Source organism: Melozone crissalis, unplaced genomic scaffold, assembly GCF_028551555.1.
Source record: "Melozone crissalis strain CALT ecotype California unplaced genomic scaffold, PUWL_Pcris_2 ptg000020l_1, whole genome shotgun sequence".
Lineage (NCBI taxonomy): Eukaryota > Metazoa > Chordata > Aves > Passeriformes > Passerellidae > Melozone > Melozone crissalis.
This window is the reverse complement of record NW_026535798.1, coordinates 446,726-734,449: the sequence shown is the minus strand read 5'-3', so window position 1 is coordinate 734,449 and position 287,724 is coordinate 446,726. Positions and strand designations below refer to the sequence as shown.

The 287,724-nt window shown below is 47.0% G+C and overlaps 4 protein-coding genes across 4 annotated transcripts in view; 2 read left to right on the top strand and 2 right to left on the bottom strand.

Annotated features, from left to right (window-relative positions):
- The window catches only part of LOC128937658 (CUB and sushi domain-containing protein 2-like), a 146,502-nt gene extending 74,713 nt beyond the window's left edge, over positions 1 to 71,789 (bottom strand). The window contains exons 1-17 of the mRNA XM_054277453.1: positions 71,734 to 71,789; positions 71,479 to 71,591; positions 63,539 to 63,616; positions 56,529 to 56,616; positions 55,191 to 55,315; positions 51,887 to 52,008; positions 46,194 to 46,297; positions 35,011 to 35,123; positions 28,415 to 28,597; positions 17,698 to 18,024; positions 16,759 to 16,953; positions 12,769 to 12,907; positions 12,198 to 12,385; positions 11,053 to 11,241; positions 10,213 to 10,329; positions 6,284 to 6,499; positions 3,358 to 3,546 (exon numbers count right to left, since the gene is read on the bottom strand). Coding sequence (XP_054133428.1) covers positions 3,358 to 3,546; positions 6,284 to 6,499; positions 10,213 to 10,329; positions 11,053 to 11,241; positions 12,198 to 12,385; positions 12,769 to 12,907; positions 16,759 to 16,953; positions 17,698 to 18,024; positions 28,415 to 28,597; positions 35,011 to 35,123; positions 46,194 to 46,297; positions 51,887 to 52,008; positions 55,191 to 55,315; positions 56,529 to 56,616; positions 63,539 to 63,616; positions 71,479 to 71,591; positions 71,734 to 71,789 — 2,542 coding nt within the window. The remainder of the gene's footprint in view (positions 1 to 3,357; positions 3,547 to 6,283; positions 6,500 to 10,212; positions 10,330 to 11,052; positions 11,242 to 12,197; positions 12,386 to 12,768; positions 12,908 to 16,758; positions 16,954 to 17,697; positions 18,025 to 28,414; positions 28,598 to 35,010; positions 35,124 to 46,193; positions 46,298 to 51,886; positions 52,009 to 55,190; positions 55,316 to 56,528; positions 56,617 to 63,538; positions 63,617 to 71,478; positions 71,592 to 71,733) is intronic.
- A 375-nt stretch (positions 71,790 to 72,164) lies between these two features.
- LOC128937657 (mastermind-like protein 3) lies at positions 72,165 to 101,699 on the top strand. The gene is made up of 9 exons (XM_054277451.1): positions 72,165 to 72,182; positions 80,867 to 82,339; positions 97,936 to 97,980; positions 98,113 to 98,145; positions 99,115 to 99,261; positions 99,668 to 99,722; positions 100,413 to 100,601; positions 100,726 to 100,803; positions 101,494 to 101,699. Exons 1-9 carry the CDS (start codon positions 72,165 to 72,167, stop codon positions 101,697 to 101,699), a joined length of 2,244 nt encoding a protein of 747 aa, XP_054133426.1.
- Positions 101,700 to 112,037: 10,338 nt separating this feature from the next.
- LOC128937656 (CUB and sushi domain-containing protein 2-like) lies at positions 112,038 to 254,591 on the bottom strand. The gene is made up of 67 exons (XM_054277450.1): positions 254,536 to 254,591; positions 254,281 to 254,393; positions 246,340 to 246,417; positions 239,330 to 239,417; positions 237,992 to 238,116; positions 234,706 to 234,827; positions 230,034 to 230,137; positions 223,044 to 223,156; positions 216,150 to 216,332; positions 205,436 to 205,762; positions 204,495 to 204,689; positions 200,505 to 200,643; positions 199,934 to 200,121; positions 198,789 to 198,977; positions 197,949 to 198,065; positions 194,020 to 194,235; positions 190,991 to 191,179; positions 186,923 to 187,092; positions 184,151 to 184,307; positions 183,386 to 183,577; positions 181,162 to 181,288; positions 176,502 to 176,704; positions 174,993 to 175,184; positions 171,648 to 171,786; positions 170,599 to 170,786; positions 168,497 to 168,691; positions 167,631 to 167,747; positions 166,224 to 166,337; positions 165,990 to 166,085; positions 163,134 to 163,337; positions 161,861 to 161,985; positions 158,228 to 158,324; positions 156,374 to 156,478; positions 153,230 to 153,348; positions 152,036 to 152,105; positions 150,046 to 150,162; positions 148,741 to 148,950; positions 147,742 to 147,930; positions 146,197 to 146,374; positions 145,462 to 145,607; positions 144,418 to 144,498; positions 144,217 to 144,330; positions 143,404 to 143,592; positions 142,524 to 142,670; positions 141,709 to 141,897; positions 140,187 to 140,372; positions 138,219 to 138,413; positions 136,223 to 136,396; positions 135,079 to 135,252; positions 133,882 to 134,055; positions 132,835 to 133,023; positions 130,456 to 130,629; positions 129,346 to 129,528; positions 128,184 to 128,360; positions 127,717 to 127,896; positions 125,884 to 126,057; positions 124,739 to 124,912; positions 123,638 to 123,711; positions 122,367 to 122,478; positions 121,773 to 121,952; positions 120,121 to 120,186; positions 118,826 to 118,987; positions 117,036 to 117,148; positions 116,342 to 116,429; positions 115,424 to 115,562; positions 114,303 to 114,444; positions 112,038 to 112,507 (listed from the first exon to the last, which is right to left on the bottom strand). Exons 1-67 carry the CDS (start codon positions 254,589 to 254,591, stop codon positions 112,478 to 112,480), a joined length of 9,972 nt encoding a protein of 3,323 aa, XP_054133425.1. The 3' UTR covers positions 112,038 to 112,477.
- A 375-nt stretch (positions 254,592 to 254,966) lies between these two features.
- On the top strand, positions 254,967 to 284,245 carry LOC128937655 (mastermind-like protein 3). Its single transcript, XM_054277449.1, has 9 exons — positions 254,967 to 254,984; positions 263,669 to 265,141; positions 280,381 to 280,425; positions 280,558 to 280,590; positions 281,633 to 281,779; positions 282,186 to 282,240; positions 282,959 to 283,147; positions 283,272 to 283,349; positions 284,040 to 284,245. Exons 1-9 carry the CDS (start codon positions 254,967 to 254,969, stop codon positions 284,243 to 284,245), a joined length of 2,244 nt encoding a protein of 747 aa, XP_054133424.1.
- The last annotated feature ends 3,479 nt before the right edge of the window (positions 284,246 to 287,724 follow it).

Below are 287,724 nucleotides of genomic sequence, written 5' to 3'. Positions count from 1 at the left end.
CACTACAACCTGTTGTTATTTACCACAACCATATCTCTACAACCTGCTGGTGTTCACTACAACCTGTTAGTATTCACTACAACCTGTTGGTATTCAGTACAACCTCTTGTTACTCACCAGAACCTGTTGGTATTCACTACAACCTCTTGTAACTCACTACAACCTGCTGATATTCACTACAACCTCTTGTTACTCACTACAACCTGCTGGTATTCACTACAACATGCTGGTATTCCCTACAACCTGTTGTTATTCACTACAACCTCCTGTTACTCACTACAACCTGTTTTTATTCGCTACAATCTGTTAGTATTCACTATAACCTCTTGTTACCCACTACAACCTGTTGGTATTCACTACAACCTGTTGGCATTTACTACAACCTCTTGTTACTCACTACAACCTGCTGGCATTTACTACAACCTCTTGTTACTCGCTATGACCTGTTGTTATTCACTACAACCTGTTGTTGGTCACTACAACCTGCACACTGTCGCCTTTCCCATCAAATTTTCCTAGCCAGGCTTCTCTCCTCTTTCAGAATCTGTGTAAATGTAAATCTGGGGGGAATTTGGGGAGGAATCTGTGTAAATTTAAATCTCTGTGAATCTCTGTGAAATGTGAGTGGATCTGTGAGAAATCTGTGGGAAGTTGGGGGATCTGTGTGAATCTGTGGAGAATCTGTAGGAATTTGGGTGAATCTGTATAAACGTAAATCTGTGTGAAGCTCTGTGAAATCTGTGTGGATCTTTGGGAATTTGGGGGGAATTTGGGGGAATCTGTGGGGGATCTGTGGGGAATCTGTGTAAATGTAAATGTGTGTGAATCTCTGTGAAATCTGTGTGGATCTGTGGGAAATCTGGAGGAATCTGGGTGAATCTGTAGGGGATCTGTGTAAATGTGTGTGAAGCTCTGTGAAATTTATGTGGATCCGTGAGAAGTCTGTGGGAATCCGGGCGAGATCTGTGAGTAATCTGTGCAAATATAAATCTGTGTGAATCTCTGTGACATCTGCATGGATCTGCAGAAAATCTGTGGGAAATGGATATAAATCCGTACGAATCTGTATGAATTTGTGTAGATCTGCTCAGAACAACCCCACGCTGAGGATTTTCTGTTCCTCCTGCCGAGCTCCCACACGAGCCAGCCGTGACTCACTGTTTTCCCAGCCTGTTTACCCTGCAGGATTTTCTGCTGTCAAACACTGGCTGCCTGCTCCTCTGGGGCTCTGCACGCAGGCCTGGGGACAGTCATCCCCTAGAGCAGTTTTTGGGATCAATCTCATGTCCCTGAGTCCTCATAGCTCCTGGAGCTGAGGGAACCATCCCAGGGGAGGGACGCATCTCAGAGCAGCTCCTGGATGATGAGGGAACCATCCCAGGTGAGGGAACCATCCCAGGTGAGCTCCTGGAGCTGAAGAAACCATCGCAGGGCAGCTCCTGGATGATGAGGGAACCATCCCAGGTGAGGGAACCATCTCAAGTGAGAGAACCATCTCAGAGCAGCTCCTGGAGCTGAAGGAACCATCCCAGGTGAGGGAACCATCCCAGGGAAGCTCCTGGAGCTGGAGGAACCATCCCATGTGAGGGAACCATCCCAGAACAGCTCCTGGAGATGAGGGAACCATCCCAGAACAGCTCCTGGCTCTGCTGCTCCTCCAGGGAAGGGTTAAGCAGCAGAGGCACCCACAGGAGGCTCTCTGGAGGAGACTCTTTGTCCTCTGCTCTTGCCAGGGATGAAAAGCTGGATTTTGGCACAGATTCCCCAGGGACAATGCTGGGGACATCTCAGGGAGCTGTCCTGGCCACAGGGCTTGGACAAAGGAACAAAAACCACTCCGAGCCCTCCCCAGACCATCTCCAAGATAGGAGCTGAATGCAGAGTGTCTGGAAAAGCAATTAAACCTCCTGTGATCTTAATGAGTCAGTCTGCCTTTTCCATCCCTATCCAGGCAGATCTGAGCAGCACTGGGGACATTGTGACAGAGCTGTCACCCTGCCACGGAGCTCTGGGCCATCAGCCCTGAGTTTGCCCTGCTCTGATCAAGCCAAGCTGTTAATTCTGAGCCAGGAGCAGCAGCCAGGGTTGTCCACTCAGTGCTGCTGTCTGAGGCTCCAGTTCAAAGCTCTGGAAATGATTTTTTATTTTGATTTTCATTCCCCTGATGAGCTTTATCTGCAGCCTGATTGTTACTCCTGCCTGTCCCAGCAGAATGAGGCCCCAGAGCTGGAAATTCAGCACAGCTGGCTCTGCTGGGGAGATTTGCTGCTGAAATTCTCCCTCAAGGGTCACCTAACCCTAACCCACAGCTTAGGACAATCTCCTGAGCAGGTCTGGCCACCAGGTGAGAGCCCTGCCCTGACTGATCTCGAGGAATCCCACAGGCTCAGGGTGAGCAGAGCTGGGAATGATTTTCTATTGAAATTCTACACCAAAAAATAAGTGTGACATCCTTTTTCCCACGGCCTGGAGCATCATCCCCCAACCCTGCTCTGGATGGTCCCACTCTGGGGGATGTCACCCATACATCCCAGGGGATGTCACCTCTCCATCCCAAAGGATGTCACCCATCCATCCCAGGGAATGTCACACACCCCAGGGGTGCTCCCATCCATCCTGGGGGGTGTCACCCATCCCAGAGGTGCTGCCATCCACCCTGGGGGATGTCACTTATCCAGGGGATGTCACCCATCCATCTTGGAATATGTCACCAATCCCAGGGGTGCTCCCATCTACTCTGGGGGATGCCACTCCTCCATCCCAGGGAATGTCACCCATCCCAGCTCCCATCCATCCCAGGGATGCTCCCAACCATCCTAGGGGTGCTCCCAGCCATCCCAGGGGATGTCACCTCTCCATTCCAGGGGATGTCACCCATCCCAGGGCTGCTCCCATCCATCCCAGAGATGTCACTCATCTCAGGAATGTCACCCATCCATCCCAGGGGATGTCACCCATCCTAGAGGTGCTCTCATCCATTTTGGAGGATGCCACCCATCCCAGGGGTGTTCCCATCCATCCCAGGGGATATTACCCCCCCATCCCAGGAATGTCACCCATCCCAGGAATGTCTCCCATCCATCCCAGGGCATGTCACCAACCCATCCCAAGAACGCAACCCATCCACCCTGGAGGATGTCACCCATCCTAGAGGTACTCCCAACCATCCTGGGGAATGTCACCCATCCATCCCCAGGAGGTATCACCCACCCCAGGGACATCACCCACCCCAGGGCTGCTCCCATCCATCCTGGGGGTTGTCACCCACCCCAGGGCCGCTCCCGTCCATCCCTGCCCACCTCAGGAGTGCAGCACAGCGGGGCCAGCCAAGCAAAATGAAAGCACATGACCACCTACCAACACACCTTGGCAGAGGCGCACTCCACACTCGCCGTCGCCCGCCCAGGCAGGTGATGCGCGCCGCGCCCTCCAGCCGGTACCCGGGGAAGCACGAGAAGCTCAGCACGTCCCCCACCCCGAACTGCAGCCCCTTCCTGATGCTGTAGGCCGGCACCTCGGGCTCGTCACACGGCTCCAGGTCGTATTCTGGAGGGGGAAAACGGGGGTTGTGGGATGGGAGATGGGTTCTGTCCTCCACGGAGAGGAGATGAGGGTCCAAGGGAGCTCTGAGCCTTAATCCAGCTGCAGTGAACCCATGAGGATGGAATCCCGTTTGGGCCATGAAAACCCACCTGGATTTCACCCCAATCCACAGCTCAAGGATTCTGTTCTTCCTGTAAATGACATGAGGATCCAAGGGAGGCTCTGAGCCTTGATCCAGCTGCATTTTGCAGGGAGGATGGAAAAATGAGGATGGAATCCTGTTTGGGCCATGAAAATCCATCCAGATGCCACCCCAACCTAAAACTCAGGGGTTCTGTACTCCCTGGAGAGGACACAAGAATCCAAGGGAGCTCTGAGTTTTGATCCAGCTGCATTTTCCAGGGAGGATGGAAAAATGAGGATGGAATCCTGTTTGGGTCATGTAAACCCAGGTGGATTTCACCCCAGCCTAAAACTCAGGGGTCTGCCTTCCCTGGAGAGAACACAAGGATCCAAGGGAGCTTTGATCCAGCTGCAGTGAATCCATGAAGATTCCAAACCATGAAAACCCACCTGGATTTCACTCCAACCTACAACTTGGGTTCTGTCCTCCCTGGAGCGGACATGAGGATCTAAAGGAGCTCTGAGCCTTGATCCAGCTGCAGTGAATCCATGAGGATTCTAAACTATGAATATCCACCTGGATTTCACCTCAACCTAAAACTCAGGGGTTCAGACCTCCCTGGAGAGGACATGAGCATCTAAAGGAGCTCTGAGCCTTGATCCAGCTGCAGCGAATCCATGAGGATTCCAAACCATGAAAATCCACCTGGATTTCACCCCCAGCCTACAGCTCAGGGATTCTGTCCTCCCTCTAAATGCCACAAGGATCCAAGGGATCTCTGAGCTTTGATCCAGTTTCAGTGAACCCATGAGGATTTCTATTTCTCCCTCCACCTACAACTCCCTCCCAGCCCCTGCATCCCAACCACCTCCGAAGGCAACAGGTCCCAGTCCCTGTCACAGTGACAGGGATGGGGATTTGTCACTGTCCCTGTGCTGCAGCCCAGAGAGGATGGATTGATCCGGGTGGGATTTCTGCTGCCTCTCCTTTTCTAATCCTGGAAATGGATGATCCTGCTCAGGGAAGGCAGGAGGACGCTGAAGCTGCTGCTCCAAGAAAGGTCACGTAGGATTCTGGCCAACAGCCAAACTCAAATCTCTGACCCCAAAGCAGCCTGAAGGAAAACTCTTTTGAAGGTGTTTTTGGCAACATCTCCAAGTCCAAAGCCTGTATGTTAACATATATATATGTAAAGGGAGCTAAAAATAGAACTGACTCCTGGTTTTGCTTTTCAAGATAGGAAAGAAACCTTGAAATACACTGAAAATGAGAGTTATAATTAGAGGCGAGCTTTTGAAAGGCAAAAAGCCATTTTCCCCTCATCAAAATGGGAGTTAATTGGAAATTTTCTGACTGGTTTCCACATGCAAATCCCTGACTTCAGAGGCCAGGAACAAAGGCACTGGGAACCAGGTTTCAGCTGCATCTATGGCAACAGCTCTGCCCGTCAGGGAGGGTGCCAGACCAAGCTCCACAGGAAAAATGGGAATTTCTCTCTTTCCCTGGGTGCTGGAGTGGCAGCTCAGGACTGGGAAGGACACGGGGACAGAGGGAAGAACAGCAATAAAGCTCCTGCCCTTCACTGGTTGTGGTAGGGAATTGCTTCTGGGGCACTCAGGCAGCAAAGATTGACATTCCCTGGAATGGCAGCACTTGGGAGTCACTTGGAGGACTCCAGCCCAGAGGACACAGTCAAACACCTCGTGCCCTTCAAGCAGAGGCTGCCCCAGTGCCATGAGCTGCCCTGCAGTGCCACACGTCCCTCCTTTGGTCCCTCTCCAAGTCCTCACGCTCCTCCTGACAGACAGCTGCTGAAAAATCAGGATTTCCTTTGAAAAATTTGGATTTCCTTTGAAAAATCTGCATTTTGGATCAGCACACCCACTCAAAGGCACAAAGGCACCATCACCGTGAGGGTTGAGCAAGCACAGCTCAGCAAGGGATTGCTGGAACTTCTCTGGGCAGGAATTGTTTCCCTCAGCCTCCTCCTGAGTCCTGGAGTCAGGAAAATCTGGATCAGAGCCCTGCTGGGTGCAGCAGGAGGGGGCTCCCATCTGGTACTACAGCAAGGAAAAAATAGGGGAAAGAGGGGAAAGGGACAGAAAGGGAGAAAAGAAGGGAAGGGGGAAAGGAAAGGAAAGGAAAGGAAAGGAAAGGAAAGGAAAGGAAAGGAAAGGAAAGGAAAGGAAAGGAAAGGAAAGGAAAGGAAAGGAAAGGAAAGGGAAAAGGAAAGGAAAGGAAGCAAAAAGGGAAGGGGAAGGGAGAAAAGGAAAGGGAGAAAAGGAAAGGGAGGACAAAAAAAAGGGAGAAAAGGAAAGAGAGGAAAAGAAAAGGGAGAAAAGGAAAGGGAGAAAAGGAAAGGGAGGACAAAAAAAAGGGAGAAAAGGAAAGAGAGGAAAAGAAAAGGGAGAAAAGGAAAGGGAGAAAAGGAAAGGGAGGACAAAAAAAAGGGAGAAAAGGAAAGAGAGGAAAAGAAAAGGGAGAAAAGGAAAGGGAGGAAAATAGGAGAAGGCAGGAGGGAGGGAAAGAAAATAAGGAAAAGAAGGAAGGGACAGAAAGAAGGGAGGCACAGAAGGAAGGGAGGCACAGAAGGAAGGCTCGGGCTACTGCTGTCACCTGAGAAGGTGATGTTGAAGCCCTCGTAGGACATGGAGAAGTCAGAGATGAGGTGGATCTGGGCCGAGAAGTTGCCGAAGAGCCCCGCGCTGAGCGGCGCCGGCAGCCGCGAGCCCGTCAGCTGCTGCAGGGGCTGGGCAAAGCTGGAGTTCTCCGTGATCAGCAGGTAATCGTGCCCGTTCTCCAGGTGGAACGTGTGGAAGGTGAAGAACACGCCTGCAGAGAGAGGGGAAACCACAGGTGGAGTCATCCCAGTGCCCAACCCCAGCTCCCCACCGAGGGCAGGGGGAAAAATCACACTGGAATTGTGGATTTGGGTCTGGTGGAAGTGAAATCAATAAAAACCCTAAATCTGGGGTGTGGGAGCAGGGCCAGGCTCTGGAAATGTTGGATTCCTGTGCCCTTGTCAGGGTGACACAAACTTGCTCCAGGGACAGAGCAGCAGCTGAGGGAGCAGCCCAGGGGAGCCTTTATTCTAAAAATGACTTTTAAACGGAGAGCAGCGAGGTTGGAGTTGGGAGGGCTCAAAAATGAGAGTGCTACAGAAGGAATTCCTGCCTGGAAAACCAGGACTGAATCCCAGCTTGAAGGTCAGGGAGGCTTTCCCAGAAGTGTGTCAGAGGTGCAGCTGCAAGGACCTTCCCATGATGGGCTGAATCAGAGAATCATGGAACAATTTGGGTGGGAAATGACCTTAAAAATGGTTTTATTCCATTCTCCTGTGTGTGGGCGTGGCTAAATCCAAATAAGGAAATGTGGGAGGGGCAAAACCCAAATAAGGGAATGTGGGTGGGTCTAAACCGAAATAAGGAAATTTGGGCGGGGTAAACCCAAATAAGGAAACGTGGGTGGGGCTAAAACCCAAATAGGGAATGTGGGCAGGGCTAAAACACAAATAAGGGAATGTGGGCAGGGCTAAACCCAAATAAGGGAAGGTGGGCAGGGCTAAACCCAAATAAGGGAAAGTGGGCAGGGCTAAAACCCAAATAAAGGAATGTGGGCAGGGCCAAAACCCAAATAAGGAAATGTGGGAGGGTCTAAACCCAAAAAGGGCATGTGGGCAGGGCTAAAACCCAAAAAGGGAATGTGGGCAGGGCCAAACCCAAATAAGGGAGTGTGGGTGGGGCTAAACCCAAATATGGAAATGTGGGCAGGGCTAAACCCAAATAAGGACATGTGGGCAGGGCTAAACCCAAATAAGGGAATGTGGGCAGGGCTAAACCCAAATAAGGAAATGTGGGCGGGAGTAAAACCAAATAAGGGAGTGTGGGTGGGGCTAAACCCAAATATGGAACTGTGGGCAGGGCTAAACCCAAATAAGGACATGTGGGCAGGGTTAAACCCAAATATGGAAATGTGGGTGGGGCTAAAACCCAAATAGGGAATGTGGGCAGGGCCAAACCCAAATAAGGAAATGTGGGCAGGGCTAAACCCAAATAAGGAAATGTGGTCAGGAGTAAAACCAAATAAGGGGATGTGGGAGGGGCTAAAACCAAATAAGGACATGTGGGCATGGCTAAAATCCATATAAGGGAATGTGGGCGGGGCTAAACCCAAATAAGGACATGTGGGAGGGGCTAAACCCAAATAAGGAAATGAGGGCAGGACTAAAACCCAAATAAGGGGATGTGGGATGGGCTAACCCCAAATAAGGGAATATGGGAGGGGCTAAAATCCAAATAATGGAAGGTGGGTGGGGCTAAAGCCCAAATAAGGAAATGTGGGAGGGCTGTCCCATGGGAGGGGACACCTTCCCCTATACCCTACTTTTATTCACCTTTTCTTGCCCAAAATAAACCCCACAGCAGCTCCAGCCACGGAAATGCCAGCCAAACACAGCAAAACTATTTTGCCTCTTCCTCCCAAATTCAATTTGAACGATTTGAAACATTTGGGGAGAAGGCTGTGACCTTGCTGCATTTGTAAATGAGCCAGAGAGGAGTAATGGATTACTTAAAGTCCCCTTCACACCTCCCGACACACAATGGGAAGCACTTCAGGCTCCTGCAGGAGCCTCCAGCGAGGTGATTTTTCATGCTGGAATTCAAACACCATTAGAAACACTCATTCTCTGGAAAATAATTCCAGCTTGGAAATAAAATAATACAAAAAAGAAAAAAATCAACAAAAACCAGCAGTGAGAGCAGGAGCCAGGCAGGATCTGAGCTCAGGAACTCTGTCACAGCATTGTCACACCGACTTAACAAGGCAGGGAGATGCCAAGCAATAAAAAGCCTTTTTGCATTTAGATGGATTTTTCCATGCTGATCTCCCAGCTCAGGGCAGGCTCCCGAGCCTCTGCTCGTGTGGGATTGGGATTGATCCTGCTCAGAATCCTCCAGGAAACCCCAGGATGGAATTTGGGAGAGATCCCTGCTTGGTTTGACCAGGTTATTTCATTTAACCCAACAATTCCCAAATAATTAGAATTATAAAATAATAATTAAACCAATAACCCAAATAATTCCCAAGAATTCCCTGGCTCTGCATGCCACCATTCCCAAAACACAGCATCCCAAAGAAACAGCAGGAAACCTGCAAAAAAAGCCCAGAGGAAGATTCTCCTCCTTGCTGCCCATTCTCTATTAATTTCTGGAGATCAGGGAAAGCTCTGGAGATCCAATATCCAACCCCACAGCATCCAATTCCAGCTGAATATTCCATTTATTTATCCCTGGCCCTCTCCAAGTTTTTCCTGGAGCTTTGCTGCTCACATGCAGCTCTTCCCTTCCAAGAAGTGAAGGTCAGAGAGGCTGGAAACCAACAAGGAACCTTTCCCATGGGATTAGGAATGAAGGAATTGTGGGATCATCCCACAATTTATCCCTCACTGCCCTTTATTGTCCCAAAAGGATTTTTATATCCAAAGCTTAGGACTGACCTTGATAATTCATTCTTTATATCCATTCTGTGGAGAACATTTTTTAGTCCGCAAAACTCCACAAAAGCAGGAAACTTCCAAGAGTTTCCAAATTGTTTGCTATTTCTACCAGAAGCACAAAACAGAAATAGATCTGACCCGAAAACTGGGATGTGGGGAATGCAAAATGACTTTATTCTCCTCTGACAGCAAATTTAAACCCTCAGTTTTAGCAAACCCAGCTTAAGGAACACAAATAACATCACCCCTCTAGAATCAGCACAAGAACAATTCAGTTATCCTGGAGAACATGCCCAAATTCCAAGTTTTTTAAAGTAAAAACTCCAAGCAGAGGGCACAAGGCTCCTCCAGCACTGAAGGGTCGAGGAACTGTAGCAAAAAGGGCTAATTATAAACTCATTTTTAAGGATTTGTGACCAATTAAACCTTTGCTCTGGTCTGCAATTTACTGTGGCACAAAACATCTCTGCAAACACGAGGTTGGGCTTTTTTTTTTTCTCTCCCCATTCTCTGCAGAAGAAACAGCAAAACAAATAAAAGGAGAAAAGAAATCACTTTGAAGCAATGAGATTAAAAATAATGGTCTCTCTTTAGGCATTTAAATACCTTTAAAATTAAACTGCTTTTAAACTCCACTTGCACAGCCTGGGAGTCCATAAAGTGTCACAAGAAAATAATTGTTGGAGCAGTTGGGGCAATTCCAGGACTCGTGTGGTGGCCATGTGGGAGATATTACCAAAAAAACTGTGAGAGGAGGAGCTGAGCACCTCCAGAAATCCCTCAGGAGGGGAAGATCCCTCTCTGGGACAGGGAATGGTGTCAGGATCTCTGCATCCACATCCTGACTTTTAGGATCAGGCCACAAAGGTCTGGAACAGGAGATAACACAAAGCTCTGCTTGATAAGAATTTTCCCTTTAAAAGGTTAAAGAGGTGACGTCAAAACCCTCTGGATTTTGTCCAGGGACAATGGAATCATCATTTCTGAGAGGAACTCGTGGATCTCACAGGGAAAAGTTTCTCTCCCACTGCCTCAGTCCTCTCCTCACCTTTGCCATGGGATGTTTCTATGGTCCATGTGCAGTTCAAGTTGTTGGGATAAAAATCAGGGAAGCCTGGGGAGAGGATGGTGCCACTGGAGCCACGGATGTAGCCCCCACAGAGAGCTAAAAACACAAAAAAACAGGAGAGAAAGAGTTCAATAATCCAGACTCTTTCACAAGCTAGGAGGAAAAAGTAAAAGCAAAACCCAACCCAGGAAAATCCAACAAACGAGAATGATCGACCCAAATCCAATCAACCCAAATGACAAAATCCAACAAAATCCATGGACAGACCCATCAAAATCCAACAAAATCCATGGATTAAACACCACTGGGAGCTCTCCAGCTGCTGCTTTGGCAATGGGTCTGCAGGTGGAAACACCATCCCTGTGGGACCCAACAAAAAGAGGAAAATCCAAAAGAGACTGATGAACCCAAATCCAATCAACCCAAATTGGGTTTTGTGGGTCAAAATCCAACAAAATACATGGACAGAGCCACCAAACCCCATGGATTAAGCACCAGTGGGAGCTGTCCAGCTGCTGCTTTGGCAGTTGGTCTGCAGGGGAAGGGTTTCCAGGGTTTCCAGCAGCTGGAACCACCATCCCTGTGGGATCCAACCAAAAGAGGAAAATCCAACAAAATCCATGGACAGACCCACCAAAATCCAACAAAACCCATGGATTTAATGCCACAGGGAGCTCTCCAGCTGCTGCTTTGGCAGTGGTCTGCATGGGAAGGTTTCCAGCAGCTGGAACCACTGTGGGCTCCACCTCTGGATGTTCCCACCCTGTGAGCTCAGCTCTGCCTCCCAACCCCAAGAACATCCTGAAGCAGTTTCCTCACCCTCACAGCTGGGCAGGGGCCGGCTCCACTGGAAGTTGGGCTCACACTCAGGGGCCTCAGTGTCACTCAGGGTGTAGCCAGGGTCACAGCTGAATGTCACCAGGGCTCCCACGTAGAAATCGTTGCCGTGGCGCTGCCCGTTCACTGGGATGCCAGGGTCCAGGCAGTGGTCAGACTGCAGCTTCACAGCTGGGCACAGAAAACAGGGCACAGCACTCAGGTGGGCACTGAGGGGCTCAGGGGAAGCTCAGCCCACCCAGGGGACTGAGCCAAATGTTGGTGGTTGTCCCCAAGGTCAGAGGGTGGAAGGGAGAGAGGGAATTCCTCAAGGGAGGGGAGAGAGGGAAATCCCTGAAATGAGAGGATGGAGAGAGGGAAATCCTCAAAGTGAGAGGAGGAAAGGGAGAGAGGAAAATCACTGAAATGAGGGGATGGAGAGGGGGAAATCTTCAAAGTGAGAGAAGGAAAGGGAGAGAGGGAAATCCTCAAAGTAAGAGGATGGAGAGAGGGAAATCCCTGAAATGAGGGGATGGAGAGAGGAAAATCCTCAAAGTGAGATGAGGAAATGGAGAGAGGAAAATCTCTGAACTGAGGGGATGGAGAGAGGGAAATCCTTGAAATGAGGTGATGGAGAGAGGGAATTGCCTCAAAGGAGGGGAGGAAATGGAAAGAGAAAAATTCCAAAAGTGAGAGGATAAAGAGAGGGAAATCCTTCAAGTGAGAGGAGGAAATGGGGAAGAGGGAAATCCCAAAAGTGAGAGGATGGAGAGAGAGAATTGCCCTAAGGGAGGGAAGGAAATGGAGAGAGGAAAACCACCAAAGTGAGAAAATAAAGAGAAGGAAATCCTCAAAGTGAGAGGAAGAAATGGAGAGAGGGAAATCCTCAAAGTAAGGGGATGGAGAGAGGGAAATCCCTGAAATGAGGGGATGGAGAGAGGGAATTTCCCCAAGGGAGGAGAGGCCAAACCAGTCAGGGATGCCAGGAAAAGCAGAAACTGCTCCTCCACTGGCAACACCTGTGAGCTGCCTGGCACAGGGGAAACAAAAGCCAGGGTGCCCTGAGGAGGCCGTGGTGCTGCTGAAGATTGGGAATTGCAGGGAATTGCTGGGAATTGCAGGGAATCCCATGAACAAGGGGTCCTTACTTTCATATCTGATCTGGAAGCCGATGTCAGAGTGGCTCTTGTCCGTGGTGAACAGGAGGTAGAGGTGGTTGCTGGTGCTGATCAGGAACTGGGGCACCTGGGTGCCATCATAGACCCCAATCAGGGGAGAGGAGTAGGAGCGGCCATCCCTCACCTCCAGGGTGTCGTAATTCACCTCTGTCTTGAACCTGGGAGGGACAGGAGGAAAATGAAACCCCAGCACTGCTCCCTTCTGCTCATTCCCTCCTGGAACCACCATGGGGACAGGGCTGGGTCCTTTCTTCTGCCTGAGTGTCTCACTGGGGGCACCTCACACAAAAATGCAGGGAATTCGGGGTCAGAGCAGGGAATTTGGGGGCAGAACCAGGGAATCTGGGAGCAGAGCCAGGGAATTTGGAGAATTTGGGGCAGAACCAGGGAATCTGGGGGCAGAGCAGGGAATTTGAGGGCAGAACCAGAGAATGTGGGGGCAGAGCAGGGAATTTGAGGGCAGAACCAGAGAATTTGGGGGCAGAGCAGGGAATTTGGGTTAAGAACCAGGGAATTTGGGGCTGCCCAAGGTGGTGAGCACCTGTCAAAGGTGATCTTGATGGGGTAGCCAGGCTGGGCCTCGATGACCCAGGCACAGCTCAGCGAGTCCTTGTAGAAGCCAGGCCAGCCTGGGGACAGGATGGTGCCACTGGGTGACGTCAGGTGGCCCCCACAGGGTGCTGGGGACACAAAAAGGACACAAATCCACACAATTATCCAGGCTGGAAAAGACCTTCAGGCTCATCCACCTCTAAACCAAATCCCTGAGTGCCACCTCTTTAAAATTGGGGTGAAAAATGTCACAGAGCTGTAGCCCCATGAGATGTCCCCACTTTTGAAACCCCGTCCCTGCATTTCTGTCCCCACCACGAGTTAAAAATCACCAGAGCCAGATGGAAAACCAACATTTACTGCTCAGAAATTGCAGTTTCAGCTCCAAGTGCAGACAGGGCCCCCCTGGGAGCCAGCAGGGCTGACCTTGGGCCCTGCTCAGGGTGTAAAATAATGATTGGATATAAAAGCAGAGGGAACTTCAAGGTCACTTGGCATTTCAGGTGGCAGAAAAATCCCTCCCAGCCCTGCTATTTGAGTCATGGCTTTGCTGCCACCAGGGATGTCACCAGAGCAGGGCATTAAATCCACCCCGTGGTCCCCAGTGCCACCAGCAGGAGCTGCAGGAACTTCTTGGCATTTTCTGGGAAAAAGACACAAGGTCTGAGAGACCAGAGGGACAAAAATCACATAAACTGTCAGGTTTGTCCTCTAAGGAGTCACCCAGGGCCAGCCCCAATGTCACCGTGCCCCTGTGCCAGCCCCAATGTCACCGTGTCCTTGTGCCACCCCAAAATGTGCCAGCCCCAATGTCACCGTGCCACCCCAAAATGTGCCAGCCCAAAATGTGCCAATCCCAATGTCACCGTGCCCCTGTGCCACCCCAAAATGTGCCAATCCCAATGTCCCTGAGCCACCCCAAAATGTGCCAGCCCCAATGTCACCATGTCACTGTGCCACCCCAAAATGTGCCAGCTCCAGTGTCACTGTGCCACCCCAAAATGTGCCAATCCCAATGTCCCTGAGCCACCCCAAAATGTGCCAGCCCCAATGTCACCATGTCACTGTGCCACCCCAAAATGTGCCAGCTCCAGTGTCACTGTGCCACCCCAAAATGTGCCAATCCCAATGTCCCTGTGCCACCCCAAAATGTGCCAATCCCAATGTCACCGTGTCCCTGTGCCACCCCAAAATGTGCCAGCCCCAATGTCACCATGCCCCTGTGCCACCCCAAAATATGACAATCTCAATGTCACAGTGCCACCCCAAAATGTGCCAACCCCAATGTCACCATGTCACTGTGCCATCCCAAAATGTGCCAATCCCAATGCCACTGTGTCCTTGTGCCATGCCAAAATGTGCCAGCCCCAATGTCACCATGCCCCTCTGCCACCCCAAAATGTTCCAGTCCCAATGCCAATGTGCATGACCCCATGCCCTTGTACCACCTCAAAATGTGCCAATCCCATCCCCAAATCTCCCCTGCTGCTCTCAAGGGTGACAGATCAAAGTCACTTGATCTCAGCTGGCTCCAAAGCAATTATTTTTCCTTTCTGCCCCAAAGCTGTGCTTGGTCTCCTGTCAGAATTTCCACCCTTTTCTCTGTCTCCTTCATTCCCATTAATTTATTTTTCAGGATTTTAGATCTCTGAGCTTTTCTCCTTGCTTAAAAAGGGTAATTAAAAGGTCCAGACTGAAGGGTGAGTCAAAGAACTCACCAGAGTGATCAGGAGGAGAAGGCAGAAGGTTATCACATATAAAAGTTGATTAGAAGTGTATTATTTAATGAATGTTTCCCTTCCACACTTAAAAAAATGTAAATTTCAAGGCTTGTGCTTTGAAAGGAACAGGAGGCCTGAATTAAACCTACATTTTGACAGGAGCAAAATTATTTAAGAATACAAAAATGTCCAGCTTTTTATTCTATAAAAGCTGTTGAAAACAATTGATTCCTTCCTTCAATCCCAAAGACAATGGCCAGGACTGTGCAATTCCTGCTGCTCAGGCAAGGCAGGGCCAATTACTCCAATTATTTCTCAATATTCCAGAGCTGCTTCTCAAGAGTTCAGCACTTGTTATTCAAATTGCTGCAAATACCAGAGCAGAGCATCACTTCCCTGAGAACACAGGGCACAGGAAGATTTTCAGTCCTAATGAGCTCCTTCTTCACTTCTTTTTTCCAGAGCAGAGGCTTGAAAGTCTTAAAAAAGCTTTGAAATCTGAATTAAAGCCTTTAATTCAGCCCAGCTCCCCCCTTGGCAGGGTTGGCTGTTGTGGCCAGGAGATGGAAATGCAGAATTTTTGTCTCTCAGCTGCCAGAGCCCATTGAGAGAACTTCCGTCATGACACAAATATCAGATATTTTACATGGATCAAACACCAGGATGGGAAAACATCACCCTGGATCTTCCATTCCTTTTTGTTTCATTCCCTCCCTGACAGGAGCAGCAGGGAAGCTTTGAGGCATCACCAAACCAGAACCTTTTATTATTATTATTATTGTTATTAGAAAAATACCTGCTGTAACAAGAACTGATCATCAAATCATCAAAAAACCACAATAAAAAATATTCCCCAGCATTCATTCCACACCAAAAAAATTGGAAAATAAACAGAGCTCAGGAATATTTGAACTGAAACTTCCTCCCCAGCAAACTCCTCCTTCCAGAGGGGTGGAAAATTCTGGAAGGTGTTGGCTGGACACTGTGGAATGTGAGAGTGAGACCCGACAGGCAGAACCTTGATTCTGGACCCCAAAAGGCTGCAAAATTCCCCCCAGAAATATCTTTCCCTGAAGGAATGTTCACCTGGAGAGGAGAAGAGGAGGAGAGGAGGAGGAGGAAATGGGGAAAACCCCCTAAATTCCATAAGAATTAAAAATTAAAAGGGAGGGTTGTACATTAGAGGGGAATCTTTGGGATCAGGTGTTCTGGGAAGTCTGAATTTCTCAAGTACCTCAGAAATGGGGAAAAACCCTAAATTCCCTAAGAATTAAAATTAAAAGGGAGGGTTGTACATTAGAGGGGAATCTTTGGGAAGTCTGAACCTCTCAAGTACCTCAGAAATGGGGAAAGAGAGAAGGGAAATGCAGCTGGGAAACTGGGATAAAAAGGAGGCTGCATCCTTTAAAAATTGGAGAGATCCCAAGGGAATGCCCCATGGCCTCTGCCTTGATTGGAATAAAGTTTCAGGACTCCTCTGTCTCCTTTTTGGCCATAAACCTCTATAGTTGTGGATGGATTTTCCTAACAACACCCATGGGAAGAGCTGAGATGGGTTCTTCAGCACCCCAAACCACCCCATGGGCAGCAGGCAGAAGCTAGGGCTGACCATCACAGCGCAGAAAAATTAATGGGAAAAACCGTTAAATTCCATAAGAATTAAGAATTCAAAGGGAGGTTTGTACATTAGAGGGAAATCTTTGGGATCAGGTGTTCTGGGAAGTCTGAACCTCTCAAGTACCTCAGAAATGGGGAAAAACTCCTAAATCCCCTAAGAATTAAATATCAAAAGCAAGAGTCGTATATTAGAGGGGAATCTTTGGTATCAGGCGTACCTCAAGTACCTCAGAAATGGGGAAAAACCCCTAAATTCTGGAAGAATTAGAAATTAGAAGGGAGGGTTGTACATTAGAGGGAAATCTCTGGGATCAGGTGTTCTGGGAAGTCTGAACTTCTCAAGTACCTCAGAAATGGGGAAAGAGAGAAGGGAAATGCAGCTGGGAAATTGGGATAAAAAGGAGGCTGCGTCCTCCAAAACTTTGAGTGGAATGCCCCATGGCCTCTGCCTTGATTGGAATAAAGTTCCAGGACTCCTGTGTCTCCTTTTTGGCCACAAACCTCTGGTGTTTGTGGATGAATTTTCCTAACAACACCCACGGGAAGAGCTGAGATGGGATCTTTACCACCCCAAACCACCCCAAACCACCCCAAACCACCCCAAACTACCCCATGGGCAGCAGGCAGGCGCTGGGGCTTACCTTCGCAGCGCAGCACGGCGTTGTCCCACACCACGCTGCCCTCCTGCAGCACGCAGGTGACGCTCTCGGCACCGTGGGTGCGGATGAAGCCCTCGTCACACAGGAAGGACACGGAGCTGCCCAGCTGCAGGCTGTCCCCAAAGCGCTTCCCGTTCACCGGCACGCCGGGGTCTGGGCACTCGTTGTGCCGGAACGCTGCCAGCAGCAGGAGAGAAACAGAAAACAGGAGAATCAGCAACTTTTTGTACTGTCCCCCCGACCCTGTCCCCAAACTGAGGGTGTTGCACCCTCAAATTGAGAAAAATTGAATTTTTCCCCTTCCCAGTGCCAGGAGGAGGAGGAGATGCCCAGATAATAATAATAAATATAGAATATTTAATAAAAAATTAATATAAGATATAATCTAAATAATAAAAATATAAGATATATAATATATAATAATCAAGCAATAACTAATATATATTAATTAATATGAAAGATAAGATTATATATTATATAATATAGGATCATAAAGTAATTATTAATATATAAGACATAATCATAAAGTAATTATACAATATATAATCATAAAATAATATAACCATAAGTAATGAAAGTACAATTAATATATAATATATAATCATAAAGTTAGCCTTCTGACAAGATGGCTAACTTTATGATTCTATATAATATATATATTATACAATATCTTTCTATATATATAATATATATAATATAGAAATTTCATATATGTATATATGATATGTATATGTATATATTATATATACATATACATATATACATATACATATTTACATATACACACACATATATACACACACACATATATATATATACACACACATATATACATATATATGTATACACATATATACATATATATATATATATATAATATGCACCATCCCTCCCCACCACACAAACCCAACACACACTCACTGGTGAAGGTGATGTTGAACCCTCTCTTCTCCATGGAGTGGTCAGTCTGGAACTCCAGCCTGGCCACGTGGCCACTGCTGGTCAGCGAGGAGGGGATGTGGCTCCCTGAGAAGGTGCCCAGCACGGGGGACTCGGCCGTGGCACCGTCCTTGACAGCCAGGAAATCAAACTGGGGCTCCACGTCGAAGTCGTTGAAGGCCAGGTGGATGCGGCTCTCGGGGTTGGCGATGATCAGCCACACGCAGTGCAGGCTGCTCCCGTACTCCTCGGAGTAGTTGGGCGACAGCACGGTCCCCGACGGGCTGGTGAAGTTGAAAAAGCAGGAAACTGCAAAGGGAAAGTGGCATCAGTCCCCACAGCTGGCCCTGCCCTCAGCCTCCTCACTGGGATATTCACAGTTCCTGCTCTGAGGCTGCCTCAGGAGGGAAAATGTGATTTCAGGCTGCCAGAGCCCACTGACAGAAATTCTGTCATCACAGAAATATCAGCATTTCATGTGCATCAAAAACCAGGAGGGGAAAACACCACCCTGGATCTTCCATTAGTTCCCTTCCATTTGTTCTTTATTTCCCTCCCTCACAGGAGCAGCAGGGAAGCATTTGGTCACCACTGAATCAGAATATTTTGGTTATCAGTAAATCAGAATCTTTTGGTCATCACTGAATCCAAATCTTTTGGTCACCACTAAATCAGAACCTTTTGGTCATCAGTAAATCAGAATCTTTTGGTCACTACTAAATTCAAATATTTTGGTCACCACTGAATCAGAATCTCTTGGTCATCACTAAATCCAAATATTTTGGTCACAACTAAATTAAAATATTTGATCTTTGGGTCACCACTAAATCGGAATATTTTATTCAGGATTTTAGGTGGATTTGCCATTTTCCAGTCCCTTCCAGTTCTATTTAACAGCAGGAAGAAAATGCCTCTTAGGTGGGATTTGGCATTTTCCTGGTGAATTCTCTCAGGAAAACTCCCAAAAATCCAGTGGGTGACTTGAGCTGGTGCAAAATAAAACCAGCATGGAACCAGCCAGATTTTGCCTCAACATTATTTTTTTTTTTTTGCTGTGGCCACATCCCAGCACAATCCCACAGAACTTGGGAGCAAGGAACCAGCTCAGCCACTCTGGGCACTGCTCCAGCCTCCGCTGCTGCTGCCCCTGGCTCAGCTCTGTCACCCACAGGTGACACATCCATCCCCAGGGTGCTGCAGGCTCCTCGGGGGTTTGCTCACAATAAAATCTGCCCTTTCCATCTGCTGAGCTCGTTTTTCCCCCCTCTGCATTCATCAAACTCCTTCCGTGCACACCAGGGAGTATTTGTGGGACAAATGGAGTGCTTGGAGAAGGAGCTGGGAGTTAATTTGCTCTGTCTGCGCCCTTGGGAAGTTGTTCACACCTGGCTGAGCACTGGGAGAGGTGGAACAGCCCAAGAACGTTCCCAAATGCTGAGGTTTGGGACAAACCAGAGGAATCTGCAGCTCTGGTGGAGGGGAAGCTCTTCCCACCACAAATAAACCCCTGATTTCTGCTGGTTCCCAAAAAGCCACGGAAATAATTAAAACCATGTTTAAAATGAAGCTGAGGGGCACAACATGCATGAAAAACCCTTCAAGCTCTCCAGGGGTTCAATCCATCCCAAGCTGCAGCTGCCAAGGCCCATTAATTCGGGAAGGCAAGGCTGCCTTTGGAGTGCAACCTGCCCAAACTTTGGGATATTTTATGTACGGATGCTTTGCTCATCCCTTTTCCCCACCGCCACCCGTGGTAAAACCCATTATTGGGAACATCCATCTCCCTAATTCCTGGCACAGAGGATGAGCTTGGCTTGGGGTTGGCGTTTAGACAATTATTTGGATCAGTGCTCTGCCTCCCTCTGTTATTTTCCCTCTGTCTCCCCTCACCACTTAATGGGCTGGGATCAAACAATTCGGACGTTCCTGTGACGTTATCAAGGTCACGGAGCTGCACAATCCATTCCCTGCTCTCAAAGCCACAAAGAGAGCAGATTAAAGGGAAAACAAACTGCAAAACATCCTCAGGATTTTTTTTCTGGGCTCTCTCTCTACCAGATGCTGAAATATCAGGGGATGCTGTCAAATAATTCTGTCAGCATAAGCACGGTGTAATCTGCCTGAGGAAAATTGAAAATAAATTCATTTGCACCCAGGGAAATGTCTCAGCAGCAGGGATGAGGTGTCTCCTCTAAATTTTTAAATCCAAAGGGGTGAATTAGCATTCAGCCAGGACCTCCAGCAGCCCAGCAAGAGAGAGGTGCAGTCGCTAGTTCAGAAAATAAAACAACAAAGGACTTGCTGACAAAGGGGAGAGGAGCAGAGCGAGGGAAGAATATAAAATTAACCTTTGCCAGATAAAACAAAGTGACAGATTAAAGAGGAGCTGATAAAAAAAAAAAAACCACAAAACCCTCCAAGAGTCTCCACTGCAGGGAAGTAAACGAGGATTTTGATTTTCCATAAGATCAGTGAGGAGAAATGCGAGTTGGAGCTGGAGGGCCAAGCTGTGGCCAGGAAAAAGCTCCCCTTGATGGAGAGGGGAGCTGGAATCACATCCCAGAGGGGAACATCCAGCCCAGGGAGCCACAGGGTTCATGAACAACACCACGGAGGCTGTGAGATGATGATTTTCTTCATCTGGTGAGGCAGAGGAGGTTTTCCCTCACTTGGAAGGAGGTTTCCCTCACTATGGAAGGAAGTTTTACCTCACTGTGGAAAGAGGTTTTCCCTCTCTGTGGAAGGTTTTCCTTCACTGCAGAAGGAGGGTTTTCTTCTATGTGGAAGATTTTTCTTCACTGTGGAAGGAAGTTTTTCCTCTCTCTGGAAGGAGATTTTTGGTCTCTGTGGAAGATTTTTCTTCACTGTAGAAGGATGTTTTCCTTGCCATAAAAGGAGATTTTTTTTCTCCCTAGAAGGAGATTTTTCCTTATCATGGAAGGAGGTTCTCCTTCTCTGTGCAAGGTTTTCCCTCACTGCGGAAGGAGATTTTTCCTCTCTGTGAAAGGAGATTTTTCTTCTCTCTGGAAGGAGATTTTTCCTCACTATGGAAGGTGATTTTTCCTTATGTGGAAGGAGGTTTTCCTTCTCTGTGGAAGGAGATTTTTCCTTACTATGGAAGAAGGTTTTTCTTCTCTGTGGAAGAGTTTTCTTCACTGTGGAATGAAATTTTTCCTCTCTCTGGAAGGAGATTTTTCCTTACCATGGAAGGAGATTTTCCCTCTTTGTAGAAGATTTTTCTTCACTTGGAAGAAGGTTTTCCATTGCTGTGGAAGAAGGTTTTTCCTTGCTGTGGAAGATTTTTCTTCTCTGTGCAAGGCTTTTCTTCACTATGGAAGGAGTTTTTCCCTCACTTGGAAGGGGGTTTTTCTTCTCTGTGGAAGGAAATTTTTCCTCTCTCTGGAAGGAGATTTTTCCTTACCATGGAAGGAGGTTTTCCATCTCTGTGGAAGATTTTTCTTCACTGTGGATGGAGGTTTTCCATTGCCATGGAATAAGGTTTTTCCTTGCTGTGGAAGGAGATTTTTTTCTCTCTCTGGAAGGAGATTTTTCATTACCATGGAAGAAGGTTTTCCTTCTCTGTGGAAGATTTTTCATCACTATGGAAGGAGGTTTTCCCTCACTTGGAAGGAAATTTTTCCTTACTATGGAAGGAGGTTTTTCTTCTATGTGGAAGATTTTTCTTCACTTGAAAGGAGTTTTTCCCTCACTTGGAAGGAGGTTTCAGCTCTGCCCCTCCAGCCTCCCTGCAGCTGCACACTGGGACAAACCAGGAGCTGTTTAACAGCGTGTCACAGGCAGGGCCAGGCTGTCAGGAGGAAGAGGATGGAGACAGCCCAGCTGCACCTGGAGCATCCCAAAGAGCCCTGAGCAGCAGGAGCCATCCCCAACATGACAGAGGCCAGCCCTGCTGCCTGCAGCTGCCCATCAGCAGCCCTGGCTGCAATTAATATTCATTACCCTTGTTAAATGCCAGCAGAGGCCATTTCATTATGTGCACAGCACAGGGGCCTGTTTACAAAGCTGCCTGTGTCAATAATTTTTTTTTTATTTGTCGATAATTGCTACATTTGCCAATAATCCTTATTGCTGACCAATTACTGCAAAGGCAATGAGAAAAATCCCTTTATTAAATACAGAATAAATCACAGCAGACACAGAGCAGCGAGACCACGGCATGAATGAACCAGCACAGGGATTTGTTCACGTTATCACAAGCAGCACCAGGATTCTGCTTGGTTTAGAGCAGTGAAACAAGGAAGGAGCAGCTCCTTGGTTCTTTTTTTGGGAGACAGATATGGATGTGAACATGGAGCAGGCAGGAGAAATTCCTGCAATTCTCTCTTTTCTCTTCTCTCTTCTCTTTTCTCTCTTCTGTTTTCTTTTCTCTTTTCTCTCTTCTCGCTTCTCTTTTTCTCTCTTCTCTTTCTCTTCTCTCTCTTCTCTTTTCTCTCTTTCTCTTTTCTCCCTTTGCTTTCCTTTCTCTTTTCTCTCTTCTCTTTCTCTTTTCTCTCTTTCTCTTTCCTCTCTTTTCCCTTTTACTCTCCCTTCCCAGATCCCACCTCTCTCCTCCTGTTCCTGCCTCCATCCCTGCTCATCCTTCAGGAGAACCCAGGGCTGATCCCAAAGTGAGGTCACACCACAGGAGCAGGGTCAGGAGCTGAAAACCAAGCAAGGAATCCTTGGAACAACTGCAGTTTCCATGGAAACAATCCAAAATTCTTGACTTTCCTCTCAGTTTTTAGATCCTGCTCCCACAGACCTCTTGGGAGAGAGCTGGGAGACAGGAGTGGATTTTCTGCTTTGCATTTCAATTTTTTTTCCAAAAATTCCTCCTTGGTGATGGGCTGGGAAAGCAGGACAGTGCTGGAAGCTCAGGGCACTGCTCCAGCTGGGCAGCGAAGTTCTTCACATTTTGTATTTTCCTCTTTCTGTATCTGTTATTCCAAGGGCAAAAAAAAGATAAAAATCTGCATCTCATGGTGCCTTTTCCTCCTAAAAACCTTGTGGCACCTCAGGGCAGGTGGGAGGTGAGGGAAGGAGTTTGGAGCAAAATTAACCGGGAGGGTTTTGTCATTTCAGAGCAACAAAACTCAGCTCAGTCTGGGGGTGGGACTGCAGGTATGAGGAGAAGAATGAAAACCAGGCAGGTTTTGGGAAGCAAATCTTGAGGAAAATATCACAGAATTTAAAATAGATGTGCAGAGAAGAGCAGGTTTCACTGCCACCCACTCCAGCAGGAGCAGGGCCTGGCTTTGGGAAGGAGCTGAAGTTTTAAAAAACTTAACTGGGAACTGCTGATCCCCACTGGGACAGGGCTGGATCCTGCAGCCATCTGCTCCTGAAAAGCTTCTGCACCTTCCTCTCCTGAATTCCCATCATTTCCAACAGAGCTCTTCCTCTCCCAGCAGCTCCCTTGGGAATTTTGGCAGTGGCCACAAGAAAGTGGAAGTTTGTGGGCATTTTTTTGGCCCAAAAAAGCCTCGTGGTGCTGCTGTTCACCTCTCCCTGCCAATGCTGCATGGGACTGTCCCTCAGGGGCTGGGGGGACACTTTTGGGCAGCCACCACTTTCCTGTGGCAGATTTTTTTGGCAGGAATAACTGGGATGTTAACGAACACATTTATCCCAAATCCATTAAATATACCTAGCAATGAATACATTTATCCACATCTGTTCCCAATCTATCCAAACATTCCCAGGAATGAAGATGTGTTAAAAAACAAACCCAGGAACACACTCATTTATCCCAAATCCACTCACACATACCCAGGAATTAACACATTTGTCCCCAGTCCATTCAAAACCAACCAGGAATGAACACGTTTCTCCCCAAACCCAAACCCTCCCAGAAATGAACAGATTTATCCCCAAATGGAATCAAACACTGCCAGGAATGAATAGATTTGTTCCAAATCCATTCAAACACTCCCAGAAATGAACATGTTTATCCTCAATCCATTCAAACACTCCCAGGAATGACCACATGAATCCAAAACCCAATCCAACATTCCCAGGAATGAACAGATTTATCCCAAATCCATTCAGACATTCCCAGGAACGACCACATTAATCCAAATTAAATCAAACACTCCCAGGAATGACCACATGAATCCCAAACTCAAACATTTCCAGAAATGAATGTGTTGGCTCCCAATCCATCCAAACATTCCCAGATTTATCCCTAAACTTTCCTAGGAATGACCATATGAATCCCAAATCCATTCAAATATTCCCAGGAATGAACAGATTTATCCCAAACCCAATTAAACATTCCCAGGAATGACCACATGAATCCCAAACCAAATCCAACATTCCCAAACCAAATCCAACATTCCCAGGAACAACCACGTTAATCCCAAATCCATTCAAACACTACCAGGAATGACCACATGAATCCCAAACCCAAACATGTCCAGAAATGAATGTGTTTGCTCCAAATCCATTCAAACTTTCTCAGATTTATCCCCAAATCCAAACATTCCTAGGAATGATCACATGAATCCCAAACCTACTCAAATATTTCCAGAAATGAACATGTTTCATTCAAACATTCCCAGGAACGATCACATGAATCCCAAACCCAAACATTTCCAGAAATGAATGTGCTTGCTCCAAATCCATCCAAACTTTCCTAGATTTACCCCCAAACCTTCCCAGTAATGACCACAACGATCCCAAAACTGCTGAGCGACGCCAACCAACCCAACCCTGCTGGGGTCAGTGCAGACCCTTCCCATTCCCAAGAATTTTGGGGCCCAAATCCACTCCTTTTACTCCCCTCCCTTTTACTCCCCCACCATTAAATTCCCTGTCAAACACGAGGCGGGTCCAGAAAAACCTGAATTTTCCAAGTGTGATCCCAACAAACTGAAGCTGCAGCAGAAATTCTGGAAGGACTCTCCCAGAACTGGCAGAGGGCACCTGAACCAAGGCAGGAACTCTGCCCAAGGAGGTGACAATGACATTTATTGTCACTCCAAGTGCCACAATTATCCCTCGTGGAAAATGACAGCACTGCCTGGCACGGGTCAAGCACACAGAGGGAAATGCAGGGTGAAAATTTGGGAAAAGCAGGAGGAGAAGGGAAGGGAAGAACAAAGATCCCTCAAAGATCCTCTCACTGCAGAACCCCCCCAGGAGCACCAGGGCCCTGCTCTTTCTGTCAAATAAACCTGATTCAGTGAATTTTGGGGACAAATAAAACCAGGAAATGAGGGGTTTTATTCTCTACTCCACACGAGGATGTTTGAACAGCAATTCCCACCCTGGATCTCTCCCTCACCACATCTCCATCCTCAGTGTCAGCAGCTCCAGAGCTGGAATTATGGAGCTGATTCTCTGTTTATAAACTGAATAATCTCCCCAGCCACAGGATATTCTATCCCCAAATCAGAGCACAAGGGTTTTCGTTCAGGGATGTTCATCCAATGTCCCCCCAAGCCTGTTTTGCTGAGAAAAAGGAACAAATTCTGTCCAAAAATCAAGTTCTGGGTGTGGAACTGCCCAGGCCTGTGACAGACACCACATCCCCCAACCCTGGAAATGCCATTTTTAAAGCCAAAAACAAATTATGGAGTTGGTTCAAACAGTGCAGGATGGTGCAAGACAGAGAGAAGAATTTCAGCCATCACCCAAAGCCAGACACTCAAACTGTACAGAAAGACACCCAAACTACAGATACAAACATCCAGACATCTAAATTGTACAGAAATAAACACTCACACGCTCAAACTGAACAGGAATAGACACCTAGACATCTGAATTGTACAGAAATAAACTCCCAGACACCCAAATTTAACAGGAACAGACACTCAAACACCCAAATTTAACAGGGGAAAAAACATCCAGACACTCACATTGAACAGGAACAGACACCCAACCATCCAAATCTCACAGAAACAGACACCCAAATACCTAAATTGTACAAAAATAAACACTCAGACACCCACCCACACTGAACAGGAACAGACACCCAGATGGAACAGGAACAAACAGCCAGATACACACAATTGCACAGAAACAGCCATGCAGACACTAAAATTGTACAGAAACAGATCCCAGACACTCAAATTGTACAGAAATAAACACCTAGACTTGCAAATTGTATAGAAATAAACACCCAGGCACTCAAATTGTACAAAAATAAACACCCAGGCACTCAAACTGTACAGAAATAAACACCCAGACACCCACAAAGTACAGGAACAGATACCCTGACACTCAAATTGGACAGAAACAAACATTCAGACACCTAAATTGTAAAGAAACGGACACCCAGAAACTGATATTTTAGAGTCAAACACCCATACTTAAGAGGAACACACCCACAGATACCCCAAAACCAACCAGACTCCCCAAATTCCACAGGAACAACCCCCCAACACCCAAATTACAAAGAGACTACCCCCAAACCCCAAATTTCAAAGAAACAAACCCCCCAAATCCAAATTTCACAGAAGCAAAAGGGTTCCCTCATTTCTCCCCCTCACATCTGATGTTCTCCCAACATTTCCCACCTGGAATTCAAACACATTTTGTCCATTTTGTGACCCCTCCTGCTCCACAATAAATCAGGAGTGAAGGTCAGGAGGGGTCTGTGAGACATTTTTCACATTTTTCCCATTGCCTGCACATTGTTTTTTTGATCCATTAATATCCCAAGAGCCACAGAGAACAGATCACACTGGAATTATTGGAACTGAAAGATTCCTGCCATGCTTTGCATGGATGGGGCTTGATTTGATCAACATCAATAATCCTTTTTAACCAAAAATCTCCTTTTTACTCTGTTACCACCCAGTCCTGCTGCCCTGAGCACAAACCACAGGTTTATCCTCATTTCAAACTCTCAGCACCAGCCTCAACCACACCAACTTGTCCAAATTCACCTGAAATTCCAAGAAATTAAAAGGAAAAACCAGCACAGGACCAGTCTAACACTTCCCACCTCCCAGGAAAAACTCCAATATTTTTTTCCTCAGCAGCACCTCCAGCTGATTTGCTTACAAATAAAAAAAACCAAACAGGAAGGGAGGGATGGCAGCTGGAAAAGGGAGGACTCAGAGGAATTGCTTCCTTTCCCCAGGTATTTCTCTGAGCTTAAATAAATATTTGAAAATAAAGGCACTGAATCCAAACTGGTTCTCCCCCTTCTCCATGACCCCCAATTTTCTCCCAACTCTCCAGACCCTCTGCAAAACCTGTTTTTTTCCCCCCCAGCTCCATCTTTTTCATGGATTAGCTCCTGTCACACCACATTTTCACTGGAATTCCACCCAGTTTGGCACCTGAACTTCTAAAAAGAACATTTTTGCTTTCTCCCTCTGCATTCTCCCCTCCCTCAACTGCATTTTCCTGTTTTTTTTCAGGTTCAGCCTCACTCCCCTGCTCCAACAAGGCCCAGATTTTAACAGAGCCAACAAAAGTAGAAAAGGAGATTTAAAAAAAGCAGAAAAGGAGATAAAAAGAAGAGTGAGGTTATCACCAGCTGGGGGAAACAGAGGGAAAACTCTGGGGAAAATTCCTGCAGGAAGGTCCTGTCAGGGCAATAAAGCAAATTGCTCAATATATCTACAGAGGACACTGAGAGCATTGAAACCCCACAGGGACTGGGCAGAACTCCCATTTCCACCCCAAAATGTGATCCTGAGTCACCACAGAGAGCAGAATATCCCAAACCTGCTGAGAATGGGGCAACAAATGTAAAACTGAGGCCCAGCAGGAGGGAGCCTGGAGAGGGTCGGATCATGAGGGAAAAAATGAGGGGGTAAAAAGAGAATTCAGGTTTAAGTTGTGAATTTGGCCGTGTCCTGTCTGTGCTGGCCACCAAGGACTTGATTGTCCCTCAGGGCAGGGCAGAGAGAGCACTGAAGAGCCCAAATCTCTCTCTACAAAGAGAATTCAAGTTTAAATCTGGAATTTGCTGGGTCCTTTCTGTGTCAAGGCCACCAAGGACTGATTTTCCCTCAGAGCAGGGCAGCACAGCCCAAATCTCTCTTTGCAAACAGAATCCATGTTTAAATTGTCAATTTGGCCGGGTCTTGTCTGTGCTGGCCACCAAGGATTTGATTTTCCCTCTGGGAAGGGAAGGGAGAGCCCAGCACAGCCCAAATCTCTCTTTGCAAAGAGAATCCAGGTTTAAATCTGGAATTTGCTGGGTCCTGTCCACCAAGGGCTGATTTTTCCCTCAGGACAAGGCAGAGAGAGCCCACCACAGCCCAAATCCATCTCTACAAAGAGACCCCAGGTTTAAATTGTGAATTTGGCCATGTCCTGTCTGTGCTGGCCACCAAGGACTTCATTTTCTCTCAGGGCAGGGAGAACCCAGCACAGCCCAAATCAATCTCTACAAACAGAATCCAGGTTTAAATTGTGAATTTGCTGGGTCCTCTCCACCTGGGGCTGATTTTTCCCTCAGGACAAGGCAGGGAGAACCAAACACAGCCCAAATCCATCTCTACAAAGAGACTCCACGTTTAAATGTGGAACTTGGCCATGCCCTGTCTGTGCTACCACCAAGGGCTGATTTTTTTCCCTCAGGACAAGGCAGGGGGAGCCCAGCACAGCCCAAATCTCCCCTGCCCTGCCCAGTGAAGACCCCAAACCTGTCCCCAAGCTGGCTGAAGGTGCCACGGGGCAGGCGCCACCACCTCGGTGTCCCCTCAGAGGGCACCCAGGGCACTGCTGACCCACTTACAAACACACACAGGTTTCTGAGCAGACCACTGGCTGCTCTTTTGGCAGGTGATGCTTTTGTGGCCCTTGAGCTCAAAGGCGGGCTGGCACTGGAAGTGCAGGGTGTCGCCGTGGCAGAAGCGGGAGCCCTCGCGGCGGCCGAAGGCGGGGACGCCGGGGTCCCCACAGCTGCCCTGGTCAATCTCTGCAACGAAAAACAACACGGGGTTGGGTGAGGGAAGGGGCTGGGAGAGAGAAAACAGAGAATTTGGGTGTGGGGAAGGGGTTGGAAGACAGAAAACAGGAATTTGGGTGTGGGGAAGAGGGTGGAAGAGAAAGAACACAGGGTCAGGGTGTTGGAAGAGGGAACAGAGAATCTGGGTGCGGGAAAGGGGCTGGAAGAGAGAAAACAGGATTTGAGTGTGGGAAGGGGTTGGAAGAAAGAATTTGGGTGTGAGGAAAGGGCTGGAAGAGAGAGAACACAAAATTTGGGTGTGGAGAAGAGGCTGGAAGAGAGAACATAGGATTGGGGTGTGGGAAGGGGCTGGAAGAGAGAAAACACAGGGTTTGGGTGTGGGGAAGGAGTTGGAAGAGAGAAAACAGAATCTGGGTGTGGGAAGGGGCTGGAAGAGAGAATTTGGGTGTGGGGAAGGGGCTGAGGCCCAGCTGGTGAAGCCCCCACAGGTTGTGGCATCCCAACCCCGATTCTCTCCTAAACCCCATTCCCATTCACACAGAGTTAATCCCTCTCTGATTTGGACTCCAAATAAACCCCAGGCACAATTTCCTGTTACCTCCTGCTCCCCTCAATCCCATTTCCAAAAGGCTCCCTGCCCTGGATCATTATTAGCTCCAAAAACTTCATTCCTTCATTCCTCCTTAGTGTTCCCACATTATTTATCTGCTCCACTCTCCTTTCCACTCCCAATCCTTTGTATTTATCCCCAAAAACTTCATTCTTTCTGAGTATTTCCACATTATTTATCTGCTGCTCAATCCTCTCCCAGTCCTCTTGGTTTTTAGCTCCAAAAACTTCATTCCTTCATTCCTCTTTAGTGTCCCCACATTATTTACCTGCTCCACTCTCCTTTCCACTCCCAATCCTTTGGATATATCCCCAAAAATTTCATTCCTCCTGAGTGTTCCCACATTGTTTATCTGCCCCACACTCCTTTGCCAATCCTCTGGTTTTTAGCCCCAAAAACTTCATTCTTTCATTCTTCCTTAGTGTTCCCACATTATTTATCTGCTCCACACTCCTCTGGTTTTTATCCCCATCATCTCTGATCAGTCTCGCTGTCTTTTTCCTCCCCGTTTCCAATTTCTTGCACCAAATTGGAAATTTCTTTTCTGACACTTCCTTTACAGAGGCAAACCACGGGAGCTGAGATTTGCATGACTCCCTCTAATATCCCAATTTGGCTGGAATAACAACAAGCACCCTCATTATTATTCTGGCTCCAGGCAACTCCACATCCAGGTGTATTTTGAGCAGAAGTCACGGAGCTTCTGCTGCATCTCGAGCTGAAAACTCACTGCTAGCTAATGAAGCATCCCCAAAATAATTTAACATAAATTAATATTAAAAGTTTTCATGAAACAGGCTGAGGTTTTTTTGCCTCTCAGTGAAAGCACATTGCCAGGATTTACAGATCTTCCTGCACACTTTCCAAATCCGACTGTTTAGGAGCTGCACTTGCACATTAGGGATGGAAAATGAAAATTTTGGGTGTTAAAGCTGCACTGAACTGTTCATTCCTCCCCTCAAAAAACGCACAAGGCCAACAGTGCTTAGCATGAAATGAAAATTCAGCTGGAAAACTCAAGGAATAGCAACGAGCTGGGATGGGAGGGAGTGGATGTGGAACATTTATCAGCGTGTCTGATGGGGACCTGGGGGCTGGGGATGCTCCCTGCTGCCACTCAGAACACCCTTGGCTGTCATCCCTTCCCTTCCACACCCTGGAACCTGGAAATGCAGTGAGCAAGTGCCAGGGATGGCAGCCCTAAAACTCCACAAGTGGAAATAAAAATTCCCATTTTGGCAGCCCCAAAATTCCACACATGGACACAAAAAATTCCCATCCTGGCAGCCCTGAAACTCCTCCACAAACGGACACAAAAAGTTCCTGCCTGACCCCATCCTGGCAGTCCCAAAATTCCACACATGAACACAAAAAATTCCCATCCTGGCAGCCCCGAAATGCCTGCACAAATGGATATTAAAAATTGCCATCTTGGCAGCCCCAAAACTTCTACACATCGACATAAAAAATTCCCATTGTGGCAGCCCTGAAATGCCCGCACAAATGGATATTAAAAATTCCCATCTTGGCAGCCCCAAAACTTCTACACACGGACACAAAAAATTCCCATTATGGCAGCACCAAAGCTCCAAAAATGGACATAAAAAGTTCCCATGATGGCAGCCCCGAATGGACGTAAAACTTCCCATCCTGGCAGCCCCAAAACTTCTATACATGGACACAAAAAATTCCTAATTTTGGCAGTCCCAAAACTCCACACACCAACACAAAAATTTATGCCTGACCCCATCCTGGCAGCCCCAAAATTCCACACATGGACACAAAAAATTCCCATCGTGGCAGCCTCAAAACTCCACAAATGGACACAAAAAATTCCTGCCTGAGCCATGGCAGCCCCATCCTCCTGAAGGCCACGGAAGCTTCCCAGAAGGGTCAGAGATGCCAAAACCCCAGAGCCAACCCCAAATGTTTCCCTCAGCTTGGGCTGGTGGCCCTGCAGGGATGGGAATCACAGGAATTCTGCACCAAGCAGCTCCAGCTTGGGGAAAAGCAGAATTTCCAGAGCTGGAATTCCAAAGGGAACTGGGAATGTGCAGCATCAGTAAAATCAGGATGTGCTGAGGGCATCAGGAGCTCAGAAAAAATGCAGCCAAGTGAGGTAAAATCAGCATTTTGACCCTTGGATGAGAGAGAATCAAGACATCACTGCAGGGTCTCCTCCCTCCTCACCCTTTCCTGTCACTCTGCACGACCCCAACTCAAATAAGTGGGTTAAAAATGGGAGGAAAATGAGGAATTAGAGCTCCCAATTCCCACCCTCTCCTTGTCAGCAGCAGGCAAACACAGCTCGAAGGTTTCATCACCTCACAGAGGTCAGGAAATTGAATTTATTCGGCAATTCCATTTTTTGACCTGAGAAAAATCCCCTGGTTCCTGCATTTCTTTGTGTGAGGGAGTAAAATCCATAAAATATTGAGCAGGGCAGAAGTTCCATTTAAAAAAAAAAAAGGAGTGATTCAAAAATATCAAAACATGTTACTTCAATAAGATTGAAACATTCCTCCTGATGAATGTTTAAAGTAAAATCACTTCCACATTAGAATAATAAAAGTCAAAACTAAACAAGAACATCCAAACCAAGTGTTTTGACATTATTGAAAGGAAACAAGTTGACATGAATCTTTCACAGCTTTCTCCATCAAATATTATTCATACAAGGGGAAATTTTTTGTCAAAACTGCATTTTCTGAGGGAAAAATGTAGCAGCAGGAATTTTGCAGAGCTCTTTGTGATGTTTGGCTGAGGGTGGTGGGTGGGAAATTGGGTGAGGAATGAGAAAAAAAACTCCCTCACACCTCCCCAAATCCAGGATGCTCCTCCCTGGGAATTCCTGTTCTTGCCTGCATCATTTCTGAAGGAAAATGAGGATTTTTCTGGGGAAAATGAGGATTTTTCTGAGGGGAAAATAAGGATTTTTCTGAGGGGAAAATGAGGATTTTTTTCTGAAGGAAAATGAGGATTTTTCTGAGGGGAAATGAGGATTTTTTTTCTGAGGGAAAATGAAGATTGTTCTGAGGGAAAATGAAGATTTTTTCTGAGGGAAAATGAGGGGTTTTCTGAGGGAAAATGAGGATTTTTGGAGCTGCCAGCAAGTCAAACTCAGTTTTCTGGAAGGGGTAGCCACAGGGTGAAGGATTTTTGAGACTGTGGAAACCCCACAAATCTCATCCCCAGCCAGGAAACACCCAGGAAAATATTTTACCTCACACACAGGTTTTGTACTTAAATGAACTTGCTTAATTAATTAATGCTTATGGTGTCAGGTAGGAATTTAGGGAGGAGGGTGTTTCTGTTGCATTTTAGTTTCTGCCTCCAAGAATGAATGAAAATGATCCCATTTTTATCTCATTCCAGCCCAAAGGATTTTACCTCACACTCAGGATTTTGTACTTAAATGACCTTGGCTTAATTAATTAATTAAAGCTAATGGTGTCAGGTAAGAATATGGAGGAATCAAGACCAGGGTGTTTTTGTTGCATTTTAGTTTCTGCCTCCAAGAATGAATGAAAATTATCCCATTTTTATCTCATTCCAGCCTAAAGGATTTTACCTTACACACAGGATTTTGTACTTAAATGACCTTGGTTTAATTAATTAAAGCTTATGCTGTCAGGTAGGAATTTAGAGGAGGGTGTTTCTGTTGCCTTTTAGTTTTTGCCTCCAAGAATGAATGAAATTGGGTGATTTGTTGGGAAAACTCCTTGCCCTGGAGCTGGTGCCTTCAACATCCATCAGGATATTCCTGCAGAATTCCCAGCCCATTCAACCTTTATTTCTTCTACTGATGAACCTGAGTTTATGCCAAGCAACAGCATAAATGTAAATGAATTTTATAAATTGCTGTGGTAAGAACAGAAACATCACAAAAAACTCCACCAAAAACCAGAACAAAGCCAAATTGTAATTCACTGTCTCATTGTTTTAATAGAAAGCCAGAAGTTCAAATTAAAACCAGATTTATGGGCGCTCCCACACTAATTTAATTTGGATTTCTGCTGGAATTGGGAAGGAGCTGAGTCAGGTCTGAGCCCCCTGCTGCAGGCAGGGGATGATTAAAAGCTGTTTATTGTCAGGGGAGTGCTGAGCAAGGCTTTGGCTGTGGAGAGCTGGAATTCAGCCCCACGGTGCTAAAGAGGCTTAGGAGCTCTGCAGGGCTGGAGGTGGAGATTTCCTCCCCTGCCCTTTCTGCTTTTCATCAAACTTTTTCATCTTACCACAGGAATTGATACAATTGATTTACCTTTATGCTCTTGCTTGGAATAAACTCCAGTTCTTCAGCAGAAGGAATAAGGATTTTATTTTTCTTTTTTTCAAACTTTGCTGGGATGAGCTGCTGCTTCCTGCAGCTCTTTTGCCAATTATCCAGGTGGGAATCCAGCCCTGGATTTATCTTATTTTAGGTTCTGCATCTCCTGCCTCACTGTTTTGTTGGTGTTGGGGTCTCTGAGGAGGCCAAGGGGTTTCCATCCCTGTTGCTCTGCTCTCCCATTAAATTAAATTTAATTTAAATTAAATGAAATTTAATGGCTTGAGTTTGTCACAAAGCAGGAGCCACAGAAGGGCTTTGAGCTCTTTTTGCCAAGGTTCCTGGTGTTTAAGCCTGGCCTAAAGCTCAGGACAGGGTTTAATGCGATGCTGGTCCTAGCAAAGCCAGGCCCAGTGCTGCACCTGCTCTGCTGTTTTTGGGTGGCAGGGAGGGGCAGGAAGGGATTTTTCCTTTTAATTCACCCCCTCCTTGCTGAGTTTCCTCTTTAGATCCTTTTTTATCTCCTTCAGGGAATCCCAGACTGGTTTGGGTTGGAAGAGGCCTTAAAGCCCATCCTGTTCCACCCCAACATGGGGTCAGAACACGCCAACACCCATGACAGCAGCAAACACAAGCTTAGGCCAGACTTGAGCACTCACATTTTGCTGCATTCTGGGAAGATTTTTTTAAAAAATCCCAATATTAACTTTTATTAACCTTGATTTCACCTGAAACAGCCCAGTTTAAAGCAGCTGATACCAGAGACCTGCTGGAACCAGAGATTCCCCATTCCATCCCTTCCCACAGGCACAACCTGTTGCTGAAATTCCCATCTTTTTTCCCAATAAAACACCTGAAATGGCAATGGGACAGCCCTCACTCAGGTTGGATGGGAAAGGAAACTCTTAAGGAAAAAAATAAAAAGAAACAAACCTGCAGAGCTTTGATTTATTTAGAGGAGCTCCCTTTTCTCCCCAATATCTGCACTGATTTTTGATTTATTTAGAGGAGCTCCCTTTTCTCCCCAATATCTGCACTGATTTTTGATTTATTTAGAGGAGCTCCCTTTTCTCCCCAGTCCCTGCACTGATTTTTGATTTATTTAGAGGAGCTCCCTTTTCTCCCCAGTCCCTGCACTGATTTTTGATTTATTTAGAGGAGCTCCCTTTTCTCCCCAATATCTGCACTGATTTTTGATTTATTTAGAGGAGCTCCCTTTTCTCCCCAGTCCCTGCACTGATTTTTGATTTATTTAGAGGAGCTCCCTTTTCTCCCCAGTCCCTGCACTGATTTTTGATTTATTTAGAGGAGCTCCCTTTTCTCCCCAGTCCCTGCACTGATTTTTGATTTATTTAGAGGAGCTCCCTTTTCTCCCCAGTCCCTGCACTGATTTTTGATTTATTTAGAGGAGCTCCCTTTTCTCCCCAGTCCCTGCACTGATTTTTGATTTATTTAGAGGAGCTCCCTTTTCTCCCCAGTCCCTGCACTCAGCTGGTCCCTGATATTTTGGGAAAAGGGGAATTGGGAGGGAGGAGCCTGGGTTACCTTCGTAGGTGGCTTTGAAGCCCAGCAGGTTGCTGACACTGTCGGTCTGGAACAGGAGCCACATCTGGTGCTGGGTGCTGACAATGAGGTCAGGGACTGTGGTGCCTGTCAGGCTGCAAAAATAAGTAAGAAAAATAAATTAAAATTATATCATATACAAAAATTAGTTAAAATAATAATTATTTAAAATATTATATGTTTATATTAATTATATATTGGTAAATTATACTGTTATTAAATTATATATTATAGTAATAAAATATTGTTAGCATTATAAAATTAATAGTAACAATATGATAATATAAAGACATAATAATATAATATATTAAACTATAATATTATTAAATTATATATTAATTGAAATAAAGTATAGCATAACATAATATTACATAATACAACATAATATAACATAATATAAAATATAATTATAATAATTAATTAATTAATAATTAATATAAATAACAACATATTACATAATTGATAATATGATAATATAATAAAGATATAATAAAAATACATAATATAATGTAAAATATTATATAATTATAAATAATATATAAATATTGTATGATTATAAAAATATAATAGAATACATAATAATAGAATAAAAACAGCCTCAAAGTGGCCTCAGATTCATCACCCTCAAATAAAGGACTCTGCAGGAGAAGGAAATGCCAAACTAATTAAGAATCACCCCAAAAACCTGGGAGATTTTGGAGCCTGGTGAAAATCCTTCCATGTTCAGTCTTGCCCCACCACCCTCAGTGCAATAATTACAATTCCCTGCTGTTGTTGGATCAGATCACCCAGCAGCCAAAGGAATCGTTTCCCTGCTCGCTGAGGCAAACATCAGCAAACAAATCAAATTCCCAGGAGCCAAAGTGAGCCCTGAGTGACTGAATCCCCTGAACTGCCCTCGCAGCAGTTTGCAGGGGCACAGAAAATGACTTTCCATCCGTTCCCTGCTCCATTGCTGCACTGAGAGAAGTTTCTAGGAAAGGAAAAAAAGCACCCAGAGTGTCGGAATCCAGAACACTCCTCTGGCTGCCCTGGGTCGTTCCAGACACTGGCAGGGGGCACAGAGACCTTGGCACGGAGTCACAAACACCTGAGCCTTTGATTTTAGCCCATGGAAACAATTACCAACTTTGTGAAGATTTAAAAGCCACAAGAGTTTGAGTAGAATGATAGTGAATTTATCACAGGGTGAATATGTAGAATTTTAAAGTTTTTAGAATGGGGGTTCAAGAGGCAAGATGGAGGAATCTGGGTGTGATCTGTCCTTCTCCTTCTTCTTCTTGGCCTCAATCTTCTACTGTGATATCGGCACTTTTAGATTGGTTTAAGGTAGAAGCTCACTGTCTAACATAGGTGATAGGTATTGGAAAGTAATTGTAAATAAAGTACACATAGTTCTTAGTATAAAAAGCTAACACCAATCCAAGGGCAGGGACTGCGCCACAACCTGACCTGCCAGACAGATAAGGAAAAATAAACAGCCTTGAGAAGGAGAACCAAGGAATCCTGACTTCTTCTTGGGTCTCAGGGTGGGGAAAAAGAGACTTTCCAACACCTTGGGGTCATCTCAACAGCAGAGACCTCATCACCAGCAGGAGCCCCAAATGGGCTGAAAACCCTGTGAGCCTTTGAGAATCCAAACGTGCTGAACACCCCTGAGAATCCAAACGTGCTGAACACCCCATGGCCCCTGAGAAGTGCCACTAATCCCAGCAGGATCAGGGCTCTGCCTTCCCCTCAGCATCCTCCCAGGAGGGCTGAGATTGAGGGAAATATCATTGGTATCTCCCCCTATTAACGAGGCTCATTCAGCCTCTGGGATTAATCACCTCAGCACAGCTACAGAGCTTTATCCCCCACACCCACAGGAGCATCTTTGGCACAGGCAGATGGAGCTCAGCTCCTGCCTCCCTTCCCAGGAGCAGCGTTTGCGTGGGTGGGATGATTATTCCAGGAGCAGGGCTCTTGTGTTGCCTGTGTTTAATGTTGTGATTATCCTGTTTCTGCTCAGGTATTATCTGCGAGAAATTCAGAAATTAACAGCAAGTGGAGAGGGGTGAGAGGGTTTTTTTTTTTTTTTATCTTTTCTGCAGGGTTTAAATAAATCCCAATCGATGTGTTCAGCTCTGGGTTGGGTCTGGCCCCAGCTACAATAGCAGCACTTGAAAGGCTCCTGGATAAAAGTAAACTCAGCAGAAGGGGACAGGGAATTGCTGGAGCAGAGGGATGTGAGGCTGATAAAGGGACAGGAGCCAGGCTGGGAATGTTCAGCCTGGAGAAGGAAAGGTTGAGCGGAGCCCTCACAGCTCCTGTCAGCACCAGGAACTGCAGTGCAGGACAAGGGGGAATGAACTCAAACTGGGAAAAGGGGAGAATTGGGTGGGATTTTGGGAAAAAATTGCTCCTGACAGAGGAGGGATGTGAAGCTGATAAAGGGACAGAAGCCAGGCTGGGGGAGTTGGGAATGTTCAGCCTGGAGAAGGAAAGGTTGAGTGGAGCCCTCACAGCAGCTTCAGGAACTGCAGTGCAGGACAAGGGGGAATGAACTCAAACTGGGAAAAGGGGAGAATTGGGTGAGATTTGGGGGAGAAATTGCTCCTGCCAGAGGAGGGATGTGATCCAGGTTGGGAGAGTTGGGAATGCTCAGCCTGGAGAAGGAAAGATCAGTGGAGCCCTCACAGCAGCTTCAGGAACTGCAGTGCCAGGACAAGGGGGAAGGGATTCAAAGTGGAAAAGGGGAGAATTGGGTGGGATTTGGGGGAGAAATTGCTCCTGCCAGAGGAGGGATGTGAGGCTCACAAAGGGACAGGATCCAGGCTGGGAATGTTCAGCCTGGAGAAGGGAAAGTTGAGTGGAGCCTCCTCAGCATCCTGGGAGCTGCAGGAGAACTGGAGAGGGACTCAGCACCAGGAACTGCAGGGCCAGGACAAATTCTAACTGGAAAAGGGGAGAATTGGGTAGGATTTGGGGAAGAAATTGCTCCTGCCAGAGGAGGGATGCGATCCAAGCTGGGAGAATTGGGAATGTTTAGCCTGGATTAGGGAATGTTGAGTGGAGCCCTCACAGCTCCTGCCAGGAGAGCTGGAGAGGGACTCAGTACCAGAACTGCAGTGCCAGGACAAGGGGGAATGGATTCAAAGTGGAAAATTGGAGAATTGGGTGGGATTTTGGTGTTACAGCGCCTGAGTGGGTCGCTGCTGGTGAGAGAGACGATGAATTTTGTTTCTTGATCAGAAGGCTGGATTTATTGATATATGATATAAAATACATTATGACTATACTAAATAGAATAAAGAGAGAAGTTTGCAGATGCTGCTAAGCTAAGAATAGAAAGAAAGAATCCAAAACAAAGTTGTGCCCAGGGACTCGGTCCCCTGGCTTGCTCTTGTGATTGGCCCTCAATTATAAACATACAAACATGAGCCAATCAAGGTGTCCCTGTTACATTCCACAGCAGCTGATAACAATTGTTTACATTCTTCTTCTGGGGCCCTCAGCTTCCCAGAAAATGCAGAAATCTGAAAGAAAGGATTTCTGTGAAAAAATGTCTGCGACATCTCACCTTTCTAAATTGTATAAAATAAAAGAAAAATGCTGATGTGGAATGAACAGGAAATTTCTTCACCTGTAAAATATACAATACTAACAAATCACTAAAAACAATCCTACAATCTAAGAAAATGCAAAAAACAATGCAAAGAGAATTCAAGTCCATGCAGCTGAATTTCAGGAACAGTCCATCAGCTGAAGTTGTTTCTTTTGGACATCTGAGAGTCCTTTTCGGTCCTGAAAACAAACTTGCTGCAAAAGGAATCCTATCAATAGTTATCAAAAAACCATTGACAGTCATAACACAATTTTAAACAGTTTGTGGAATGTCCTTTCTGGCCCTTCAATGCTTCAGAGCTGCTGCCCGCTATTTTCAATCTTTTTTATTTAATTTAAATTTTTTTTTTTTTTTTTTTTTTTTTTTTTTTTTTTTTTTTTGATTGAAGAGCAAAAGAGCAGAAGCCGAGCAGAGCAGTGCCAGAGAAGGAAAGGCCCTGGGGGCCCTGGCCCATGCTGGACCAGGAACCCCAAAACTGGCCCACAAAGGGGGACCAGGACCTGTCGGATAGACCACAACCCCCAGAAACATCAGGAGGCCAAATGCTGGCCCTGGCCCAGAAACTTTCTCAGCCCAATGGCCCAGGCCAAACCCATGACAGAGGCTCTGCATTCCCGCAGGCCTGAACCCTGCTGCCAGCACAATGGCAGCACGGGTAGTGAGATGCTTCCTTTCCCCAAAACCACTGAGGCATGCCAGCAGTGAGGAAATAGAAGCCTTCCCCAGCAATCCCATCTGGGGTCTGGAGATGTTTGTTTCCCACAGCAAACCAGCTATGGTCTCCTCCAGCTGTGCCATCTTCCCCTGCACTGCATCGGGTTTGTCTCTCATCTGCCCCGTGGCATCACCATCCCCATCCCCTTCGGGCTGGGGATCAGAGGCAGGGCTCTCGGGATGCACCTGCCCCCCCATGCCACTAGGACGCAGGAGAGGCGGCAGCCTCCATGGGACAGCAACCGAAACACCACCCCCCAAACCACCGAGCTTGAAAGCCGGCAGCCGGGCTGCCGCAAGAGTCAGCTGGCGGGCAGCCCCCGCTCCACCGAAGGAGAGACCCCCGGCCGGGGCAGCTGCTGGGGCAGCCGGTCCGGGACGGTCCGGGCTCGAACCAGCCGCCGGTGCCATGGCAGTCTCTGACGCCGACACGGAGGACAGAGCCTCCGACAACACCAGAGCCGCTGGAGCGGCCAGTCCGAGCGGCGAGGGGGGGGCCGGAACTGGGGAGGGAACCGCGCTGAGAGTGGGATCAGCCGCGGGCTGCTCGGAGGGTCCCGCAGGTTCAGCGCCGTTTTCAGCCCCATCCTGAACAGGAACTGTCTCGCCTTGAGGCGGCGGGGATGCGCGGGAACACGCTGTTGCTGCGTCCCTTGGCTCTGAAAGCGGCGGCAGGCACGGCACAGGCAGCAGCGGAACCGGGAGAAGCGGCGGAGCATCGCTGTTGCTTAGCAACAGCTCAAGCACAGGAAGTGCTGTCTCTTCTGCCTTCTCCGACGCTGAGCCGGAAGCTGGAGACGCATCCTCGTCGTTGCCTAGCAACAGCTCAGGGGGCGGGGAGGCCGGTGAAACCGCGGGCGGGACAGCCTGGAGAGGCGGAGACGGGATCTCCTGGAGTGACGGCTCTGGCAGGACCGGAGAAACATCAGAGACCGGTGCCGCCCCCATGTCTGAAGGCGGAGTCTGAGAGGCCGGCGCTGGGTGAGCGGCCACTCCCATCCCCCCGGAGAGAGAGAAGGGGGGGAAGGAGAAAACTCCATCTGAGCATGCTCCGGAGCAAGAGTGAAAAAAACTTCTTCGCGCTGCGAAGTTTCACCCCCCCCCGCCGCGAAGCAGGGGGGGCCAGGAAGCCCAAAATCATCCTCCACCGGGGACGGTGGAAAGGGACCCTGCCCATAACAGTTAGAAATCCATTGAAAGGTGCGTTTCAGCACTGGAAAAAGCTTTATAAATGCTGGGTAGATAGAAGGCAGGACATGTCCCTGGCTCCAGACGAACTGGAAAATGGAGTCCATGCACTCCCAGACAAAAGCATCTAAAGCGTACAGGACATCAGTAAAGAACCCAAAAAGCTTTGCCCATCTAAAGAATTTATAGAGATCTGTTTCTGACAAAAAGCAACCATCTTCTCTAGACCAATGGTTCCAGAGGGCTATAAGTTTCTCCTCTGAAGGGGAGAATTGAATCTCTTCTGGCAAGGCATGTGTCTGCCATACAAACAGCCACAAGCTACGAAGGGCTGGTTCATCAGGAATAGAAAAGCCCACAGTACCTTTTGAAAGAGTCCAGCTTGCTCTGGCCAGCTCCACAGGTCTGCTGCTCTTTTCCATCATCTTTCCTGAAGGTTTTCCAGAAGAAGGTTCTCTTTGTGGTCACTTCAAAGCAACCATCAAATGCTACACATACAGGATTTTTACCCAGTGCAGCAATTTTGCTCCTCTGGTCTTATCAAATTAATTTTTGCTCTGACGCGAGGGGTCACCAGATGTTACAGCGCCTGAGTGGGTCGCTGCTGGTGAGAGAGACGATGAATTTTGTTTCTTGATCAGAAGGCTGGATTTATTGATATATGATATAAAATACATTATGACTATACTAAATAGAATAAAGAGAGAAGTTTGCAGATGCTGCTAAGCTAAGAATAGAAAGAAAGAATCCAAAACAAAGTTGTGCCCAGGGACTCGGTCCCCTGGCTTGCTCTTGTGATTGGCCCTCAATTATAAACATACAAACATGAGCCAATCAAGGTGTCCCTGTTACATTCCACAGCAGCTGATAACAATTGTTTACATTCTTCTTCTGGGGCCCTCAGCTTCCCAGAAAATGCAGAAATCTGAAAGAAAGGATTTCTGTGAAAAAATGTCTGCGACAATTTTGGGGAGGAATTCCTGGCTGTGAGGGTGGGCAGGCCCTGGCATAGGGTGCCCAGAGAAGCTGTGGCTGCCCCTGGATCCCTGGCAGGGCCCAAGGCCAGGCTGGACAGGCTTGGAGCAGCCTGGGACAGTGGAAGGTGTCCCTGTCATGGCTGGATGAGCTTTAAGGTCCTTCTACCCCAAACCATCCCAGGATTCTGTGTCACCCCTCAGTGCAGGTGACATCAACTCCGCTCCCTGCCAGGTTCCAGCTCCTCTCCAGGACAGGGATCTCAGGGAAATGGGGCCTCCCTGGGCATCACAGACCTGTCCTGCCCATCCAGGCCCTGTCCCTGTCCCTCACAGGCCCCAGGGACAGGGACACCATGCCCAGGCTCTGAACCTAGAGTGGTTTTTGTTTTGTTTTTCCTGCAATCACAATCCCAGCCAAGCTCTGCCCCCCCCTCTGCTCTGATTTCCCTGACCTGCAGCAGGATTTTATTGATCTCAGGGTGCTGTTAAATGAAGAAGTGATCTTGTTTTAGTGCCTGTTTTGCATCCCAGAGATGTTCAGGAGTGTTATTGTTGATTCTCAGTTTATTTATTGAAGCAGCAGCCAGGCAGGAATGAGGAACACTCCAAGAGGAAAAAAAACACCAGGAAAAGGAGCTTCAAAGCTTTCTGCATCTTTTGCCACCCCACTTTGAACAAGCTGGGGTGGGGGATTGATTTGAGTCCTTGTTAATTCAGAAAATTAAATTCCTACAGCCTAAAAATCTGTTCTGCTCCCATTTTCATTTGGGAATGAGCCTGGAAAAAATCCTTCCCAGCTCAGTTTGGGGTGGAATTTGCTGCTCTGCATCTCCCCTCAAGTGCATTCCTTGATTGGGAAGGCAGCAGGGCTGAGCTCCTCAACAACCAAGGAAAAAAATTGGAATTATTGCCTTTGACAGGAGTTGCTGCATTTTGATTCTTCCAAAGAAACCTCACTTTGTATCCAGGTATTATTCCTGAATAATCCAGCTAAGAGTGGGCAGAAAACTCTGGGAAAAGTGATCCATGGATTTTCAAGCACATTAATTAGCACTGTGGTCCTCACAACGCTCTCCCATTTCATTACTTTTCAATTCATCCTCCCAGATTATTAAAAATAAAAATATATCCCAGGAAGGATTAGCAGCAGGAATTTACTGAAAACTTCCTGGGAAAAGATTCCAGGCACTGCACTTTGCTCAGTCTCACATATTCCAAATTTGCATCAGCACCACCTGGCCAGGTGCATTCCTGCAGGACAGAATTGGGGAATTGGTAGTCACATATAAAGCACAGAGGGGACAATTTTCTGTCCCCAAAGTAACAGAAAACCACTTAAAAAAACTCTAAAACCCTAAAAGTAAACCTTAAAGCCCTAAAACTGGATCCCTGCATCCCAAGCCCACAACCTCACCTGGCCAGGTGCATTCCCACAGGAGAAAATTGGGGAATTGGTATTCACACGTGAAGCACAGAAAAGAAAATTTTCTGTCCCCAAAGTGACAAAAAACCACTTAAAAAAGCCCTAAAACCACTGGATCCCTGTGTGCCAAGCCCTCAGCTGCACCTGGCCAGGTACATTCCCTCAGGAGAAAATTGGGGTATTGGAACTCACACATTTAGCACAGATGGGACAATTTTCTGCCCCCAAAGTGACAAAAAAACACTTAAAAAAAGCCCTAAACCCACTGGATCCTGGCATATCAAGCCCTCCAGCCTCACCTGGGCAGGTGCATTCTGCTACTCACGCATACAGCACAGAGGGAACAATTTAAGGAAATCCAATTTTCTGTCCCCAAAGTGACAACCAGCCCCAAACCCACCAGATCCCTGCATGCCAAGCCATGCAGGTACAGGTGCATTCCTGCAGGGGGGAATTGGAACTCACACATAAAGCTCAGAGGGGACAATTTTCTGTCCCCAAAGTGACAGAAAACCACTAAAAAAAAAAGCCCCAAAACTACTGGATCCCTGCAGCCCCACCTGGCCAGGTGCATTTTGGTACTCACACATAAAGCACAGATGGGACAATTTAAGGAAATCCAATTTTCTGTCCCAAAAGTGACAACCAGCCCCAAAACCCACTGGATCCCTGCATCCTAAACCCTCAGCCCCACCTGGCCAGGTGCATTCCTGCAGGAGAAAACTGGGGAATTGGAATTCACACATAAAGCTCAGAGGGGACAATTTTCTGTCCCCAAAGTGACAGAAAACCACCAAAAAAAATATCCCTAGACCCACTGGATTCTGGCATCCCAAGCCCTCAGCCCCACCTGGCCAGGTGCAATCCTGCAGGATGGTACTCACACATAAAGCACAGATAGGACAATTTAAGGAAATCCAACTTTCTGTCCCAAAAGTGACAACCAGCCCCAAACCCACTGGATCCCTGCATCCTAAACCCTCAGCCCCACCTGGCCAGGTGCATTCCTGCAGGAGAGAATTGGTACTGACACCTAGTGCACAGAGGGGACAATTCTCTGTCCCCAAAGTGACAGAAAACCACTGAAAAAAAGCCCTAAACCCACTGGATCCTGGCATATCAAGCCCTCCAGCCTCACCTGGGCAGGTGCATTCTGCCACTCACACATAAAGCACAGAGGGAACAATTTAAGGAAATCCAATTTTCTGTCCCCAAAGTGACAACCAGCCCCAAACCCACCAGATCCCTGCATGCCAAGCCATGCAGGTACAGGTGCATTCCTGCAGGGGGGAATTGGAACTCACACATAAAGCTCAGAGGGGACAATTTTCTGTCCCCAAAGTGACAGAAAACCACTAAAAAAAAAGCCCCAAAACCACTGGATCCCTGCAGCCCCAGGCCAGGTGCATTTTGGGACTCACACATAAAGCACAGATGGGACAATTTAAGGAAATCCAAATTTCTGTCCCCAAAGTGACAACCAGCCCCAAAACCCACTGGATCCCTGCATCCTAAACCCTCAGCCCCACCTGGCCAGGTGCATTCTGGTACTCTCACATAAAGCACAGATGGGACAATTTAAGGAAATCCAATTTTCTGTCCCAAAAGTGACAACCAGCCCCAAACCCACTGGATCCCTGCATCCTAAACCCTCAGCCCCACCTGGCCAGGTGCATTCCTGCAGGAGAAAACTGGGGAATTGGAATTCACACATAAAGCTCAGAGGGGACAATTTTCTGTCCCCAAAGTGACAGAAAACCACCAAAAAAAATATCCCTAGACCCACTGGATTCTGGCATCCCAAGCCCTCAGCCCCACCTGGCCAGGTGCAATCCTGCAGGATGGTACTCACACATAAAGCACAGATAGGACAATTTAAGGAAATCCAATTTTCTGTCCCAAAAGTGACAACCAGCCCCAAACCCACTGGATCCCTGCATCCTAAACCCTCAGCCCCACCTGGCCAGGTGCATTCCTGCAGGAGAGAATTGGTACTGACACCTAGTGCACAGAGGGGACAATTCTCTGTCCCCAAAGTGACAGAAAACCACTGAAAAAAAGCCCTAAACCCACTGGATCCTGGCATATCAAGCCCTGCAGCCTCACCTGGGCAGGTGCATTCTGCCACTCACACATAAAGCACAGAGGGAACAATTTAAGGAAATCCAATTTTCTGTCCCCAAAGTGACAACCAGCCCCAAACCCACCAGATCCCTGCATGCCAAGCCATGCAGGTACAGGTGCATTCCTGCAGGGGGGAATTGGAACTCACACATAAAGCTCAGAGGGGACAATTTTCTGTCCCCAAAGTGACAGAAAACCACTAAAAAAAAAGCCCCAAAACCACTGGATCCCTGCAGCCCCAGGCCAGGTGCATTTTGGGACTCACACATAAAGCACAGATGGGACAATTTAAGGAAATCCAAATTTCTGTCCCCAAAGTGACAACCAGCCCCAAAACCCACTGGATCCCTGCATCCTAAACCCTCAGCCCCACCTGGCCAGGTGCATTCTGGTACTCTCACATAAAGCACAGATGGGACAATTTAAGGAAATCCAATTTTCTGTCCCAAAAGTGACAACCAGCCCCAAACCCACTGGATCCCTGCATCCTAAACCCTCAGCCCCACCTGGCCAGGTGCATTCCTGCAGGAGAAAACTGGGGAATTGGAATTCACACATAAAGCTCAGAGGGGACAATTTTCTGTCCCCAAAGTGACAGAAAACCACCAAAAAAAATATCCCTAGACCCACTGGATTCTGGCATCCCAAGCCCTCAGCCCCACCTGGCCAGGTGCAATCCTGCAGGATGGTACTCACACATAAAGCACAGATAGGACAATTTAAGGAAATCCAATTTTCTGTCCCAAAAGTGACAACCAGCCCCAAACCCACTGGATCCCTGCATCCTAAACCCTCAGCCCCACCTGGCCAGGTGCATTCCTGCAGGAGAGAATTGGTACTGACACCTAGTGCACAGAGGGGACAATTCTCTGTCCCCAAAGTGACAGAAAACCACTGAAAAAAAGCCCTAAACCCACTGGATCCTGGCATATCAAGCCCTCCAGCCTCACCTGGGCAGGTGCATTCTGCCACTCACACACAAAGCACAGAGGGAACAATTTAAGGAAATCCAATTTTCTGTCCCCAAAGTGACAACCAGCCCCAAAACCCACTGGATCCCTGCATCCTAAACCCTCAGCCCCACCTGGCCAGGTGCAATCCCACAAGAGGGAATTGAGGAATTGGTACTCACACATAGAGCACGGATTTCTGGTCTCCGACCTGGCCTCCATCCCCCACTGTCAGGGTGTCGTAGCCTCTCTCCAGCTCGAACTCCTCGAAGGTGAGTTTGATCACCTGCCAAAGACACAATTAACACAATTAATTCATCAATTAACACCAAGCCCTGCTCGTGGATCCCGCAGCAGCTCCCAAGAGCATCGAAATCTCCAAAACATCCCAAAAAGTTGGGTGGTTTTTCTTGGTTTTTTGTTAGGTTTTTTTGGGTTTTTTGGGGTTTTTTTGGTTTTTTTTTTCTCTGAAATCTGGAAATGTAATTAATTTAATTTAATTATTTAATGATTTATATTTATTGATGATTTATATTTATTGATGATTTTTGTTAAAGAGCCAGGGAGCCACCAACACCCCAAACCTGGATCTGCTGAAGTAACAGAACAGCAGCTCATGCAGTTCTAACCTGAAGCTTTACAAGCTTGTATTTATTTACCTATTTTCCTTTTTCTTTTTTTGAACATTGTATTTATTTATCCATTTTCCTGGTTTTTTTGTTATTGTGTTTTTTTGCGTATTTTTGGGTTTTTTTAATATTGTGTTTATTTACCCATTTTATTTATTTACCCATTTTCCTGGTTTGTTTTTTTAAATATTGTGTTTATTTACCCACTTTATTTATTTACCCATTTTCCTGGGTTTTTTTTTTAATATTGTATTTATTTATCCATTTTCCTGGTTTGTTTTTTTTAATATTGTATTTATTTACCCATTTCCTGGTTTGTTTTTGTGTTGAATATTGTATTTATTTCCCCATTTCCTGTTTTTTTATTTTTTAAATATTGTATTTATTTACCTATTTTCCTGGGTTTTTTTGCTCTGAAAGTTGGAAATGCAATAATTTAATTAAATTATTTACTGATTTGTTAAAGAGCCAGAGAGCCACAGAACCCCCAAACCTGGAACCGCTAAAGTGACAGCAAAGCCAGGAAAATGGGAAAATGAGATGAAACTCCTGATTCCGAAGTGATTGGAAGTTCAGTCACATTTTGAGGAGAAAAATCCACAATAATTCACTCCAGCGGCTCTAACCTGAAGCTTTCCAAGCTCATTCCTCATTTCCCTGCCCTCAGGGTCCAGAATTTCCCCCTCCTTTTGGGATAAATCATCCCCTTCTCCCTCCATCAGCTTGGACGTGGCTTTTTTTGGGAATAACCCCAGGAGAAACCTCAACCAGCAACATCCATTGTGTCAAAAAAAAGGCCAGAAATAGCTTTTATGCAAATTCCCCAATTATCATATGCATTTCTCAGCTCCCCAGAGATTTCTTTTCCCCACTGTGGTTGGAATTAATTCCCAAAGCACCAGGGCCCAGCTAAAAAAACCCCAGAATATTCCCAAAAGAGGTTTTGATGTCCCCAATCTGCAGTGGAAAAAAATCCCAATTTGTCAGTGAGGAGGCCTCAGCCCTGTGGATGCAAAATTCCCAATTTTGAGGGGAAAATTGTAAATTTGGAGGGGATTTTGGGGCTCAGTGGGTCTCAGGCTCTTTTTTTAACAAATATAGAGCAGAAGACTTGCAAATAATTCCTAAATTCAGCTCCCTGCTTCTTCCAAAGCTCCATGGAGCAGGAGCTGATCAAAAAACCACTGAGACCATGAAAAGATTACAAAAAAAAAAATTACAAAATATTCTTTCCAAGTATTTTATGGGAATTATTGGAAGTAATTCATCCCAAATCCTTCCCTCAGCCAGGAAATGCTGGGATCATCCATGAGGGACAAGCAGGGAGAGCTGTGACCTTCCCAAAGGATTTGGTGCTTTCCTCCCAACCCTCCCTGCTCCAGGAGAGCTTTTCCCAACCTGGAAATTAAAGTTTCTACCATGAAACACCTAAAACCAAAAGAATCCCTTCAAAAAGTGACATTAATTGAATTAATTAAAGCTATTTATCATTTCAAAGGCAATGGGATCTCCTCTTCCAGCTGACAAATTTCCATATTTCTGGGGATGATGGAGCAGAACCTGCGGTTCCTTGGTGGGAAATCCTAAAATTAATGGATTTGACCAATTCCAATCTCCTTTAGGATTTAGGAAAGCAGGGAGAGCTGTGGCCTTCCCACAGGGGTTGCTGATTTTTTCTTCCCTGCTTCAGGAGAGGTTTTCCCTCCCTGTAAACGACACTGAAACACCTAAACCCAAGAAAAATCCCTCAAAACCTGACATTAATTGAATTAATTAAAGCTGTTTATCATTTCAAAGGCAAAGGCAATGGGATCTCCTCTCACAGCTCAAAAATTTCCAAATTTCAGTGCAGGATGGAGCAGAACCTGCAGTTCCTTGTGCTGTGGAATCTCTGATCCAAGCTGGGAAATCTTAAAATTAATGCATTTGACCAATTCCAATCTCCTTTAAGATTTAGGAAAGCAGGGAGAGCTGTGGACTTCCCAAAGGATTTGGTGCTTTTCTTCCTTGCTTTAGGTTTTCCCTCCCTGTAAACGACACTGAAACACCCAAACACCTCAAAAAATCCTTCAAAAATTGACATTAATTGAATTAATTAAAGCTATTTATCATTTCAAAGGCAAAGGGATCTCCTCTCACAGCTGACAAATTTCCGTATTTCTGTGGATGACAGAGCAGAACCTGCAGTTCCTTGTTGGGAAATCTGAAAATGGATGGATTTGACCAATTCCAATCTCATTTATGTACAGGTATGACAGCCCTGGCCTGGGAATGATCAATCCCTGTCCATTTTCCCCTGGCAATGGGAATTGTTTGGTGCCCTCACAGCTTTTTCCAGTCTCACCCCATTACAAGGAGAGCCAGGGCTCATATTTAAATTTAAACCAGTGCAAAAATGTCAATAAATTCACAATGCTGCATAAATAGCATGAGATAGACCCAAACCTCACTCCTCTGCCCTTGGGGGCTGAAATCCTGCTGGATAAAGGGGAAAAAATTGGGAAAAATCAGCATTCCTGGCACAGCCTCCCTGCCCCGATGAGCTGGGCACCTCCCCACACCAGATATCAAAGGGGCTTCGATTGCAAATAATTACACTCACTTTTAATTACAACCCTGAACTAAACGAGCCTTCAGCAGGGAGGGAAGGGCAGGGATTTCAGGACAGCTGGGAAAACACAGGGAAGAGTGTGTGGGGACAGAAACTGAGCCTGGGGGGCTGAAAAAACCCCGAATGTGAGAGCGAGGAGGGGCTGGAAAAGGTTTCCCTCTGGATCCCAAAGTGGAAAGGGCTTGGAGCAACCTGGGATAGTGGAGGGGTCTGGATGTGTTTAAAGTGTCTGGATGTGTTTGAAAGTGTCTGGATGAGTTTGGATGTGTCTGGAAGTATCTGCATGAGTTTGGAAGCGTCTGGATGAGTTTGGAAATGTCTGGGTGAGTCTGAACATGTCTGGAAGTATCTGGATGAGTTTGGAAGTGTCTGGATGTGTTTGGATGAGTCTGGATGTGTCAGGAATTGTCTGCATTTGTTTGGATGTATCTCGATGTGCATGGGTATGTTTGGAGGTGTCTGGATTTGTCTGGATGTTCCTGGATGTCCTTGGATGTGTCTGGAAGTATTTGGAAGCATCTGGATGTGTCTGGATCTGTTTGGAAGTGTCTGGATGTCTCTGGATGTTTTGGAAGTGTTTGGATGGGCCTGGAGGTGTCTGGAATTGTTTGGACGTGTCTGGAATTGTCTGGAAGCACAGCTACCTTTCAGGGGTTGTGGAGGGTGATGAGGTGACCCCTGAGTGTCCCTTTGTCCAGGCTGAGCTCCCTCAGTGGTTCCTCAAAGGGTTTGTGTTCCCCAGCTCAAGAATCCCAACATCCCTCCCAAACTGAGGGCCCAGAAGCACAAGCACCTCTCAGGAAGGTGATGAGGGCACCCCTAAGCCTCCTTTTGTCCAGGACAAACACCCCCAACTCCCTCCGGGGTTCCTCACAGGGTTTGTGCTCCCAGCCCCTCTGATCAGCTCAAGAGTCCCAAAATCCTCCCAAACTGAGAGTCCAGAAGCACAGGCACCTTTCAGGAGCTGCAGAGAGTGATGAGGGCACCCCTGAGCCTCCTTTTGTCCCTCAGTGGTTCCTCACAGGGTTTGTGTTCCCAGCCTCTCTGGATGAGCTCCCAATGTCCTTTGCAAGCTGAGGGCCCAGAAGCAAGGGAACCTTTCAGGGCTGTGGAGGGTGATGAGGTGACCCCTCTGAGGGTTTCTGAACCCCTCTGGATGAGCTCAAGAGTCCCAACATCCTTCCCAAACTGAGGGCCCAGAAGCACAGCCACCTTTCAGGAGCTTTGGAGGGTGATGAGGTCACCCCTGAGTCTCCTTCTGTCCAGGCCAGCTCCCTCAGTGGCTCCTCACTCAGGGGTTGTGGAGGGTGATGAGGTGACCCCCGAGTGTCCATCTGTCCAGGCCAAGCCCCCCAGTTCCCTCAGTGGCTCCTCACTCAGGGGTTGTGGAGGGTGATGAGGTGACCTCCAAGTGTCCATCTGTCCAGGCCAAGCCCCCCAGTTCCCTCAGTGGTTCCTCACTCAGGGGTTGTTCAGGGTGACGAGGTGACCGCCGAGTGTCCATCTGTCCAGGCCAAGCCCCCCAGTTCCCTCAGTGGTTCCTCACTCAGGGGTTGTTCAGGGTGACGAGGTGACCCTCGAGTGTCCATCTGTCCAGGCCAAGCCCCCCAGTTCCCTCAGTGGCTCCTCACTCAGGGGTTGTGGAGGGTGATGAGGTGACCCCCAAGTGTCCATCTGTCCAGGCCAAGCCCCCCAGCTCCCTCAGTGGTTCCTCACTCAGGGGTTGTTCAGGGTGACGAGGTGACCGCCGAGTGTCCATCTGTCCAGGCCAAGCCCCCCAGCACCCTCAGTGCTTCCTCACTCAGGGGTTGTGCAGGGTGACGAGGTGACCCCCGAGTGTCCATCTGTCCAGGCCAAGCCCCCCAGCTCCCTCAGTGGTTCCTCACTCAGGGGTTGTGCAGGGTGACGAGGTGACCCCCAAGTGTCCATCTGTCCAGGCCAAGCCCCCCAGCTCCCTCAGTGGCTCCTCACTCAGGGGTTGTTCAGGGTGACGAGGTGACCCCCGAGTGTCCATCTGTCCAGGCCAAGCCCCCCAGTTCCCTCAGTGGCTCCTCACTCAGGGGTTGTGGAGGGTGATGAGGTGACCTCCAAGTGTCCATCTGTCCAGGCCAAGCCCCCCAGTTCCCTCAGTGGCTCCTCACTCAGGGGTTGTGGAGGGTGATGAGGTGACCCCCAAGTGTCCATCTGTCCAGGCCAAGCCCCCCAGCTCCCTCAGTGGTTCCTCACTCAGGGGTTGTTCAGGGTGACGAGGTGACCGCCGAGTGTCCATCTGTCCAGGCCAAGCCCCCCAGTTCCCTCAGTGGTTCCTCACTCAGGGGTTGTTCAGGGTGACGAGGTGACCCTCGAGTGTCCATCTGTCCAGGCCAAGCCCCCCAGTTCCCTCAGTGGCTCCTCACTCAGGGGTTGTGGAGGGTGATGAGGTGACCCCCAAGTGTCCATCTGTCCAGGCCAAGCCCCCCAGCTCCCTCAGTGGTTCCTCACTCAGGGGTTGTTCAGGGTGACGAGGTGACCGCCGAGTGTCCATCTGTCCAGGCCAAGCCCCCCAGCTCCCTCAGTGCTTCCTCACTCAGGGGTTGTGCAGGGTGACGGGGTGCCCCCTGAGTGTCCGTCTGTCCAGCCAAGCCCCCCAGCTCACCTTGGCGGGGTTGAGGGCGGTGATGACCCACACGCAGTAGGCGTTGTTGTCGTACTGCACGGGGTAGTTGGGGGACGTGATGACGCCGCTGGGCCCGCGCAGGTACGTGTCACACATCCTGGCTGGGGACACAAACGGGGACACTCAGCGCTGCTGGGGGGGCAGGAGGAGGGATGAGCTTGGGATGGAGGTGGGAGGAGGTGGAAAAGGGAAGAGGGGGGAAAAAATGGAGAAGTTGGTGTTTTCACGGCCTACACTGCTCCTTTTTTACACCCGGGTGGTGAAAATGAGGGGTTTCTCTGTGAGGAGTGGGGCCATCAACCCTTGATCCCAAAAACCCCTGATCCCATCAAACCTTGACCCCATCAATCACTGATCTCATCAAACCCCGATCCCATCAATCACTGACCCCACCAAGCCCCAATCCTAATAGTCCCTGATCCCATCAAACCCTGATCCTATAAAACCTCTGATCCCATCAATGCCTGATGCCAACAATCTCTAATCCCATCAACCTCTGATCCCAACAAACCCTGATTTCACCCAAACCTGATCCCAACAATCCGTGATCCCAACAACCTCTGATCCCATAAAATCCTGATCCCATCAATCCCTGATCTCACCCAAACCTGATCCCATCAATGCCTGATGCCATCAAACCCTGATCCCATCAAACCCAGATCCCAACAACCCTGTCTCACCCAAATCTAATCCCAACAACCTCCGATCCCATCAACCTCTGATCCCATCAAACCTAATTCCCCAACAATCCATGATCCCAACAACCCCAAACCCATAAAACCCTGATGCCAGCAACTCCTGAACCAACCCAAACCTGATCCAAATAATTCCTGATCTGAACAAACCCTGATCCCAAAAACCCCTGATCCCAGCAAACCCTGATCTCACCCAAACCTGATCCCAACAACTCCTGATCATACCCAAATATGATCCCAATAAACCCCAATCCCATCAACCCATGATCCCAACAAACCCTGATCCCACCAAACCCCAATTCCATCAATCCTTGTTCCCACTTCCCCTCAGACCAACACCCAACTCTCTATGCTCACATTGATTTATTTCCTTTTTTCCCCTCACAAAAACCCTTCCCCATCCAGGCCAGGAATGACACAACTCCTTCCTGATGTTCCCAAAAAACCCCATTCCCTTTCTTCCTGCACATCAAACCCCCAAAACACTGCACAGCCAGGATTTATTAGGTCATTATTAAGTATTTATCAGCTGGTTTCCTTCTGTGGGCTCAGAACTAAGGTGGCAACTCAGCTCTGCATCTTCAAAACACCTCAGGTAAAGGAAAAACTGGAAAAAGTGCTTAAGCAGGGAAAATTTTGCCTGTGGAATGCCTTTGATGTAATATTTAGCTGAAATATTCCACAAAAAAAAGGTGGGGAAAAACATCCTGGTTCTGGAAATAGCCTCTGCTGTGATAGAGCCTCAAAATTAATTTATTGTTGAAGTTTATTTATTTATTTAAATGTATTATTTAATTTTGGAGATGTATTTGCATTTTTGGAGTCTGCAAAGGTTTTTTTTCTTTGTAAAATACAGAAAATCATCTCCTGGCCAAGCTGTGGGAAGAGAACTTTCCCCCAAAGTTTTCTCACTGGAGATTAAAAAATTATTGAAGCCCAAGGGGTTAAAATCTGTGACTGACTGGAGAATTTGAGAGAAACACAATTTTAAAAAATGGCACAAACTGGGAGAAAAATTGGCAGAAAGCTGAAATAAAATTGAAACTTTTTAAATAGAAAAAAAACCCCCAAAATATGAAAGTCAGCAGCTAAAAAAATTAAGTTGATTCACAGAAACAGAATAATGCTGGCAAATCCTTTCTTATCTCTTGTGGGAGGACACCATAAATTTCCTTTACAGTGTCACATATTTATGCCAAATATCCTCTTACACTGATTCAATTTATTCCAGGCTTGTTTCAAGAATTACATGGGATTCCAAAGCCTTGAAAAAATCTGCAGATGAAATTAAAGAAAAAAAGAACCGGGGGAAAAAAAACCCTATTTATGATTTTAAGAGCTTTAAAGGGATTCAATTAAAAATATTACAAGTTGTTCTTTATTAGCATTACAAATATCACAATGTGACATTTCGGAGAGGGAATGAAAACAAAATGGCCAAGGGCAAAATGGGAAAAATGAGAAAAAAATTCCATTCCCCGATGGCTCATGGCACAGGATGAGGCTCCCGGGGAAGCACAGCCCCAAAATTCCCCATTTCCAGTTAAAAATCTCCCTCCAGCTCTGCTTTTCCAGGTTTTATTCCTGTCTTTCCTCTTACAGGAGAAGGAGGAGAGGGGAGAAAACACCTGGGATGAGGAGAGGGGTGATCCTGCTCAGGTTTGACATTCCTGAATTAAAAGAATGTTCTGGAGAGAGAGAAAGGAAGGGATTTAGGGATATTCATGGAGGAGTCTGTGAGGGGAAAAGGAGGTGCAGAAACAGGGGCTGAAAAAACCTTTAAAGTGAGGGTGAGAAGGCCCTAAGGAAGATTTCCCAGAGAAATTTGGATGCCCCATCCTTGGAAGTGTCCAAGGCCAGCCTGGGATGGGGAAGGTCTCCCTACCCATGGAACAACATTTTCCTTAAGGTTCCTCCCAACCCAAACCCCTCTGGGACTCTGACCTGGCCAAGGAATGACCTGAGGGCAGGATGGGTGAGAAATGGACAGGAAGGAGCTGGGAATTCCCAAAAATCCCCATATCCAGCCAAACTGAGCCCCTCAGATTCCCTCTAAATTCCTGGGAATGTCCAAGGCCAGCATGGAGGGACAGTGGAAGGAGCAGGATTGTCCAACCCAAACCATTCTGGGATTATTCGACCTGAGGGGAGGATGGGTATGGAAAAGGGACAGGAAGGAGCTGGGAATTCCTACAAATCCCAAAATCCAGCCAAGATGAGCTCCCTCAGACTCCCCCTGAATCCCTGGGAGTGTCCAAGACAAGTGGAATGAGCAGGATGGTCCTCAATATCCCTCCAACCCAAACCATTCTGAGATTCGACCCGAGGGCAGGATGGATGATGGAAAAGGGACAGGAAGGAACTAGAATACCTAAAAATCCCAAAATTCAGCCAGACTCCCCCTGGATCCCTGGGAGTGTCCAAGGCCAGCTTGGAGGAACAGTGGAAGGAGCAGGATGGTCCTCAATGTCCCTCCAACCCAAACCATTCTGAGATTCGACCCAAGGGCAGGATGGGTGATGGAAAAGGGACAGGAAGGAGCTGGGAATTCCCAAAAATCCCCAAATCCAGCCAGGCAGAGCCCTCACCTCTGCAGACAGGCCGGTGGTCGCTCCAGGCCACAATGATGTCGCTGACTCTCTTGCAGGTGATGCTCTTGGAGCCCTGCAGGTCGTAGCCCTCGTTGCAGGAGAACTGGATGCTGGAGCCCAGCCTGGAGAGGGGACACAGGGGACATCAGCCTGCTCCTGCACCCCAGGATTTGGGGCCAGGGCCATCCCCTGGCCCTGCAGCCAGCAGGAAGGGAGGAGGGACCAGCTCTGCCTCCCTTCTGCTGTGTCTGCCCCAGATGCTGATGCCCAAATCCCAAATTTTAGTGACATTTCAGTGGGAATTTCATCCTGGGAGAGGACGTGCTCAGCGGACATTCTCATAAAGTGAAATAAAATTCTTTATCAACTGCTGAGAGTTCTGCTCTTTGTTCTGTGGTTTGGATTCTGAGCTTTGTTCACTGGGGTAACACAATCAGCAGCTGGGAATTCATCCCGTGGAATTTAGGGACTTTATGGGATTCCCTTTCTTCTGCCCTCTCTCCTTTGCTGGGTTTGAGGAGAATTTGACAGACTGGGATTTGATTGAGAGGCACTTTCCATGAGCAAAACAGCTCCTGGAATCCCAAATTTTAGTGACATTTCAGTGGGAATTTCACCCACAGCTCTGAGAGAGGACACATTCAGAATTCTCATAAAATGAAATAAAAATCTTTATCAACTGCTGAGAGTTCTGCTCTTTGTTCGGTGGTTTGGATTCTGAACTTTGTTCACTGGAGTAACACCATCAGCAGCTGGGAATTCATCCCATGGAATTTAGGGACTGTTGGGATTCCCTTTCCTCTGCTTGGACTTGAGGAGGATTTGACAGTCTGGGATTTGATTGAGAGACACTTTTCATGAGCAAAACAGCCCTGGGCAGCAGAATCAGATGAAATATTGATTCCCCATGGCCACCAACAGCTGGGGCATCCCTGCAAAGCAAAACTGGGAACTGGAAAGGAACAACAGCTCTGGTTTAAACTTCCTAAGCCCCAATTAGCTGGCACCACACAGGCTCAGTGACAAGGAACCTCAGCCACCTCAAATTCTCTAAGGGCAGGGCCATGCTGGGGTTTGAGCTAATTTGAAAAGTGATTTCTTTCTTTTGGCCGTTTCAGTTTTTCCAGGGGAGGGATGACAGCACAAAACCTGGATTGGGAAAGGATAAAAACACTCCAAGAGATCTTTGTGGAACAGCACACACAGGAAGGGTTTTACACACGTGTTCCCCAAAACTGGGCAGGATTTTGGGAGGGGGACAAAGCAAACAGAGCCCCCCCACACCAGGAGCACACCCAGGAGCTCATGCACAGAACACACAGAAAATATTCTTACCTAAAATCGTTGCCTATCCTTTTACCTCTCTCGGGAATCCCAGGGTCTGGACACAAATTATGTCCCTGGGACACACCAACCTGAGTTACTACAAAGCAAAAAAACAGCACATACAGACACAGAATAGCAAAAGGAACAATTCTTTCAGCAGCTGGCTTGGTGGATGTGGCGAGAAAAATGGCAACTGGAAGCTCAGAAACCTCAATGTTTTATTCCACAAAAACAACAGCTTTGGAAACAAATATCCTGCTCAGTTTACACACCTGAGTGTTTTCTAGGAAATGCCAGCTAGGGACACAGTTTCCCCTCCATTCCACTACAGAAATACCTCTGGATAAGTTGATTTTTGGGTATTTTTTTCCATTCTGCTAAATGACACCAATCACAGAGCCTGTTTGTTATGATTAAAGCCCCACCTGCCACCCTCCAAGGTGACCTCAGAGCCCTCAAAAACCCAGCCCAGTGTGCCAGGGAAAGAAAACAACTCCATGGAAAGGCAGGGAGTGATCCCAGGAGGGAAAAACCAAGCACAGAACGAGAGGGAGAAAGGAGAGGGGGATGCAAGTCGAGGGTTTGAAAGCCAAGTCATTTAGTTGGAACATGGAGAAAAATTTATGGAGCAACCTGGATGCCAACAAACATGAAATCCATGGGGTGGTGGCCAGCACTGCAGAAAGCTCCCAGCTCCACCCTCCCCATTTCCAGCCCTCTCACGGCACAAAGGAGGGTTCAGGGTAGGGGAACCTGGGGGTCCCTCAGCCCTGGCACAATCCTGATTTCCAGGCTGAATTCCAGCACAGCAATAAAGGACAAAAGGGGGATTTTGCCACAGGAGCTCGATGGGATTTGGTTTTCTTCTCATCCAAACCTACAGCATGTTTCTCAGCCAAAAAAACTCCATTCCCTGATGGCTCATCGCACAGGATGACGCTCCTGGGGAAGCACAGCCCCAAAATTCCACATTCCACATGCTGAACCACTGAAAGAACCCCAATTTCCGTTCCACCTCTGCCCAGCACTGGATTACAGGGAAGAAAATCCCAATTTTATTCCAAGCATGGTGCCCCAAAGGAGGAGGGTGACACTGAGGTGACACCAGCCCCTTTCTCATGGCTCAGCAGCTGGAGCCCTGCAGGGGGAATGGGAGAATCCATGGGGAGAATCCACCCACACTGGACACACACAAAGCCAGGACCATCCAATATTTGGAATTAACCCCTGGTGCATCATCCCCAGCTACAGCTGTTCCTACAAGGAGGATGCTTCCCAATTTTGCTGATCCCAAAAATATTCCAGCTTCTCCTCAGCACTAACACTCTTCTGATGCCCTTTATGTTCTTTATAGGAATTTCCTTTTTAAGGCCCATTTTTCCTCCCTTCCCACCGTGCTGGAGCAGAGATGGGGCTGGGATTGTCCCCACAGGATGCTTTGGTGCTCACCTGTCTGTGTGGGAGGGCACAGAGCCATGGATTCATGGAAAACAACATGTGAGGTATTATTTTCCCATTTTCCATGTCCATAACCTGCCACAAACATATTTTATGAAAAATCCTTTCGTTAGGATCTTTTCTCCTGAGAAGCTGGGAAGCTTCAGCTTCTCCATGTTTTGCTGCTTTGGAATGTGATTTGGAGAACTGTTTACTCAGCATGTGAAATTGGTTTTATTTGATGACCAGTGACAGCCACCTGTGTCAAGGCTGTGAGCAGTCACAAGATTTTATTTCCTTTCCTTGAAATTTCCTTCCCTTCCTTCTGATGAAATATTTTCTTCTATTCTTTAGTATAGTTTTAATACATCATTTTCTTTTAATAAATATATATCATAAAATAATAAATCAGCCTCCTGAAACATGGAGTCAAGATTCTCATCTCTTCCCTCATCTTGGGATCCCTGTGAACACCACCACAATAACCCTTGGTAAGCTCAGTCAGCAGCAACCAAGCAGAATTTGACATCCCTACATTTTCTATAACTCCAAACTTTGCTTTGCCACTTTTCACCAGCCCAGAGGATTCCAAATCAGGAATCAGGAATGAATTCAGTGAAGGAAGGGAGAGCGCATGGATTCTACTCCCAGCTTCTGACAGGAAAAGTTTGGCTGAACGGAGTCCCCAGGTGCCACCACCATCCTTGGGTTCCTTCCCTGCACCCAGAGGTGATGCCTGTGCACAAGCAGCTCCAAAAAAAGGAAAATTCACCTCAGGATGAGGGACCCAATGAGAGTTTTATGTCCCAAAGCCGTGTAGGAGTGAAAGACAGTGCTCAAATTCTTGATTTTCCTCTGTAAAAACCTCCCTGACCACACACACACCTGTAACAACCACACACACAAAGCCAAGACCACCCAATATTTGGAATTAACCACCTGGGAACTCTTCCTCAAAGGAAAAATCCAATTCCCACAGCAAATTCCTCCTCCCATGGTCAAATCCCCCTCAGATCACCCCTTTTGTACCCCCAGAGTGGGCACTGCTGCCACTCCCAGTGATTATTTCCCATATCAGATAAAAATGGAGCCTGGAATTCAAAATTTTGGGAAGAAACAATCCCAGACCCCAGGAAAACAAAGAGAAACAATCCCAGATCCCCAGAAAAACCAAGGCCCCAGAGGAGAGTTTGTCACCCCCAATGCTGAGGCCCAAACCCAGCTCATGTCTCATTAGTGGAGATTCACTAACACCTAAAAACACGAACAGATAAAGCAGAGAACAGGGAAGATAAAGCTGAGGGAAGATATCTCCATATCCTGGGAGTTGGGGAATTTCTCTTTTAAAGAAAGTGAAAGAAAAGGAGGAGATGAATGAGATGCTAATTTACAGAAATTTTTGTTCTCTAGCTTTTGTTTTGAGCACACACACACACAAATAGAGGAGCCCGAAGGTTACAAAATGGATTTGTCATGCTGAGAATTTGCTGTGTTCACCTTCCCAAAGTTTCACCTGGGCTGGGCCATTCCCAAATAAACCCCTCAAGATTACTAGAAAAAAATTGTGATGAACTGCTCAATGTCTGCATTAGAAACTCAGGAATTCTCTCCCCCAACCATGGGATTGGTTTTCCATCCCCTCATCCTCCTGATTTTTTTCAATTTCTCCCTCCTCATGAATTCAGTGACAGCCAGTTCTGATTGTTCAGTTTGCCACTGTTAAAATCCTCTTTAATTTTATTTCTCATAATAAAAAAAACTTCACTGACAGATTCCCAAGGGACAATTTCTCACTGAATTTCAGAACTACAAAATAAAAGCAGCACCTAAAAAATAAACAATTTGACAAAGCCCCAGCATTTCTCAGCATGAGGAATTCAGTGAAAGGAGATGATGGGAAAGACTCCAGCAGGAATTAGATGGTTTAAAGGGTTAATCTGAGTGGTCACACCAGGGTAATTCCATGCAAACTTCTGGGAAAGATCCCAAAAACCAGACCTGAGAGCTTGGAGCTGATTTAGGGGTGCAGGGCTCACCCCAACGAGGTCCTGCTGCATTTCCAACCCCCAAAGTTCCTTCAGCACCCAAAAAACCAAGGATGAAGTGATTCCAGAACCTCAGTGACACCAACCCAGACACTGAATGCCCCCAAATTTAACAACACCAAGAGTGAAAAGGTCACAGCCAGGTCCTGACACTGGGAAAATCCAATCCCAGCTGGGAATGTTCCACCAGGACAGCTCCAAACCCCAATTTCCCAGCTGGGAGTGTTCTACCATGAGAGCTCCAAACCCCAGCTTATTTCCCAGCTGGGAATGTTCCAGAACAGCTCAGAAGATGAAGCTTCACAAGCACTCCCAAAAGTGCAGAATTCCCAGAGCATCTCCAGGCTGTCCCACCCAAGATCCAGGTGGTTCCTGTGTCCCACAGACACCTCCCCAAAATCCAGAAATTCCTACACACTTGAGACCTAAAAACTGCTCAACCCACCCCAAAAATGACTTTGCAAAGGAGATTTTGACCGAGCTGGACACACACAGAATTTCCAGTCCTTCATCCACAAGGCCCCAGGTGGCTCCTTGTCCCACAGACACCTCCCCAAAATCCAGAAATTCCCACAGACTTGGCTAAGACCTAAAAAATGCTCAATCCACCCCAAAAAATAACTTTGCAAAGGAGATTTTGACCCAGCTGCACACACACAGAAGTTGCAGTCCTTCACCCAAGTCCTTCCAGTCCTTCACCCACAAGGCCTCAGAATGCTCCTTGTCCCACAGACACCTCCCCAAAATCCAGAAATTCCTATACACTTGAGACCTAGAAACTGCTCAACCCACCCCAAAAATGACTTTGCAAAGAGGATTTTGACCAAGCTAAACATGCACAGAACTTCCAGTCCTTCACCCAGGGCCTCTCCAGGTGGGCCTCACCCAAACACCACACAACCCACTTGGATGCTGTTTTTTAAACCCAAACCACCACAATTCCCCCACTGTGGGAACTGGAATATCCACACTTACACTCTGCTTTCAGTGCCAGAAACAACCTCCAAAACATGGCTTAAAATCTCAAACTATTTCTTCTACCTAATTTATTTGTCTCTCAGTATTATCTCCCCTCCAGAAGTGATTAAAGCAAGATTTCCAAATAATTTCACTGATGGTGAGCAGTACAAGGCACTTAATTATGATTTAAAACAAACACAATCCACTATAACTGAGCCCAAGAAGCACTTCCCCACAGAATATTGAATTTTTATGGATTTTTTCCCTGCAATAACACAAGCAGCTGTTACATCACTACATTTTCACACAAAACACACCAGGTTTAATCTGACCAGGCAATCCCAAACCCAAAAACCTGCAGGATTTAAGAGTGGATCCTTCCAGGGAGGATTTTAGGCCAAGTTTTAGCAAACAGCACTTGAAAATAAAATATTGCTGGTAGGAATAATCAAAAATAAAACAGGGACTTGAAGGCTGGATTTGATCTTTTCCAGCCTTTAGGATTTTGTGGCAGAGCTTTAAGTGATACCAAGAGACACAAAAATTCCTGAATTTCTGGTATTTGAGCCAGAGCAACTGGAAATTGCTCTGGAATAGGAAATTTCTTTGGAATTATCTGTGATGCAAACTCAGCTCGCGGAGTTTTGGGAGCACAGAGGGGCTCAGCCAACCCTGCAAATCCAGCAGGGAGCAGAACAGATGAGGACTGCAAAAAATAAAAATAAAAATAAAATAAAAACCTGATTTTCCTGGTGCCATCTCCTAGGGAATCAGCACTTCTGCAGCTGGGAATTCCCTGTGGGAGCAGAAGGCTCCAAAATAAGGACAAAATAAGAAAAATCCAGAGCTGATGGAGAGCAGGGCATGGAGAAGGAGCTGGAGGGTGACAAGGACCATGGAATGGGGCCGCCATCCCCATCTCCATTATTCCAGCTCAACAACTTCCAGCCTGAGCTGCCCTCAAGATCTGAGCTCCCATCTGGCAGCTCTGAGCCCCTTGGGATGGGATAAACCAGGCAAAGGGAATGAATTCCTATTTTTCCTCCTCAGAAGTGCAGGATCTGCAGGAAAGGGAATGCAGCTGCTGTGTCCTCTTCAACTCAGTGCATTAAAAATGAGTAAAACTGCTCCAAAGGCCATTCCCAGGAAGGAGAAATGGGAATTTTGTGTATTGTTAACACCACAATGCTTCATTAAATCAATGATTTCACTCCTTTGCCCCAAATTCCCCAAAATCCAGGGCAAAAATCCCCCCACTCCAAATTCCCCTGTGTCTCCACACCCAGCCAGGGGAATTTTCCAACTCAGTAAAGGGCACTGGGACGTTTATTCCAATAAATTCTTCCTGGCAAGGAATGTATCACCCAGCCAGGACTCCATTTTAAAGGATAATTCCCTTTAAAATTGAATTATTTTCCCCTGAACACACCCCAAGTGTTTTCTGCTCTGGAGATTTTGGGTTGTTTTTTACCTTTTTGGGCTTTGCTCCCAAAAAAACAGAGCCTAAAAATTCTCCTGGGAGCTGGGAGGGAAACTCTCCTTCCAGAGCCACGATTCTGATCCAGTCCATGCATTTTTCTGAATTTTGTATGCAAGATCCACCAGTTCTGCTCCAGTCCATGCAATTTTCTGAATTTTTTATGTAAAATCCACCAATTCTGATCCAGTCCCTGCATTTTTCTGAATTTTGTATGCAAAATCCACCAATTCTGCTCTAGTCCATGCATTTTTCTGAATTTTGTATGACAAATCCACCCAGCTGAGCTGTGCAAATGCTCCTCTCTGATGAGGGTAATGGGCTGTGCAACAAAATGAGTAATTCCAGCTTCTCCCCTAAAATCCATTTGGAAAAATGCTCCATCCTGCTCCCATTTGAATCCACATAAAATATTAACTCCCAGGCAGATCCCTCCTGTTTCATTTTAGAAAGAGCCCAAGATTCAGGGACAAAAACCACAGGTTTTGCTCCTGATTTGGGAAGAACCTGATGGGAAACTGAAATATTTCCCACCTGCCTGAGGGAGGCACAGCAGTGACCCCAATGTTCTGCTCCTGACACACCAAGCACTACACTTGAAAAATCAGCACTACAACCTGAAAAATCAGCACTGCAACCTGAAAAATCAGCACTGCAAACCCAGAATTATGATTTTTCTGCAGGGAAAATGAAATAAAACTCAAATAGAAAAAGGAAGACGATGTGACTGCCTCTGTAAATTTTCTAATATTTTGTTTTTAATGTTGCTCCTTATCCCTGCTCCTTATTTACAGCAATAGCACCGATCCCAACCCCAAATTTCTTAGTTTTTCCCACTAAAAAGAGCCTAAAACCACAACCCTGGAGCACAGAATCCACCAAACGCAGAAAATCCAAGCCTTGCGCCCTTCCAGGAGTTAGCAAATGCTTGTGACCAGAGCACTGGGAGGAGGGAAGTGATGCAGAAATGCAGAGGGAAGAGGGAAAAGCACCCAAACTTTTCAGAGTGGCGAAGTTTTAGAGATTACTGGAAAGTCCAATGAAATGTTCCAGGAGATTGTTATCAAAAAAGACAGTGAGGAAGAGCCAGAAAAACTTACACACTGATGTCTTCTGGTTGTTGTCCTTGCTGGGCATGAGTTTCACCCCTCTGGACTTGAGCTCCATCTGCTTCTTGACTGTAGGGGTGGGAAACAAAGGAAAAAAAAGAGGGAAAGGTTGAGCTGAGCTTCAGGGATTGTCAAGTTTTTATTTTAAAAATAAAAATGTGAATCACCCACATCCTGCATCCTTCCCTTTGGGATCAGCTTGTCCTGACTGCTCAAAACCAGCAGGGGTTTGTTTTTCCATGTTAGGGGTTTGGAGAGGGATTTGTTTTCCATGTTAGGGCTTTGGAGAGGTTTAATTTCAAAATAAAAATGGGGTCCAACCCCTCTGTAACCCACTAAAAATGGGAGACAAGCAAAAGGGAAGCTCTGAGGAGCTTCAGGATGCTGAGAGGAAAATGCTGAGCTGGTTTCCCCCAATTTTTCTGGAATTTATCCCATGAACCCATTACACAGCAGAGCCATTCCAGGGGAGCACTCAGAACCTAAAAACTGCAGAGCTGGTGTGAACAAACAGCAGGAAAATAAAATTAAACACCATTATTGGCTAAGGGAAATATTATCTTGGAGCCCCACACCTGGGGGACTCCTCCCCAAGTGCGACCATTCCCTCCCTGATCCAAAATTCCACCAGAAGAGGGGAAAGACCAGGAAAGGGAACAAGAATTCATCCATCTCCAAGGGCCCCATCCTTTTTCTCACACCAGGGAGCAGCAATTTGTTTTCCTGCTCTGGATTTGGCGGCTGCTTCCTCCACCCCCAGGGTTTGACAGAAACCCCACCTGGCAGAACCATCTGGGAGCAGCACAAACACCTGGATTTGGGATTATTGCAGCTTCCAGAGGCAGGAGTTGGGATAAAACAGCCTCTGCTGTGAGGAGCTGGGATAAAAGAGCAGGAATTGGGATAACCCAACAGGAATTGGGGTAATTCCAACAGGAATTGGGGTAATTCCAATAGGAATTGGGATAACCCAATAGGAATTGGGGTAATTCCAACAGGAATTGGGGGTAACGCAATAGGAATTGGGGTAATTCCCACAGGAATTGGGAAAACCCAGCCTTCATTGCAGGATTTGGGATAACCCAATAGGAATTGGGATAATTCCATCAGGAATTGGGATAACTCAACACTCACTGCAGGAATAGGGATAACCCAACAGGAACTGGGGTAATTCCAAGAGGAATTGGGATAATTCCAACAGGAACTGGGATAACCCAGCCCTTCCTGCAGGAACTGGGATAACCTAACAAGAACTGGGATAATTCCAACAGGAACTGGGATAACCCAACAGGAATGGGAATAACCCAGCCCTCACTGCAGGAATTGGGATTAAAAAGTCTCCACTGCGGGATTTGGGATAACCCAACAGGAACTGGGATAATTCCAACAGGAATTGGGATAACCCAGCCCTCACTGCAGGAATTGGGATAACCCATCAGGAACTGGGATATTCCAACAGAAACTGGGATAATTCCAACAGGAATTGGGATAACTCAGCCCTCACTGCAGGAATTGGGATAAAACAGCCTCCACTGCAGGAATTGGGATAACCCAACAGGAATTGGGGTAACCCAGCCCTCACTGTGAGAAACTGGGATAAAAGAGCCCCCACTGCAGGATTTGGGATAAAAGAGCCTTCACTGTGAGGATTTGGGAAAACCCAACAGGAATTGGGATTACTCAGCGTCCAAATCATTTTCTGGGAGCCCTTTCCTGACGAGCCAGCCCTTATCCTTGGAGAAACCCACTTCAAACCCTTCTTCCTCGTGTTCTTCATCTTGTCAGGCTTTCATCCCTAAATTAGCACATTCCTAAGACAAAGCTGTCAAGAAGAATTACCCATGTAACTAAAGAGGGGTTTTTTAATCGTGCTGAGGTTTTTTTTGGGCTTAAAAAGAACCTGTTTGGAACAGCTGCTGCAGGAGGCTCAGACAGGAGGAGGCTCCTTGAAGCTCACCTGAGGTGCTGCTTTGGGTGCAGCTTTTCACTCATCATTTCCTCACAGCTTTTGGCTTTCTCTTTAAATAAAGCAGCAAGAACTTCAAAAAAATTTTTAGCTGGAAAATATTCATGAGGAACAGCTGCTGCTGCTGCTCCTGTCTTCCTCAGCAGCTTCAATCTGTTCAGGGCAGCTGTCTTTTTTTATTAATTTAAGAAGGGAAAACTAATTAACAGCAGGCTGCTGTCAAAGCAAATCGAACTCTTTGTTTCTTTTTGCTCCAAATCCACCTGCAAGTGCAGCAGGAGGAAGAAAAAGCAGCAGGGTTTGGGATGCCCCAAAGGTCCCACGTGGATGGGAATCACAGGAGATTTCCAGCCTGATCTCAAGGTTTTTAATAAATGTGATATCAATGGATCAAAAAAAAAAAAAAAAAAAAGGATTGGGGCTGCTAAAACTCCCATTTTTGGGGTAAAAATCTATTTCTGCTTCAGATAAAATAGTGACAGACATTCCTGTAGTGATTTTCCAGCTTTTTCCAAGCCAACACAGGGATACCCCAAAATTCCCTCCCACGCAATAAAATCCAGGCAATTCCAAGTTTCCAAGGCTGAATTTGGATTTTGGTTTGAATTTTCCAAGGATGTGGGTTGGGACCCTGCAGCCTCCAAGTCTCTGCTCTGTGGCTGTGCTTGGGGGTACGAGCAGCTTTACAAAATAATCCATATTTTGGTATTCTCCACATCCTGCCCCCAGGGAATGTTCCCAACTCTCCACACAAACAAAAGCTCAGCTCGGATGATTTGTGCCCCACAAAGGGAATTTAGAGGCCAAGAAAAGCTTCCCAAGCTTTGGTGAAGCCCACCAGAGCTGATGGCGGCACCATGGATGGGATGAGAAATCCTGGGGAACTCCTCCATGAGGACACAGCAACCTGCAGGGATTTCCCCAGTGCTGAACATCCCAAATCCAGGAGAAGGTGCCAGAGGGTGCAATCAGAGGAATTTTAAGGTCTCTTCCAACCCAAACCACTCCAGGATTCTCTGGCATGGGGGAATTCAAAATTAGGATACAGCCAGGCTTGGAAATTTTTCAGGGACACATTTCTAACCAAGGTTCTCCCAGAGCCATCCCTGCCAGATCCCATCCAACAAACATCCCCCTCCAACCCTGTTCCTGATGGAAAACCTGGCTCCCAAACCCCTCAGCAATGGCAACAAGACACTCAACACTGAGCAGCAATCCCAAAATTCAGAGCCTGAGCTGCATCCCCAGGAAACATCTCCTCCCCTAATTGCACCGTGTCCCTTTCCAGGAGAATTGATAAAGATAAATTGGTGAAGATAAATTGATAAAGAGGGATCACTGCATCCTCTCCTCCTCATCCTTCATTTCGGAGCCCTAATGATGGAAGTCAGACTTTACAAATGACTCCATTTAGATCAGAACCAGGCACAGCAAAGCACCACTTGTTTCGTGCTTTTTAAAAAAAAATTAAACAAATAAGAACAATTCTCCCACTCCCTGCCCTCAAAAATCCTGTATTTGAAAATCTACTTTGTTTGTAAATTGGAATGTGGAGCAGTACTACAAAGGACTGTGTCAGGATAATTGGATGAACAGAAACTCCTGTTTTCTGGAGGCTTTTGCTGCTCACACACATCCAACAGATCTAATGGAATACTCAGCATCCTGTCAGATTTGAGAGATGACATTACAAAGCTCTGCCAGCATGGCAGGCAGGCCGGGCTGTTCCTTTCAAACCACTTCATGTTGCTCTAAATGAGGATTTAAGCAGACATTTATTTATTTTTAATTTGGAAAACAGTGTTTCAGCAACAGCAACAGGAAAAAAAAAAACTATTCCATGAAGCTCTGCTCTCCTTGTTGGGGGAATTGCTGTTAAATCCAAATCCTGCCTGGATCTCTCCCTCCTGCTGGGATGGTTCAGCAGCAGGATGCTCACAGGGGTTCTTGGAGGTGAAGAGAAACCCCCTCAAATGAAACTCTTTGGAAAAATCCCTCTTCTGGCAGCCTGAGCAATGGATTTTGGGAATCAGAGCCTGCACAAGCACTGGGATTATCCAGAATTGCACTGGAGACTCCACAGGTCACATGGAAGGAGGCAAAAATCCCTCTGGAACCCAAGGGTGTGATCCAGGGTGAGGAGGGGGAGATCCAAGATGGGAAATGGAAGATCCAAGATGAGGAGGGGAAAGATCCAAGATGAAAAGGAGAAGATGCAAAATGAGAAATGGAAGATCAGGATGATGAATGGAAGATCAGGATAAAGAGTGGAAGATCCAAGATGAGGAATGGAAGATCAGGATGAAGAGGGGAAGATCCAAGATAAGCAGTAGGACATCCAAGAAATGAAATAGAAGATCCAAGGTGAGGAATGGAAGATCCAACATGAAAAGGGGAAGATTGAAAATTAGGGGAAGATCAAAAACAAGGAGGGGAAGATCTAAAATGAGGAGTGGGAGATTCAAGATAAAGAGTAGAACATCCAAGATGAGAAATAGAAAATCCAAGACAAGCAGTGGGAGATCCAGGATAAAGAGTAGAAGATCCAAGATGAGCAGTGAGAGATAAGGATGAAGAGGGGAAGATCCAGGATAATGAGTAGAAGATCCAAGATGAGAAATGGAAGATCCAAGATGAGCAGTGGGAGATCCAGGACAAAGAGGGACGAAGATCTGTCCAAACTCAAGCCAAACTGATCCATCCATGGGTAGAACCACAGATCTACCCATGGACAGATCTGTAGACCAAAGCCATGGATGGGGCTGGGAGCACCCTGGGACATTGGGAGGTCGCTGCCCACGGCAGGGGTGGAACTGGGTGGGATTTAAACCCATTCCAAACCATTCCAAGACTCCATGACTCCCTCACCAAGCCATTTAGGTGTCTCTGGCGAGCAGCAGGGAGCTCCCCAGCCCCTCCCTGAAGGAGGCAGCTCTGTCCTGTGCAGGGCTGGAGCTCATCCCATTTATCTTCCTCCTGCGGGGAAGGGAAGCGGCCGGGGCGGGGAGATCGATAAAAGCTGCAATTATGTGTTGGTACCAATCAGCTCCAGAGCAATTAGGGAGCCAAGTTCTGCCATAAAACATGTGCAGAGAGGGGCAGCAGCCAGGGCAGCATTCCCATCTCTCCAATTCCAGCCTTTGCAGCTTTCCCAAAACCTTCTGATTTTATAAATTCCCACCCAGCTCCTCTGATGGGGGGGACACTGAGGTGCTGCCACCTCACCTGATTAAAAACTTGTAGATTATTTTCTTCCACCTTTTTGAGGAGACAGGATGGGGAGGAAAATAAAAAATAATTTTTAAGAATAATTCTCTGCACACATTTCTCCCAGTCCCTTTGACTTCCTTACATGGGGAATGGGGAAAAAACATTTGCAAAAATCAAGATTCACCTTAATGAAAGGGAAAAGGGAAATATTTAACTCTCCCAGGAAGGGAACAAAATGAATTTGCTGTGTTCAACAACAAAAACAAAAACAAAAACCCTCTCCACAGCCTGATTGCATCTAACCTTGCTTTTACATTCCTAAAGTGATTTCCAAATGAGGGCACGGATTAGGGAGAGCAGAGGGGGAACAGACAGGGAAGGTGTTCTGCAAAACTCGGGATCAATTTAAACAAGCTGGAAGGGAAATTGTTTTCTTATAGATTATCAGCAAAGCCAGACCCCGTCCCAGAGGACCCAGGGGGTTCATAAATGATGTACAGACACGTCTTTGGAAAACAGACAGCAAATTAGAGCCACCCTAAAGCCTCCCCTTGCTTCTCCTGGCTGATCCTGATTCAGCTCTCCTGATGAAAAATGCATTTCAGCTGCTGTGCTTGCTGTGGAATTACATGGCCTGTTTTGTAGGGATTTATCGCCACTGAAATATTTATGGCCAGGCCAGGTTGTGGAAAGGGTTACAGGGAGGTTTTTAAAGTCTCAGCATCTCCTGTCCTGCAGATCCCACTGCCTGCAGACACCTTCCCTTCATCCCTGGGAATCTTCACTGCTTGGCTGCTTGTTTTGCTGGGTTTTTAAGCATTGAAAGGCAGAAAGAAGCTGCCAAACTCCACAAAAACAGTGGGAAAACGAGAGCAGGTCCCTCTGGCAGCTGGGCTGAGGTCCTGTCCTGATTCCAGCTCAGAATGGGGAGTTCAGTTCATTTTCCAACACTCCATCCCCTCTGCACATGAGATGAGAACCCCCTGACATTTCTCTGAGCAGGGGAATGGGGACATTCACCCTGACTTTGCTGTGCAGGGAAAGGCTGACAAAGACAGGTGCTTTGGTGGAAGCTGCAATCCTGACAGCCATGGAAAAGCCATCCACAGGGAAGCTGCTTTTTCCAGACATTTATGCTGCACAGCAACAACAAAAGGGTTTTTTTTTCCTTGTTTAAAGTCCTTTTTTCCTTGTTTTTTCTTGCAGTTTAAAGTGATTTACAGGTTCAAGGAAAGCAGGGAAGTTAAATAACGATGTGGTTCATTTGTTGAGGCCATGACAGCCCTGCTAAGAGCACCCAAACGAGGCAGCTCTGTGGATTTATCCAAGGAAAAGAAAATCCTCTCCCTTCTCCCTGACTCCTCTCCAGAGCTTTTTCCCAGCAAAGGCTTCTTGAGAACAAACCTGCGGAGCTCCCTGAGGGGACTCAAACCATTCCTGCTTCTTCCCAACTTCATTCCCCCTCTCATGGATCCTGCACCCACAACCTCCTTCAAAAACACCACAGGAGTGGTGAGAACACCTCCAAGGAATCCACTCAATCCATTCTGGTCCCACCAGGAGCAGAATCTTCACTGCCAAAGGATCTCCTGTCCCTCAACAGCACCTGAACATCCCCATCCTGAAATCTTTATCCCAATCCTGAATTCTGCCCTGTGAAGGTGAGGAGGGGCTGAGATGGATTTCCTAGAGAAGCTCCTGAATCCCTGGGAATGTCCAAGGCCATGAGGGGACCTGGAGAACCCTGGGACAGTGGACGTGTCAGTGGATAGGCTTTAAGGTCACTCCCAACCCAAACCAGGCTGGGTTTTTCTATGAACACCACACTTTGGGGAATTCCAGCTGGAAAATAACAGCAGCAGGACCATGCAGGGAGGCAGCTGGGGATTCCTGGCTGGGGTTACTCTAAAATGGAGGCTGAGGGTCGTTGTTGGCTTGTTTGTGGTGTTGGAGCTGGTGTGTGCCCCTTACCTCAAGGGGCAATTCAGGTTGTTTAGGGGGTAGGAAGAAGTTTAGCCTAAAATCAGCTTTGGGAGCTGGAAAAGAAGATTTGAGCCCTTTCTTCCTGAGATGGGGGGGGTAACCTCTAAGAAGGGTTTATGTTGCCTCCTTATCACAGGGGCTCCATGCTGTTGCTTCCTATCACAAAGGTTCCATACCTGCTTGGTGTTTCTCATGGACATCTCCTCAGAGCTCCTCTGTGACTCTTTCTCCTTCCCACAACAGACAACTAACCCCAATTCCCTTCTCAACCACCCACCCACTCTTTTATAGCACTCTTCTCCTCATTAGTTACAGCTGTGGCCTGTTAAAGTCGGGCCTGTTCCTAATCTTTGCTAATTAGGCCCAGCTGCAACTCCTTAGGGGCAAGATCACTTTCTACACCATCTTTATTTTCTTATATTCTTACAGCTTTAGTCTTCAATCTTTGGCTTAAAAGACCCATGTTCTTTCTACACCATCTTTATTTTCTTATATTCTATCCCCTTACAGCTCTAGTCTTCAATCTTTGGCTTACAAGACCAATGTTTTTATAAACCATTAGAGTTAATTAGAGTTGGAGTCGTTTTCTAGGGTGGCCACAAGGGGAAATAAAACCAGAATGGTTGTGAAATGGGTGAATGAGGAAATCAAACTGGAATGATTTGTGAAATTGAGGAATGAGGAAATCAAACTGGAATGATTGTGGAATAGGTGAAAGAGGCTGGCTGGGGTGGGTGAGGCCAGGCCAGGGCATTTATTTCTCCCTCCTTACCTTGGTACTGGGCACTGAAGCCCTTCTGCCTGTGGTTGCCATCAGAGGTGAAGTGCAGCCTCAGCCAATTTTTGCTGCTGATCACAGGGGCAGGCAAATTCATCCCAGTGAACCTGCAAGAGAGCAAAGCAGCACAGCCACGTCAGGACCACGTCAGGACACCCCAAATCCCCCTCTCCAGGCCAATCATCCTCCCCCAGGACTTTGGGAACTCCTCTGTGGGTACCACACAGCCAAGGAGAGCCCCCTCCCCACTCCAGGGCTACCTCCAGCCCCATATTCCTGATGGGAATCCCTGCTGAGGGCTCCATGTTTGTCATTACAGAGGTTCCCAGTCCTTTTTCCTAAGGCACAGAACATTCCCAAGCTCATCTCTTCACATTTGGTTAACCCCACTCCAAAATCTTGTTTATTTTAACTCAGGAAGGGAAAGGATGGCAAGAACATCCTTATTTTTTATTTTATTTATGACCAATCCCAACCTGAGGAAGATTCCAGCCAGGATCACAAATGAACAACTCCAGAACCCAGCAGCAGCCCTTCATATTTGTTCATAATTTTATTTCCTTTTAAAACATGATGTTGTTTGCTTCATTTTTAACTCCAGATCACAATTCCTGGCTGAGTTTTGTCCCAAACCAAGTTTTAGACTGGAACAACACTTCAGACTGAGACTGAGGTCCACAATGGTGACATTCACCATGGTGAGGACACCAATGCTCTCTGTGTTCCTGCTAATGAAAGTTAATCATTTTAATCCCTAATTATCACTTATTTAAAAATTAGTGCAATTTCAACACCCATTATTGGCATTCCAACACCTTTCAGTGGCATCCAACACCTTTTATTGCCATTTCAACACCCCATTTTTACCATTCCAACATTCTTTTTTGACATCCCAACACCCCCTGCTTTTTTAACAAAGGCAAAAGGATCCTGGGAATCTGTTCCATCCGGAAGATATTTCAGATTTGATTATTAAACATTATTTAGCAGCAGACCTGGCAGCCCATGGAGCACCTGAAGAGCCCTTCAGCCACCCAGCCCATCCAGAGGTGACCTCAGGCTGGAATTGGCAGCGTTAATTAATGGCATCCCTGCGCTCCCAGTCCCTTAATGAGCTGGCAGGGTGATTAGTGCATAACTAAAGCATCTCTGCCACCTACAGTACAATCCAAACCCTGGATTATCCCGTGCCTGGATCCTGAAGTGCTCTGGGATGATTTAAAACTGGGATTTAAGGTTGTTCCCAATCATTTCTCCATGGATTCTCTCCATCCCTGTTCCCAGCTCTTTCAGGAGGATGAGGTGGAGCAGAAATGGATCCTCTGTGGCTTTTTGCCATCCTTGGGGAACTCCAAGGCAGCTGAACCCACTGAATTGGAAACTTTCTCAAAGATTGAGTTCAAACAAACAGATTTGGGGCTGAGATCAAACAAGGGATGCCCCAAACCCAGATTTGGGGCTGAGATCAAACATGGGATGCCCCAAACCCATCCTGAGTAAGTTCTCCTGGCTGGTTTTTATGACAACACCCTTAAATTCAATGTTTTCACCCCTCAAGGGCCATTTCATTGTTTATTCTGCAGCAGCAAACCCCTCAGGAATAATCTTTAGCTATGCAGAGCCAAATTTCCCTTTCACAGCTGTAATTCAAGTGCCTGAGATAAAAACCAGACAAGAATGAAGCAAAGCTGCCTGAATGAGGCTCAACTTCTCCTGTCCCACATCCCTGGATTTGGTTTTGATCAGCACATCCTTGAAGGGTGGATTCATCCCAAACCTGAGATGTTTTTCCCTTGTGTGACACCAAATCCTCCACATTAAACAAAATTCCTTAATTCAAAACAAGGAGGGGTTAATGCCATCAAAACTCTTTTTGAAGAAAAAGCACTGAAGTGAGGCCTTCTCAACTCTTTTTTATTTCTTTCCTTGCTCTCTCACTTCCCACTGAATCCAGGCATGAAATATTTATCCCTTTCCCTCCCCTGGCACAATTAGTATGGCTGTACATGGCTGGCACTGATTACTCTGCATTCACGTCCCATTATCTATTTACAATCCCAATTCCTGCTTTAATTTGTTTCCACGCAGAGAGGAAGAAAAGGAAGGGGGAAAAAAAATCAATAAAGTGTCACAAAGTGAGGCAGAAGCACTGGAGCAGCAGGAGGAGATGTTTGCACACAGATTTGGAGCACCCTGAAATTCGATTATCAGCAATTTGGCCATTAGTTCTTCTTAAATGGACCCAAATACGATGAGAATTCCTGGTGTGGATGCTGCAAACCCCGTGCAGGAGTCAAAGGCACGACTGAAGGCAGGAATTCCATCTCAAATCCTGCTATTTCAGGTGAAATATCTTGGGTCTGCTTTGCAATTCTTACTGTATCATTAATTGTTCAATCTGTACTTAGATAACCTGCACTCCTTTAAAGGTATTTGTCCTTGCAGGGAAATCTTCAGCTGACTTATGTCCTCGGCCAAGCTGCCTGTTCAGGGAACAGATGGGAAAAAGGAGGCTAAATTTACCATTTTGTTTGCAGCACAGTATGACCTATTCACAAGATTTTTCTTTTAATGTGTTAGTTGTGGAAATCTGTTAATTTGATATTTAAATTATTTTCAAGTGGAAGCCTCATTTATGGTGTTACCTCAAGAGGGTGACTAAAATCTGTGGGCTTGAACAGGTACAGTGTGTAGACCATGTGGCTCTCATTTCCTTCCTTTTCCAGTTGTATGAAACACTTTGCTTCAGAAAGCATGAACTTGAACTTAGCCATGTGGAAGAATGCCTGGAATGACTTAGCCCACACTGATTTGAGGAACTGGAAGGTGCTGCCTCATGCACCTATGGAACACGTAGCTCTGTTGCCACGAGGTGATGTGTGTTGGGAGTTAACACCAGGGATGTGAATGTGCAGGAAGACAACTGTGCCATTTCTGCTTTCAGCCTTCTGTCCGCCTGGTCTCTCTGCTAGAGATCATGCACTAGACAGGCTTCGGTAGTAACAGAGATCCAGTAGGAACTCACAGTCCATGGCAATCTGTGGTGCCATCAGGGGATTTCTGTCATGCCTTCACCATCTCTTCTGGTTCTTCCTTCAGAGTTTCTCTGAGGATAGTCTGCAGTAATATATTATGTATGTAGGTTGTGCCAGGGCAGTATTTTGCAAGCAGCTGGAAGATAATTTGCCTGCCCCAAGCATAGGAAGGGCTTTTCCCTTACATCAGTCAGACAAGGTTTTGGTCTGTCAGTTCTGAAGTCAGGAATAGAGCTCACATGCTACTGGTGCCTTAATGACAAGGAGAGCAGAGCCTGTGTCACAGAGCTGCTCCTCCTTTGCAGAGGACAGGAATGCTTTCATGTCCAACATACCCCTTTGCTAGGCAGCCAGGATGCCATCAACATATTCACTAGCCTGCTACAACTTGTGCTCGTGCAAGGATGGACTGGGACAAGATTTTTCCCAGGAAACCATTCCAGTGTCACATACACAGTTTAAAGAGCTGCTGAGTAGCTGTGGTGCACGTGCAACAGCACCAGGTGTGCTGTTTTGCTTCTTCTTAGTTTAAAACACAAGAGGTTCCTGCATTTCTTTTCAATCCTGATTTGTGGTAATTTGGGAGGCACAGCTTTAATAATCTCCAGAGTGCTTTTTATCATTACCCTCTCTTCTGTCCAGATACGAAGCAGATTGGAAAGGGTGAAGACTTATCAGAACAACTCCCAGACACGTCAATTGGAGGCTGCCTGACTAAATTCTCATAACACACCCTGAAAATGCAGCTCGTGCCATCTGCAAGGACAGTTTCGGAGAGAGCAGATCGCAGCTGCTGGGTGAGAGAGGCAGCAATAGGTACTGCCAGCTCAGTAGTTCAGCTTATAGGCTCTTACACCTTCCTGAGACTTGCACAAATGGAGCAGTGCTGGCACTGCAATGAGGTCACTGCTTTGCCAGTGTTTACCCCATTGGGCCAAAGCAGGATTAAATGAGACAGATCTCTGCAGGACACTGCAAGTGTCATTGGGAAGCTGCTGTGGAGCTGGTAGGCTTAAAACACTGGTGACAAGATGTGGCTGTACCTCAGGCAACATTGGCTTTTGAATGGCAGTGTCAGAGGTGATACAGCAAGGAGGTGCATGCAAAAAATCCTTTCAAAGGTTGAAGCTGAATTTCTGGCATGCAAATGGAAATGCTGATTATTCCTTACTGATCTTAGATGCTGTCATGTCAAATCCACTTGCTTAGTGTCACTTCATAGCCACCCCTGGGACACTCCCTGAATTGTTGATAGGATTTAAGCACAGCACAAGAAGTTAAGTAGGAAACTTTGCTCAGTCTTTAGGGTACAGGCTGGAGACTGCTGAATTGGGGGGGGTGTTTGGCAGAGCTCATGGTAACTACTCCCTGTTGGAGGTAAGAAGTACCAAGATCTTTCTATAGAAGCTCTAGGAGAAGAAGGGAGAAGAAAGAGGGGGAAAACTCAGGAACAGACACACTGGTGTGTTGCAGACCTCTTTTATGAAAATTTCTTTCCTTAGGATTTTTCCTCCTGAGAAGCCAAGAGGCCTCAGGAACAAAATGTAAACAATCATTATCTGCTGCTATGGAATGCAACAGGTGCATCTGTGATTGGCCCATGTTGGATGTTTGTAATTAATGGCCAGTCACAGTCAGCTGGCTTGGACAGAGAGCCGAGTCACAAACCTTTGCTATCATTCTTTCCTATTCTATTCTTAGCCAGCCTTCTGATGAAATCCTTTCTTCTATTCTTTAAGTATAGTTTTAATGTAATATATATAATAAAATAATAAATCAGCCTTGTGAAACATGGAGTCAGATCCTCATCTCTTCCCTCATCCTAAGACCCCTGTGAACATGGTCACACTGTTGGGAGGGAGAGTAGAAACCCTAGAGGAAGACCCAAGACTTTAATTCATTTCATGGAAAGGAACTGAAGGTCATGGTGACTGGTGGGCCAGACTGATTCAACATGAAGAACTGAAATGATCAATTTTTAACAGAAAGAGTCTCAGAAGAGCATGTGGAGAAGATAATAAGCCCTGTTTTTTGTAACCATGCATATCCTCTGAGTGAGATGGACTTTGCTCCTGGTGGGAAAGCAGAGAAACTAGCCAAAGCCCAAAGATAACTCCAGAGCAGGGCACATTCCAGCAGAGCTGGGAAGCCAAGTGCACCAAACCTCTCAGAATTGCTGCCTTTGTCTTGTATTGAAGCTGCTGGAGCTGCCCTAGGCAGAGGAAAGTCAGTGGCTGCATGCAGCTGGTACACAAAAACACGTGACAAAGTGACATCAGCCTCCTGCTCTGGGGGCTCAGAGGAGCAGTGGACCTGTGTCAGACCCTGTGAACAGGGCATAGAGAGAATTTATCCTCTCGGCTCCCCGCCTCGCCCTGGTTTTTGTGCTGTTCTTTGAGGAGCAATGAAAGGATGTTCTGGTGCCACAGCCTCAGTCCCTGCCGTGCGCTGGGGCTGGAGCAGCCGCCCACCAAGGCAGCTCCTGGTGGAGGATGGGCCCGGCTGTTGCTATAACAACTGCACCTCTGTCTCGTTCCTTTTGAGAGATGGATTGCTGCTGGGGAGATGAAGCGCAGCAGCCTCTCCTCACTGATGAAAGCCCTGCCACAGCCTCCCCACACTGCCGTGCATCTGCTGGCTCTGCCACGGCCTGTCCGAGCAGCGCTGGCCAGGGTTTCAGGATGGGCTGCATCCCAACCCTTCAGCTCGGTGTGTGTTTGTGTTTCTGTGCCCCTGCCTCTCCTCCAACCGAGAGCCATTTAAAAAGTCAACCTGCCAAAATCTGACCTTTTCTCAGTCTGCGACTAGAGTTTTTTCAAAGGCTTATAAAGAACTGATAGTCCTGCTTCCCCCTCTTGTGCTTTGGGGTAGAAAACAGCAGTGAAATGAAGATTCATCAGCCAAGTATTTTGTGTGAATAAAGCTAAAAGTTTGTGAAGCTGAAAGGGGGTTGTTTTATTTCAATATTTTCCTTTGATTTTGATATTTTCCTTTTGTTTTTATTCTATGTGTCAACAATCTTCTGTTCCGAGACCTAAATCTCTCAGCTCCTGCTAATATCTTCACAATGCATGCCATAAAACATGCACAAACTGTGTGCTTGTACTGAGAAGGAGAGAGAGGGTACTTTAAAAGGTACTATTTTACTTCAGGGATTGTGTTTATAGAGGGAAGGGGAAGTGCTGGGGTTTTAGTCTAAGACACTCTGGAATCCTGATTGTGGTAAACTGTTTGCCAGTATATGCTCAGTGTAGGATATCCAAACCATTCAAGAGTTCATATGGTGATTGGGAATTAAATCAAGATATGAAAAGGAAATATTTCATTAAAATCATTTGATAAGAGTATTTCTGCATTGTACCTCAAAAAAAAGGAGATACATTTATTGTCATGGCTCCCAACTCCCCCAAAATGCTGGAATCAAGAGGCTTCCCCAGCATGTTGCCTTCTAACAAACCTTTCACATTAAGTCTTTGTCTACCTACAGTTTTTCAATGAGCAAACAAAGAAGACAAAAATATTAGTGCCTGTTAGCCCCCCCAAATCCAAAAGCTTCTGAAGGAGAACGATGTGGATAAACAAAATTAGAATAGATTTAATTTAATTTCTTTTTACAAAAAAGCACGACTTCTGTATGTTTCATATTTCATAGAAAATAGTTTTCATGTCAAGCTGCTTTTTGTTGTAATGCATAATAACATGATTATGAATATTTATATACTGGGCTAAAGTCACTGTCTATTTGTACAGGGGGACATACAAGTTCCAGCACATGATGAAACTTTAGGAACTGATATTTTTAGGGCTGGTTATTTGGTTATTTTCCACTAGATAGTTTTGATTTTTTTGGAAAATTCTTTTGAATTTGTATATTCATATACAAATAAGGTGATAGATTCAGGATAAAATGGTAAATGTTTTAAAACCTGGAAGTGTGAAACCATGTTAAAGCATATCACTCTCACCAATATTTTTGTAGAGTATTCATTCAAACTTGCAAAATGTATGGAGTCAGTTCACTTGTATTCCTCAGGAGATAATCACTCTCACTGGTCCCTGCCTTGTCATTAGGGAATTTTTTCCCCCATATTTTCCTTATAGAACTTTACTTCATGATGAGAAGCCTGCCACCATGTCCTGTTCTTACTTTATCCCAGCACTGATCAATATGAAGTTGGGGTAAAGGGCCATGACACATTTTGAACATTTCTTCAAATCCTGGTTTTGCCTGAGCATTCCCATTGGGCTCACTCTTGAGTCACTTGCTGTTGGGGGAATGCAGTTTTTCTGCTGTGGCAATAGGGACTTTGCAGTGTGATGGCTTAGGAGCTGAAATGGGTGATTTCAGCTGTAAATTGTGGGAGGGGCCCATTAAGGGCAGTATTTAAGTATACTATTTTTACATTTACATAAATATGCTATTTTAACCCATTACATCAACTGACCAACCTGTGCCAACACCTCACCATCCTCACCGGGAAGAATTTCTTACTAATATCTAACCTAAACCCACCTTCTGTCAGTTTGAATCCATTTCAAACTTGTCCTGTCACTTGTAGAAGTCCTTCTCCAGCTCTCTTGTAGGCCCTCTGGGTGCTGGAAGGTGCTATAAAGGTCTGCCCAGAACCTTCTCATCTCCAAGATGAGCATCCACACCTCTCCAAATTCAGGGTTTTGAGACCAGACACTGGAGAGGGGAGCCCAGCCATGGGGCAGAGGCTGTGGTTACAGGGCAGCTGGTCTGTGTGGCACCACAGAAGCACAAAGGGGAGGAATTTCTGCCTGCAGGAGGCTTGGCACACACTGGCTTTGTGCAGGGTGGAACAGGCAGTAAAGTCTTGGCCACTTATGCCAACAGTGACTTCCCACATTAAAAAGCTGATCTGCTCCAGTGAAAATCAAGGAGTTGATGGTCTGCTTAGGCTCATGGCACTGTCTTTCTGCCTGGCTCTCTGCAAAAGAGCAGCCTCACAGTAGCTTGGTGTCCCATGCACGCTGAGCTGTGGCTGCAGCAATGCCTGTGCTGGCCACATCCCTCTGCACTGTGTGATGAAAGAGGGGCAAGAGAAGGGCACAGCCTTCCCAGAACCCGGGCAAGATACGGGTTTGCTTGCCCATCTTATGCATGGGATGAAAGGGGGACCAGCCCTCTGGGAGGGGAGAAATAAATGAGATCTGGATTATGAGAAGAAAGAAGGTTGAGGACCTCTAGGTTAGGGAAGGGGTGGGAGTTGCATATCTGGGACTTTCCTACCAGTAAGAATACTTTAAAAACTGATAAAATCTTTCAGTATTTTGTCTTCTATTGTTCTAGTATCAAGGATGCAAGCGTGTCCTGAAGGCGTTTGCTGGAGCTGTGACCTCTTTGCTTCCTCCCCTCCCCACTATTGTTTTTTGCCTTAGTGAAGAGAGACGCTTTTTTAGCCTGGTACATAAGTAAAGGACTCTGCTTGGGTGTGAGTGGGGAGGACTGCTGCTTGCTGCAGTTCTTTGCTATGCTTCTACAACCAGATTCAAAACTGATGTTAATACACTATTTTTTTATAAAATTCCTATATTCCAATTTATTTGCTTTTCTGTAGACTTGCCTGGCCATTATTTCTGTTAGCTATTTATGTTTTATGTTAGCCCTTAGCACATAGTCACATAGTTGATTCCTTTTTTTTTTTTCATTATTTGATTGAGTTAAAGTTATGCAAAGCACCTTCTGTTTTCTAGGGTGGATTTTTTTTTTCTCCCTTAAAAGTGATTCTCAATGTGTTAGCCAAGAACATAGGGCTAAGCAAATGAAACTATGCAATTTTTTTTTTGTCAACAACACATTTCAATATAAGTAGTCAATCAATTATATTGCAGTTACTTTTTTAAGAAGCTTCTAGAAACTTCCAACAACAACAAAAAAATTTGGAGTGACTAGTAAGTTTTAGTGATTCCTTTTTTCTCTTTTTTAAAATTCCATTTTAAGACTCCTCACTGTGTTAGGCACACTGTTTAAATCTTATCCCTGTATTAGGCACTAAAATGTCAAATTAGTCAACTTGCTCCCTAAATTTCTTGGAAGCTAGCACAGATTCAGCTTGGAAAGCACAGACATATTTTACAGTTCTGCTTTCCTAGTCAAAGGAAGGTTTGGTTTGGGACAGTGGGAAGTGTTTGGTTGTTGGGGGGTTTTTAGACTGTGTTTTCAAAGTGATCGAGGCATAAGAATGAAATCAGAGAAACCTCCTAACCAGTTTTGAAACTTATTGTCACTGGCTTGATGAGGAGCCTCTTGTCACAGTGCCCATGAGCACTTCTTTTGCGTCTGCAAATGGTTAATTTTTTCCTTTCCTCTTGTTTTCTTTAAGCTTCAAGAGACAGTCAAAAGGAAGTTGGAAGGCGCACGTTCACCTCTCAATGGAGAGCAGCAGAATGGAGTTTGCGATGGGGGCTTTTCTCCAACCAGCAAGCGGACACGCAAGGATGGGCCAGGCATTGAGGCAATCAACAGCTTGCCCATTAATCTGCCTTTGCCTGCTGTTTCTCCTCTTCACCAGCTTGACATGAAAGCTCCTGTGCTCCTGCAGAACAGTGGAACTCACAGGAGTAGTCTGGAAGACTTGGGTGAAAACGGTGGGCTTTCTGAGATAAAGCTCCCTGTTAACGGCTGCAGCGAGCTGGATGATGGTTTTAACATCCTGCACAACAAGGAGCTAAAGCAAGAGCCCCTGGATGACTCCAACTGCATAGACACTTCTGAAACATCTCTTTCCAATCAGAACAAGCTCTTCTCAGACATTAACCTAAATGATCAGGAGTGGCAGGAGCTCATAGACGAGCTGGCGAACACCGTCCCAGAAGATGATATACAGGATTTGTTCAATGAAGACTTTGAAGAGAAGAAGGAGCCTGAATATCCCAGGCCTGCCACAGAGACTCAGGAGAGCGCGAGCGTGAAAAGTGATCCATCCCATTCTCCATTCACTCATGTCCCATTGGGATCTCCCCAGGTCAGACCATCTTCTTCCGGTCCTCCATTTTCCAACATCTCCTCAGGCTCCAGCGTTGCCTCAGCATCCAGCGCGCCGCTGGCCCCAGTCCCTGCTGGCTCTCCAGCAAATTGTGTGGTGCAGTCCCCTCAGACCCCCGGCCAGGCCCACACTCCCGGACAAACGCAGGGGCGCTCCGGGAATGGCTTCCTGATGAGCGCGGCCTCGGCCGTGGCGGGCTCAGGGCCTAGCCCCAGCGCTGACCTGTCCCCAGCCGAGCAGCTCAAGCAGATGGCAGCCCAGCAGCAGCAAAGGGCCAAGCTCATGCAGCAGAAGCAGCAGCACCCAAATCAGCCCTCAAGCTGGTCACCAGGGGGGCCTCCATCCAGTCCCTACGGAGCACCCTTCAGTGCAGACAAACCAAATAGCCCAATGATGTATTCTCAAGCCTTTAACAACCAAAACCCTGTAGTGCCTCCTATGGCAAACAACCCCCAGAAGACCACAATCAATAACTACCTCCCTCAAAATCATATGAACATGATCAGTCAGCAGCCAAATAATTTGGTCACAAACTCCTTGGGCAAGCAGCCCAATCTGCTTTCTTATGGCAACACCAAACCTCTGACCCATTTCAGCACTGAGCTGGGTCAGATGATGGCCCCGGCAATGGCAAACCCCGGGAAGAACACCATGGTGCCCTACATCCAGCAGCAGCAGCAGGCCCAGCAGGCCCAGGTGCCAGCCCACGTGGCACACCTGAGCGAGGAGCAGAAACGCATGCTCATCATGAAGCAGAAAGGAATGATAAATCAGCCCGTGGGATATGCAGCACTCCCTGCCCTTGGTCAGGTAAGTGAGTGCACAACCAGAGGCTGATACAAGGGCTTTGTACAGTGGGCCTCTTGTGTTGCTAATACAGAGTCTGACACCTCTTTGTGCAGTCTCCTCCATTTGTCTCCTCTTTCTCCTGGAAAATATGGAATGTCATTGCAGATGCTTCTTGGATTTTTCATGTGGTATTGCAGCCTGATTATTTTAAGAACTGAAATTATGTTGCACTATGCTTCAGTTGTTAATTCAGTGCTCTCTCCCTGTGTCTCTTCTGATGAGTGCTTGGGGCCACTCTGGGAAATTTTGAGTTAGAAGTCATTCTTCCTTGGAGGGTTTATTTCCTTTTTTTTGTAATGCAAGACTTGGTGGTTGTGGATCCCAAACCACTGCATGGCTTAGTTCACCACAGTGTAGCGAGCATTGTGAAAAAAAGATGGAGCAGCTGGTCCCTTCTTCTTGGGGTAGAGATCAAGCTACCTCTAAACAGCATTTTTGGCATTTTGGCTCTGGGAGCAAAGGAAAAATATTTTGGGTTCTGAGTGCTTTTGGTTTTAACTGGAAAAAGTAAGAACAACAGAATGCTTTTAGTGGTGCTTGGGCCATGATGATGAGATGGTTTATTCTGGGACTTTCAAGTAGTCGTTAGCAACCCCAAGTATTTTGTCTTTCAGCAAGAGGCTAAAGCCATGTTGGCTTCAGAGCCCTGGCATCACTGTCTCGTGTATTCCATGCTAAGCTCTGGTGCAGCAGTTGCCAGGCGTGGGGAATACTTTGTAATGAGTTAATAACCAGTTGGAATATTGCTTATATCAATGCCCTATCACCTCCTCGGTCAGCAGGGTGTTCCTAGCTGTGCAGCCCCTGTAAAGATCTGCCCATGGAAAGGTTCAAGAACAAATTTTCTAAATGTTGTATTGAGAGTTTTAAAATGGATTAAAGTTAATAATCAATTCTCAAAGTGATGTCTTTGCAGAAGTTATGTGCCACCAAAACAGGTCAAGAAATCTGATATACACCAATAGTGTACAATACACTCATAGAATTGATGGTTGATCATTTTAGCATAACATCTTTTCACCAAATTAGCTGTTTACACACCACCTACAGGGAATACTTCATTCTGAGCATGGTTTAGCTGTGACTCACACTGTAATGCATGTAGAAATACAGCAAATTTTGTTATTCCTTCAGCTTATGGAGTTTGGGGATCAACCAATAAGGAGAAGTAGGAGCTTTACCAGGTCAGACCACATCACATATTATTTAAAGTTAACTGCAAAACAAAAAGAAATGTTCATCTGCCTCGTGGTTTTGGTTCAGGATGTATGGTGACAGCTCAAAGGTTCATATTTTTATATTAATTCTGCTTGCCTATTTTATTAGACATAGGTGATCTAAAGCCTCTTCTTTTGGAAAAGGCTTATCTAGAGAAATATTGCAATAATGACTTAGACTGTAATTGTAGCTACAGGTTTGTCATTTTGTAACTAAGAGGCGGAGGATGCTTGGTCATGCTGCCAATGCTTTATTGTTTCTTGCCTTTGCTTTTGTTAAATCTGCTGAACTCAAAGACCCATCAAAGAGCTGAGAGGATGACCTGCCTGTGTGGAAGAGTTAATGCCATCTCCTCCATTTCATAAGTTGAGAAATTCATGTTAATATCTCTCTGCAATTCCACAATATGAATGGATAGCCAAGGTTTCATTTATCTAATCTCATTCAGTTCCTTTTTTCTTATAAGTGTAGGAAAAACTGGATATTTGGATAGAATTAGATATTCTTTCATAAACAAGTCCAGATATTAAGTCATTTCTGTGACTTATAAAGAAGAAGCTTAGGGCAGAGCCATACATAGTTTGTTATAGTCAGGGATAGTTTGTTTGAGTCAGGGATTTTTTCAGAGGTGCCCTGAAGGTAATTTTGATGGGATTTTTTTTCTGGAGCGGAGTGTTAAATCCAGAGGCAGATTCTGACTCGTCGATATCCAAAAAACCTCATGGTCGGTCCTGACTTGTCTACCTTACCAAGACTCTTTCCTACCAATATTACCTCATACCTGACTGTTCTCCCCTTGGTCAGACTCAGAATTCCCTGCTCTCTACCTTGCTCCATGTCCCCTGATCTGCCCCAAAACCATTTGTTAGTTTGTGAGCATGTGGCAGGTGTTGCCCGTTTTTGGTCTTGTTTTTTTCTGGGTGGTTCTTCCATTCTTACTTGGCTGGGGCTCATAGGCTAACCCAGCAAGTAGATTTGCACAGATTTGCTTGGTATTTGAGGGATAGAGATTCTCTTCTCTTGTGGTTCTCATGTCATAATAAAAGAAATCAGTTCCCCCCTCAAGACACAACAATCGCTTTGTTTAGACTTTTTATATTATTTTAGAAATAAAAGGGAGAAAACCTGAACCCACCTCCTTCTCAAAAATTACACTGTTTTTTAAGCTAAAATGTTCCATTAAGTTTTTGAGATCTATGCAAGGTTTTATGTGAGGCAATTTTTCTCTTCTTCCTCAAACCAAAAAGTAATTTCAAACTGAAGAAAAGTAAAAAGGTTTTCTTTGGGAAATTTAGAAATAATTAACTGTGCTTTTTCTTAGTTCCAGCTGTTCTATATGAATGCATAATGGTAAGAAAAAAAACCAGCCCAAAGGAATAACTGTTGAATGGCTGAGGCAAAATTTGATGTTTGGAGCCAAGTGTGTGAGGGAAAGTAATGAGAGGTCAAAACAAAACAGAATTCTCTGTGGGTGTAAGAACAGTAAAACTAGACTGCAGCTATTTGCCTGCATGGGACTGTGAGAATGCTGCAATTGTTTCCTAATGAAACCACTAGTTATTTTGTTTAAAATTGTAGAGATGCGAATGAAGGAGAGAAATGACACCATCCTGCAAGCATATTTCATATTTAATTATCTGCCCTTTGTTTTAATCTTATGCAATCAAGATGCATCATCTGCTCAGTCTGGTTTTGCATGCCAAAGTGAATACTGCTAAATCCTCCAAGTTACTGCTGGTAGAGAGCTGAAACCAGTTGTTCCATTGCTTGGCTAGAGAATGTGTCAGAATAACTGGTCTTTTCCACTTTATAAAACACAGTTGAAGTGGTAACTCTTTGATTCATAGAAACTTCTCCATTTGTTTAAGATTTATAAAAATACAGCGTTGTGTGATTTTTTCCTTGTCAAGTTTCATGAAGACTTACAGTGTGTATTATTCACATCTGTAAAGAAAATGTTTTGTGTTATTTTTAGAAGCAGATATTTTGTATTACTGACTGCACAAAATGTATATTAAATGTCCTCTGTTTTACTTCTTTTCCTTCCTACATGATCTAGGTTGCTACATAAAGAGCAGTTTGTCCTGTTATTTAGTAAGATCCAATAGTTTAATGATTCAGTGTGTGCCAATCAACTCTCCTTCAGTTTTATTCATTACAACTGCAGTTGTGAAGCACTGTGGTTTTGAAAAGTCTATAGCCAGTAGCAGCATATTTTTACATAGAGTGCTACCCTTTCCTGGTGGTTTTTTGTGCCATTTTTTTCCTGAAAGCGCAAGTTAGCATCATCAGTTTTAGCTTTCCAATCTCATAGCCCATTCCAGCTGCTCTGAGCTCAGCATGCACCTGACCTGTGTCTGTGTGAAGGAGTGCTCTCTGATGGTCAGTCTGTACTCCCGGCATGGCTAGGATGTTCCACATCACCACCAAGGTGTACCTCACATCTCTGACTTCGTATTTTGTCTTTCATTTTATCTTTGTGGGTCCTATTTCTGATGCTTTCCAAAACATTTCTAAATAGTCAAGCCTTATGCCACATAGAAGCATTAGGTTATCGGTATGTGTGTTCCCTGCAGAAAGATTTCCTAACGTTGCAACGTGTGAGTGTCCATAGTAGGAACACTCAAGATCTCTTGAAAGACTGTCCAAGTGAGTGGTTAAGTGCAGATTTGGAGTCCTTTGCTCAGGAGGTTCTGCCAAACCCCAGCTGATGCATCTAATTTGCTGAAGAACGTGGCTTCTGCTCTCTCAGCAAAGATTTCATTCCTCATGGGCAATGGGAAGCTTGCCCTCTCTATGTTAATGCTCACCAGCTCAGTGTTGTCTGCCACAGCCAAACTTGTTAATAAGGAGGGGAGCAGATCAGCTGCTCCCTGTATTCTTTGTTCTGTTGTTGCATTCTGGAGTCCTCCCACTCACACTCAGCCCCTTTTTCATGTGTGAGAGGAACATTTTGTGTGCCTTAGCCTGCAAGCATATCTTACACACTGGGACAAAGCCACCCATTCTGTGGCAGCACATCTCCCAGACAGGGGCTTAGTCCTCATTTACACCCGGTGGGAGCTTGTTAGCAGCTCTTCCTGGACAGTAAGAGAGGAGCTGCCCGGAGAGGACCAAGTACCTCATGAGAAAGCAAGCCCAACTTTAGCAGCATTGTCACAAAATTGCATTTCCTCTGTCTCCTTTTCGCTTCTGTTTCACACTTGGGCAATGTTAAAGCTGATTACTCACTCCAGAGGCTTAGTCTTTGGCTCATGCCAGTACCCTTCTGTTGAATCTGTTCTGTCAGATCTCTCACTTCTGGTTAAAATCTGGTTTGAGAAACAGGTAAACATGTGAAATGCCTTTTGTTTGGAGAAACTGGAGAAAAGTCTGTGTCTTTGAAAAATAGAAAGAAAAAAATTTGAAAGTGTCTACCTAGAGAGAGTGTAAGGTCTGTCCTGAGATGACTCCTCCTTTTGTGACATGACATTCCTTGAAGAGTAAACATCCTCAAAAGCATCTGACTTTTAAAATCATTTTTGTACATAGTATTGCCTAGAGAAAGCAAGATTCCTGAGACTGCCCAGCATGCACTTTCCAGGGAATTATTTTTCCAGTGTGTATTTATTTCCCTCTGAATCCAGCAGGTTGGGGGGATTTTTTGTTTTTGTTGGTTTTTTTTGTTTCAATCTGTCCTATATTATTTGTCTGCTTCTTTTCTCTCTCCCACTACTCCATAAGGCATTTTTCTTTCTCTCTGTCTAAGTTCCCTGCTGAAGTTTACCTCCTGTTTCCCCTCATCCAGCTTTTATCTCTCTACTTCCCCTCCTTACCCCTTTAATAGCACAGGACCTTTTTCTGGTGTTGTCACAGCTCACAGGAAATTACTGCAGACACCATGGCTTTCTGTGGTCTGTATACCTCTGGCAGATGGAAATAGTATGAAATATTTGTTGTCATAGTAAATGGTTTTTTAACCAGTCATGGGACAGGTGAAGAACTGGGGAATCTCAGCTATAATCTCACTAATGTTGCAGCACCATCCATGAGATGAATTTGGCCTCTACATCTGCAGTCTGACTGCTAATCCATCTCAACCAGAATTGCAGCGTTCCAGACTATGGAACAGCTTCACTGGATTGAGATTATTTGCAGTGTGCCCTTATCACAGATGGCTGAAACAAAACAAAACAGGTAGGAATGTTCTATTGTTAAGTGGCATAGGACATGCACACCCTAGGGGATTTGTCTATGGCAGGAGAATGCAGTAAATTAGGGTTACAAACCCTTGCAGCCTTGCAGATGGAAAAGCAATTTTAAGTGATTTTTTTGGGAGAGTAACTTTCAAACCCCCCATATCATGTGAAACTGGTCCCATCACTTGAAGACAACTTCACTGTTCTCACAGACGTGCATAGAACAGAAATATTTAAAGCCTTTTAAGACATTTCTGGCATAATTACTATGTGTATCACAAACTACACAGTGTACATGGATGTATTGTAAAATTTAGTGTATGTGGTCAGTCTGAAGATGCATTCACTTTATCCATCTGACTCCGTGGGGGTTGCTAGTCCAGAATCAAGGAGAATAATTTCTGTGGTTCCCCAAGCACCTGCTCACATCCCCCAGGTAAAAGGAACACAATGGGGAAACTGTATGTACCAAAAAGCTTGTGTGTCTGCAGTGGGTGAAGCTCTGGGTGTCAGTGTGATTGATTTTCAGTTAATTGAGAATACAATACCTGGTCTCTCTTTCTCTCTCCTCCATTTTTCTTATCTATTCCACCACTTTTAATTTCCTATTAATAGACTGTGCTTTTCCTTTTCAACTTAGTGAGAGATTTCTCACCTACACAACCTTAGTCAATGGGAGCACTTACATAAGGACTGCACTGTTTGCCCCTGTGCATCTTAATGAAATTGGAGAAATTGTGGGGGTTTTTCCCCTTGTTCTTTGGAATTGCATTCTCCTTTCTCAAAGACTTTTTTTGGCCTCACAAAATTAGATCATAACTTTGCAGAAAACAACCCACTGTGATCACAGCTTCATTGCACAATGCCTGTGCTTTCTTGAATGTTGTTCCCATCTCTTCAAGATGAAGTAAGATCCAGTGGGTTGGACCTTTGATCTGCATAATAAAAGGCAAGGAGATAGTTTGTAAATCCTTCCTTTCTCCATCTTTATTCTTTGCAATTTGGGACTCAAAGACCTGAAATAATTTTTGCTTGCTGAGAGGAAACTTTATGTAATATATGTGGAGAAACTATTATGATAATTAGCGTTGTTAGGAAAAATCAATGTGTGTAAGTCATCCAACAGCAAGCAATGATCTTCTCACAATCAGCAATTTATCATGCATTGTCAATGCAGGAGGGCTAAGACTATTTTATTCAGATAAATTTCTCATTCATTTAGTCAGTAAATCATGGTGCACTTCATGATAGTAATTTTTAATGTGACTGCATTTTGTAAAGTTTTAATCACACATAATGGATTTTATCTGACAATGAGGTCAACCTGTAGTCTCTTCCTCTGTCATTTGAATCTTACCATCCCATCATGGGGAAGATCACAGTCACACCTGGAAGCCCCAGACTGCAAGGAGATAGGAAATACAAGGGGCACAAGAGGATGAATAGTTTAGACTAATTTTTATCAATTGAGGCTTAGGTGAGGATTTACTCTTGGTGGAACAATAACAGATTATACTTGATGTATCCTTGCATCTGAGTGTAGCTGAATTTGTTTGAAAACTCTTTGCATGAGCTCTCCAATGAAGCTTTTGATCTGACCAGCTTGAGCCTGAGCTGCAAGAGCACCTTTAATCCACTGGGTACCCTGGGAAGGATGTAGCTAATGCTGCTCTTTTGTCTGCACTCCATGGTGAACTTTTCCATTGGAAAAGCAGTCAACGATGAGGCATAGAAGTGAGGCAGGGAACCTTTGTGGTTTTCAGAGAGAGACAGGCTGTTCAGTGTCTTCATCTTGAGTCTGAGCTCTGCTGTGACTTGCTCATTCTTAAGCTGGTAGGAAAAGCCCTGTTGTCTTTGTCTACAACAGGAGTGTGCCCTGGATCTTCCTCCCAGCTTCAGTTCAATTCTTCAGGTCTTGCTTTTGTTTCTGAGTAGCTGAGGAGTGTTTCCATTTGCTTCTTATAGATGTGGTTTGAGTTGATGTCTTTCCCCTTTGAAGCAAGCTATGGATGGCTCTTCTCTTTCCTGCTGCTCTCCCTGTGTTCTGGTAATCTCCTTTTCCCCTGCACTGCCTTGCACAGGTCTGTGGTACATGGTTGGGTCCAGGTTTATTAAAGCCCTGTAGGTGTTCCTGTGCTCCTTCCAGCACAGGAGCTATCCTATGGCCACCTGCATGGACATGGTTTTCTTTGCTCCCTTTTACTGATGTGAGATCAGGATGTCATTTAGAGAGGTGTTTGAGTTCCTTTGGGATCAAAGGGCCTCTGGAAGTACAAAATCCTCATCATGTTCCACAAGGCTGGCTCTTGGAAGACCCCTTTAATTTCTCCCTCCAGATCCCCTGATTCCTTCCTTTTGTTGTTCCTCTGAGAGACTGACAATCTAGAGGCTGATGATCCTTTCTCTTACCACAGAACTAGAGAGGGGAGAGGGAGAACTAATTGTCCATGAATTTTGCAGGAGTTTTTTCCTCCTGTGTCAAAAGACTGGCATACCTTGCATGTACTGAGGCTGTGACTTGCCACCCTGTGATGGCCTCCATGTGGAGCCTGACCTGCTCTTTCCAGGTCAGACTCTCTCTTGTTACACTGCTGCAAGTCAGGAATATTCACTGGATAATGAACTTATGCAGAAGCACTTTAGAAAAAAAAATGTGGTCATTAGTTTGGTAAATGGAAATGGAATAAACCTGCTCTGATGTTTTGTTTGGGCGGTTGGAGTTTTGTTTTGTGAGTATTAAAGAGAAGAGCAACCTTAAAACATTGTGTCTTGGCAGGCTTTTAGTATCTCTCTCTGTGCCTTTCTCTGTCTCACTAATGCAACTTTGCCTACAGCTTCATGCATTAGCAATGCAAAGCAGATTTTGAAAGCCAAGGGAATCCAGGCTCTTCCAGATGAACACTGATTTAAAAGAGACAAAAATCTAGAAAAAATAAAGGTTGTTCAAGTGACATATGGTGTGACAGTGACCCTACTGTAAGGACAGATGTACAGAGCTAATGGTAATCCTACACCAGAGCCAGATAACATTCTGAGGTTAGGAAATCAAAGCCCCATGCTTTGGCTTAGCAGAGAATTAGCATGTGGAGCTCTGGAAACAGGGCAATTCAGTTCTTAGCCATGTTGCATTTGGGGCTTTCAGCTTTGGTAGCAGCAAGATCCTACCTCATCCTGTGCAGGAAAATCAGACCCACGTAGTTTGGCCAGGGAACAGAGTGCATTTAGTAAAGCTCGAGTGTTTAGATGGATCGGTGAAGAAGGTGTGTACTCCCTCTGATAATTAGTTCTGAGAAGTTCATGTCTCTTACTGCAGAAACAGCTCATTCACTGCTTCAGAGCTGTGGGGCTTTTAAACTGGGGAATAAGTGCTGACTTTCAGAGCAGAGGCAGCAGCAGTGGTACCCAAGGGATGTTTTGGAGCCTTTTCCCATGGGGACCCCAGGAGCTAACCTACAGCAAACCAAGCCTCAGGTGTGCTCAAGAGCCACCTGTGCTGACACAAGTTTGATATCCTTTAATGACAGAAGAGAATCCCAAGGCTTGGGGTGCAGCCGTGGCTCCCTTGAGCCCCTGGCCAGCAGAGTTTGGAGCAGCTTCAGGTGGCCAAGCACTGTGCAAAGACATGTTCTTCTTCTTCCAGGGAGGGGACTACACATGATGCCATTGTTTTATTTGCCAGAGGCTTGGCATTTACATAAATGCTGTGCCCCTGTTAAAAACAAAGTCATGATCAGTAGGGAAAACCAGGAATGTTCTGTGTTCTCTGGCAAAATACCTCTGTCTCCCTCAAGCCCACCTCTCTGCCCTACTTCTTGTGACTCCCCTCTCTTTCTTCTGGTTTTAAAATATATTTAGCAATGAGATCTTCCTTATTTGTATTCTCTGAAAACACAGGAAGTAGGTCATGTCTTCCAATACATTATATCAGCAGCAGTCATTGGAAAACAGAAATTAATAGGGTAGGACCATAATTTTTTGGTGCAGTTTTGGATGCCTTAGCAGCATTCAGTTAGGCTTTATTTTTAAAGTGGCAAAATGTTCCCAGTATCAACAAAAAAGATTATAGCACTGACTTTTTACCATGCTCATTCAATTTCTTTTTTATGTTTACTTTTGCTTTCCCTCAAACGAGGTATTTGGGTATAAGAGAAAAACACAAATTTAAAATGTCTAAAGGCAACACATGATTAAAAAGTTAAAAAATTTTTTCAGGCTTATTTTGGAAAGTGTCCTGACTCAGTTGCAGAAAATAGGCAAGGATTTATAGAATTTGTTGATGTTGTTCTTCAAATCCTATGCACATATTTTCTATCATTATTGTTCAGGAATGGGGACCTGTTGTATTTTTTTCTATTTGCTATCAAATATTTTCTGTCATAGTATCTGGATCCAAGTACAAAATCTATGTTATGTTAAGCTGTATTCCAGTCACTACAAAGTTGAACTCCTTTATCTAATTAAAAGGCACGTCAGATTTTTTTAATACAATCTTTCTGAAAGATTTTTGGGCTTATTCATTACTTTAGAAGGAAGCTTAGGTGTTTAGTGTCATTTCTCTTTGCATTTTGCATTCAAATTAAAAAAAAAATTAATTGGCCTCTGTGCATATCTGTCTCTGCTTTTTTGTTGTATCATCTGCTTCTTGTTTTCCTCCTGCAAGCAGAGTTATATCCTCTTGCTTAGAATAATGTGTTATGGGGGAAAAGAGGAAACTGATTTAAGTACTTAAACCAAAAAACTTACACAATCCCCTCTTGTTTTTGCTGGTGTCCCTGGAAGCCAGAGCACAGTCAGTCATTCCTGCACACAGTCAATAGCAAATATTTTAAATCAAGGCTGTTCGCAGAGTATCCATGTTGGGTTTTGTTGCAAGTGATGGATCACTAATAGTTCAAAACTCAGAGACTGGGAGCTTCTTTTGTAAATGGAAGGGGATTATTTCATGCTGTTGAGTGTCCCTGCCAAAGTAGAAAAGTCTCTTAGGAGAGGTGGGGTTGTGTATCCAGGAGTTGCTTGCAATGTACAATTTCAGTAAAAACTGAAAACATACTTAGGAAAAATCAAACCAAGCAAACAAAATTTCAGCTCTGTGCTGCTGCTCTCAGATCAAGCCCCTGAAAAGGAAACACAACATAATACTCACCTGGCAAATGTGGCCTGATCAGGGTTTTGGCTTGTGAAATATGGCTTGGCTCAACAGCTAATAAAGTTGCTTGTAATACAGAGGGCTTGCTCAATAATGGTATTATGAAAATTCTTTTAATTGTTACACATAATTGCTCCTGAACTTCATGGTAATTCTATTTTGGAGTACTAAAACTTGAGTTAGTAGAATCATGAGCACCGAGCCGGTCTGCCTGTTCTTGTTCCATCCTCTTGACAGCAGGTGCAGTGTTTCAGTTCACCCAGCTGTGTTCTTCACATGCAAAGGGAAGTTTTCACAAAGGCAGCGATGCTCCCAAATCCCACAGAAACTGAGTGCAGTTATGTGATTGAGTCTCTAAGTCTCATTTCTTCTTTTAAAATTTCTCTCTGTATCTTTATCATTTTGGTTTCACTAGACAAGAATGCCCAAACGTCTTCCACAGTTGGTACATTTGATTAGAAACACTGACAGATAAATATAATCCCTGCTACCCTTACCATGTTCCTGCTTTCACAGGCATTAGCTGTTAGCCCTTAAGAACTGGGAAACAAAATGTAATAAATCTTCCATTTCACCTCTTTGTCGCCCTTTTTCTATCAGAGTGGCCCTAAAGGGGCTTTTGGTCCCCATGACACCTCTCCATAGCCTGTCAGGGATGATATAGCATTGGCATTTTGGGAAATCCCTGTAGTTCTGGGGACTTAACAATTTGGCTTAGGAATCACAGCCTCTTTACTTGAGTCACTGATCTTATTAGAGAAACCTCCTAGACACAGGGCTGCAGTTTTTTGGAGAGAGATGGACAGCCAGCTGCAGGACACAGGTTTTTCCTAGAGCCAATGAGCACCTCTTTGTCACTAGAGTAGAGCAGAAGACTCCAGAGTGGCAATGCTGTCTTGGCAAATGCCTTTTCCATTGCAGACTGAACTGCTCAGGGTCCCCCCAAAACAGGGCTTGTCAGCAACTCAGCCTTGGACATACTCAGATCTTATCCTGCTTCTGTGTACTTGCACTCCTCTTCCTTTAAACATCCCAGTGTTTCTCTGAGACCTTGAAAGGGCAAAGGAATGTACTGCTGATTCTCACTTTCTCTTGAATGATGCCCTTGAGTGGCCTCTGAGGGAGATAACACTTCCCAGGCTTATCACCTCTTTGGTATGGAAAACCCATTTTTTCCCCTCCGAGGGAGTGTCCTTGGGCCTCTTACCTCAAAGTTCAGGATAAGCTCTCTTTCTCTGACAAAATCACAGTGAGTGGAAAGAGACTGGGGCATTCACAGCTGGCACAGAAACCTTGTGAAATACAGAAGCTTCCTTGACTGTGGAGTAGCTGGGATGTCCAGAGTTCACCCATCTTGCAAGATGGCAAATGTTGCAGTACTCATCAAACTCCAGCAGAGAAAGGAGGGAAAGGAGGTGCCTTTTCCTTTTCCTGCCTCACCTGTGCACGTGCAGGGCCCGATACATCCCTAATGCACATCTCTGTAATTTCCAGAATTGTCTCACTTTAGGAGGTTTGATCCTGACTAGCTGGGAGTCTGAGAAACAGCAGAGAGCATATAAGGGGTGCAGACACAGAACTGCTTCCAGGCTCTCTGATTTGTGAGCTAGAATAACGTGTAACAATAGTTACCACTCCATAGCAAAATGTACTAAAATAGAAAGCTTCCTATTTGATTTTCTTTGAGCCACACCTCCACAAAATCCAGCCACCCACAAATGAAGCACCAACAGCTTCAGCTTGACACTTTTAAATATAGTAAAAAGCTCTTGAGAAGGCTTCCAGGACAGCATACATTTTTTGGGACATGTAGATCCATTTTTCTCTGTAAGAGGGAGAGGCGGTTCTGTGCAGCACGAACAGGAGTGGGGAGCAGCAATGGGAATTAGAGTGAATTTTCCCCCATCACTCTGGAGAGTGATCACTTTAGAGTTCCACCTTGTTAAATGGCTGGCTGGAATCATGCATGATTAATGGGCAAAATGAAAATTAGATTATGTGTCTTCACTCTTCCTGTGACCTCTACTTTCTCCTGTATCAACTTAAAGCAGCTGGGGGTGGGAGGGGAAGGGAAGGAAAAGAATTAAAATCCTGTATAAAAATCCAGAAGAGAAAGGGAGAAGGAAAGGAAAGGTGCAGGGCCCCTCTGCAAATTATATGCCAAGAATCATGGCTTCTGAAGTATGAATCCCACAGTGCTAAAGCTTGAGGAATTAAAACGTGGAAAAAATGCCAAATTTTCAGGCTGCCTGTCAGTAGCACCACATATGCCAATCACCCATGTGGAACTGCATCCTCTGGGAAATCTGGCTTCCCTGTGCACTGCACACAGGAGGTGACCTGTGGTTCAGACTCAGTCAAGCCATCGGAACAGATGCCTTCCCCTTTGTGGAAGAAAGTTTCAGTGTGTTGCCCATTTTTGGACTCCCGTTTGGACTATCCATTTGAAGACATGAGTCCTAGAGGCAGAGGGAAATCCCTGCTTGCCTGCAGGCGTGGGGCTCTCTGGCAGTTGTGACATCCTTCAGTGCTGTCTGTAATCAGAGCATAGATCTCTGCACTCACTCAGGGGCACCTCATGTGTGGAGGCACCAGCAGCCTGCTCTCTTTTCATGCCTCTCTCTGTAATATCAGAAAGCAAAGGTTTTCCTCACCACTTACAGACTGCTAGCACAGAACAAAATGCGTCTTGCTGTGCCCTCCACAACTTCATTCTTTGGAGGAAAAATGCACATATGAATCCTATATTCACTTGAAATAGCTAAAAGTCAGTGTGTTACATGATTTGCTACAGAGTCCATGGAGTGTGCTCCCAGGCACAGGGTGTGAGTCCTGGGATATCCTGTGCAGGGTCTGCAGTTGGACTCTATGATCCTTGTGTGTCCCTTCCAACTCAGGATATTCTATCATTTTGGGGATTTGATTCCTGATTTTTAAAAAGTTCAGGGTTGGCTGTTCTGTGATGGTCTTTTCATCTCCCTTGCATGAGAGTAACAAAAATGCTATAAGAAACTTCACCATTTCCTTTGGGATTGGCAGAGCTGGGCTTAACAGAGCTGGGATTTATAAAGCTGGGATTAACAGATCTGGGATTGACAGAGCTGGGATTGACAGAGCTGGGATTAACAGAGCTGGGATTGACAGAGCTGGGTTAACAGAGCTGGGATTAACAGAGCTGGGATTGACAGAGCTGGGATTGACAGGGCTGGGATTAACAGGGCTGGGATTAACAGAGCTGGGATTAACAGAGCTGGGATTTGGAGAACTGGGATTGACAGAGCTGGGATTGACAGAGCTGGGATTAACAGAGCTGGGATTGACAGAGCTGGGATTAACACAGCTGGGATTAACAGAGCTGGGATTGACAGAGCTGGGATTGACAGAGCTGGGATTAACAGAGCTGGGATTGACAGAGGTGGGATTAACAGAGCTGGGATTGACAGTTGGGATTGACAGAGCTGGGATCAACAGAGCTGGGATTAACAGAGCTGGGATTGACAGAGCTGGGATCAACAGAGCTGGGATTAACAGAGCCGGGATTTGGAGAACTGGGATTAACAGAGCTGGAATTAACAGAGCTGGGATTAACAGGGCTGGGATTGACAGAGCTGGGATTAACAGAGCTGGGATTAACAGAGCTGGGATTAAGAGCTGGGATTGACAGAGCTGGGATTAACAGAGCTGGTTTAACAGAGCTGGGATTGACAGAGCTGGGATTAACAGAGCTGGGATTGACAGAGCTGGGATTAACAGAGCTGGGATTGACAGAGCTGGGATTGACAGAGCTGGGATTAACAGAGCTGGGATTGACAGAGCTGGGATTTACAGAGCTGGGATAACAGAGCTGGGATTAACAAAGCTGGGATTAACACAGCTGGGATTGACAGAGCTGGGATTGACAGAGCTGGGATTAACACGGCTGGGATTGACAGAGCTGGGATTAACAGAGCTGGGATTAACAGAGCTGGGATTAACAGAACTGGGATTAACAGAGCTGGGATTAACAGAGCTGGGATTGACAGGGCTGGGATTGACAGAGCTGGGATTAACAGAGCTGGGATTAACAGAGCTGGGATTGACAGAGCTGGGATTAACAGAGCTGGGATTGACAGAGCTGGGATTGACAGAGCTGGGATTGACAGAGCTGGGATTAACAGAGCTGGGATTGACAGAGCTGGGATTGACAGAGCTGGGATTAACAGAGCTGGGATTAACAGAGCTGGGATTAAGAGCTGGGATTGACAGAGCTGGGATTAACAGAGCTGGTTTAACAGAGCTGGGATTGACAGAGCTGGGATTAACAGAGCTGGGATTGACAGAGCTGGGATTGACAGAGCTGGGATTAACAGAGCTGGGATTGACAGAGTTGGGATTAACAGGGCTGGGATTAACAGAGCTGGGATTAACAAAACTGGGATTAACACAGCTGGGATTGACAGAGCTGGGATTAACAGAGCTGGGATTAACAGAGCTGGGATTGACAGAGCTGGGATTAACACGGCTGGGATTTACAGAGCTGGGATTGACAGAGCTGGGTTAACAGAGCTGGGATTGACAGAGCTGGGATTAACAGAGGTGGGATTGACAGAGCTGGGATTGACAGAGCTGGGATTAACAGAGCTGGGATTAACAGAGCTGGGATTGACAGAGCTGGGATTGACAGGGCTGGGATTGACAGAGCTGGGTTAACAGAGCTGGGATTAACAGAGGTGGGATTGACAGAGCTGGGATTAACAGAACTGGGATTAACAGAGCTGGGATTAACAGAGCTGGGATTGACAGGGCTGGGATTGACAGAGCTGGGATTAACAGAGCTGGGATTGACAGAGCTGGGATTGACAGTTGGGATTGACAGAGCTGGGATTAACAGAGCTGGGATTGACAGAGCTGGGATTAACAGAGCTGGGGTTAACAGAGCTGGCTTTAACACTGGCTCCGAACACTTTCTCCATGAATTCCCCCTTTGGGAACGTTTCCTTTGGGAATGTTCCCGTCTCTCCTTGCCTTTCCTTTAGGGAGATCCACGTGTCCACGGCCTGGCAGCGCTCGAGGGAGAGAAGGTGAGTGCTTCCAGAAGATTCTTGGAATGCTGGGGGATCCCTTGCTAAGCTGGGGGATCCTGCCTGGCATTAAATCCCAACCCTAAATCCCTGCTGTGTCCTCATTGCCTTTCCTGGGTCCTCTGTCCCCAGGGGGAGTCAGGAGAGCCAGGACCCAAGGGACAGGTGAGTGATGGGGATTTGGGACCGAGGACACCCCAAAACTTGGGTGGATTTGTGGGATCCTGAGCTGGATCTTCCCTGCTGAGGTGCTGGGGGAATATTTTCCCTGGAAATGGGGCCCAGTGATCATGATCAGCCCTGGATTCAGGCTCAGCTCCTCCTTGGGGTTAAACCCTGGATTCAGGCTCGGTTCTGGGCTCAGCACCAGGTTCAGGCTCAGCCCTGTTTTGGGATCCAGTGCTGGATTCAGTCTCAGCCCCATTTTGGGATCCAGCCCTTGATTCAAGTTCAGCCCCAATTTTTGGGATCCAACCCTGGATTCAGCCCCAGCCCCAATTTCTGGGATCCAGGCCTTGATTCAGCTCCAGCCCCATATGGAATCCAGCCCCAATTTTTGGGATCCAGCCCCAATTTTTGGGATCCAGCCCCAATTTTTGGGATCCAATGCTGGATTCAGCCCCAGCCCCAATTTTTGAGATCCAGCCCTAGGTTCAGCCCTAGCCCAAATTTTTGGGATCCAACCCTGGATTCAGCTCCAGCCCATTTGGGATCCAGCCCCAGTTTTTGGAATCCAGCCCGTTTTTGGGATCCAGCCCTGGATTCAGCTCCAGCCCCATTTGGGATCCAGCCCACATTTTTGGGATCCAGCCCCAATTTTGGGATCCAGCCCGTTTTTGGGATCCAATGCTGGATTCAGCCCCAGCCCCAATTTTTGTGATTCAGCCCTGGATTCAGCTCCAGCCCCATTTGGGATCCAGCCCCAGTTTTTGAGATTCAGCCCGGGGTTCAGCCCCAGACCCAATTTTTGGGATCCAGCCCCAGTTTTTGGGATCCAGCCTGGGTTCACCCCCAGCCCGGTTTGGGACCCAGCCCTGCCCATGTTTTTTGGGACATTTTGGGCTCTCGGGGTGCAGCCCCCATGCTCAGCACAGCCTGAGCCCCTCATGCCCCTCTCTCTCCATCCCTCCTCAGCAAGGCATCCAGGGAGAGCTCAGCTTTCCCGGCCCCTCGGGGGATGCAGGAGCGCCGGGAATTCGGGGCTATCCCGGCCCGCCCGGCCCGCGGGGGCTGGTGGGGGAGCGCGGAGTGGCGGGAATGCCGGGCCCGAGGGGCACAGCCGTGAGTACCCCGATCCTACAAACCTCCTCATCCTCCCTGCTCGGCAGGAATTGCCTCTGCTTCCCACCCAGCTCCTCGGGGAACACGCTGCTGTTCCACTCAGGAGCTGGGATCCTGCTTTCCTGGGGAGGAATTCTGCCTTTCCCACTGTGTATGGCATCCAAAAACTGTCCCTGTATAAACCAGCCAGCAGCAGGGATTTAAAGGGTTGGGATTTTTCCCTAAAATCCTCATTTTGGACTCTAATGCCATGAGCACAGAGCAAGCTGAGCACTTGCCCTGGGACAGAACAGGGAAGAGCAGGGTGGGAAGGTGACCTGGGATGCAGGGAGGGGATGGAGATTGGGATTTGGGCTGGGAAGGGCTCTGGGAGGGGACAAAAGGAGTGAAATTCCCTTCCTGGCAGGGCCGGGACGCTGGGGACCAGCACATCGTGGACGTGGTGCTGAAGATGCTGCAAGGTGAGGGCGGAGCGGGGCCACCAGATCCCACGGATCCCATGGATCTCTTCCCATGGATCCCACCTCATCGATCCAGTGGATCCCATCCCGTGGATCCCATGTGGATCTCTTCCTATAGATCCCACCCTATGGATCCCATTGTTCCCATCCCATGGATCTCTTCCTATGGATCCCATCCCATGGATCCCACCCCATGGATCCTGTGGAGTCCCCTCCCCATGGATCTCACCCTATGGATCCCATCCCATGGATCCCATGAATCCCATGCGTCCTGTCCCATGGATCTCTTCCTATGGATCCCATCCCATGGACACCACCCCATGGATCCGGTGGAATCCCCTCCCCATGGATCTCATCCTATGGATCCCATGCCATGGATTCCATGGTTCCCATCCCATGGATCTCTTCCTATGGATCCCATCCCATGGTTCCCACTCCATGGATCCCACCCAGTGGATCCCATCCCATGGATCCTGTGGATCCTACCCCATGGTTCCCATCCTGTGGATCCCATCCCATGAATCCCATCCCATGGATTCCATGAATCCCACCCCATGAATCCCATGGTTCCCACCCCATGGATCCCACCCCATGGATCCCTTCCCATGGATCCCATCCTGTGGATCTCATGGTTCCCACCCCATGGATCCCACCCCGTGGATCCCATCCCGGCCCCTCTCTGCCCCACAGAGCAGCTGGCAGAGGTGGCCGTGAGCGCCAAGAGAGCTGCCCTGGGTGGGGTCGGGGCCATGGGACCTCTCGGTCCCCCCGGCCCCCCAGGGCCACCCGGTGATCAGGGACCCCACGGCCCCATGGGACCCCGAGGTGTCCCCGGAATCCTGGGAGCTGCCGGGCAGATCGGCAATGTCGGACCCAAAGGTGGGTGGTGGTGACATGGTGCCAGGTGCAAACCCTCCTGGGGTGGCACTGCCATGTTTGTCCCCATCCCTGATCACCCATCCAGGGTTGCCATGGAGTCCTTCCCTCCTTTTTGTACCCACAGGGAAGAGAGGAGAGAAGGGCGAGCGGGGAGAGGTTGGCCGTGGCCACCCGGGAATGCCAGGTCCTCCAGGGATCCCAGGTGAGACCAGGTGTCCCCAGGTGGCCTTTGTCACCTTGGGGTGATGAGCCCAGCGGTGGCCGGGGACCTTCTGATCCATCCCACAAAACCTGCACAGGTTCATCCCACAAAACCAGCCCAGGCTCATCCTGTAAATCCGCTCAGGTTTATTCCACAAAAATTGCCCAGGTTCATCCCGCAAAACCTTCTCAGGTTTATCCCACAAAATTTACACAGGTTCATCCCACAAAAACTGCCTAGGCTCATCCTGTAAATCTGCTCAAGTTTATTCCATAAAACCTGCCTGGGATCCTCCCACAAAATGGGCCCAAGTTCATCCCATAAAACCTGCACAAGCTCATCCCACAAAACCTCAATTCATCCCTATTTCTGAGAAAAATCCCTATTATTTCTGAGGAGAAAAATCTCTATTTTCCAGGGGAAAATCCCTATATCTGAGGGAAAAACCCTATTTCTGAGGGAAAAATCCCTATTATTTCTCAGGAAAAAAAAAAAAATCCCTATTATTTCTGAGGGGAAATCCATGATTCTGAGGGAAAAAAAATCCCTATTATTTCTCAGAGGAAAATCCCTATTATTTCTGAGGGAAAAACTCCTATTTCTGAGGGGAAAACCCCTATTTCTCAGATAAAACCCATCTCTCAGCTTGATTCTCAGCACCCCACCCATCCCACCCCGTTGCCTTTCCAGGTCTCCCGGGCATCCCCGGCCACGCTGTGGACGGCAAGGCGGGCGAGCGGGGCCTGCCGGGCTCCCCGGGCGAGGCGGGCCGGCCGGGGCTGCCGGGGCCCGCGGGCCTGCCCGGCTTCTGCGAGCCCGCCGCCTGCCTGGCAGCCTCGGCCTACGCGGCCGCCCGCCTCCCGGAGCCGGGCAGCGTCAAGGGCCCCTCGTTCTGAGCGATTCCCCGTGAAAATCCCTTCCCAAAGTGACCACAACACTGCACTCCCACAGGGAGAAGTTTCCGCGCTTTCCCGCTTCTGGTGTGAGGGTGGAGGCGGGGGAAAACGCAGCCTTAAATTGTTAATTTTGGGACCTGATTTTCTTTTACACAGTTCTGGCAGCATAAAAAAATCTTAGAGTGGGTATAAATTTTATTTAAATACGCTTTAGGGTTGCTCCGTTCTGAGCAATTTCCTAAGGAAAATCCCTTCCCAAAGTGACCACAACACTGCAATCCCACAAGGAGAAGCTGCCGCACTTTCCCGGTTCTGGTATGAGGGTGGACAGCAGAGAAAACACAGTCTTAAACTGTTAATTTTGGGACTTGATTTGTTTTACTCAGTTCTGGCAGCATAAATTCTATTTAACTATACTTTAGGGTTCCTCTGTGCTGCCCCTCATTCTGAGTAATTCCCTCATGAAAATCCCTTCCAAAAGTGACCAGAACACTGCGAGAAGTGGCCTCGCATTCCCGGTTCTGGCGTGAGGGTGGACAGAGGGAAAACACAGCCCTAAAATGTTAATTTTGGGAATAACCCCAAATTTGGGACCTAATTTTCTTTTACAGAGGTCTGGCAGCATAAAAAAAATCTTAGAGTGGGCATAAATTTTAGTTCATGGAGAGAAGCTTCCGCGCTTTCCCAGGAGAAGCGGCCGCGCTTTCCTGGTTCCTGTGGTGAGGGTGGACGCAGGGAAAACACGGCCCTAAAATGTTAATTTTGGGACCTGTTTTTTTTTTTTTTTTTTTACAGAGTTTTGGCAGCATACATTTTACTTAAATATACTTTAGGGTTCCTCTGTGCTGCCAGAATCTGTAAAGAGATCTTTATGTGAACCAGAATCAGGGCCTCTAATCCTGTTTCCATCCATGGGGTTTCAAATCTGCTCCCTGCAGCCTTTCCCCCCACCGCCAAAAAAAAAAAAAGGAATAAATTTTATAATTCCCTGTGATGTTTGAAGGAGCTGATAAAAATTCCCTCTTTAGCCTTCCCTTTTCTTTTTTAAATTGGAATTTTTCAAGCCCCACCCCCAAAACCAAAATCATGGTTTGATTATTTAAGAGAATTCCCAGCTCCAACTTGGTCACTCCCAGAGCTGTAAATCTTTGTAAAATAGGGATATTTTATAATTGTGATGAGGATAACACTAACTTTTGGAAAAATGGACAATAAAACCGAGCTGGATTCTTAATAAGTGGAATGATTTGTGGATTTCTTTGGATTTAAGCAAGGCCGTGGTGCGGTGCAAAATTTTGAGGGTAGAAGTTGACATAAAATAACAGGATGGCTTCTGAGGTAGTATTGGAAACAGAAAAGTTTAAATAAAAGGTAAAATAACAAAGCTTTTTCAGAGAAAAACTGAGTTGGGGTAAGAGGTTTTTAGTCTTACTAAAACACTCCATAAAAGCAATTTTTTTCTTTGTTCTCTTCTTTATCTAGTGAATTATTTAGGTTAGGCTTTTTAGTCTCTGTCTAATTAGACAGCCCTAAGTTTAAAGTCTCAAAAGTTCTATAAAGTGTCTTTATTCCCATTGGAAAAAAATTCCCATTTTCCGACCCCTCTGAGAAATCCCGCTCCAGCTGTGCCACACATCTGGGCCACATCCCAGCTCTTCCTGCCTTTTCTCCCCACGAGAGGGAGCTGCCAACCCGTGGAATTGGCTCTTCCAGCCTGGGATATTCCCGAAAAACGCGGATTTCCTTCAGGAAGGGGCTGGAGCATCCCCCGGCACCGGGCTGAGGGGGGAAAAGGGGGAATTCCCTTCCTTTGACCCCTTCCCGCTTTTGGGACAGACATGGAAGGGATGGAAGGGGCTGGGAGCTGGATTTTGGTCCTGGAGCAGGGAAAACCACTTCCAGGTGGGATCAGGGCTGAGTTTATGTTCTGGAGCAGGAAAAAGCCACTTCCAGGAAGGATCAGGGGCTGGGTTTTGGTCCTGGAGCAGGGAAAAGTCACTTCCAGGTGGGATCAGGGGCTGAATTTGGGTCCTGGAGCAGGGAAGAGCAACTTCCAGTGGGATCAGGGCTGAATTCGGTTCCTGGAGCAGGAAAAAGCCACTTAAGGAGGGATCAGGGCCAAGTTTTGGTCCTGGGACTGGGAAAAGTCACTTCCAGGAAGGATCACGGGCTGAATTTTTGTCTTGGAACAGGGAAAAGACACTTCCAGGTGGGATTCGGGCTGGGTTTTGGTCCCGGAGCAGGGAAAAAACCACTTCAGGAGGGATCAGGGCCTGAGCAGGGAAAAGACACTTCCAGGTGGGAACAGGGCTGAGTTTTGGTCCTGGAACAGGGAAAAGCCACTTCCAGGTAGGATCAGGGGCTGGGTTTTGGTCCTGGAGCAGGAAAAAGCGACTTCCAGGTGGGATCAGGGCTGAGCAGGGAAAAGCCACTTCCCAGGACAGAGCAGGAAAAGCTCTGCTGTGCCTGTGGAGCATCCTGGGCATCCAGGAGTTTCCAGGAATCCTTGGGAGCTCCTCAGTCCCACACAGCACAGCCTGGGATGGGATGGGTGAGCTCCAGCACATCCAGGGACGCTGCTCCAGCTGATCCTGCACCTTCCAGAGGCAGCAGAGCTTCCCCGAAATCGCTGAGGGCAGCAGTGAGGGAGCTCTGCTTGGCAAGGAGCAGCTCTGACCTTCCTGATCCATCCTGGCAGGCGGCAGGAATCCGGAGCCTGGCAAAGCCGGCGTCTGGGAAGGCTAAAAAGCTCGGGAATTAATTAAAATTCCGGGAAGCAGCTGTCTGGAGCTCCTGCCTCTCTCTCTCCCACCTGCTCGTGCCTCATGGATTCTCCTGGGAGCCAGCCCAGTCCTTGTCACCTCAGCTGATCCCTGCTCCCAGACAGCCAAACCTCAAGATCCAAAGCCTGGCCAGGCAGGGCTTCTTTTCCAGGCAAAACCAGGTGGAATCTTTCCAAATTAATTCCAAGAGTTTTGAGAATCTGCTCCCTGGGAATAGAGGAGGAGGAGAGCAGCGTCCTGCCCGTCTTTGGTGGGATGGGAAAGGAAAAAGAGAAGAAGGGAAAGGGAATTGAGGATCATTTGGGATTGCACCAGTTCCTCCTCCAGACCTCCAGCAGGAGCTTTCTTTTGTTTCCCAGCTCCTTGGAAAGCTATGGGAAAAGAGGAAGAATTGGGATAAATGATAGCCTGGAATAATTAAATTAAATGGGCAGGGACACCTCCCACTATCCCAAGTTGTTCCAACCTGGCCTTGGACACTTCCAGGAATGTGGCAACCACAGCTCCCCTGAAATATCCATCCCAGCCCCTTCCCACCCTCCCAGCGAGGAATTTTTCCCCCAAATCCCATCCAAAGCATCCTTTTCCCCAAAAGGCACCATGTCCCCCTCGGTTATGCACCTGAAATCCCACCCCGGGACATTCCCGTGGCCATGAATAATTCAGGAATATCAGGAAAGTTTCGCGAAGCTGATGAGCCCAAATCACCTGGAGGAGGTGAAGATGAGCTAATCACCGTTTGTTCTCTCTCGATAGCTGATTAACTGCTAATTAGAATATTAAACAAGGGCTTAAATACGTAAATGAGCTTCTGAGGACAGAGTTCGTTATTGAGGGTGCCATAAAATTCCTGATTTTTATTCTTAGATTATTGTTTGATGGGTTTAATTTTTTTGCCTCCTAAAGAAAGGGTTTTGTTTTTAAAGTGTTTTGTTCTGCTGGAATGTTGTAGGATCTGGGATAAATTAATCCCAAACTCCATCAAAACACCAGGAAGGTGCTCCCAGGTCCACAAGGAGGATGCCCAAAGTTCAGGAAGCTTCTCCAAGAAAAAAGGGCAAATTTTGGATGCTCTGCCCAAAATAGCTCCAAGATTCGTGCAGGGTGAGAGGAGGGAACGAGGAGTCACAGGGAATTCACTTCCATCCATTTCCATGGAATTGGCTGCGGGAATGAGGCTGGAAAATCCTGAGAGCCCAAATTAAAGGTGGGGAAGAGCAGGATTGGCCCGGCAGTGACAGGAGGGGACAGAGGTGTCACACACAGGGGTGGCACCCAGGCAGAAAGCAGGGATGGAAAGCACCATGGAATTGTGATGGTAGGAAAAGATCTCCAGAATCATCAAATCCAACCTTCCCACATCCATCCTTCCATGGAGCCCACTGACAGGGATGCTGCTGATGGGATGAGGGCTTGGAAAATCCTTGGGGACGTGGCTGGAATGTTGGATCCCCTCCCTCTGCACCCAAACCTGACCCCAGATCCCATCCCAGGTATCCCTGCAGGACAATTCCTGCACAACCCTCCCTCTATGGGAAGCAGGGAACAGCTGCCTCCTCTCTGAAAATGAAATAATATTAATTAAGCCTCTTAATGAGGGTTTGTTGTGGCATTAATTAACCCCCAGGCCTTGGCAGAGGATGGGGGTTGGGGTTCTGCCCCAGCACTTCTGAAGAATTCCCAAAACCCCAATTCCCAAAACCCCAATTCCCAAAATCCCAATTCCCAAGATTCCTGTTGTGATTTTCCCTGCCTTGCCCTCAAATCCTGGCAGCTGTCCCTGCTCCGGTCACCTCCCCGGGCTGCCAAAATTTGGGATGTGATATCCTTAAACCTCTCTCTGCTGCCAACACCATTTTGTTCCCATCTGTTTTCCAAGGGTTTTTCCAAAGGAGCTCAGCCCAGCCCAGCCCAGCTTGGCAGCATCGTCCTGCCCTAAAACCATTCCTTGAGAGCAGCAGAGAATTCCAGAGGGGTTTGGGATGGAAGGGACCTTAAGGACCATCCTGCCATGGTTTTTCCATCCTGGCCTTGGACACTTCCCAAGTTGTGCTTGGGAATCCTTCATCCATCACGGGATCATGACATTCCTGTGAGGAATGAGCTGCTGGTTTGGGATGAAGCTGCTCCTGCTTGAAATCTCTCCATTCCCAGCAGAAGGAATGGCAGCACCAACGAGAAAATGGAGGGAAAAAAAATCCCAAATCCAGCAGGGAATGGATTTTTGGAGCCAGAACCTTCTGGCGTGGCAGTGCCAGCAGCAGGAGCTGCTTCCAGCAAGATTGGGAAATTCAGAGCTGGGATCAAGGGGCTGCATCCAGGTGCTCCAGCTCCTGACAGGTGGGAATGGTGCAGTTAATCCATGGATTTGTGTCCAATTCCAAGCGGTTTGGCTGCCCAGGGTGTGAATTCCCAAGAAGAATTGGGGTTTGGGATGGAAGGGACCGTAAGGACCATCCTGCCATGGATGCCGGGAAGTTCAGAGCTGGGATCAAGGGGCCGCATCCAGGTGCTCCAGCTCCTGGCAGGTGGGAGTGGTGCAGTTCATCCATGGATTTGTGTCCAATTCCAAGCGGTTTGGCCTTCCAGAGTGTGAATTCCCAAAAAGAATTGGGAATTTTGCTGATTGTGGCAGCTCCTCCCATCTGATCCCACATCCAGGGCAAAGCTACTCCAGGTTCAAGCAGCTCCATCAGCCTCACCCTGAGCTCTTTTTTTGTGCCTAAACACAGATTTTAAACAATTTTTCCCATTTTTTGCCAGATTTCCTGGCAGATTTCCAAAGGAACGCTCCAGGACAGCGCCTGCAATCCCAAAGCTGTCCCAAAGTGCCCAGTGCTGGCTCCAATGATGTTTTCCAGGCACTGAGAAGTGGTGAAAACAGGGAAAATCAATAGTTACAATCCCAGTGGCTCGGTTCTGCTGATGAGCCGTGTTCTCCCTGCTGAAAAACCGGGGAATTGCGAAGGAAAAGGGAAAAAATTGGGGAAAAAAAGGGAGAAAAAGGAGGAAAAAAAAGGGGGAAAAGGGGAGGGGGTAAGGGAAAAAAAGGAGAAAAAAAAGGGGGGAAAAAGAGGAAAAAAAGGGGTAAAAAAAGGGGAATAAAGGGAAAAGGAGCACAGAACTCCCCTCTGTGCCATCTCCCTTTTAACCTCTTGTGTCCTGAATTCCCTTGGGAAGATCCAACCACGCCCTTCCAGTTTGGAAGGGGATTTTATCTGAATTTAATCACCCTTTAATGGGAGAGAGGCCAAGAATTCCCAAGGCTTCCCAAGGATTTGTTCCACAATCAGCTGGAATTGCCGCTGGAAAGGGCAAATGGAGCAATAATTCCTGGATTTAGAATTATTATTATTATCCCTAACACCCCTTTATCCCTCCATCCTCAGGCTGAGTTAAAGTGATCTTTCAAGTGACATTTAATTAAAGAGATATATAATTTATAGTTTATTTTATAAATCCCACGTGGGAGAAGGCAATGATTTCATCTTTTCCATCCCTCCTGCACTTCCACTCTCCTCATGGGGAGTTTCCCACTTGTTTTTACTGGAGCTTGGAATATTCCAGGCTGGCAGATGGAAGGAATTGGGATTCATTTTCAAAGAAGAAAATCCTAATTAAAAATATCTCCTGGATTTTTTTTTTTTTTAATGAGACAACTCCTGCCATCAGGGCAAGGATCCTGCTGAGGAATCCCATGGGATATTCCTGAAGAAATCCTCAATTTCCCTGATGTTCCTTTCGTGTTTTTTCCCCCCAGAAGATTCCCAGTGGATGCTCCAGCTCCTTCCAGCTCTCCCACTTTTATTCCCCCCAAAAAATGCCCAGGGGATGCTCCAGCTCCTGTCCTGCTGCTTTCTCCATGGAATTTTTTTTCCTGGTGGAGGTTTTGCTGGTCTTTCCCTGGTTTTTCTCCCCAAAATATTCCCAAGTGGCAGCTCCAGCTCCTTCCAGTTTCTCTGCTGGTCTCTCCCTGTTTTTTCCCCCAAAAGATTCCCAGTGGCAGCTCCAGGTCTCCCATTTTCCCTGCTGGTCTCTCCCTCAATCAGCAGCCACTGGAAGATCCGGGAGATTTTTGGGATCTTTCCTTCCAGAGGGGTTGGGAAAGCTTTGGAAATCACCAAATCCCAGTTTTGGAGGAGATTCCAGGGCTGGAACTTGGTGGCAAAAGAAAAGCTTGGGAAATGAGGAATTTTCTCCTGAAGAACGCCCCCAAAAAAGCTGAGCCTGGGTTGGGGATTAAACCCCAAACACTGAGGGAAGCTTTGGGAATTGGAAGAAGGAAGAATACCCCAAATACAGAGGGAAATTTTGGGAATTGGAAGGAAGAATAATCCTGGAATGGTTTGGGTTGGAAGGAACCTTAAGGATGATCCAATTCCACCAAAATTCCATGGCCATGGACAGCTCCCAGCATCCCAGGCTGCTCCAAGCTTGAACACTCCCGGAATGGGGCAGCCCCAGCTCCTCTGGGAAGCTCCAAAAGCATTTGGATCCCCTTCCCTTCCCGTGAATCCATGGAAATCCAGCAGGATCCTTTCTGCTGCCCCAAAATCCCAAGGAACCCCATCCCAAAAAAGCTCAGCTCCCTCCTTGACCCTTGTTTTGGATAAACCGAGCCAAGGAGGGGACAAATCCAAGGATAAATCCAAGGATGAAGCGTCTGAAAAGCCAAATAAAAAGCAAGGGAGCATCAAATCCACACGGGAGCAGCCGCGGGACATCAAAGATCCTCCAGGGCCTTTTTCATCCCAAATTTCCTCGATCCCGACTTAATTCCTGCCAATCACTGGGCACGGAGAGAGAGGAGGCGTTAATTAAAACCTCATTAAGGCAAATTGGGGCTCCTTGAAAAGGAATGCGGGGGTTGGGAAGGGGGAAGGGTCCCGTTCTCCTTTCCCCTGGGATATCGCTGATAAAATCCCGCTGGAAAAGCCAAATCCATTCATCCAAATTCACCCAATCTGCTCGGATTTTCCCCTTTCCTGAAATCGTGATGTGCTGGAAAAGTCGGGAAACTCCATCCTTGCATGAATGGTGTGTGCACATCCTGAAAATCCCGGGATAAAACTTTTGGAATTCACACATACCTCAAAAAAACCCAACCAAAATCCCAAAAAAACGCTCAAAAAAAAAAACTCCACAAAAACCCCACCAAAACCCAAAAAAAACACCCCAAAAAACCCCACAAAAAACCAAACCAAACCAAACAAAACAAAAAAACCCAAAAAACAAAAAACCAAACCAAACCAAAAAACCCACACACACACAAAAAAGAAAAACCACCCAAAAAAACAAAACAAAAAACCCCAAAAGAAAGAAAAGGAAAAAAAAGCACCAGGGGGCTGTAAGAAAAAGCAATGCAAAAATCGAGATTTTTTATTATTTGGAAGTCCAAAATCGAAAATAGCTTTGAAATTCCGCAGGGAACGCTGGGAACACACGGAAAAGCCTCATATACAGAGACAGATAAATTAACTGGGAATTCTGCAGACAAGCCAGGGGCATGGAGAGATTCCATATGTACACTTTTATGGAAACCATTTATACACTTTATTACATTTACAAAAAAAAAGCTGATTTTTTTTCTCACTACTTTTTTTGTTCTTTTTTCCCTACGATAATGAAAAAAAAATTACATTTTGTTTTTTTAATTTATTTTTTAGCTGTACAAACTTTTAATTAATAAAAATATATCTCTGTACAAAAGAGGGATTTGAGCTTTTTTTGTAGTTTTTTATCATTTTTCTCATTTTTTCCCTTTTTTTCTTCATTTTTTTTTCCTTTTTTCTTCATTTTTTCCCTTTTATTTTAGTTTTTTTTCCCTTTTTCCCATATTTTTTTTTTACCATATGCAAGTCCTCTGGGCACAAGGATGGAGAATGGCATGGAGCAGATCTCAGCCAGCTTGCAAAAAAATGGGATAAACCCCTTTTCCCACTTCCTTGGCTCCCTGGGCAAGAGCAGGAAAAGGGAATTCATGGATCCAAAGCAGCAAATTCCATTAAAGTCGAGCTCCCCCTTCTCCCTGCCTGGGTGGTTTTAAATATTTTGGATTTATTTTGCACTCCTGATATGAATTTCTCCTGGATTTTCCATGGAATGAGTGGGAGCCAGGTGTGGGAGGATTCCCTGGGATTTGGACAAGAACCTGGATGGATCCAAGCTCTGCTTCCAGGGATTGTTGGAATTTTGGGGCCTGGAATTGGGATTGGGACGTGGCAGGGCAGGGGTTTGGGTTGGGCTCTGGGGTTTTTAGGGATAATTGAGCTTGGAAAAGATCAGGGATGGGCCAGGAGAGCCCAGTGGAGGCAGGGTGGGATCCAAGGATTCCAAGGGATTATCCCAGCCTGGTTCCAGCCCTGGGAGGATGGAAGGGGGACAAGGGAAGAAAGGAATATTCCTTTGGAGCCCCAATGGGATTGACACCATCCCAATCCATGAAATTTCATCCTGGGATCCTCCCCAAATCCATGTGGGAACATTTCCCTGACCCCTGCCCATGCTGGATCAGGGCTCAGGCTCCAACTCCCACTTCCCAGGGAGAAATCAGAGCACCTTGGTGGGATTTTTAGGAGAAGTGACATTTTTGGGAGGACAGGCGGCATTTTTTGGCAGTCTGGGAATTCTGCTCCCTGTGGGAGAGCCAGGAGTAACAAAAATAAAATACTGATGTATTTACACCCAGAAAATCAAGGATAACAAAAAAATATCCCAGATTATCCCAGGAAGAGCTTCAGGGAGGAGAAGATCCATGCTGGAACTGGAGCATGGATGGAAACCCCCATTCCAAAGGGCTCATCCTGATTTTCCTCAGAGCCTCCTGGACTCAGTGACCTGGGAATGGCACTTCTGCCTCCCCTGATCCTAAAGAAAGTGACTCCAAGCAAACTTTGGATCACAAAGATCCTTTGGAGTTTTTGCTCCCACAAAATCCCGAGAAACCTCAGTGCCCCAGGGAAATAAAGGGAGCAGCTCAGGATGGGAATTAAAACTCCTCTGGCATTGCCCTTTGGAGGATCAGTCTGGAAAGGGCAAAGGATTTGTGCAGCTTTTGGGGGAATTAGTGTGGAGTTCTTTTCAGAGAGGATTTTTGTCCCTTTGGATATTCCTGTCCCTTCAGGAATCGCCTGGCAGTGAATTCCTGATCAGGGATTTGGGCCCAGCTCAGATCAGGGGGAACATGGGGCAGGAAAAACCCAGCTGGGAATGCCCAAAGGAAAATCAAACACAGGGAAGAGGGGAAAAGCTTTTGGGAAGGTCCCATTTGGAAAACTCTTCCTGGGGTAGAAAATCCAATAAAGAAATAACCCAGAGACCCAAATGCAGAAACCCTAAATCCTCATCCTGTCCCATCCAGGTGTTATCCATAAATCCAACCAGGAATGCCCAAAGGAAAATCAAACACAGGGAAGAGGGGAAAAGCTTCCCAAGTTTTGCATTTGAAAACCCTTCCTCTGCTCCAGCCCTGGGGTAAAAATTCCAACCAAGAAATGACCCAGAAACCCCAAATCCTCATCTTGTCCCGTCCAGGTGTTTTCTGTAAATCCAGGAATGCCCAAAGGAAAACCAAACACAGGGAAGAGGGGAAAAGCTTCCCAAGGTTTGGAAAGCTCCCCTTTGAAAACCTTTCCTCTGCTCAAGCCCTGGGGTAGAAAATCCAACCAAAAAAATAACCCAGACACACAAATCCTCATCCTGTCCCATCCAGGTGTTTTCCACAGAATCCAGCACCTTGTGCACAACCTCTTTGTGGCCCAAGCTCTTCCCAAAGTTTGGGAAGCTGGGGAAAGCCTTCCGACCAGCAGGCCTTCCCGAGGTCTGGGAGCGGGGCCGGAGCAGAACCTTTGGCTTGGAGACCCAGCAGGATGGAGGTTGGAGGTGGATCCAGCAGCCCCTCGGGAATTCCGGGGAGGTGCAGCAGCTTCCCCGCGGCCTCGGCGGGGCGGGAGCAGGGAGGTGGGGAGGGGATGGATGGATGGTGAGGTGGGAACGTCATCCACACTGGACACCGGCCACGGGAATCTGGGGGAGCAAGGGGGTTGGTCATGGCACATGGGAATTCTGGGGAAGGGGCTTTGGTGTCCTAAAATTGGAGCATTCCAGATGGAATATTCCCTGCATTCCATGATCCCATGAGAACCCTTCCAACCCCACACATTCCATGATCCCAAACCCTTCCAACTCCCCATATTCCATGATCCCAAGAGAACCTTTCAACTCCCCACACACTCCATGATCCCAAACCCTTCCAGCTCCCCACACATTCCATGATCCCATAAGAACCCTTCCAGTTCCACACACTCCATGATCTCAAACCCTTCCAGCTCCTCACACACTCCATGATCCCATGAAAACCCTTCCAACTCCCCATGTTCCATGATCCCAAACCCTTCCAACTTCCCACATGCCACGATCCCATGAGAACCCTTCCAACTCTCCACACACTCCATGATCTGAAACCCTTCCAATTCCATGTATTCCATGATCCCAAACCCTTCCACCTCCCCACACACTCCATGATCCCAAGAGAACCCTTCCAATTCCCTGTACTCCACAATCCCATGAAAACCCTTCCAACTCCATGCATTCCATGATCCCAAACCCTTCCAACTCCACATTCCATGATCCCAAACCCTTCCAACTCCCCACAATCCATGATCCCATGGAACTCCACACATTCCATGATTCCAAACCAACTCACCACGTTCTACGATCCCATGAGAACCCTTCCAACACCACACACTCCATGATCCCAAACCCTTACAACTCCCCACACACTCCATGATCCCAAGAGAACCCTTCCACCTCTCCACATTCCACAATCCCATGAGAACCCTTCCAACACCACTCACTCCACAATCCCATGGAAACCCTTCCAACTCCACACATTCCATGATCCGATGAGAACCCTTCCAACTCCCCACACGCTCCATGATCCCAAACTCTTCCAACTCCCTGTACTCCATGATCCAACTCCCCACACTTCATGATCCCATGAGAACCCTTCCAAATCCCCACACTCCATGACCCCAAACCCTTCCAACTCCCCACAGATTCCATGACCCCAAACCCTTCCAGCTCCACATAATCCACAATCCCAAGAGAACCCTTCCAACTCCATGCATTCCATGATCCCATGAAGATTCCCACGAGAACCCTTCCAACTCCCCATGTTCCATGATACCAAGAGAACCCTTCCAACTCCCTGCACTCCATGATCCCAAACCCTTCCAGTTCCACACAATCCACGATCCTAAGAGAACCCTTCCAACTCCATGCGTTCCGTGATCCCAAACCCTTCCAGCTCCCCACACATTCCACGATCCCAAGAGAACCCTTCCAACTCCCCGCACTCCATGATCCCAAACCTTTCCAACTCCCTGCATTCCATGATCCCATGAAAACCCTTCCAGTTCCACTCACTCCATGACCCCAAACCCTTCCAACTCCCCACACATTCCATGATCCCATGAGAACCTTCCAACTCCCTGCACTTCATGATCCCATGAGAACCCTTCCAACACCCTACATATTCCATGATCCAAAACCCTTCCAACTCCCCGCACTCCATGATCCCCACACATTCCATGATCCGAAGAGAACCCTTCCAACTCCACACACTCCATGACCCCAAACCCTTCCAACTCCCCACACACTCCACAACCCCAACCCATTCCACCTCCCCACTCACTCCATGCTCCCAACCCCTTCCACCTCCCCTCATCCCAGGACCCCACAGCCCCCAGGGCCCACTGGTGACCGTGGGGTGGCCGTGTCCCACTCACCGCGCGGGGACGGCGCTATACGCCGTGCACACCGTGCTCACTGTGAACTCGGCCTCGCCTGCCATGATGTCTGAGGGCTGCAGGTTCCTGTCGTACATGGGGTTCTCAAAGGTGCCCCTCACGTTGGTGTTCTCGTGGCCGGCGTAGCCGTTGAATGGGACTTTGGGTCTCCTCCTGTGGCATCGGGGACAAAACCCACACAGGTGATGTCACTACACAACACGGAACACACAATGCACACACAGCGCTGCTTTCAAGATAAAAAAATTGAAAATTTATCTTCTGATTCTAAAATTTATAGGTTTCCAAAAGTGACAATGGGTTGGAGGGTGACAGTGCCACCTCTCCAATGACGCTGGACAAACCAACAGTCCAGCAAATTTCTCCTCCTCCATAAAAGAATGCAAAACAATGAGTTATTTACAGAAAGTGTGTGAGAAAGTTTGTTACATGAATGTAAACTCAGAATGCTTAGAAAATCTTAAGAAATCAAGATGACAGCCCTGAGGGGGGGCAGTGACAGGGGAAACCTGTGGGGATGGGGCAGGAAAATCCATCTGGGGGTTTGCAGCATTGATCAGGACAAAACTGAATTTACACCACATTCAAAGCCACAGGGAGGGGGGGAATTTGCTTTTTATCCTCCCAAATGTGGCCACAAATCCCATTAATGGCCAGAAAAACCATTGCTCTCCTCTCCCAAATCCCAAATCCAAAGAAATGCTTTATTTTTCCCACCTCCTGAATTAAACCAGCCCTAAAAGGGGGATTCGAAGCCCAGCTCACTGATACTCCTCTCAAATCCCTGAATTTATTTCACCTTTTGGAATTACTCTCCCAATCTCCCAAACCCTCTTTGTTGCTGCCCCATCTCCTGAATTAAACCATTTCTAAAGGTGGGAATTTTAAGCCCAGCTCACGGATATATCTCTCAAATTCCTAAATTTCTTTCACCTTTTGGAATTCTTGCCCCAAAACCATGTTTGCAGAGATAAAGCACAAACCCTGCAATAACCTTCCAAACCTTCTGTTTTTGTCCCACCTCCTGAATTAAACCAGCCCTAAAGGGGATGATTTTAAGCCCAGCTCACTGATAATTCCTCTGAAATCCCTGAATTTCTTTCAGCTTTTGGGATTCTTGTCCCAAACCCACCTGTGTTTGTAGAGATAAAGCACAAACCCTGCAATAATCAGGGCGATGAAAGGCACAAGGATGGCGGCTGCCACGGAGCTGCTGTTGGATGCAAAGTGGTGGCCTATGGATTCAGGATCATTTTCCATCATGCTGATGTCTGCAACACAGCAGAAATGAACACATTTCCTTCATTTTCCTTTCACATTTCCCACATTTCCAAACCCTTGCTGGGGGAAAAGGCCTTGGCTCAAAGTACAGGTGGCACCAGCAGCAAAATGAGCGAAGTGGTGTTGGAAAATGGAATTTAAAAAGGGATGTGCAAGGATGGAAATCCAGCCTATTAGGGCTCATCATTTATTTACATCTGCAATTAAAGAGATATATAAATTGATTTATTTTGCCAAAAATGTCCAACTTGGATGCATGAAGTTGGGCTTTAAGGAGACTCTGAAATGCTGCAATAACGAGCATCCATAAAGGTGACGAGATTCCAGCAATCTTGAGGGATTAAAGAGCTCAAACCATGCTTTAAGTGGTATTTAGGAGCTTAAACTTTGGGGGGTTTAAGCTCCCAAGAGCCTCTGTGATTTCTGATGGAGACACTTGCTGTGGTGGGAATGGGATTTGGGCTTGGCAGGGATCTGGGAATATGGAAATAAATATATCCAGGTGTTGTTTGTGCTTCCAAACTCTCCCTGCCTTTGGACAGCAGCCTGGTTATCCCTCATTTTGCTCCCAAATTACAAATTTTATCCTTTGCTGTTTGTTTTGTGCTGCTTGTCTCCCACAAACCTCACACCAAGCTCAGCAGAACTCGGAAAGCGCCGAAAATTCAAGCGAGGGATTGGAGAAAAATTCCCTGTCTGGAAACCCCCAACCAGGCCAAAATGGAGCTTCTGGAATTGAGGGGAAAAGTGCAAATCCAAAGAATTTTACCAAGTCTCTGGAGGCCAAACTGCCCAAAGCCTTTGCCACGCACAAAGCCCTGGTACACGAAGGTGCCACTCGAGGACTCTGACGAGACCTGTGGAGAGTGGAAATCAATGGTTTTATCCAACTTTTCCTTGAATTTAATACCCAGCTCACCCCAGCCCCTTCCAAGTGCATTAATTTGATGCAATTCCCCAGAAAATTCTGGCATTTTTTAAGGAGTTTCACTGCCCTACAGCTGAAAATTCTCCATTCTCAAAGGAAGGGAAGCTAAAAAAATCTTGTTTGTGATAAACTGGAGAGGACATTGGTGATTCCAGAGGGAGAGGGGAAAAAGTGGCCATGGGTCACTTGGATCCACATTTTTTCCAAGCTCCTTTGGATCCCTAAAGGGCTTGGGAAACTCCCAGACACAGGTAAAGGGTGAGGAGTAGGGAAAATAAGCTTTTCCAGCAAGATGTTGAGCAGATGTAAAACATCCACAGGGAACAAATCCCGTTGGTTTCTCCTCCAGCATTATCTGGGAGATGATGGATTCCAAACCCCAGGGCAATAAAACCAACCCCCAGTTGCAGGAGGAGCTGTCACCTGCTGGAAAAGTGCCACATGTCCCCTCCCAGCTCTGGGAATCATCCCTCAGCTCCAGGGAAGGGAAATCCAGGCTGGGACAGCCATGGGAGGGTGGGTTTTGTTCACTCACGTGTCCATCCAGGGCCCATTTGTCATTCCTGAACTTGTTGGCAAATATCTCCAGTGGCCCCATGATCTGGTACACCTGGAGCAGCAGGTGCACGTCTTCCTTCTTGTAAATCCCTGGAAAAAAAATGGGATTTTGTCAGCTCTGGTTTGAAATAATTGAGTGGGAGAGCAGAGAAACTACGTCAGGATTTGAGTTGGTGGTGGGAAACACAGCCCAGGATACTGAAGGTATTTTCCACATGGGAAAGGACTCAACTCAATATTTAATTAATATTCAGGAGGGCAGGGACATGGAGCACTGATGGAATCATGAGCTGGAAGGGACCCCCAGGGATCATCAAAGTCCAGCTCACATAATTTCATGGTTTTTACCCAAAAGCTCCAAGTCCTACCTTGGGCACCTCCAGGGATGGGCACTCCAAACATCCCTGGGCAGCTTCAAGGTGTTTCCATGGAGAAATATTCCCTAAAATCCAACCTGGCACAGATTGAGGCTGTTTCATCCTGGGAGCAGAGCCTGACCCCTCTCCTGTCAGGGAGTTGTGGGGAGCCCCTTGAGCCCCATCAGGAGTTCTCCAAACCCTTTTCCAGCTCCATTCCCTTCTCTGGACACACTCCAGCCCCTCAATGTCTCTCTGGCCATGAGTGACCAGAACTGGACACAGCCCTAGAGGTGTCCCAGTGATGCAGACAGGAAGAGAAATTATAAAAGAAAGGCCTCATAAAATCAGGCCTAAATTAATGGCTGCAAGTTCCCATGAGAAAACAATCTTGGTATGAAAGATTCATTAACATAAAAATCTATTCCTAGAGTGAAAAATAATTGCACCAGTATAAACAATAAGAGCTGTCTCATGAGAATCAGTAGAAAAAATATGTAAACTAACTAAAAATACAGAAGTTTGACAAACAAGCAAAATACCTTGTACTGACCCATAAATTAAGCATGAATGTATTGTCCACCAGTAAGATTTGACACAGTACTGATAACACTATAAAATAGAACCTATTATAGATATAGGTTATATTTTATAGTGTTATATATAATATAACCTCTGATAATCCCATAAAATATGACCTATCCAATCCAGAATTGGCTTTTATCACAACATCCCAGCAGTGCTCTCGTGTTGCTGTTGATATTCTCTGCCCTAAGATGTGCAGGGTGTCTCTGTTTCGGCCCGTGCAACTGAAGAATGAGTCTGGACTCTTCACTTTTTGGTCTTGAGGTTGTTTATTAATTCTTATCTATAAAATTTTCTTTCTGCCCAGCCAAGATCTGCTCAGCAGGGCAGCCACAGGCACTCTGTGTTGTCCTTTTATACTACAAACTACCTATAACATATTTACACTTAATTCCCAATACCCATCACCTGTGTTACACAGTGCACTTCTACTCTAAACCAATCCCAAAGTGCCAACATCGCTGCAGAAAATGGAGAACAAGAAGGAGAAGGAGAAAGGCTGGAAACGTCCAAGTTCCTCCATCTTGTCCCCATAACCCCCATACCAAAAATCCTAAAATCTTTATTTTCACCCTGTGATCATTTTGTTATTACACCATTCAAACCTGTGTGACTTTCAGGTCCTCATACAATGCTGGTAACTTGCTCCAGGGGTCACAATCAAATCCCCAGGTGTTGTGGGCTGTGTGCCAGGGTCTCTGAGCCCCGCAATGGGGTCCTCGGCAACTCTGGACATCCAAAGGGATGTGCTGAGTTCCCACACAGGGAACGGCCCTGGCAGTGCCAATGCCACCCCCTCCCAAAGGTCACATTGTCTGTCCCTCACCTGACACCTGGAGCTCCACCCCGCTGTGGTCGATCAAGGTGGCGTTGACCTTGCTGGTGGCAGGGTCAAAGCTGGTGACAGAGAGCATGGCTGGCTGCTTCTTCCCCATGTACTCGTAGGAGCCTTTCCACAGGGAATTCCTTGCAAACACATCTGCAGGCACTGGAATTACAGCAGTGAGAGATGTGAAAAAAAATACCCAGCAGCATTTCCATTTTTTCAGGAAAAAAAAAAAAACAGAGCAGGATTTCTGTCTTTCTTTGAATTCACTGATAATAATTAGATTGTTTTAAATATTTAATATTTCAAAAATATTTTGTATTTTAAGTATCTTCAATCACACCTGCTCTGAGCCATCACCATGAGGGACAAAGACAAAACCAGTAACTTTAATTTGGCTGTTGTGACCAAAAACACAAGGATAGTTTAAAAAACAAACCAGCCCCAAAATAATTTATTAGGAAAAGCTCAAATAAACTTATTAGGAAAACTTAAAATAAAAAAGGATAAATGTACAGGAAGGGCTGGAATGCTGTGGGGAGGAATATGGATCTTGATGTTCAGCTCCTGTAAGGATCCTGTTTGTTGTCCATGGAATAGGATGGGGCATGTGGCAGTTTCCAGAGTGTGAAAAATGCATGTATTTTATGATTGGCTTTTCTCAAATATTAACATTAATATTATATGTGTTGTGTTAGAAAGTGATGCTGTATTAATTCTCTTAAGTAGTGGGTAAATATAGTTTTAGGATATAAAAAACGTTAAAATAGAAACTATGCTATGTAGGATACTTTTTTTTAAAGAAAAGACTTGCACTGAGATAGCAGCCACAGGACACCTAAATCTTTCAGAGAAACAGAATTTATTCTTCTTATCAGAAGAAACGAACTTCTTCCCACCTCTAAGGTGCTGTTAGGATTCAGAGGAAGAAGTAGGGACCGACCAGACAGAATCCTGTGTTTGAATGGAATTTATGCATCGTGTATGAGGTGTATGAATATGCAACAGGCTGTTGCTTTTAATGGTTAATCCTTTGTTAACAGGTGTCCTTTTTTGGATACCCAGACTGTACATAACTCTTTGTCTCTATTGTCTCATATTGTCCTAATCCAAATTGTCCAAATCATTATTACTCAAATTATATTACTATTTTTATAACCCTTTTATTACCATTAAACTTTTAAAATGTTAAAAACAAGCGATTGGCATTTTTCACACAGAGGAGGGGATTCAGGAGGGTGGATTTGAGGGGGTTTTAGGGCTGTGCCCACGGGGAGGAGCCCCCTGAGCCTCACCTGAGGCCTTGGCGAGCGGCGGCTCCCGCGCGGTGCCCACGGGTCTCCCACTGGGCCGGACATCGGCTGGGACAGGGGACAAAGCACAGCTGGTCACTATTGCATTGTATTGTATTGTATTGTATTGCATTGTATTGCATTGCATTGCATTGCATTGCATTGTATTGTATTGTATTGCATTGCATTGCATTGAATTGCATTGCTTTGCATTGCATTGCACTGCATTGCACTGCATTGCTTTGTATTGTATTGTGGGGTCTGGCACTGCCCCCGCAGAATTCCTGAGGCTGGAAAAGCTCTCCAAGGTCACAGAGCCCAAGTTGTGCCTCATGCTCAGCTTGTCACCCAGCCCAGAGCTCTGAGTGCCACGCCCAGGGGACAAAGCACAGCTGGTCATTATTGCATTGTATCGCATTGCATTGTATTGTATTGTATTGCATAGCATTGCATTGTACTGTACTGTATTCTATTCTATGCTATGCTGTGCTGTTCTGGGGTCTGGCACTGCCCACCCAGAATTCCTGAGACTGGAAAAGCCCCCCAAAGTCACAGAGCCCAGGCTGTGCCCAATGCCCAGCTTGTCACCCAGCCCAGAGCTCTGAGTGCCACGTCCAGGCTTTCCTTGGATGCTCCAAACCTCTCTGTGCAGCCCCTGCCAAGGCCTGACCACCCTTTCTGTGCAGAAATTTTCACTAAAATCCGACCCCAAACTGCCCTGGCCCAGCCTGAGGCCGTTCCCTCTGCTCCTGTCCCTGTTCCCTGGGAGCAGAGCCCAATTTGGGGCTGTCCCCTCCTGTCAGGAGTTGTGCAGAGCCACAAGGTCCCCCCTGAGCCTCCTTTTCTCCAGGCTGAGCCCCCTCAGCTCCATCAGGACTTTTCCAGCTCTGTTCCTTTCCCTGGACACTCTCCATTCCCTCCATGTCCCAGATGGACGAGCCCAAAGCTGGACACAGCACTCAGGGTGTCCCTCACCAGTGCCCAAGACAGGGGACAATCCTTCTTCTGCTCCTGCTGGTCCATCCCTGATCCACCATGGGCACACCTGGCTCATGGCCAGCTCCTGTCCCTCAGCACCCTCAGGTCCCTCTCTACCTTTCAGCCACTGTCCCCAGCCTGTCCTGCCTTTCCCTCTGCTCCAACCCCAAGTGTCCAGAGTGACCCCACTCCAGGAGAGCCACAGGGCTCCATTTCCATGGATCAGAACAAGTTCTTCATCCAAGACTCTGTGGCAGGTAAAATGTGGGGGAGATAAACAATTTTTGTCCTGTACAGGTTCTTCTAGACCCAAAAACTCCCCAGAAGATCCCCAGGTGACTCTTTGCAGGTGGCACCTGAGTGTTGGGTCACAGGTTGGACTTGATGACCTCAAAGGCCTTTTCCAACCATGTTCTGGGATTCTGCAATGGAGACCAGTGATGGAGACCCTCCCACCAAGCGAAAATCAGGCTGGGCCATCCCACAACTTTTAAGGGAACAAAATCAAGGCTGAAAACACCTCCCCTCTCCTTCCTTGGAGTTCTGACACCAAAACTGAATCTTGAGTTTATCTGCAGGTTGAAAACCACCTTTGAAGGACCTCAAGGCCCAGGATCTCCACAAGCTGAGAGCCTGGGGAGGGTCTCAGAGCCCAGCTGGTGCTGCCAGCCCCTCACCCAGGCAGATGGGGGGCTTCCCTGTCCAGCTGCCGTCGGCTTTGCAGGTGCGGTGCTCGGAGCCCCCGGTGAGGTAGAAGCCGCTCTGGCAGGAGTAGATCAAGGTGTAGCCCAGGGAGGGCAGGTCCAGGGCACCCACGTTGGCATGGGATGGGGTCTCGGGCTGCTTGCAGTGGTGGGCTGGAGGGGACAGGGAGAACAGGTGAGAGAAACCACCCAGGTGGGCACGGGGAGGGTGAGAAGTGACACGGTGACAGCAACAGGGGAACCCTCCTGGAAGAGGTTCTACACCACAGCTCACAGGGATTTTTCCCAGCTGGAAGAGCTTCCCATGCTGGGTTTCTCTTCCTGGCTAAAGCTGAACCTGGCTCCAGCTGATGAGCTGAAAATCAGGATTGGCCACCCCCATTTTTAAGGGAAAAAGACAAAACCAAAAGGTGCTGAAACACCTCTGAGCCCAGAACTGAGTGCCAGACTAAAAACTGCCTTTGCAATCCCCAATTCTCCCTAAAATGCCACACATTTCCTGCAAGGATTCCTTTTGCAGAGCCTGGCTGAGGGCCCCAGCTCCCTGTTGGCATTCCCAGGACTCACGGACGCAGTCGGGCTGGACGCCGCTCCACGTCAGGTTGGGCAGGCAGGTCCTGGTGGTGGAGCCCTGCAGGAGATATCCCTTCTGGCACCTGAAGAACAGGATGCTTCCCACCTGTCCCAACAGGAGACAATCACTCAGCTTCCCAGGGATTCCCAGACTTTCATTCCATCCCCTTGTCACCACCTCATCCCTCACAGGAGCAGCTCCACTCCCAGCTGAGCAAAAATCCCATTTATGGTGTCTCCAAATTAATTAAACATAAAATAAATTAATTAAACTTCAAGATTAAGGTGACTAATTAGCAGGAAAATGGAAGGATCCACTCTGCCATCCACTATCCCAGCAGGGAATGGGTGGGAATGGAGCCCCCCAAGGGAGCCACTGTGGGATTTTTGTCCCCATTCCAACGATTTCCTGCTGGATGAGAGATGGGATTAGCAAAAGCACCTGCAGGATTTGGCCTGAAAATTAATGGGAATTAATGTGAATAGCAGCAACTATTAATTAGCACTGTAATTAATTTCAGATACAATGCACTGCCTAATTAATGCTGTGCAAACCCACTCAGAGGGCTAAAGGAGCACGTTGGGGTGTCCTGCTCCCAGGAGGAGACAGGAATCCATGGAAGGACACATGAATCCATGGGATGAGACATTAATCCATGGAAGGACACATTAATCTATGGGATGAGACATTAATCCATGGAAGGACACAAGAATCCATGGGATAACACAAGAATCCATGAGAGGGGACGTGAACTCATGGAAGGAGACAATAATCCATGGAAAGATGCAAGAATCCATGGAAGAAGGACATGAATCCATGGGAGGAGACATTAATGCATCAGGGGAGACATGAATCCATGGGAGAACACGTGAATCCATGGGACAACACAGAAATTCATGGGATAACATGTGAATTCATGAGATAACATGTGAATTCATGGGAAGAGACACTAATCCATGGGAAGACACAAGAATCCATGGAAGGACACATGAATCCACAGGATAATCCATGGGGTAACATGTGAATCCATGATGGGAGGCATTAATTTATGGAAGGACACATGAATCCATGGGAGAACAGAATAATCCATGAGAGGAAACTTGAATCCATGGGAGAACACAAAAATCCATGGGATAACACAGGAATCCATGGGAGAACACATGAATCCATAGGATAACACAGGAGTCCATGGGAGGACACGTGAATCCAGGCCAAGGACCGAGCAGGGCTGGCTTTGTGGCACACCCATCGTCCACGGCCATACCTGGTATCCCTGGGAATTGTTCTGCATCCCAAAAAGAGGCACTCCAGGATCTGCACACGTCGTGAGGCTGGGATCTGTTAAAAACAGGGAAGGGATTTATGGGAGAGCTCAGAGCCCTCCAGGCACACGGGTCCTGCTGTACCTCTGGAACACAAATGGGATTTGGCTCTGAAGGAACACACAGCAACAAGGAGAACACATGGATCTTCCTGTTCCTTAAATCCCTGCCTGCTGCAGAAAGAAGCAACCAAGTTTTTAATTAATGACCAATCACAGCCAGTTGTGTTGGACTCTCTGAGTCTGTCACGGGTTTTTATTATTCATTCTTTTCTGGTTTTCTGATGTCACCTTTCTCTTTCTTTAGGATGGTTTTAGTATAGCATTTTCTTATAATATGATATGATGTAATTTTATTTAATATATAAATATATATAATTTATACTTATTATACAATTATATTTATATTTATAACTATAATAATATATTTATAAATATGTTTAATAGATTGATATTATATCAATACTATAATATAATATATAACATATTAATATATAATATATTATATATATTATATATTACATATTATATTTAATTAGTATATTTATATATAATACATATTTAAGTATATATATAAAATATATATTTATATAATATTTATAATAAATTTATTATTATAATTATATATATAAATACAATTATAATTATATTAATATATACATAATAAATAATGTTTAATATAATATATATAAAATATATTATAAGTTCATAATATAGTATCAGTTAATAATGTAATATAATATAATATAATATAATATAATATAATATAATATATATTTAATATATTTAATATAATATATATTTAATATAATTTCATAATATAATAAATCAGCTTTCTGAGAACTTGGGAGTCAATTCCCATCTCTCACCCCATCCTGGGGACCCTCACAACACCACAACAAAGCACCACGGTCACCCCGCTCTCCTCTCTGCCCTCTGCTCCCATCCTGACCTCCAAGGACCCCCAAGGGGTTGGGACTGGAGGTGAAGGGAGCCCCCAAACCCTTCACTGAGCCCCCAAAGCCTTCACTGAGCCCCCCTTACCGATGCAGCTGGGCTGGGTCCCGCTCCAGGTGCCGTCGGACTGGCAGAACCTGCGCGCCGACCCCACGAGCACCAGCGGGGCCAGGCAGGAGAAGGACACGGACGAGCGGTAGGTGAAGCCTCTGTCCTCCCTCCTGCCCTGGGCTGGGGTGCCCGGGTCCCCACAGAACACGGCTGCAACAGCAAAGGGACAGGGAGGTGGCCACAGAGCCCCCAGGAATGCCACATCCCATCACAGCCCATCCAACTCCATGATCAGCTCGGGAATCAGGGGTGGCTGAAGGTGCTGCTGGCTGCATTCCTTGTAATTATCTCCTTTTGTCCATGGTTGTTAATTAACTTCCACCTTCTCCCCCGGATTTGCCTTTTTTTCCCCCCTCTTTTTTCTCTCCCCTAATTGCACGGTGTCACTTTGTTCCTTGGCTCTGTATCACACGGAAAGCCCACTAATTATCCCGGATCCTGGGAAAGGTGTGAGGAACAGTGAGGGGTTTTGTGGGATTTAATATGAAAATGGATATTGTGCAGCTGGAAAAGGGACTCAGAGCTGCCTTTAGCACCAGGAGATGCTAATTCCTTTTTTTTAATTCTCTTTTTTTTTTGGTGTTTGCTGTTGCATCAAACCCACCCAGCCTTCACAAAACATTCCCAACTTCTGCTGCAACACGGTGCCTTTTGCTAAAAGATTTTTTTGGCAGTTCCAGGAGTGCTGATTGCAGAAGACTGAGTCACTGAGGTCAAACACCCAGTTTTGAGGATGTTTTGTAGGCAGGAACATGGAAAATGCCTGGATTCATCCCAAATGTGGCATCACCCTTCTGTCACAAGGGGTAGAGTGACCACCTGTGTCCCTGCCTGCACTTCACAGATGCCAAAGCAAGGCTCCCAAAAAACCAAGCCATGAAGGAGGTGGGAGAGCAGCCAGACTTTGGCTCCAAACTCTTGAACCATCCCCATAGCACCAAAAATTCCCACTCCAGCTGCTGGAAAACTCCATTTATGAACGGGGCACGAAGCACAGCAAGATCCCTCTAAACCCTGAGCTGCTCAGTGACACAGAGCTTGGGGAAAAAACTTGGAAAAAGCCCTAAAAAGCTGGATTTGAAGCAGAATCCTGGTGGAGGAGAGGGCAGGTGGCTACTCACGGAAGCACTGGGGGATCTCCCCGCTCCAGGAGCCGTTGCCCTCGCAGGTGAGCACGGCGGGCAGGGACAGCTGGTAACCCTCCAGGCAGGCGTAGCTGATGCTGGAACCCCAGCTGAAATCTGACCCCACCACCTTCCCGTTGGGAATGGCCTGGGGAGCTCTGCAGGTGATGGCTGGGGGAGGAGGAAAAAGAAGGAGAAGGAGGAAAAGGAGGAAATGGAAAAGGAGGATGACAAAGAGAAGAAGGAGGAGGAGAAGAAGGAGGAAAAGGAGAAGAAGAAGGAGAAGAAGGAGAAGAAGAAGAAGGAGAAGAAGGAAGAAGAGGAGGAAAAGAAGGAAATGGAAAAGAAGGAGAAGGAGGAGAAGGAGAAGAAGGAAAAGGGAGAAAAGGGAGAAAATGGAGAAAAGGGAGAAAAGGAAGAAAATGAGGAAACGGAGGAAAAGGAGGAAAAGGAGGAAAAGGAGGAAAAGAAGGAGGAGAAGGAGAAGAAGAAGGAGGAAAAGAAGGAGGAGGAGAAGAAGGAGAAGAAGGAGGAAAAGGAGGACAAGAAAAGGAGGAGAAGGAATAGGACAAGGAAAAAAGGAAAAGGAAAAGGAAAAGGAAAAGGAAAAGGAAAAGGAAAAGGAAAAGGAAGAGTCAGGTCTCTCCACTTCTTAATTATTTCCATTAACAAGCAAATTCCACCTAGGTGCAAAGTCACCTCCTGCTCTCCAAGAGCATCTCCCAGGATTGGCACAAAGTGGGGTCAAACCCTTCAAAGTTTGCAGTTCAATCCCAAATAATGAAATATCCCATGGGAAGGGATCCATGAGGATCATCCAAGCCCTGGCCCTGCACAGACACCCCAAAATCCCCCCCTGTGCATCCCTGAGAGCGTTGTCCAAACATTCCTTGAGATCCTGGGGCTCTGCTCAGTGCCCCACCACCCTCTGGGGGAAGAACTTTTCCCTCAGCATCTCCACAAATCCGATTTTGAAGTCAACGCTCGTTCCCAGCTGAAGGTAAAAATCTGCCCTGACATGGTGTGAAAGCTCATCCCCGATTTCCCCGAAGATTCACACATTTTGGACAACCTGGCTGAGGCTCAGACGAGCAGTTGAAGCCACAACCTGTCGGGTTTTCACCCACTCTGGGGTGTTTGGAGATGACATTTTTGCAGCGCTCTGCTCTTCAGCTCAGAGCAGCCAAACCTGTGCCTCCAAATGAGACTCTTGGCCACATTCTGGATCATTTCTGCAGCATTTGCTCAGTGCAGAGGATGAAAAAGGAGAGGAAGAATTGCTCTTTACAGCCTCTGAAGGAGCTGGAGCGCATTTGAGGGTTTTTATGTGGCCTGTTTTTATATCAGTTCCGTGACAGGTGAATTTTCCAGATTTTTAAAGGAATGCAGCGATGCTGCCACACATTTTATCTGTGCTGGGGGGTCAGGAAAACAGATCCAGCCTGCCCAGCCACTGCTTTCCTATTTCCCTTTTCTATCTCTGAACCACAGGAGCCATCTCAGAATAATGAAAAGACTCGCAGGGAACATTTTTCAGATGTTTCTGGGTGATGCCAGCACAGCGTCTGCTGGAAAAACACAATATTTCATCTGAGCTTGATCCGAGTTTTTTGTGCAAAATCACTTTACTCCCTGGGCTTTGAAGGAGAGCAGCAACTCCTTCCCTCCCTGCCAGGCACAGATTGATAGCCCTGAGCACAGCAAGGCGTTGCTGCTTCCCTGACAAATGCCAAACTTTGTGTGTGGAATGAGGGAGATGAGGAACGCCCAGCCAGGCTTTCATGGAAACTCTGGTGGCCTCCAAAACTTGTGTCCTGCAGGGTTCCTTACCCTTGCAGACGGGTTTGGTGCCGTTCCAGGTGCGGTCTTTGGTGCAGGTGAGGGCAGCAGCTCTGTCTGACTCCATCATGAAGCCAGGAGTGCACTGGAACACCACGGATTTGTTGTAGGTGAAGTCACTGCCCAGCCTCAGCCCATTGGCCGGCACGCCGGGGTCTCCACAGTTGATCACTGCCAAGGAAGGGAAAAAGGAGAATTTCTGGCAGCTGGAACCACGCCTGGGATGGTCCTGAATGTTTTTTTCCAGGTGGGGTTTAACCAGTTAAATGTGGAGCAGGTTTGCAGCCTGCGATTTGGTTCATTTGTCCTTGGTGCCCAGCTGGAGCAGGAATTGTTTTGTCTCCCTGCTCTGTGCACAGAGCTCACCATCCCTGATATGAAGCCCAGACCCACACACCAAAGCAGCACAGAACCTGAGAAATATAAAAGTTAAAACCAGAGGCGCCACCAGTGCTCACCAGTGCACTCGGGGCTGGTCCCAGTCCAGGTGCCATTGACGGTGCAGTGCCTGCTCAGCACCCCAGTGGAGTAATAACCCTCCCTGCACTGGTAGATGATGGAGCTGGAGAACACCAGGCCGTCGTTGAAGATCACCCTGGCGTTGCTGGGAGTCCCGGGGTTCCCGCAGGAAATCACTGCCAGGGGAAACGGGGAAATTCAATTAAAATCACCCAGAAACCACAAACCGACCCCCAGGGCTCCGAGGGGTTCCTCCTGCATTGCCTGTGCTCAGGAAAGGCAAGTTCTGAGGACATGAGAACACTTCTGGGGACATGAGAACAGTTCTGGGGACACCAGAGCCATTCTGGGGACACTAGAGCAGTTCTGGGGACACCAGGACAGCTCTGGGGACATGAGAATAGCTCTGGGGACAATAGAACAGTCCTGGGGACATTGGGGCAGCTGGGGGACATCAGAGCAATTCTGGGGACACTGGGGCAGTTCTGGGGACACCGGGGCAGCTCTGGGGACACCAGAATAACTCTGGGGACACTGGGGCAGCTCTGGTGACATCAGAGTAATTCTGGGGACACCTGGGCAGTCCTGGGGACCCCAGGGCAGCTCTGGGGACACTGGAGGTGTTCTGGAGACACCAGGGCAGCTCTGGGGACACCAGAATAGCTCTGGGGACACCGGGGCAGTCCTGAGGACACCAGGGCAGCGCTGAGGGCATCAGAGCAATTCTGGGGACACTGGGGCAGCTCTGGGGACATCAGAGCAATTCTGGGGACACCGGGATAGTCCTGGGGACACCAGAACAACTCTGGGGACACTGGGGCAGCTCTGGGGACACCAGAACAGCTCTGGGGACACTGGGGCAGCTCTGGGGACACCAGAACAGTACTGGGGACACTGGGGCAGCTCGGGGGACATCAGAGTAATTCTGGGGACACCTGGGCAGTCCTGGGGACACCAGAAGAGCTCTGGGGACACTGGGGCAGCTCGGGGGACATCAGAGCAATTCTGGGGACACTGGGGCAGTCCTGAGGATAGTGGAACAGCTCTGGGGACAACAGGGCAGCTCTGGGAACACCGGGGCAGTCCTAGGGACACCAGAACAGCCCTGGAGACATCAGAGTGATTCTGGGGACACAGAAGAGCCCCGTGTCGCAGCAGTACCTTCGCACTCGGGCTGCGTGCCGCTCCAGGAACCGTTGGCGTGGCAGACCCTCTTGGAGGAGCCGCGCAGGGAGTAGCCGGGCTCGCAGCTGAACCGCACCACGCTGCCCACGTCGAAGGCGTCCCCCAGCCCGATCCCGTGCGAAGGGATCCCGGGGTCGCCACACACGCCCTGGCTGCCCCCTGCCAGGAGAGCACAGAGTCACCACAGCCACCAGGGATGGAGGCTCCTGTCCCTTGTCACCCTCACCGGGAATTCCACCCCCAGCAGAGCAGTGGAACTCCAAATTAAACATTCCCTGATTCCGTGAGCCCCCCTGGTTTTGAGATGGATGCAAACATGGCCACAATTCCTGAATCCCAAGGTGGAGGCTCCAGCATCAGCCCCAGGGATGTTTCCCCTCCGTGAAGGAATTCCCACGTGCTCCAAGCCAGCCCTGAGCAGCTGGAAGTGAGGGAACAAGGAGGGTTGGAGCGTGGGAGGAAGGGAAGGGAAAAGGGGAAAAGGGGAAAAGGGGAAAAGAGAAAAGGGGAAAAGGGAAGGGTTGGGGGTGTCCAGGGAAGGGAAGTTCAGGTAAGGGAAGGGGAGGGAGGTGCCTCCTCCTCAAGGCACAAGAGTAGGTGATGATGGGTGGGAGGTGATGACAATGGATGGGTGACCATGAACGAGTGACCATGGCCAGCTGATGGTGTCTGGGTGACCATGACCAGGTGACCAAGAACAGGTGACCATGAACGGGTGACCATGGCCAGCTGATGGTATCTGGGTGACCACGAACAGGTGACCAAGAACAGGTGACCATGAACAGGTGATGGTGTCTGGGTGACCACGAACAGGTGACCATGGCCAGCTGACTGTGGCTGGGTGACCATGAATGGCAGTGACCATGAACAGGTGACCAAGAAGGGATGACCATGAATGGGTGACAACAAACAGGTGACCATGGCCAGCTGACTGTGGCTGGGTGACCATAAATGGATGACCATAGCCAGGTGACCATGAACAGGTGACGAAGAACAGCTGACCAAGAACAGATGACCATGAACAGGTGACCATGAACAGGTGACCATGTCTGTGTGCCCCCCAGGGCCCTTCCCAAGCCCCCTCACCCGAGCAGTGTGGCAGGGAGCCGCTCCAGCGCCCGTCCAGCTGGCACATCCTCGTGGCATTGCCCACCAGCGTGCGCCGGCCCAGGCAGCTGTACCTGACCACGGAGCCCACCGTGTGCTTGTCCCCCGAGATCTGCGCGTGGGGAGGGGACCCGGGGTGGCCACAGGACACCACTGCAACAGAGACACGGCTTCAGCACCCGGGGATCCAGAATTCTGGCTTGGGGGGACCTTAAATGTCAGTTAGTGCCACTCCTTTCCATGGGCAGGGACGCTTTTCCCTATCCCTGGTTGCTCCAAGCCCTGTCCAGCCTGGCCTTGGACACTTCCAGGGATGAGGACAGTCCCAGCTGCTCTTGGCACATGTGCCAAAGCCTCCCCATCCTCACAGGGAAGTTCAACACACAGGAAACAAAAACATAAGAAAATCTCCTTTTTTTTTAAACTTTGAAACCCAGGAATCCAAGGAATCAGTGGTAAAATTGACCTGGGTTTCCAAATGTCAACAAATCCTCCAAATCCCAACGTTTTCTGTGAGATAAAATGGAGGAAGGAGATTCCTTGTACTCAAGGAGGCTGAGGGAACCTGGGATTGGGGTTTTAACAGGAATTCCCTCCCGGCTGTGGGAACATGGATCATCACTCACCAGCTCCCCAGGATCCATGCAAGGGGTGAGGAGAGGACAAAAGGAAAGGAAAACGTGCCCAAAACTGCTTGGTAGGATTTGGTGTGGAGGGAGAAACGTGGGAAAAACAAAAGGAACAATCCCAGCTTTGGAACAGCTCAAGCCAATTGGAATTTCTGGAGTTGGGCAGGGAATGGGATTGCAGCTGGTTTGGTGCCCAAAGGGACAAAATGGTCATGCTGGGGTGGGGCTGCTCCTGCCTGCACCTCCCTAAGGCAGCTAAAATCCACTCTGGATCCCAAATTCCCAGTGTAAGATTGAGACTCACTCACTCAGGTGAGTCCTCACTCACCCAGGTGTACCCTCAGCCACTCAGGTGAGCTCTCCCTGTGCTCCAGAGCTGCTCCTGCCCTCTCCACCTGCACTATCCCAGCAGGATCCTCTCCTCAAACCCCACAACCCATCAGGATTCCACCTGGAACACCCAAAATCCATTGGGATCTGCCTGTCCTTACAAAGAGAACGTCCCTAGCAGGATCCTCTCCTCAAACCCCAAAATTCATTGGGATTCCCCCTGAAACCCCCAAAATCCATCAGGATCCACCTGGCCCTACATAGAGAATGTCCCTAGCAGGATCCTCTCCTCGAACCCCAAAATTCATTGGGATTCCACCTGGAATCCCCAAAATCCATCAGGATCCACCCGTCCCTACATAGAGAATGCCTTCCAGCAGGATCCTTTCCTCAAACCCCAAAATTCATTAGAATTCCACCCAGAATCCCCCAAAATGCATCAGGATGCACCTCTCCCTACAAAGAATGTCCTTATCAGGGTCCTTTCCTCAAACCCCAAAATTCATTAGGATTCCACTCAGAATCCCCAAAATTCATTGGGATCTGCCTGTTCCTATATAGAGAATGCCTCCAGCAGGATCCTCTCCTCAAACCCCAAAACCCATAGGAATTCCACCTGGAATCCCACAAAATCCATCAGGATCTACCTGTCCCTACACAGAGAATGTCCCTTTTCCTCAAACCCTAAAATTCATTAGGATTCCACCTGGAACCCCTAAAATCCAATGGAATCCACCTGTCTCTACATAGAGAACCCTCTCCAGCAGTATCCTCCCCTCAAATCCCAAAATTCATTGGGATTCCACCTGGAACCCCTAAAATCCACTGGGATTCATGTGTCCTCACAAAGAGAACCCCCTCCACCAGTATCCTCTCCTCAAACCCTAAAACACATCAGGATTCCACCTGAAACCCCCAAAATGCATCAGGATCTGCCTGTCCCGAGACAGAGGACCTCCTCCACCAGAATTCTTTCTTCAAACCCCAAAATTCATTGGGATTCCACCTGGAACGCCCCCAAATCCACTGGGATCCACCTGTCCCTACACAGAGAAACCCCTCCAGCAGAATCCTCTCTTCAAACCCTAAAATCCATCAGGATCCACCGTTTCCTGAGAATGCCCTCCAGGAGGATCCTCTCCTCAACCCCAAAACCCATCAGGATTCCACCTGGAACCCCCAAACCCATTGGGATCTGCCTTTCCCTACACAGAGAATGCCTCCAGGAGGATCCTCTCCTCAACCCCAAAACCCCCTCCCTAGGAAACTCCTGAAACCACTGGGACCATTCCCACGTGGATTTTTTTGTGGGGATTTTTTTTGGGATGGATTTTCCCTCACGAATCCTGCTGACCCCCACGAGATGCGCTGGACAGGGAGAGGGGTTGGGGCCACTTACAAAGGCACTGGGGGAGGGCTCTGTCCCACGTGCCATCGCCCTGGCACGTCAGGACGTGCGTCCCCAACAGATAAAATCCGTGGCTGCACTGATAGGACACGGTGGTGCCGAAGCTGAACCTGTGCGGGCCGCTCGGCTGCACTTGCCGCACGCTGTTTTCCAGGTGCCCGGGGTCAGAACAGTTCACAACTGCAAACAGACAACAGAACAACACCCAGAAAATAATGGGAAGCGAAAAGTGAGGCAGAAAATGTGGGGTTTAAAAAAAAAAAAAAAAAATTGGTGGGAAGTTGAAGATTTTATGCTGATTTAAGATTTTTTTCCCGAGATTTTTTCTCTGAGATTTTTTTTTTTCTCCGAGATTTTTGAGGGTGGGAGTGGAAAAATTTCTTGTGAAAAAGGGAGTCCAGGCAATCCTGCAGGTTGTCACCCAGCAGCAGAGGCTGGATCTCCAAATTGGGATTGAGATTATCCAGCTGGGAATAACTGATCCCAAACCGGGATTTTTTTTGGAATAATTGATAATCCAGCATGGCCAGAGATCCTGGATTAGGGAGATGCAGAGGGAGGGAGTGCAGGGAGGGGAGGGGATTTGGGAAGTGAATCTGAGTGCTGATCCCATGGGGAAAGAGGGAAAAGGGCTCTGCACAAAGCTGTGGGAAGATATTTCCTGGGAAGATAAACGAGGAGGTTGGACAAGGTGATTTGGGGGGGAGCAGAGGAGAGATCCTGATTTTCCATGGACATGGATTGTGACCACCAGGGCGTGTTTGTAGGGCTGTGCCTGCCTTTAACACCCTCTGAGCCCAAATTTGGGTCTGATCCCAAATCTGATCTGATCTGTGCCTGCCTTTAACACCCTCTGAGCCCAAATTTGGGTCTGATCCCAAATTTCCAACACGCTCCAACTCCTTGGAGAACGCATTGAGGTGAGGAAATCCCGTGGGATTTACAGCATCCCTGGCATCTCCAACCACATCCCCTGGGTGGTTTCCAGGGATTTCTGGCTTGGGATCATGGAGAATCCCCAGGGAAGGCCAGACTGACCTCGGCAGGAGGGCAGGGTGCTGCTCCACTGGCCGTTGGCCAGGCACTGGGATTGGGAAGCTCCCTCCAGGCGGAATCCGGGGTTGCACTGGAATTTGGCCACGTCGTTGAGGTTGAACTGGGAGCCCTGGGTGAGGCCGTTGGGGGGGTTGCCAGGGTGGCCACAGGTGATGGCTGCAAGGACAAAATGGAAATGTCACTGGATTTATTCCTGGAGAAAAGTGGATTATTCATTGGAAAAAGATGTGAAGGTAGGAGAGCATAAAAACCGCCACATCAATCCCAAACCCCAAAGATTTGGGGCTTCTCTGTTGAGATACAGGATGACATTGAAAAAAAGGGATTTTTTTAGGTTTTATTTGCTCCAGGAATTCCCTGCATCCCTCTCCAGGCAGCCGAGTGCCAGGATCCCACTGATTTACACCACACATCCCTCTCCAAAAATCCCAGCTCCTGCTCTTAACCCCACACCACCCCACGCATCCAAACTCTGTTGTTCCCTCCCTCTCTCCCTGTCCCCCCTGGGCTGAAGGAATGACAAGTACTGATGAACACAAGAATTTAAGAACAGAAAGATTTGATGGACAAGTAAAATACCTTTTACTCACCAACAGAATAACTGGCAAGAAACCTACCAACCAATTGGAGTCACACGTGAGGTGTGTGACTAAAACTACATAAAAATGAGTTATGTGAATAAAGAATGGGTTTTTTCCTGCATGAAGAAAATGGAGTCTTGATAAAAAAACACCCCAAAGGTGTGTGCATGGCCACCCCACACCTCGAGGGTGTGAGCTCTGCCCAGCCCCTTCCAGGCCCTCCAGGCTGGGATGTCCCCTCAGGGCTGAAGGAATGACAAGTACTGACGCACACAAGAATTTAAGAACAGAAAGATTTGATGGACACAGACCAATAAAGTAATTAGCCAGAAAGCTACTAACCAATTGGAAAGACACATGAGGTCTGTAAAACTGCATAAAAATGAGTTGTGTGAATAAAGAATAGGTTTTTTCCTGCATGAACAAAATGGAGTCTTGATAGCAAAACACCCCGAACGCGCGCGCAGCACAACCACCTCATACCTCAACCACCCCACACTTTGGGGGTGTGAGCTCTGCCCAGCCCCTTCCCCAACCCCTTCCCCAGCCCCTTCCAGGCCGGGATGTCCCCCCAGGGTGAAGCAATGACAATACTTACGCACACAGACAGGCGTTTTCCCGGACCAGCGGTGGTCCTGCTGGCAGATGCGCACGGACATGCCGATGAGGCGGAAGCCGGGCTGGCACTGGTACACCACGCTGCCACGGTAGTTGTAGTTCTCCCCGTTGATCTGCCCGTTCACAATGGGGCTGGGCACGCCACAGTGCCCGGCTGGAGGGGACAGAACGGCAGCAATCAGCTGGAGAGCCCAGCAAAGGTGTCCCCAAAGGGCATCGGGGGATCTCTGCGGGTTTGGGGTGAGGAGAAGCCCAGACCGGGATGGGTTGCAAGGGAATGCAAGGGTTGTCCATAGGGACACCTCTACCATGTCAAATCCAACCTCTCCTTGGACACTTCCAGCTGTGGATGGGGCAGCCACAGCTTTTCTGGGCATGGATGAGGTTTGGAGATGCCCAGATTGGTTTGGGTTGGAAGGGAACATAAGGGTTGTCCACAGGGACACCTTCCACCATGCCAAGTCAGCCTGTCCAACCTCTCCTTGGACTCTTCCAGGGATGGGGCAGCCACAGCTTCTCTGGGCAGGGATGGGGGTTCACAATGCCCTGACTGGTTTAGGTTGGAAGGGAACATAAGGGTTGTCCACAGGGACACTTTCCACCATCCCTGGTTACTCCAAGCCCTGTCCAAGCTCTCCTTGGACACTTCCAGCTGTGGATGGGGCAGCCACAGCTTCTCTGGGCATGGATGGGGTTCATGATGCCCAGATTGGTTTGGGTTGGAAGGGAACATAAGGGTTGTCCACAGGGACACCTTCCACCATCCCTGGCCATCCTCTCCAACCTCTCCTTGGACACTTTCAGGGATGGGGCAGCCCCAGCTTCTCTGGCCAATCCACATCATGCTGTTTATAGGGAAGAATCCACCCCAATATCCATCCACACCCATCCTCTTTCACCTCCAGGCTGTCACCTCAACACTCTGCAGTCCCAACCAACTATCCTCACCCCAAAACTCTCCCAGCACCTCACACCTCTGGAGGACGCAGGAATCCAACTCTGCCTCCCTTTTACACCCCCTTCAAACCCCGCAGGGTGGATGTCAGTCCCTAAACCCCCTGTTCCCTCCCAAGGAGCCTTTCCCACACCCGTGGATGCCGCAGGAGCATCCCAAAGGTACCTACCCAGACACCTGACCTCAGCCCCGCTCCAGAGCCCGTTGGCCATGCACTCCCTGACCCGGGAGCCCACCAGGGTGTAGCCAGTGTTGCAGGAGAAGATGGCAGTGGCCCCGTAGCTGGTGAGGGTCCCGATCTTGTTCCCGTTGGGAGGCGTGGGCAGGTCCCCACAGGAGATAACTAGGACAGATCCCAAAGGATAAGTGAGAGAACAGGCTGGGTTTTGAAGGAATGCATCCAGGCACAGCACCAGGAGTTGCTGCTGGAGTGGGAAAGTTCATTAAATAATTCCAGGAATTGTGATCATTCCAGAGCCATGTAAGATGAGGTGACAAAAATAAGAGCTGTTCATATTTATGCTTCAGGATACAGGGGAACACTAAAGACAGGCTGGGAAAGAACCAAAGGAGTTTTTCACACCAGAGCTTCCTCACAGAGGAATATTTTTCTGTCATTAAGCCTGATTCCCAGAAGCCCCACAGAATCATGGAAGGGACCTTAAAGGCCATGAGTGGGGACATCTCCCACTAGGCCAGGCTGCTCCAAGCCCTGACCTTGGAATGGCACAAAGTTCATAATTAAAAGTGACACCCAGCTTTCCCCCACAATCCAAAATCCCAAGATCTGCAGATCCCAGCTGGGTTTGTGGGATGCAGGAGCCTCTGCAAACCCAACCTCCCCCTCAGAACTCTTGGTTTTATCTTCATTTTCTCTGCCTTCAAGCTCTGCCAAGCCTGCAGAGCTCCCGCTGGGTGCTGCTGACCTCGGGGCGCTGCCAAGATGCTGTCACTTGGATTTAGGTGGCAATAAGGCTGAGGGAACAAAAGGAGGTCAGGCTCCTGCTCCCGGATCCAGAGGAAGAGCTGGCAGGGGGAGAAGCACATCTGTCACCCACACCAGCAGTCACAGCTCCACAAACAAAGGCAGGCAGCAGGGAAGGAGAGGCTTTGCTGCCTCTGTCTGCACTTGGAGAGAAAAACCCTGCACCTCTGACAAAGGGAGAGATGCAAAGCACAGCAGTGGTGTCAGAACAACTGAGAGCTGCTGGCGTGCCCCGTTGGGTTTGATTTGCAGGTGACACTGTTACCCTTGTAAACCTGGTGTTTGTGTGAGAGCTGAGGCTTGACAGCAGAATTCTTTATTTTCCCTCCTTAAAAGCCCTGACTTCAGAGCAGCTGTGGCAGAGAAGCTGCTGGGACCCCACAGCAACAGCTGAGCTGAAGGGCTTCAGATCCCAGGGAAGTGCTGGGATTAAACCAGGATTCACTTCCAGGCATCTCCCTGCATCCCAATCCCTTCCAGCAGCTCTGCTGTCTCTGCCTCAGCTGCTGACGAGAGTAATTGAGTTCTACCCCACAGCAGAGACGACACCTTCCATGATCCCAGTTTGCTCCAACAGGGATAGGGTAGGTTGGAAGGGATGGGGCAGCCACAGCTCCTCTGGGAAATCCATCCCAGCACCAACCTGCCCTCACAGGGATAGATTTGCTCCCAAAATCTGCACCAAACCATCCCATCCTGTACCCAAAGGGCACCATCTCCTTGGTTAGCCATGATTACCCACCAGCATCATCCTGAAACCCTCAGGGCTGGGATTTGCTGACCCCAAACACAAAACCAGCTCCTGGCGATGCTGCTCTGTGAAATCCATCCCAGCCACTCCCTGCCCTTCCAGGAATGGATTTCCTCCCAAAATCTGCACCAAACCATTCCATCCTGTACCCAAAGGACACCATCTCCTTGATTATCCATGGTCACCCATCAGCAACACCCTGAAACCCCCAAGGCTGGCATTTATTGAGCCCAATCACAAAACCAGTCCCTGGTGACTTCCTCCCAAAATCTGCACCAATTTCCTCCCCAATCTGCACCAAACCATCCCATCCTGTACCCAAAGTACGATCACCCACCAGCACCACCCTGAATCCCCCCAGCTTGGCATTTACTGACCCCAAACCCAACCCCAGCCCCCGGTGCCACCCTGGGGCGCCCCTGCCCTTACTTTTGCAGGTGGGCACGGGCTGCCCGATGCTCCAGGTGCCGTTGGCCTGGCAGCGGATGACCCTCTGGCCCGTGTAGTAGTAGCCAGGGTCGCAGATGAGCATCAGCTGGGCGTTGTAGTGGTACTGCACCTCGTAGGTGAGGCGCCAGCGGCCGTGCTCCACCGCGATGCTGCCCACGTCGGGGCACGTCACAGCTGAGGGGGGAATGGAACAGGGGAAATGGGACATGGGAAATGGCACGTGGGAAATGGGCCATGGGAAATGGCACAAGGGAAATGGGACATGGGAAATGGAACGCGGGAAATGGCACGTGGGAAATGGCACACGGGAAATGGAACACAGGAAATGGCACGTGGGAAATGGCACGCGGTAAATGGCACATGGGAAATGGCACAAGGGAAATGGCACAGGGAAAAGGGCACGCGGGAAATGGTGCAGGGAAAATGGCACAAAGGAAATGGCACAAAGGAAATGGCACAAGGGAAATGGCATACAGGAAATGGCACAGGGAAAATGGCACGTGGAAAATGGCACGCGGGAAATGGCACAAAGGAAATGGCACACGGGAAATGGAACACAGGAAATGGCACGTGGGAAATGGCACACAGAAGTGGCACAGGGGAAATGGTGCATGGGAAATGGCACGCGGTAAATGGCACATGGGAAATGGCACAAGGGAAATGGCACAGGGAAAATGGCACAGGGAAAATGGCACGTGGAAAATGGCACGCGGGAAATGGCACAAAGGAAATGGCACAAGGGAAATGGCACAGGGAAAATGGCACAGGGAAAATGGCACACAGGAAATGGCACAGGGGAAATGGCACGCGGGAAATGGCACAGGGAAAGTGGCACACAGAGATGGTTCAGTGAGGTTTTAACCCCGCCAAAAAAGTCCCAGTGTGGTGGGTTTTTAATGAGGGGTGTGTCATGGGCATGGTTTATGAAAAATCTTTTTGCCAGGATTTTTTCTCCTGAGAAGCTGAGAGGTCTCAGAAATGAAATGTAAACAATGGTTATCTGCTGCTGTGGAATGCAACAGGTGATTGGTGATTGGTCTCATGTGGTTGTTTTTAATTAATGGCCAATCACAGCCCAGCTGTCTTGGACTCTCTGGCCAGTCACAAGATTTTATTATCATTCCTCTCCCTTCCTTTTCCAGCCTTCTGATGAAATCCTTTCTTCTATTCTTTTAGTATATTATTTTCTTTTAATATAATATATATCATAAAATAATAAATCAGCCTTCTGAAACCTGGAGTCAAGATTCTCATCTCTTCCTTCGTCCTGGGACCCCTGTGAACACCACCACAAGGGATGTATCCCCTGGTGAGGCTGTTGTTGAGAATTAAAAGGAAAATTTTGTGGATAATGTTGTAAGTGGTGATGTTGCCTGAAACCCAAAGAGAAAAATGCCTTGCAATGGGGTTAAAATCATAAAATGGGAATCAAGGACACCTCATTGTCTCAGGCCTTGAGAAATGGAAACACAAGTGGGTTTGGGGGAGCAAACTTGGGGTAAATCACGGAATCACAGAATTTCTAGGTTGGAAGAGACCTTTAAGATCATCGAGTCCAACCCATGTTCTAACACCTCAACTAGATCATGGCACCAAGTGCCACATCCAGTCTTTTTTTAAACACATTGAGGGATGGTGACTCCACCACCTCCCTGGCTAGATGATTCCAGTATTTGACCACTCTTTCTGTGAAAATGACTTTGTTAACTGAAGTTAATTGGGAGATTGATCCATTGGCATGTTGGGGGTTAAACTTATAAAAGTGTGAAAAACTATGACCCATTGTCCATTTTGGGTGCAGCCCCTGGGGAGCTTCATCAGCCCTAAATGTACCTGAAAACCCTTCAATAAATAGAACTGCTTTATACTTTTAACTTTTGTTTGGCCTGTGTCTTAGGCAGCCCCAAAGGCCTCCCTGCTGTCTGGGCAGCCCCAGTCCCCACTCACCCAGGCACAGAGGGGGCTGGTTCCCGTTGCTCCACACTCCATCCTGCAGGCACTCGGTGCTGGGCTCGGCGCCCGGCTGCAGCTGGAATCCCTCATTGCACTGGTACACGGCCTTGGTGCCCACCGTGTACTCCTTCCCAAAGACAACCCCGTTCCTTGGGGCTCTGGGAATGCCACAGGAGAGAGCTGGGAAGAGAAAACACATCTTAAACAAAAAATAAAAATCAGGGAGCTGGTGGTTTTATCCCAAATTGCAATCCTGGATCCCGAACTTTCCTACTGGGAGTGCCCACCCTTCATAAAGGATTGTCGGGGCCTCTAGCTGCTCAGAGTGACCCCAAGATGTGTTAGAAAGTCTCTTTTCCCAGTCTGGCGCTTGAAGAAGGAGTCAGGGCTCTTCAGTTCTCATTCTCAAGGTTGTTTATTGTATCTTATCTATAAAATTCTTTCTCCTTTCCAGCCGAGGTTTGCTCAGCAAGACAGTCCAAGACACTCTGGCCACCCCCAGGGCAGTGTTGTTATCTTTTTATACTAAAACCTATGTGTACATTATTTACAATAACTTTCCAATGCCTATCACCTATGTTAGACAGCGAGCTTCTACTCTAAACCAATCTAAAAGTGCCACCATCACAGCAGAAGATGGAGGCCAAGAAGAAGAAGGAGAAAGGCTGGACACACCCAGATTCCTCCATCTTGCCCCCTGAACCCCCATTCTAAAAACCCCAAAATCTACTTTTTCACCCCGTGATAAACTCTCTATCGTTCTACTTAATTTGCATTTGCCATGCAAGGCTCAGGTTTTGTCCCATTCCTGCCCCAGCATGGAGCAGGATCCCAGAGCAGCTGGCAGGTGAATTCTGAGAGGTGTCAGCAGCTCCATCCCTGTTGGCACTGATGGTGACAGGAGTGTCACTGCAGCGAGCTCAGGGCTGGTCAATCCCTCTCCAAGGCCTGATGTCTAGACAGGCTGCCAGGCTGAATACCAATGGCTCTCCCAGGGAACAGAAAGCACCTGGAAAATCCAACTTTTTCCCTGCTGCTCTTTTCCAGCTCCCAGTCATTCCCTTCCCTCTTTGCCATCTATTCCCAAAGTCTTGCAGACGAGGATAACCCTCAGCGCTCCGAGCTGGTTCTCAACACCCAATTACCCAATTCCAATGTTGATTCTTTTTCACTGCTTTTCCAGGGACTCTCAGAACTTGATCCCAACCCATCCCTGCTCTCACTTTGGCACAGGGGGATGGCTTCCCTCCAGTGGAAGTGGCCCTGGGGGTGCTGGGTGCCAGGCTGAATACAATGGCTCTCCCAGGGAACAGAAAGCACCTGGAAAATCCAACCTTTTCCAGCTCCCAGTCATTCCTTTCCCTCTTTGCCATCTATTCCCAAACCCCTGCAGACGAGGATCACCCTCAGCGCTCCGAGCCTGCTCCCAACATTACCCAATTCCAATATTTTTTTTTTTTCCCCCTGCTTTTCCAGGGACTCTCAGAACTCGATCCCAGCGTGTCCCTGCTCTCACCTTGGCACAGGGGGATGGCTTCCCTCCAGTGGAAGTGGCCCTGGGGGTGCTGGCTGCAGGTGGAGGTGCTGTGTCCCACCAGGCGGTAGCCGGCGTCGCAGCCGAAGCGCACGGAGCTGCCGGGGCGCAGCCCGGAGTGGCTCAGGATCATCCCGTGGGCTGGGGGCTGGGGGAGGCTGCAGTAGGGAGCTGGCAAGGAGGGCAGGGAAAAGAAAACCAGTCAGCAGCAGGGTCATTCCCTTCCCACTCCCAGGAATTACACCGAGCTTCCCCAAAATCCCCAAAACAAAAATCGGCGATGGATAAACGCGGAGTCGAAGCAGGGATGGAGCACGGGGCTCTGATCTGAGCCTCAGCCAGCTCCAGGAATAAGGAGTCATTCCTGGTAATTGAATATTCCTTAATTCATTTGCTGAGAAAAGCCTGGACAGACTTTTCCAGTGCCTGGCCACCTCCTCATCCAGAAACCTTTCCCAATATCCATTCCCTGGCATCAATGACTCTCCACATCAGGCTTCTGGTTCTGAGGAGTGGTTGGGAAATGAGCCAAAGCTCCAAGGTTTCTCCCTGGAATTTCTCCTGACTGTGATCCCACAATCCTGATTGTTACAGATTGGTTGAGACTGAGCCAAAGCTCCAAGGTTTCTCCTGGACAGACCCTGCCTTTCCCAACCTCCCAACTTGGAACGTGCCCGGCTTTGTCCCTTCCCTGCCTTGGCAGCTCCTGCCCTGCCAGCTGGATCTCTGCAGGAATCCCACGGATCCTCCCGGCTCTGGAGCTGCTCCTGCTGCTGGCAGAGGCAGCTGGGACTCACCAGAGTAGCGGATTTTGAAGCCTTTCCTGTTGTAGGCATGGTCGGAGGACCAGCGCAGGAAAACGCTGTTCCCGCTGCTGGTGACGGTCAGAGGGGCTGAGTAATTCCCACTGAGGGACAGCAGCAGGGGGCTCTGCCCTGAGGGACCTGCCAGGAACAGGGGACAGGGAAAAGGGACAAGTCACAGTGTGGCATTCACATTTTTTTGAAAAATCCCAGGATTTTTCTCCTGGGAAGCTGAGAAGCCTCAGAGAAAAAGGAAAATAATAATTCTCTGATTTGCTTCGCCTGTGTTTTGCTCCATTGGAATGTGTTTAAAAAGGAAAACAATTCTTTTCTTATTTGCTTCTCCTGTGTTTTGCTCATCTGGAATGTGTTTGGAGATTGTTTACCCACAGGTGATTGTTTCATTGATATCTGCTGTGAGTTGTTTTCACTTTTTGGCCAATCAGAGCCAAGCTGTGTCAGGACTCTGGAAAGAGTCACGAGTTTTCATTATTATCTTTTTAGCTTGTAAGTATCCTTTCTGTATTCTTTAGTATAGCTTAGTATAGTATTCTTTAATATAATATATATATAATAAAATAATAAATCAAGCCTTCTGAAACATGGAGTCAGATCCTCATCTCTTCCCTCATCCTGGGACCCCTGTGAACACCGTCACACCCAACTCCTCCCCCTTGGAAAAATCCTTCAGATCCATCCCAAAAAATCAAATTGCAGCTGTTTCCTTATGCCAGGAATCAGTGAGGAACTTTCTGGAAGGCAAGCAGGAGTTTCCAGGTGGGAAGCTGGCCCTGGAATGCTCCTTCCCCCTTGACTGGTTGGGATCATGGAACCCCAGGAGGATTTGGGATGGAAAGGGGAGGGAATCTCTCACCATCAAAGATTTCAAACTCATCGAACTGCTTCTCGCTGAGGAAGTACTCGATGGTGAGGGAGATGTTGTAGCCTGGCTCCACCTTCACCACCCAGGAGCAGGTCTGGAAGTGGGGGTAGCTCCCCAGGAAGCTCTGGCTCAGGATCACCCCGGTGGAATCCGTCATCAGCTGGTTCATGGGGCAGTGCACTGGGGATGGAGATGGACATTCAGTGGGAATGAACATTTTTCAGAGGAAGGATGGAAGCACAAGGGGTCTGTCCTGATGAGCCAGCTCAAGGCAGAGCACGACCCCTGCACTCCTTGATCCCTGGGGCTCAAAGAATCCCCAAATCCCAAAAATCGTCACACTTAAGGAAAGGAGCAAAAAGCAGCAAAGCCAACTAACCATTCCCACTGCTTTGATCCCTGGGGCTCAAAGAATCCCCATATCCCACAAATCCCAAAAACTGTCACACTCAAAGAAAGGAGCAAAAAGCAGCCAACAAACCATTCCCAATGCCTTGATCCCTGGGGCTCAAAGAATCCCAAAATCCCACAAATCCCAACAATTTTCTCACAGGAACAAGAAGCAGCAAAGCCAACAAACCATTCCCACTGCCTTGATCCCTGGGGCTCAAAGAATCCCAAAATGGGATCCCAAACTGGACATGAGAACTCCAATTCCTGCTCAGGGAGGGTCTCACTCCCTCCTCCCAAAAATCCCACACTCCTAAAAACGGGAAAATGAATCCCAAGGATGAAAAATGTGCCAACAAACCTCCCCCAGCTCCTTCCCTGAGCAGGGAAATGTGGGATTTATGGATTTTTTACCTTCACAGGTGGGTGGGGGTCCCTCAAACTGCAGGTGGGTGCCCAGTTTGCAGGTGAGGATTTCGTTCCCAATGAGGGTGAAGCCAGGGAGGCAGCGGTACCTGACAATGTCACCTGGGAAGGGATGGAAAACAGGGATGGGAGGGGGAAATGCAATTAAAAAACTGGAATGAGGATGAGGAGGATGAGGGAAGGCTTTACCAATGTTGAACTCCTCGTTCTCTGTGATGATCTCGGCATTGGGAACCATGGTGGGAGGCTGGCAGCGGAAAAGCTGGAAAGCTGGAAAGCAAGGGAGGAGCAGAACATCATGAACACAGCCCTGATGGAAGCAGGGAAATTCCTCCCTTTCCACCAGGAAATTCTCCTTTTTTTATAAGGAAATTCCTCCCTTTCCACCAGGAAAATCCTCCCTCTCCATTAGGAAATTCCTCCCTTTCCACAATGAAATTCCTCCCTCTCCATAAGGAAATTCCTCCCCTTCCACAATGAAATTCCTCCCTTTCCATCAGGAAATTCCTCTCTCTCCATTAGGATATTCCTCCCTCTCCACCAGGAAATTCCTCCTTTTCTATAAGGAAAATCCTCCCTTTCCACAAAGAAATTGCTCTTTCCCCACAAGGAAAACCCTTCTTTTCCACCAGAAAATCCCTCCCTTTCCACCAGAAAATTCCTCCTTTTCCACAAGGAGATTCCAGGACTAAAAACTTCCTAGAAAAAAACTGGTTTGAAAGACTTAGTGGAAAAAAAAAAATTGAGCTGAAAAACTTCCTGGAAAAAAATTGGTTTGAAAAATTTTGTGGGGGAAAAAATATAAATGGGCTGAAAATCTTTCTGGAAAAAACTGGGCTGAAAAACTTCCTAGAAAAAACTGGTTGGAAAGATTTTGTGGGAAAAAAAATGGACTGAAAAACTTCCTGGAAAAAACTTGGTTTGATAAAGTTTGGGGGAAAAATGTGGGCTGAAAAACTTCCTGGAACAAAACTGGTTTGAAAAATTTCATGGAAAAAGAAACTGGGCTGAAAAACTTCCTGGAAAAAAACTTGGTTTGATAAACCTTGTGGAGAAAAACTCGTCTGAAAAACTTCCTTGGGAAACCCAGCCTGAAAAACCTCATTAAAAAAAAAAACTGGGCTGAAAAACTGTGGAAAACTCGGGATAAAAGAGTATTTTTTTTGCATATTCCCAGATCTATTCCCAATATTCCCAACATTTCCCCCCCCCAAGGGAAGCAGCAGCTCAGACCATAGAAGTAGATGGCGAAGATGCCCCCGTTGGCGCCGTCGCTGTGGAATTTCAGCAGGACCTGGTTGGAGGAGCTCTGGGCAGATTTCTTGGCTGAGTTGCCTGTGAACACCCCCAGCTGTGGGGCTGTTTGCTGGGGCCCGTCCCTGATGGCAGGAACACAAGGAAAAATTGATTTTTCCAAGGATTTAAGCCTAGGAACCCAACCTAGGCTTTCCTTCCCTTTTCCCGCATCCACATTTCACAACCCCTGCTCCAGTTAAACCCCTACAACTTCTCCTGGCTCCCAGCTGGACAATCAGAAACACAAATTTCACTTTTAACCTCAAAAACTGAGGAATTAGGACCTGTTTCCCAAAGGAATTTCACTCCCTGTTTGCCCAGCAAATAATGGATTCTGAATATCCCCTCCAGAATACCAGGGGATATTCTGAAGGTCAGACTTTGAGTGCCAAAAGCTCAAACTTTGGTCACAAACCCTTTAATCAGAGTGGCTACCTGAAGCTGATAATCTCCATTCTTAATAAATAATGGAGATTATCATTATAAATAATATTTTTATTTATTCATATTGAAAGAAAGCTCAAAAAATTTTTAATTTCTCTTCTCTTCTCCAAAACACCAGAAGCTCCCAGCTTGCAAAGGGGATCCCAGGGGTCCCATTCTCAGTTGCTGCTGCTTCAAAGCCAGGATTATTTCCCAAAATGAGTCCTTGGAGTGACCCCCTGCACCCACCAGACAGTGATGAAGTCGTTGTAGGGCTCTGTCTGCAGCAGGGTGAAGTTCAGGTGGATCCCATATCCCACGGGCACTGTCAGCAGCCAGGTGCAATCCTGGGAATTTGGGTACTGGTTGGGGAAGCCAGGAGAGTAAACCGTCCCATTCTGGGCTGTGACATTGCCCCCACAAGGCACTGCAGGGAAGCAGAGAGAAACACAAACCCAGTGAGGAAATATCCCCTTAAAACATCCTTATATCCCATTTTTATTCCTTTTTTTTTTTTTTTTGTACAAAAGTAACAATTCTGCATACAGAAAAATCCAGATTTTGTCCTAACTTGCCTGAAATAATTCCTCTCTGCTGCAAGCACTGAAAGAGCAGCTGAGGATTCAGCTCTTTGTGTTCTCTGGGGTTCAAGGACTTACAAGAGGGCAAATATCACCTCTCTCCCTCCTTGCACAGCTCCTGCAGAGCCAGTGCTGGCATAAAGGTCAGTGCTCCTGGGAAATGGGCTGGGAAATCTTCAATAAGCAGCTCTGAACTTCTCAAAGGTTCACCTGAAACCCTTCTGGAAGCAAATCCCACAGAATTCCGGCCAGCAGCCCGAGGGGTGAAAGGCTGAAACAGCCATGAGGGGGGGGGGGAAAAGAGAATTTGGATGAGTTTGGATGCCTGGATTGTGAATCTTCAGCCTGCAGAGTCCTCTGAGCACAGCTTTCAGAAGAAAAACCACCTTGGAAGATTCCTGAGGATCTCCCACCTGGATCATTCAGGAGATACCCATGAAGGAGGCAGACAGGGACACACCCAGAGTCCTCAGAGCTGCAATACTCTTTTATCAGTGATTATTTTTATTTATCAGAGCTAGATCAATGGAAGCTGGGTGTTGTTGAGGGAATAAAGCAGCAAGGAATTATCACTCCAAGGCCCCTGGACTGTGCCATACAGAAATAACAGCTCCAGCAGGAAGGTGAGACACAGATTCTCCTCAACCGCACCCCAAGACTCAAACCCCTTGAAACACCCCAAATATTCACCAAAACACCTCATGGAGACCACATTTCCTTCCAAGAGCTCATTCCCATCCACACCTTTGCTCCCAGAGCAATCCCAGCCCATCCCAAGGAGCTGAAGTGCCATGCCCAGGTGAGCCCAGGCCGTACCTTCACACCTGGGCAGGGGGTGATCCCAGTTCCTGTTGGTGCTCAAGACTCCCCAAGACCCCCATCAGAAGCTGCCAAAACACCCCAAATATTCACCAAAATACCTCATGGATCCCTCCAAGAGCCCATTCCCAGCCATGTCTTTGCTCCCAGAGCATCCCAAGGAGCTGAAGCGCCGTGCCCAGGTGAGCCCAGGCCGTACCTTCACACCTGGGCAGGGAGTGATCCCAGTTCCTGTTGGTGCTCAAGACTCCCCAAGACTCAAACCTCCCTCAGAAGCTGCCAAAACACCCCAAATGTTCACCAAAACACCTCGTGGATCCCTCCAAGAGCTCATTCCCAGCCACACCTTTGCTCCCAGAGCATCCCAAGGTGCCCAGGTGAGCCCAGGCCGTACCTTCACACCTGGGCAGGGGGTGGTCCCAGTTCCTGTTGGTGCCGTGCTGGCAGATGAGCACGGGGTGCCCGATGAGCTGGTAGCCAGGCAGGCACTCGAAGGAGATGGACTGGCCGACGTTGTAGCCAGCTCCTCTCACCACGCCGTTGGCAAAGGGCTCCGGGTCGGGGCATTCCTGCAGCTCGTAGGCTGGGGAAACACAATGGGAATTTGTGTTTGTGTTTTATTTCTCAGGGAAAAAGGGACAGGGCAAGGAGAAATGGTCTCAAGCTGTGCCAGGGGAGGGGCAGGATGGAGTTCAGGAGGAATTTCTCCATGGAAAGGGTTGGAAGGGGGTGCCCAGGGAGGTTTGGAGTCAACAACCATGGAGTTGACTCAGCAACCACAGAGTTAACTCAGCAACCATGGAGTTAACTCAACAGCCACTGAATAAACTCAATAACCACAGAATTAACTCAGCAACCATGCAGTTAACTCAACAAGCATGGAGTTAACTCAACAACCACAGAATTAACTCAACAACCACGGAGTTAACTCAGCAACCAAGGAGTTAACTCAACAACCATGGAATTAATTCAACAACCATGGAATTAACGGAATTAACTCAACAATCATGGAATTACCTCAACAACCATGGAGTTAACTCAACAACCATGGAGTTAACTCAATAACCACTGAATTAACTCAACAACCACTGAATTAAATCAACAACCACGGAGTTAACAAACACGGAGTTAACTCAACAATCACAGAATTAACTCAACTCAACAGCCACGAAATTAATTCAACTCAACAACCACAGAGTTAACTCAACAACCATGGAATGGGCTCAATAACCACAGAATTAATGGAATTAACTCAACAACCATGGAGCTAACTCAACAACCATGAAGCTAACTCAACAACCATGGAGTCAACTCAACAACCACAGAATTAACTCAACCACCACAGAGTTAACTCAAGAACCGCCACCCCCGGGGCAGGGCTGTCCCTGCTCACCCTGGTACTCCAGCTTGAAGCCGGGTTTGTTCTGGGAGTGGTCGCTGTGGAAGTACACGGTGGTCTCGTGGGAGGTGGAGAGCAGCGAGCCGGGCAGCTCGGCGCCGCTGAAGCGCCCGATGACGCTGCTGGTGTCGTAGGGCCCGTTCCGGATCTCCACAAAGTCGTGGTTGGGCTCCGTGGAGAAGTTCAGGAACTGGATGTGGGCACCTGCAGAGGGGGAAGGAGGAGTTGGGCTCTAAAATTGCAGCTGAGGTTTTGCACCGGCACCAGCTCCAACAGCAGCACTAATCCCAGCTCCAATCCCAATACCAAACCCAGCTCCAACATCAGACTAACTCCAACTCCAAGACCAGCACCAACCCCAATATCAGCACCAACCCCAGCTCCAATAGCAGAACCAACCCCAACACCAGCATCAACCCCAGCTCCAATCCCAATACCAAACCCAGCTCCAACCCCAGCTTTAAGCCAGCTCCAACAGCAGCACCAACCAAAACATCAGCATCAACCCCAGCTTCAATCTCAATACCAACCCCAGCTCCAACCCCAGCACCAACCCCAGCACTAACCTCAGCTCTAACAGCAGCACCAAATGCAAGATCAGCACCAACCATGGCTCCAATCCCAATACCAAACCCAGTTCCAATCTCAACCCAAAAGTCAGCACCAACCCCAGCTCCAATCCCAATACCAAACCCAGCTCCAACACCAGCATCAACATCATTACTAACCCCAGCTCCAACAGCAGTACCAACCCTGGTCCCAACCCCAGCTTTAAACTCAGTTCCAACCCCAACATCAGCACCAACCCCAGCTCTAACCCTGGTTTCAATCCCAACACCATTCCCAGTTCCAATCCCAGCTCCAACCCCAACCGCAACATCAGCTCCAACCCCAGCTCTAACCCTTGTTTTAATCCCAATACCAATCCCAGCTCCAACCCCATCACTGCCCACCTGCACAGCCCAGGACACCCTGGGCACTCAGCAGGACTTTAACTGCCCTGGGGACACAGGGCAAACCCTCAAACTGACACAGAGGAGCTTTGGAGTGGAGCTTAGGAAGGAATTCCTCCCTGGGAAGGTGGGGAAGTCCTGGTTTAGGGTGCCCACAGCAGCTGTGGCTGCCCCTGGATCCCTGGCAGTGCCCCAGGCTGGGGCTTGGAGCACTTTGGGATAATTTCCCTGGCAGGGAGTGGAATGAGATGATCTTGAGGTTCTTCCCAACCCAAACCAGTCAGGGATTCTCTGATTTTTCACCCCCTCTTCTGCGATGGCACCGACCCAAACCCATCTCTCTCACCAAACCCCACAGGCAGCAGGATCCTCCACGTGCAGTCCAGGTTGCTGGGGTAATTTCCCGGGAATCCTGGGCTCAGGAGCACTCCTTCCATCTCTTCTGCTGTTCCTCCACACTGGGCTGGAAGAACAACAGGGTTCATGGTCAGGATCCAGTCACAGGATCCCTGAGGGGCTTGTCTGGGTGAGGGCCATGGGAAATGAAGGAATTAAAGACTCAGCTGAGAAAAAGGAACCAGCACCAAGTTTCCAGGGCCACATCAGGAATGGATGTGCCTTTCTCCTGCCCTTAGGAGATGAAGACTGAGCCCAGGGATCCAGTTTGGGCCACCAGAAATGGAAAGCCAGATGTGAGCAGTGACAGAGGGGATGGACACCTGCTCTGCCCACAGACATTGCACCAAACCAGGCACCAGCACTTCTTGACACCTTCACCAGCTCAAAGAATGACTGTGAAGAAGCTGAGTGATGCTATTCTGACCCCAGTTACAGCCTCTCCATTCCCCTGCCAATCTCTGGGCAGTCTGTCACTGATAAACCCAGCACGGAGTGTTTGCTCGCTGCCTGCAGCCCACTGCCAGCCACGGCAGCACAAAAATATGTTTACAAAAGGCACCACATGAAATTGAAGCACTGACAGCACCTCCTCACACTTATCTGGATGACCTCCACGTGGTCCCAGCAGCAGCACCCAGCTGAATCCAGCCAGGTGTTCTCTAACTCGCTGTGACAGCCAGGCACAGGCTCTTTGTCCAATATCTCATTAGCCCAGACCTGCTCCTAACAAGGTTTCTCCCAGAAGATTTCTCTTTCTTTTCCCTCCTAATGGCTCTTTAATAGAACTGCTGCTGAATTATTTAGGTGCCCAGCAGCTGGAGGAAGCAGGCCAGCAGAAAATCAAACTGTGCTTGGAGCAGGGGCTCTGGTGGGCACAGGGCAGAGCCCCAGCACTGTCACACCCACAAAGGTGACATTCACTCCTCCAGGAGTGGCTCCAGATGTTTTTCTGCCTCTCTGCAGCAGCCTGGCCTTTCCCAAGGAGGGGAAAATACAGGCATAGCCAAAATTCTGCTGGGTTGGGAGGCTGGTGCTGATTCAAAGAACAAAACTTGTGGTTTGGCAGCTTTTGGGATCCTCCTCCATGCTGGGATCTCCCAGCTGAGCCCAAGGACTTCTGCTTCCATTCAGAGCAGCTCCAGGGAAACGGGCCCTTTAGCTCAGTCATTCTCCTGGAAATATCTCTCCATTTATTCCTGGCCTGCAGATCATCAGATAAAAGAACTGTTGGCTCTTATAATTACTTTAAAGCCAAATGATGTAAGCTGGAACAGCAGGAGCCCAAAATAACTGTTAACTAAAGCTATTAAATGCATAAATGTCTCTCTCAGAGCTGCAAAATGTGCAATATGAATATTAAACATCTACATTTGCTAAAAGCAAATGACTGAAAATAATTTTTAAAAACCTCCTGCAAGTTCCATTCACCTCCAGGCCTCTTCCACAGGGAAAATGGAATGTCCAGGCCTGAACATCTGAACAGATCTGAGGGCAAACAGTGACCTGGACAAGTGACCTGTGGACAGCAGAGTGGCCATAGCAAGTTGGGATCCTGGGAGAGACCAGACCCCGGTGAAAGGAGCAGCTTTGGTGGTATCAGACACATCCCACAGAAATAAACCACGCTTCAGATGGAAAAAAATCCTCCAGCCATAAAACCAACCTGCTTCCAGCATGAGGAAATTGGAGGGTTTCCCTTCTGAATGGGGGATAATTCTGTGTTTCACATTTTGTGCTAGAGCCACATCTGTAACATCCAAAACAAAGCACTCCAGGCAGCCCACGGGGACTTCTCAGGCACAATTTCCCTGGCAACCCAATGTTTCCTCACACTTGCAAAACCAACCTGAAATTTCTCTAAATCAGCTCTTTAGCCTTGTTTTATTTTAGGGAAGTGTTATAAATATCAGCCAGGTAGAAAGAAGTTGATTCCTTACCAATGCAGAGGGGTGGAGGGTAATTCCAGCGGCGCACCGTGCCCGGCATGCAGGAGATGTGAGAGTGGCCCTGCAGGGATGGAAAACAAAACAGGGGTTTGGGAGGTGGATGGAAAACAAAGGGGAGAGCCCCTCCGTGTCCTGGAAGGAAAAAATTCCCTGCAAGATGGATCTGATCCAGAGGGAGATGCCTGTTGCATCTGGGGTACCAGAAAAGTGATGCCTTAAAGAATGTAGGAATTAAACAACTGGATTTGGAGATTATCTTTCACACTTGGGGATTATCTTTGGAGATAATAATAGTGTAGGAGGTCATCTAAAGGCTGGTCTTTATTGGAGGAAGATATGGAAAAATGTCCATAAAATGCCCATTCCTCTAAGGGGGGAGTGAATACAGTTGTACAAATTTAGCAAATTAGCATAATTGACAAAAATAATCATAAATAGTGAGGTAATTCAACCACCTCTGAATCCTCTCCCACAGACAGGGACTAAACTTTGTGTCTCCAAGAGCTGGTTTCAATCTTGGAAGAGCCAAGGAAGAACAGGAACCTGGGACCCCCAGCTTGGAGCTCTGGAATGTGTTTTGTCTTTCTGCCTTGGGAAAAGGCAGGGAAAAATACTGGGACTGACCACAAATATAACAACAGAGCTAGAAATAGATGTGTAAAGAATATAGGGAACCCAGAAAAGCAGGAATCCTTCTGGTGATGCTCAAGGACCTGGAACAGAGTTACAGGAATAAAGGAGGGATTTATTAGAAGGTTTTTACAGGAGACACCTTGGGCAGCACAAGGCTGGAGATGGACCCAGGTTGGATCCAAGGTGGACCCTGAGTCACAAAATTTCACACTTTTATAAATTTTGGTCCACTTCCATATGGGGTTAACTGTCCAATTCCAGCTGCAGGTGATGCAGTCCCACCCTCCCAGTTTGCTCCCCTCCATTCCCTGCTGTTTGCACTTTTTGGGGCTGAAGCTGCAGAGGTGTCCTTGGTTCTGGGGCTGGAAATTGATCGTTCTCTGGGACTGAGGAGAGGAAAAGGATTGTTCTGTGTGCTTGAGGAGAGGAAAAGGATTGTTTGTGGGACTGAGCTGTGAGGAGACCTTGCTAAAACACTTTATAAGGAGTTCAGAGTCCCGCCCTGAGGCAGTGCAGGTCTGGAGAAGCAGGGAGCTGGGGCTGGGGCTGTACCTGCAGGGCGTAGCCCGGCTCGCACTGGAAGGACACCACGTCGTTCACCAGGTAGCGCTCGCCGATCTTCAGCCCATTGCCGGGAACCGCGGGCTCCGGGCAGCTGGAGAGACCCACGGCTGTGGGGAGAAGGGAGGTGGGAGCTCAGGGAGTGGGGCTGGGGCTGGGCTGGGGCCTGCAGGGATGGGAACACGCTTTGTGTTCTATCCCGCTCCTGTTTGCCATCCACCACCACAGACTCTGGGTGGGGAAATTCTGTTTATTATGGATTCTCCAGGGACAGCCCATTTCCATCTCCACATTTCCAGCTGGGAATGTCCTGCTGCAAACCCAACTAACAACCTGTGACACCTCGTGAGGAGTAATGGGCTCCCCTTCCCTTCCCTTCCCTTCCCTTCCCTTCCCTTCCCTTCCCTTCCCTTCCCTTCCCTTCCCTTCCCTTCCCTTCCCTTCCCTTCCCTTCCCTTCCCTTCCTTTCCCCCTTTCCTTTTGTTTCTCCTTTCCTATTCCTTCTCTTTCCCTCTCATTTTCCTTTCCTTTCCTTTCCTTTCCTTTCCTTTCCTTTCCTTTCCTTTCCTTTCCTTTCCTTTCCTTTCCTTTCCTTTCCTTCTTTTCTTTCTATAACCCACATCTCTCTCCTTTTCCCACATTTTTTTCTCTCCATTTCCCACATTTTCTCCTCTCCATCCATCTCCCCTCTCCTTCCCCCATCTCCCCTCTGCACATCCCAGGGATATAAAATGAATCCTGCAGCTCCTCTCCATCATAACCTCCTGCATCCCTGCAAGGGCTCCTGCTCCCCACAGAGCCCCAGGCAGGGGGAAAATAAAAGAGAAAAGGAGCAAGGAGAGGCTGAGTCTCCTCCCAAAGCCCAGTCACGCTTCCCTCCCTGCTCCTGGATGTGCTGCTTGACCTTCAGAGAGGCAGCAGGGAAAATGGCTTTAAATAACTTCTCCTTCACATCAGTGCCTTTCACTCAGTCCCAAATTGTTCCTGGCTTTGGAGCATGCAGAGGTAAGAGCTCAGCCTGAGCGCCACAGTGAGGGAGAAACCTGAGTTTTCCTCCCCTGTTTGAGCTCATCTCTCCCAACTTCCTCCCAGAAAAAAACACAGAAAAAAAAAAAAACCAAACCCAGGGCTCAGGGCTGGGAGATTCCAATTGTACAAACAGAGCAGAAATCACATTATTTCCAGCTGCCCTGAAAATCAACACCTATTAATTTCCTCAGCCAAGGAAACAGACAGGGCTGATAATCCCCAGGCTCATGAAAAACCTGGCCGTGATTTTTGCAGGAGGGTGCTCAAAGGATTTATCGATTGGAATAGAGCTGGAGAAGAAACAGAGTCACAGCCAGAGGATTCCTGCAGCTCCCAGAGCACAGGCTGAGCACATTTTTTCCTCTCCCAATCCTGTGGTGGCTGTAATCCTGCTGGATCCAATAATGGACAGGGTTTCAGTGAGTAAAGGCAGCAAATCCTGGAAGGTTTTAGTGCTGCTTGGCTTTAAAGCAGCTCCAGCTGTGCCATTGCAGGGAATCTCACACTGGTTTGGGTGGGAAGGGTCCTAAATCACCCAACTCCCTCCAAACAAGCCCAGGCTCACCCTCACCAGCAGCAGAGCTGGGAAAAATCATGGAATATCCTGAGCTGGGACCTGCAAGGATCGTCCACCCCACACCTGGCTCTGCAGGATAACCAGCCCCAAAATGTTTAGGATGGATGTAGGGAAATGTTCTTCTCCCCAGGCTCCCCAGGGAATGGGAACATTCCCAAAAGCTCCAGGAAGTTTTGGACTTCACAGATCATCCATCCCATTCCTGGCTCTGCAGGATAACCCCAAAATGTTTAGGCTGGATTTAGGGAAAGGTTCTTCCCCCCAGGCTCCCCAGGGAATGGGAACAATCCCAAGAGCTCCAGGAGTGTTTGGACAGGGTGGGATTGCTGGGATGCCTGTGCAGGGCCAGGGTTGGACTGGATGATGCTGGTGGATCCTTCCAGCTCAGGATATTCCAGGATTCTCTGCCAGTATTATCCAAAATAACAGGCACCTCCACCTCTCCTGATCAGACATCAGGAATCAAACACAGACCCAGGGGAAAATGAGTTTTTGTCATCCCCATCCAAACCTGACAGCCATTTCCCAAAGGATTCTCTTCCCTGCCTCACTCAGGTTTGTTCTCTCACCACTGGGGATTTCTTTTCGAAAGGATCCTGGCTAGGATCACACATTTAGCCACGTGCTGGGGTCTGTATTCCCAAAAAAAAACTGGCATGAGCCTTGCTGGGAGCAAAGTGCTGCCATTCCAGGAAGAGTTGGGATCATCCCTAACCAGGAACCCACTCAAGTGCTCCACACCACCACAGAATTTGGGTTGGAGGGGACATTAAAGATGTTTTTAAGGTGTTTTTGAAAAGGAGGGGTGCCCACACCACCTCAGAGCTTCCAGAGGTGCCCTTGGACAAGGAGGATGGATCAACCACCTTGGGAATGCTCCTGTGCGGGGCTCTGAGCACACAGCACAGGAATTCCTGGATCCAGCAATGTGCCCAGGGCAGCTCAGGGTGCTGGGCTGTGGGAACAGGAGCACATCCAGCAGGGGAGGGAGGGGAACATCCCCAGCACCCACTAAAACACTGCAGAAACCCCCCCTGATAACACTGATAACAGTGATAACATGGGGTTCAGCTCTCAGCTGTGAGCAGAGCCTGCCCAGGCTCTTTGTGCAAATCCTGCAGTTTTTCCAAGCTCAAGCTCCATCAAAATGCTCAAATTCAGTTTTATCTCCATTCTGACCCTGCTTTCCTCAGGGGATGACCTCTGAGGACTCTTCCAGCCAGGATTTTTGGGATGAGGACATATCCAGACCTGCTGGTTCCAGCAGGGAATGCCAAGAGCTGGAAGTCCCTGGCAAGCAGCACTTCCCAAACCCAGATCCCAGCCTTGCACCCACGGATTTTTTAACCCTTTGTGCCACAAAAAACTGCCACCAGGCTCATCCCACCCCTCTGCTCCATCTTTCCTCTATTTATCACTCCCTCCTTGAGAGCAGGGAGCCACAGCAGCTCCTTCCCCCATTTCCCCAGCCCTGCAGGCACCTCCCCATCGCGCAGGAGCTGCGGGATCAAGGCTGGAGCTGCTCTTACTTTTGTATTCCAGGTGAAAGCCGGCGGCAGAGACGCTGATGTCGGAATAGAAATGCAGATAGAGCTGGTTTGAAGTGCTGTTGAGCAGAGCAGGCACCGTGGTTCCTGGCAAAACAAGGGGAGCACAAAGGCAGGGGAGAGTGTGAGAAATGCCTGTTTGATGACTGGCTTTTGGCAAATATTCAAATGGATGGTATATGGGTTGTGTTGGAAAGTGATGCTGGATTAATTCTCTTCAGTAGTGTGCTAAATATAGTTTTAGGTTATAACAAAATGTTAAAATAGAAACTAAGCTATGTAAGATATTTTTTTAAAGAAAGGACTTGCAATGAGATAGCAGCCACAGGACACCTCAATATTTCAGAGAAAAATAATTTATTGGTCCATTATCAGAAGAAATCAAATTCTTCCTGACTGCTCAGCCATGAAGGTGCCGTCAGGATTCAGAGGAAGAAGTTGGCACTGACCACACAGAATCCTGTGTTTGAACGGAATTTATGCATCATGGATGAGATGTATGAATATGCAACAGGTTATTGTTTTTAAGGGTTAATCCTCTGTTAATGTGGGTCCTTTTTTCGGGCTTATTTTGCCCAGAAAAGATACCCAGACTGTTCATAACTCTTTGTTTTTATTGTCTCATATTGTCCTAATCCAAATTGTCCAACACTTTTATTACTCTAATTATATTACTATTTTTATAACCATTTCGTTACTATTTTTATTATCTGTAAAATAAAACTTTAAATAATAATATTATATATTAATACACATTATTAATATATAATATAATATTATGTATAATATATAACATATGTATTATATAATAATATATTACTATTTTATATTAATATATTATACATTATATATCATATATTATATATCATATATTATATACTATATATTATAGACAATATATTTTATTATAATAGATAAAATATATTAGAAAAATAATTATATAAAATATTATTTTAATATTTAATGATACATTTACTATTAAACTTTTAAAATGTTAAAAACAACTGATGGGCATTTTTCACAGAGAGGATCTCTCTCCCCCTCCTCAGAGATTTCCTGACAACACAAAGTCCTTCCAACTTAATGAGCTCCTCTTGGTTTTGATCAGGTTCTTTCTAACGAGGCCAATTGAGAAATACCCAGGGCCTTTCCTGAAATCCTTTCCTGGATTTCAGCCCCTGGAGCTTGGCCACCGACAGACAAAAAGCACCAAGGGATGGGAAACAGCGTGGGTGGAGCGCAGGTCTGGGAAAATTCGGGAAAATTTGGGAAAATTCGGGATTCCTTCATCCCCTGGAAGCTGCTGCAGCAGCAGGACAAGGCAGCTCCATCCCAGACCCTTCTCCTGCCTAGCTCAGGGCATTTTGGGCACATTTGTTAAATAAATGAGGTTTTGGGCCATTGTTCTGCCAGTGGTGCTGAATTTGAAAGGCTCTCAAAGCTCCTGGAGCCTGCTCTGCTAAAAGCCACAATTCAAAGAAAAACACAAGGATTCCAAAGGAAATACAAAAATTCCAAGGAAAAATAAGAGTTTGTTTTGTAGCCTTTCACCCTTTCTGGGGGACATCAAGGTCAGGTCACCTTGCCAGGTGTGGTGGCCTCACATCCCAGCAGAGCTGAGGGAATTCCCATTTCCAGGAATAAAACTCCACTGGTTTTGTGTTTAAGGCTCCCTCTCAACCCTTCCCACAGGTAGAAATTGGAATTGTAATTCCCAACCCAACAGAGCACATGATTCCCTTGAAATCCATTCCTGGCTTTTGATGCTTTTTTAAAGTTTAATTTTGTGAGGTGAATGAAATGAGGCAGGAACTGATGGGCTCGAGGGCCACGTACCAGAGAAGCTCCCCAGCATGGTGGCTGTGTTGTCTCCTCCATCAAACACTTCCAGGGAATCCCAGTTCTGCTCTGTGACAAAACTGATCACCTGGATCTGCAGAGAGAAACAAAACAAAGGAAAAAAAATTTGAAATAATAGGAATAAATCAAATTAACAGCAATTAAAGGGTCACTAATTGAGTTTACACACTCCGAGGGTTCAACACTGGCAAAATTTGGAGAATTCTGCCTTTGACTGTTCCCACTGGGATTTTCCAGCTATTTTTCCCCCAAAACTTCCAAATAGAAATGTTATTTTCTGCTGCTGCTCCAGAGCTCCTGGAACTGCCCAGCTCATTTACAGCTGCTGAAAATCCCAGCTTTTTTCCCCCATTTGGAGAAATCCTTGAAGACTTTGAGCCCTTTCAAATGAGAGCAACCAGCAGCACCCCGGAGATAAAATAAACCCAAAAACCACCTCACATTAAACAACAGGATTTTAAAAATCCAATCAAGTTCCAGCCTTGTTCCTCAGCTTTTAGAGGGATCACTCGAGTGCATTTTCAGATTTCACCTTTCCCTGCCATGCCCCACAAGGTTTGGAGGCCTTAGGAAGTCACTTGGCTCCATTAGTTGGAACAACAACACAAATCCTTGGATGAGAAACATCAGGAGAGCTGAGAAATCTGCATTTATACAGAAAAACAGAGCTGAAAAATCTGCATTTATACTGAAAAGCAGAGCTGGGAAATCTGCATTTATACCGAAAAGCAGCTCGTGCTTGAGTGAGGATCTCCAAGGAATTGCTCAGCTTTGTTTACCATTAACAAGGATTTTGCCTAAATCCTAAATGCTGATGGTTCAAAGCTTTCAGTGTCCCATTAAAAACCCGAGTTTGGTGAATGGGGTGAGAGTGAGGCAGAAAACCTGGGTAAAAACCACCTGTTTTGGGGAAAATTCAGATTTAAGCTGAAAGGTCTGGATGAAATTTTCCAACATTGGGTATCTCAAATTGAATTGGCAGGCAAAAAACCCCAACAAATCCAAAAGGAATCTCAAAGATAAATCAGGAGCATAAATGAGTTGTACAGCTTGGCTCCAAACAAGGAGAGTGCTGGAAAATTGGGAAAAATGAGCAGTGAGGAGATTTCACTGCCCTCAAACTTTGACTACACACGTGTGAACCTTCTCCCTTTCTCTCCATATCTTCTTCCCTGATTTCCTCATCCACCCCAATTCCCCACTTACCCCTGCCTTGCTGCACAACAAATCAAAACCCCCCGTTTGAAAATAAATAATAAAACCAAAATCAAATAAAATAATAAATAATAAAACCAAAATCAATGCCCCCACTTCAGCCATTGAAGCCATTTCCTCCTTGATTTACTCCGGGTAATAAAACCGGCTGTAAAGTTCCTCCCAAATATTTTTTTTAGCAGAAAGTGAGCGGAGTTCACCCAGCAGGAATCTCAGTGACCCCCACGGAGCCATCACTGACCCTTTTTTCCCTTTTTTCCTGCCTCATTACACCCCTCTCGTGATTTACATTATTGGAAGCTGAGTGAGAATGAGCGTTTTGTTTGCTCTTACACCGCCTAAATTATTTATTCTCCTCTCTCCCCCCCTCCTCCAGCTTAACGGAATAAACATTTTTAAGGTCCTAATTCTAGTCTGACATGTGGATTCACAAGGGATCTGCATCTATTTACTGCCACGTGTATAAATTAATTCACTCAGGAAGGTTTGCTCCGGGAATGAATAATTCATGGCAGAAGTGCCAGCTTCTACCCTGATTACATAAAAATCCTGCTCCTGAGTGCTGTTACCAAGAAAGCTTCAATTTCACCTCCTTCCCTGATTTACAGTTGTTTAACCTTTAATTGTTGCGCAAAAAAGGGGGTAAAGCGATGCTGGAATTAAGATCTAATAATGGAGAACGCAAAGGAAGTGGAGCCAGGATGGATCCAGCTCCAGCTCCGTGGTCATTCCCTCCCTGGGGGCTGCACTGAGACCCCTCCCTGCAGCTGTTTCAGGTCCTGAAAAGCCAAAATCTTTCTCCAAGGGCTTTTTTTGCCTTCCTGGAAGACCCAGGGAAGCTGATGGGTCGTGACCAGGTGACAGCAGATCCTGGTGACATGTGGAAGTGCAGGCCTTAGCACTGGTGGGGGACCCAAAAATGTGGGATCAAAGAATTTTAAGTTTGGGATGGATTTTAAAGCTCATGTTGTTCCAAAATCTCTGCTGTGGCCAGGGACATCTCCCACTATCCAAGAGTGGAACAGGTTGGAAGCCCTGCTCAACCAGGCCTTGGGCACTTCCAGGGCTGGAGCATCCACAGTCTCATTGGACAATCATAATAAAAAACTACAATTTAACCCAGATTCCCCCTCTTTTGTGCCAGAGTAGGGGTCACACTGAGGGAAGTGGAGCCAGGATGGATCCAGCTCCAGCTCCGTGGTCATTCCCTCCCTGGGGGCTGCACTGAGACCCCTCCCTGAAGCTGTTTCAGGTCCTGAAAAGCCAAAATCTTTCTCCAAGGGCTTTCTGCCCTCCTGGAAGTCCCAGAGAAGCTGATGGGTGACAGCAGATCCTGGTGACATGTGGAAGTGCAGACCTCAGCACTGGTGGGGGACCCAAAGAATTTTAAGTGTTTGGGACGGATTTTAAAACTCATCTCGTTCCAAAATCTCTGCTGTGGGCAGGAACATCTCCCACTATCCAAGAGTGGAACAGCTTGGAAGGCCTACTCAACCTGGCCTTGGGCACTTCCAGGGCTGGAGGATCCACAGCCTCCCTGGACAATCACAATAAAAAACTAAAATTTAACTCAAATTCCCCCTCTTTTGTGCCAGAGTAAGGGTCACACTGAGGGACCACGGGCCTGCTCTTCCTAAATCCCACCCTGTGCCTCCCTGGCAATGCTCCTGGAGCTCTGGCATCCCTGGGGCTGTGCCCATGCCCTGGGGACCCTGGCAGTGCCCAAATACCCTCTGGGGGAAGGAGAACCTTTCCCTAAATCCAACCTGCCCCTCCCCTGGCACAGCTCCTTGCCTGGTCACAAGCTGCAGCCGTGGTATTTTCTGAAAAATCCTTTCCTTAGGATTTTTCCTCCTGAGAAGCTGAGAAGCCTCAGGAACAAAATGTAAACAATGATTATCTGCTGCTGTGGAATGCAACAGGTGCATCTGTGATTGGTCTCATGTTAATTGTCTCTAATTAATGGCCAATCACAGTCAGCTGGCTCAGACTGTCTGTCCAAGACAGAAGCTTTTGTCATCATTCCTTCTTTTTCTATTCTTAGCTAGCCTTCTGATGAAATCCTTTCTTCTGTTCTTTTAGTATAGTTAATAGAATAGAATAGAATAGAATAGAATAGAATAGAATAGAATAGAATATATATCATAAAATAATAAATCAAGCCTTCTGAAACATGGAGTCAGATCCTCATCTCTTCCCTCATCCTAAGACCCCTGTGAACACCGTCACAATAAACGTCACCAATGAGTCCCTGCCTAATCCTGGCTATAAATAAATAAATCCCTGATTCCAGAGAATTCCACATCAACCCATCCCTGTCCTACGAGGAACAGCAATTTCCCATCATGTGAGAGCAGCACACCCCGAGTGTCCTGCTGTCTGTCCTGGCTGTACCTGGATCCCTGCTCCCTCGGGCACTGTGATCTTCCACACGCAGTTGAGGCTGTTCAGGTAGGGCTCAGGGAAGCCTGGGGACAGGATGGTTCCTTTCCTCTCCGTCAGGTTCCCCCCGCAGGGCACTGCCGGGAGGAAAGCACAAGGAATTGGTTTTGCTAAAAAAAAACATTGTTAAAATTACAAGAAATCGAGAGCTGGTTGTGATTTAAGGATGAGATTTTAGGAATAATCCTCTTTCCAGTAACTTTTTCGTGCAACTTTTGGCACATTCCTTGGGTGTGGGGAGCACACGAGGATGATCTTCATCCTCTCCTTCAGAGGATGTGAAAGCAGCTTTCAGCCAGATCTGATTTATTTGAGATGCTGTCCCAGATCTCACAAGAGTACTGGATCAAAAATGTCAATTCCCTGGAATTTGGGGTTAAACTGTTCTTATTCAGAGCCAGGCTGGGCTTTGTTTTTTATCAGACAACCATGGAACAGTTTGGGTGGGAAGGGACCTTAAAGATCCCCAAATCCCTTCTCCCAGACACCTTCACTATCCCAGATTGTTCCAATCCCTGTCCAACCTGGCCTTGCACACTTCCACGGATGGGACAGCCACAACCTCTCTGGACAGAACCACAAGAGGTTCTAAAGAAGTCTTGAACATTTCATTCATTTACATTTCAATTCATTAGTGCTTTGTTTTGCTGTTGATTTTTCTTCAAGCTGGAAGAGACCCACAAACACCACCAACATCCAACCCCTGTCCCCTTTCAGGACAACCCAGAGAGCAGCACAGCTCCCAACAACATTCCCAGTGCCACCCACCCTGCTCCCACCTCTCCCAGTGCCACCTACCTGTTGCTATAGGAAATAAAATGATGTGAAGGTAAAAAGAGAGCTTTTCATTTCTGATTCTAACATTTATAGATTTCCAAAAGTGGCAGTGTACTGGAGGGTGGAAGAGCCACCTCTCCAATGACACTGGACACACCAACAGCCCATCAAATTTCTCCTCTTAAAATAAAACTCCGTGGACACGCTGCTCTTTTCAAGGTAAAAAGAGAGCTTTTAATTTCTAACAGTTATAGATTTCCAAAAGTGACAGTGGATTGGAGGGTGACAATGCCACTTGTCCAATGACACTGGACAAACCAACAGCCCATAAAATTTCTCCTCCTCCATAAAAGAACGCAGAACAATAATTATTTACATAAAGCGCGCGACAAGAACGCAAACACCAGAAAACTCAGAAAAACTTTAAAAAAACCAAGGTGGCACCTACCCATGCAGGTGGGGACGGAGGAGTTCCACTGGGCCAGGGCCCCGGGCATGGCCAGGCACTGGATGGCAGGGGAGCCCCTGAGGCTGTAGCCGGGGCTGCACTCGAAGCGCACCAGCGCGCCCACGGCGAAGTCGCTGCCCAGGCGCCGGCCGTGCCGCGGCTCCGGCACCGAGCTGCACTGCGTGGCGCTGGTGCGGGGCACGGCTGGCACACAGGGAGGACACAGGCAAAACAGAGTTAGTGCTGGCAGGGAGATGGTGGAGAGAAGATTTGTCTGTTTTACACTGGAATTACTGAGCGTCTGAATGCGGAGAGGTGCTGGGTGCAGACTTGACTGTTGAGTGATTGTACCCAAAGCCTGAAGTGTCAGGGGGGGAATCCAAACATGATTATTGAATGATTGTACCTAAACCCCAAAGTGTTTAAATCCCAAAGGGTGGCTGAATCCAAACTTGGCCATTGGCTGATTTATCTAAACCCCAAAGAGGGGCTGAATCCAAACACAACCATTGACTGATTGTACCTAAACCCCAAGGAGGGGCTGAATCCAAACGTGACCATTGACTGATTGTACCTAAACCCCAAAGTATCTAAATCCAAAGGAAGGGCTGAATTCAAACTTGGCCACTGACTGATTGTATCTAAATCTCAAAGTATTTAAACTCCAAGGAGGGGCTGAATCCAAACTTGGCCATTGACTGTTCCTAAAAATCTAAAGTATTGGGGCTGAATCCAAACATGATCATTGACTGATTGTACCTAAACCCCAAAGTATCTAAATCCCAAAGGAAGGGCTGAATTCAAACTTGGCCATTGACTGTATCTAAACCCCAACGAGGGGTTGAATGCAAACTTGACCATTGACTGATTGTATCTAAAAACCTGAAGTATCAGAGTTGAATCCAAACATGACCATTGACTGATTGTACTTAAACCCCAAAGTATCTAAATCCCAAGGAAGAGCTAAATCCAAACTTGGCCATTGACTGATTGTATCTAAAACCTTAAAGTATAGGGGCTGAATCCAAACATGACCATTGACCAATTGTATCTAAACCCCAAGGAGGGGCTAAATCCAAACTTGGCCACTGACTGATTGTATCCAAAACCCCAAAGTATCTAAATCACAAAGAGAGGATGAATCCAAGCATAACCACAACTTGATTTTATTTAAATCCCAAAGATTGGCTTAATCCAAGCATGACCATTGACTGATTATACCTAAATCCTAAAGATTGGCTTAATCTAAGCATGACCATTGAGTGATTACTCCTAAACCCCTAAGCATCTAAATCCTAAAGATTGGCTTAATCCAAGCATGACCATTGACTGATCATTCCTAAATCCCAAAGCACCTAAACCCCAAAAGTGAGCTGAATCCAAGCATGACCACTGAGAAGAGAAAAAAAACAACATTTCACTCCCAGTTCTGCCAGCTCAGGTGATCTGAGTTCAAGTGGCTCCATGCCAGACCGAGTGGAGGTGGCACTTGGTGACACAGCTGGGTGGGCATGGGGGCACCTGGATGAAGGTTGGACTTGAAGATCTTGGAGGTTTTTTCTAACTTTAATGATTTAATGATTCTATACTTGAAATAAAAGCAGCTGGGACATCCAGAATCCCCCCACTGCCTCCTTCCAGAGAACTTTCCCCACACCAAAAGGCTGTTTTTACCCAGGGGAACCAAAGGATTTGGCAGTGGCTTCCCAAAACATTGTTTTGTCACCCAATGCAGGAGCCTTTCGGTTCCTCAGCTCCCTGGGCCTCATGGTCATGAAGGAACAGTAATTGGGAAAAAAATCTCCTTTGGAAAAGAGAGAAAAGGGGGATTTAAGTTGTGATGGTGCTAAAATTATTGATTTTCCTGTTGAATACTGGGAATTACAAAGACAGGAATGAGTCTGGCAGGTAAGTGAGGAGAAAAACCCATCAAAAAAACCCAGGTCTATTGCCAAGGAAGAATTCAATTAATATTTTCCTCTGAGTTGCTTTAAATTTATGAGTGTTTAGCTAATTAGAGTCTGGCCAGGCAGATCCAAATCAGGATCGCCCTTTTCCCCTTGCTTCCCGTGCAAGCTCTTGCAGGAGGGAGGAGGAAACCTTCCCTGCTTTCATCAAAACCTTTGTTCTGCTGAGCTCTTTGAAGATTACAATCACAACCACGGCTGTTTCACACTCATTAGGCAGGAATTCAAGAGAACAGATCTCCAACTACTCCAAAATCCAAACCATGCTTTGCTTCACCCCTGCAGAAGGCTCAGGTCAGGTCGTGCCAGTGTCTGTCCCCTCTTTGCAGCACAAGCCTGGATGTTCCCACAGATAACTCCAGGGAGCACGTGGGTGAGAAATCCCTTCTGCTTTCCCACTGTTCCATGCATCATTTGCTATTTACTCCCATAAAATCCCCGAGTTGTTCTCGCCCAGCGCAGCACAAAGCTGTTACTGAAAGGATCAAGGGGCAGCAGTGTGACAGCCCCGAGCCTGTGACACGCACACAGGGAGGATTTCCGAGCTGCCAGACGGGATTTCAGCTGCTTGCACCCAGCGAAAGTGCTAAAAATGCCACTGGGGAGAATTGCTGGGAGATAAATCTCCAAATTCCCTGTGTGACCCCGGGCACGACGCTGGGATGGGGCTGATGGTAATCCTGGGATGTGCAGGGTTCAGGCTGAGTGGGAATGAAAGGGCAGAATACAAAGCACCCAGAGCAGCCCTGCCAGAGCTCTGCTCCCAAAGGAATCCTAATTCCCTGTGATATTCCCTGCTCAGAACCCCCAGACACCAAAAGCAGCTCAGGACACTCAGGACACCCCTGGGAGCGACCCGAGGACACTTCCAGAACACACCTGAACTCACCTTGGTAGACGAAATGAAAGCCTTTGGCTGTGGATTGACCCTTGGAGCTGAATTTGATGAGGATCTGGTTGGTGGTGGCCAATGGCAAAGATTCCCCTGGATGGGGAGGAGGGAAAACAGGAGAGACACAGAGGTGGAGGAATGAGCCACAGAGAGTGGGTGTTGGGTGACAGCTGTGACAAAGCTGCTGTCTCCAGCAGGGACAGGGACAGGGGATAGGGAGCAGCTCCCTACCTGAGTGAGAGCCTGAGAGGGAGCTGAGCAGCCGTGAGTGCTCCGTGGGGCCATCGTGCACCTCCACCACGTCATTGAGCGCCGTCTGGAAAAAGGCAAACTGCCCGAAGAGCACTGTGGGGACAGGGACAGGGCTGGCACCGGCCACTGCTGTCCCCAGTGCCACCACACTGCCATCCCACTGCTGTCCCCAGTGCCACCATGCTGCTGTCCCCATGGCCATCACACTGCTGTGCCCAATGTCATCACACTGCTGTCCCACTGCTGTCCCCAGCATCACCACGCTGCTGTCCCCAGTGTCATCACACTGCCATCCCACTGCTGTCCTCAGTGCCACCACACTGCTGTCCCCAGCATCACCACGCTGCTGTCCCCAGTGTCACCACACTGCTGTCCCCAGCATCACCACGCTGCTGTCTCCAGTGCCACCACACTGGCGTCCCCATATTGCTGTCCCCAGTGTCATCCCACTGCTGTCCCCAGTGCCACCACACTGCTGTTCCCAGTGCCACCACACTGGCGTCCCCATATTGCTGTCCCCAGTGTCATCCCTCTGCTGTCCCCAGTGCCACCACACTGCTGTTCCCAGTGCCGCCACACTGGCATCCCCATATTGCTGTCCCCAATGTCACCACACTGCCATCCCACTGCTGTCCCCAGCATCACCATGCTGCTGTCCCCAATGTCACCATACTACTGTCCCACTGTTGTCCCTAGTGCCACCACACTTCTGTCCCCAGTGTCATTACACCATCATCCTCACTCAATCCCAGTGCTGTCCCCACTGTCATCCCATTGCCACCCCATTGCTGTCCCTACACCGCCCTCCACACCCAGCCTCTGGGGCCAAGGCATTTTCATGGACTCAGAGAATCCCCTGAGCTGAACCAGACCCCAAGGACCGTCCAGTCCAAGCCCTGACCCCCCAGGATTCCCAACATTCCAAACTGGGATTTCTTTTCCCAGCACAACCTCTGTCCTGCGTTTCAGCTGCCTTTATTCCAGGCAGGGAGTGACAGCCTGGAAAAATGGGAGCCTTTTATTTATCCCCAAATTCCAGAGGCAGCACCAGACTCCCCTGGCTTCATTAACTCAACATTTTCCCACTGATTCCCAGCCCACTGGGAATTTCCTGTGGCTCATTACCCTTTCCCTGCCTAGGGAACACGAGGCGCAGAATTCCACTGAGGAATTATAATTATTGATTAGCTGCAATGGACAAAATTGGACAAATCCAGAATTTTCTCTGACTCCAGCACAAAGAGCACCCAACAGCACCTCCTGCTACCTCTCCTGCTACCTCCTCTCCCATCTTCCTTATCTCCAGTTCTGGATGAACTTAGAAAAATTATCATTAAAAACCCAGCAAATAAGAAGAGAATCCCATAAAAATTCCAAGCATGGTACCATAGTCCTTGGGCACGACGATGGAGTACAGGCACACATGGCCACTGGTGTAGTTTTGGGGATAATTTGGGGACAGGACGACTCCATCTGAGCCTGTGTACTGCCCGCCACAGGGAGCTGCAAGGGAAAAGGATCATGGAGCATCCCTGGAGCCTGGAAATGTCCCCAGCCACCATCCCCTGCTCCAGGTGCTGCTGCCTGAAAGTTCTCATTGGAAAAATCAGGTTTATCCCACCCTGAGTTTGTGCTGGAATTATCAAACCACTAACTAATGTGGGATTTGCTCTGTTCCCCACTCACAGCTGGGGATGAGCTCCTTTTGCCACCTTTCCTCAGTTTTTCCTGCCACAGCCTTCCCAAATTAGGGATTTCACTCCTTCCCCCCACCAGCTGCCTCTTGATCCCCTTCTCAGCTCAAATCTGACTGCAAACCATGAAGTCAGAAAAGAAAATAAAATAACCACAGATAAACCCTAAGGAAAAACCCCTTGTTTTGTCACTGAGCTCTGTCCCTGCTCAGCAACACCCAAGACTGAGGGTTTGGATTGGCAAGGATCAGGTTTAGCCAAGGTTTAAGAGGATTCCTGACTCCTGTCCTGTGCCAGGCACTGAATCAGTCATGTCCAGTTTCCTGTCTGTCTCCAAGAAAACCCTCAAGAAAACTCCCCAAAATCAGCTCTTCCTTTAAAAAAAGAGCTGTTAAACCCCTGAAAAACAATGAAATCTAATTCCTGGTAAAACCCCTAAAAAATTATAGAAAAACTGAGAAAACCCCTGTGAATTAACCCCCATTTTTCCATGGAGGATGCATTGAGGGGTCCAGCTCTGGGCAGATCCTCCCCCCAGCCCCTTCCCGTGGGATTTACCTGTACAGGTGGGGCGTGGCTTGTTCCAGGTGGGTTTCCCATCCCCTCCCATCACACAGGTGAGGGTGGGGCCCCCCTCGATGTCGTAGCCCCCATCACAGTAGAAGGTGATGGTGGAGCCCAGCTTCAGGTCTGTGCCCACCCTGGTGCCATTCTTGATGGAGCCTGGGTCAAAGCAGGACTCCCGGGGGTTCTCTGCAGGGAAAGAGATAAAATTTTAAAAAACATATTAAAAAAATGTTAAAAACCAAATTTCCTAGGATTTTTATTCCTCGGGCGCAGCTCCTCTGCTGCTTTGATAAGTGCAATGGGATTTTTTTTAGGATTTTTTTCACCTGAGAATGTGTGGGATTTTCACAAGGACTGGCACCATTTGCAGGGTGTGGATTTGGGATTTGGTTTGGATTCTGGGAGAAGGGAGGCTCCAGTTCCCACCCAGGCACCCAAAATCCAAACTCCCTGTTTTGGGAACCACAGACTGGGGAACCCCCTCTGCCCATCACACATTTGTACCCTCAGCCTTTAAATCCTGAAATCCTGGGTTCCCCTGGGTTCAGTGGGGTCTTGAAGGACCATAAGCCAAATCAAAACTCTGATTTCACACAACCCCAGGATCGCTGAGGCTGGAAATTCCCTTCAGGACCATCGAGTCCAAGCTGCGACCCATCCCCACCCTGTCACCAGCCACAAGGACAAATCATATTTGAGATGGGGAGGAATCTCCATCTGGCACAGAGAAATCCTGGATTCCCCATCCCTGAAGTGTCCAAGGCCAGGCTGGATGGAACTGGGAGCAATCTGGGATGGTGGGATTGTTCCTGCCCATGGATGGGTTTTAAAGTCCTTTCCAACCCAAACCAGTCTGGGATTCTTTCATTTATTCCTTGGACACCTCCAGGGGTGGGGATTCCACCCTTTCCAAGGCCTGGCACCTTTTCCATGCAGAAGTTCCTGCTCATGTCCAACCTGAGCCTCCCATAGCACAACTTCAGGCTGCTCCCTCTCATCCTGTCCCTGTTCCCTGGGTGCAGAGGCCAAACCCCACCTTGCTCCACCCTCCTGGCAGGTAGATAGTGAAAAATTCTCTTCCTGCAGAGTTTAAAATCCCATTTCCACATAAAAACTCCAGAGAACACTACAGAGCTGTCAGGACTTAGATATTTTTTTCCTTCTTCTAACAGCTTTTTTTTGGGGGGGTTTTCTTTTCTTTAATTTTTTTCCCTGCCTGCAATATAATTAGAGGCTTTGATTAATCCTGCTCTTTTGTCATTTGGAAATTGCTCATTAAAGACAAGGGCTTTTCTGAGAGCAGTGGCTCTGGGAACAATTCAAGTGTGCTTAAGCATTAAATCAGGGGCTCTCAGATTTTGGGGAAGGTGTGGAAAGGAGAAACAGGAAACTGTAAAGCCCACAGGTTTTGCTTTTGCTTCTCTGCATGAAAAATCAGGTGATCCCATGGTTTCCTGTCCACAGCAGCTGCACCAGGAGATCCAAATGAATGGGGCACAAAAAGATGGGATTTTCTTTTTCCTCAGAGCATCAATTCCCTGTTTTGGAAGCCACAGATTGGTCAACCCCCACTGCTCATCACACATTTGTATCCTCAACCTTTAAATCCTGAAATCTTGGGTTCTCCTGGCTCTGTGGGGTCTTGATGTACAAATTTGGGACACTTTGAGCACCACTTTTTCTCTTTTCCTGTTTCACTCCTTTCCTCTTCACCTCCCTTTCTCCACCCTCTGCTTTGGGGATGCCAAAACACCAGAATTCCCCCTGGAAGGAGCTTTCCACAGCATCTAGAGCCTTGTTCCAAAGAGGTGGAATAATCTGGGAATAAGTAGAGGGAAAGCCCCAGGTAGCTGCTGGTGGGGTCTTGATGCACAAATTTTGGACACTTTTGAGCACCACTTTTCCAGTTTCACTCCACTCCTCTTCACCTCCCTTTCTCCACCCTCTGCTTTGGGGATGCCAAAACACAATAATTCCCCTTGGAAGGAGTTTTCCACAGCACCTAGAGCCTCTCCAGTTGTTCCAACAAGTGGAATAATGTGGGAATAAGCAGAGGGAAAGCCCCAGGTAGCTGCTGAGCCCCCAGCCCTCACCTGTGTACTCGATGACGAAGCCAGCGTTGCTGACGGAGGCGTCGCTCCGGAACGCCAGGAAAAGGCTGTTGCTGCTGCTCTCGATCCTCTCTGGCAGCTGGGAGCCATAAAAACTCCCAATCAGAGGGCTCAGGGAGTCAGGCCCATCGTAGATGTGCAGGAAATCGTAGCCAGGCTCCAGGCTGAAGCTGCAAAAGCAAAGGAGGAGAGCTTGGGGTCAGGACATATTAGTGGAGAATTCCGCGTTGATGTTCTGGGATGTGGAAACCCGGGGCAGGGACTGGCTGCTCCTGCTCCAAAATCCTGCCAGGCAGAGGAAATTCCTGCCTCTATCCATGTCTGAGGGATCCAGGAGTAGGGATGGAGTCAAGGGGTTGGGATGGGGTTGGTCTCAGAGCTGCAGCTGCTGCAGGGATTCCTGGGCTGTGCCACATCATGTTCTATTTATTTCTGGGGTGGAAGGAATGATGAATCTGACTCCATGTTCTCAGAAGGCTGATTTATTATTTTATGATACTGTATTATATTAAAGAATGCAAACTAAACTACACTAAAGAATATAGAAGGTTAAAGAGATAATAATGAAAACTCGTGACTCTCTCCAGAGTCCTGACACAGTTTGGCCCTAATTGGCCAAAGAGTGAAAACAACTCACAGCAGAATCCAATGAAACAATCACCTGTGCGTAAACAATTTCCAAACACATTCCACATGTGAGCAAAACACAGGAGAAGCAAATCAGATAAGAATTGTTTTCCTTTTTCTCTGATTCTTCTCAGAAGAATCCCGGCCAAAGGGATTTTTGGATTTTTCCAGAAAATATGTGACAATGTTCTGTCTATCAAAGAGGAACTGCAGCTGGAATAAGAGGATCTCCTCCCCAAAAAATGTCTGGGAACAGATTATCCAGGGACATGGGACAGCTCCATCAGATTCCTTCCCAAAGTTCAGACATCCACACCCAGATCCTCCCTCCCCTCTCTGTGGCCATGGCACCAAACCATGCGTCCCCTCCCCAAGGCTATGGCACCAAACCCTTGTGTACTCACACGCTGAACACCAGGGCAATGACATAGTCAGGGGACACTGTCAGCTTCCAGTCACACTCCTTCCCTGGGGGATATGGCTCTGGGTACTGTGGGGACAGGATCACCCCAGCCGGGCCCGTCAGGATCCCGCCACACGGAGCTGCAGGAAAACCACCAAGGGTGAGCCTCTTGTGAAAAATGCGTATTTTATGATCGGCTTTTTGCAAATATTCAAATGAATGTTATATGTGTTGTGTTAGGAAGTAATGCTGGATTAATCCTCTTAAGTAGTGTGTTAAATATAGTTTTAGGTTATAACAAAATGTTAAAATAGAAACTATGCTATGTAGGATACTTTTTTAAAGAAAGGACTCGCATTGAGATAGCAGCCACAGGACACCTAAATCTTTCAGAAAAAAAGAATTTATTGCCCTCTTATCAAAAGAAACTAACTTCTTCCCACCTCAAAGGTGCTGTTAGGATTCAGAGGAAGAAGCTGACACTGCCCAGACAGAATCCTGTATTTGAATGGAATTTATGCATCATGTATGAGGTGTTTGAATATGCAACAGGTTATTTTTTTTAACGGTTAATCGTTTGTTAACTGTGTCCTTTTTCAGGCTCATGCTGCCCAGAAAAGGTCCCCGGACCGTCTGTAACTCTTTGTATTTATTGTCTCATATTCTCCTAATTCAATTTGTCCAAATTATTATTAATTAATATTAATAATTATTATATAGAATAGAATTAATGTTAATTAATTCTAATTGTATTACTATTTTTATAACCATTTTATTACTATTAAACTTTTAAAATTTCAAAAACAAGTGATTGGCGTTTTTCACAATTTAGAGCACGCAGACTTCCAAAGCACCAAATGGGAAGCAGGAATGGAATAAAATAAAGGAGATGTGATAGACAGAGGGGATTGAGACAGCACAGAATCCTTGTGGGGCATTTTAGTGGGAAGTGACCCTGAGGCTCATGTAGGACATGAGGTTGTGGTGGCTCTGCCAGGTGAGGGCTCTGTCAAACACCTCAAAGAGATCTCTGGATGCCACCAGGACCTTCCTAAAATCCATAAGTGAAGAGCCAGGAGGGAGAGAGAGGGAGAAATTCCACTTTCCTGCTGCATTTATGGAAGTCCCTGTCAAGGCCTGCTCGCCCGTAACGAGGTGAAAACACGTCTGGGCCTAAATGGCTCTGTCGTGTTTACTCCACTTCCCAGCACATTAAATGCCAAGCTGATTGAAAAATCAATTATTGCTTTTTTAAGGCTCAAAGTGCCTGCTCGTGTTTCTCACCGTGGCAAAACATGACTGATATTTTTCCTGTCAGTTTTTTATTATGCAGGCTCTTTGTGAGGGCTCGGAGGTTTCCCAGATCGGCCCTCACGTATTTGGGGTGAAAGGAAGGGGGTCTGAGAGCAGATAAAGAGTGGGAAATGAACTGGGATGGGATAAAAATGATGGGATAAATCTTGGAAACATTTTCCATGAAGGAATGAGCATGTGGAATTTGATAAAGAAAAGTATCAGGTAAAACCCAGTGGGGCTTGTCTAGAAATGCCATAGTAGGGATTAGAGAGCTTTTTCAAGTCCAAAAATGGAGAAATGTCATCCTTCTGGGACACACCAGGAAACCACAGCACAGATATGGAAAATTTGGCTGAAAGTCCCCCAAAAATACCTTGGAGAAACCACCAAACTTCCCACATTTGGGATGGAATGAGAGCAGGGAGAGCACAGCCTGTGGGGAGGTCTGAGAGCAGCTACAGAGTGGGAAATGAGCTGGGATGGGATAAAAATGATGGGATAAATCTTGGAAACATTTTCCATGAAGGAGTGAGCATGTGGGATTGTCCTGTGAGCTTTGATAAAGAAAAATATCAGGAAAAATATCAGGTAAACCCCAGTGGGGCTGGTCTAGAAATGCCATAGTACCTGTTAGAGAGCTTTTTCAAGTCCAAAAATGGAGAAATGTTATCCTTCTACTGAAATCACAGTACAGATATGGAAAATTTGGCTGAAAGTCCCCCCAAAAATGCCTTGGAAGAACACACCAGCATCTCTTCTGTGCCCATTCATCCCAATTTTAACCCCAAGGGTGCCTTCCCCTCCCATACTGTAACGTCAGGGGAAAACTCTGCAGAAACTGAAATCTAAGGACTCATTTTTGAAAAGCCTGAGGGAGACAAGTGTTCAACACCCTCGGATTCCTTTGAAAATCCCACCCAGAGTCTCCAAAGGGTTTGAAGCAGGAGCTGGACCCAGCCAGTGGTGCCTGGGACTGGGAGGGATGCAGACTTCAAATGGCCCAAACCTCCCGGGGCTCTCCCAGCCTGGATTGTTTCACAGTGGTGCCACAAAGAGGGGAAAACGCATCTGAAATGCTAAATACCCCCAGTCAGCCCTAAATTTAACACTGAGTTTTCCCAGTTTAGCTCCAACTAGGCTGCCTCTCCCCCAGTTACTGATATTTCACTGATTATTCCTCCAAATCCTTTGTCACTTCATATTAAAATTGGCTGGGAAAAAAACTATAAACAATTGAAGTATAATTTGAAGTACAATTTGAAGTATTAGAAAATCAGCATTTTTAATCACAGCTGTGGAGACCTGAAGGATATTTTTTTAAAAATATTTCTTGATTTTTTAAGATGTGTGGAGTGAAATTTTATAACAGGGTTCAGGATGGATCTGTGTCCATGAATTCAGGATGTGGATCTGTGTCCATTGGTTTAGAACATGGACCTGTGTCCCTGGGCTCAGAACATGGACCTGTGTATATGGGTTCAGGACATGGATTTGTGTCCATGAATTCAGGACGTGGATCTGTGTCCATGGATTCAGGTCATGGATCTGTGTCCATGGGTTTAAAACATGGATCTGTATCCATGGGCTCAAGACAGGGATCTGTGTCCACGGAGTTAAAACAAGCATCTGTGTCCACAGATTAAGCACAGGGATCTATGTCCATGTGCCCAGGACATGGATCTGCATCCATGGGCACAGATCATGGATCTGTGTCCATGGATTCAGATGACAGATCTGTGTCCATGTGCTCAGATAATGGATCTGCATCCCTGGGCTCAGATCATGGATCTGTGTCCATGGATCCAGGTCACAGATCTGCATCCATGGGTTTAGAACATGCATCTGCATCCATGGGCTCAGAACAGGGATCTGTGTCCATGGATTCAGGACAGGGATCTGTGTCCCTGGGCCCAGAACATGGCCCTGTGTCCATGGATTCAGGACATGGATCTGTCCATGGATTCAGGTCGTGGATCTATGTTCGTGTGCCAGGACATGGCCTTGTGTCCATGGATTCAGGTCACAGATCTGTGTCTGTTTCCTTGTGTACCTGTGCAGGTGGGAGGGTCAGGCTGCCAGAAGAACCTGTTCTGGATCTGCACACAGGTGATCTGGGCCTCCCCTTGCAGGCTGTAGCCGGGGTTGCACTGGAAGGTGATGGAGTCCCCGGCCTCCCGGCTGTCCCCGCTCCGGCTCCCGTTCTGGGGGATTCCTGGGTCGTTGCAGGATGTGGCTGTGGACACTGCAGGGAATTAAAAGCACTCCTGAATATCAATGTTTATTTAACACCAGGCCTGCAGCACTGGCTGCCCTCAGGCTCTGTCCTTACCCAGACATCCAGGCCATGCCTTGTTTCCCCATCCCTCCTCCTTCAGCATCCCACAAAGTTCCCCGACACACAAAAAGTGCTTTTCCCTTTGCTCTGAGCATCTGCCACTCCAGCTGGGAAAGGCTCTGGGGACCAGCAAGTTCAAGAGCAGCACCCAGGGAGCAGCTTTGATGTAGAATTGTGCACATGGCTGTTTACTCCATCAGGCCAGACACCCACTGATCCTCCACGGTGCTTTTGGAGAGTTCTGTGCCAAGGCACATGCTGCAAAATCAACTCAGCCACCAGCACTTCACGCTTTCCCCTGAGTGCCAGAGAAATTTAGCCTCAAGATCTGTGAAGCATCAAGCCTGACCTTTCAGAAATGTGTTTGTTTCCTTTCCAGACTTGTTGCTGCCTCTCTTTGAGGTCTGAGATGTCCCCTGAGCTGGGGACAGGCAAAGCTTCGCTGCTGCCTGAGCTCAAGGTCTGCCAACAGCACATGGATTTACCAGCAGGGAAAATCCTGGAGTAATAGGAGTTTTGTGAGCTTATCCACCTCATTAAAGGTCCCAAGATCCCAAAGTGGACAGGTCTGAGCTCAGGTCTGGCTGCTTAGTCACACCTGCTGAACAAAGGCTTTGAGCAGGAGCAGTCAATAAAGCCCAGCTCCAGATCAGGAGCTTATTTCCTGCTAAGTTGATGAGAGTCTGTTACAGCCAGGCAGTTTAGAGAAAGCTGCTCTTGAAAGAGCCAGAGGAAATCCCTCTCTTTCTGTGCAGCTGGAGATAAGGAAGTTAACAGCCCAGGCTGGTCCTTCCTGGCAGGATGAGACACAAATGTGGCAAAAAAACCCCAGGATGGCACCGCTGTGCTGCGTAACACAAAGCTCTGCCTCTGTCTGGGTCATCCCAAAGCTCTGAAACCCAGCAGAAATTCTCCCCAAAATGCTGCCTTGTTCCCCCAGCCAAGCAAGACACCCTAGACAGAAAGTTATGGAAAGAAAAAACAGAAAACCCAAACTTGGGAAGATGTTTCAATGTGTCTCAGTCCAGGCAAAGTCACATCATCACTCACCCAACCACTCCCTGTTTTTATCACTCCAAAACAACTGCACAAACCTGAACATTCCATAAATATTGGAATATATCACCCTAAATAATTGAAATTAATATGTTTGCAGGGCTGAGGTTTGGTTGGGGTTTCCCTCTGGGTCTGGTCAGGTTTTTGAGGAACCCCTGCCCATCCCACCTGAGAACTGGATGGCAAAGCCCTGCTTGCTGGTGAAGAAGTCGGTGTTGAACTGCAGGATGACGGAGTTGAAGGTGCTGTGGATGTCCCCAGGCAGCCCCGAGCCGCTCATCTCCTTCAGCAGGATCCCGTTCTCCACCGGCCCGTCCCAGATCCGCAGCACGTCGTGGAACTCCTCGGTGTGGAAAACCATGAAATGGAGCCTGAGGGGCAAAAAACACCCGAAATTCAGGCCTGGAGTGTGGTTTGTGCCAAATTCAGGCAGCCAGGCTCACACAGAATGTGTTGTTTCATCTGGAATTCAGGCCTGGAGTGAGGTTTGTTGTGGTATTTTTTGAGTCTTGAATTTGACTCCATGTTTTTAGAAGGCTAATTGATTATTTTATTATATTATACAAATTATACTAAATTTTATGTTACATCATTATTATATTATATTATATTACATTATATATTATATTATATTATATTATATTATATTATATTATATTTACATGATATTATTTATATATATTTACATATGTTGATATTATATATATATAATATAATTTATATTATATTACTTATAGATTATTATTATTATTATTATTACTACTAAATATTATGTTCTATATATTATATAAATTATACTAAACTACACTAAAGAATAGAGAAAGGATAAAGACAGAAGGCTAAAGGATAAAAATGAATCTCGTGACTCTTTCCAGAGTCTGACACAGCCTGACTGTGATTGGTTATTAAGTTAAAACAATTCACACAAAACCAATGAAACAATCACCTGTTGGATAAACAATCTCTAAATTACATTCCAAAGCAGCAAAACACAGGAGAAGCAAATCAGATAATTATTGTTTTCATTTTTCTCTGAGGCTTCTCAGCTTCCCAGGAGAAGAAATCCTGGTGAAGGGATTTTTCAGACATCCCCAAATCCCACCCTGTCCTTGGGGGTGTTGTCCAAACCCTCCTGGAGCTCTTGGGAATGTGAGCATTCCCTGGGGATGGAGCAGGAGTTGATCCCATCCACTCCTGCACTCCAATCCCACCTGGACAGGAGGAATTTCCCTGTCCCTGTTTGTCACTGCCCCATTTTCCCTCTGGCACAGCAAAATCAGGCCAAGCATGGGCAACTCAACCCCAGTGTGAAACGGGGACAGAAACCTAGAAACAGAAAAAAAAACTTCTGTAAAAAATAAACCCATCAGGTGCTGTGCTGAAATCCCTGCCAGCCCACAGAGGCAAACAGGGAAGCTTTCACTTGGCTGCTTTCCCATTTATCTGGGGCAAACATAAATAAATCAGGGGAGAGACATAAAAAAAAGGGGGAGGAAAAAAAAAAAAAAAAAGAAAAAAGCCCCACTGCAAAATCCTCAGGAACAAAATGATGCCCAGAGAAGCTGGGAGAAACCAAAAGAGCTGAATCATAAATCTCCCAAGCAGAGACCTTGAGCAAAGAGAAATAAAGCCAGGCCTGAGGAAAATCAGGATGGATGGTGCAGAGCTGTTCTCCACGGCTGCCTTGCTGTGATTAGGTTTGTTCCCAGCCTTAACTGGGCCCAGTGAGCCAGAACTGCTGGGAAAAACTAAAAACTCATCCCTGGAGACCTTGGGATCAGGGGGAGGCTGCCAGGGGTTGAGCTGGGCTGGGGGGACACCCTGGAACTGCCACCAGCAGCTCCAGGGCTGCCTAAACCACCCCATTTATCTGAGAAAAAACAAATTCAGGGGGAGAACACCTGGATGATCCAGGTGATCAGGCTGGAATCTGCTGGGGTATCAGATATGGAGTTCTCTGGAGCAAATCCAGCTATTCCACATTGACATCTCAGCTTTTCCCTCAGCCTGAGGTGTGAGACCAGGCACAGCCCCTGCTGCAGCAGACAATGGAGGGGAAAGGAGTTTTATTCATGAGGGGAAAGGAGTTTTATTCCTGAGGGGAAAAGAAATTGTATTCCTGAGGGGAAAGGAATTCTATTCCTGAGGGAAAGGAATTTTATTCTTGAGGGGAAAGGAGTTTGATTCATGAGGGGAAAGGAGAAGAAATTCCATTCCTGAGGGGAAAGGAATTCTATTCCTGAGGGGAAAGGAATTTTATTCCAGAGGGAAAGGAATTTTATTCCTGAGGGGAAAGGAATTCTATTCCTGAGGGGAAAGGAATTTTATTCCAGAGGGAAAGGAATTTTATTCCTGAGGGGAAAGGAATTCTATTCCTGAGGGGAAAGGAATTTTATTCCAGAGGGAAAGGAATTTTATTCCTGAGGGGAAAGGAATTTTATTCGTGCACTCTGACAATCCCAAATATTTCTCAATTATAGGCATGGAAATGCAGTAAAAAACAAACAAAAAATCCCACAAAAAAACCCAAACCAAACCAAACCAAACAAAAAGAACCTCAAACAAACAAACAAGCACCAAAAAAAAACCCCCCAAAAAACCCCAAAAAACCCCAAACCAACAAACAAAAAAACAAACAAAAAAAACCCAAACCAACAAACCAAAACAAAAGAAACCAAACAAAAAACCCCAAACATCAACACCCAAACCAAACCAAACCCAAAACAAAACCAATAACCAAATTAGAAACTGGGGAGATTATATTTATGTAAATATAAGTGTGAGAGTGGGGAAGCTCTGCCAGTTTAGCAAGGAGCAGAGAGGAGAGCCCAGCTCTACCCTGAGTGTGAACAACCCTTGGTCCCTGTGGGTCCCTTCCAGCTCTGGGTATTTTCTCTGCTGTTTTTAGATGAAACTCTGCAAAGTGGAACCTGTCAATACCCATGAAAATGGGAATTAACAACATCAGTGGAATTTCACAACACTGGGCTCAGGGGTTGACCACAACTCTGCCATGTCTCTGTGTCCTCTGCTCCCAGCTGGGTAAGGAATTTCCATCCATTTTCCACACAACCTCCTGCTTTTCCTCCACCTTCCTCCTCACCCCCAGCCCAACCAAGGCACTCCAAGCCCCCTCTGCAAGAGCAGCCCTTTCCCTTTCATGGCTCTGAGGTGCAGACTCATTTTTCTCGCTGTCTCACCCCCCCTGCCCTTCCCCTGGTGCTGCGCAGCTACAGCTTCATTCCAAAAGCTCTGGTGATTAATTTTCATGTAAGTTATAAATGAGAGCTTTATGCAATTGTATCATGCGTGAAGAGGATTATTTTTCCAATGGATTACCATAAAAATGAAGTTGCTGGGAATGTGCTCTCTCCACTCCCCTGAGATCAGCTGTGCTGCTGCTGGGGCTGGGAGATGAAAGGGGCAGGGAGAGGGAGCTCTGATCCCTGGGAAGGGCAGGGTCACCAGGTGTGTGCGGCTCTGACACCTTCCAGAACCTTCTCCTTTCACTGCTGGCCTCTTCCAAGCCTTTGGTTGATCCCAAACCTCTGCTCATGCTTTTAGGGATTACAAGAGCAAAGTTGCTGAAGCAGCCTTTGGATAGGGGGGAAAAAGGGACTTCTCTACTCTGTCCTATAAAAACCTTTTCCAGGAGAACAAAAATAGAGGAGATTTCGAGTGGAAGCTGCCTGTGCAGGGATTCAGCTGTTTTTGCTGTGCTTTTCCTCCTCTGCTCACACCCAAGCCCATCCATTATTGAGCCATTCTGAAGGGCAGCGCTAATGGAGGGAATTTCTGCATGAAATAAAAATGTGAAAACACCAGGCCAAACCTGCCTCCAGCAGAACTCCACGGGCTAAAAGCAGCACAGAGCTCACCCTGAGGGCCAGGCTGTGCTGGGATGGGTGCTGAGGCAGCAGGGAGGAGAAAATGGGATGGAGAGGGAAGGAATTCAGGATGGAACAGCAATGGGCTTGGGGTGAGCCAGGAATGGCTGAGAAGCACTGGGAACTCTGATGGGAGAGGATTACTACTACTATTATTATTATTATTATTATTATTATTATTATTATTACTACTACTACTACTACTATTATTTATCATTATCATCATTATTATTATTGTTGTTGTTATTCAGAACTTTTAAGGTGCATTTCTCCCCCTCAAATCCCACTCAGTCAAAGCTTGGCTTGCCCAAATATTCCAGTTTTTTTGTGGGTTTTGGCCAGCCTGGAATCCCTGGGAACACCCAGGGCAGCCCTGAAGGGTTTGGCAAACATCACTCAGGGGGTGGTGGGGCAGAAGTGAAGGATCAGGGAGAAGGAATTCCCTGGATTCTGGGACATTCCCTGTGATTTCCTACAACACCCCCATTCCAGGATTGTGTGGCCATTCAGCACTTTTGGGATGTTCCTCATTGATCTGGTGGAAAAAAGGGTTTGATTCTGGATGCATCCCATTAAGGAGAGGGGTGGGAAGCTGTCCATGGGCACCAAAGCTCATCTGGGATGTCTGAGCTCAGGAACACCATGGGCAGGACCAGGACATGGTCTGGTGTCACCACCCAGGGCTGAAAACAGAGGAGCAGTGATGCCTCTGGGGGCTCTGAGCAACCTGGGAAATAAACCCCATAAATCCTCAATCCCATCCTAAACCATTCCCTGATTCTGGAACCAACGCAGTGACTTCTCCCTGCTCGTCCCTCAGCTTCTCCCTCCTTTGCTTTATTTAATTTTTGATCTTTGTTTCTGCGAGAAATCCGTGGGGATTTTTTTGAAAAAACCAGCTCCAAGTGGGAAAGAAGCCAAACCACAGGAGCCCAGCTCACCCAATGGTGCACCCAGGCTCTGCCTCGATGGTCCAGATGCAGTTGAGGTTGTGGTCGTAGGGAGTTGGGTATCCTGGAGAAAGGATCCGTCCCGAGGTCTCTCCTCTGATTGTCCCTCCACACTCAGCTGGAACAAAAATATTTATGGGGTTAGGGAGGAGATTTGTGGCTTTCTGTGGCTCTTGCTTGGCAACAAGCTCACCCTGCAACAGAGATTATTCCTGGCTTTTTCCAGGGATTCTAAAAGCTTACAAAGATGAAGGGAATTGTTGAATTCAGCTGAGTTATCAGAGTTATTCTGAATTTCTGAACACCTGGCAAAGCTTCCCTGCACCTTTCTGAATCTCCAGGGAGCAAAAGCAGAGCCTGTCAGGATCCTGATTCCCTGCTCCACACGTGGGGGTGAAGGAGCTCTGCTCCTCTGCTTGGATTCATCAGAAAATGAAGGATAAGAAGCCAAAGAACTTGTAAATGTCGCTGTAAATGAACTGCAAAGAATGTGAGGATTTGGAGTAATTTCCATAACATATCCATTCAAATTCTGTAATTTTCATTTTTTTCCGTTTTCTTTCATTTCTTTTTAATTTCCACACGCTCAGACACGGCCTCATATCCAACACACGAAGAGCAAACAGGCTGAAGGTTAAGAAAACGCACAAATGGCGGAGATTTATCTTTTTACATCAATAAATGAGGCTGAAATCCCAGCCAAGGACTGGCCCTGCCTCCTGGGAGAGGGAACACGGAGTGCCAGGGGCTGAGCACATCCCTGGGTGTGCAGATCTCCCAGGGGACTCGGTGTCCAACAACTCCCCCATGTCCTGGGCATGGCAGGACGGGAATCAGCAATCAGCCCCATTCATTTAACACACAGAACCCCAAAGCGGAATTTGGAAGAGCTGCAGGTGAAAAGGGAACTCTGCAAAGGGAATTGAAATGTCTGGGGACGGGATCAGGTGTCAGGCAGCTCTGAAATAAAACTGGCTCTGAGCTGTCACACAGGACACACGTTGGTGTCACTATCAGGAGGTGGCACTCACTTCAACATGTCCAGAGTGAAAGGACAAGGCTGGAACAGCACAAGGAAGCAAAAATCCCTTGTCAAATGTGGGTTTAGGGCAGAGGGTTTCATGTTAGAGCTGCTTCAGGTGCTCTCTGTCTCATACAGGAGCCTCACCACGTTAATTAGTGGAGATGGGCAATTAACAGCAGAGTTAATGTCCATGGATCAGCAAAGGGTGGTCAGGGTGGGGAATCCAATTTCCTGGAGGTGCAGGAGGTGTCTCCATCTTGAGATGCCTCACAGAGGAGCCTCACCGCAACTTAATTAGTGCAGATGCAATTAACAGGAGAGTTAATGTCACATGGATGAGCAAAGCAGGGACAGAAGGTGGCCAGGGAGTGGGATCCAAGGAAATCACTTCCAGGAAGTTTTTCCATCTCAAGGACCCTCACCACAGACAACTTAATTAGTGCAGATGCAATTAACAGCAGAGTTAATGTCAATGGATCAGCAAAGCGTGGTCAGGGCATGGAATCCACAAGGAAATAATTTCATGGAATCCACAAGGAAAGAATTTCCTGGAGGTTTTGGAGGAGCAGGAGGTGTCTCCACCTTGAGATGCCTCACAGAGGATCCTCACCACAACTTAATTAGCGTAGATGGGAGTAATTAATAGCAGAGTTAATGTCAATGGATCAGCAAAGCTAGGACAAAAAAATGGTCAGGGTAGGACCATTTTTTGTAGGGTAGGGTGTGGGACCAAGGGTGTTCAGGGTGTGTGATCCAAATCTCGGTCTGGAGAGTGCTGGAGGAGCAGGAGGTGTCTCCATCTCGAGGACCCTCACCACACACAACTCAATTAGTGCAGATGCAATTAACAGCAGAGTTCATGTCAGTGGATCAGCAAAGCAGGGACCAAGGATGTTCAGGGTGTGGGATGCCAGGAAATCTCTCCTGGAGAAGGAGGAAGGAGAAGGGGAAGGAGGAGGAGGAGGAGGAGGAGGAGAAGGAGGAGAAAGAGGAGAAGGAGGAGAAAGAGGAGAAGGAGGAGAAGGAGGAGAAGGAGAAGGAGGAGGAGAAGAGAAGGAGGAGGAGGAGGAGGAGGAGAAAAAGGAGGAAAAGAAAGAGAAGGAGGAGGAGAAGGAGGAGGAGAATAAGGAGGAGAATGAGGAGGAGAATAAGGAGAAGAAGGAGAAGGAGAAGGAGGAGAAGGTGTCTCACCCACACAGGTCGGCAGGGGCCGGTCCCAGGCTCTCCTCTCCCCAGTCAGGCACACCAGCACCCTGGTGCCTCTCAGGGTGTAGCCAGGGTCACAGCTGAAGGACACTGAGCTGCCAGCAAAGTGTCCCTCGTCGTGCACCTTGTACCCAAACTGGGGCACGCCGGGGTCCTCGCACTTGATGAGCTCAAAACCTGCACAGGGAGCAAGGGCAGCTGTTGGCAGCAGGGATTTCACAGCCAGGAGGGTCTCACACAAAGCCACGGTGGGGTTTTCTTCTTACAATGATTTGTTGGGGAGCAAAGGGGCCATTCGGAAATCAGAAGGGTTTTAATTAATGTTGGAGTTTTGATCTGGATTTCGGGATCGCTACAGGCTTGACAGGAATAGTTTGATCAGATCCCAGGGAACAGGGACAGGGGAAGAGGAAACAGCCTTGACCCGTGCCAGGGGAGGTCAGGTTGGACACCAGCAGGAATTTCTGCATGGAAAGGGTTGGAAGGGGCTGCCCAGGGAGGTTTGGAGTGCCCATCCCTGGAGGTGTCCAAGGAACAGCTGCATGTGGCACTCAGTGACAAGCTGGGGATCAGGCACAGCTTGGACTGGGTGGGCTTGGAGGGCTTTCCCACCCTCAATAATCCTGGGATGCTGTGCTCTCCCACACTCCAACTCCACTTTGGGTACAAGATCACCCCAGAAAGGACTCTTTGCTCATGTGCAACACAAAACCACAAAAATACACCTTGACCTGTGGGATTGGAACTCACTGGAGAACTGCAGCTCGAAGCCCTTGCTGGTGTTGGCAGGGTCAGTGATGAACTCCAGCCACATGGAGCTGGAGGTGCTGTTGATGCTGGTGCCCAGCAGCTCCGAGCGGCTGAAGGTGCCCAGCAGCCGGGCAGAGCTGTTGGTGCCATCGTAGACCTAGGAGGGACAACAAATCCAGCCTGGAAAAGCCATTCCTGGGATCAAACCATCACTGCCCAGAGGGGCTCTGGCTGCTCCTGGATCCCTGGAAGTCTCCAAGGCCAGGCTGGATGGGGCTTGGAACAACCTGGGACAGTGGAAGGTGTCCCTGCCCGTGGATGATCCTTAAGGTCCCTTCCCACCCAAACCATTCCAGGATTTCCTTAAGGTCCCTTCCCACCCAAACAATTCCAGGATTTCCTTAAGGTCCCTTCCCACCCAAACCATTCCAGGATTTCCTTAAGGTCCCTTCCCACCCAAACAATTCCAGGATTTCCTTAAGGTCCCTTCCCACCCAAACCATTCCAGGATTTCCTTAAGGTCCCTTCCCACCCAAACCATTCCAGGATCTCCTTAAGGTCCCTTCCCACACAAACCATTCCAGGATCTCCTTAAGGTCCCTTCCCACCCAAACCATTCCAGGATCTCCTTAAGGTCCCTTCCCACACAAACCATTCCAGGATCTCCTTAAGGTCCCTTCCCACCCAAACCATTCCAGGATTTCCTTAAGGTCCCGTCCCACCCAAACCATTCCAGGATCTCCTTAAGGTCCCTTCCCACCCAAACCATTCCAGGATTTCCTTAAGGTCCCGTCCCACCCAAACCATTCCAGGATTTCCTTAAGGTCCCTTCCCACCCAAACCATTCCAGGATCTCCTTAAGGTCCCGTCCCACCCAAACCATTCCAGGATTTCTCTGCAGTTTCACTGAGCTCCAGAATAGAGAAATGATGAGGAATTCATCCCACCTAGTCCCTGATCTGCTCACAGCAACACCCTGGGTTTGTCCTTTGGGGTTTTTTTTTGGGAAGAACCAGCAGCTCCTGATAAATGCCCTCATTTGGGGTCACCTCAAATTAAGGAATTTGCTCCTGGCACTGAGCTGATCCTGAGTATTGGAGGGAAAAGGGAAGGAAAGAACCAACCCACTCTGAATTCCAGCTTCAGGCTGGAAAAGCAACTCCAACCCTCCAGGATTTGTCCTACAGGTGATCCAGGAGTGGTTCCTGGATCCACAAGTGCAAACAGGGACAAATCCTTCAGGCAATGTGAGCTGAGATCCAGGGATATCAAACTAAAAGTCTGATTTGATGGAACTCCACAGTGCTGCCCACCTGAGGAGCAGCATTTCCACCCTGGAGGATCTGCACCCTCCTCCTCAGCCCTAATTTACTCTGCACACTGGGCTGCATCTCCTCAACTCTCTTTCCCAAGGAGCAGCTGCTAAAAAATCCACATTTTTCCCCCAGACTGACTCAGAGATGAGCCTTGATTTAAGAAAAACACAAATGGGGGTTTTTTCTTCCTTTTGTGAGGACCAAGAGCAGCTCCTCACCAGTGGAGATCGATAGGAACTTTCCTCAGATGAGCAGCTGATGACAAACCTGCTGAGAAAATGTAATTCCTCTGACAAGGAGTACATTCCTTGCATTAACAGGAAATCTTTCTCCCTTTCCAGTCATTTGTGAGCTGGAAACGTGGATTACGCCTCTCCTGGAGTGTGACACTTCAATGAGGACAGAGGATTCTTGGGAAGATGGCTCAGCACATCCTTGCAATATTAATGCCTCCTTCAAAACCATTCCTTTGGTTAATATAAAAAAAAACTCAGCCTGGATTTGTCTCCTTCTCCACAGAGTCCTGGAGCTTGAATAATCTCAGAAGAGTCTGGAGTTCTGCATTTCAATCAGCCCCTTTTTTGGGGACAAACCAGCCTTGATTCTTCAAAGCACTGAAATAATGCTGAAACCCTAACTATTCTGATGGAGGAGGAGTTTTTCTTGTGCAATTCCAGAGGTGAGAGCTGAATTTTAGCTGGTATAGGGGAAATTTGGGCTTCCAAACTGCCATGGGAATCACTGGGATGACACAGAGGTCGCTTCCACCTAATCCCACCAAAATTTTAGAACCTTTCTGGTGGATGAGGAGTTTTCCCTGTGCAATTCCAGAGGTGAGAGCTGAGGTTTAGCTGGTCTGGGGGAAACCTGGCATTCCAAACTGCCATGGGAATCACTGGCATGACACAGAGGTCGCTTCCACCAAATCCCACCAAAATTTTAGAGCCTTTCTGATGGATGAGGAGTTTTTACTGCGCAATTCCACAGGTGAGAGCTGAGGTTTAGCTGGTCTGGGGGAAATCTGAGCTTCCAAACTGCCATGGAATCAGTCCATGGCATTGGGATGACACAGGTCACTCCCACCTAATCCCATGAGAATTTTAGAGCCTTTCTGGTGGATGAGGAGTTTTCCCTGTGCAATTCCACAGGTGAGAGCTGAAGTTTAGCTGGTCTAGGAGAAATCTGACCTTGCAAACTGCCATGGCAATCACTCCATGGCACTGGGATGACACAGAGATCATTCCCACCTAATCCCACCAAAATTTTAGAGCCTTTCTGATGGAGGAGGAGCTTTCCCTGTGCAGTTCCAGAGGTGAGAGCGGAGGTTTAGCTGGTCTGGGAGAAATCTGCCATGGCAATCCCTCCATGGCACTGGGATGACAAAGAGGTCACCTAATCCCACCAGAATTTTAGAGCATTTAGAGGTGTTGCTCTCCACTGCCCGAGCCAGAATTACCTTGAGGACATCTCCTGCCTCCAGCTCGAAGGTCCTGGCTTTCAGCTGGATGCCCTTGCCAGGCTGGCTCTGGATGGAGTAGATGCACTCGTGGTTGTTGTTGTAGTTCAGGGGGTAGTTGGGCGACAGCAGCACACCCTGGGTGCCCGTCACCGAGGAGCCACACTCAGCTGCAGCGAGACACAAAGGCACATTTCAGTGACCCCACGCGTCTGCTGGCCACAGCACACATGCAGGAGGCGCCTCTGAAGGCCACAGCCGCTCAGCCCCTCCTGCAGCAGCAAGGAGAGGGCTTTTCCCTGTTGGTATTCACTACAACCTGTTGTTATTTACCACAACCATATCTCTACAACCTGCTGGTGTTCACTACAACCTGTTAGTATTCACTACAACCTGTTGGTATTCAGTACAACCTCTTGTTACTCACCAGAACCTGTTGGTATTCACTACAACCTCTTGTAACTCACTACAACCTGCTGATATTCACTACAACCTCTTGTTACTCACTACAACCTGCTGGTATTCACTACAACATGCTGGTATTCCCTACAACCTGTTGTTATTCACTACAACCTCCTGTTACTCACTACAACCTGTTTTTATTCGCTACAATCTGTTAGTATTCACTATAACCTCTTGTTACCCACTACAACCTGTTGGTATTCACTACAACCTGTTGGCATTTACTACAACCTCTTGTTACTCACTACAACCTGCTGGCATTTACTACAACCTCTTGTTACTCGCTATGACCTGTTGTTATTCACTACAACCTGTTGTTGGTCACTACAACCTGCACACTGTCGCCTTTCCCATCAAATTTTCCTAGCCAGGCTTCTCTCCTCTTTCAGAATCTGTGTAAATGTAAATCTGGGGGGAATTTGGGGAGGAATCTGTGTAAATTTAAATCTCTGTGAATCTCTGTGAAATGTGAGTGGATCTGTGAGAAATCTGTGGGAAGTTGGGGGATCTGTGTGAATCTGTGGAGAATCTGTAGGAATTTGGGTGAATCTGTATAAACGTAAATCTGTGTGAAGCTCTGTGAAATCTGTGTGGATCTTTGGGAATTTGGGGGGAATTTGGGGGAATCTGTGGGGGATCTGTGGGGAATCTGTGTAAATGTAAATGTGTGTGAATCTCTGTGAAATCTGTGTGGATCTGTGGGAAATCTGGAGGAATCTGGGTGAATCTGTAGGGGATCTGTGTAAATGTGTGTGAAGCTCTGTGAAATTTATGTGGATCCGTGAGAAGTCTGTGGGAATCCGGGCGAGATCTGTGAGTAATCTGTGCAAATATAAATCTGTGTGAATCTCTGTGACATCTGCATGGATCTGCAGAAAATCTGTGGGAAATGGATATAAATCCGTACGAATCTGTATGAATTTGTGTAGATCTGCTCAGAACAACCCCACGCTGAGGATTTTCTGTTCCTCCTGCCGAGCTCCCACACGAGCCAGCCGTGACTCACTGTTTTCCCAGCCTGTTTACCCTGCAGGATTTTCTGCTGTCAAACACTGGCTGCCTGCTCCTCTGGGGCTCTGCACGCAGGCCTGGGGACAGTCATCCCCTAGAGCAGTTTTTGGGATCAATCTCATGTCCCTGAGTCCTCATAGCTCCTGGAGCTGAGGGAACCATCCCAGGGGAGGGACGCATCTCAGAGCAGCTCCTGGATGATGAGGGAACCATCCCAGGTGAGGGAACCATCCCAGAACAGCTCCTGGAGCTGAGGAAACCATCCCAGGTGAAGGAACCATCCCAGGGCAGCTCCTGAAGATGAGGGAACCATCCCAGGTGAGGGAACCATCCCAGGTGAGCTCCTGGAGCTGAAGAAACCATCGCAGGGCAGCTCCTGGATGATGAGGGAACCATCCCAGGTGAGGGAACCATCTCAAGTGAGAGAACCATCTCAGAGCAGCTCCTGGAGCTGAAGGAACCATCCCAGGTGAGGGAACCATCCCAGGGAAGCTCCTGGAGCTGGAGGAACCATCCCATGTGAGGGAACCATCCCAGAACAGCTCCTGGAGCTGAGGAAACCATCCCAGGTGAAGGAACCATCCCAGGGCAGCTCCTGAAGATGAGGGAACCATCCCAGGTGAGGGAACCATCCCAGGTGAGCTCCTGGAGCTGAAGAAACCATCGCAGGGCAGCTCCTGGATGATGAGGGAACCATCCCAGGTGAGGGAACCATCTCAAGTGAGAGAACCATCTCAGAGCAGCTCCTGGAGCTGAAGGAACCATCCCAGGTGAGGGAACCATCCCAGGGAAGCTCCTGGAGCTGGAGGAACCATCCCATGTGAGGGAACCATCCCAGAACAGCTCCTGGAGATGAGGGAACCATCCCAGAACAGCTCCTGGCTCTGCTGCTCCTCCAGGGAAGGGTTAAGCAGCAGAGGCACCCACAGGAGGCTCTCTGGAGGAGACTCTTTGTCCTCTGCTCTTGCCAGGGATGAAAAGCTGGATTTTGGCACAGATTCCCCAGGGACAATGCTGGGGACATCTCAGGGAGCTGTCCTGGCCACAGGGCTTGGACAAAGGAACAAAAACCACTCCGAGCCCTCCCCAGACCATCTCCAAGATAGGAGCTGAATGCAGAGTGTCTGGAAAAGCAATTAAACCTCCTGTGATCTTAATGAGTCAGTCTGCCTTTTCCATCCCTATCCAGGCAGATCTGAGCAGCACTGGGGACATTGTGACAGAGCTGTCACCCTGCCACGGAGCTCTGGGCCATCAGCCCTGAGTTTGCCCTGCTCTGATCAAGCCAAGCTGTTAATTCTGAGCCAGGAGCAGCAGCCAGGGTTGTCCACTCAGTGCTGCTGTCTGAGGCTCCAGTTCAAAGCTCTGGAAATGATTTTTTATTTTGATTTTCATTCCCCTGATGAGCTTTATCTGCAGCCTGATTGTTACTCCTGCCTGTCCCAGCAGAATGAGGCCCCAGAGCTGGAAATTCAGCACAGCTGGCTCTGCTGGGGAGATTTGCTGCTGAAATTCTCCCTCAAGGGTCACCTAACCCTAACCCACAGCTTAGGACAATCTCCTGAGCAGGTCTGGCCACCAGGTGAGAGCCCTGCCCTGACTGATCTCGAGGAATCCCACAGGCTCAGGGTGAGCAGAGCTGGGAATGATTTTCTATTGAAATTCTACACCAAAAAATAAGTGTGACATCCTTTTTCCCACGGCCTGGAGCATCATCCCCCAACCCTGCTCTGGATGGTCCCACTCTGGGGGATGTCACCCATACATCCCAGGGGATGTCACCTCTCCATCCCAAAGGATGTCACCCATCCATCCCAGGGAATGTCACACACCCCAGGGGTGCTCCCATCCATCCTGGGGGGTGTCACCCATCCCAGAGGTGCTGCCATCCACCCTGGGGGATGTCACTTATCCAGGGGATGTCACCCATCCATCTTGGAATATGTCACCAATCCCAGGGGTGCTCCCATCTACTCTGGGGGATGCCACTCCTCCATCCCAGGGAATGTCACCCATCCCAGCTCCCATCCATCCCAGGGATGCTCCCAACCATCCTAGGGGTGCTCCCAGCCATCCCAGGGGATGTCACCTCTCCATTCCAGGGGATGTCACCCATCCCAGGGCTGCTCCCATCCATCCCAGAGATGTCACTCATCTCAGGAATGTCACCCATCCATCCCAGGGGATGTCACCCATCCTAGAGGTGCTCTCATCCATTTTGGAGGATGCCACCCATCCCAGGGGTGTTCCCATCCATCCCAGGGGATATTACCCCCCCATCCCAGGAATGTCACCCATCCCAGGAATGTCTCCCATCCATCCCAGGGCATGTCACCAACCCATCCCAAGAACGCAACCCATCCACCCTGGAGGATGTCACCCATCCTAGAGGTACTCCCAACCATCCTGGGGAATGTCACCCATCCATCCCCAGGAGGTATCACCCACCCCAGGGACATCACCCACCCCAGGGCTGCTCCCATCCATCCTGGGGGTTGTCACCCACCCCAGGGCCGCTCCCGTCCATCCCTGCCCACCTCAGGAGTGCAGCACAGCGGGGCCAGCCAAGCAAAATGAAAGCACATGACCACCTACCAACACACCTTGGCAGAGGCGCACTCCACACTCGCCGTCGCCCGCCCAGGCAGGTGATGCGCGCCGCGCCCTCCAGCCGGTACCCGGGGAAGCACGAGAAGCTCAGCACGTCCCCCACCCCGAACTGCAGCCCCTTCCTGATGCTGTAGGCCGGCACCTCGGGCTCGTCACACGGCTCCAGGTCGTATTCTGGAGGGGGAAAACGGGGGTTGTGGGATGGGAGATGGGTTCTGTCCTCCACGGAGAGGAGATGAGGGTCCAAGGGAGCTCTGAGCCTTAATCCAGCTGCAGTGAACCCATGAGGATGGAATCCCGTTTGGGCCATGAAAACCCACCTGGATTTCACCCCAATCCACAGCTCAAGGATTCTGTTCTTCCTGTAAATGACATGAGGATCCAAGGGAGGCTCTGAGCCTTGATCCAGCTGCATTTTGCAGGGAGGATGGAAAAATGAGGATGGAATCCTGTTTGGGCCATGAAAATCCATCCAGATGCCACCCCAACCTAAAACTCAGGGGTTCTGTACTCCCTGGAGAGGACACAAGAATCCAAGGGAGCTCTGAGTTTTGATCCAGCTGCATTTTCCAGGGAGGATGGAAAAATGAGGATGGAATCCTGTTTGGGTCATGTAAACCCAGGTGGATTTCACCCCAGCCTAAAACTCAGGGGTCTGCCTTCCCTGGAGAGAACACAAGGATCCAAGGGAGCTTTGATCCAGCTGCAGTGAATCCATGAAGATTCCAAACCATGAAAACCCACCTGGATTTCACTCCAACCTACAACTTGGGTTCTGTCCTCCCTGGAGCGGACATGAGGATCTAAAGGAGCTCTGAGCCTTGATCCAGCTGCAGTGAATCCATGAGGATTCTAAACTATGAATATCCACCTGGATTTCACCTCAACCTAAAACTCAGGGGTTCAGACCTCCCTGGAGAGGACATGAGCATCTAAAGGAGCTCTGAGCCTTGATCCAGCTGCAGCGAATCCATGAGGATTCCAAACCATGAAAATCCACCTGGATTTCACCCCCAGCCTACAGCTCAGGGATTCTGTCCTCCCTCTAAATGCCACAAGGATCCAAGGGATCTCTGAGCTTTGATCCAGTTTCAGTGAACCCATGAGGATTTCTATTTCTCCCTCCACCTACAACTCCCTCCCAGCCCCTGCATCCCAACCACCTCCGAAGGCAACAGGTCCCAGTCCCTGTCACAGTGACAGGGATGGGGATTTGTCACTGTCCCTGTGCTGCAGCCCAGAGAGGATGGATTGATCCGGGTGGGATTTCTGCTGCCTCTCCTTTTCTAATCCTGGAAATGGATGATCCTGCTCAGGGAAGGCAGGAGGACGCTGAAGCTGCTGCTCCAAGAAAGGTCACGTAGGATTCTGGCCAACAGCCAAACTCAAATCTCTGACCCCAAAGCAGCCTGAAGGAAAACTCTTTTGAAGGTGTTTTTGGCAACATCTCCAAGTCCAAAGCCTGTATGTTAACATATATATATGTAAAGGGAGCTAAAAATAGAACTGACTCCTGGTTTTGCTTTTCAAGATAGGAAAGAAACCTTGAAATACACTGAAAATGAGAGTTATAATTAGAGGCGAGCTTTTGAAAGGCAAAAAGCCATTTTCCCCTCATCAAAATGGGAGTTAATTGGAAATTTTCTGACTGGTTTCCACATGCAAATCCCTGACTTCAGAGGCCAGGAACAAAGGCACTGGGAACCAGGTTTCAGCTGCATCTATGGCAACAGCTCTGCCCGTCAGGGAGGGTGCCAGACCAAGCTCCACAGGAAAAATGGGAATTTCTCTCTTTCCCTGGGTGCTGGAGTGGCAGCTCAGGACTGGGAAGGACACGGGGACAGAGGGAAGAACAGCAATAAAGCTCCTGCCCTTCACTGGTTGTGGTAGGGAATTGCTTCTGGGGCACTCAGGCAGCAAAGATTGACATTCCCTGGAATGGCAGCACTTGGGAGTCACTTGGAGGACTCCAGCCCAGAGGACACAGTCAAACACCTCGTGCCCTTCAAGCAGAGGCTGCCCCAGTGCCATGAGCTGCCCTGCAGTGCCACACGTCCCTCCTTTGGTCCCTCTCCAAGTCCTCACGCTCCTCCTGACAGACAGCTGCTGAAAAATCAGGATTTCCTTTGAAAAATTTGGATTTCCTTTGAAAAATCTGCATTTTGGATCAGCACACCCACTCAAAGGCACAAAGGCACCATCACCGTGAGGGTTGAGCAAGCACAGCTCAGCAAGGGATTGCTGGAACTTCTCTGGGCAGGAATTGTTTCCCTCAGCCTCCTCCTGAGTCCTGGAGTCAGGAAAATCTGGATCAGAGCCCTGCTGGGTGCAGCAGGAGGAAGCTCCCATCTGGTACTACAGCAAGGAAAAAATAGGGGAAAGAGGGGAAAGGGACAGAAAGGGAGAAAAGAAGGGAAGGGGGAAAGGAAAGGAAAGGAAAGGAAAGGAAAGGAAAGGAAAGGAAAGGAAAGGAAAGGAAAGGAAAGGAAAGGAAAGGAAAGGAAAGGAAAGGAAAGGAAAGGAAAGGAAAGGAAAGGAAAGGAAAGGGAAAAGGAAAGGAAAGGAAGCAAAAAGGGAAGGGGAAGGGAGAAAAGGAAAGGGAGAAAAGGAAAGGGAGGACAAAAAAAAGGGAGAAAAGGAAAGAGAGGAAAAGAAAAGGGAGAAAAGGAAAGGGAGAAAAGGAAAGGGAGGACAAAAAAAAGGGAGAAAAGGAAAGAGAGGAAAAGAAAAGGGAGAAAAGGAAAGGGAGAAAAGGAAAGGGAGGACAAAAAAAAGGGAGAAAAGGAAAGAGAGGAAAAGAAAAGGGAGAAAAGGAAAGGGAGAAAAGGAAAGGGAGGACAAAAAAAAGGGAGAAAAGGAAAGAGAGGAAAAGAAAAGGGAGAAAAGGAAAGGGAGGAAAATAGGAGAAGGCAGGAGGGAGGGAAAGAAAATAAGGAAAAGAAGGAAGGGACAGAAAGAAGGGAGGCACAGAAGGAAGGGAGGCACAGAAGGAAGGCTCGGGCTACTGCTGTCACCTGAGAAGGTGATGTTGAAGCCCTCGTAGGACATGGAGAAGTCAGAGATGAGGCGGATCTGGGCCGAGAAGTTGCCGAAGAGCCCCGCGCTGAGCGGCGCCGGCAGCCGCGAGCCCGTCAGCTGCTGCAGGGGCTGGGCAAAGCTGGAGTTCTCCGTGATCAGCAGGTAATCGTGCCCGTTCTCCAGGTGGAACGTGTGGAAGGTGAAGAACACGCCTGCAGAGAGAGGGGAAACCACAGGTGGAGTCATCCCAGTGCCCAACCCCAGCTCCCCACCGAGGGCAGGGGGAAAAATCACACTGGAATTGTGGATTTGGGTCTGGTGGAAGTGAAATCAATAAAAACCCTAAATCTGGGGTGTGGGAGCAGGGCCAGGCTCTGGAAATGTTGGATTCCTGTGCCCTTGTCAGGGTGACACAAACTTGCTCCAGGGACAGAGCAGCAGCTGAGGGAGCAGCCCAGGGGAGCCTTTATTCTAAAAATGACTTTTAAACGGAGAGCAGCGAGGTTGGAGTTGGGAGGGCTCAAAAATGAGAGTGCTACAGAAGGAATTCCTGCCTGGAAAACCAGGACTGAATCCCAGCTTGAAGGTCAGGGAGGCTTTCCCAGAAGTGTGTCAGAGGTGCAGCTGCAAGGACCTTCCCATGATGGGCTGAATCAGAGAATCATGGAACAATTTGGGTGGGAAATGACCTTAAAAATGGTTTTATTCCATTCTCCTGTGTGTGGGCGTGGCTAAATCCAAATAAGGAAATGTGGGAGGGGCAAAACCCAAATAAGGGAATGTGGGTGGGTCTAAACCGAAATAAGGAAATTTGGGCGGGGTAAACCCAAATAAGGAAACGTGGGTGGGGCTAAAACCCAAATAGGGAATGTGGGCAGGGCTAAAACACAAATAAGGGAATGTGGGCAGGGCTAAACCCAAATAAGGGAAGGTGGGCAGGGCTAAACCCAAATAAGGGAAAGTGGGCAGGGCTAAAACCCAAATAAAGGAATGTGGGCAGGGCCAAAACCCAAATAAGGAAATGTGGGAGGGTCTAAACCCAAAAAGGGCATGTGGGCAGGGCTAAAACCCAAAAAGGGAATGTGGGCAGGGCCAAACCCAAATAAGGGAGTGTGGGTGGGGCTAAACCCAAATATGGAAATGTGGGCAGGGCTAAACCCAAATAAGGACATGTGGGCAGGGCTAAACCCAAATAAGGGAATGTGGGCAGGGCTAAACCCAAATAAGGAAATGTGGGCGGGAGTAAAACCAAATAAGGGAGTGTGGGTGGGGCTAAACCCAAATATGGAACTGTGGGCAGGGCTAAACCCAAATAAGGACATGTGGGCAGGGTTAAACCCAAATATGGAAATGTGGGTGGGGCTAAAACCCAAATAGGGAATGTGGGCAGGGCCAAACCCAAATAAGGAAATGTGGGCAGGGCTAAACCCAAATAAGGAAATGTGGTCAGGAGTAAAACCAAATAAGGGGATGTGGGAGGGGCTAAAACCAAATAAGGACATGTGGGCATGGCTAAAATCCATATAAGGGAATGTGGGCGGGGCTAAACCCAAATAAGGACATGTGGGAGGGGCTAAACCCAAATAAGGAAATGAGGGCAGGACTAAAACCCAAATAAGGGGATGTGGGATGGGCTAACCCCAAATAAGGGAATATGGGAGGGGCTAAAATCCAAATAATGGAAGGTGGGTGGGGCTAAAGCCCAAATAAGGAAATGTGGGAGGGCTGTCCCATGGGAGGGGACACCTTCCCCTATACCCTACTTTTATTCACCTTTTCTTGCCCAAAATAAACCCCACAGCAGCTCCAGCCACGGAAATGCCAGCCAAACACAGCAAAACTATTTTGCCTCTTCCTCCCAAATTCAATTTGAACGATTTGAAACATTTGGGGAGAAGGCTGTGACCTTGCTGCATTTGTAAATGAGCCAGAGAGGAGTAATGGATTACTTAAAGTCCCCTTCACACCTCCCGACACACAATGGGAAGCACTTCAGGCTCCTGCAGGAGCCTCCAGCGAGGTGATTTTTCATGCTGGAATTCAAACACCATTAGAAACACTCATTCTCTGGAAAATAATTCCAGCTTGGAAATAAAATAATACAAAAAAGAAAAAAATCAACAAAAACCAGCAGTGAGAGCAGGAGCCAGGCAGGATCTGAGCTCAGGAACTCTGTCACAGCATTGTCACACCGATTTAACAAGGCAGGGAGATGCCAAGCAATAAAAAGCCTTTTTGCATTTAGATGGATTTTTCCATGCTGATCTCCCAGCTCAGGGCAGGCTCCCGAGCCTCTGCTCGTGTGGGATTGGGATTGATCCTGCTCAGAATCCTCCAGGAAACCCCAGGATGGAATTTGGGAGAGATCCCTGCTTGGTTTGACCAGGTTATTTCATTTAACCCAACAATTCCCAAATAATTAGAATTATAAAATAATAATTAAACCAATAACCCAAATAATTCCCAAGAATTCCCTGGCTCTGCATGCCACCATTCCCAAAACACAGCATCCCAAAGAAACAGCAGGAAACCTGCAAAAAAAGCCCAGAGGAAGATTCTCCTCCTTGCTGCCCATTCTCTATTAATTTCTGGAGATCAGGGAAAGCTCTGGAGATCCAATATCCAACCCCACAGCATCCAATTCCAGCTGAATATTCCATTTATTTATCCCTGGCCCTCTCCAAGTTTTTCCTGGAGCTTTGCTGCTCACATGCAGCTCTTCCCTTCCAAGAAGTGAAGGTCAGAGAGGCTGGAAACCAACAAGGAACCTTTCCCATGGGATTAGGAATGAAGGAATTGTGGGATCATCCCACAATTTATCCCTCACTGCCCTTTATTGTCCCAAAAGGATTTTTATATCCAAAGCTTAGGACTGACCTTGATAATTCATTCTTTATATCCATTCTGTGGAGAACATTTTTTAGTCCGCAAAACTCCACAAAAGCAGGAAACTTCCAAGAGTTTCCAAATTGTTTGCTATTTCTACCAGAAGCACAAAACAGAAATAGATCTGACCCGAAAACTGGGATGTGGGGAATGCAAAATGACTTTATTCTCCTCTGACAGCAAATTTAAACCCTCAGTTTTAGCAAACCCAGCTTAAGGAACACAAATAACATCACCCCTCTAGAATCAGCACAAGAACAATTCAGTTATCCTGGAGAACATGCCCAAATTCCAAGTTTTTTAAAGTAAAAACTCCAAGCAGAGGGCACAAGGCTCCTCCAGCACTGAAGGGTCGAGGAACTGTAGCAAAAAGGGCTAATTATAAACTCATTTTTAAGGATTTGTGACCAATTAAACCTTTGCTCTGGTCTGCAATTTACTGTGGCACAAAACATCTCTGCAAACACGAGGTTGGGCTTTTTTTTTTTCTCTCCCCATTCTCTGCAGAAGAAACAGCAAAACAAATAAAAGGAGAAAAGAAATCACTTTGAAGCAATGAGATTAAAAATAATGGTCTCTCTTTAGGCATTTAAATACCTTTAAAATTAAACTGCTTTTAAACTCCACTTGCACAGCCTGGGAGTCCATAAAGTGTCACAAGAAAATAATTGTTGGAGCAGTTGGGGCAATTCCAGGACTCGTGTGGTGGCCATGTGGGAGATATTACCAAAAAAACTGTGAGAGGAGGAGCTGAGCACCTCCAGAAATCCCTCAGGAGGGGAAGATCCCTCTCTGGGACAGGGAATGGTGTCAGGATCTCTGCATCCACATCCTGACTTTTAGGATCAGGCCACAAAGGTCTGGAACAGGAGATAACACAAAGCTCTGCTTGATAAGAATTTTCCCTTTAAAAGGTTAAAGAGGTGACGTCAAAACCCTCTGGATTTTGTCCAGGGACAATGGAATCATCATTTCTGAGAGGAACTCGTGGATCTCACAGGGAAAAGTTTCTCTCCCACTGCCTCAGTCCTCTCCTCACCTTTGCCATGGGATGTTTCTATGGTCCATGTGCAGTTCAAGTTGTTGGGATAAAAATCAGGGAAGCCTGGGGAGAGGATGGTGCCACTGGAGCCACGGATGTAGCCCCCACAGAGAGCTAAAAACACAAAAAAACAGGAGAGAAAGAGTTCAATAATCCAGACTCTTTCACAAGCTAGGAGGAAAAAGTAAAAGCAAAACCCAACCCAGGAAAATCCAACAAACGAGAATGATCGACCCAAATCCAATCAACCCAAATGACAAAATCCAACAAAATCCATGGACAGACCCATCAAAATCCAACAAAATCCATGGATTAAACACCACTGGGAGCTCTCCAGCTGCTGCTTTGGCAATGGGTCTGCAGGTGGAAACACCATCCCTGTGGGACCCAACAAAAAGAGGAAAATCCAAAAGAGACTGATGAACCCAAATCCAATCAACCCAAATTGGGTTTTGTGGGTCAAAATCCAACAAAATACATGGACAGAGCCACCAAACCCCATGGATTAAGCACCACTGGGAGCTGTCCAGCTGCTGCTTTGGCAGTTGGTCTGCAGGGGAAGGGTTTCCAGGGTTTCCAGCAGCTGGAACCACCATCCCTGTGGGATCCAACCAAAAGAGGAAAATCCAACAAAATCCATGGACAGACCCACCAAAATCCAACAAAACCCATGGATTTAATGCCACAGGGAGCTCTCCAGCTGCTGCTTTGGCAGTGGTCTGCATGGGAAGGTTTCCAGCAGCTGGAACCACTGTGGGCTCCACCTCTGGATGTTCCCACCCTGTGAGCTCAGCTCTGCCTCCCAACCCCAAGAACATCCTGAAGCAGTTTCCTCACCCTCACAGCTGGGCAGGGGCCGGCTCCACTGGAAGTTGGGCTCACACTCCAGGGCCTCAGTGTCACTCAGGGTGTAGCCAGGGTCACAGCTGAATGTCACCAGGGCTCCCACGTAGAAATCGTTGCCGTGGCGCTGCCCGTTCACTGGGATGCCAGGGTCCAGGCAGTGGTCAGACTGCAGCTTCACAGCTGGGCACAGAAAACAGGGCACAGCACTCAGGTGGGCACTGAGGGGCTCAGGGGAAGCTCAGCCCACCCAGGGGACTGAGCCAAATGTTGGTGGTTGTCCCCAAGGTCAGAGGGTGGAAGGGAGAGAGGGAATTCCTCAAGGGAGGGGAGAGAGGGAAATCCCTGAAATGAGAGGATGGAGAGAGGGAAATCCTCAAAGTGAGAGGAGGAAAGGGAGAGAGGAAAATCACTGAAATGAGGGGATGGAGAGGGGGAAATCTTCAAAGTGAGAGAAGGAAAGGGAGAGAGGGAAATCCTCAAAGTAAGAGGATGGAGAGAGGGAAATCCCTGAAATGAGGGGATGGAGAGAGGAAAATCCTCAAAGTGAGATGAGGAAATGGAGAGAGGAAAATCTCTGAACTGAGGGGATGGAGAGAGGGAAATCCTTGAAATGAGGTGATGGAGAGAGGGAATTGCCTCAAAGGAGGGGAGGAAATGGAAAGAGAAAAATTCCAAAAGTGAGAGGATAAAGAGAGGGAAATCCTTCAAGTGAGAGGAGGAAATGGGGAAGAGGGAAATCCCAAAAGTGAGAGGATGGAGAGAGAGAATTGCCCTAAGGGAGGGAAGGAAATGGAGAGAGGAAAACCACCAAAGTGAGAAAATAAAGAGAAGGAAATCCTCAAAGTGAGAGGAAGAAATGGAGAGAGGGAAATCCTCAAAGTAAGGGGATGGAGAGAGGGAAATCCCTGAAATGAGGGGATGGAGAGAGGGAATTTCCCCAAGGGAGGAGAGGCCAAACCAGTCAGGGATGCCAGGAAAAGCAGAAACTGCTCCTCCACTGGCAACACCTGTGAGCTGCCTGGCACAGGGGAAACAAAACCCAGGGTGCCCTGAGGAGGCCGTGGTGCTGCTGAAGATTGGGAATTGCAGGGAATTGCTGGGAATTGCAGGGAATCCCATGAACAAGGGGTCCTTACTTTCATATCTGATCTGGAAGCCGATGTCAGAGTGGCTCTTGTCCGTGGTGAACAGGAGGTAGAGGTGGTTGCTGGTGCTGATCAGGAACTGGGGCACCTGGGTGCCATCATAGACCCCAATCAGGGGAGAGGAGTAGGAGCGGCCATCCCTCACCTCCAGGGTGTCGTAATTCACCTCTGTCTTGAACCTGGGAGGGACAGGAGGAAAATGAAACCCCAGCACTGCTCCCTTCTGCTCATTCCCTCCTGGAACCACCATGGGGACAGGGCTGGGTCCTTTCTTCTGCCTGAGTGTCTCACTGGGGGCACCTCACACAAAAATGCAGGGAATTCGGGGTCAGAGCAGGGAATTTGGGGGCAGAACCAGGGAATCTGGGAGCAGAGCCAGGGAATTTGGAGAATTTGGGGCAGAACCAGGGAATCTGGGGGCAGAGCAGGGAATTTGAGGGCAGAACCAGAGAATGTGGGGGCAGAGCAGGGAATTTGAGGGCAGAACCAGAGAATTTGGGGGCAGAGCAGGGAATTTGGGTTAAGAACCAGGGAATTTGGGGCTGCCCAAGGTGGTGAGCACCTGTCAAAGGTGATCTTGATGGGGTAGCCAGGCTGGGCCTCGATGACCCAGGCACAGCTCAGCGAGTCCTTGTAGAAGCCAGGCCAGCCTGGGGACAGGATGGTGCCACTGGGTGACGTCAGGTGGCCCCCACAGGGTGCTGGGGACACAAAAAGGACACAAATCCACACAATTATCCAGGCTGGAAAAGACCTTCAGGCTCATCCACCTCTAAACCAAATCCCTGAGTGCCACCTCTTTAAAATTGGGGTGAAAAATGTCACAGAGCTGTAGCCCCATGAGATGTCCCCACTTTTGAAACCCCGTCCCTGCATTTCTGTCCCCACCACGAGTTAAAAATCACCAGAGCCAGATGGAAAACCAACATTTACTGCTCAGAAATTGCAGTTTCAGCTCCAAGTGCAGACAGGGCCCCCCTGGGAGCCAGCAGGGCTGACCTTGGGCCCTGCTCAGGGTGTAAAATAATGATTGGATATAAAAGCAGAGGGAACTTCAAGGTCACTTGGCATTTCAGGTGGCAGAAAAATCCCTCCCAGCCCTGCTATTTGAGTCATGGCTTTGCTGCCACCAGGGATGTCACCAGAGCAGGGCATTAAATCCACCCCGTGGTCCCCAGTGCCACCAGCAGGAGCTGCAGGAACTTCTTGGCATTTTCTGGGAAAAAGACACAAGGTCTGAGAGACCAGAGGGACAAAAATCACATAAACTGTCAGGTTTGTCCTCTAAGGAGTCACCCAGGGCCAGCCCCAATGTCACCGTGCCCCTGTGCCAGCCCCAATGTCACCGTGTCCTTGTGCCACCCCAAAATGTGCCAGCCCCAATGTCACCGTGCCACCCCAAAATGTGCCAGCCCAAAATGTGCCAATCCCAATGTCACCGTGCCCCTGTGCCACCCCAAAATGTGCCAATCCCAATGTCCCTGAGCCACCCCAAAATGTGCCAGCCCCAATGTCACCATGTCACTGTGCCACCCCAAAATGTGCCAGCTCCAGTGTCACTGTGCCACCCCAAAATGTGCCAATCCCAATGTCCCTGAGCCACCCCAAAATGTGCCAGCCCCAATGTCACCATGTCACTGTGCCACCCCAAAATGTGCCAGCTCCAGTGTCACTGTGCCACCCCAAAATGTGCCAATCCCAATGTCCCTGTGCCACCCCAAAATGTGCCAATCCCAATGTCACCGTGTCCCTGTGCCACCCCAAAATGTGCCAGCCCCAATGTCACCATGCCCCTGTGCCACCCCAAAATATGACAATCTCAATGTCACAGTGCCACCCCAAAATGTGCCAACCCCAATGTCACCATGTCACTGTGCCATCCCAAAATGTGCCAATCCCAATGCCACTGTGTCCTTGTGCCATGCCAAAATGTGCCAGCCCCAATGTCACCATGCCCCTCTGCCACCCCAAAATGTTCCAGTCCCAATGCCAATGTGCATGACCCCATGCCCTTGTACCACCTCAAAATGTGCCAATCCCATCCCCAAATCTCCCCTGCTGCTCTCAAGGGTGACAGATCAAAGTCACTTGATCTCAGCTGGCTCCAAAGCAATTATTTTTCCTTTCTGCCCCAAAGCTGTGCTTGGTCTCCTGTCAGAATTTCCACCCTTTTCTCTGTCTCCTTCATTCCCATTAATTTATTTTTCAGGATTTTAGATCTCTGAGCTTTTCTCCTTGCTTAAAAAGGGTAATTAAAAGGTCCAGACTGAAGGGTGAGTCAAAGAACTCACCAGAGTGATCAGGAGGAGAAGGCAGAAGGTTATCACATATAAAAGTTGATTAGAAGTGTATTATTTAATGAATGTTTCCCTTCCACACTTAAAAAAATGTAAATTTCAAGGCTTGTGCTTTGAAAGGAACAGGAGGCCTGAATTAAACCTACATTTTGACAGGAGCAAAATTATTTAAGAATACAAAAATGTCCAGCTTTTTATTCTATAAAAGCTGTTGAAAACAATTGATTCCTTCCTTCAATCCCAAAGACAATGGCCAGGACTGTGCAATTCCTGCTGCTCAGGCAAGGCAGGGCCAATTACTCCAATTATTTCTCAATATTCCAGAGCTGCTTCTCAAGAGTTCAGCACTTGTTATTCAAATTGCTGCAAATACCAGAGCAGAGCATCACTTCCCTGAGAACACAGGGCACAGGAAGATTTTCAGTCCTAATGAGCTCCTTCTTCACTTCTTTTTTCCAGAGCAGAGGCTTGAAAGTCTTAAAAAAGCTTTGAAATCTGAATTAAAGCCTTTAATTCAGCCCAGCTCCCCCCTTGGCAGGGTTGGCTGTTGTGGCCAGGAGATGGAAATGCAGAATTTTTGTCTCTCAGCTGCCAGAGCCCATTGAGAGAACTTCCGTCATGACACAAATATCAGATATTTTACATGGATCAAACACCAGGATGGGAAAACATCACCCTGGATCTTCCATTCCTTTTTGTTTCATTCCCTCCCTGACAGGAGCAGCAGGGAAGCTTTGAGGCATCACCAAACCAGAACCTTTTATTATTATTATTATTGTTATTAGAAAAATACCTGCTGTAACAAGAACTGATCATCAAATCATCAAAAAACCACAATAAAAAATATTCCCCAGCATTCATTCCACACCAAAAAAATTGGAAAATAAACAGAGCTCAGGAATATTTGAACTGAAACTTCCTCCCCAGCAAACTCCTCCTTCCAGAGGGGTGGAAAATTCTGGAAGGTGTTGGCTGGACACTGTGGAATGTGAGAGTGAGACCCGACAGGCAGAACCTTGATTCTGGACCCCAAAAGGCTGCAAAATTCCCCCCAGAAATATCTTTCCCTGAAGGAATGTTCACCTGGAGAGGAGAAGAGGAGGAGAGGAGGAGGAGGAAATGGGGAAAACCCCCTAAATTCCATAAGAATTAAAAATTAAAAGGGAGGGTTGTACATTAGAGGGGAATCTTTGGGATCAGGTGTTCTGGGAAGTCTGAATTTCTCAAGTACCTCAGAAATGGGGAAAAACCCTAAATTCCCTAAGAATTAAAATTAAAAGGGAGGGTTGTACATTAGAGGGGAATCTTTGGGAAGTCTGAACCTCTCAAGTACCTCAGAAATGGGGAAAGAGAGAAGGGAAATGCAGCTGGGAAACTGGGATAAAAAGGAGGCTGCATCCTTTAAAAATTGGAGAGATCCCAAGGGAATGCCCCATGGCCTCTGCCTTGATTGGAATAAAGTTTCAGGACTCCTCTGTCTCCTTTTTGGCCATAAACCTCTATAGTTGTGGATGGATTTTCCTAACAACACCCATGGGAAGAGCTGAGATGGGTTCTTCAGCACCCCAAACCACCCCATGGGCAGCAGGCAGAAGCTAGGGCTGACCATCACAGCGCAGAAAAATTAATGGGAAAAACCGTTAAATTCCATAAGAATTAAGAATTCAAAGGGAGGTTTGTACATTAGAGGGAAATCTTTGGGATCAGGTGTTCTGGGAAGTCTGAACCTCTCAAGTACCTCAGAAATGGGGAAAAACTCCTAAATCCCCTAAGAATTAAATATCAAAAGCAAGAGTCGTATATTAGAGGGGAATCTTTGGTATCAGGCGTACCTCAAGTACCTCAGAAATGGGGAAAAACCCCTAAATTCTGGAAGAATTAGAAATTAGAAGGGAGGGTTGTACATTAGAGGGAAATCTCTGGGATCAGGTGTTCTGGGAAGTCTGAACTTCTCAAGTACCTCAGAAATGGGGAAAGAGAGAAGGGAAATGCAGCTGGGAAATTGGGATAAAAAGGAGGCTGCGTCCTCCAAAACTTTGAGTGGAATGCCCCATGGCCTCTGCCTTGATTGGAATAAAGTTCCAGGACTCCTGTGTCTCCTTTTTGGCCACAAACCTCTGGTGTTTGTGGATGAATTTTCCTAACAACACCCACGGGAAGAGCTGAGATGGGATCTTTACCACCCCAAACCACCCCAAACCACCCCAAACCACCCCAAACTACCCCATGGGCAGCAGGCAGGCGCTGGGGCTTACCTTCGCAGCGCAGCACGGCGTTGTCCCACACCACGCTGCCCTCCTGCAGCACGCAGGTGACGCTCTCGGCACCGTGGGTGCGGATGAAGCCCTCGTCACACAGGAAGGACACGGAGCTGCCCAGCTGCAGGCTGTCCCCAAAGCGCTTCCCGTTCACCGGCACGCCGGGGTCTGGGCACTCGTTGTGCCGGAACGCTGCCAGCAGCAGGAGAGAAACAGAAAACAGGAGAATCAGCAACTTTTTGTACTGTCCCCCCGACCCTGTCCCCAAAATGAGGGTGTTGCACCCTCAAATTGAGAAAAATTGAATTTTTCCCCTTCCCAGTGCCAGGAGGAGGAGGAGATGCCCAGATAATAATAATAAATATAGAATATTTAATAAAAAATTAATATAAGATATAATCTAAATAATAAAAATATAAGATATATAATATATAATAATCAAGCAATAACTATTATATATTAATTAATATGAAAGATAAGATTATATATTATATAATATAGGATCATAAAGTAATTATTAATATATAAGACATAATCATAAAGTAATTATACAATATATAATCATAAAATAATATAACCATAAGTAATGAAAGTACAATTAATATATAATATATAATCATAAAGTTAGCCTTCTGACAAGATGGCTAACTTTATGATTCTATATAATATATATATTATACAATATCTTTCTATATATATAATATATATAATATAGAAATTTCATATATGTATATATGATATGTATATGTATATATTATATATACATATACATATATACATATACATATTTACATATACACACACATATATACACACACACATATATATATATATACACACACATATATACATATATATGTATACACATATATACATATATATATATATATATAATATGCACCATCCCTCCCCACCACACAAACCCAACACACACTCACTGGTGAAGGTGATGTTGAACCCTCTCTTCTCCATGGAGTGGTCAGTCTGGAACTCCAGCCTGGCCACGTGGCCACTGCTGGTCAGCGAGGAGGGGATGTGGCTCCCTGAGAAGGTGCCCAGCACGGGGGACTCGGCCGTGGCACCGTCCTTGACAGCCAGGAAATCAAACTGGGGCTCCACGTCGAAGTCGTTGAAGGCCAGGTGGATGCGGCTCTCGGGGTTGGCGATGATCAGCCACACGCAGTGCAGGCTGCTCCCGTACTCCTCGGAGTAGTTGGGCGACAGCACGGTCCCCGACGGGCTGGTGAAGTTGAAAAAGCAGGAAACTGCAAAGGGAAAGTGGCATCAGTCCCCACAGCTGGCCCTGCCCTCAGCCTCCTCACTGGGATATTCACAGTTCCTGCTCTGAGGCTGCCTCAGGAGGGAAAATGTGATTTCAGGCTGCCAGAGCCCACTGACAGAAATTCTGTCATCACAGAAATATCAGCATTTCATGTGCATCAAAAACCAGGAGGGGAAAACACCACCCTGGATCTTCCATTAGTTCCCTTCCATTTGTTCTTTATTTCCCTCCCTCACAGGAGCAGCAGGGAAGCATTTGGTCACCACTGAATCAGAATATTTTGGTTATCAGTAAATCAGAATCTTTTGGTCATCACTGAATCCAAATCTTTTGGTCACCACTAAATCAGAACCTTTTGGTCATCAGTAAATCAGAATCTTTTGGTCACTACTAAATTCAAATATTTTGGTCACCACTGAATCAGAATCTCTTGGTCATCACTAAATCCAAATATTTTGGTCACAACTAAATTAAAATATTTGGGTCACCACCGAATCCCAATCTTCTGGTCACCACTGAATCTAAATCTTTGGGTCACCACTAAATCGGAATATTTTATTCAGGATTTTAGGTGGATTTGCCATTTTCCAGTCCCTTCCAGTTCTATTTAACAGCAGGAAGAAAATGCCTCTTAGGTGGGATTTGGCATTTTCCTGGTGAATTCTCTCAGGAAAACTCCCAAAAATCCAGTGGGTGACTTGAGCTGGTGCAAAATAAAACCAGCATGGAACCAGCCAGATTTTGCCTCAACATTATTTTTTTTTTTTTGCTGTGGCCACATCCCAGCACAATCCCACAGAACTTGGGAGCAAGGAACCAGCTCAGCCACTCTGGGCACTGCTCCAGCCTCCGCTGCTGCTGTCCCTGGCTCAGCTCTGTCACCCACAGGTGACACATCCATCCCCAGGGTGCTGCAGGCTCCTCGGGGGTTTGCTCACAATAAAATCTGCCCTTTCCATCTGCTGAGCTCGTTTTTCCCCCCTCTGCATTCATCAAACTCCTTCCGTGCACACCAGGGAGTATTTGTGGGACAAATGGAGTGCTTGGAGAAGGAGCTGGGAGTTAATTTGCTCTGTCTGTGCCCTTGGGAAGTTGTTCACACCTGGCTGAGCACTGGGAGAGGTGGAACAGCCCAAGAACATTCCCAAATGCTGAGGTTTGGGACAAACCAGAGGAATCTGCAGCTCTGGTGGAGGGGAAGCTCTTCCCACCACAAATAAACCCCTGATTTCTGCTGGTTCCCAAAAAGCCACGGAAATAATTAAAACCATGTTTAAAATGAAGCTGAGGGGCACAACATGCATGAAAAACCCTTCAAGCTCTCCAGGGGTTCAATCCATCCCAAGCTGCAGCTGCCAAGGCCCATTAATTCGGGAAGGCAAGGCTGCCTTTGGAGTGCAACCTGCCCAAACTTTGGGATATTTTATGTACGGATGCTTTGCTCATCCCTTTTCCCCACCGCCACCCGTGGTAAAACCCATTATTGGGAACATCCATCTCCCTAATTCCTGGCACAGAGGATGAGCTTGGCTTGGGGTTGGCGTTTAGACAATTATTTGGATCAGTGCTCTGCCTCCCTCTGTTATTTTCCCTCTGTCTCCCCTCACCACTTAATGGGCTGGGATCAAACAATTCGGACGTTCCTGTGACGTTATCAAGGTCACGGAGCTGCACAATCCATTCCCTGCTCTCAAAGCCACAAAGAGAGCAGATTAAAGGGAAAACAAACTGCAAAACATCCTCAGGATTTTTTTCTGGGCTCTCTCTCTACCAGATGCTGAAATATCAGGGGATGCTGTCAAATAATTCTGTCAGCATAAGCACGGTGTAATCTGCCTGAGGAAAATTGAAAATAAATTCATTTGCACCCAGGGAAATGTCTCAGCAGCAGGGATGAGGTGTCTCCTCTAAATTTTTAAATCCAAAGGGGTGAATTAGCATTCAGCCAGGACCTCCAGCAGCCCAGCAAGAGAGAGGTGCAGTCGCTAGTTCAGAAAATAAAACAACAAAGGACTTGCTGACAAAGGGGAGAGGAGCAGAGCGAGGGAAGAATATAAAATTAACCTTTGCCAGATAAAACAAAGTGACAGATTAAAGAGGAGCTGATAAAAAAAAAAAAAAAAAAAACCACAAAACCTTCCAAGAGTCTCCACTGCAGGGAAGTAAACGAGGATTTTGATTTTCCATAAGATCAGTGAGGAGAAAAGCGAGTTGGAGCTGGAGGGCCAAGCTGTGGCCAGGAAAAAGCTCCCCTTGATGGAGAGGGGAGCTGGAATCACATCCCAGAGGGGAACATCCAGCCCAGGGAGCCACAGGGTTCATGAACAACACCATGGAGGCTGTGAGATGATGATTTTCTTCATCTGGTGAGGCAGAGGAGGTTTTCCCTCACTTGGAAGGAGGTTTCCCTCACTATGGAAGGAAGTTTTACCTCACTGTGGAAAGAGGTTTTCCCTCTCTGTGGAAGGTTTTCCTTCACTGCAGAAGGAGGGTTTTCTTCTATGTGGAAGATTTTTCTTCACTGTGGAAGGAAGTTTTCCCTCTCTCTGGAAGGAGATTTTTGGCCTCTGTGGAAGGAGGTTTTCCCTCTTTGTGGAAGATTTTTCTTCACTGTAGAAGGAGGTTTTCCTTGCCATAAAAGGAGATTTTTTTTCTCCCTAGAAGGAGATTTTTCCTTATCATGGAAGGAGGTTCTCCTTCTCTGTGCAAGGTTTTCCCTCACTGCGGAAGGAGATTTTTCCTCTCTGTGAAAGGAGATTTTTCTTCTCTCTGGAAGGAGATTTTTCCTCACTATGGAAGGTGATTTTTCCTTATGTGGAAGGAGGTTTTCCTTCTCTGTGGAAGGAGATTTTTCCTTACTATGGAAGGAGGTTTTTCTTCTCTGTGGAAGATTTTTCTTCACTGTGGAATGAAATTTTTCCTCTCTCTGGAAGGAGATTTTTCCTTACCATGGAAGGAGATTTTCCCTCTTTGTAGAAGATTTTTCTTCACTTGGAAGAAGGTTTTCCATTGCTGTGGAAGAAGGTTTTTCCTTGCTGTGGAAGATTTTTATTCTCTGTGCAAGGCTTTTCTTCACTATGGAAGGAGTTTTTCCCTCACTTGGAAGGGGGTTTTTCTTCTCTGTGGAAGGAAATTTTTCCTCTCTCTGGAAGGAGATTTTTCCTTACTATGGAAGGAGGTTTTTCTTCTATGTGGAAGATTTTTCTTCACTTGAAAGGAGTTTTTCCCTCACTTGGAAGGAGGTTTCAGCTCTGCCCCTCCAGCCTCCCTGCAGCTGCACACTGGGACAAACCAGGAGCTGTTTAACAGCGTGTCACAGGCAGGGCCAGGCTGTCAGGAGGAAGAGGATGGAGACAGCCCAGCTGCACCTGGAGCATCCCAAAGAGCCCTGAGCAGCAGGAGCCATCCCCAACATGACAGAGGCCAGCCCTGCTGCCTGCAGCTGCCCATCAGCAGCCCTGGCTGCAATTAATATTCATTACCCTTGTTAAATGCCAGCAGAGGCCATTTCATTATGTGCACAGCACAGGGGCCTGTTTACAAAGCTGCCTGTGTCAATAATTTTTTTTTTATTTGTCGATAATTGCTACATTTGCCAATAATCCTTATTGCTGACCAATTACTGCAAAGGCAATGAGAAAAATCCCTTTATTAAATACAGAATAAATCACAGCAGACACAGAGCAGCGAGACCACGGCATGAATGAACCAGCACAGGGATTTGTTCACGTTATCACAAGCAGCACCAGGATTCTGCTTGGTTTAGAGCAGTGAAACAAGGAAGGAGCAGCTCCTTGGTTCTTTTTTTGGGAGAGAGATATGGATGTGAACATGGAGCAGGCAGGAGAAATTCCTGCAATTCTCTCTTTTCTCTTCTCTCTTCTCTTTTCTCTCTTCTGTTTTCTTTTCTCTTTTCTCTCTTTCTCTTTTCTCGCTTCTCTTTTTCTCTCTTCTCTTTCTCTTTTCTCTCTTCTCTCTCTTCTCTTTCTCTTCTCTCTCTTCTCTTTCCTCTCTTCTCTCTCTTCTCTTTCCTCTCTTTCTCTTTCTCTTTTCTCCCTTCGCTTTCCTTTCTCTTTTCTCTCTTCTCTTTCTGTTCTCTCTCTTCTCTTTCCTCTCTTTCTCTTTTCTCCCTTTGCTTTCCTTTCTCTTTTCTCTCTTCTCTTTCTCTTTTCTCTCTTTCTCTTTCCTCTCTTTTCTCTTTTCCCTTTTACTCTCCCTTCCCAGATCCCACCTCTCTCCTCCTGTTCCTGCCTCCATCCCTGCTCATCCTTCAGGAGAACCCAGGGCTGATCCCAAAGTGAGGTCACACCACAGGAGCAGGGTCAGGAGCTGAAAACCAAGCAAGGAATCCCTGGAACAACTGCAGTTTCCATGGAAACAATCCAAAATTCTTGACTTTCCTCTCAGTTTTTAGATCCTGCTCCCACAGACCTCTTGGGAGAGAGCTGGGAGACAGGAGTGGATTTTCTGCTTTGCATTTCAATTTTTTTTTTCCAAAAATTCCTCCTTGGTGATGGGCTGGGAAAGCAGGACAGTGCTGGAAGCTCAGGGCACTGCTCCAGCTGGGCAGCGAAGTTCTTCACATTTTGTATTTTCCTCTTTCTGTATCTGTTATTCCAAGGGCAAAAAAAAATATAAAAATCTGCATCTCATGGTGCCTTTTCCTCCTAAAAACCTTGTGGCACCTCAGGGCAGGTGGGAGGTGAGGGAAGGAGTTTGGAGCAAAATTAACCGGGAGGGTTTTGTCATTTCAGAGCAACAAAACTCAGCACAGTCCGGGGGTGGGACTGCAGGTATGAGGAGAAGAATGAAAACCAGGCAGGTTTTGGGAAGCAAATCTTGAGGAAAATATCACTGAATTTAAAATAGATGTGCAGAGAAGAGCAGGTTTCACTGCCACCCACTCCAGCAGGAGCAGGGCCTGGCTTTGGGAAGGAGCTGAAGTTTTAAAAAACTTAACTGGGAACTGCTGATCCCCACTGGGACAGGGCTGGATCCTGCAGCCATCTGCTCCTGAAAAGCTTCTGCACCTTCCTCTCCTGAATTCCCATCATTTCCAACAGAGCTCTTCCTCTCCCAGCAGCTCCCTTGGGAATTTTGGCAGTGGCCACAAGAAAGTGGAAGTTTGTGGGCATTTTTTTGGCCCAAAAAAGCCTCGTGGTGCTGCTGTTCACCTCTCCCTGCCAATGCTGCATGGGACTGTCCCTCAGGGGCTGGGGGGACACTTTTGGGCAGCCACCACTTTCCTGTGGCAGATTTTTTTGGCAGGAATAACTGGGATGTTAACGAACACATTTATCCCAAATCCATTAAATATACCTAGCAATGAATACATTTATCCACATCTGTTCCCAATCTATCCAAACATTCCCAGGAATGAAGATGTGTTAAAAAACAAACCCAGGAACACACTCATTTATCCCAAATCCACTCACACATACCCAGGAATTAACACATTTGTCTCCAGTCCATTCAAAACCAACCAGGAATGAACACGTTTCTCCCCAAACCCAAACCCTCCCAGAAATGAACAGATTTATCCCCAAATGGAATCAAACACTGCCAGGAATGAATAGATTTGTTCCAAATCCATTCAAACACTCCCAGAAATGAACATGTTTATCCTCAATCCATTCAAACACTCCCAGGAATGACCACATGAATCCAAAACCCAATCCAACATTCCCAGGAATGAACAGATTTATCCCAAATCCATTCAGACATTCCCAGGAACGACCACATTAATCCAAATTAAATCAAACACTCCCAGGAATGACCACATGAATCCCAAACTCAAACATTTCCAGAAATGAATGTGTTGGCTCCCAATCCATCCAAACATTCCCAGATTTATCCCTAAACTTTCCTAGGAATGACCATATGAATCCCAAATCCATTCAAATATTCCCAGGAATGAACAGATTTATCCCAAACCCAATCAAACATTCCCAGGAATGACCACATGAATCCCAAACCAAATCCAACATTCCCAAACCAAATCCAACATTCCCAGGAACAACCACGTTAATCCCAAATCCATTCAAACACTACCAGGAATGACCACATGAATCCCAAACCCAAACATGTCCAGAAATGAATGTGTTTGCTCCAAATCCATTCAAACTTTCTCAGATTTATCCCCAAATCCAAACATTCCTAGGAATGATCACATGAATCCCAAACCTACTCAAATATTTCCAGAAATGAACATGTTTCATTCAAACATTCCCAGGAACGATCACATGAATCCCAAACCCAAACATTTCCAGAAATGAATGTGCTTGCTCCAAATCCATCCAAACTTTCCTAGATTTACCCCCAAACCTTCCCAGTAATGACCACAACGATCCCAAAACTGCTGAGCGACGCCAACCAACCCAACCCTGCTGGGGTCAGTGCAGACCCTTCCCATTCCCAAGAATTTTGGGGCCCAAATCCACTCCTTTTACTCCCCTCCCTTTTACTCCCCCACCATTAAATTCCCTGTCAAACACGAGGCGGGTCCAGAAAAACCTGAATTTTCCAAGTGTGATCCCAACAAACTGAAGCTGCAGCAGAAATTCTGGAAGGACTCTCCCAGAACTGGCAGAGGGCACCTGAACCAAGGCAGGAACTCTGCCCAAGGAGGTGACAATGACATTTATTGTCACTCCAAGTGCCACAATTATCCCTCGTGGAAAATGACAGCACTGCCTGGCACGGGTCAAGCACACAGAGGGAAATGCAGGGTGAAAATTTGGGAAAAGCAGGAGGAGAAGGGAAGGGAAGAACAAAGATCCCTCAAAGATCCTCTCACTGCAGAACCCCCCAGGAGCACCAGGGCCCTGCTCTTTCTGTCAAATAAACCTGATTCAGTGAATTTTGGGGACAAATAAAACCAGGAAATGAGGGGTTTTATTCTCTACTCCACACGAGGATGTTTGAACAGCAATTCCCACCCTGGATCTCTCCCTCACCACATCTCCATCCTCAGTGTCAGCAGCTCCAGAGCTGGAATTATGGAGCTGATTCTCTGTTTATAAACTGAATAATCTCCCCAGCCACAGGATATTCTATCCCCAAATCAGAGCACAAGGGTTTTCGTTCAGGGATGTTCATCCAATGTCCCCCCAAGCCTGTTTTGCTGAGAAAAAGGAACAAATTCTGTCCAAAAATCAAGTTCTGGGTGTGGAACTGCCCAGGCCTGTGACAGACACCACATCCCCCAACCCTGGAAATGCCATTTTTAAAGCCAAAAACAAATTATGGAGTTGGTTCAAACAGTGCAGGATGGTGCAAGACAGAGAGAAGAATTTCAGCCATCACCCAAAGCCAGACACTCAAACTGTACAGAAAGACACCCAAACTACAGATACAAACATCCAGACATCTAAATTGTACAGAAATAAACACTCACACGCTCAAACTGAACAGGAATAGACACCTAGACATCTGAATTGTACAGAAATAAACTCCCAGACACCCAAATTTAACAGGAACAGACACTCAAACACCCAAATTTAACAGGGGAAAAAACATCCAGACACTCACATTGAACAGGAACAGACACCCAACCATCCAAATCTCACAGAAACAGACACCCAAATACCTAAATTGTACAAAAATAAACACTCAGACACCCACCCACACTGAACAGGAACAGACACCCAGATGGAACAGGAACAAACAGCCAGATACACACAATTGCACAGAAACAGCCATGCAGACACTAAAATTGTACAGAAACAGATCCCAGACACTCAAATTGTACAGAAATAAACACCTAGACTTGCAAATTGTATAGAAATAAACACCCAGGCACTCAAATTGTACAAAAATAAACACCCAGGCACTCAAACTGTACAGAAATAAACACCCAGACACCCACAAAGTACAGGAACAGATACCCTGACACTCAAATTGGACAGAAACAAACATTCAGACACCTAAATTGTAAAGAAACGGACACCCAGAAACTGATATTTTAGAGTCAAACACCCATACTTAAGAGGAACACACCCACAGATACCCCAAAACCAACCAGACTCCCCAAATTCCACAGGAACAACCCCCCAACACCCAAATTACAAAGAGACTACCCCCAAACCCCAAATTTCAAAGAAACAAACCCCCCAAATCCAAATTTCACAGAAGCAAAAGGGTTCCCTCATTTCTCCCCCTCACATCTGATGTTCTCCCAACATTTCCCACCTGGAATTCAAACACATTTTGTCCATTTTGTGACCCCTCCTGCTCCACAATAAATCAGGAGTGAAGGTCAGGAGGGGTCTGTGAGACATTTTTCACATTTTTCCCATTGCCTGCACATTGTTTTTTTGATCCATTAATATCCCAAGAGCCACAGAGAACAGATCACACTGGAATTATTGGAACTGAAAGATTCCTGCCATGCTTTGCATGGATGGGGCTTGATTTGATCAACATCAATAATCCTTTTTAACCAAAAATCTCCTTTTTACTCTGTTACCACCCAGTCCTGCTGCCCTGAGCACAAACCACAAGTTTATCCTCATTTCAAACTCTCAGCACCAGCCTCAACCACACCAACTTGTCCAAATTCACCTGAAATTCCAAGAAATTAAAAGGAAAAACCAGCACAGGACCAGTCTAACACTTCCCACCTCCCAGGAAAAACTCCAATATTTTTTTCCTCAGCAGCACCTCCAGCTGATTTGCTTACAAATAAAAAAAACCAAACAGGAAGGGAGGGATGGCAGCTGGAAAAGGGAGGACTCAGAGGAATTGCTTCCTTTCCCCAGGTATTTCTCTGAGCTTAAATAAATATTTGAAAATAAAGGCACTGAATCCAAACTGGTTCTCCCCCTTCTCCATGACCCCCAATTTTCTCCCAACTCTCCAGACCCTCTGCAAAACCTGTTTTTTTCCCCCCCAGCTCCATCTTTTTCATGGATTAGCTCCTGTCACACCACATTTTCACTGGAATTCCACCCAGTTTGGCACCTGAACTTCTAAAAAGAACATTTTTGCTTTCTCCCTCTGCATTCTCCCCTCCCTCAACTGCATTTTCCTGGTTTTTTTCAGGTTCAGCCTCACTCCCCTGCTCCAACAAGGCCCAGATTTTAACAGAGCCAACAAAAGTAGAAAAGGAGATTTAAAAAAAGCAGAAAAGGAGATAAAAAGAAGAGTGAGGTTATCACCAGCTGGGGGAAACAGAGGGAAAACTCTGGGGAAAATTCCTGCAGGAAGGTCCTGTCAGGGCAATAAAGCAAATTGCTCAATATATCTACAGAGGACACTGAGAGCATTGAAACCCCACAGGGACTGGGCAGAACTCCCATTTCCACCCCAAAATGTGATCCTGAGTCACCACAGAGAGCAGAATATCCCAAACCTGCTGAGAATGGGGCAACAAATGTAAAACTGAGGCCCAGCAGGAGGGAGCCTGGAGAGGGTCGGATCATGAGGGAAAAAATGAGGGGGTAAAAAGAGAATTCAGGTTTAAGTTGTGAATTTGGCCGTGTCCTGTCTGTGCTGGCCACCAAGGACTTGATTTTCCCTCAGGGCAGGGCAGAGAGAGCACTGAAGAGCCCAAATCTCTCTCTACAAAGAGAATTCAAGTTTAAATCTGGAATTTGCTGGGTCCTTTCTGTGCCAAGGCCACCAAGGACTGATTTTCCCTCAGAGCAGGGCAGCACAGCCCAAATCTCTCTTTGCAAACAGAATCCATGTTTAAATTGTCAATTTGGCCGGGTCTTGTCTGTGCTGGCCACCAAGGATTTGATTTTCCCTCTGGGAAGGGAAGGGAGAGCCCAGCACAGCCCAAATCTCTCTTTGCAAAGAGAATCCAGGTTTAAATCTGGAATTTGCTGGGTCCTGTCCACCAAGGGCTGATTTTTCCCTCAGGACAAGGCAGAGAGAGCCCACCACAGCCCAAATCCATCTCTACAAAGAGACCCCAGGTTTAAATTGTGAATTTGGCCATGTCCTGTCTGTGCTGGCCACCAAGGACTTCATTTTCTCTCAGGGCAGGGAGAACCCAGCACAGCCCAAATCAATCTCTACAAACAGAATCCAGGTTTAAATTGTGAATTTGCTGGGTCCTCTCCACCTGGGGCTGATTTTTCCCTCAGGACAAGGCAGGGGGAACCAAACACAGCCCAAATCCATCTCTACAAAGAGACTCCACGTTTAAATGTGGAACTTGGCCATGCCCTGTCTGTGCTACCACCAAGGGCTGATTTTTTTCCCTCAGGACAAGGCAGGGGGAGCCCAGCACAGCCCAAATCTCCCCTGCCCTGCCCAGTGAAGACCCCAAACCTGTCCCCAAGCTGGCTGAAGGTGCCACGGGGCAGGCGCCACCACCTCGGTGTCCCCTCAGAGGGCACCCAGGGCACTGCTGACCCACTTACAAACACACACAGGTTTCTGAGCAGACCACTGGCTGCTCTTTTGGCAGGTGATGCTTTTGTGGCCCTTGAGCTCGAAGGCGGGCTGGCACTGGAAGTGCAGGGTGTCGCCGTGGCGGAAGCGGGAGCCCTCGCGGCGGCCGAAGGCGGGGACGCCGGGGTCCCCACAGCTGCCCTGGTCAATCTCTGCAACGAAAAACAACACGGGGTTGGGTGAGGGAAGGGGCTGGGAGAGAGAAAACAGAGAATTTGGGTGTGGGGAAGGGGTTGGAAGACAGAAAACAGGAATTTGGGTGTGGGGAAGAGGGTGGAAGAGAAAGAACACAGGGTCAGGGTGTTGGAAGAGGGAACAGAGAATCTGGGTGCGGGAAAGGGGCTGGAAGAGAGAAAACAGGATTTGAGTGTGGGAAGGGGTTGGAAGAAAGAATTTGGGTGTGAGGAAAGGGCTGGAAGAGAGAGAACACAAAATTTGGGTGTGGAGAAGAGGCTGGAAGAGAGAACATAGGATTGGGGTGTGGGAAGGGGCTGGAAGAGAGAAAACACAGGGTTTGGGTGTGGGGAAGGAGTTGGAAGAGAGAAAACAGAATCTGGGTGTGGGAAGGGGCTGGAAGAGAGAATTTGGGTGTGGGGAAGGGGCTGAGGCCCAATTGGTGAAGCCCCCACAGGTTGTGGCATCCCAACCCCGATTCTCTCCTAAACCCCATTCCCATTCACACAGAGTTAATCCCTCTCTGATTTGGACTCCAAATAAACCCCAGGCACAATTTCCTGTTACCTCCTGCTCCCCTCAATCCCATTTCCAAAAGGCTCCCTGCCCTGGATCATTATTAGCTCCAAAAACTTCATTCCTTCATTCCTCCTTAGTGTTCCCACATTATTTATCTGCTCCACTCTCCTTTCCACTCCCAATCCTTTGTATTTATCCCCAAAAACTTCATTCTTTCTGAGTATTTCCACATTATTTATCTGCTGCTCAATCCTCTCCCAGTCCTCTTGGTTTTTAGCTCCAAAAACTTCATTCCTTCATTCCTCTTTAGTGTCCCCACATTATTTACCTGCTCCACTCTCCTTTCCACTCCCAATCCTTTGGATATATCCCCAAAAATTTCATTCCTCCTGAGTGTTCCCACATTGTTTATCTGCCCCACACTCCTTTGCCAATCCTCTGGTTTTTAGCCCCAAAAACTTCATTCTTTCATTCTTCCTTAGTGTTCCCACATTATTTATCTGCTCCACACTCCTCTGGTTTTTATCCCCATCATCTCTGATCAGTCTCGCTGTCTTTTTCCTCCCCGTTTCCAATTTCTTGCACCAAATTGGAAATTTCTTTTCTGACACTTCCTTTACAGAGGCAAACCACGGGAGCTGAGATTTGCATGACTCCCTCTAATATCCCAATTTGGCTGGAATAACAACAAGCACCCTCATTATTATTCTGGCTCCAGGCAACTCCACATCCAGGTGTATTTTGAGCAGAAGTCACGGAGCTTCTGCTGCATCTCGAGCTGAAAACTCACTGCTAGCTAATGAAGCATCCCCAAAATAATTTAACATAAATTAATATTAAAAGTTTTCATGAAACAGGCTGAGGTTTTTTTGCCTCTCAGTGAAAGCACATTGCCAGGATTTACAGATCTTCCTGCACACTTTCCAAATCCGACTGTTTAGGAGCTGCACTTGCACATTAGGGATGGAAAATGAAAATTTTGGGTGTTAAAGCTGCACTGAACTGTTCATTCCTCCCCTCAAAAAACGCACAAGGCCAACAGTGCTTAGCATGAAATGAAAATTCAGCTGGAAAACTCAAGGAATAGCAACGAGCTGGGATGGGAGGGAGTGGATGTGGAACATTTATCAGCGTGTCTGACGGGGACCTGGGGGCTGGGGATGCTCCCTGCTGCCACTCAGAACACCCTTGGCTGTCATCCCTTCCCTTCCACACCCTGGAACCTGGAAATGCAGTGAGCAAGTGCCAGGGATGGCAGCCCTAAAACTCCACAAGTGGAAATAAAAATTCCCATTTTGGCAGCCCCAAAATTCCACACATGGACACAAAAAATTCCCATCCTGGCAGCCCTGAAACTCCTCCACAAACGGACACAAAAAGTTCCTGCCTGACCCCATCCTGGCAGTCCCAAAATTCCACACATGAACACAAAAAATTCCCATCCTGGCAGCCCCGAAATGCCTGCACAAATGGATATTAAAAATTGCCATCTTGGCAGCCCCAAAACTTCTACACATCGACATAAAAAATTCCCATTGTGGCAGCCCTGAAATGCCCGCACAAATGGATATTAAAAATTCCCATCTTGGCAGCCCCAAAACTTCTACACACGGACACAAAAAATTCCCATTATGGCAGCACCAAAGCTCCAAAAATGGACATAAAAAGTTCCCATGATGGCAGCCCCGAATGGACGTAAAACTTCCCATCCTGGCAGCCCCAAAACTTCTATACATGGACACAAAAAATTCCTAATTTTGGCAGTCCCAAAACTCCACACACCAACACAAAAAATTTATGCCTGACCCCATCCTGGCAGCCCCAAAATTCCACACATGGACACAAAAAATTCCCATCGTGGCAGCCTCAAAACTCCACAAATGGACACAAAAAATTCCTGCCTGAGCCATGGCAGCCCCATCCTCCTGAAGGCCACGGAAGCTTCCCAGAAGGGTCAGAGATGCCAAAACCCCAGAGCCAACCCCAAATGTTTCCCTCAGCTTGGGCTGGTGGCCCTGCAGGGATGGGAATCACAGGAATTCTGCACCAAGCAGCTCCAGCTTGGGGAAAAGCAGAATTTCCAGAGCTGGAATTCCAAAGGGAACTGGGAATGTGCAGCATCAGTAAAATCAGGATGTGCTGAGGGCATCAGGAGCTCAGAAAAAATGCAGCCAAGTGAGGTAAAATCAGCATTTTGACCCTTGGATGAGAGAGAATCAAGACATCACTGCAGGGTCTCCTCCCTCCTCACCCTTTCCTGTCACTCTGCACGACCCCAACTCAAATAAGTGGGTTAAAAATGGGAGGAAAATGAGGAATTAGAGCTCCCAATTCCCACCCTCTCCTTGTCAGCAGCAGGCAAACACAGCTCGAAGGTTTCATCACCTCACAGAGGTCAGGAAATTGAATTTATTCGGCAATTCCATTTTTTGACCTGAGAAAAATCCCCTGGTTCCTGCATTTCTTTGTGTGAGGGAGTAAAATCCATAAAATATTGAGCAGGGCAGAAGTTCCATTTAAAAAAAAAAAGGAGTGATTCAAAAATATCAAAACATGTTACTTCAATAAGATTGAAACATTCCTCCTGATGAATGTTTAAAGTAAAATCACTTCCACATTAGAATAATAAAAGTCAAAACTAAACAAGAACATCCAAACCAAGTGTTTTGACATTATTGAAAGGAAACAAGTTGACATGAATCTTTCACAGCTTTCTCCATCAAATATTATTCATACAAGGGGAAATTTTTTGTCAAAACTGCATTTTCTGAGGGAAAAATGTAGCAGCAGGAATTTTGCAGAGCTCTTTGTGATGTTTGGCTGAGGGTGGTGGGTGGGAAATTGGGTGAGGAATGAGAAAAAAAACTCCCTCACACCTCCCCAAATCCAGGATGCTCCTCCCTGGGAATTCCTGTTCTTGCCTGCATCATTTCTGAAGGAAAATGAGGATTTTTCTGGGGAAAATGAGGATTTTTCTGAGGGGAAAATAAGGATTTTTCTGAGGGGAAAATGAGGATTTTTTTCTGAAGGAAAATGAGGATTTTTCTGAGGGGAAATGAGGATTTTTTTTCTGAGGGAAAATGAAGATTGTTCTGAGGGAAAATGAAGATTTTTTCTGAGGGAAAATGAGGGGTTTTCTGAGGGAAAATGAGGATTTTTGGAGCTGCCAGCAAGTCAAACTCAGTTTTCTGGAAGGGGTAGCCACAGGGTGAAGGATTTTTGAGACTGTGGAAACCCCACAAATCTCATCCCCAGCCAGGAAACACCCAGGAAAATATTTTACCTCACACACAGGTTTTGTACTTAAATGAACTTGCTTAATTAATTAATGCTTATGGTGTCAGGTAGGAATTTAGGGAGGAGGGTGTTTCTGTTGCATTTTAGTTTCTGCCTCCAAGAATGAATGAAAATGATCCCATTTTTATCTCATTCCAGCCCAAAGGATTTTACCTCACACTCAGGATTTTGTACTTAAATGACCTTGGCTTAATTAATTAATTAAAGCTAATGGTGTCAGGTAAGAATATGGAGGAATCAAGACCAGGGTGTTTTTGTTGCATTTTAGTTTCTGCCTCCAAGAATGAATGAAAATTATCCCATTTTTATCTCATTCCAGCCTAAAGGATTTTACCTTACACACAGGATTTTGTACTTAAATGACCTTGGTTTAATTAATTAAAGCTTATGCTGTCAGGTAGGAATTTAGAGGAGGGTGTTTCTGTTGCCTTTTAGTTTTTGCCTCCAAGAATGAATGAAATTGGGTGATTTGTTGGGAAAACTCCTTGCCCTGGAGCTGGTGCCTTCAACATCCATCAGGATATTCCTGCAGAATTCCCAGCCCATTCAACCTTTATTTCTTCTACTGATGAACCTGAGTTTATGCCAAGCAACAGCATAAATGTAAATGAATTTTATAAATTGCTGTGGTAAGAACAGAAACATCACAAAAAACTCCACCAAAAACCAGAACAAAGCCAAATTGTAATTCACTGTCTCATTGTTTTAATAGAAAGCCAGAAGTTCAAATTAAAACCAGATTTATGGGCGCTCCCACACTAATTTAATTTGGATTTCTGCTGGAATTGGGAAGGAGCTGAGTCAGGTCTGAGCCCCCTGCTGCAGGCAGGGGATGATTAAAAGCTGTTTATTGTCAGGGGAGTGCTGAGCAAGGCTTTGGCTGTGGAGAGCTGGAATTCAGCCCCACGGTGCTAAAGAGGCTTAGGAGCTCTGCAGGGCTGGAGGTGGAGATTTCCTCCCCTGCCCTTTCTGCTTTTCATCAAACTTTTTCATCTTACCACAGGAATTGATACAATTGATTTACCTTTATGCTCTTGCTTGGAATAAACTCCAGTTCTTCAGCAGAAGGAATAAGGATTTTATTTTTCTTTTTTTCAAACTTTGCTGGGATGAGCTGCTGCTTCCTGCAGCTCTTTTGCCAATTATCCAGGTGGGAATCCAGCCCTGGATTTATCTTATTTTAGGTTCTGCATCTCCTGCCTCACTGTTTTGTTGGTGTTGGGGTCTCTGAGGAGGCCAAGGGGTTTCCATCCCTGTTGCTCTGCTCTCCCATTAAATTAAATTTAATTTAAATTAAATGAAATTTAATGGCTTGAGTTTGTCACAAAGCAGGAGCCACAAAAGGGCTTTGAGCTCTTTTTGCCAAGGTTCCTGGTGTTTAAGCCTGGCCTAAAGCTCAGGACAGGGTTTAATGCGATGCTGGTCCTAGCAAAGCCAGGCCCAGTGCTGCACCTGCTCTGCTGTTTTTGGGTGGCAGGGAGGGGCAGGAAGGGATTTTTCCTTTTAATTCACCCCCTCCTTGCTGAGTTTCCTCTTTAGATCCTTTTTTATCTCCTTCAGGGAATCCCAGACTGGTTTGGGTTGGAAGAGGCCTTAAAGCCCATCCTGTTCCACCCCAACATGGGGTCAGAACACGCCAACACCCATGACAGCAGCAAACACAAGCTTAGGCCAGACTTGAGCACTCACATTTTGCTGCATTCTGGGAAGATTTTTTTAAAAAATCCCAATATTAACTTTTATTAACCTTGATTTCACCTGAAACAGCCCAGTTTAAAGCAGCTGATACCAGAGACCTGCTGGAACCAGAGATTCCCCATTCCATCCCTTCCCACAGGCACAACCTGTTGCTGAAATTCCCATCTTTTTTCCCAATAAAACACCTGAAATGGCAATGGGACAGCCCTCACTCAGGTTGGATGGGAAAGGAAACTCTTAAGGAAAAAAATAAAAAGAAACAAATCTGCAGAGCTTTGATTTATTTAGAGGAGCTCCCTTTTCTCCCCAGTCCCTGCACCCATTTTGATTTATTTAGAGGAGCTCCCTTTTCTCCCCAATATCTGCACTGATTTTTGATTTATTTAGAGGAGCTCCCTTTTCTCCCCAATATCTGCACTGATTTTTGATTTATTTAGAGGAGCTCCCTTTTCTCCCCAGTCCCTGCACTGATTTTTGATTTATTTAGAGGAGCTCCCTTTTCTCCCCAGTCCCTGCACTGATTTTTGATTTATTTAGAGGAGCTCCCTTTTCTCCCCAATATCTGCACTGATTTTTGATTTATTTAGAGGAGCTCCCTTTTCTCCCCAGTCCCTGCACTGATTTTTGATTTATTTAGAGAAGCTCCCTTTTCTCCCCAGTCCCTGCACTGATTTTTGATTTATTTAGAGGAGCTCCCTTTTCTCCCCAGTCCCTGCACTGATTTTTGATTTATTTAGAGGAGCTCCCTTTTCTCCCCAGTCCCTGCACCCATTTTGATTTATTTAGAGGAGCTCCCTTTTCTCCCCAATATCTGCACTGATTTTTGATTTATTTAGAGAAGCTCCCTTTTCTCCCCAGTCCCTGCACTGATTTTTGATTTATTTAGAGGAGCTCCCTTTTCTCCCCAGTCCCTGCACTGATTTTTGATTTATTTAGAGGAGCTCCCTTTTCTCCCCAGTCCCTGCACTGATTTTTGATTTATTTAGATGAGCTCCCTTTTCTCCCCAGTCCCTGCACTGATTTTTGATTTATTTAGAGGAGCTCCCTTTTCTCCCCAGTCCCTGCACTGATTTTTGATTTATTTAGAGGAGCTCCCTTTTCTCCCCAGTCCCTGCACTCAGCTGGTCCCTGATATTTTGGGAAAAGGGGAATTGGGAGGGAGGAGCCTGGGTTACCTTCGTAGGTGGCTTTGAAGCCCAGCAGGTTGCTGACACTGTCGGTCTGGAACAGGAGCCACATCTGGTGCTGGGTGCTGACAATGAGGTCAGGGACTGTGGTGCCTGTCAGGCTGCAAAAATAAGTAAGAAAAATAAATTAAAATTATATCATATACAAAAATTAGTTAAAATAATAATTATTTAAAATATTATATGTTTATATTAATTATATATTGGTAAATTATACTGTTATTAAATTATATATTATAGTAATAAAATAATGTTAGCATTATAAAATTAATAGTAACAATATGATAATATAAAGACATAATAATATAATATATTAAACGATAATATTATTAAATTATATATTAATTGAAATAAAGTATAGCATAACATAATATTACATAATACAACATAATATAACATAATATAAAATATAATTATAATAATTAATTAATTAATAATTAATATAAATAACAACATATTACATAATTGATAATATGATAATATAATAAAGATATAATAAAAATACATAATATAATGTAAAATATTATATAATTATAAATAATATATAAATATTGTATGATTATAAAAATATAATAGAATACATAATAATAGAATAAAAACAGCCTCAAAGTGGCCTCAGATTCATCACCCTCAAATAAAGGACTCTGCAGGAGAAGGAAATGCCAAACTAATTAAGAATCACCCCAAAAACCTGGGAGATTTTGGAGCCTGGTGAAAATCCTTCCATGTTCAGTCTTGCCCCACCACCCTCAGTGCAATAATTACAATTCCCTGCTGTTGTTGGATCAGATCACCCAGCAGCCAAAGGAATCGTTTCCCTGCTCGCTGAGGCAAACATCAGCAAACAAATCAAATTCCCAGGAGCCAAAGTGAGCCCTGAGTGACTGAATCCCCTGAACTGCCCTCGCAGCAGTTTGCAGGGGCACAGAAAATGACTTTCCATCCGTTCCCTGCTCCATTGCTGCACTGAGAGAAGTTTCTAGGAAAGGAAAAAAAGCACCCAGAGTGTCGGAATCCAGAACACTCCTCTGGCTGCCCTGGGTCGTTCCAGACACTGGCAGGGGGCACAGAGACCTTGGCACGGAGTCACAAACACCTGAGCCTTTGATTTTAGCCCATGGAAACAATTACCAACTTTGTGAAGATTTAAAAGCCACAAGAGTTTGAGTAGAATGATAGTGAATTTATCACAGGGTGAATATGTAGAATTTTAAAGTTTTTAGAATGGGGGTTCAAGAGGCAAGATGGAGGAATCTGGGTGTGATCTGTCCTTCTCCTTCTTCTTCTTGGCCTCAATCTTCTACTGTGATATTGGCACTTTTAGATTGGTTTAAGGTAGAAGCTCACTGTCTAACATAGGTGATAGGTATTGGAAAGTAATTGTAAATAAAGTACACATAGTTCTTAGTATAAAAAGCTAACACCAATCCAAGGGCAGGGACTGCGCCACAACCTGACCTGCCAGACAGATAAGGAAAAATAAACAGTCTTGAGAAGGAGAACCAAGGAATCCTGACTTCTTCTTGGGTCTCAGGGTGGGGAAAAAGAGACTTTCCAACACCTTGGGGTCATCTCAACAGCAGAGACCTCATCACCAGCAGGAGCCCCAAATGGGCTGAAAACCCTGTGAGCCTTTGAGAATCCAAACGTGCTGAACACCCCTGAGAATCCAAACGTGCTGAACACCCCATGGCCCCTGAGAAGTGCCACTAATCCCAGCAGGATCAGGGCTCTGCCTTCCCCTCAGCATCCTCCCAGGAGGGCTGAGATTGAGGGAAATATCATTGGTATCTCCCCCTATTAACGAGGCTCATTCAGCCTCTGGGATTAATCACCTCAGCACAGCTACAGAGCTTTATCCCCCACACCCACAGGAGCATCTTTGGCACAGGCAGATGGAGCTCAGCTCCTGCCTCCCTTCCCAGGAGCAGCGTTTGCGTGGGTGGGATGATTATTCCAGGAGCAGGGCTCTTGTGTTGCCTGTGTTTAATGTTGTGATTATCCTGTTTCTGCTCAGGTATTATCTGCGAGAAATTCAGAAATTAACAGCAAGTGGAGAGGGGTGAGAGGGGTTTTTTTTTAAATCTTTTCTGCAGGGTTTAAATAAATCCCAATCGATGTGTTCAGCTCTGGGTTGGGTCTGGCCCCAGCTACAATAGCAGCACTTGAAAGGCTCCTGGATAAAAGTAAACTCAGCAGAAGGGGACAGGGAATTGGTGGAGCAGAGGGATGTGAGGCTGATAAAGGGACAGGAGCCAGGCTGGGAATGTTCAGCCCGGAGAAGGAAAGGTTGAGTGGAGCCCTCACAGCTCCTGTCAGCACCAGGAACTGCAGTGCAGGACAAGGGGGAATGAACTCAAACTGGGAAAAGGGGAGAATTGGGTGGGATTTTGGGAAGAAATTGCTCCTGACAGAGGAGGGATGTGAAGCTGATAAAGGGACAGGAGCCAGGCTGGGGGAGTTGGGAATGTTCAGCCTGGAGAAGGAAGGGTTGAGTGGAGCCCTCACAGCAGCTTCAGGAACTGCAGTGCAGGACAAGGGGGAATGAATTCACACTGAAAAAGAGGAGAATTGGGTGGGATTTTGAGGAGAAATTGCTCCTGCCAGAGCAGGGATATGAAGCTGATAAAGGGACAGGAGCCAGGCTGGGAATGTTCAGCCCGGAGAAGGAAAGGTTGAGTGGAGCCCTCACAGCTCCTGTCAGCACCAGGAACTGCAGTGCAGGACAAGGGGGAATGAACTCAAACTGGGAAAGGGGAGAATTGGGTGGGATTTTGGGAAGAAATTGCTCCTGACAGAGGAGGGATGTGAAGCTGATAAAGGGACAGGAGCCAGGCTGGGGGAGTTGGGAATGTTCAGCCTGGAGAAGGAAAGATCAGTGGAGCCCCCACAGCAGCTTCAGGAACTGCAGTGCCAGGACAAGGGGGAATGAATTCAAAGTGAAAAATTGGAGAATTGGGTGGGATTTTGGGGAGAAATTGCTCCTGCCAGAGGAGAGATGTGAGGCTGACAAAGGGACAGGATCCAGGCTGGGAATGTTCAGCCTGGAGAAGGGAAAGTTGAGTGGAGCCTCCTCAGCATCCTGGGAGCTGCAGGAGAACTGGAGAGGGACTCAGCACCAGGAACTGCAGGGTCAGGACAAATTCTAACTGGAAAAGGGGAGAATTGAGTGGGATTTGGGGAAGAAATTGCTCCTGCCAGAGGAGGGATGTGATCCAAGCTGGGAGAATTGGGGATGTTTAGCCTGGATTAGGGAATGTTGAGTGGAGCCCTCACAGCTCCTGCCAGGAGAGCTGGAGAGGGACTCGGCACCAGAACTGCAGTGCCAGGACAAGGGGGAATGGATTCAAAGTGGAAAAGGGGAGAATTGGGTGGGATTTCGGGGAGGAATTCCTGGCTGTGAGGGTGGGCAGGCCCTGGCATAGGGTGCCCAGAGAAGCTGTGGCTGCCCCTGGATCCCTGGCAGGGCCCAAGGCCAGGCTGGACAGGCTTGGAGCAGCCTGGGACAGTGGAAGGTGTCCCTGTCATGGCTGGATGAGCTTTAAGGTCCTTCTACCCCAAACCATCCCAGGATTCTGTGTCACCCCTCAGTGCAGGTGACATCAACTCCGCTCCCTGCCAGGTTCCAGCTCCTCTCCAGGACAGGGATCTCAGGGAAATGGGGCCTCCCTGGGCATCACAGACCTGTCCTGCCCATCCAGGCCCTGTCCCTGTCCCTCACAGGCCCCAGGGACAGGGACACCATGCCCAGGCTCTGAACCTAGAGTGGTTTTTGTTTTGTTTTTCCTGCAATCACAATCCCAGCCAAGCTCTGCCCCCGCCTCTGCTCTGATTTCCCTGACCTGCAGCAGGATTTTATTGATCTCAGGGTGCTGTTAAATGAAGAAGTGATCTTGTTTTAGTGCCTGTTTTGCATCCCAGAGATGTTCAGGAGTGTTATTGTTGATTCTCAGTTTATTTATTGAAGCAGCAGCCAGGCAGGAATGAGGAACACTCCAAGAGGAAAAAAAACACCAGGAAAAGGAGCTTCAAAGCTTTCTGCATCTTTTGCCACCCCACTTTGAACAAGCTGGGGTGGGGAATTGATTTGGGTCCTTGTTAATTCAGAAAATTAAATTCCTACAGCCTAAAAATCTGCTCTGCTCCCATTTTCATTTGGGAATGAGCCTGGAAAAAATCCTTCCCAGCTCAGTTTGGGGTGGAATTTGCTGCTCTGCATCTCCCCTCAAGTGCATTCCTTGATTAGGAAGGCAGCAGGGCTGAGCTCCTCAACAGCCAAGGAAAAAAAATTGAATTATTGCCTTTGACAGGAGTTGCTGCATTTTGATTCTTCCAAACAAACCTCACTTTGTATCCAGGTATTATTCCTGAATAATCCAGCTAAGAGTGGGCAGAAAACTCTGGGAAAAGTGATCCATGGATTTTCAAGCACATTAATTAGCACTGTGGTCCTCACAACGCTCTCCCATTTCATTACTTTTCAATTCATCCTCCCAGATTATTAAAAATAAAAATATATCCCAGGAAGGATTAGCAAAAGGAATTTACTGACAACTTCCTGGGAAAAGATTCCAGGCACTGCACTTTGCTCAGTCTCACATATTCCAAATTTGCATCAGCACCACCTGGCCAGGTGCATTCCTGCAGGACAGAATTGGGGAATTGGTAGTCACATATAAAGCACAGAGGGGACAATTTTCTGTCCCCAAAGTAACAGAAAACCACTTAAAAAAAACTCTAAAACCCTAAAAGTAAACCTTAAAGCCCTAAAACTGGATCCCTGCATCCCAAGCCCACAACCTCACCTGGCCAGGTGCATTCCCGCAGGAGAAAATTGGGGAATTGGTATTCACACGTGAAGCACAGAAAAGAAAATTTTCTGTCCCCAAACTGACAAAAAACCACTTTAAAAAGCCCTAAAATCACTGGATCCCTGTGTGCCAAGCCCTCAGCTGCACCTGGCCAGGTACATTCCCTCAGGAGAAAATTGGGGTATTGGAACTCGCACATTTAGCACAGACGGGACAATTTTCTGCCCCCAAAGTGACAAAAAAACACTTAAAAAAAGCCCTAAACCCACTGGATCCTGGCATATCAAGCCCTCCAGCCTCACCTGGCCAGGTGCCTTCTGCTACTCACGCATACAGCACAGAGGGAACAATTTAAGGAAATCCAATTTTCTGTCCCCAAAGTGACAGAAAACCACTAAAAAAAAAGCCCCAAAACCACTGGATCCCTGCAGCCCCACCTGGCCAGGTGCATTTTGGGACTCACACATAAAGCACAGATGGGACAATTTAAGGAAATCCAATTTTCTGTCCCAAAAGTGACAACCAGCCCCAAACCCACTGGATCCCTGCATCCTAAACCCTCAGCCCCACCTGGCCAGGTGCATTCCTGCAGGAGAAAACTGGGGAATTGGAATTCACACATAAAGCTCAGAGGGGACAATTTTCTGTCCCCAAAGTGACAGAAAACCACCAAAAAAAATATCCCTAGACCCACTGGATTCTGGCATCCCAAGCCCTCAGCCCCACCTGGCCAGGTGCAATCCTGCAGGATGGTACTCACACATAAAGCACAGATAGGACAATTTAAGGAAATCCAACTTTCTGTCCCAAAAGTGACAACCAGCCCCAAACCCACTGGATCCCTGCATCCTAAACCCTCAGCCCCACCTGGCCAGGTGCATTCCTGCAGGAGAGAATTGGTACTGACACCTAGTGCACAGAGGGGACAATTCTCTGTCCCCAAAGTGACAGAAAACCACTGAAAAAAAGCCCTAAACCCACTGGATCCTGGCATATCAAGCCCTCCAGCCTCACCTGGGCAGGTGCATTCTGCTACTCACACATAAAGCACAGAGGGAACAATTTAAGGAAATCCAATTTTCTGTCCCCAAAGTGACAACCAGCCCCAAACCCACCAGATCCCTGCATGCCAAGCCATGCAGGTACAGGTGCATTCCTGCAGGGGGGAATTGGAACTCACACATAAAGCTCAGAGGGGACAATTTTCTGTCCCCAAAGTGACAGAAAACCACTAAAAAAAAAGCCCCAAAACCACTGGATCCCTGCAGCCCCACCTGGCCAGGTGCATTTTGGGACTCACACATAAAGCACAGATGGGACAATTTAAGGAAATCCAAATTTCTGTCCCCAAAGTGACAACCAGCCCCAAAACCCACTGGATCCCTGCATCCTAAACCCTCAGCCCCACCTGGCCAGGTGCATTCTGGTACTCTCACATAAAGCACAGATGGGACAATTTAAGGAAATCCAATTTTCTGTCCCAAAAGTGACAACCAGCCCCAAACCCACTGGATCCCTGCATCCTAAACCCTCAGCCCCACCTGGCCAGGTGCATTCCTGCAGGAGAAAACTGGGGAATTGGAATTCACACATAAAGCTCAGAGGGGACAATTTTCTGTCCCCAAAGTGACAGAAAACCACCAAAAAAAATATCCCTAGACCCACTGGATTCTGGCATCCCAAGCCCTCAGCCCCACCTGGCCAGGTGCAATCCTGCAGGATGGTACTCACACATAAAGCACAGATAGGACAATTTAAGGAAATCCAATTTTCTGTCCCAAAAGTGACAACCAGCCCCAAACCCACTGGATCCCTGCATCCTAAACCCTCAGCCCCACCTGGCCAGGTGCATTCCTGCAGGAGAGAATTGGTACTGACACCTAGTGCACAGAGGGGACAATTCTCTGTCCCCAAAGTGACAGAAAACCACTGAAAAAAAGCCCTAAACCCACTGGATCCTGGCATATCAAGCCCTCCAGCCTCACCTGGGCAGGTGCATTCTGCCACTCACACACAAAGCACAGAGGGAACAATTTAAGGAAATCCAATTTTCTGTCCCCAAAGTGACAACCAGCCCCAAAACCCACTGGATCCCTGCATCCTAAACCCTCAGCCCCACCTGGCCAGGTGCAATCCCACAAGAGGGAATTGAGGAATTGGTACTCACACATAGAGCACGGATTTCTGGTCTCCGACCTGGCCTCCATCCCCCACTGTCAGGGTGTCGTAGCCTCTCTCCAGCTCGAACTCCTCGAAGGTGAGTTTGATCACCTGCCAAAGACACAATTAACACAATTAATTCATCAATTAACACCAAGCCCTGCTCGTGGATCCCGCAGCAGCTCCCAAGAGCATCGAAATCTCCAAAACATCCCAAAAAGTTGGGTGGTTTTTCTTGGTTTTTTGTTAGGTTTTTTTGGGTTTTTTGGGGTTTTTTTGGTTTTTTTTTTCTCTGAAATCTGGAAATGTAATTAATTTAATTTAATTATTTAATGATTTATATTTATTGATGATTTATATTTATTGATGATTTTTGTTAAAGAGCCAGGGAGCCACCAACACCCCAAACCTGGATCTGCTGAAGTAACAGAACAGCAGCTCATGCAGTTCTAACCTGAAGCTTTACAAGCTTGTATTTATTTACCTATTTTCCTTTTTCTTTTTTTGAACATTGTATTTATTTATCCATTTTCCTGGTTTTTTTGTTATTGTGTTTTTTTGCGTATTTTTGGTTTTTTTTAATATTGTGTTTATTTACCCATTTTATTTATTTACCCATTTTCCTGGTTTGTTTTTTTAAATATTGTGTTTATTTACCCACTTTATTTATTTACCCATTTTCCTGGGTTTTTTTTTAATATTGTATTTATTTATCCATTTTCCTGGTTTGTTTTTTTTAATATTGTATTTATTTACCCATTTCCTGGTTTGTTTTTGTGTTGAATATTGTATTTATTTCCCCATTTCCTGTTTTTTTATTTTTTAAATATTGTATTTATTTACCTATTTTCCTGGGTTTTTTTGCTCTGAAAGTTGGAAATGCAATAATTTAATTAAATTATTTACTGATTTGTTAAAGAGCCAGAGAGCCACAGAACCCCCAAACCTGGAACCGCTAAAGTGACAGCAAAGCCAGGAAAATGGGAAAATGAGATGAAACTCCTGATTCCGAAGTGATTGGAAGTTCAGTCACATTTTGAGGAGAAAAATCCACAATAATTCACTCCAGCGGCTCTAACCTGAAGCTTTCCAAGCTCATTCCTCATTTCCCTGCCCTCAGGGTCCAGAATTTCCCCCTCCTTTTGGGATAAATCATCCCCTTCTCCCTCCATCAGCTTGGACGTGGCTTTTTTTGGGAATAACCCCAGGAGAAACCTCAACCAGCAACATCCATTGTGTCAAAAAAAAGGCCAGAAATAGCTTTTATGCAAATTCCCCAATTATCATATGCATTTCTCAGCTCCCCAGAGATTTCTTTTCCCCACTGTGGTTGGAATTAATTCCCAAAGCACCAGGGCCCAGCTAAAAAAACCCCTGAATATTCCCAAAAGAGGTTTTGATGTCCCCAATCTGCAGTGGAAAAAAATCCCAATTTGTCAGTGAGGAGGCCTCAGCCCTGTGGATGCAAAATTCCCAATTTTGAGGGGAAAATTGTAAATTTGGAGGGGATTTTGGGGCTCAGTGGGTCTCAGGCTCTTTTTTTAACAAATATAGAGCAGAAGACTTGCAAATAATTCCTAAATTCAGCTCCCTGCTTCTTCCAAAGCTCCATGGAGCAGGAGCTGATCAAAAAACCACTGAGACCATGAAAAGATTACAAAAAAAAAAATTACAAAATATTCTTTCCAAGTATTTTATGGGAATTATTGGAAGTAATTCATCCCAAATCCTTCCCTCAGCCAGGAAATGCTGGGATCATCCATGAGGGACAAGCAGGGAGAGCTGTGACCTTCCCAAAGTTTTTGTTGCTTTCCTCCCAACCCTCCCTGCTCCAGGAGAGCTTTTCCCAACCTGGAAATTAAAGTTTCTACCATGAAACACCTAAAACCAAAAGAATCCCTTCAAAAAGTGACATTAATTGAATTAATTAAAGCTATTTATCATTTCAAAGGCAATGGGATCTCCTCTTCCAGCTGACAAATTTCCATATTTCTGGGGATGATGGAGCAGAACCTGCGGTTCCTTGGTGGGAAATCCTAAAATTAATGGATTTGACCAATTCCAATCTCCTTTAGGATTTAGGAAAGCAGGGAGAGCTGTGGCCTTCCCACAGGGGTTGCTGATTTTTTCTTCCCTGCTTCAGGAGAGGTTTTCCCTCCCTGTAAACGACACTGAAACACCTAAACCCAAGAAAAATCCCTCAAAACCTGACATTAATTGAATTAATTAAAGCTGTTTATCATTTCAAAGGCAAAGGCAATGGGATCTCCTCTCACAGCTCAAAAATTTCCAAATTTCAGTGCAGGATGGAGCAGAACCTGCAGTTCCTTGTGCTGTGGAATCTCTGATCCAAGCTGGGAAATCTTAAAATTAATGCATTTGACCAATTCCAATCTCCTTTAAGATTTAGGAAAGCAGGGAGAGCTGTGGACTTCCCAAAGGATTTGGTGCTTTTCTTCCTTGCTTTAGGTTTTCCCTCCCTGTAAACGACACTGAAACACCCAAACACCTCAAAAAATCCTTCAAAAATTGACATTAATTGAATTAATTAAAGCTATTTATCATTTCAAAGGCAAAGGGATCTCCTCTCACAGCTGACAAATTTCCGTATTTCTGTGGATGACAGAGCAGAACCTGCAGTTCCTTGTTGGGAAATCTGAAAATGGATGGATTTGACCAATTCCAATCTCATTTATGTACAGGTATGACAGCCCTGGCCTGGGAATGATCAATCCCTGTCCATTTTCCCCTGGCAATGGGAATTGTTTGGTGCCCTCACAGCTTTTTCCAGTCTCACCCCATTACAAGGAGAGCCAGGGCTCATATTTAAATTTAAACCAGTGCAAAAATGTCAATAAATTCACAATGCTGCATAAATAGCATGAGATAGACCCAAACCTCACTCCTCTGCCCTTGGGGGCTGAAATCCTGCTGGATAAAGGGGAAAAAATTGGGAAAAATCAGCATTCCTGGCACAGCCTCCCTGCCCCGATGAGCTGGGCACCTCCCCACACCAGATATCAAAGGGGCTTCGATTGCAAATAATTACACTCACTTTTAATTACAACCCTGAACTAAACGAGCCTTCAGCAGGGAGGGAAGGGCAGGGATTTCAGGACAGCTGGGAAAACACAGGGAAGAGTGTGTGGGGACAGAAACTGAGCCTGGGGGGCTGAAAAAACCCCGAATGTGAGAGCGAGGAGGGGCTGGAAAAGGTTTCCCTCTGGATCCCAAAGTGGAAAGGGCTTGGAGCAACCTGGGATAGTGGAGGGGTCTGGATGTGTTTAAAGTGTCTGGATGTGTTTGAAAGTGTCTGGATGAGTTTGGATGTGTCTGGAAGTATCTGCATGAGTTTGGAAGCGTCTGGATGAGTTTGGAAATGTCTGGGTGAGTCTGAACATGTCTGGAAGTATCTGGATGAGTTTGGAAGTGTCTGGATGTGTTTGGATGAGTCTGGATGTGTCAGGAATTGTCTGCATTTGTTTGGATGTATCTCGATGTGCATGGGTATGTTTGGAGGTGTCTGGATTTGTCTGGATGTTCCTGGATGTCCTTGGATGTGTCTGGAAGTATTTGGAAGCATCTGGATGTGTCTGGATCTGTTTGGAAGTGTCTGGATGTCTCTGGATGTTTTGGAAGTGTTTGGATGGGCCTGGAGGTGTCTGGAATTGTTTGGACGTGTCTGGAATTGTCTGGAAGCACAGCTACCTTTCAGGGGTTGTGGAGGGTGATGAGGTGACCCCCGAGTGTCCCTTTGTCCAGGCTGAGCTCCCTCAGTGGTTCCTCAAAGGGTTTGTGTTCCCCAGCTCAAGAATCCCAACATCCCTCCCAAACTGAGGGCCCAGAAGCACAAGCACCTCTCAGGAAGGTGATGAGGGCACCCCTAAGCCTCCTTTTGTCCAGGACAAACACCCCCAACTCCCTCCGGGGTTCCTCACAGGGTTTGTGCTCCCAGCCCCTCTGATCAGCTCAAGAGTCCCAAAATCCTCCCAAACTGAGAGTCCAGAAGCACAGGCACCTTTCAGGAGCTGCAGAGAGTGATGAGGGCACCCCTGAGCCTCCTTTTGTCCCTCAGTGGTTCCTCACAGGGTTTGTGTTCCCAGCCTCTCTGGATGAGCTCCCAATGTCCTTTGCAAGCTGAGGGCCCAGAAGCAAGGGAACCTTTCAGGGCTGTGGAGGGTGATGAGGTGACCCCTCTGAGGGTTTCTGAACCCCTCTGGATGAGCTCAAGAGTCCCAACATCCTTCCCAAACTGAGGGCCCAGAAGCACAGCCACCTTTCAGGAGCTTTGGAGGGTGATGAGGTCACCCCTGAGTCTCCTTCTGTCCAGGCCAGCTCCCTCAGTGGCTCCTCACTCAGGGGTTGTGGAGGGTGATGAGGTGACCCCCGAGTGTCCATCTGTCCAGGCCAAGCCCCCCAGCTCCCTCAGTGGCTCCTCACTCAGGGGTTGTGCAGGGTGACGAGGTGACCCCCGAGTGTCCATCTGTCCAGGCCAAGCCCCCCAGCTCCCTCAGTGCTTCCTCACTCAGGGGTTGTGCAGGGTGACGAGGTGACCCCCGAGTGTCCATCTGTCCAGGCCAAGCCCCCCAGCTCCCTCAGTGCTTCCTCACTCAGGGGTTGTGCAGGGTGACGAGGTGACCCCTGAGTGTCCGTCTGTCCAGCCAAGCCCCCCAGCTCACCTTGGCGGGGTTGAGGGCGGTGATGACCCACACGCAGTAGGCGTTGTTGTCGTACTGCACGGGGTAGTTGGGGGACGTGATGACGCCGCTGGGCCCGCGCAGGTACGTGTCACACATCCTGGCTGGGGACACAAATGGGGACACTCAGCGCTGCTGGGGGGGCAGGAGGAGGGATGAGCTTGGGATGGAGGTGGGAGGAGGTGGAAAAGGGAAGAGGGGGGAAAAATGGAGAAGTTGGTGTTTTCACGGCCTACACTGCTCCTTTTTTACACCCGGGTGGTGAAAATGAGGGGTTTCTCTGTGAGGACTGGGGCCATCAACCCTTGATCCCAAAAACCCCTGATCCCATCAAACCTTGACCCCATCAATCACTGATCTCATCAAACCCCGATCCCATCAATCACTGACCCCACCAAGCCCCAATCCTAATAGTCCCTGATCCCATCAAACCCTGATCCTATAAAACCTCTGATCCCATCAATGCCTGATGCCAACAATCTCTAATCCCATCAACCTCTGATCCCAACAAACCCTGATTTCACCCAAACCTGATCCCCAACAATCCGTGATCCCAACAACCTCTGATCCCATAAAATCCTGATCCCATCAATCCCTGATCTCACCCAAACCTGATCCCATCAATGCCTGATGCCATCAAACCCTGATCCCATCAAACCCAGATCCCAACAACCCCTGTCTCACCCAAATCTAATCCCAACAACCTCCGATCCCATCAAACCTAATTCCCCAACAATCCATGATCCCAACAACCCCAAACCCATAAAACCCTGATGCCAGCAACTCCTGAACCAACCCAAACCTGATCCAAATAATTCCTGATCTGAACAAACCCTGATCCCAAAAACCCCTGATCCCAGCAAATCCTGATCTCACCCAACTGATCCCAACAACTCCTGATCATACCCAAATATGATCCCAATAAACCCCAATCCCATCAACCCATGATCCCAACAAACCCTGATCCCACCAAACCCCAATTCCATCAATCCTTGTTCCCACTTCCCCTCAGACCAACACCCAACTCTCTATGCTCACATTGATTTATTTCCTTTTTTCCCCTCACAAAAACCCTTCCCCAACCAGGCCAGGAATGACACAACTCCTTCCTGATGTCCCCAAAAAACCCCATTCCCTTTCTTCCTGCACATCAAACCCCCAAAACACTGCACAGCCAGGATTTATTAGGTCATTATTAAGTATTTATCAGCTGGTTTCCTTCTGTGGGCTCAGAACTAAGGTGGAAACTCAGCTCTGCATCTTCAAAACACCTCAGGTAAAGGAAAAACTGGAAAAAGTGCTTAAGCAGGGAAAATTTTGCCTGTGGAATGCCTTTGATGTAATATTTAGCTGAAATATTCCACAAAAAAAAGGTGGGGAAAAACATCCTGGTTCTGGAAATATCCTCTGCTGTGACAGAGCCTCAAATTAATTTATTGTTGAAGTTTATTTATTTATTTAAATGTATTATTTAATTTTGGAGATGTATTTGCATTTTTGGAGTCTGCAAAGGTTTTTTTTCTTTGTAAAATATAGAAAATCATCTCCTGGCCAAGCTGTGGGAAGAGAACTTTCCCCCAAAGTTTTCTCACTGGAGATTAAAAAATTATTGAAGCCCAAGGGGTTAAAATCTGTGACTGACTGGAGAATTTGAGAGAAACACAATTTTAAAAAATGGCACAAACTGGGAGAAAAATTGGCAGAAAGCTGAAATAAAATTGAAACTTTTTAAATAGAAAAAAAACCCCCAAAATATGAAAGTCAGCAGCTAAAAAAATTAAGTTGATTCACAGAAACAGAATAATGCTGGCAAATCCTTTCTTATCTCTTGTGGGAGGACACCATAAATTTCCTTTACAGTGTCACATATTTATGCCAAATATCCTCTTACACTGATTCAATTTATTCCAGGCTTGTTTCAAGAATTACATGGGATTCCAAAGCCTTGAAAAAATCTGCAGATGAAATTAAAGAAAAAAAGAACCGGGGGAAAAAAAACCCTATTTATGATTTTAAGAGCTTTAAAGGGATTCAATTAAAAATATTACAAGTTGTTCTTTATTAGCATTACAAATATCACAATGTGACATTTCGGAGAGGGAATGAAAACAAAATGGCCAAGGGCAAAATGGGAAAAATGAGAAAAAAATTCCATTCCCTGATGGCTCATGGCACAGGATGAGGCTCCCGGGGAAGCACAGCCCCAAAATTCCACATTTCCAGTTAAAAATCTCCCTCCAGCTCTGCTTTTCCAGGTTTTATTCCTGTCTTTCCTCTTACAGGAGAAGGAGGAGAGGGGAGAAAACACCTGGGATGAGGAGAGGGGTGATCCTGCTCAGGTTTGACATTCCTGAATTAAAAGAATGTTCTGGAGAGAGAGAAAGGAAGGGATTTAGGGATATTCATGGAGGAGTCTGTGAGGGGAAAAGGAGGTGCAGAAACAGGGGCTGAAAAAACCTTTAAAGTGAGGGTGAGAAGGCCCTAAGGAAGATTTCCCAGAGAAATTTGGATGCCCCATCCTTGGAAGTGTCCAAGGCCAGCCTGGGATGGGGAAGGTCTCCCTACCCATGGAACAACATTTTCCTTAAGGTTCCTCCCAACCCAAACCCCTCTGGGACTCTGACCTGGCCAAGGAATGACCTGAGGGCAGGATGGGTGAGAAATGGACAGGAAGGAGCTGGGAATTCCCAAAAATCCCCATATCCAGCCAAACTGAGCCCCTCAGATTCCCTCTAAATTCCTGGGAATGTCCAAGGCCAGCATGGAGGGACAGTGGAAGGAGCAGGATTGTCCAACCCAAACCATTCTGGGATTATTCGACCTGAGGGGAGGATGGGTATGGAAAAGGGACAGGAAGGAGCTGGGAATTCCTACAAATCCCAAAATCCAGCCAAGATGAGCTCCCTCAGACTCCCCCTGAATCCCTGGGAGTGTCCAAGACAAGTGGAATGAGCAGGATGGTCCTCAATATCCCTCCAACCCAAACCATTCTGAGATTCGACCCGAGGGCAGGATGGATGATGGAAAAGGGACAGGAAGGAACTAGAATACCTAAAAATCCCAAAATTCAGCCAGACTCCCCCTGGATCCCTGGGAGTGTCCAAGGCCAGCTTGGAGGAACAGTGGAAGGAGCAGGATGGTCCTCAATGTCCCTCCAACCCAAACCATTCTGAGATTCGACCCAAGGGCAGGATGGGTGATGGAAAAGGGACAGGAAGGAGCTGGGAATTCCCAAAAATCCCCAAATCCAGCCAGGCAGAGCCCTCACCTCTGCAGACAGGCCGGTGGTCGCTCCAGGCCACAATGATGTCGCTGACTCTCTTGCAGGTGATGCTCTTGGAGCCCTGCAGGTCGTAGCCCTCGTTGCAGGAGAACTGGATGCTGGAGCCCAGCCTGGAGAGGGGACACAGGGGACATCAGCCTGCTCCTGCACCCCAGGATTTGGGGCCAGGGCCATCCCCTGGCCCTGCAGCCAGCAGGAAGGGAGGAGGGACCAGCTCTGCCTCCCTTCTGCTGTGTCTGCCCCAGATGCTGATGCCCAAATCCCAAATTTTAGTGACATTTCAGTGGGAATTTCATCCTGGGAGAGGACGTGCTCAGCGGACATTCTCATAAAGTGAAATAAAATTCTTTATCAACTGCTGAGAGTTCTGCTCTTTGTTCTGTGGTTTGGATTCTGAGCTTTGTTCACTGGGGTAACACAATCAGCAGCTGGGAATTCATCCCGTGGAATTTAGGGACTTTATGGGATTCCCTTTCTTCTGCCCTCTCTCCTTTGCTGGGTTTGAGGAGAATTTGACAGACTGGGATTTGATTGAGAGGCACTTTCCATGAGCAAAACAGCTCCTGGAATCCCAAATTTTAGTGACATTTCAGTGGGAATTTCACCCACAGCTCTGAGAGAGGACACATTCAGAATTCTCATAAAATGAAATAAAAATCTTTATCAACTGCTGAGAGTTCTGCTCTTTGTTCGGTGGTTTGGATTCTGAACTTTGTTCACTGGAGTAACACCATCAGCAGCTGGGAATTCATCCCATGGAATTTAGGGACTGTTGGGATTCCCTTTCCTCTGCTTGGACTTGAGGAGGATTTGACAGTCTGGGATTTGATTGAGAGACACTTTTCATGAGCAAAACAGCCCTGGGCAGCAGAATCAGATGAAATATTGATTCCCCATGGCCACCAACAGCTGGGGCATCCCTGCAAAGCAAAACTGGGAACTGGAAAGGAACAACAGCTCTGGTTTAAACTTCCTAAGCCCCAATTAGCTGGCACCACACAGGCTCAGTGACAAGGAACCTCAGCCACCTCAAATTCTCTAAGGGCAGGGCCATGCTGGGGTTTGAGCTAATTTGAAAAGTGATTTCTTTCTTTTGGCCGTTTCAGTTTTTCCAGGGGAGGGATGACAGCACAAAACCTGGATTGGGAAAGGATAAAAACACTCCAAGAGATCTTTGTGGAACAGCACACACAGGAAGGGTTTTACACACGTGTTCCCCAAAACTGGGCAGGATTTTGGGAGGGGGACAAAGCAAACAGAGCCCCCCCACACCAGGAGCACACCCAGGAGCTCATGCACAGAACACACAGAAAATATTCTTACCTAAAATCGTTGCCTATCCTTTTACCTCTCTCGGGAATCCCAGGGTCTGGACACAAATTATGTCCCTGGGACACACCAACCTGAGTTACTACAAAGCAAAAAAACAGCACATACAGACACAGAATAGCAAAAGGAACAATTCTTTCAGCAGCTGGCTTGGTGGATGTGGCGAGAAAAATGGCAACTGGAAGCTCAGAAACCTCAATGTTTTATTCCACAAAAACAACAGCTTTGGAAACAAATATCCTGCTCAGTTTACACACCTGAGTGTTTTCTAGGAAATGCCAGCTAGGGACACAGTTTCCCCTCCATTCCACTACAGAAATACCTCTGGATAAGTTGATTTTTGGGTATTTTTTTCCATTCTGCTAAATGACACCAATCACAGAGCCTGTTTGTTATGATTAAAGCCCCACCTGCCACCCTCCAAGGTGACCTCAGAGCCCTCAAAAACCCAGCCCAGTGTGCCAGGGAAAGAAAACAACTCCATGGAAAGGCAGGGAGTGATCCCAGGAGGGAAAAACCAAGCACAGAACGAGAGGGAGAAAGGAGAGGGGGATGCAAGTCGAGGGTTTGAAAGCCAAGTCATTTAGTTGGAACATGGAGAAAAATTTATGGAGCAACCTGGATGCCAACAAACATGAAATCCATGGGGTGGTGGCCAGCACTGCAGAAAGCTCCCAGCTCCACCCTCCCCATTTCCAGCCCTCTCACGGCACAAAGGAGGGTTCAGGGTAGGGGAACCTGGGGGTCCCTCAGCCCTGGCACAATCCTGATTTCCAGGCTGAATTCCAGCACAGCAATAAAGGACAAAAGGGGGATTTTGCCACAGGAGCTCGATGGGATTTGGTTTTCTTCTCATCCAAACCTACAGCATGTTTCTCAGCCAAAAAAACTCCATTCCCTGATGGCTCATCGCACAGGATGACGCTCCTGGGGAAGCACAGCCCCAAAATTCCACATTCCACATGCTGAACCACTGAAAGAACCCCAATTTCCGTTCCACCTCTGCCCAGCACTGGATTACAGGGAAGAAAATCCCAATTTTATTCCAAGCATGGTGCCCCAAAGGAGGAGGGTGACACTGAGGTGACACCAGCCCCTTTCTCATGGCTCAGCAGCTGGAGCCCTGCAGGGGGAATGGGAGAATCCATGGGGAGAATCCACCCACACTGGACACACACAAAGCCAGGACCATCCAATATTTGGAATTAACCCCTGGTGCATCATCCCCAGCTACAGCTGTTCCTACAAGGAGGATGCTTCCCAATTTTGCTGATCCCAAAAATATTCCAGCTTCTCCTCAGCACTAACACTCTTCTGATGCCCTTTATGTTCTTTATAGGAATTTCCTTTTTAAGGCCCATTTTTCCTCCCTTCCCACCGTGCTGGAGCAGAGATGGGGCTGGGATTGTCCCCACAGGATGCTTTGGTGCTCACCTGTCTGTGTGGGAGGGCACAGAGCCATGGATTCATGGAAAACAACATGTGAGGTATTATTTTCCCATTTTCCATGTCCATAACCTGCCACAAACATATTTTATGAAAAATCCTTTCGTTAGGATCTTTTCTCCTGAGAAGCTGGGAAGCTTCAGCTTCTCCATGTTTTGCTGCTTTGGAATGTGATTTGGAGAACTGTTTACTCAGCATGTGAAATTGGTTTTATTTGATGACCAGTGACAGCCACCTGTGTCAAGGCTGTGAGCAGTCACAAGATTTTATTTCCTTTCCTTGAAATTTCCTTCCCTTCCTTCTGATGAAATATTTTCTTCTATTCTTTAGTATAGTTTTAATACATCATTTTCTTTTAATAAATATATATCATAAAATAATAAATCAGCCTCCTGAAACATGGAGTCAAGATTCTCATCTCTTCCCTCATCTTGGGATCCCTGTGAACACCACCACAATAACCCTTGGTAAGCTCAGTCAGCAGCAACCAAGCAGAATTTGACATCCCTACATTTTCTATAACTCCAAACTTTGCTTTGCCACTTTTCACCAGCCCAGAGGATTCCAAATCAGGAATCAGGAATGAATTCAGTGAAGGAAGGGAGAGCGCATGGATTCTACTCCCAGCTTCTGACAGGAAAAGTTTGGCTGAACGGAGTCCCCAGGTGCCACCACCATCCTTGGGTTCCTTCCCTGCACCCAGAGGTGATGCCTGTGCACAAGCAGCTCCAAAAAAAGGAAAATTCACCTCAGGATGAGGGACCCAATGAGAGTTTTATGTCCCAAAGCCGTGTAGGAGTGAAAGACAGTGCTCAAATTCTTGATTTTCCTCTGTAAAAACCTCCCTGACCACACACACACCTGTAACAACCACACACACAAAGCCAAGACCACCCAATATTTGGAATTAACCACCTGGGAACTCTTCCTCAAAGGAAAAATCCAATTCCCACAGCAAATTCCTCCTCCCATGGTCAAATCCCCCTCAGATCACCCCTTTTGTACCCCCAGAGTGGGCACTGCTGCCACTCCCAGTGATTATTTCCCATATCAGATAAAAATGGAGCCTGGAATTCAAAATTTTGGGAAGAAACAATCCCAGACCCCAGGAAAACAAAGAGAAACAATCCCAGATCCCCAGAAAAACCAAGGCCCCAGAGGAGAGTTTGTCACCCCCAATGCTGAGGCCCAAACCCAGCTCATGTCTCATTAGTGGAGATTCACTAACACCTAAAAACACGAACAGATAAAGCAGAGAACAGGGAAGATAAAGCTGAGGGAAGATATCTCCATATCCTGGGAGTTGGGGAATTTCTCTTTTAAAGAAAGTGAAAGAAAAGGAGGAGATGAATGAGATGCTAATTTACAGAAATTTTTGTTCTCTAGCTTTTGTTTTGAGCACACACACACACAAATAGAGGAGCCCGAAGGTTACAAAATGGATTTGTCATGCTGAGAATTTGCTGTGTTCACCTTCCCAAAGTTTCACCTGGGCTGGGCCATTCCCAAATAAACCCCTCAAGATTACTAGAAAAAAATTGTGATGAACTGCTCAATGTCTGCATTAGAAACTCAGGAATTCTCTCCCCCAACCATGGGATTGGTTTTCCATCCCCTCATCCTCCTGATTTTTTTCAATTTCTCCCTCCTCATGAATTCAGTGACAGCCAGTTCTGATTGTTCAGTTTGCCACTGTTAAAATCCTCTTTAATTTTATTTCTCATAATAAAAAAAACTTCACTGACAGATTCCCAAGGGACAATTTCTCACTGAATTTCAGAACTACAAAATAAAAGCAGCACCTAAAAAATAAACAATTTGACAAAGCCCCAGCATTTCTCAGCATGAGGAATTCAGTGAAAGGAGATGATGGGAAAGACTCCAGCAGGAATTAGATGGTTTAAAGGGTTAATCTGAGTGGTCACACCAGGGTAATTCCATGCAAACTTCTGGGAAAGATCCCAAAAACCAGACCTGAGAGCTTGGAGCTGATTTAGGGGTGCAGGGCTCACCCCAACGAGGTCCTGCTGCATTTCCAACCCCCAAAGTTCCTTCAGCACCCAAAAAACCAAGGATGAAGTGATTCCAGAACCTCAGTGACACCAACCCAGACACTGAATGCCCCCAAATTTAACAACACCAAGAGTGAAAAGGTCACAGCCAGGTCCTGACACTGGGAAAATCCAATCCCAGCTGGGAATGTTCCACCAGGACAGCTCCAAACCCCAATTTCCCAGCTGGGAGTGTTCTACCATGAGAGCTCCAAACCCCAGCTTATTTCCCAGCTGGGAATGTTCCAGAACAGCTCAGAAGATGAAGCTTCACAAGCACTCCCAAAAGTGCAGAATTCCCAGAGCATCTCCAGGCTGTCCCACCCAAGATCCAGGTGGTTCCTGTGTCCCACAGACACCTCCCCAAAATCCAGAAATTCCTACACACTTGAGACCTAAAAACTGCTCAACCCACCCCAAAAATGACTTTGCAAAGGAGATTTTGACCGAGCTGGACACACACAGAATTTCCAGTCCTTCATCCACAAGGCCCCAGGTGGCTCCTTGTCCCACAGACACCTCCCCAAAATCCAGAAATTCCCACAGACTTGGCTAAGACCTAAAAAATGCTCAATCCACCCCAAAAAATAACTTTGCAAAGGAGATTTTGACCCAGCTGCACACACACAGAAGTTGCAGTCCTTCACCCAAGTCCTTCCAGTCCTTCACCCACAAGGCCTCAGAATGCTCCTTGTCCCACAGACACCTCCCCAAAATCCAGAAATTCCTATACACTTGAGACCTAGAAACTGCTCAACCCACCCCAAAAATGACTTTGCAAAGAGGATTTTGACCAAGCTAAACATGCACAGAACTTCCAGTCCTTCACCCAGGGCCTCTCCAGGTGGGCCTCACCCAAACACCACACAACCCACTTGGATGCTGTTTTTTAAACCCAAACCACCACAATTCCCCCACTGTGGGAACTGGAATATCCACACTTACACTCTGCTTTCAGTGCCAGAAACAACCTCCAAAACATGGCTTAAAATCTCAAACTATTTCTTCTACCTAATTTATTTGTCTCTCAGTATTATCTCCCCTCCAGAAGTGATTAAAGCAAGATTTCCAAATAATTTCACTGATGGTGAGCAGTACAAGGCACTTAATTATGATTTAAAACAAACACAATCCACTATAACTGAGCCCAAGAAGCACTTCCCCACAGAATATTGAATTTTTATGGATTTTTTCCCTGCAATAACACAAGCAGCTGTTACATCACTACATTTTCACACAAAACACACCAGGTTTAATCTGACCAGGCAATCCCAAACCCAAAAACCTGCAGGATTTAAGAGTGGATCCTTCCAGGGAGGATTTTAGGCCAAGTTTTAGCAAACAGCACTTGAAAATAAAATATTGCTGGTAGGAATAATCAAAAATAAAACAGGGACTTGAAGGCTGGATTTGATCTTTTCCAGCCTTTAGGATTTTGTGGCAGAGCTTTAAGTGATACCAAGAGACACAAAAATTCCTGAATTTCTGGTATTTGAGCCAGAGCAACTGGAAATTGCTCTGGAATAGGAAATTTCTTTGGAATTATCTGTGATGCAAACTCAGCTCGCGGAGTTTTGGGAGCACAGAGGGGCTCAGCCAACCCTGCAAATCCAGCAGGGAGCAGAACAGATGAGGACTGCAAAAAATAAAAATAAAAATAAAATAAAAACCTGATTTTCCTGGTGCCATCTCCTAGGGAATCAGCACTTCTGCAGCTGGGAATTCCCTGTGGGAGCAGAAGGCTCCAAAATAAGGACAAAATAAGAAAAATCCAGAGCTGATGGAGAGCAGGGCATGGAGAAGGAGCTGGAGGGTGACAAGGACCATGGAATGGGGCCGCCATCCCCATCTCCATTATTCCAGCTCAACAACTTCCAGCCTGAGCTGCCCTCAAGATCTGAGCTCCCATCTGGCAGCTCTGAGCCCCTTGGGATGGGATAAACCAGGCAAAGGGAATGAATTCCTATTTTTCCTCCTCAGAAGTGCAGGATCTGCAGGAAAGGGAATGCAGCTGCTGTGTCCTCTTCAACTCAGTGCATTAAAAATGAGTAAAACTGCTCCAAAGGCCATTCCCAGGAAGGAGAAATGGGAATTTTGTGTATTGTTAACACCACAATGCTTCATTAAATCAATGATTTCACTCCTTTGCCCAAAATTCCCCAAAATCCAGGGCAAAAATCCCCCCACTCCAAATTCCCCTGTGTCTCCACACCCAGCCAGGGGAATTTTCCAACTCAGTAAAGGGCACTGGGACGTTTATTCCAATAAATTCTTCCTGGCAAGGAATGTATCACCCAGCCAGGACTCCATTTTAAAGAATAATTCCCTTTAAAATTGAATTATTTTCCCCTGAACACACCCCAAGTGTTTTCTGCTCTGGAGATTTTGGGTTGTTTTTTACCTTTTTGGGCTTTGCTCCCAAAAAAACAGAGCCTAAAAATTCTCCTGGGAGCTGGGAGGGAAACTCTCCTTCCAGAGCCACGATTCTGATCCAGTCCATGCATTTTTCTGAATTTTGTATGCAAGATCCACCAGTTCTGCTCCAGTCCATGCAATTTTCTGAATTTTTTATGTAAAATCCACCAATTCTGATCCAGTCCCTGCATTTTTCTGAATTTTGTATGCAAAATCCACCAATTCTGCTCTAGTCCATGCATTTTTCTGAATTTTGTATGACAAATCCACCCAGCTGAGCTGTGCAAATGCTCCTCTCTGATGAGGGTAATGGGCTGTGCAACAAAATGAGTAATTCCAGCTTCTCCCCTAAAATCCATTTGGAAAAATGCTCCATCCTGCTCCCATTTGAATCCACATAAAATATTAACTCCCAGGCAGATCCCTCCTGTTTCATTTTAGAAAGAGCCCAAGATTCAGGGACAAAAACCACAGGTTTTGCTCCTGATTTGGGAAGAACCTGATGGGAAACTGAAATATTTCCCACCTGCCTGAGGGAGGCACAGCAGTGACCCCAATGTTCTGCTCCTGACACACCAAGCACTACACTTGAAAAATCAGCACTACAACCTGAAAAATCAGCACTGCAACCTGAAAAATCAGCACTGCAAACCCAGAATTATGATTTTTCTGCAGGGAAAATGAAATAAAACTCAAATAGAAAAAGGAAGACGATGTGACTGCCTCTGTAAATTTTCTAATATTTTGTTTTTAATGTTGCTCCTTATCCCTGCTCCTTATTTACAGCAATAGCACCGATCCCAACCCCAAATTTCTTAGTTTTTCCCACTAAAAAGAGCCTAAAACCACAACCCTGGAGCACAGAATCCACCAAACGCAGAAAATCCAAGCCTTGCGCCCTTCCAGGAGTTAGTAAATGCTTGTGACCAGAGCACTGGGAGGAGGGAAGTGATGCAGAAATGCAGAGGGAAGAGGGAAAAGCACCCAAACTTTTCAGAGTGGCGAAGTTTTAGAGATTACTGGAAAGTCCAATGAAATGTTCCAGGAGATTGTTATCAAAAAAGACAGTGAGGAAGAGCCAGAAAAACTTACACACTGATGTCTTCTGGTTGTTGTCCTTGCTGGGCATGAGTTTCACCCCTCTGGACTTGAGCTCCATCTGCTTCTTGACTGTAGGGGTGGGAAACAAAGGAAAAAAAAGAGGGAAAGGTTGAGCTGAGCTTCAGGGATTGTCAAGTTTTTATTTTAAAAATAAAAATGTGAATCACCCACATCCTGCATCCTTCCCTTTGGGATCAGCTTGTCCTGACTGCTCAAAACCAGCAGGGGTTTGTTTTTCCATGTTAGGGGTTTGGAGAGGGATTTGTTTTCCATGTTAGGGCTTTGGAGAGGTTTAATTTCAAAATAAAAATGGGGTCCAACCCCTCTGTAACCCACTAAAAATGGGAGACAAGCAAAAGGGAAGCTCTGAGGAGCTTCAGGATGCTGAGAGGAAAATGCTGAGCTGGTTTCCCCCAATTTTTCTGGAATTTATCCCATGAACCCATTACACAGCAGAGCCATTCCAGGGGAGCACTCAGAACCTAAAAACTGCAGAGCTGGTGTGAACAAACAGCAGGAAAATAAAATTAAACACCATTATTGGCTAAGGGAAATATTATCTTGGAGCCCCACACCTGGGGGACTCCTCCCCAAGTGCGACCATTCCCTCCCTGATCCAAAATTCCACCAGAAGAGGGGAAAGACCAGGAAAGGGAACAAGAATTCATCCATCTCCAAGGGCCCCATCCTTTTTCTCACACCAGGGAGCAGCAATTTGTTTTCCTGCTCTGGATTTGGCGGCTGCTTCCTCCACCCCCAGGGTTTGACAGAAACCCCACCTGGCAGAACCATCTGGGAGCAGCACAAACACCTGGATTTGGGATTATTGCAGCTTCCAGAGGCAGGAGTTGGGATAAAACAGCCTCTGCTGTGAGGAGCTGGGATAAAAGAGCAGGAATTGGGATAACCCAACAGGAATTGGGGTAATTCCAACAGGAATTGGGGTAATTCCAATAGGAATTGGGATAACCCAATAGGAATTGGGGTAATTCCAACAGGAATTGGGGGTAACGCAATAGGAATTGGGGTAATTCCCACAGGAATTGGGAAAACCCAGCCTTCATTGCAGGATTTGGGATAACCCAATAGGAATTGGGATAATTCCATCAGGAATTGGGATAACTCAACACTCACTGCAGGAATAGGGATAACCCAACAGGAACTGGGGTAATTCCAAGAGGAATTGGGATAATTCCAACAGGAACTGGGATAACCCAGCCCTTCCTGCAGGAACTGGGATAACCTAACAAGAACTGGGATAATTCCAACAGGAACTGGGATAACCCAACAGGAATGGGAATAACCCAGCCCTCACTGCAGGAATTGGGATTAAAAAGTCTCCACTGCGGGATTTGGGATAACCCAACAGGAACTGGGATAATTCCAACAGGAATTGGGATAACCCAGCCCTCACTGCAGGAATTGGGATAACCCATCAGGAACTGGGATATTCCAACAGAAACTGGGATAATTCCAACAGGAATTGGGATAACTCAGCCCTCACTGCAGGAATTGGGATAAAACAGCCTCCACTGCAGGAATTGGGATAACCCAACAGGAATTGGGGTAACCCAGCCCTCACTGTGAGAAACTGGGATAAAAGAGCCCCCACTGCAGGATTTGGGATAAAAGAGCCTTCACTGTGAGGATTTGGGAAAACCCAACAGGAATTGGGATTACTCAGCGTCCAAATCATTTTCTGGGAGCCCTTTCCTGACGAGCCAGCCCTTATCCTTGGAGAAACCCACTTCAAACCCTTCTTCCTCGTGTTCTTCATCTTGTCAGGCTTTCATCCCTAAATTAGCACATTCCTAAGACAAAGCTGTCAAGAAGAATTACCCATGTAACTAAAGAGGGGTTTTTTAATCGTGCTGAGGTTTTTTTTGGGCTTAAAAAGAACCTGTTTGGAACAGCTGCTGCAGGAGGCTCAGACAGGAGGAGGCTCCTTGAAGCTCACCTGAGGTGCTGCTTTGGGTGCAGCTTTTCACTCATCATTTCCTCACAGCTTTTGGCTTTCTCTTTAAATAAAGCAGCAAGAACTTCAAAAAAATTTTTAGCTGGAAAATATTCATGAGGAACAGCTGCTGCTGCTGCTCCTGTCTTCCTCAGCAGCTTCAATCTGTTCAGGGCAGCTGTCTTTTTTTATTAATTTAAGAAGGGAAAACTAATTAACAGCAGGCTGCTGTCAAAGCAAATCGAACTCTTTGTTTCTTTTTGCTCCAAATCCACCTGCAAGTGCAGCAGGAGGAAGAAAAAGCAGCAGGGTTTGGGATGCCCCAAAGGTCCCACGTGGATGGGAATCACAGGAGATTTCCAGCCTGATCTCAAGGTTTTTAATAAATGTGATATCAATGGATCAAAAAAAAAAAAAAAAAAAAAGGATTGGGGCTGCTAAAACTCCCATTTTTGGGGTAAAAATCTATTTCTGCTTCAGATAAAATAGTGACAGACATTCCTGTAGTGATTTTCCAGCTTTTTCCAAGCCAACACAGGGATACCCCAAAATTCCCTCCCACGCAATAAAATCCAGGCAATTCCAAGTTTCCAAGGCTGAATTTGGATTTTGGTTTGAATTTTCCAAGGATGTGGGTTGGGACCCTGCAGCCTCCAAGTCTCTGCTCTGTGGCTGTGCTTGGGGGTACGAGCAGCTTTACAAAATAATCCATATTTTGGTATTCTCCACATCCTGCCCCCAGGGAATGTTCCCAACTCTCCACACAAACAAAAGCTCAGCTCGGATGATTTGTGCCCCACAAAGGGAATTTAGAGGCCAAGAAAAGCTTCCCAAGCTTTGGTGAAGCCCACCAGAGCTGATGGCGGCACCATGGATGGGATGAGAAATCCTGGGGAACTCCTCCATGAGGACACAGCAACCTGCAGGGATTTCCCCAGTGCTGAACATCCCAAATCCAGGAGAAGGTGCCAGAGGGTGCAATCAGAGGAATTTTAAGGTCTCTTCCAACCCAAACCACTCCAGGATTCTCTGGCATGGGGGAATTCAAAATTAGGATACAGCCAGGCTTGGAAATTTTTCAGGGACACATTTCTAACCAAGGTTCTCCCAGAGCCATCCCTGCCAGATCCCATCCAACAAACATCCCCCTCCAACCCTGTTCCTGATGGAAAACCTGGCTCCCAAACCCCTCAGCAATGGCAACAAGACACTCAACACTGAGCAGCAATCCCAAAATTCAGAGCCTGAGCTGCATCCCCAGGAAACATCTCCTCCCCTAATTGCACCGTGTCCCTTTCCAGGAGAATTGATAAAGATAAATTGGTGAAGATAAATTGATAAAGAGGGATCACTGCATCCTCTCCTCCTCATCCTTCATTTCGGAGCCCTAATGATGGAAGTCAGACTTTACAAATGACTCCATTTAGATCAGAACCAGGCACAGCAAAGCACCACTTGTTTCGTGCTTTTTAAAAAAAAATTAAACAAATAAGAACAATTCTCCCACTCCCTGCCCTCAAAAATCCTGTATTTGAAAATCTACTTTGTTTGTAAATTGGAATGTGGAGCAGTACTACAAAGGACTGTGTCAGGATAATTGGATGAACAGAAACTCCTGTTTTCTGGAGGCTTTTGCTGCTCACACACATCCAACAGATCTAATGGAATACTCAGCATCCTGTCAGATTTGAGAGATGACATTACAAAGCTCTGCCAGCATGGCAGGCAGGCCGGGCTGTTCCTTTCAAACCACTTCATGTTGCTCTAAATGAGGATTTAAGCAGACATTTATTTATTTTTAATTTGGAAAACAGTGTTTCAGCAACAGCAACAGGAAAAAAAAAAAACTATTCCATGAAGCTCTGCTCTCCTTGTTGGGGGAATTGCTGTTAAATCCAAATCCTGCCTGGATCTCTCCCTCCTGCTGGGATGGTTCAGCAGCAGGATGCTCACAGGGGTTCTTGGAGGTGAAGAGAAACCCCCTCAAATGAAACTCTTTGGAAAAATCCCTCTTCTGGCAGCCTGAGCAATGGATTTTGGGAATCAGAGCCTGCACAAGCACTGGGATTATCCAGAATTGCACTGGAGACTCCACAGGTCACATGGAAGGAGGCAAAAATCCCTCTGGAACCCAAGGGTGTGATCCAGGGTGAGGAGGGGGAGATCCAAGATGGGAAATGGAAGATCCAAGATGAGGAGGGGAAAGATCCAAGATGAAAAGGAGAAGATGCAAAATGAGAAATGGAAGATCAGGATGATGAATGGAAGATCAGGATAAAGAGTGGAAGATCCAAGATGAGGAATGGAAGATCAGGATGAAGAGGGGAAGATCCAAGATAAGCAGTAGGACATCCAAGAAATGAAATAGAAGATCCAAGGTGAGGAATGGAAGATCCAACATGAAAAGGGGAAGATTGAAAATTAGGGGAAGATCAAAAACAAGGAGGGGAAGATCTAAAATGAGGAGTGGGAGATTCAAGATAAAGAGTAGAACATCCAAGATGAGAAATAGAAAATCCAAGACAAGCAGTGGGAGATCCAGGATAAAGAGTAGAAGATCCAAGATGAGCAGTGAGAGATAAGGATGAAGAGGGGAAGATCCAGGATAATGAGTAGAAGATCCAAGATGAGAAATGGAAGATCCAAGATGAGCAGTGGGAGATCCAGGACAAAGAGGGACGAAGATCTGTCCAAACTCAAGCCAAACTGATCCATCCATGGGTAGAACCACAGATCTACCCATGGACAGATCTGTAGACCAAAGCCATGGATGGGGCTGGGAGCACCCTGGGACATTGGGAGGTCGCTGCCCACGGCAGGGGTGGAACTGGGTGGGATTTAAACCCATTCCAAACCATTCCAAGACTCCATGACTCCCTCACCAAGCCATTTAGGTGTCTCTGGCGAGCAGCAGGGAGCTCCCCAGCCCCTCCCTGAAGGAGGCAGCTCTGTCCTGTGCAGGGCTGGAGCTCATCCCATTTATCTTCCTCCTGCGGGGAAGGGAAGCGGCCGGGGCGGGGAGATCGATAAAAGCTGCAATTATGTGTTGGTACCAATCAGCTCCAGAGCAATTAGGGAGCCAAGTTCTGCCATAAAACATGTGCAGAGAGGGGCAGCAGCCAGGGCAGCATTCCCATCTCTCCAATTCCAGCCTTTGCAGCTTTCCCAAAACCTTCTGATTTTATAAATTCCCACCCAGCTCCTCTGATGGGGGGGACACTGAGGTGCTGCCACCTCACCTGATTAAAAACTTGTAGATTATTTTCTTCCACCTTTTTGAGGAGACAGGATGGGGAGGAAAATAAAAAATAATTTTTAAGAATAATTCTCTGCACACATTTCTCCCAGTCCCTTTGACTTCCTTACATGGGGAATGGGGAAAAAACATTTGCAAAAATCAAGATTCACCTTAATGAAAGGGAAAAGGGAAATATTTAACTCTCCCAGGAAGGGAACAAAATGAATTTGCTGTGTTCAACAACAAAAACAAAAACAAAAACCCTCTCCACAGCCTGATTGCATCTAACCTTGCTTTTACATTCCTAAAGTGATTTCCAAATGAGGGCACGGATTAGGGAGAGCAGAGGGGGAACAGACAGGGAAGGTGTTCTGCAAAACTCGGGATCAATTTAAACAAGCTGGAAGGGAAATTGTTTTCTTATAGATTATCAGCAAAGCCAGACCCCGTCCCAGAGGACCCAGGGGGTTCATAAATGATGTACAGACACGTCTTTGGAAAACAGACAGCAAATTAGAGCCACCCTAAAGCCTCCCCTTGCTTCTCCTGGCTGATCCTGATTCAGCTCTCCTGATGAAAAATGCATTTCAGCTGCTGTGCTTGCTGTGGAATTACATGGCCTGTTTTGTAGGGATTTATCGCCACTGAAATATTTATGGCCAGGCCAGGTTGTGGAAAGGGTTACAGGGAGGTTTTTAAAGTCTCAGCATCTCCTGTCCTGCAGATCCCACTGCCTGCAGACACCTTCCCTTCATCCCTGGGAATCTTCACTGCTTGGCTGCTTGTTTTGCTGGGTTTTTAAGCATTGAAAGGCAGAAAGAAGCTGCCAAACTCCACAAAAACAGTGGGAAAACGAGAGCAGGTCCCTCTGGCAGCTGGGCTGAGGTCCTGTCCTGATTCCAGCTCAGAATGGGGAGTTCAGTTCATTTTCCAACACTCCATCCCCTCTGCACATGAGATGAGAACCCCCTGACATTTCTCTGAGCAGGGGAATGGGGACATTCACCCTGACTTTGCTGTGCAGGGAAAGGCTGACAAAGACAGGTGCTTTGGTGGAAGCTGCAATCCTGACAGCCATGGAAAAGCCATCCACAGGGAAGCTGCTTTTTCCAGACATTTATGCTGCACAGCAACAACAAAAGGGTTTTTTTTCCTTGTTTAAAGTCCTTTTTTCCTTGTTTTTTCTTGCAGTTTAAAGTGATTTACAGGTTCAAGGAAAGCAGGGAAGTTAAATAACGATGTGGTTCATTTGTTGAGGCCATGACAGCCCTGCTAAGAGCACCCAAACGAGGCAGCTCTGTGGATTTATCCAAGGAAAAGAAAATCCTCTCCCTTCTCCCTGACTCCTCTCCAGAGCTTTTTCCCAGCAAAGGCTTCTTGAGAACAAACCTGCGGAGCTCCCTGAGGGGACTCAAACCATTCCTGCTTCTTCCCAACTTCATTCCCCCTCTCATGGATCCTGCACCCACAACCTCCTTCAAAAACACCACAGGAGTGGTGAGAACACCTCCAAGGAATCCACTCAATCCATTCTGGTCCCACCAGGAGCAGAATCTTCACTGCCAAAGGATCTCCTGTCCCTCAACAGCACCTGAACATCCCCATCCTGAAATCTTTATCCCAATCCTGAATTCTGCCCTGTGAAGGTGAGGAGGGGCTGAGATGGATTTCCTAGAGAAGCTCCTGAATCCCTGGGAATGTCCAAGGCCATGAGGGGACCTGGAGAACCCTGGGACAGTGGACGTGTCAGTGGATAGGCTTTAAGGTCACTCCCAACCCAAACCAGGCTGGGTTTTTCTATGAACACCACACTTTGGGGAATTCCAGCTGGAAAATAACAGCAGCAGGACCATGCAGGGAGGCAGCTGGGGATTCCTGGCTGGGGTTACTCTAAAATGGAGGCTGAGGGTCGTTGTTGGCTTGTTTGTGGTGTTGGAGCTGGTGTGTGCCCCTTACCTCAAGGGGCAATTCAGGTTGTTTAGGGGGTAGGAAGAAGTTTAGCCTAAAATCAGCTTTGGGAGCTGGAAAAGAAGATTTGAGCCCTTTCTTCCTGAGATGGGGGGGGTAACCTCTAAGAAGGGTTTATGTTGCCTCCTTATCACAGGGGCTCCATGCTGTTGCTTCCTATCACAAAGGTTCCATACCTGCTTGGTGTTTCTCATGGACATCTCCTCAGAGCTCCTCTGTGACTCTTTCTCCTTCCCACAACAGACAACTAACCCCAATTCCCTTCTCAACCACCCACCCACTCTTTTATAGCACTCTTCTCCTCATTAGTTACAGCTGTGGCCTGTTAAAGTCGGGCCTGTTCCTAATCTTTGCTAATTAGGCCCAGCTGCAACTCCTTAGGGGCAAGATCACTTTCTACACCATCTTTATTTTCTTATATTCTTACAGCTTTAGTCTTCAATCTTTGGCTTAAAAGACCCATGTTCTTTCTACACCATCTTTATTTTCTTATATTCTATCCCCTTACAGCTCTAGTCTTCAATCTTTGGCTTACAAGACCAATGTTTTTATAAACCATTAGAGTTAATTAGAGTTGGAGTCGTTTTCTAGGGTGGCCACAAGGGGAAATAAAACCAGAATGGTTGTGAAATGGGTGAATGAGGAAATCAAACTGGAATGATTTGTGAAATTGAGGAATGAGGAAATCAAACTGGAATGATTGTGGAATAGGTGAAAGAGGCTGGCTGGGGTGGGTGAGGCCAGGCCAGGGCATTTATTTCTCCCTCCTTACCTTGGTACTGGGCACTGAAGCCCTTCTGCCTGTGGTTGCCATCAGAGGTGAAGTGCAGCCTCAGCCAATTTTTGCTGCTGATCACAGGGGCAGGCAAATTCATCCCAGTGAACCTGCAAGAGAGCAAAGCAGCACAGCCACGTCAGGACCACGTCAGGACACCCCAAATCCCCCTCTCCAGGCCAATCATCCTCCCCCAGGACTTTGGGAACTCCTCTGTGGGTACCACACAGCCAAGGAGAGCCCCCTCCCCACTCCAGGGCTACCTCCAGCCCCATATTCCTGATGGGAATCCCTGCTGAGGGCTCCATGTTTGTCATTACAGAGGTTCCCAGTCCTTTTTCCTAAGGCACAGAACATTCCCAAGCTCATCTCTTCACATTTGGTTAACCCCACTCCAAAATCTTGTTTATTTTAACTCAGGAAGGGAAAGGATGGCAAGAACATCCTTATTTTTTATTTTATTTATGACCAATCCCAACCTGAGGAAGATTCCAGCCAGGATCACAAATGAACAACTCCAGAACCCAGCAGCAGCCCTTCATATTTGTTCATAATTTTATTTCCTTTTAAAACATGATGTTGTTTGCTTCATTTTTAACTCCAGATCACAATTCCTGGCTGAGTTTTGTCCCAAACCAAGTTTTAGACTGGAACAACACTTCAGACTGAGACTGAGGTCCACAATGGTGACATTCACCATGGTGAGGACACCAATGCTCTCTGTGTTCCTGCTAATGAAAGTTAATCATTTTAATCCCTAATTATCACTTATTTAAAAATTAGTGCAATTTCAACACCCATTATTGGCATTCCAACACCTTTCAGTGGCATCCAACACCTTTTATTGCCATTTCAACACCCCATTTTTACCATTCCAACATTCTTTTTTGACATCCCAACACCCCCTGCTTTTTTAACAAAGGCAAAAGGATCCTGGGAATCTGTTCCATCCGGAAGATATTTCAGATTTGATTATTAAACATTATTTAGCAGCAGACCTGGCAGCCCATGGAGCACCTGAAGAGCCCTTCAGCCACCCAGCCCATCCAGAGGTGACCTCAGGCTGGAATTGGCAGCGTTAATTAATGGCATCCCTGCGCTCCCAGTCCCTTAATGAGCTGGCAGGGTGATTAGTGCATAACTAAAGCATCTCTGCCACCTACAGTACAATCCAAACCCTGGATTATCCCGTGCCTGGATCCTGAAGTGCTCTGGGATGATTTAAAACTGGGATTTAAGGTTGTTCCCAATCATTTCTCCATGGATTCTCTCCATCCCTGTTCCCAGCTCTTTCAGGAGGATGAGGTGGAGCAGAAATGGATCCTCTGTGGCTTTTTGCCATCCTTGGGGAACTCCAAGGCAGCTGAACCCACTGAATTGGAAACTTTCTCAAAGATTGAGTTCAAACAAACAGATTTGGGGCTGAGATCAAACAAGGGATGCCCCAAACCCAGATTTGGGGCTGAGATCAAACATGGGATGCCCCAAACCCATCCTGAGTAAGTTCTCCTGGCTGGTTTTTATGACAACACCCTTAAATTCAATGTTTTCACCCCTCAAGGGCCATTTCATTGTTTATTCTGCAGCAGCAAACCCCTCAGGAATAATCTTTAGCTATGCAGAGCCAAATTTCCCTTTCACAGCTGTAATTCAAGTGCCTGAGATAAAAACCAGACAAGAATGAAGCAAAGCTGCCTGAATGAGGCTCAACTTCTCCTGTCCCACATCCCTGGATTTGGTTTTGATCAGCACATCCTTGAAGGGTGGATTCATCCCAAACCTGAGATGTTTTTCCCTTGTGTGACACCAAATCCTCCACATTAAACAAAATTCCTTAATTCAAAACAAGGAGGGGTTAATGCCATCAAAACTCTTTTTGAAGAAAAAGCACTGAAGTGAGGCCTTCTCAACTCTTTTTTATTTCTTTCCTTGCTCTCTCACTTCCCACTGAATCCAGGCATGAAATATTTATCCCTTTCCCTCCCCTGGCACAATTAGTATGGCTGTACATGGCTGGCACTGATTACTCTGCATTCACGTCCCATTATCTATTTACAATCCCAATTCCTGCTTTAATTTGTTTCCACGCAGAGAGGAAGAAAAGGAAGGGGGAAAAAAAATCAATAAAGTGTCACAAAGTGAGGCAGAAGCACTGGAGCAGCAGGAGGAGATGTTTGCACACAGATTTGGAGCACCCTGAAATTCGATTATCAGCAATTTGGCCATTAGTTCTTCTTAAATGGACCCAAATACGATGAGAATTCCTGGTGTGGATGCTGCAAACCCCGTGCAGGAGTCAAAGGCACGACTGAAGGCAGGAATTCCATCTCAAATCCTGCTATTTCAGGTGAAATATCTTGGGTCTGCTTTGCAATTCTTACTGTATCATTAATTGTTCAATCTGTACTTAGATAACCTGCACTCCTTTAAAGGTATTTGTCCTTGCAGGGAAATCTTCAGCTGACTTATGTCCTCGGCCAAGCTGCCTGTTCAGGGAACAGATGGGAAAAAGGAGGCTAAATTTACCATTTTGTTTGCAGCACAGTATGACCTATTCACAAGATTTTTCTTTTAATGTGTTAGTTGTGGAAATCTGTTAATTTGATATTTAAATTATTTTCAAGTGGAAGCCTCATTTATGGTGTTACCTCAAGAGGGTGACTAAAATCTGTGGGCTTGAACAGGTACAGTGTGTAGACCATGTGGCTCTCATTTCCTTCCTTTTCCAGTTGTATGAAACACTTTGCTTCAGAAAGCATGAACTTGAACTTAGCCATGTGGAAGAATGCCTGGAATGACTTAGCCCACACTGATTTGAGGAACTGGAAGGTGCTGCCTCATGCACCTATGGAACACGTAGCTCTGTTGCCACGAGGTGATGTGTGTTGGGAGTTAACACCAGGGATGTGAATGTGCAGGAAGACAACTGTGCCATTTCTGCTTTCAGCCTTCTGTCCGCCTGGTCTCTCTGCTAGAGATCATGCACTAGACAGGCTTCGGTAGTAACAGAGATCCAGTAGGAACTCACAGTCCATGGCAATCTGTGGTGCCATCAGGGGATTTCTGTCATGCCTTCACCATCTCTTCTGGTTCTTCCTTCAGAGTTTCTCTGAGGATAGTCTGCAGTAATATATTATGTATGTAGGTTGTGCCAGGGCAGTATTTTGCAAGCAGCTGGAAGATAATTTGCCTGCCCCAAGCATAGGAAGGGCTTTTCCCTTACATCAGTCAGACAAGGTTTTGGTCTGTCAGTTCTGAAGTCAGGAATAGAGCTCACATGCTACTGGTGCCTTAATGACAAGGAGAGCAGAGCCTGTGTCACAGAGCTGCTCCTCCTTTGCAGAGGACAGGAATGCTTTCATGTCCAACATACCCCTTTGCTAGGCAGCCAGGATGCCATCAACATATTCACTAGCCTGCTACAACTTGTGCTCGTGCAAGGATGGACTGGGACAAGATTTTTCCCAGGAAACCATTCCAGTGTCACATACACAGTTTAAAGAGCTGCTGAGTAGCTGTGGTGCACGTGCAACAGCACCAGGTGTGCTGTTTTGCTTCTTCTTAGTTTAAAACACAAGAGGTTCCTGCATTTCTTTTCAATCCTGATTTGTGGTAATTTGGGAGGCACAGCTTTAATAATCTCCAGAGTGCTTTTTATCATTACCCTCTCTTCTGTCCAGATACGAAGCAGATTGGAAAGGGTGAAGACTTATCAGAACAACTCCCAGACACGTCAATTGGAGGCTGCCTGACTAAATTCTCATAACACACCCTGAAAATGCAGCTCGTGCCATCTGCAAGGACAGTTTCGGAGAGAGCAGATCGCAGCTGCTGGGTGAGAGAGGCAGCAATAGGTACTGCCAGCTCAGTAGTTCAGCTTATAGGCTCTTACACCTTCCTGAGACTTGCACAAATGGAGCAGTGCTGGCACTGCAATGAGGTCACTGCTTTGCCAGTGTTTACCCCATTGGGCCAAAGCAGGATTAAATGAGACAGATCTCTGCAGGACACTGCAAGTGTCATTGGGAAGCTGCTGTGGAGCTGGTAGGCTTAAAACACTGGTGACAAGATGTGGCTGTACCTCAGGCAACATTGGCTTTTGAATGGCAGTGTCAGAGGTGATACAGCAAGGAGGTGCATGCAAAAAATCCTTTCAAAGGTTGAAGCTGAATTTCTGGCATGCAAATGGAAATGCTGATTATTCCTTACTGATCTTAGATGCTGTCATGTCAAATCCACTTGCTTAGTGTCACTTCATAGCCACCCCTGGGACACTTCCTGAATTGTTGATAGGATTTAAGCACAGCACAAGAAGTTAAGTAGGAAACTTTGCTCAGTCTTTAGGGTACAGGCTGGAGACTGCTGAATTGGGGGGGGTGTTTGGCAGAGCTCATGGTAACTACTCCCTGTTGGAGGTAAGAAGTACCAAGATCTTTCTATAGAAGCTCTAGGAGAAGAAGGGAGAAGAAAGAGGGGGAAAACTCAGGAACAGACACACTGGTGTGTTGCAGACCTCTTTTATGAAAATTTCTTTCCTTAGGATTTTTCCTCCTGAGAAGCCAAGAGGCCTCAGGAACAAAATGTAAACAATCATTATCTGCTGCTATGGAATGCAACAGGTGCATCTGTGATTGGCCCATGTTGGATGTTTGTAATTAATGGCCAGTCACAGTCAGCTGGCTTGGACAGAGAGCCGAGTCACAAACCTTTGCTATCATTCTTTCCTATTCTATTCTTAGCCAGCCTTCTGATGAAATCCTTTCTTCTATTCTTTAAGTATAGTTTTAATGTAATATATATAATAAAATAATAAATCAGCCTTCTGAAACATGGAGTCAGATCCTCATCTCTTCCCTCATCCTAAGACCCCTGTGAACATGGTCACACTGTTGGGAGGGAGAGTAGAAACCCTAGAGGAAGACCCAAGACTTAAATTCATTTCATGGAAAGGAACTGAAGGTCATGGTGACTGGTGGGCCAGACTGATTCAACATGAAGAACTGAAATGATCAATTTTTAACAGAAAGAGTCTCAGAAGAGCATGTGGAGAAGATAATAAGCCCTGTTTTTTGTAACCATGCATATCCTCTGAGTGAGATGGACTTTGCTCCTGGTGGGAAAGCAGAGAAACTAGCCAAAGCCCAAAGATAACTCCAGAGCAGGGCACATTCCAGCAGAGCTGGGAAGCCAAGTGCACCAAACCTCTCAGAATTGCTGCCTTTGTCTTGTATTGAAGCTGCTGGAGCTGCCCTAGGCAGAGGAAAGTCAGTGGCTGCATGCAGCTGGTACACAAAAACACGTGACAAAGTGACATCAGCCTCCTGCTCTGGGGGCTCAGAGGAGCAGTGGACCTGTGTCAGACCCTGTGAACAGGGCATAGAGAGAATTTATCCTCTCGGCTCCCCGCCTCGCCCTGGTTTTTGTGCTGTTCTTTGAGGAGCAATGAAAGGATGTTCTGGTGCCACAGCCTCAGTCCCTGCCGTGCGCTGGGGCTGGAGCAGCCGCCCACCAAGGCAGCTCCTGGTGGAGGATGGGCCCGGCTGTTGCTATAACAACTGCACCTCTGTCTCGTTCCTTTTGAGAGATGGATTGCTGCTGGGGAGATGAAGCGCAGCAGCCTCTCCTCACTGATGAAAGCCCTGCCACAGCCTCCCCACACTGCCGTGCATCTGCTGGCTCTGCCACGGCCTGTCCGAGCAGCGCTGGCCAGGGTTTCAGGATGGGCTGCATCCCAACCCTTCAGCTCGGTGTGTGTTTGTGTTTCTGTGCCCCTGCCTCTCCTCCAACCGAGAGCCATTTAAAAAGTCAACCTGCCAAAATCTGACCTTTTCTCAGTCTGCGACTAGAGTTTTTTCAAAGGCTTATAAAGAACTGATAGTCCTGCTTCCCCCTCTTGTGCTTTGGGGTAGAAAACAGCAGTGAAATGAAGATTCATCAGCCAAGTATTTTGTGTGAATAAAGCTAAAAGTTTGTGAAGCTGAAAGGGGGTTGTTTTATTTCAATATTTTCCTTTGATTTTGATATTTTCCTTTTGTTTTTATTCTATGTGTCAACAATCTTCTGTTCCGAGACCTAAATCTCTCAGCTCCTGCTAATATCTTCACAATGCATGCCATAAAACATGCACAAACTGTGTGCTTGTACTGAGAAGGAGAGAGAGGGTACTTTAAAAGGTACTATTTTACTTCAGGGATTGTGTTTATAGAGGGAAGGGGAAGTGCTGGGGTTTTAGTCTAAGACACTCTGGAATCCTGATTGTGGTAAACTGTTTGCCAGTATATGCTCAGTGTAGGATATCCAAACCATTCAAGAGTTCATATGGTGATTGGGAATTAAATCAAGATATGAAAAGGAAATATTTCATTAAAATCATTTGATAAGAGTATTTCTGCATTGTACCTCAAAAAAAAGGAGATACATTTATTGTCATGGCTCCCAACTCCCCCAAAATGCTGGAATCAAGAGGCTTCCCCAGCATGTTGCCTTCTAACAAACCTTTCACATTAAGTCTTTGTCTACCTACAGTTTTTCAATGAGCAAACAAAGAAGACAAAAATATTAGTGCCTGTTAGCCCCCCCAAATCCAAAAGCTTCTGAAGGAGAACAATGTGGATAAACAAAATTAGAATAGATTTAATTTAATTTCTTTTTACAAAAAAGCACGACTTCTGTATGTTTCATATTTCATAGAAAATAGTTTTCATGTCAAGCTGCTTTTTGTTGTAATGCATAATAACATGATTATGAATATTTATATACTGGGCTAAAGTCACTGTCTATTTGTACAGGGGGACATACAAGTTCCAGCACATGATGAAACTTTAGGAACTGATATTTTTAGGGCTGGTTATTTGGTTATTTTCCACTAGATAGTTTTGATTTTTTTGGAAAATTCTTTTGAATTTGTATATTCATATACAAATAAGGTGATAGATTCAGGATAAAATGGTAAATGTTTTAAAACCTGGAAGTGTGAAACCATGTTAAAGCATATCACTCTCACCAATATTTTTGTAGAGTATTCATTCAAACTTGCAAAATGTATGGAGTCAGTTCACTTGTATTCCTCAGGAGATAATCACTCTCACTGGTCCCTGCCTTGTCATTAGGGAATTTTTTCCCCCATATTTTCCTTATAGAACTTTACTTCATGATGAGAAGCCTGCCACCATGTCCTGTTCTTACTTTATCCCAGCACTGATCAATATGAAGTTGGGGTAAAGGGCCATGACACATTTTGAACATTTCTTCAAATCCTGGTTTTGCCTGAGCATTCCCATTGGGCTCACTCTTGAGTCACTTGCTGTTGGGGGAATGCAGTTTTTCTGCTGTGGCAATAGGGACTTTGCAGTGTGATGGCTTAGGAGCTGAAATGGGTGATTTCAGCTGTAAATTGTGGGAGGGGCCCATTAAGGGCAGTATTTAAGTATACTATTTTTACATTTACATAAATATGCTATTTTAACCCATTACATCAACTGACCAACCTGTGCCAACACCTCACCATCCTCACCGGGAAGAATTTCTTACTAATATCTAACCTAAACCCACCTTCTGTCAGTTTGAATCCATTTCAAACTTGTCCTGTCACTTGTAGAAGTCCTTCTCCAGCTCTCTTGTAGGCCCTCTGGGTGCTGGAAGGTGCTATAAAGGTCTGCCCAGAACCTTCTCATCTCCAAGATGAGCATCCACACCTCTCCAAATTCAGGGTTTTGAGACCAGACACTGGAGAGGGGAGCCCAGCCATGGGGCAGAGGCTGTGGTTACAGGGCAGCTGGTCTGTGTGGCACCACAGAAGCACAAAGGGGAGGAATTTCTGCCTGCAGGAGGCTTGGCACACACTGGCTTTGTGCAGGGTGGAACAGGCAGTAAAGTCTTGGCCACTTATGCCAACAGTGACTTCCCACATTAAAAAGCTGATCTGCTCCAGTGAAAATCAAGGAGTTGATGGTCTGCTTAGGCTCATGGCACTGTCTTTCTGCCTGGCTCTCTGCAAAAGAGCAGCCTCACAGTAGCTTGGTGTCCCATGCACGCTGAGCTGTGGCTGCAGCAATGCCTGTGCTGGCCACATCCCTCTGCACTGTGTGATGAAAGAGGGGCAAGAGAAGGGCACAGCCTTCCCAGAACCCGGGCAAGATACGGGTTTGCTTGCCCATCTTATGCATGGGATGAAAGGGGGACCAGCCCTCTGGGAGGGGAGAAATAAATGAGATCTGGATTATGAGAAGAAAGAAGGTTGAGGACCTCTAGGTTAGGGAAGGGGTGGGAGTTGCATATCTGGGACTTTCCTACCAGTAAGAATACTTTAAAAACTGATAAAATCTTTCAGTATTTTGTCTTCTATTGTTCTAGTATCAAGGATGCAAGCGTGTCCTGAAGGCGTTTGCTGGAGCTGTGACCTCTTTGCTTCCTCCCCTCCCCACTATTGTTTTTTGCCTTAGTGAAGAGAGACGCTTTTTTAGCCTGGTACATAAGTAAAGGACTCTGCTTGGGTGTGAGTGGGGAGGACTGCTGCTTGCTGCAGTTCTTTGCTATGCTTCTACAACCAGATTCAAAACTGATGTTAATACACTATTTTTTTATAAAATTCCTATATTCCAATTTATTTGCTTTTCTGTAGACTTGCCTGGCCATTATTTCTGTTAGCTATTTATGTTTTATGTTAGCCCTTAGCACATAGTCACATAGTTGATTCCTTTTTTTTTTTTCATTATTTGATTGAGTTAAAGTTATGCAAAGCACCTTCTGTTTTCTAGGGTGGATTTTTTTTTTCTCCCTTAAAAGTGATTCTCAATGTGTTAGCCAAGAACATAGGGCTAAGCAAATGAAACTATGCAATTTTTTTTTTGTCAACAACACATTTCAATATAAGTAGTCAATCAATTATATTGCAGTTACTTTTTTAAGAAGCTTCTAGAAACTTCCAACAACAACAAAAAAATTTGGAGTGACTAGTAAGTTTTAGTGATTCCTTTTTTCTCTTTTTTAAAATTCCATTTTAAGACTCCTCACTGTGTTAGGCACACTGTTTAAATCTTATCCCTGTATTAGGCACTAAAATGTCAAATTAGTCAACTTGCTCCCTAAATTTCTTGGAAGCTAGCACAGATTCAGCTTGGAAAGCACAGACATATTTTACAGTTCTGCTTTCCTAGTCAAAGGAAGGTTTGGTTTGGGACAGTGGGAAGTGTTTGGTTGTTGGGGGGTTTTTAGACTGTGTTTTCAAAGTGATCGAGGCATAAGAATGAAATCAGAGAAACCTCCTAACCAGTTTTGAAACTTATTGTCACTGGCTTGATGAGGAGCCTCTTGTCACAGTGCCCATGAGCACTTCTTTTGCGTCTGCAAATGGTTAATTTTTTCCTTTCCTCTTGTTTTCTTTAAGCTTCAAGAGACAGTCAAAAGGAAGTTGGAAGGCGCACGTTCACCTCTCAATGGAGAGCAGCAGAATGGAGTTTGCGATGGGGGCTTTTCTCCAACCAGCAAGCGGACACGCAAGGATGGGCCAGGCATTGAGGCAATCAACAGCTTGCCCATTAATCTGCCTTTGCCTGCTGTTTCTCCTCTTCACCAGCTTGACATGAAAGCTCCTGTGCTCCTGCAGAACAGTGGAACTCACAGGAGTAGTCTGGAAGACTTGGGTGAAAACGGTGGGCTTTCTGAGATAAAGCTCCCTGTTAACGGCTGCAGCGAGCTGGATGATGGTTTTAACATCCTGCACAACAAGGAGCTAAAGCAAGAGCCCCTGGATGACTCCAACTGCATAGACACTTCTGAAACATCTCTTTCCAATCAGAACAAGCTCTTCTCAGACATTAACCTAAATGATCAGGAGTGGCAGGAGCTCATAGACGAGCTGGCGAACACCGTCCCAGAAGATGATATACAGGATTTGTTCAATGAAGACTTTGAAGAGAAGAAGGAGCCTGAATATCCCAGGCCTGCCACAGAGACTCAGGAGAGCGCGAGCGTGAAAAGTGATCCATCCCATTCTCCATTCACTCATGTCCCATTGGGATCTCCCCAGGTCAGACCATCTTCTTCCGGTCCTCCATTTTCCAACATCTCCTCAGGCTCCAGCGTTGCCTCAGCATCCAGCGCGCCGCTGGCCCCAGTCCCTGCTGGCTCTCCAGCAAATTGTGTGGTGCAGTCCCCTCAGACCCCCGGCCAGGCCCACACTCCCGGACAAACGCAGGGGCGCTCCGGGAATGGCTTCCTGATGAGCGCGGCCTCGGCCGTGGCGGGCTCAGGGCCTGGCCCCAGCGCTGACCTGTCCCCAGCCGAGCAGCTCAAGCAGATGGCAGCCCAGCAGCAGCAAAGGGCCAAGCTCATGCAGCAGAAGCAGCAGCACCCAAATCAGCCCTCAAGCTGGTCACCAGGGGGGCCTCCATCCAGTCCCTACGGAGCACCCTTCAGTGCAGACAAACCAAATAGCCCAATGATGTATTCTCAAGCCTTTAACAACCAAAACCCTGTAGTGCCTCCTATGGCAAACAACCCCCAGAAGACCACAATCAATAACTACCTCCCTCAAAATCATATGAACATGATCAGTCAGCAGCCAAATAATTTGGTCACAAACTCCTTGGGCAAGCAGCCCAATCTGCTTTCTTATGGCAACACCAAACCTCTGACCCATTTCAGCACTGAGCTGGGTCAGATGATGGCCCCGGCAATGGCAAACCCCGGGAAGAACACCATGGTGCCCTACATCCAGCAGCAGCAGCAGGCCCAGCAGGCCCAGGTGCCAGCCCACGTGGCACACCTGAGCGAGGAGCAGAAACGCATGCTCATCATGAAGCAGAAAGGAATGATAAATCAGCCCGTGGGATATGCAGCACTCCCTGCCCTTGGTCAGGTAAGTGAGTGCACAACCAGAGGCTGATACAAGGGCTTTGTACAGTGGGCCTCTTGTGTTGCTAATACAGAGTCTGACACCTCTTTGTGCAGTCTCCTCCATTTGTCTCCTCTTTCTCCTGGAAAATATGGAATGTCATTGCAGATGCTTCTTGGATTTTTCATGTGGTATTGCAGCCTGATTATTTTAAGAACTGAAATTATGTTGCACTATGCTTCAGTTGTTAATTCAGTGCTCTCTCCCTGTGTCTCTTCTGATGAGTGCTTGGGGCCACTCTGGGAAATTTTGAGTTAGAAGTCATTCTTCCTTGGAGGGTTTATTTCCTTTTTTTTGTAATGCAAGACTTGGTGGTTGTGGATCCCAAACCACTGCATGGCTTAGTTCACCACAGTGTAGCGAGCATTGTGAAAAAAAGATGGAGCAGCTGGTCCCTTCTTCTTGGGGTAGAGATCAAGCTACCTCTAAACAGCATTTTTGGCATTTTGGCTCTGGGAGCAAAGGAAAAATATTTTGGGTTCTGAGTGCTTTTGGTTTTAACTGGAAAAAGTAAGAACAACAGAATGCTTTTAGTGGTGCTTGGGCCATGATGATGAGATGGTTTATTCTGGGACTTTCAAGTAGTCGTTAGCAACCCCAAGTATTTTGTCTTTCAGCAAGAGGCTAAAGCCATGTTGGCTTCAGAGCCCTGGCATCACTGTCTCGTGTATTCCATGCTAAGCTCTGGTGCAGCAGTTGCCAGGCGTGGGGAATACTTTGTAATGAGTTAATAACCAGTTGGAATATTGCTTATATCAATGCCCTATCACCTCCTCGGTCAGCAGGGTGTTCCTAGCTGTGCAGCCCCTGTAAAGATCTGCCCATGGAAAGGTTCAAGAACAAATTTTCTAAATGTTGTATTGAGAGTTTTAAAATGGATTAAAGTTAATAATCAATTCTCAAAGTGATGTCTTTGCAGAAGTTATGTGCCACCAAAACAGGTCAAGAAATCTGATATACACCAATAGTGTACAATACACTCATAGAATTGATGGTTGATCATTTTAGCATAACATCTTTTCACCAAATTAGCTGTTTACACACCACCTACAGGGAATACTTCATTCTGAGCATGGTTTAGCTGTGACTCACACTGTAATGCATGTAGAAATACAGCAAATTTTGTTATTCCTTCAGCTTATGGAGTTTGGGGATCAACCAATAAGGAGAAGTAGGAGCTTTACCAGGTCAGACCACATCACATATTATTTAAAGTTAACTGCAAAACAAAAAGAAATGTTCATCTGCCTCGTGGTTTTGGTTCAGGATGTATGGTGACAGCTCAAAGGTTCATATTTTTATATTAATTCTGCTTGCCTATTTTATTAGACATAGGTGATCTAAAGCCTCTTCTTTTGGAAAAGGCTTATCTAGAGAAATATTGCAATAATGACTTAGACTGTAATTGTAGCTACAGGTTTGTCATTTTGTAACTAAGAGGCGGAGGATGCTTGGTCATGCTGCCAATGCTTTATTGTTTCTTGCCTTTGCTTTTGTTAAATCTGCTGAACTCAAAGACCCATCAAAGAGCTGAGAGGATGACCTGCCTGTGTGGAAGAGTTAATGCCATCTCCTCCATTTCATAAGTTGAGAAATTCATGTTAATATCTCTCTGCAATTCCACAATATGAATGGATAGCCAAGGTTTCATTTATCTAATCTCATTCAGTTCCTTTTTTCTTATAAGTGTAGGAAAAACTGGATATTTGGATAGAATTAGATATTCTTTCATAAACAAGTCCAGATATTAAGTCATTTCTGTGACTTATAAAGAAGAAGCTTAGGGCAGAGCCATACATAGTTTGTTATAGTCAGGGATAGTTTGTTTGAGTCAGGGATTTTTTCAGAGGTGCCCTGAAGGTAATTTTGATGGGATTTTTTTTCTGGAGCGGAGTGTTAAATCCAGAGGCAGATTCTGACTCGTCGATATCCAAAAAACCTCATGGTCGGTCCTGACTTGTCTACCTTACCAAGACTCTTTCCTACCAATATTACCTCATACCTGACTGTTCTCCCCTTGGTCAGACTCAGAATTCCCTGCTCTCTACCTTGCTCCATGTCCCCTGATCTGCCCCAAAACCATTTGTTAGTTTGTGAGCATGTGGCAGGTGTTGCCCGTTTTTGGTCTTGTTTTTTTCTGGGTGGTTCTTCCATTCTTACTTGGCTGGGGCTCATAGGCTAACCCAGCAAGTAGATTTGCACAGATTTGCTTGGTATTTGAGGGATAGAGATTCTCTTCTCTTGTGGTTCTCATGTCATAATAAAAGAAATCAGTTCCCCCCTCAAGACACAACAATCGCTTTGTTTAGACTTTTTATATTATTTTAGAAATAAAAGGGAGAAAACCTGAACCCACCTCCTTCTCAAAAATTACACTGTTTTTTAAGCTAAAATGTTCCATTAAGTTTTTGAGATCTATGCAAGGTTTTATGTGAGGCAATTTTTCTCTTCTTCCTCAAACCAAAAAGTAATTTCAAACTGAAGAAAAGTAAAAAGGTTTTCTTTGGGAAATTTAGAAATAATTAACTGTGCTTTTTCTTAGTTCCAGCTGTTCTATATGAATGCATAATGGTAAGAAAAAAAACCAGCCCAAAGGAATAACTGTTGAATGGCTGAGGCAAAATTTGATGTTTGGAGCCAAGTGTGTGAGGGAAAGTAATGAGAGGTCAAAACAAAACAGAATTCTCTGTGGGTGTAAGAACAGTAAAACTAGACTGCAGCTATTTGCCTGCATGGGACTGTGAGAATGCTGCAATTGTTTCCTAATGAAACCACTAGTTATTTTGTTTAAAATTGTAGAGATGCGAATGAAGGAGAGAAATGACACCATCCTGCAAGCATATTTCATATTTAATTATCTGCCCTTTGTTTTAATCTTATGCAATCAAGATGCATCATCTGCTCAGTCTGGTTTTGCATGCCAAAGTGAATACTGCTAAATCCTCCAAGTTACTGCTGGTAGAGAGCTGAAACCAGTTGTTCCATTGCTTGGCTAGAGAATGTGTCAGAATAACTGGTCTTTTCCACTTTATAAAACACAGTTGAAGTGGTAACTCTTTGATTCATAGAAACTTCTCCATTTGTTTAAGATTTATAAAAATACAGCGTTGTGTGATTTTTTCCTTGTCAAGTTTCATGAAGACTTACAGTGTGTATTATTCACATCTGTAAAGAAAATGTTTTGTGTTATTTTTAGAAGCAGATATTTTGTATTACTGACTGCACAAAATGTATATTAAATGTCCTCTGTTTTACTTCTTTTCCTTCCTACATGATCTAGGTTGCTACATAAAGAGCAGTTTGTCCTGTTATTTAGTAAGATCCAATAGTTTAATGATTCAGTGTGTGCCAATCAACTCTCCTTCAGTTTTATTCATTACAACTGCAGTTGTGAAGCACTGTGGTTTTGAAAAGTCTATAGCCAGTAGCAGCATATTTTTACATAGAGTGCTACCCTTTCCTGGTGGTTTTTTGTGCCATTTTTTTCCTGAAAGCGCAAGTTAGCATCATCAGTTTTAGCTTTCCAATCTCATAGCCCATTCCAGCTGCTCTGAGCTCAGCATGCACCTGACCTGTGTCTGTGTGAAGGAGTGCTCTCTGATGGTCAGTCTGTACTCCCGGCATGGCTAGGATGTTCCACATCACCACCAAGGTGTACCTCACATCTCTGACTTCGTATTTTGTCTTTCATTTTATCTTTGTGGGTCCTATTTCTGATGCTTTCCAAAACATTTCTAAATAGTCAAGCCTTATGCCACATAGAAGCATTAGGTTATCGGTATGTGTGTTCCCTGCAGAAAGATTTCCTAACGTTGCAACGTGTGAGTGTCCATAGTAGGAACACTCAAGATCTCTTGAAAGACTGTCCAAGTGAGTGGTTAAGTGCAGATTTGGAGTCCTTTGCTCAGGAGGTTCTGCCAAACCCCAGCTGATGCATCTAATTTGCTGAAGAACGTGGCTTCTGCTCTCTCAGCAAAGATTTCATTCCTCATGGGCAATGGGAAGCTTGCCCTCTCTATGTTAATGCTCACCAGCTCAGTGTTGTCTGCCACAGCCAAACTTGTTAATAAGGAGGGGAGCAGATCAGCTGCTCCCTGTATTCTTTGTTCTGTTGTTGCATTCTGGAGTCCTCCCACTCACACTCAGCCCCTTTTTCATGTGTGAGAGGAACATTTTGTGTGCCTTAGCCTGCAAGCATATCTTACACACTGGGACAAAGCCACCCATTCTGTGGCAGCACATCTCCCAGACAGGGGCTTAGTCCTCATTTACACCCGGTGGGAGCTTGTTAGCAGCTCTTCCTGGACAGTAAGAGAGGAGCTGCCCGGAGAAGACCAAGTACCTCATGAGAAAGCAAGCCCAACTTTAGCAGCATTGTCACAAAATTGCATTTCCTCTGTCTCCTTTTCGCTTCTGTTTCACACTTGGGCAGTGTTAAAGCTGATTACTCACTCCAGAGGCTTAGTCTTTGGCTCATGCCAGTACCCTTCTGTTGAATCTGTTCTGTCAGATCTCTCACTTCTGGTTAAAATCTGGTTTGAGAAACAGGTAAACATGTGAAATGCCTTTTGTTTGGAGAAACTGGAGAAAAGTCTGTGTCTTTGAAAAATAGAAAGAAAAAAATTTGAAAGTGTCTACCTAGAGAGAGTGTAAGGTCTGTCCTGAGATGACTCCTCCTTTTGTGACATGACATTCCTTGAAGAGTAAACATCCTCAAAAGCATCTGACTTTTAAAATCATTTTTGTACATAGTATTGCCTAGAGAAAGCAAGATTCCTGAGACTGCCCAGCATGCACTTTCCAGGGAATTATTTTTCCAGTGTGTATTTATTTCCCTCTGAATCCAGCAGGTTGGGGGGATTTTTTGTTTTTGTTGGTTTTTTTTGTTTCAATCTGTCCTATATTATTTGTCTGCTTCTTTTCTCTCTCCCACTACTCCATAAGGCATTTTTCTTTCTCTCTGTCTAAGTTCCCTGCTGAAGTTTACCTCCTGTTTCCCCTCATCCAGCTTTTATCTCTCTACTTCCCCTCCTTACCCCTTTAATAGCACAGGACCTTTTTCTGGTGTTGTCACAGCTCACAGGAAATTACTGCAGACACCATGGCTTTCTGTGGTCTGTATACCTCTGGCAGATGGAAATAGTATGAAATATTTGTTGTCATAGTAAATGGTTTTTTAACCAGTCATGGGACAGGTGAAGAACTGGGGAATCTCAGCTATAATCTCACTAATGTTGCAGCACCATCCATGAGATGAATTTGGCCTCTACATCTGCAGTCTGACTGCTAATCCATCTCAACCAGAATTGCAGCGTTCCAGACTATGGAACAGCTTCACTGGATTGAGATTATTTGCAGTGTGCCCTTATCACAGATGGCTGAAACAAAACAAAACAGGTAGGAATGTTCTATTGTTAAGTGGCATAGGACATGCACACCCTAGGGGATTTGTCTATGGCAGGAGAATGCAGTAAATTAGGGTTACAAACCCTTGCAGCCTTGCAGATGGAAAAGCAATTTTAAGTGATTTTTTTGGGAGAGTAACTTTCAAACCCCCCATATCATGTGAAACTGGTCCCATCACTTGAAGACAACTTCACTGTTCTCACAGACGTGCATAGAACAGAAATATTTAAAGCCTTTTAAGACATTTCTGGCATAATTACTATGTGTATCACAAACTACACAGTGTACATGGATGTATTGTAAAATTTAGTGTATGTGGTCAGTCTGAAGATGCATTCACTTTATCCATCTGACTCCGTGGGGGTTGCTAGTCCAGAATCAAGGAGAATAATTTCTGTGGTTCCCCAAGCACCTGCTCACATCCCCCAGGTAAAAGGAACACAATGGGGAAACTGTATGTACCAAAAAGCTTGTGTGTCTGCAGTGGGTGAAGCTCTGGGTGTCAGTGTGATTGATTTTCAGTTAATTGAGAATACAATACCTGGTCTCTCTTTCTCTCTCCTCCATTTTTCTTATCTATTCCACCACTTTTAATTTCCTATTAATAGACTGTGCTTTTCCTTTTCAACTTAGTGAGAGATTTCTCACCTACACAACCTTAGTCAATGGGAGCACTTACATAAGGACTGCACTGTTTGCCCCTGTGCATCTTAATGAAATTGGAGAAATTGTGGGGGTTTTTCCCCTTGTTCTTTGGAATTGCATTCTCCTTTCTCAAAGACTTTTTTTGGCCTCACAAAATTAGATCATAACTTTGCAGAAAACAACCCACTGTGATCACAGCTTCATTGCACAATGCCTGTGCTTTCTTGAATGTTGTTCCCATCTCTTCAAGATGAAGTAAGATCCAGTGGGTTGGACCTTTGATCTGCATAATAAAAGGCAAGGAGATAGTTTGTAAATCCTTCCTTTCTCCATCTTTATTCTTTGCAATTTGGGACTCAAAGACCTGAAATAATTTTTGCTTGCTGAGAGGAAACTTTATGTAATATATGTGGAGAAACTATTATGATAATTAGCATTGTTAGGAAAAATCAATGTGTGTAAGTCATCCAACAGCAAGCAATGATCTTCTCACAATCAGCAATTTATCATGCATTGTCAATGCAGGAGGGCTAAGACTATTTTATTCAGATAAATTTCTCATTCATTTAGTCAGTAAATCATGGTGCACTTCATGATAGTAATTTTTAATGTGACTGCATTTTGTAAAGTTTTAATCACACATAATGGATTTTATCTGACAATGAGGTCAACCTGTAGTCTCTTCCTCTGTCATTTGAATCTTACCATCCCATCATGGGGAAGATCACAGTCACACCTGGAAGCCCCAGACTGCAAGGAGATAGGAAATACAAGGGGCACAAGAGGATGAATAGTTTAGACTAATTTTTATCAATTGAGGCTTAGGTGAGGATTTACTCTTGGTGGAACAATAACAGATTATACTTGATGTATCCTTGCATCTGAGTGTAGCTGAATTTGTTTGAAAACTCTTTGCATGAGCTCTCCAATGAAGCTTTTGATCTGACCAGCTTGAGCCTGAGCTGCAAGAGCACCTTTAATCCACTGGGTACCCTGGGAAGGATGTAGCTAATGCTGCTCTTTTGTCTGCACTCCATGGTGAACTTTTCCATTGGAAAAGCAGTCAACGATGAGGCATAGAAGTGAGGCAGGGAACCTTTGTGGTTTTCAGAGAGAGACAGGCTGTTCAGTGTCTTCATCTTGAGTCTGAGCTCTGCTGTGACTTGCTCATTCTTAAGCTGGTAGGAAAAGCCCTGTTGTCTTTGTCTACAACAGGAGTGTGCCCTGGATCTTCCTCCCAGCTTCAGTTCAATTCTTCAGGTCTTGCTTTTGTTTCTGAGTAGCTGAGGAGTGTTTCCATTTGCTTCTTATAGATGTGGTTTGAGTTGATGTCTTTCCCCTTTGAAGCAAGCTATGGATGGCTCTTCTCTTTCCTGCTGCTCTCCCTGTGTTCTGGTAATCTCCTTTTCCCCTGCACTGCCTTGCACAGGTCTGTGGTACATGGTTGGGTCCAGGTTTATTAAAGCCCTGTAGGTGTTCCTGTGCTCCTTCCAGCACAGGAGCTATCCTATGGCCACCTGCATGGACATGGTTTTCTTTGCTCCCTTTTACTGATGTGAGATCAGGATGTCATTTAGAGAGGTGTTTGAGTTCCTTTGGGATCAAAGGGCCTCTGGAAGTACAAAATCCTCATCATGTTCCACAAGGCTGGCTCTTGGAAGACCCCTTTAATTTCTCCCTCCAGATCCCCTGATTCCTTCCTTTTGTTGTTCCTCTGAGAGACTGACAATCTAGAGGCTGATGATCCTTTCTCTTACCACAGAACTAGAGAGGGGAGAGGGAGAACTAATTGTCCATGAATTTTGCAGGAGTTTTTTCCTCCTGTGTCAAAAGACTGGCATACCTTGCATGTACTGAGGCTGTGACTTGCCACCCTGTGATGGCTTCCATGTGGAGCCTGACCTGCTCTTTCCAGGTCAGACTCTCTCTTGTTACACTGCTGCAAGTCAGGAATATTCACTGGATAATGAACTTATGCAGAAGCACTTTAGAAAAAAAAATGTGGTCATTAGTTTGGTAAATGGAAATGGAATAAACCTGCTCTGATGTTTTGTTTGGGCGGTTGGAGTTTTGTTTTGTGAGTATTAAAGAGAAGAGCAACCTTAAAACATTGTGTCTTGGCAGGCTTTTAGTATCTCTCTCTGTGCCTTTCTCTGTCTCACTAATGCAACTTTGCCTACAGCTTCATGCATTAGCAATGCAAAGCAGATTTTGAAAGCCAAGGGAATCCAGGCTCTTCCAGATGAACACTGATTTAAAAGAGACAAAAATCTAGAAAAAATAAAGGTTGTTCAAGTGACATATGGTGTGACAGTGACCCTACTGTAAGGACAGATGTACAGAGCTAATGGTAATCCTACACCAGAGCCAGATAACATTCTGAGGTTAGGAAATCAAAGCCCCATGCTTTGGCTTAGCAGAGAATTAGCATGTGGAGCTCTGGAAACAGGGCAATTCAGTTCTTAGCCATGTTGCATTTGGGGCTTTCAGCTTTGGTAGCAGCAAGATCCTACCTCATCCTGTGCAGGAAAATCAGACCCACGTAGTTTGGCCAGGGAACAGAGTGCATTTAGTAAAGCTCGAGTGTTTAGATGGATCGGTGAAGAAGGTGTGTACTCCCTCTGATAATTAGTTCTGAGAAGTTCATGTCTCTTACTGCAGAAACAGCTCATTCACTGCTTCAGAGCTGTGGGGCTTTTAAACTGGGGAATAAGTGCTGACTTTCAGAGCAGAGGCAGCAGCAGTGGTACCCAAGGGATGTTTTGGAGCCTTTTCCCATGGGGACCCCAGGAGCTAACCTACAGCAAACCAAGCCTCAGGTGTGCTCAAGAGCCACCTGTGCTGACACAAGTTTGATATCCTTTAATGACAGAAGAGAATCCCAAGGCTTGGGGTGCAGCCGTGGCTCCCTTGAGCCCCTGGCCAGCAGAGTTTGGAGCAGCTTCAGGTGGCCAAGCACTGTGCAAAGACATGTTCTTCTTCTTCCAGGGAGGGGACTACACATGATGCCATTGTTTTATTTGCCAGAGGCTTGGCATTTACATAAATGCTGTGCCCCTGTTAAAAACAAAGTCATGATCAGTAGGGAAAACCAGGAATGTTCTGTGTTCTCTGGCAAAATACCTCTGTCTCCCTCAAGCCCACCTCTCTGCCCTACTTCTTGTGACTCCCCTCTCTTTCTTCTGGTTTTAAAATATATTTAGCAATGAGATCTTCCTTATTTGTATTCTCTGAAAACACAGGAAGTAGGTCATGTCTTCCAATACATTATATCAGCAGCAGTCATTGGAAAACAGAAATTAATAGGGTAGGACCATAATTTTTTGGTGCAGTTTTGGATGCCTTAGCAGCATTCAGTTAGGCTTTATTTTTAAAGTGGCAAAATGTTCCCAGTATCAACAAAAAAGATTATAGCACTGACTTTTTACCATGCTCATTCAATTTCTTTTTTATGTTTACTTTTGCTTTCCCTCAAACGAGGTATTTGGGTATAAGAGAAAAACACAAATTTAAAATGTCTAAAGGCAACACATGATTAAAAAGTTAAAAAATTTTTTCAGGCTTATTTTGGAAAGTGTCCTGACTCAGTTGCAGAAAATAGGCAAGGATTTATAGAATTTGTTGATGTTGTTCTTCAAATCCTATGCACATATTTTCTATCATTATTGTTCAGGAATGGGGACCTGTTGTATTTTTTTCTATTTGCTATCAAATATTTTCTGTCATAGTATCTGGATCCAAGTACAAAATCTATGTTATGTTAAGCTGTATTCCAGTCACTACAAAGTTGAACTCCTTTATCTAATTAAAAGGCACGTCAGATTTTTTTAATACAATCTTTCTGAAAGATTTTTGGGCTTATTCATTACTTTAGAAGGAAGCTTAGGTGTTTAGTGTCATTTCTCTTTGCATTTTGCATTCAAATTAAAAAAAAAATTAATTGGCCTCTGTGCATATCTGTCTCTGCTTTTTTGTTGTATCATCTGCTTCTTGTTTTCCTCCTGCAAGCAGAGTTATATCCTCTTGCTTAGAATAATGTGTTATGGGGGAAAAGAGGAAACTGATTTAAGTACTTAAACCAAAAAACTTACACAATCCCCTCTTGTTTTTGCTGGTGTCCCTGGAAGCCAGAGCACAGTCAGTCATTCCTGCACACAGTCAATAGCAAATATTTTAAATCAAGGCTGTTCGCAGAGTATCCATGTTGGGTTTTGTTGCAAGTGATGGATCACTAATAGTTCAAAACTCAGAGACTGGGAGCTTCTTTTGTAAATGGAAGGGGATTATTTCATGCTGTTGAGTGTCCCTGCCAAAGTAGAAAAGTCTCTTAGGAGAGGTGGGGTTGTGTATCCAGGAGTTGCTTGCAATGTACAATTTCAGTAAAAACTGAAAACATACTTAGGAAAAATCAAACCAAGCAAACAAAATTTCAGCTCTGTGCTGCTGCTCTCAGATCAAGCCCCTGAAAAGGAAACACAACATAATACTCACCTGGCAAATGTGGCCTGATCAGGGTTTTGGCTTGTGAAATATGGCTTGGCTCAACAGCTAATAAAGTTGCTTGTAATACAGAGGGCTTGCTCAATAATGGTATTATGAAAATTCTTTTAATTGTTACACATAATTGCTCCTGAACTTCATGGTAATTCTATTTTGGAGTACTAAAACTTGAGTTAGTAGAATCATGAGCACCGAGCCGGTCTGCCTGTTCTTGTTCCATCCTCTTGACAGCAGGTGCAGTGTTTCAGTTCACCCAGCTGTGTTCTTCACATGCAAAGGGAAGTTTTCACAAAGGCAGCGATGCTCCCAAATCCCACAGAAACTGAGTGCAGTTATGTGATTGAGTCTCTAAGTCTCATTTCTTCTTTTAAAATTTCTCTCTGTATCTTTATCATTTTGGTTTCACTAGACAAGAATGCCCAAACGTCTTCCACAGTTGGTACATTTGATTAGAAACACTGACAGATAAATATAATCCCTGCTACCCTTACCATGTTCCTGCTTTCACAGGCATTAGCTGTTAGCCCTTAAGAACTGGGAAACAAAATGTAATAAATCTTCCATTTCACCTCTTTGTCGCCCTTTTTCTATCAGAGTGGCCCTAAAGGGGCTTTTGGTCCCCATGACACCTCTCCATAGCCTGTCAGGGATGATATAGCATTGGCATTTTGGGAAATCCCTGTAGTTCTGGGGACTTAACAATTTGGCTTAGGAATCACAGCCTCTTTACTTGAGTCACTGATCTTATTAGAGAAACCTCCTAGACACAGGGCTGCAGTTTTTTGGAGAGAGATGGACAGCCAGCTGCAGGACACAGGTTTTTCCTAGAGCCAATGAGCACCTCTTTGTCACTAGAGTAGAGCAGAAGACTCCAGAGTGGCAATGCTGTCTTGGCAAATGCCTTTTCCATTGCAGACTGAACTGCTCAGGGTCCCCCCAAAACAGGGCTTGTCAGCAACTCAGCCTTGGACATACTCAGATCTTATCCTGCTTCTGTGTACTTGCACTCCTCTTCCTTTAAACATCCCAGTGTTTCTCTGAGACCTTGAAAGGGCAAAGGAATGTACTGCTGATTCTCACTTTCTCTTGAATGATGCCCTTGAGTGGCCTCTGAGGGAGATAACACTTCCCAGGCTTATCACCTCTTTGGTATGGAAAACCCATTTTTTCCCCTCCGAGGGAGTGTCCTTGGGCCTCTTACCTCAAAGTTCAGGATAAGCTCTCTTTCTCTGACAAAATCACAGTGAGTGGAAAGAGACTGGGGCATTCACAGCTGGCACAGAAACCTTGTGAAATACAGAAGCTTCCTTGACTGTGGAGTAGCTGGGATGTCCAGAGTTCACCCATCTTGCAAGATGGCAAATGTTGCAGTACTCATCAAACTCCAGCAGAGAAAGGAGGGAAAGGAGGTGCCTTTTCCTTTTCCTGCCTCACCTGTGCACGTGCAGGGCCCGATACATCCCTAATGCACATCTCTGTAATTTCCAGAATTGTCTCACTTTAGGAGGTTTGATCCTGACTAGCTGGGAGTCTGAGAAACAGCAGAGAGCATATAAGGGGTGCAGACACAGAACTGCTTCCAGGCTCTCTGATTTGTGAGCTAGAATAACGTGTAACAATAGTTACCACTCCATAGCAAAATGTACTAAAATAGAAAGCTTCCTATTTGATTTTCTTTGAGCCACACCTCCACAAAATCCAGCCACCCACAAATGAAGCACCAACAGCTTCAGCTTGACACTTTTAAATATAGTAAAAAGCTCTTGAGAAGGCTTCCAGGACAGCATACATTTTTTGGGACATGTAGATCCATTTTTCTCTGTAAGAGGGAGAGGCGGTTCTGTGCAGCACGAACAGGAGTGGGGAGCAGCAATGGGAATTAGAGTGAATTTTCCCCCATCACTCTGGAGAGTGATCACTTTAGAGTTCCACCTTGTTAAATGGCTGGCTGGAATCATGCATGATTAATGGGCAAAATGAAAATTAGATTATGTGTCTTCACTCTTCCTGTGACCTCTACTTTCTCCTGTATCAACTTAAAGCAGCTGGGGGTGGGAGGGGAAGGGAAGGAAAAGAATTAAAATCCTGTATAAAAATCCAGAAGAGAAAGGGAGAAGGAAAGGAAAGGTGCAGGGCCCCTCTGCAAATTATATGCCAAGAATCATGGCTTCTGAAGTATGAATCCCACAGTGCTAAAGCTTGAGGAATTAAAACGTGGAAAAAATGCCAAATTTTCAGGCTGCCTGTCAGTAGCACCACATATGCCAATCACCCATGTGGAACTGCATCCTCTGGGAAATCTGGCTTCCCTGTGCACTGCACACAGGAGGTGACCTGTGGTTCAGACTCAGTCAAGCCATCGGAACAGATGCCTTCCCCTTTGTGGAAGAAAGTTTCAGTGTGTTGCCCATTTTTGGACTCCCGTTTGGACTATCCATTTGAAGACATGAGTCCTAGAGGCAGAGGGAAATCCCTGCTTGCCTGCAGGCGTGGGGCTCTCTGGCAGTTGTGACATCCTTCAGTGCTGTCTGTAATCAGAGCATAGATCTCTGCACTCACTCAGGGGCACCTCATGTGTGGAGGCACCAGCAGCCTGCTCTCTTTTCATGCCTCTCTCTGTAATATCAGAAAGCAAAGGTTTTCCTCACCACTTACAGACTGCTAGCACAGAACAAAATGCGTCTTGCTGTGCCCTCCACAACTTCATTCTTTGGAGGAAAAATGCACATATGAATCCTATATTCACTTGAAATAGCTAAAAGTCAGTGTGTTACATGATTTGCTACAGAGTCCATGGAGTGTGCTCCCAGGCACAGGGTGTGAGTCCTGGGATATCCTGTGCAGGGTCTGCAGTTGGACTCTATGATCCTTGTGTGTCCCTTCCAACTCAGGATATTCTATCATTTTGGGGATTTGATTCCTGATTTTTAAAAAGTTCAGGGTTGGCTGTTCTGTGATGGTCTTTTCATCTCCCTTGCATGAGAGTAACAAAAATGCTATAAGAAACTTCACCATTTCCTTTGGGATTGGCAGAGCTGGGCTTAACAGAGCTGGGATTTATAAAGCTGGGATTAACAGATCTGGGATTGACAGAGCTGGGATTGACAGAGCTGGGATTAACAGAGCTGGGATTGACAGAGCTGGGTTAACAGAGCTGGGATTAACAGAGCTGGGATTGACAGAGCTGGGATTGACAGGGCTGGGATTAACAGGGCTGGGATTAACAGAGCTGGGATTAACAGAGCTGGGATTTGGAGAACTGGGATTAACAGAGCTGGGATTAACACAGCTGGGATTGACAGAGCTGGGATTGACAGAGCTGGGATTAACAGAGCTGGGATTGACAGAGCTGGGTTAACAGAGCTGGGATTAACAGAGCTGGGATTGACAGAGCTGGGATTGACAGAGCTGGGATCAACAGAGCTGGGATTAACAGAGCCGGGATTTGGAGAACTGGGATTAACAGAGCTGGGATTAACAGAGCTGGGATTAACAGGGCTGGGATTGACAGAGCTGGGATTAACAGAGCTGGGATTAACAGAGCTGGGATTAAGAGCTGGGATTGACAGAGCTGGGATTAACAGAGCTGGGATTGACAGAGCTGGGATTGACAGAGCTGGGATTAACAGAGCTGGGATTGACAGAACTGGGATTTACAGAGCTGGGATTAACAGAGCTGGGATTAACAAAGCTGGGATTAACACAGCTGGGATTGACAGAGCTGGGATTGACAGAGCTGGGATTAACAGAGCTGGGATTAACAGAACTGGGATTAACAGAGCTGGGATTAACAGAGCTGGGATTGACAGGGCTGGGATTGACAGAGCTGGGATTAACAGAGCTGGGATTAACAGAGCTGGGATTGACAGAGCTGGGATTAACAGAGCTGGGATTGACAGAGCTGGGATTGACAGAGCTGGGATTGACAGAGCTGGGATTAACAGAGCTGGGATTGACAGAGCTGGGATTAACAGAGCTGGGATTGACAGTTGGGATTGACAGAGCTGGGATTAACAGAGCTGGGATTAACAGAGCTGGGATTAAGAGCTGGGATTGACAGAGCTGGGATTAACAGAGCTGGTTTAACAGAGCTGGGATTGACAGAGCTGGGATTGACAGAGCTGGGATTGACAGAGCTGGGATTAACGGAGCTGGGATTGACAGAGTTGGGATTTACAGAGCTGGGATTAACAGAGCTGGGATTGACAGAACTGGGATTAACAGAGCTGGGATTAACAGAGCTGGGATTGACAGGGCTGGGATTGACAGAGCTGGGTTAACAGAGCTGGGATTGACAGAGCTGGGATTAACAGAGGTGGGATTGACAGAGCTGGGATTGACAGAGCTGGGATTAACAGAGCTGGGATTAACAGAGCTGGGATTGACAGAGCTGGGATTGACAGGGCTGGGATTGACAGAGCTGGGTTAACAGAGCTGGGATTAACAGAGCTGGGATTGACAGAGCTGGGATTGACAGAGCTGGGATTAACAGAGCTGGGATTAACAGAGCTGGGATTGACAGAGCTGGGATTAACAGAGCTGGGGTTAACAGAGCTGGCTTTAACACTGGCTCCGAACACTTTCTCCATGAATTCCCCCTTTGGGAACGTTTCCTTTGGGAATGTTCCCGTCTCTCCTTGCCTTTCCTTTAGGGAGATCCACGTGTCCACGGCCTGGCAGCGCTCGAGGGAGAGAAGGTGAGTGCTTCCAGAAGATTCTTGGAATGCTGGGGGATCCCTTGCTAAGCTGGGGGATCCTGCCTGGCATTAAATCCCAACCCTAAATCCCTGCTGTGTCCTCATTGCCTTTCCTGGGTCCTCTGTCCCCAGGGGGAGTCAGGAGAGCCAGGACCCAAGGGACAGGTGAGTGATGGGGATTTGGGACCGAGGACACCCCAAAACTTGGGTGGATTTGTGGGATCCTGAGCTGGATCTTCCCTGCTGAGGTGCTGGGGGAATATTTTCCCTGGAAATGGGGCCCAGTGATCATGATCAGCCCTGGATTCAGGCTCAGCTCCTCCTTGGGGTTAAACCCTGGATTCAGGCTCGGTTCTGGGCTCAGCACCAGGTTCAGGCTCAGCCCTGTTTTGGGATCCAGTGCTGGATTCAGTCTCAGCCCCATTTTGGGATCCAGCCCTTGATTCAAGTTCAGCCCCAATTTTTGGGATCCAACCCTGGATTCAGCCCCAGCCCCAATTTCTGGGATCCAGGCCTTGATTCAGCTCCAGCCCCATATGGAATCCAGCCCCAATTTTTGGGATCCAGCCCCAATTTTTGGAATCCAGCCCCAATTTTTGGGATCCAATGCTGGATTCAGCCCCAGCCCCAATTTTTGAGATCCAGCCCTAGGTTCAGCCCTAGCCCAAATTTTTGGGATCCAACCCTGGATTCAGCTCCAGCCCATTTGGGATCCAGCCCCAGTTTTTGGGATCCAGCCCGTTTTTGGGATCCAGCCCTGGATTCAGCTCCAGCCCCATTTGGGATCCAGCCCCAGTTTTTGGGATCCAGCCCGTTTTTGGGATCCAGCCCTGGATTCAGCTCCAGCCCCATTTGGGATCCAGCCCACATTTTTGGGATCCAGCCCCAATTTTGGGATCCAGCCCGTTTTTGGGATCCAATGCTGGATTCAGCCCCAGCCCCAATTTTTGTGATTCAGCCCTGGATTCAGCTCCAGCCCCATTTGGGATCCAGCCCCAGTTTTTGAGATTCAGCCCTGGGTTCAGCCCCAGACCCAATTTTTGGGATCCAGCCCCAGTTTTTGGGATCCAGCCTGGGTTCACCCCCAGCCCGGTTTGGGACCCAGCCCTGCCCATGTTTTTTGGGACATTTTGGGCTCTCGGGGTGCAGCCCCCATGCTCAGCACAGCCTGAGCCCCTCATGCCCCTCTCTCTCCATCCCTCCTCAGCAAGGCATCCAGGGAGAGCTCAGCTTTCCCGGCCCCTCGGGGGATGCAGGAGCGCCGGGAATTCGGGGTTATCCCGGCCCGCCCGGCCCGCGGGGGCTGGTGGGGGAGCGCGGAGTGGCGGGAATGCCGGGCCCGAGGGGCACAGCCGTGAGTACCCCGATCCTACAAACCTCCTCATCCTCCCTGCTCGGCAGGAATTGCCTCTGCTTCCCACCCAGCTCCTCGGGGAACACGCTGCTGTTCCACTCAGGAGCTGGGATCCTGCTTTCCTGGGGAGGAATTCTGCCTTTCCCACTGTGTATGGCATCCAAAAACTGTCCCTGTATAAACCAGCCAGCAGCAGGGATTTAAAGGGTTGGGATTTTTCCCTAAAATCCTCATTTTGGACTCTAATGCCATGAGCACAGAGCAAGCTGAGCACTTGCCCTGGGACAGAACAGGGAAGAGCAGGGTGGGAAGGTGACCTGGGATGCAGGGAGGGGATGGAGATTGGGATTTGGGCTGGGAAGGGCTCTGGGAGGGGACAAAAGGAGTGAAATTCTCTTCCTGGCAGGGCCGGGACGCTGGGGACCAGCACATCGTGGACGTGGTGCTGAAGATGCTGCAAGGTGAGGGCGGAGCGGGGCCACCAGATCCCACGGATCCCATGGATCTCTTCCCATGGATCCCACCTCATCGATCCAGTGGATCCCATCCCGTGGATCCCATGTGGATCTCTTCCTATAGATCCCACCCTATGGATCCCATTGTTCCCATCCCATGGATCTCTTCCTATGGATCCCATCCCATGGATCCCACCCCATGGATCCTGTGGAGTCCCCTCCCCATGGATCTCACCCTATGGATCCCATCCCATGGATCCCATGAATCCCATGCGTCCTGTCCCATGGATCTCTTCCTATGGATCCCATCCCATGGACACCACCCCATGGATCCGGTGGAATCCCCTCCCCATGGATCTCATCCTATGGATCCCATGCCATGGATTCCATGGTTCCCATCCCATGGATCCCACCCCATGGATCCCATCCCATGGATCTCTTCCTATGGATCCCATCCCATGGTTCCCACTCCATGGATCCCACCCAGTGGATCCCATCCCATGGATCCTGTGGATCCTACCCCATGGTTCCCATCTTGTGGATCCCATCCCATGAATCCCATCCCATGGATTCCATGAATCCCACCCCATGAATCCCATGGTTCCCACCCCATGGATCCCACCCCATGGATCCCTTCCCATGGATCCCATCCTGTGGATCTCATGGTTCCCACCCCATGGATCCCACCCCGTGGATCCCATCCCGGCCCCTCTCTGCCCCACAGAGCAGCTGGCAGAGGTGGCCGTGAGCGCCAAGAGAGCTGCCCTGGGTGGGGTCGGGGCCATGGGACCTCTCGGTCCCCCCGGCCCCCCAGGGCCACCCGGTGATCAGGGACCCCACGGCCCCATGGGACCCCGAGGTGTCCCCGGAATCCTGGGAGCTGCCGGGCAGATCGGCAATGTCGGACCCAAAGGTGGGTGGTGGTGACATGGTGCCAGGTGCAAACCCTCCTGGGGTGGCACTGCCATGTTTGTCCCCATCCCTGATCACCCATCCAGGGTTGCCATGGAGTCCTTCCCCCCTTTTTGTACCCACAGGGAAGAGAGGAGAGAAGGGCGAGCGGGGAGAGGTTGGCCGTGGCCACCCGGGAATGCCAGGTCCTCCAGGGATCCCAGGTGAGACCAGGTGTCCCCAGGTGGCCTTTGTCACCTTGGGGTGATGAGCCCAGCGGTGGCCGGGGACCTTCTGATCCATCCCACAAAACCTGCACAGGTTCATCCCACAAAACCAGCCCAGGCTCATCCTGTAAATCCGCTCAGGTTTATTCCACAAAAATTGCCCAGGTTCATCCCACAAAACCTTCTCAGGTTTATCCCACAAAATTTACACAGGTTCATCCCACAAAAACTGCCTAGGCTCATCCTGTAAATCTGCTCAAGTTTATTCCATAAAACCTGCCTGGGATCCTCCCACAAAATGGGCCCAAGTTCATCCCATAAAACCTGCACAAGCTCATCCCACAAAACCTCAATTCATCCCTATTTCTGAGAAAAATCCCTATTATTTCTGAGGAGAAAAATCTCTATTTTCCAGGGGAAAATCCCTATATCTGAGGGAAAAACCCTATTTCTGAGGGAAAAATCCCTATTATTTCTCAGGAAAAAAAAAAAAATCCCTATTATTTCTGAGGGGAAATCCATGATTCTGAGGGAAAAAAAATCCCTATTATTTCTCAGAGGAAAATCCCTATTATTTCTGAGGGAAAAACTCCTATTTCTGAGGGGAAAACCCCTATTTCTCAGATAAAACCCATCTCTCAGCTTGATTCTCAGCACCCCACCCATCCCACCCCGTTGCCTTTCCAGGTCTCCCGGGCATCCCCGGCCACGCTGTGGACGGCAAGGCGGGCGAGCGGGGCCTGCCGGGCTCCCCGGGCGAGGCGGGCCGGCCGGGGCTGCCGGGGCCCGCGGGCCTGCCCGGCTTCTGCGAGCCCGCCGCCTGCCTGGCAGCCTCGGCCTACGCGGCCGCCCGCCTCCCGGAGCCGGGCAGCGTCAAGGGCCCCTCGTTCTGAGCGATTCCCCGTGAAAATCCCTTCCCAAAGTGACCACAACACTGCACTCCCACAGGGAGAAGTTTCCGCGCTTTCCCGCTTCTGGTGTGAGGGTGGAGGCGGGGGAAAACGCAGCCTTAAATTGTTAATTTTGGGACCTGATTTTCTTTTACACAGTTCTGGCAGCATAAAAAAATCTTAGAGTGGGTATAAATTTTATTTAAATACGCTTTAGGGTTGCTCCGTTCTGAGCAATTTCCTAAGGAAAATCCCTTCCCAAAGTGACCACAACACTGCAATCCCACAAGGAGAAGCTGCCGCACTTTCCCGGTTCTGGTATGAGGGTGGACAGCAGAGAAAACACAGTCTTAAACTGTTAATTTTGGGACTTGATTTGTTTTACTCAGTTCTGGCAGCATAAATTCTATTTAACTATACTTTAGGGTTCCTCTGTGCTGCCCCTCATTCTGAGTAATTCCCTCATGAAAATCCCTTCCAAAAGTGACCAGAACACTGCGAGAAGTGGCCTCGCATTCCCGGTTCTGGCGTGAGGGTGGACAGAGGGAAAACACAGCCCTAAAATGTTAATTTTGGGAATAACCCCAAATTTGGGACCTAATTTTCTTTTACAGAGGTCTGGCAGCATAAAAAAAATCTTAGAGTGGGCATAAATTTTAGTTCATGGAGAGAAGCTTCCGCGCTTTCCCAGGAGAAGCGGCCGCGCTTTCCTGGTTCCTGTGGTGAGGGTGGACGCAGGGAAAACACGGCCCTAAAATGTTAATTTTGGGACCTGTTTTTTTTTTTTTTTTTTTACAGAGTTTTGGCAGCATACATTTTACTTAAATATACTTTAGGGTTCCTCTGTGCTGCCAGAATCTGTAAAGAGATCTTTATGTGAACCAGAATCAGGGCCTCTAATCCTGTTTCCATCCATGGGGTTTCAAATCTGCTCCCTGCAGCCTTTCCCCCCACCGCCAAAAAAAAAAAAGGAATAAATTTTATAATTCCCTGTGATGTTTGAAGGAGCTGATAAAAATTCCCTTTTTAGCCTTCCCTTTTCTTTTTTAAATTGGAATTTTTCAAGCCCCACCCCCAAAACCAAAATCATGGTTTGATTATTTAAGAGAATTCCCAGCTCCAACTTGGTCACTCCCAGAGCTGTAAATCTTTGTAAAATAGGGATATTTTATAATTGTGATGAGGATAACACTAACTTTTGGAAAAATGGACAATAAAACCGAGCTGGATTCTTAATAAGTGGAATGATTTGTGGATTTCTTTGGATTTAAGCAAGGCCGTGGTGCGGTGCAAAATTTTGAGGGTAGAAGTTGACATAAAATAACAGGATGGCTTCTGAGGTAGTATTGGAAACAGAAAAGTTTAAATAAAAGGTAAAATAACAAAGCTTTTTCAGAGAAAAACTGAGTTGGGGTAAGAGGTTTTTAGTCTTACTAAAACACTCCATAAAAGCAATTTTTTTCTTTGTTCTCTTCTTTATCTAGTGAATTATTTAGGTTAGGCTTTTTAGTCTCTGTCTAATTAGACAGCCCTAAGTTTAAAGTCTCAAAAGTTCTATAAAGTGTCTTTATTCCCATTGGAAAAAAATTCCCATTTTCCGACCCCTCTGAGAAATCCCGCTCCAGCTGTGCCACACATCTGGGCCACATCCCAGCTCTTCCTGCCTTTTCTCCCCACGAGAGGGAGCTGCCAACCCGTGGAATTGGCTCTTCCAGCCTGGGATATTCCCGAAAAACGCGGATTTCCTTCAGGAAGGGGCTGGAGCATCCCCCGGCACCGGGCTGAGGGGGGAAAAGGGGGAATTCCCTTCCTTTGACCCCTTCCCGCTTTTGGGACGGACATGGAAGGGATGGAAGGGGCTGGGAGCTGGATTTTGGTCCTGGAGCAGGGAAAACCACTTCCAGGTGGGATCAGGGCTGAGTTTATGTTCTGGAGCAGGAAAAAGCCACTTCCAGGAAGGATCAGGGGCTGGGTTTTGGTCCTGGAGCAGGGAAAAGTCACTTCCAGGTGGGATCAGGGGCTGAATTTGGGTCCTGGAGCAGGGAAGAGCAACTTCCAGTGGGATCAGGGCTGAATTCGGTTCCTGGAGCAGGAAAAAGCCACTTAAGGAGGGATCAGGGCCAAGTTTTGGTCCTGGGACTGGGAAAAGTCACTTCCAGGAAGGATCACGGGCTGAATTTTTGTCTTGGAACAGGGAAAAGCCACTTCCAGGTGGGATTCGGGCTGGGTTTTGGTCCCGGAGCAGGGAAAAAACCACTTCAGGAGGGATCAGGGCCTGAGCAGGGAAAAGACACTTCCAGGTGGGAACAGGGCTGAGTTTTGGTCCTGGAACAGGGAAAAGCCACTTCCAGGTAGGATCAGGGGCTGGGTTTTGGTCCTGGAGCAGGAAAAAGCGACTTCCAGGTGGGATCAGGGCTGAGCAGGGAAAAGCCACTTCCCAGGACAGAGCAGGAAAAGCTCTGCTGTGCCTGTGGAGCATCCTGGGCATCCAGGAGTTTCCAGGAATCCTTGGGAGCTCCTCAGTCCCACACAGCACAGCCTGGGATGGGATGGGTGAGCTCCAGCACATCCAGGGACGCTGCTCCAGCTGATCCTGCACCTTCCAGAGGCAGCAGAGCTTCCCCGAAATCGCTGAGGGCAGCAGTGAGGGAGCTCTGCTTGGCAAGGAGCAGCTCTGACCTTCCTGATCCATCCTGGCAGGCGGCAGGAATCCGGAGCCTGGCAAAGCCGGCGTCTGGGAAGGCTAAAAAGCTCGGGAATTAATTAAAATTCCGGGAAGCAGCTGTCTGGAGCTCCTGCCTCTCTCTCTCCCACCTGCTCGTGCCTCATGGATTCTCCTGGGAGCCAGCCCAGTCCTTGTCACCTCAGCTGATCCCTGCTCCCAGACAGCCAAACCTCAAGATCCAAAGCCTGGCCAGGCAGGGCTTCTTTTCCAGGCAAAACCAGGTGGAATCTTTCCAAATTAATTCCAAGAGTTTTGAGAATCTGCTCCCTGGGAATAGAGGAGGAGGAGAGCAGCGTCCTGCCCGTCTTTGGTGGGATGGGAAAGGAAAAAGAGAAGAAGGGAAAGGGAATTGAGGATCATTTGGGATTGCACCAGTTCCTCCTCCAGACCTCCAGCAGGAGCTTTCTTTTGTTTCCCAGCTCCTTGGAAAGCTATGGGAAAAGAGGAAGAATTGGGATAAATGATAGCCTGGAATAATTAAATTAAATGGGCAGGGACACCTCCCACTATCCCAAGTTGTTCCAACCTGGCCTTGGACACTTCCAGGAATGTGGCAACCACAGCTCCCCTGAAATATCCATCCCAGCCCCTTCCCACCCTCCCAGCGAGGAATTTTTCCCCCAAATCCCATCCAAAGCATCCTTTTCCCCAAAAGGCACCATGTCCCCCTCGGTTATGCACCTGAAATCCCACCCCGGGACATTCCCGTGGCCATGAATAATTCAGGAATATCAGGAAAGTTTCGCGAAGCTGATGA

Coding starts and splice junctions, on each gene's coding strand:
- LOC128937657 (XM_054277451.1), top strand. Junction 97,981..98,112: donor CAGCGCTCGAGGGAGAGAAG/GTGAGTGCTTCC, acceptor CTCTGTCCCCAG/GGGGAGTCAGGAGAGCCAGG. Junction 99,262..99,667: donor CGGGCCCGAGGGGCACAGCC/GTGAGTACCCCG, acceptor CCTTCCTGGCAG/GGCCGGGACGCTGGGGACCA.
- LOC128937656 (XM_054277450.1), bottom strand. CDS start 254,591: ATGGAGCCCTCAGCAGGGATTCCCATCAGGAATATGGGGCTGGAGGTA. Junction 147,931..148,740: donor CTTCAAGCTGGAGTACCAGG/GTGAGCAGGGAC, acceptor GTGTTTCCCCAG/CCTACGAGCTGCAGGAATGC. Junction 130,630..132,834: donor AGCCCTCCCCCAGTGCCTTT/GTAAGTGGCCCC, acceptor TCTCTGTTGCAG/TGGTGTCCTGTGGCCACCCC.
- LOC128937655 (XM_054277449.1), top strand. Junction 265,142..280,380: donor CACTCCCTGCCCTTGGTCAG/GTAAGTGAGTGC, acceptor CCTTTCCTTTAG/GGAGATCCACGTGTCCACGG. Junction 280,591..281,632: donor AGCCAGGACCCAAGGGACAG/GTGAGTGATGGG, acceptor ATCCCTCCTCAG/CAAGGCATCCAGGGAGAGCT.